Below are 288358 nucleotides of genomic sequence, written 5' to 3' on the forward strand. Positions count from 1 at the left end.
TGTATATATATGTACATATATATATATAAAACATTATGCATATATTACAGGGCATGTAAGTGGTACTATAAACAGAGCACCAGAATGGAGAGAAGAAGACCTGAGTTAAAATCTGGCCTTGGAAACTTAAAGTTGTGTGACTCAAGACAAGTCACTAACACTGTTTGCTTCAGTTTCTTCATCTGTAAAATGAGCTGGAAAATGAAATAGCAAACCACTTCAGTATCTTTGAAAAAAAATTCCCCACCTGAAAAAAAACCCAAATGAGATCACAAAGAGTTGGATGTGACTGAATAACTGAACACACATATATGCATGTATATTCATATATATACATATATTTATATATATAATACACACACACATATATATGTATGTACATACATACACCATTTAATTTAATGTTTACAACCCATCTCTGAGATAGAAACTAGAAATATCAACCCCATTTTACAAGAAATATGATTAAATGACACAAAGTAATTGTCACAAATTAAGTATAGAGAGAGATCAAAACTTAAAACTTCAGTAAAGCTTTTGGGACATACTGTATCAGTTTGGATTCCCAAAGAGAGTTGGTTTTGTTGCAACCATATCTGCCATGCTGCCTCTCAAGTCAAAGAAAACTTTAAAAAGGGTGAAAACACCCACAATAAACTACAAATAGATACTTAGACTAAATATAAAAGGGTATATCACAGAGAAAAAATTAGAGGGAAATTTTTAGAAAAAGGAATCTTTTAGATCTATGGTTGGAGAAATTTTCTTAACAAAGAACTAAGTGATCATAACAGATAAAATAAATCATTTTTATTCATAAAGTTTAAAAGCTTTTTTAATGACCAAAATTGGCACAATTAGAATAAGAACAGAAACTGAATGGTAAAATACATATCAAATATCTTTGATAAAAATCTGATTACCAAAATCAATAGGAAATTGATTCAAATGTATTAGACAAAGAGTCACCTCCCAGTTGAAAGGTCGTCAAGGAATGAGAACCAACATTTAAAAAAAATAAGACTGCATTGTTCAATATTTTAAAAAATCACACATCTCTAATATATGAGATATTCAAATTAAAATAATTCTGAAATTTCAATATAAATGCTTGAAGACATACGATTTCATTTTTGCCTTTGCAGTTCCACAGTATGGTATAGTTTCTTAGTATAGTATTTGGCATATGATAGGTGCTTAATAAATGTTTATTGATTGATTCAGCTGATACCCATCAAACTGTCAAAAATGATAAATGATAGAAATAATGTAGGAGCTGTAAAAAGACAAGTATACTAATATACTCGGTGAAGGTGTGAATTGGTCCAACAGTTCTGGAATACATTTTGAAATTATGTAAGAAAAATACTAAATATTTATACCTTTTGACCCAGAATCTTCTAAACTAAGCATATGCTTGAAGGATGTTAAAGGCAGAGAGAAAGTTCTCATATAAACCAAAATATTTATACAAAAACTTTTTGTGGTAGCCAAAGATGGAAAACAATGTGTGTGTCAGTCGGTCAATGAGATTTTTAAATGCCTACTATGTGCTAGGTGCTAATCTAAGCACAAGGTACACAAAAAAGACACAAAATATTCCTTATTCTCAAGAAACATAAGTCTAATGTGATATACAATATGCAAACAACTACACACACACACACACACACACACACACACACAGACACACATATGAAGAGAGACACAGAGAGAGAATAAATTAGAGATAGCCTCAGAGGGAAGGCACTAAAATTAAGAAGACCTAGGAAAGGCCTGGCTGTGAAGTATGAACTTGATTTAATTGGGGGAGAGGGGTGTTGGTTGAGGGAAAAGAAATCATCAAGGATGATTCTGAGATTAGAAAAGTGGGTGAATTGGAAGATGGTAGTATATTCAAAAGAAAGTTTGAAATGTAACACGTTTAGGCAGAAAGTTGAAGAGTGCCATGGAGTTGAGTTTGAGATGTTGGTGAGACTTTAAGCAGGAAGTATAACTGGAGAATTAGAACCAGGAAAGGCATTAGGACTGGATACATAGATTTAGAAGTCATCTGAGCAGAAATGATATTAAAATCAATGAAAACTTGTAATTACCAAGACAGAAAAGTGAGGGCAAGAAATGAATGATGTTCCACAAAGAAGACTGAGAAGGAACTGTGAGTTAAAGAAGAGGAGGATTGAGATAGAAAACTATCATGAAACCCAAAGGAGGAGAATTTGCTCATTCATTTCAAAAATTGTATGGGGGGATCAAGAATTCTAGAGACCAAAAAAAATCCAATGAAACTTAGAAAGTAAAGTATCATTGGTAATTTTTGAAAGAATGATTTCAGTGGAGTAGTGATATAGGAAATTAGGTTGCATGACATTGAAAATAAAATGGTTGATAAGGAACCAGAAGAAATAAATGCTAATACAAAAGTTTTTCTCAGCATTAAAATCCTTCTTGCTGCTGTTAATTTGACTCCATTATTTGGATTCTACCTAGATTCTGATCCGGCACTAATCTAGAACCCCTTAACATTGCTAAGGCTTATGTCCTGATCCCTCATGCCCAAACTGACAGCCTGAATTTTGAAACTTTCTGACCTTTGAAACCTGAACAATCCCTCAAGCCTTACCTCAACTCTGCTGATCACAACCCCTGTGCTTACAAGTCACTACAACCCTTACCTTGGTCCAATGCCTACTCAAACTTGGAAACAGGATCAGAATTAGATTAAACAGTGTAGTCAAGAGTTAGAATTTAGTACAAAAAGTGCTTCATTGGACATAGATGTTTATATTTCTTTAAGTCTTGTTCTGTGTCTAATCTTTGCTTAATAATAATAGGTAGCATTTATATAGCACTTTAACTTTTGCAAAGCACTATACATATATTATCTTATTTAAGTCAGACAACCCTATGAAGTAGGTACTATACTTTGCAAATATTGTGCAATCCATGGAGGAAACTAAACAAGCATAAGTATGAACTAAAATCTTCCTCCTATATCTCACTGTGGTAAAAGAGGCTAGTTCAATGTATTGCAAGCTTTGTAAGAACAGCTAGAAAGATTCTGAATATATAGGTTCGGTGGCATACTATGGGTCTAATTTCCATTAACTCAGTCTAGCTAGCTAAGTTCATAGATATTTTTCATCAGAAGACACTAGTCACCATGAAATAAATTTGATCAGCAAAAACAGCAACTCATGAAGTCTTTCTCCTAAAAGCACTGAGAGGTTGGGATCTATAGCTGTGGAAGGAGTACCCACATTGACAAAAATATTTGAAGCATTTTAGAAACAAGCTAACCAAATGGGATTGAATATTTTTCTCCATCTCTCTGGAAAAATCAGAGATTGGTGGGATGGGTACTATACCAAGTGAAATTTCCTTCCCTTATAACTTTGGTCTTTGGAACAGATGCAAGACACTTGGTGTTCAACCTGTCTTTCTGTATATCAGATGAACAGTTCTTCATGTTCCCTGCCTCATTCTTGAGGGAAGTTTAGGAAAGTGAGACTCATCCTGAATTCCTCATCATTTCCCAGAACCTCAGGTTTCTACTATCCAGTAACTACCAGTAACCTAAGAAGGAAGTTCCATAATACCTCAAGCCAACCGCATCTCATAAAGTAATATGAAGGATATAGAGATTATGGAAGTGACTATTATGACCAAACTAAGCAAATTCAGTGCTGTTCAGGATCCATGGGATTCCTTGGTACAGGAGGATAGGGAAATGGAAAGGAAGTGTCAAAGTAATACTCAGTAGAGGAAGTTAGACAAATGCACATATGTTTTACTACCTAGAGTGTATTTCTTAAGTGTATGCTATTGTGCAAATGATTTAATTTCCTCCATGTTATTTCTGTCAACCCATTATCATGGTGGAGAAACCTAGAAAAAGTAATTTTCTTGCTGAGTGGTGCATAGCAAATGAGGATTGGACAGGGACAAGCCATTGAAATCATTGAGATCTCTTTCCTTAAGACCAAAGCAAGGCTATAGATCCTCTGGATGAAGGAAAGAGGAAATATCATGAAGGCTAAGGAGGGATAGATGACAGATTTGTGGATGAGGACTTTCACAGACCTTAATGAGGGAATAGCTGGAATAACAGCTATGCAGGGAAGAAAATTGCCAGAGCCAGTTACAGCCTAGTATGAGATTTATCTCTCATCCTTAATCTTGACAGGGAAGTTACTCTAAATATTCTGGGACTGGGAATATAGGAGAGAGGTGTCCATTCAATTCATCAAACAAGCCTTATTGAATTTTTCTTTCCTCACACCCAAGGTGGAGTCAGTCTCTGTGCTTGAGTCCCAGAATGCTTAAGCTCACCCCTCTCAGACCTGCAGTAAATGCTGTAAGCATAGAAAGACTGCATAGACTGGGAAACTTAGGGAGAATGAGACTACAAAGTTTGAAAAGTCCCTCCCCCACATCAATTTCCAATGAAAGAGAAAGCTAGGAAGCTAAGGAATTCCTTGGACTTCTCTATGTGTTTTTCTCTACATGTTTCTCTGCCAATATGCTTGTGTCCATGTGTGCCTATCTCCCTCGGGACCCTGGACCGGAATTGTTCTTTCTTAGGGAGTAGGCTTTCCACACAGCAGTCACTACTGGATCTGCTCAGTCAGATCCTCGGCTGAAACCTGAAGGAATCTCAGAGTGGGGGTCCATCCCCTCTGGAGCCAGGTTCACCCTCATTTTAACCTCCATGTACATACACCTCCCCCCGTCCAGTACCCGACTCATCTCTCCTGTCGGAATTATCTGAAGGGCCTCCGTGATGGAGATAATGACGGTAATAGGGGCTCAGTGTTGCAACAGCATTTCCTCCGTCCTAGCAGGGAAGCTAAAGATTAACTGAGAGTCCAGCAGGCCAGGGCTTGATAACCTCCGGGTTTCCTAATCTCTGATTCACTTCCAACTGATAATCTAATGAGCACAGAGTAGGCTGCACAGAACCAGGACTGAGCAAGCATTTCTCATTCCCAAACAGAGTGTGATGGACACAGACTCACTCAGCACTCCCAGATGTCCTCTCAGACAGCTCCAAAGTTCTTAGACAATCAGAGAGAAGCAGAGATACCAGATTGGCACATTGGGATAAACCTAGATTGTTTAATAACATATTTGACAAAGTCAATTTTTGGGGGGAGGGGGGAGGAGAGAGAGAGAAAGAGAGAGAGAGAGAGAAAGAGAGAGAGAGAGACTGAAACAAAAACAGAGAGACAGAGACAAGAGAAAAAGAGGATTGTGGACAAGAAAATAGTACAAGTAAATGGAATTGGAACTGATTGAATGACAACTGTCCCCCTCCTCCCTCAATAGACACAAATGGTTCCATGTCATCTTAGAAGGAGGTTACTACCAGTGGAGTTCCCTAGGGATCAGTGCTTAGCTGTTGCTGTTTTTTATCTGAGTTGGATTAAGGTAGAATTGACATATTTCTCAAATTTGCAGATGACACAAATACAGAAAGGATATCTAATATAAAGGATAACAAAATCAGCCTTGAAAATGTTGACAATCTACAAAAAGAGGGCTGAATTGAAGATGGCATTTAATAGGTAAATATAAAGTCTTGAGGGGTTATCATTGATAGAAAGCTGACCTCTCTGACACCTACTATTATATAACCCTGAACAAGTCATTTAATTTCTCAGTGGCCCCAGGCAACTCTGTAAGACTATAAATTGCCCCAATGGTACAAATCTATATTGGCAGAGCACCACCCACAAAGCACTTTACCTAGATGAAATCACAGGTCTAATTAAATTTTAAAAAGTAAAGTCTGACATGGGTTCAAGAAATCAATTTCAAAAATTTAAGATGAGGGAAGGTAACTATGTAGCAATTCTTTTGAAAAATATCTGGAAGTTTTAGTGAATGACAAGATCAGTCAGTCAATAATCACTGACGTATCCATGCTAAGCTAAGCACTAAAGAAACAAAAAGAGGCAAAATAGCAGCCCTTTTGTAGTGTCAAGGAACTGGAAACTGAGTGGAAGTCTATCAGTTGGGAAAAGGTTGAATAAGTTATGGAATATGAATGTAATGGAATATTATTGTTCTATAAAAAACAGTCAGCAGAGTGATTTCAGAAAGGCCTAGAGACATTCACATGAACTGATGCTAAGTGAAGTGAGTAGAATCAAAAGAACATTGTACACAGCAACAAGATTTTGTCATGATCAACTCTGATGAATATGGCTCTTTTCAATAATGAGGTGATTCAGGCTAATTCTAATAGAATTGTGATGGAAAGAGCCATCTGCATCCAGAGAGAGAACTACTGGGACTGAATATGGATCATAGCATATGGTCTTTTCATCTTTTTTGTTTTTGATTGCTTCATTTTTCTCTCATATTTTCCCTTTTTGATTTTATTTTTCTTATACATCATGAGAAATGTAGAAATATGCTTAGAAGAATTGCACATGTTTAACCTACATTGATTGCTTGCTGTGTAGGGAAGGAGGAAGGTGGGGAGGGAGGGAGAAAAATATGGAACACAAGGTTTTGCAAGGGTGAAAGTTAAAAACTATCTTTGCATATATTTTGAAAATAAAAAGCTATTATAAAAGAAAAAAAGAGACAAAAGAAGATCCCTGCCACTCTAGAATTTACAGTTTAATGATTCAGCAGTCATTGTGTCATATGGCAGACAAAAACAAACAATGAAACAAACCTTAATGAGATCTTAGGCTTCATTAATACACTATGACTTCTGCCCTAATCCTCTGCTCTACTTGGCAAGAGCACTCTGGAATATTATGTTCAGTCCTGAGCATGACATTTTAGGAAAAACATTAATAAACTGGAGTATGCCCAGATGATACCAACCAGGATAGAGAAGGATCTCAAGTTAGAATTGATTAAGGCAACTAAGACATTTAGCCTGGAGAAGAGAAAATATGATAGGGTCCAATAGGCATCTTCCAATACTTGAAGGTAGAGGGATTAGTTTTGTTTTGCTTGGCCCCAGTAGGCAGAACTGGGAACCTTAGAGGTAGAAGCTGGGAAACAAAGATAGAAGAACAAAAGCAGATTTAGTCTTGATAGGGAAAATTCTTAATACTCACTTAACTATTTGGTTATTTGGAATTATTTGGAATATTTAACTATTTCAAAGTGACTGTTTCAAATCCAACCAGATCTTGCTCTACCTCTTTCCTTTCTTTGATCCCTTCCCTTTGCTCTTCCCTCCTTCCAACATCACTGAATGCAATCAATGATCAGAAAGCAATGTGATATCATGGAAAGATCATTAGGGAGACTAGGAACACCTTGACCAAAATCACAACTCTATTACTTTGATTCAAGCTGTGTGGACTTAGGAGAAACATTTAAGTTTTTTGGGTCTCAGTTTCCTCATCTAAAAAAAAAAAAAAGAATTGGACCAAATGATCTCTAAAATAGCTGTAAATCCCATGCTCCTATAAGAATCTGGAAGACTTCTTTCCAGGTAAGGGTCTACATAAAATTTCTGGCTCAGGGGTTAAAAAAAGCAGGAACAAGAAAAGATTGCAAACAGGAGAGGATGGAGTAGGGATGGAGACAGTCATTGGGAGATCATCAGCTCCAACAATTGTAAAGTTGGGAAAGAACATGGAGGCAAGGGCATTAACTGTCCTAAACATTAGACTGCGAGCTCCTATCTTGTGTCTTTCTTTGTAGCCCCAGACCTTAGCACAGTACCTGGCACATTTTGTTCTGTTCAGTCATTTTTAGTCATCTCTGATTCTGTGATCCCATTTGAGATTTTCTCTGCAAAGACACCAGAGTGGTTTGCCATTTCTTACTCCAGCTCATTTTCTGTTGTAGAAACTGAGACAGAGGTAAGTGATTTGCCCAGGATCACACAGTTAGTAAAGTGTCTGGGGCTAGATTTGAATTCAGTGCTTCTTGATTCCAAGGCCAGTGTTCAATCTATTGTACTACCTAGCTACTCAAATATGCTGTGTACATTAGAGAGTCTTAATAAATATTTGTTGATCAATTGATATCCCCTGAGCTAATCCATTGTCAGGTCCGGAGACCAGGTCAGCTTTAGGAGAGAACAGAAGGTTCAGGGGATTCCCAGGTAGACAGGAAGCCTTGGCTAAGGAGGAAGATACTATAGGGAAGGTCTAAGCACTTGGACCTTCCGGACCAGTCTGACTTAGGTAGATTCCTTCCTTTTTATGTGATTGACATCTTTTCCTTGGTATGAGATAATCAGAAATGCTCTCTGGAGTCATCCCTAAGACTTCCTAACCTTGATCCTATCTCCAAAAGAGGGAGGATGAGAAAGAGGAATAGAATCAGTCACTAGGACATGTCCCGGTCAGGGATACATGTCCCCAAATACCACTGATAGACATCACAGGCATTTCCCACTCACAGACGGCTTATCAAAACCCATTTCCTATTTCCATATGGAACCATCACTTGCATTAACTGCTCTGTCCTCTACCTTCTCTTCCCAGTGGAATTGGGCTTGTCCCTAACTCCAAGGGGCTCTTTATTCGATTGCCCAAGATATAGTACACACCCCTACAAGTGGGAGAGGAAGAATTTTGCTCTATGTGGTCTCCAGTCCTCGCTTCCTGGTCTTGTCTTTCCTGACTCGATCTATTAGAGTTTATTCTCTATAAACTTAGGGGATACTTCCCTGGGATATCCTCCAGCAAGGAATTACAACCATTCTGTCTTCCTCCTCTGAGATGGGAAGAAAGGGAATTTTTTAAACATCTCTTTTATCCTTTCCCCATCATAAAGTCACCCAAAGTTGGCCATAGCCAGAAGCCAGAAGGCTGACTCACAAGCCTAAAACTGACCTCTACGCCCCCTCAATCTCTGCTCTCTCTTCCCAGGTGCCCCATTCCCTGCCATGCTCTTGATTAGACATTTTTAGAAGACTCCTTGTCTGATAGCCACTAACCTGCTCTCCTTTCTCCCTCCCCCTACCTCCACCAGCTCCAAGAAAGGAACCAGCGTGAGGCAGCCCTGTCCTTCCTCCAGTGGCTAATTTTCCATGCTGAAAGAGGAGGAGAGGGGGCAGACCCAGTGGAGGCCATAAATTGCCCTTGTCTCCCATGGTGATACCCTGAGCCACTCCTCGACCACAGAAATGGCCGTCCCTTTGATTTTGCTGTCCTGGCCCACAGGAAGCGCTGCACGGGGCCTCGCCTGCCCTCCCCAGGAGCACGGCTTCCCGTTTCTGAAATCACCTCTCAGCAGCCCGGCCGCCAGGAAGGCAGCCTTCCCCTTACATCACCCACAGGCCGGCCGGGCGGTCAGAAGTGGTTTTCTCCCATGCTTTTTCTGGGGAGAGATGACCTCTGTGTCCCGACCACAGATCAGTTATTTATCAAAACAGGAAAGATGCCCCCAAAGATATTTCCTAACCTTCCCCAGGAGGGCCAGCACAGCTCCAACGTCCTCAGCCAACTGACACTCGCCTGCCAGCCCCAAAAAGTCAGCTCTCCATGTCTGGACTGTCAGCGCTTTAGACTGCCGCCTAGGCTCTCCTAGACTAGGAAAAGGAGCCCAGGATAGATATAATTCTGCCCCTCAGGAACTCGGTCTGGGTGGTCAGCATAGAGCTGAGATCTAAATTATGTAGGACTGATCATAAATGTTATAAGAAGCTCAGGGAAGGAAAAAAAAAAACACTGTGGGTCAAGGAAGTCAAAGAAGGCTTCCTAAGGACATAATATCACTCTTATTTCTATAACATTTTTGTTTTTATTTTATTTAAGTTTTTCAACTACAAGAATTTATTTTCTCTCCATCCCATTTCCTCTCCAGAAGAAAAAAAAAAGAAAATCAGGCTATTAAACATTGTAACAAATAGATATAGTAAATCAAAACAAATTCTCATAGTGGCTATAGTCAGAAACATATGTTTCATTCTGCAACTTGAGTCTATCACCTTTCTGGCAAGAGGTAGGTAGCATGTTTCATTATCAGTTCTCTGGATTCATTGTTGGCCCTCAAATTGGTCAGAAATCTTAAATCTTTTAAAGTTGTTTGTTTTTATAGTGTTGTTTTTGTAGAATTCATTCTCCTGATTCTGCTCACTTCACTCTATGTCAGCTCATGTAAGCCTTCTTGGGTAGTTGGGTGACACAGTGCTGGGTCTAAAATCAGGAACACCTAAGTTCAAAGCCAGCTTCAGACTTTAGCTATTTGATCCTGGACAAGTCCCTTAACCTTCATCTCTCTACTTCAGTTTCTTCAATTGTAAAGTGGGTATAATAATAGTAAGCATTTCATAAGATTACTGTAAAGGCCAAATGGGATAATGTCTATAAAGTGTTTTGCAAAAGCAACAACAACAACAACAAAAAAAACCAACTATAAAATGCTATGTTTTATGTTTTATACTTTGGTGTGATTTCCTTCGGCTTTGTGTACCCTGAGCCAGAGTGTGAGCTCCCACAGGCCAGGGATCATGTTTTCTTTCTCTCTCTCTTCTCCAACATTTTAGCTGAGGGCAAGGTTGTTCTGTAAAAATTGTTTTGGATGAATGAATGCATGATTGAATGGAGTGGATGCAAAAAAATACTCCGCAGTCTATTTGCTGGGACCATTTAGATCTGTTAGTGGGATTGGTCATGTAAAGGTTTTGCATGATTACATCACAAGGCATCAGTGCCATCCCTCTCCTGAGGCCACAAAAGTGCCTGGAACTATCTGGGGACCAGAGAATCATTTGGCCAATCCCACTAAGGAATGTAGGTCAAAGTTCTGAAAATAGAGAGTTAGAGAGGCATTGGGCAAGTGGAAATGGTGATGGGGACAGCAGAAAAGCAGATAATATTAGCTGGTAGATACAATGTGGTTCCAAAGTTTAAGACTATCTTGTATAATGTTTTAAAATTTACATAACTCCTTCTATACATGTCTCATTTAAGCCTAGGAAAAACCTTGTGAGGTGGCTACTGTCAGTATTATTATACATAGTTTGCAATAGGGAAAAGCCTAAGTCACTTGTCCAGGTTTACTGTCAGGAATTTGAATTCAGATCCTTGATGACTCAGGACCTTATGACTTCACTATACCAGGAAAGGATGTGGACAGTATAGAAGAAGCTGATGTTGCTGAAGCAGCATGTATAGTGAACACAGTTCTGAACTTAAAGTCAGAAAGGATTTGAATTCAAATCTCACCTTAGACACTTATTAGTGATTCTGGGCAAATCATTTAACCTACTTATGCCTCAGTTTCCTAATCTATAAAATGAGAGGGTTGGATTCAATGACATGTAAGGTCCCTTCTAGCTTTAAATCTGGGATGCTCAATTCCATTAATCTTGTGATGAAGAGATCTATCTACACCCAGAGAGAGGACTGTGGGAACTGAGTGTGGATCACAAGATAGCATTTTTACTCTTTCTGTTGTTGTTTGCTTGCATTTTTCTTTCTCAATTTTTTTCCATCTTGATCTGATTTTTCTTGTACATCAAGAAAACTGTATAAATATGTATACATATATTGGATTTAACATATATTTTAACATATTTAATATATATTGGATTACCTGCCATCTAAGGGAGGGAGTGGAGAAAAGGAGGGGAAAATGTGGAACACAAGGTTTTGCTAGGGTAAATGCTGAAAAATTACGCATGCATATGTTTTGTAAATAAAAAGCTTTAATTAAAAAAAAAGAAAGAAAAATTTAAAAATAAAGATTATTTTTTATTTAAAAGAAAGAAAAAAAGGACAAAAAAATCTGGGATGTTATGATCCTAACATAGGGATGGTTGGGATGGGAGTATGTTGACATTTATGATGATGATAATAACAGCTCACTTTTATACAGCACTTTAAAGTTTACAAAACCTTTTTCTCACTCCACCCTTTATGAACAACAGTGCAAACGCTATTATTTTTATTTTATAAATGAGAAAATCAGGTTTCAAGAAGGTTAAATGACTTGTTCATAGATGCACAGCTTGTAACTGAACCTGGACTTGAATCCAAGTTCACTGTTATTTCTGTCAGTCAATCAATAAACATTTATTAAACATCTACTGTGCACCAGGCATTGAGGGAAAAGATAGTCCCTGCCTAGAAGGATCTCAAATTTTAATAAAGAAGTAAATATATACAAAACAAGTTTTGTTGTTCAATAGTTTTTCAGTTGTGTCAGACTTGTAACTCCATTTGAGGTTGGTGTCTTGGCAAATATTCTAGAGTGCTTTGCCATTTCCTTCTCCAACTCATTTTACAGATGAGAAAACTCAGGCAAACAGTGTTAAGTGACTTATCCAGGATCATATAGCTAGTATCTGAGGTCAGATTTGAATCCAGATGTTCCTTACTCCAGGCCTGGCACTCTGTTCATGCACCACCTCACTGCCTTATGCAAAACAAGATACATACAGGATGTAGAAGAACTAACTAAAAAAGGAAGGGACTAGAATTAAGAGGAATCGAGAAAGGCTTTCTGTAGCAGAGATTTTAGTTGGGATTTCTGCTGACACACTACAATGATAATAGGAATGGGAATCATGGGGACAGCAAAATAGAATTTCAAGCTTAGGGCATTGAACAGAGGGGTCTTGGCAGTACACTACCACAAGAGTTTAGGGAGTGGATGATGGCACCGAGTTATCACAAAAATGCCAACAGGCCTTTTGGGATTGAGGTGGGACTAATCAACCAGTCAACAAGCAAGGATTGAGCAATTAATTCTATGTGCTAAACCCAGAGAATACAAAAGCAAAAATGACACAATCACTGCTGGCATCAAGGAAGTAGCTTATAATCCATCAGGGAGGCAATGTGTCACAAAAAATATATATACCAAATATACACATTATTAATATGTGGCAAATCTGATAGAGAGAAGCCTTAGCATTTGGGGATAATGGGGAAAGATTGATTAGAAGGAGATGTTTGAGCTTAATTTTGAAAGGAACAAGGTGTTGAAGAGTCAGAAGTAAGGAAAGAATGCATTCTAGGAATGGGAAATGGAGCATCACATGTGAGAAACCACAAAGAGGGCTAGAAAGATATGTGAAGGACTTTTAAAAAAATAATATTTTATTTTTTCAAATTACATGTAAAGATAATTTTTAACATTCATTCCATAAAATTTTGAATTCCAAATTTTATCCTTTCCTTCCTTACCTCTCTCTTCCTTAAAATTATGTATAATTTGATATAGCTTATATATGTGTAATATATATGTAACCATGTAAAACATATTTCCATATCAGTCAAACAGAACAAAAGAAAAAACATATGTACATAAAAATAAAGAGGAAATAGTATGCTTTGATCTGCATTCAGATTCTATCAGTTCTTTCTCTGGAAGTGAATAGCATTTTCCATCATGCATCTTTTGGAATTGTCTTGGATCATTGTATTAATGAGATAAGCTAGATCATTCATAGTTGATCATTGTACAATGTTGTTACTGTGTACAATATTCTCCTGGTTCTTCTTCCATCATTTGCATCAGTTCCCATAAGTCTTTCTAGATTTGAGGGAAGAACTTTAAAAGCCAAACAGAAATTATATTTGATCCTAAGAGGGAGAAGGGAAGGGAATAAGAAATTATATAGTGCTTACTATCTGCCAAGCACTTTTACAAATCTTATTTTATTTGATTCTCACAACAGCCTTAAAAGATAGATGCTATGATTATCCCCATTTTACAGTTGAGGAAACTGAGACAAATAAAGGTTAAGTGACTTACCAAGGCTCACACAGTGAGGAAGTGTCTGAAGTCAGATTTGAATGGGAAATCATGAGAATTTGCAGAGCAAAGATGTGACATGGTCAGACATGCATTTGAAAATCACTTTAGAAGTTATATGCAGGTCAAAGGGTATGAAGAGATAATTTTCACATGATGAAATTAAAGCCATCTGTAGTCATATGATCCAAGGCAATACCAATAAACTTTGGATAGAAAATGCTATCTACAATCAGAAAAAGAATTATGGATATTGAATGCAAGTCAAAACATGCTATATTCATTTCTTTTTTCTGTTTTTTTTTCTTTCTTGTGTTTTTCTCTTTTGTTCTGTTTTTTCTCTCCCAACATTATTTATTCATTAAAAATATATACATTTTAGGGGGCAGCTAGATAGTGCAGTGGGTAGAGCACCAACCCTGAAGTCAGAAGGATCTGAGGTCAAATCTGGTCTCAGACACTTAGCACTTCCTAGTTGTGTGATCCTGGGCAAGTCACTTAATCTCAATTGCTTCAACAACAACAACAAAAAAGAAATGTGTATTTTTAAAAGTTTACATATATTTATATGTGTGTATATATAAAACCAGAAAAATAAAACAATTAATTTTTAAAAAGAATTATTTGGGGGAGGGGGGAGAAGCTGTTGTGGAAATGCTTGTTTTATTCCATAAATTAAAAATAAAATAAATTTTTAAAAAGAAAAATGAGTAGATATAACTAGAACCAAAATTTTGATTTCATATTATGGGGGAAGAAAAGACATGGAAGGCTTCTTAGTAATTAAAGTTAAGTGAAATAGGCTGCCTGATGAAGTGGTAGGTTTTCTCCTTGATGAAAGTCTTCATGCAAAGATTAGATGGTTTCTTGGTGCAAATGTTTTAGTGTGGATTTTTGGGCTTTTTGGATATGAACTGCACTAACAGGTCTTTGAGATACCTTACAACTCCGAATTTCTGTGATTCTGTATTTTTCTCAACTCTAAGTCCAAGGCTCTTTGTCCTCCAGAGTATACTGATAAATGTTTAACAACTGACTCTCCAAAAATATTTTGTATGCATGACACACTTGAGTTTAATATGCATCATTAACATTTTCTCCATCATTTTAAAAAATTCTACACAATCAACAAAACAATAAATCAAGCCCTGATTTTTAGTGTTGGCTAGTTCCAAAATATAAATCCTCACATTAAAAATTTAGTAATTAGTTCTCCATGATTCAGGCTGACTCTGGTGTATTCCAATGTATAGGCACAGGCCTTCTGTGCCCTGTCAGACTATACAGTAGATCAGGAGGAACAGGCCAAAAGAAGATAAATCCAACCAGTCCCCAATCTCTAAGACTTTATATTATGAAACAGATGGGATTGATTGACATAGAACAGACACTCTTATTTAGGTACAAATACTGAGAAGCAATATAATATAGTAAAAGATGCACTGTTCTTGGAATTCAATAAATTAATTTGAGTTCTGGCTCCAACACTCACTAGCCATATGATCTTGGATAAATCATCACTTTTCTGGACTTTAGTTTATTGATCTGAAAAATGGAATTATAATACTTTCACTATCTATCTTGCTGGAAAGTTGTAAGGAAATAGGCTAAAGATGATAGATATTAGAGCATGAGGAGAATAGTGTGAGGAGATTGGGAAAATCGAAAGAAGACAGATTATGAAGAGTTTTAAATTGCATACAAAAGACTACTTGATTCTGAAGGTAATGAGAAGACCGGACAGGGTCAGCCCTCAGTAATGAATGCCAAAACATTTTAGAGGGGGTAGAGAGGTGCCAGGTCTGTCCTGTCTTAACCTGTCAGTCACTATGTGTGGCAGAAGCAGCTGTGGGCCTAAAGGGTTCTGGCCTGAGGCACCATGTCATCAGGTCTATCCTGTCCCAGTAACCTGAGGCTAGACTCAGGGTAGTGTGACCTCGGAGATGGCAAAGAAGAAACCTGAGCACCAAGCCTGGTTCCCTGTTCTAGGCTTTGATTCCCTCTGTCCCCTAGGAGCAGCCTCAATCTTTTAGAACTTCTCCAAGCATTTACAAGACCTATACTGAAGGTTCCAAGGGAGAAATGGGGTCTTCTCCCATTTTCACTGGTGTTTAAAGGGTCCAATAATCTTCCCTACAGGGCCATACTTTTTTTTTCCTTTTGTGAAGATTTTATTTTTTTTCTCAATAGTATTTTATTTTTCCAATTACATATAAAATTAGTTTTCAATGTTGATTTTTGTAAGATTCTGACTTCCAAAATTTTTCTCCTTCCTTCCTTTCTCTCCCCTCTCCCCAAGACAGCAAACAGTCTGATATAGGTTATACATATACAGTCATTTTAGACATAATCCCATATTAGTCATGTTGTAAAAAAAATCAGAAAAATTATGAGAAAGAAAAAACAAACAAAAAACCCCCAAACATGAAAATTGTATGTTTTGATCCACTTTCAGTTTTCATAGTTCTCCCTCTGGATTCGAATGGCATTTTCCATCCCAAGATCATTGTTTTGCTGAGAAGAGCTGATTCTAGCATAGATGATCATCAAATAATCTTGTTGTTACTATCTTCAATGTTCCGGTTCTGCTCACTACATTCACAGACTTTAAATGTTCCTCCCCTACCAGTCCTGGGGCTCATCAAGCTTATAACCACAGACAAAAACCTCACCTTAGCTGAGAAGTTTAAAATTCAATGCCTGCTTTTTTATCTGTCCACTCTAACTCTTAGCTCTAGATCCTCCTCAGTTTTTCTAGGGTTCATGAATTATTCACTCTGTCCTATAACCAAGTCTCCAGCTGGTCATAAGCAACAAAGACAATAACAGCTCACATTTCTACAGCTTTTTCAAGTGCTTTTCAACTCCCTTTTCCTTTATTCTTCTTGTTGTAAAAGTATGGAATGACTGTATCTTTCCTTGAGACCTTTCTGTAAAAGGCTTTCAAAGTGCTTTCCTCCTAACTCTGGGAGATAAGTAGTGTGCCATCACCACCATCAATCACCATCATTTCTATTTTATAAAGAAAACCAAGGATAATGAAAGCCCTAGGAATGGAATCGAGGACACAAGATGATAAGGTCAGAAATTTTGAACTGAAAAGGGTCTCAGAGGTCATCTTCTCTTTTTTGAAGATGAGGATATGATGCATGGTTCAGGGACTGTGTCCAAAGTCACACACTAGTAAAAAGTAAAGTTGAAATCCTAACTCAATTTCTGTCTCCAAATCCATGACTTTCTCCTGCATGATGATAACTATGTCCTAGATTTATAGAATCATCAAATGCTATTTTTGAAGCCAGAAAGGACCTTAGTTTATCTGGTCCAGTCTTCAGGACTGGACTTCTCTAGAGGGAAGAGCTGGGGCCCAGAGAGGGAAAGTTACTTTCCCTATTTCAGATACCAAGTTCAAGTCCAATTCAAGACTGAAACTTAGATCACAGATTCATAGATTGTCAGAGCTGGGAGAGAATTTAGAGCTTTTCTCGTCCAAATCCCTCAATTGAGGAAATTAAGTTTCAAAGAATGTAGGGCAGGGAATGTCTTTCTATTTCCAGGACCTAGCACAATGCTTTGCACATAGTAGGTTTAATTGTGGAATTAGGTAGCAAAGATCAAATAAATTGTCCTGGGTCACATAGCTAGTCAGTAGCAAAGTTGGGATTCAAACCCAGGGCTCACAATTCATATTCTACATTGTAGCAGTCTTATCCTTAAATTAGGAAGAGTTAAGAAAGTAAAATTGTGGTCACTGGCACCCCTCACACACCCACACAGACACACACATACAAAATTAGTTTCTTTGTATCTCCAGGATTTATGACAATACATTCCCTCAGAGATTACTTTGTTTATCTTATATATAGCTTGTTTGTACAAAATGGTTTCTATGTTGTCTCTCCTGTTAGATTGTCACCTCCTTGAGGGCAGGAACTATTTTTGCCTTTTTATCTCCAATGTTTAATCCAGTGCCCAGCACAGAATAATCACTTAATAAATGCTTATTAGATTGTAAGATAAAACTTAAGAGATTATTTTTGTCATACAAATTAGATGACTTTTTTGTTTGTTTGTTTGTTTGTAAATCTTCAGTTTGTCCCTTAGAAGTATAGAGGACAACTGGAAATATTGGATTGAGGCATACTCTGGTCAGGTAATAAAATCCATACTTTTTATCCTGTCCCAGGCTGGGAATTGTACATTCTTGACTCGAAAGCCACCCTTGCTGGGCCCCTTTCTTCTATCTGGAGCGAGCTGGGGGAAGCCTCTAACAAATCCACTCACCCAGAGAGATTGGAAACCAAACTGTGAGCCTACTCCTCTCTAGTGTCCTTCTCCCCAACATTACCCCTCCCCGCAACCTCAGTTAGAAAGAAAGTCATGTTTACTCCCCCCAAAATGATGATCTAATGGTAGAATTCTAGGTTTTTTTGTATGTGGAAGCAGGGAGATCCTTTCTGGCCTCACTGGGGCCACAACCCATGTTTTCAAGCCCTGAGCCAGCACTCAAATCTCTGTGTGTCCATCTCTCACTGCTGGGCCCCACTCCTTCCCGAAGGATGGAATTCCCCTTTCTGGACAGGCGGTAATGCTGTAATATGGTCTCTTCCCCTGCCAGTGTCCAGGATGGATGGCTCCAAGGAAGGAGCCCAGAAACACTTTAGCCTCACCCCAGATGGCCTGGCCTGCTCTGAGTGACAGAAGCAGTGGAGAGGCCATGGGAAAAGGTCTTTCTAGCCTCTGGTACCTAGCACTCACTGTAGGAGAAGCCTCCAAACCCCAGGAGGTAAGATGTGGAAATGCTGCTGACATCTAGGGGAGTTCTTGCCTGGGCAGGAAGCTTTCCAGGGTGCCAGGACTTCAAATAAACCGTTCTCTAGCTATAGTAAAAACATGCAGTACTCCCTCAGCTCAGTATCCCCAGCCCTGATAAAGGCCAAGCCCATATTATGTCTAGGGGGGCAATACCTGCTCTCCTGGAATCTTGAAAGTACTTATTGATGAGGGGCCCAAAGGGAGGCAGCCCAGGACAGTGGGAGTGGGATACTCTGGGGGCCTATGTAGGTAGAAACTTTTCCTTTGGCCTTAGTCCTGGAACACAAGTCCAGTGGTAGAGCTATCCAAACCCAATACAAGCAAATCCAATTCAGCAGGCATTTATTAAACACCACCACATATATTATGCTAGAGCATAGGGTAGAAAGAATGGGAAGTAAAGAGACAATCCAAACTCTGCTCTCAGAAGTTCACAGGGGCAAAATATGAGAAATCATCACTATGAACAATGGATAATGAGAGAACAGCCCAGACCAGTGTGACCAAGATAATGGGATGTAAAGTGATGAGTATAATGTAAGAAGATACTCTCACATTTACCAGATCAGAACAAACTCAAAATGCCTCTGGGTTGTTTGCTGTTGGGTTTATCTGTGGTACTGAGTTGGGCAGTAACTAAGGACTGAGTTTCATAAGCCTGAAAACATTTTCAAATGAATGAATGGGGCCAGGGATAGATTTTTGAAATTGTAGTCAGAGATCCTAGGTTCAAAGCCTGACCCTGCCACTTACACTTAGTGTATGACATTGGATAAATCCCTTTGCTTCCTCTGAGCCTCAGTTACCTTACCTTTAAATGAGAAGATTAGATCTCAGATTAGCTAAAATGACAGGAAAAGATAATGATGAATGTTTGGAGAGGCTGTAGGAAAAGTAGGACACTAATGCATTGTTGGTGGAGCTGTGATCCAACTATTTTGGAGAGCAATTTGGAACTATGCCTAAAGGACTATCAAACCCTTTGATTCAGAAGTGTCCCTTCTGAGTCTGTATCCCAAAGAGATCATAAAAGAAAGAAAAGGATCCACAAGTACAAAAATGTTTGTAGTAACCATAATTGTAGTTGACAAGAACTAGAAACCAGTTATAAGTTATGATATATGAATATTATGGAATATTATTGTTCTATAAAAAATGATCAGCAGAATGATTTCAGAAAAGCCTGGAAAGACTCACATGAGCTTATGCTGAGTGAAGTGAGCAGAACCAAGAAGACTTTGTGTACAGCAACAAGATTATGTGATGATCAACTGTGATGGACTTGTCTCTTTTCAACAATGTGGTAATTTAAAGCAATTCCAATAAACTTGTGATGTAAAGAGCCATCTGCATCCAGAGAGAGAACTATGGAAACTAAATGTGAATCAAAGTACAGTATTTTTACTTTTTTGTTGTTAATTTTTTGCTTCGTGGTTTTTTTTTTCCTTCTATATGATTTTTTTTACACAGCACAATGAATATAGAAATATGTTTAGAATAACTGCACGTATTTAACCCATATTGGATTGCTTGCTACGTTGGGGAGTGGAGAGGAGAAAGATAAGGGAGAAAAATTTGGAACATGAGATTTTGCAAAGGTGAATGTTGAAAACTATTTTTGCATGTATTTAGAAACATAAATAGAAAAATAAAAATAAAATGGAAGTAATCTATTTTTAAAATGAGAAGGTTAGACTATTTGACCTTAAGGTCTGTTCCAACTGAATACATGATGCCATGATCCATGTGGAGATGTTGAGAGCCAATTAATTTTAGGAGAAAGGGGAAGAAAACAGGCATTTATTAAGCACCTACTATGTGCCCACTTGATTTGTAAATATTATCTCATTTGATCCTGATAACAATCCTGTGAAGTGTTACTGTTACCCTATAGTATAGATGAGGAAACAAGGATAGAGCAGCTAATGACTTACCAGGGGTCATACAACTAGTGAGTGTTTGAGGTTGAATTTGAACTCAAATATTCTTAACTTTGGGTACAGCATTCTATCCTCAGTACCACTTAGATGCTGTCTGGTCATGGACTGCTTGAGGTCAGGGCCATGGCTCACAACCCTGCCCATGGGACCTTAAGGAGTTGGGAGTGTGGGGAGAGTAGGGAAAGAGGTAGGGCACTAAAGTATATCTCCTAGCAAGCTGGCAGATAAGGATCCTGCTTTGCCATAGAGGTTAGGGTGAGGGTGGGTTGATATCCCTAGCTGGCAAGGAGCCCAATGGAGTTTTGCAAATCCTGGCCTTGGTGTCTGGTGAGTAGTTCTGTTTGTATTTATGCTTGGTAACCAGGCTCAGGCCAAGCTGAGTCTGGGGCCAGTCTGGGGCCCCAGCTGATGATACTTGTGCAACGCCACGTGCTGTAAATGCATGTACACACACATTTCATCTGATATTTGCTCCTCTACTCCCATCCTGAGGCACTCCTGGGCTGAACCATATGACCCAGCAAGATCTAAGGTCAGTCAGGAAAAGTCAAGACTTATGAGGCAGAGACCCATAAGAGCCCCTGTGGTTTTGGAACACAAGCCCAGTCACAGGTCCCCTCCTCTCAGGATGCTCTGTACCATCTGAAGAGAGCAGACAGACAAATCCAGGAGGCAGCCACCTTCCTGGCATGAAGGAAGGGGCTCCTGGACAGCCTCAGCTCCCAGCCATATCTACCCACACATATGAAACCTAATACCTCAAATCCAGGAATATTATACCTGCTTTATGGGTGAGAAAACAGAAGCCCAGAGAGGTTACCTAGAATCACACAGCTACTAAGTGCCTAAGGTATGATTTGAACCAGGTCTTCTGGGACCATTCCCATTTCAGTGTGCATCATTTCATCAGATTCTTGTCACAGGGACCAATGAAAAAAGATTCTGGAGAGCTCAGTATCAGAAGTGGAAGCATTGTAGGAAAGAGAAAATGTGGAAGTGTGAGGGCCATGGCAGTGCCACAAACTTCCTGGAACTGTGAGATCAATCAATGCCCTGGCTTTGCCAGAGTGCATCATTGTGCTCAGGAAAGATCCTTGGTCTGGCACTTAGGAGACTTGAACTTTAGAACGGACCTTGCTCCTAAGCCTCTGTGGGATCTTATGGGGAGAAAATCACTTTTTTGAACCTCAGTTTTTTTATCTCTAAAATGGGAATTTCAATTATAGGTATTCTTGCTCCCTCTACTGGAATGTTATAAGATATGTAAACTGTGTATAAATATTCAACGATCTTTCTGGGCCCAGCTGTGTGCTCCCGTCCTTATTCCTGAAATCAAGAAGATATTTACAATTCCTATCTTCAGAAAACCTGGTCTAGAATTAGAGGCAGCACGTATTCCCACTGCACCTCACTATCTCCTCTGACCTGCACACTCCCCCTCAATAGAATGGATTGTGTAGTTCAGAAAAAGAAGAGATCACTGTGGGGCAAATGAAAAGAGACCAGAATTTGGAGTCAGAGAGGAGCTACTTTTCTCTCCACCTTCCCCCAATCCTACCTTTAGAGATTTGTTTTGGAAGGCTTTGAGGGCTTCCAGAATCCCTTAGCTAAATTCAAAACCAGGGGAGACTCCTGATCTGTTATCAGCCATTAATATCTCCAGGGTGAATTAATAAGATTTGGAGCAAGTAACTTTATAGACCTCCTTTTCTTCATTTGTAAAATGAAAGGGTTAGATTTAGCTCAAGGCAGGGAGGACCTTCATGCTCTTCTAGTCAAGGGAGGAGGGGGAAAAAATCTTTAGAAGTTGCCCCAGGCCCTTTGGACGTCATAGGTGAAAGGATAAAGGTCAAACAGACGGTCACTGCTATGGACACTGCCGTTCCTGGAAGCTCAGGGTGTTGAGGTTTCCCGTCAGTTCCGTCAACTCCATCAGCTCGTGACTCAACCACCATTCCGGGAGCTGTTCCCACCCCTTGTCCCCCACCCCCCACTATACTCAGGGCTCAGAGCTTCAAGTTCATTGCTCCAGGCTCCGTCCAAGGGTAGAGCAGGAAAAGAGGAAGCAAGAATGGCTGATGGCCGGTTGGACCATTTGGGGCCACTTCCTATTTTCTACCAAAATAGAGGCTTCATGTCCCCCAAAACAACTGTAGAGATCTGGTCACTGGAAGGTCCTTAAATCTCTCTGACCTTCGCTCCAAGGTCTGACTTCTGCTCAGCCTAGGACCTGACCAGGGGAGGTGGGACAAGAAGAGTAGTAATTGCCAACATAGCAGAGGGTGGGAGTTTAGATAATTCCTCCCTTGGTCTAGGAGTATAAGGGGGGAATTTCTTACCGTGGTCCTGGGATGGAGGGGGTTATTTCCAGTGTGGGTTTAAGGGTTACTATAGTTCTATGGTGTTAAACCAGTTGTGGCCATGTCTAGAAAGGAGCCTTCCCACCCTGATTAGCCCCTTTGTGTGAGTGGATATCTGACTTCTAGTTCCAAAACCCAACTTTTTAGAGACCATAGGTAGGCACAATTATAAGATAATTTTTCCTTTAACTGTTCTCCTTCCTACAGTAGGTAGGATATCCCAGCACAACCACTATTCTCTCCTTAAGCTATCCTAATTCCTCCATAACCCTATGGGTCTTTGCTCAAGCTATGTCTTCTGACTTTTGCCATATTTAGCGCCTCTCTAAAACCTGCCAATCCTTCAAGATTTATCTCAGATATCTTCTTCTCCAAGGAATCTTCCTAGACCCCCTACTCCAGTCCAGTGATTTCTCTCTCCCTTAACCATCTTACAAGACTTACTTTATATATGCACTATCTGGTGCCCTCAGTTCTTCCTGCATCCCCTCAAAGGTAAGGCTCATGATTCCTCCTGCTCCTGTCTCCCCTCTGCACCCAGCATTCACCAGGAATACCCTGAATGACAAGCTAAATTCTAAGCTAGGTCATACTGAACCTTAAGCCCAGGGGGCTGGTCCAGGAAGCACTGCCTGCTGGAGCTGGCCTGTGACTACTCTTGATTTTGCAATCAGGGCCTGGTCCCTGATCACTGGTTGGCTGGGGGAAGGGTTTGCTGTCCCCCTCCAAAGCTTGGTCCAAGGAACAGCAAGGTGACCCTTGACACTTAAAGTCTTTGATAGCCTGGTCCCAGCATAGTTTTCCTGTCTTGTTATTCATTATTTTCTTCATACTCTTTATGGTCTGGTCAAACTGGCCTTATTGCTGATGCTTACATATGACATTTTAACTCTTACACTTCCTCTGGCTCTTAATATTAATTGCTAGCATTTACAAAGTACCTTAAAGTTTACAAAGTGTGTGTGTGTGTGTGTGTGTGTGTGTGTGTGTGTGTGTATGAAGGTACCTATAACAGAGCATAGTAGAGAAAGTTGGTAGAAACAAGAATAGGAAGAATAGGAAGGAATAAAACCATAACTGACCCGAGGATCCTCCTTAAAATGGAATTTGAAGAAAGAACCAGCCAATCAAAAAGAGAGGCTACAAGGGCAGAGGGTACTTCCAATGGGAGTGAGCTTCCCCAAGGAAGCTCCTGTGGCATTCCTGTGATAAAGAAAGTTTAGAGAAGGATGAACAGCAAATTGAACAGGATGACTTCTAAGATCCCTCCCAGCTTTCCAACCTATGTAGACATAGACTTTTTTTCTCCTAGGTAAGACCAAATCCTTCCAGCTCAGTCAGAAAGCCCATAGAACTGGCCTTCTCCTGGCCTTGGAATCTGACTCAGTATCGGCTTCCCACAAGGGAGGCCAGGAGGTGCCATCTCCTCATGGAACCATTCCCTTTGGCCCAGAGGGATCTGGCCAGAAATTCCCTTTATCATTGAAAATCCATTGGCCCCTCTCCAAATCTGATCTTTCCAGTCCAGGGAACGTGAATCTCTCCTCATCCCCCACAGATAGGAGGAAAGGCTAAGAAAGGCCCCCAGCTGGGAATACACAAACCTGTGGGTGGAAGTGTTGCCTTTTCCTTTGCTCCCTTTGCCCTGTGAAATTATCAGAATTTCTGGCACTCTAACAACTTTTACATCCATAGGACAAAGAAAAAACAGCCAGTTTTTCTCCAGGTATCTAAGCAGTGAGTGGACAGCCCCTCCTTTCTCCTCAGTAGCAGGATGCATATGGAAGGAGAAATCACTACTAGCCAGCCCAGAGAGTCCAGCTTCCTCTGGGTTTTCAGCTACTTTCTCTTTCCTAGGAAGTGCCTCTGATATGATAGACCATAAATCATGGTCATTGGGGTCTCTAGGTCACACGTCCCTGGAGTCACGGGAGTCATTGGAGTCACTCTGCTCATTGTGTTCTTTCAGGTCACTTGTAAATGAGGCTATTAAGATCACTAAGTATATCTGGGTCACTACAGTTGCTATAGTCATTCAGGTCATTTCAGTCACTGAGTCTTAGGTCTTTGGTTTCTGCTAGAACCTCATAATTTTCCCTTCCCAGTTTAAAAAGAGATGATTGAGCAGGCTGATTTCAGAAAGGCCTGGAGAGACTTACATGAACTGATGCTGAGTGAAGTGAGCAGAATCAATAGGACATGGTACACAGCAACAACAAGAGTATATGATGATCAACTCTGATGGACTTGGCTCTTTTCAACAACGAGGTGATTGAAGTCAATTCCAATAGACTTGTGATGAAGAGAGCCATCCACATTCAGAGAAAGAACTATGGGGATTAGATGTGGATCAAAGCATAGTATTTACACCTTTTTTGTTGTTTACTTTTTTCTTTCTCATCTTTTTTCTTTTTGATCTGATTTTTCTTGTGTAGCATTATAAATGTGGAAATATGTTTAGAAGAATTACACATATTTAACCTATATTAGATTATTTGCTGTCTAGGGGAGGAGGATGGGGGAAGAGAGGGAGAAAAATTTGGAACACAAGGTTTTGCAAGGATGAATGTTGAAATCTATCTTTGCATGTATTTTGAAAATAAAAAAAAACTATTATTAAAGAGAGAAGAAGAAGGAGGAGGAGGAGGAGGAGGAGAAGAAGAAGAAGAGAAGAAGAAGAAGAAGAAGAAGAAGAAGAAGAAGAAGAAGAAGAAGGAAGAAGAAGAAGAAGAGAAGAAGAAGAAGAAGAAGAAAAAGAAGAAGAAGAGGAGGAGGAGGAGGAGGAAGAGGAGGAGGAGGAGGAGGAGGAGGAGGAGGAGGAGGAGGAGCTTTTTGCTAAATCTGGGCTTGGCTAGGCTGACCCTGACATTACCATCTTTAAAAAGGGAAAGTTCTTTCCTAAGGCATATCCAAGGGAACTTTACTGATGTCAAGGCCTAAGTAGTATTTCTCTACCCCTCTTCATGGCCGTTCTATAGACTTAGATCTGACATACACCTAGAAATCATCTAGGTGAAGATATTCATCTAAAAGGGGAAGAAAATTTTAGCTCAGAGGCCTGGACACTTCTCTCTAGGCCTTACTGATGAGTGGCAAAGCTGGAATTAAAATCCAGGACTTCTGACCGTAAATCTAGCCTTCTTTCTAGCCTGTGCTAATCTTTCCCTTTCAGCTTTTTTTCATTTTTTATACTCAGGTGAGTTTCAGGACCCAGTGTTTTGGACCCATTTCCCCTAGTCATACCACAGAGAAGTTTGGGGTAATCATGTCAGTGTGTTTGGAGAGTAGAAGAAAGAATAGCAGTTAATTAACCCTGACCCAGAGTCTAGAGGACTCAAAAGTCTGAGGGTATAGGTAAGGAGAATGAATCTGAAGGGGAAAAGAGGAATAGGGAAGGAAAAGAATCTGAAGCTCCCTGATGGAAATTGATGAAACCTAGGGCTGCACAGCTTCTCAGCAGACCAAGAGTTCTATCATAAATCAGAAATCATCTTCTATCTAAACTTTATAGCTATCCCAGCACCCAGCCCTTCTATAATGTTTAACAAATGCTTGTTAAATTGAAATGAAATGAATTAGAGCTAGAGATATTCCTTGTTTTCCACAGTGAGACTCAGGGCTTGTAGAGGCTGACATAGTCTTGTCACTATAATACATTAATCCAAAAGTTCTTAAGCTAGGGTCTGTGAACTTGGAAACACACACATGCACACACAAATATATATGTATATACATGGGTGCATATACACATAAACACATATATACACATACTTGCATGTGTGTACATGTGTCTTTGTGTGTGTTATTCAAGTTCCAAAGCCCATTGGCATGAAGTTCTTTCCTCATTGGTACAGATCAATGTCTAGAACCTTTGTGAGGGATGGGAGAGAAGAGAGCTCTAGTCTCACAGGTCTCTGGAGGACTCCTTCAATCTCTTCTGGGTTCTACAGTTACTTTAAGCACTTCAGCTTCAAGAAAGAAGATGAAAGATGTCAAGCTCAATTCAGGAAACTGAAGGAAAAGATTCTGGAAAAGAGCCAACATGAGAGAAATTGGAAGTCTTCAACATGTCCCTATCCTAAAGACTTCAGAGGACTTCCCCATGAATGAGATCTAGGTCCCTGTCTTTTTCTGTCTCTCTCTCTCTCTTTTGTCTCTCAGATAAATGAGTTTCTTTGCTTCTTGCTATGTGTTTTCATTGTGAAACTTGTATTTGGTGGGAAAGAGAGTCAAGCCTTGGATATAAAGAAAACTTGGGTTCTCCTTTCTCCAGTTAATGAAAAGATTTCAGATGTTTAGTTTGAATCTAAAAACTATACCAACCAAACTAACATTATTTAATAGAGCAAAAAATAGATATCATTCTAGCCCAGTACTCCTCTCTCTAAGGAGAGCAGAATGGCTAAGTTTTGGTCTCAATTTCTTGCTTCTCCTCTTGGTAGGAATTAAAGTGTCTCTTAAAGAAGGGAAGGGGGGGAGAAGAGACTAGGGGATGTCTATTCTGAGCCACACAATGCTATATGTGGGGATAGCCCTCCACACTTATGTACATATGCACATAGGTATAATATATATACATAGAAAAATCATTTCAATATATTAGTTTTTTGTCATCATATATTACATGAATTTAAAAGCATCATTCTGAGAAGGGTTTTTTTAGGCTTCAACAACAAAAATAGCTAAGGACTCCTCCTCTCGTCGCCTGTTAACATGAACCATTTTGTTCTAATCTAAAAGTATCAAAGACTTCTGGCTTGAGGGAAGCCCCCAGTCTGAAAGAAAAACAAGCCCCTACTGTTTCAAATAGTGAGAAGCAGTTCAAAGGCTTCCATCCCTCTCTGTCCATTCTCCATTGTAGGTAATAGAGCTACCTACTCAAGTTAGTAGGGACCGAGAGGAAAAAGAGAGTATGGAAGTCCAGGAACCCATGTAGAGGGGGCTTGTTCCCAGCCTGGAGGAAGGTCTACTCTCATAATGAGGCTCCTCTATGTCCTGCCCTTACAGAGCAGCAGACCTGGAGGAGCTTAGGTTGGAAGGGGGAGGGGAAGTTAATTCCCTGTACCATACCCGCCCCCCAATTCCCAGTTTTGACCTCCGATCCTAATTGATTAGGAGCCAAGGAAGGTGACTTCTATGTCTGCATAGACATCCTATTCCAGATTCAGACTCAGTCCAATTATGACTTTGACATCTGTCACACCAGCTGTCACACAAACGGAAGGTCCTCAATGAATTCTATGCTCCCGCCCCATTCTGACTTTCTATAGTTCCATGAATCTATAAGCAGTTCCTGTAGAGCCTGATGGAGACTGGCCCCATCCCACCCCATCCCTGCCTGCCCAACCTCCTAGTCCCCCTAGGCTGGGCGAGGGGGATGAGGAACACAGCTCATCAAGTGGGGCCCTCCATGGGGCTGGATGGCCAGTCCTAACTTGCTGTGAAAAGCCAATTAGCTAGGAATGATAATGAGAACCAGGGGCCCAGGAACCACAACCCTCCCCGGAGAAGGGGTGGGATCTGGGGCAGGGAGCTGTAGGACACAATCTGCATTTTCCACCCTTTCTCTTCCCGTCCTGTCTTGCTCTCCAGGCCCACAGCCCAGACATTCTCATGGGGACTATGCTGGCTGAGGGACAGGGGGGCGTGGAGGGGCGGGAGCGGGGACACCCACAGACTGAGGAACTGAGGGAAAGGGAGAAGAAAAAAATTATTTGGTGTCTCCACCTGCTCCTCCCCTCCCTGCCCTGCCCCTCTGCGGCTTCTCCATATTTCCTCTAGAACAGCTGGAAGTCGGGATATATTGAGTGAGTCACTTAAACTAGAGGTAGTGTATTATATTGAAAAGAACCTTAGGCAGGGGACAGAAGGGTTGAGCCTCCACCATTTACTAGCTATGCAACCTTGATCTAATACCATTATTTCTTCAGTAAAATGATAAAATGCTACCAAGAATGCTCATGCCGTCCAAATCACAGAATTGTTGTAAGGGGCTAGCATTAAAGACATGAAAAATAGTGCAATCACAAATAACATTCCTGGTCCTCAGTTTCCCTGTTTGTAAAATAGGAAACTATCTACCTTTGCACTCCCAGAACTTTGCACAGTACTTGACTCATTGTAATGAGTTAATACTTCGTTAGTGGTTTTTTATGTTACACATGTACATTAACTTTTTACATATTTCCATATGAATCATGATGGGAGAGAAAAATCAGAACAAAAGGGAAAAACCATAAGAAAGAACAAAAATAGAAGGGGAAAAAAGGTGAAAACAGTATGCTTCCATCCATATTCAGTTTCCATAATTCTCTCTCCAGCTGCACATGGCATTTTTTATCTAAGTTTATTGGAATTGCCTTGGATCACTGAATTGCTGAGGTTAGCTAAACCTATCATAGTTGATCATCACAATCTTGCTGTTACTGTGTACAATGTTCTCCTGGTTTTGCTCACTTCACCCAGCATCAGTTCATGTAAGTTTTTTCAGGCTTTTCTGAAATCAGCCTGTTCATCATTTCTCAAAGAACAATTGTATTCCATTACTTTCATATGCCACAATTTATTCAGCCAGGCTTTGATTGATGGGCATTTTCCAGTTCTCTGCCACCACAAATAGAGCTTTTACAAACATTTTTGCATAAGTGGGTGCTTTTCCCTCTTTTATGATTTCTTTGGGATACAGCAGGTCTGTGTCCTGCTGGATCAAAGGGTATACAGTTTGATATTTCTCTGGGCATAGTTCCAAATTGCTCTCCAGAATGGCTAAATCAGTTTACAACTCCACCAACAATACATTAGTGTTCCAGTTTTCCCACATCCCCTCCAACATTTATCAATATCTTCTCCTGTCATGTTAGCCAATCTGATAAGTATGAGATGGTACTTCAGAGTTATTTTAATTTGCATTTCTCTAATCAATAATGTTAATCAATGCTTTTTGACTGACTGGCTACTATGAAAATGCTTCTGCAAAATAAAAAGATATAAGGCTTTGAGCCCTGATTTTTTTCCATTTATTTCATTTATTCATTCTGGAGGTCTCTGTCTATTGTTTGGTTCCCTCCTTTCTCTCTTTATTCTCCACATTAGATCCCTTGAGTGGAAGATGGGAATCCATTGCAGATATCAAAGATCTCACCTGGGGCTTTGTTTGATCATTTTATGTGCAAGAATGTGGAGCCCTGCTTAGACCTCAGCTCACTCTGACCTTTCCAAATCCTAAGTCCTAAGCTTGGATTGGCCAAGCTTCATCTCTATCCCTCTCAGCAAAGAAAGCATCCTTTCTCCATCTCCCAAGCTAGCCGTGCAGAGACCACAGCTGCGAAGTCCAGCCTGGAACCTGGGAGCTATGGCCCAACTCAGAGCCTGGAGAACATCTGGCAAAGAGCTCAGCGTATCTGGTCACTGACTGCTCCTGGCAGGAGTAGCAGGCTTCCACTACTGAGACCAGATCTCTGGCTATGGTCACCAACGGGCAGCCAGACGGCCAAGGGGCATTGTGAAAAGCCAGTGAGTGTGCGAGCTCTAAGAGAGACATCGCAGGTAAGCGCTTAGATTAGAGGAATATTTCCACCTTTGACTTCCATTCCATAAGGTGGCCCTTCCCAGGGGCAGGAGAAAGGGCCTTCAGCTTGTTGTGTGATGGTGGAGCCTTCCGAGCCGTCCCTCCCCTGCTGTGCCCCAGAGCCTTTATCTGCAGATTGAGCACGATCTATCATTTAATGATTACAAACTTGTCCCCAGCCCAGTGATGGAGATATAATGCAGCAGTAAGTGGGGGCTCCATCGCCCTTCAGGACATGCTCTCTCCCTGGGCCTGAGTGGCCCTTTGAGAGAAGGCTCAGATGGGGAGGACAGGATGGAGGCTCGCAAAACTGACAGTCCAGGAGACTCGGGCAGGCGTCCAGCGCCTGTCCAGGCCCGAAGTGTAGAATGAAAAGGAAGCTGCTGATTGCCCTGGGCATCCAAGAGGACGAGGCCAGCCAGGCCACATCAAAGGCAGCGTTTCTCTCTGGCCCTCGTCCACACCCCTGACAACTACCCCAGCCGACCGCCTCGCTCCTTGTGCACAGCTGTTGGGCTCTGAGAGGATGAAGTGTGTGTACTGTGCTTCACACCTCTCGCCCAGTCACCAGCAAATACGCTCTCCTCTGATAAGGGAGACACTCCCAGGCTGTTCGGCAAGATGAGGGCCTGAGCCGTGTCCAAGACATCTATATCCCCGGGACCCCTGTCCCGGACCAGTGACCCACTTTGTCAAACATCCTGTAAGTGATTAGTGTTGGGCTAAGCCGAGCCTGGGGTGAGCCTTCTCAGGACAGGGTCAGCAATCAGTCCGTGGCTCTGGATAAGGTTCATTAATGCTCTTCCCCCTTCCTCTAACTCTCCTCTGCCTCCTTTTGGGACATCAAGGTTCCCCTTTCTTTTCAATTTATGGAGCAAGAACATTTTGCCCCAGGGGCCTCTCTGGCTCACCTATTAACCCAACAATTATCTCTAATTGTTAGCACTGAAAATTATAGCCATTTTTAATCAACAAGCATTTAGTGGTACAACATTCAGGCATATCTGATAGGGAAAATACTACATTTCCCAGAATGCCGATTTTCAGTGAGTACCTACCATGTGCTACCTTCTGCATTGGGTACTTTTTGAATATTCAGAAAATCTCTGAGATTTCATTGGCATGAGAAACTCCCAAATAATCTCTGACTTAGTTGGTAAATTCTAGAGAGTTGATTGAGGGGAAAAAAGAATTTTAAGTAAGGTGCTCATGGTCACACTGCTACTATTAGAACTGGGCTTTGGATCCAGTTCTTCCTGTCACCCAATTACTGATACCTCATCTCTGCTAGGAAATCCAAAAGAAAGGGACTACATGACCTGCCTTGGAGATACAGGGCAAAGAGGGACAAGTTCAATAATTCAGGAGACCTCCAAATATTGATGGGAGAAAGTGTTGGTAATAGCTGTTAGCATTAATGTAGTGCTTTAAAAGGTTTGCAAAGAGCTTTCAAATATTATCTCATTTTGTCCTTAAAATGATCCTGGAAGATAGGTATTATCATCACCCCCATTTTACAGATAAGGAAACTGAAGCACAGAGTGATTTAGTGACTTGTCCAGGATCACACAGCTAATAAGTGTACAAGACCATATTTGAACTCCATATTCCTGACTGGATCCATTGTTCTATCTGCTTAGCCATTTACTTCCCTACCTAGCTAAAGGTTATTAGAACTCAGGGGGAAAAAAGAGATATCTGTACAAGCTGGAATGGTTAGAAAGGTTGCCTAGGGGAGGCAAGAGTTTTTGTGGACTATGAAGGATGGGGACCAATGAAATATGCCATATTTGGCAATTGGACCATAGGAAGATAAGGCCAGGAGTCAGATAACACTGAAGATTAGTTCCTTTTCTTTTTCTCTCCTATCTGATCTTATTATAAATGCAACAAAACAGGAGTGATAGAGAGAAGTTAAAGGAATCAGGAAAGCAGTGGGTCAAGAAGGGGACCAGGGAATATGTATCAAGCAACTATTACTCTCAGCTCCAGCTCCTGCCCACTGTAAAACTTCCCAGTCAGAAAAGTGTGTTCCCATCCAGAATACAGGAGAGATAGCAAGAGTACTGGAAAACCCAAGATGCAGTCTCCTCTGAACACCTCGAAGAAGGAAGGATAATGGCTCACATTTTAGACTGAGCACCATGAGGTTTACAAAGCTCTTTCCTCATAAGAATCTGGTGACAGACAGAGCAAATGATATTACCCTCCTTTTCCAGGTAAAGCAACTGAGCCAAGCAAAGGATAAAGGGTTTCCCCATGGTCACATGGGATGAGAGGAAAGAAGCCAGTGTTTCTGTGGGTGAATTGGGGCTGGGCCTGAGTAGGTCGAGGCAGGAGGCTCATCTCTCTCCTCTGTCTTGTTTGGAAACTAGCTTAGCACGCAAGGGTGTGCCTGGACTTCCCCAGGGTGCCTAAATGACAGAGAGAGCAGGAATGGGAGAGGAAGCCTTATTTATCCGGAGGGACCAGGAAAGCCTGCTCACCTTGTCAGTCTTTACCTAGCTTCCAGATCCCGGGAAGACTCATCCCCCTTTGCCGCTTCCCACCTAAGGCCAGCATTCTCCAGATCTCTAATCTCTGTAATTCTCTGGCCATAGGAATGAGCACTATGGGCTGGATGTAGGGGAAGGCAGTCTCTGCTAGGAAAGGTACCTCAGCCCCCAAGTCAGAAGCTATGGGCATCTTTAAGGTGTCTGATAGGGTACTGTCACGGTGAGTTGTATGGGTGAGAGAAGCAAGTCTCACTTGCCTCTCATAAACCCCACCTGGGACAAGGTCCCAGGCTTTGAGCCAGGCAGGACTTGATGCATTCTGTGTTTCCACTGTGCTCTTGTTCAAGGAGAAATTCTATAGAGTGGTCCCAGAATTACAGGCACCTCCCAGGCCAAAAGTGACATGCACCACTACAGGTGTAGGCTGTATAGGGCAATCCCTCCAAAAACATTCCCTGGGGCCTGCCCTTGGCCCCAGTTTACTTTGGTTGTCCTTGGATTGGCTGTCTCTCCTAAGCAAGAGAGTAGAATAGAGACACCCCAAGAAATGAGGCTGCCATTTTGAGCTACTTCTACCTTCTCCTTCCTTCACATCCCTCAAAAACAGAGTTACCCAGCAGCAAAGTGACCCTCCCCAAAGACAGCAGGCAAAACTAGCAACACGTTCCCCAAATCCCTAGCCAAGGGAGCCCCGAGGGGCTGAACCCAGGCTAAGCCCTTCATTCCCTAGTTGAAAAACTGAAGTTTCCAGAGAAGGGAGGACTTAGGCTCATTCAGGATCAGGGGGAACTTCAGGGCTAAAGCAGGGGTGCGGGGGGAGAAAGCTGATCCAGATGGGGCAAGAGCAGGAGTGGCCATAAAAGCAATTATTACCTACTACCTTGTTACTTTGCAGGCTTGCTGGGAGGCTGAGCCTGTGGAAGTCTGAGGTGAAACCTGGCCAGACCCAGCTGATCAGAGATTGAAGATGCAAGTAACTGGATGTGGAGATCTGTAAGCGCTTGTAACCCTACGTGTATGTATGTACAAGGGTCCATTTTGCAGCGTGTGTGTGTGTGTGTGTGTGTGTGTGTGTGTGTGTGTGTGTGTGTGTTCCCCACTGATGAGCTGTTGGGGAAGGCTGTCCTCCGGGCTGAGGATTCCACTGGGTCAGGCGTGTGCAGGAGCCAGGCCAGAGGCTGAGCTGAGAGGCTCCATCAATGTCCCTTCTAAAGGCTTGGCCTGGATATGGCCCCAATAAAAGCTAAATCATAACAAGTCCCCTGGTCCCAGGCTTGGCAGGCGGTGCCTTGGTGAAAGCTCGTGATTGGGCCCTGAGGTAGGCGAACTGCACATCCCTCACAGGGAGCAGGGAAGGGAAGGGGAGGGGAGGAGGGCAGAGAGCTGGGGGGTCAGGAGACGTAGGAGCCGAGGGACCAAGAACGTAGAGGAAGCCCGGGACTGGGAAGTCAGACGGAGTTGGGAACAGTTCTCCAGAGTCAGAAAGATCTGGAGGGAGGGGCGAGGGAGAGTGACTGGGTGACCGAGAAACTAAGGCAAAGAGGGAACCAAGAATTCTATACAATCACGTGGTCAAGGAATAGGGGGAGGGGAGGAAGCAGGGCAAAGAGCCAGAACTTGAGTGATTAAGAGACTCACTGCAGAAAATCAAGGAAGCTAACAAGCTGGGGGGAGCTGAGAGCCAGAGGCCCAGGTGGGATGGGGGTCTGCTCAAAAACTGAGGTTCCTGGGAGGACAGGAGAGCCACTTATCGAGGTCTTCTGACCAAAACCCACTTTTCTTCTCACCTCATATCATCTATTTCTAACATATCATGGATGTAGATAGAATTAGGTAGACCAGTGTTCAAATCCAGCTTCAGACATTAGCTGTGTGACTTTGGTAAAGTCACTTAATCTCTCTCTCTGTCACTGTGTCTGTCTCTCTCTGTCTCTGTCTATCTATATCTCTCTGTCTCTGTCTCTCTCTGTCTCTCTCTGTCACTGTCTCTGTCTCTGTCTCTGTCTTTCTCTCTCTCTCTCTCTCTCTCTCTCTCTCTCTCTCTCTCTCTCTCTCTCTCTCTCTCTCTCTCTCTCTCCATAAAATGGGGATAATAATAGGACCCACCTCCCAGGGTGGTTGTGAGGATAAAATGAGATGGTGTTTGTGAAGGGTTTTTGCAAACCTTAAAAGCACTACATAAATGCTAAATACTATTATTATGATCATCATGATCACTAACTAGAATGCTTGGAATTTAAGAATACTTTCAAGAGGCAATTCTAATAGACTTGTGATGAAAAGAGCCATCCGCATCCAGACAGAAGACTACAAAGACTGAACATGGATCACAGCAGAGTATTTTTGTCTTTTTGTGGTTGTTTGCTTATTTGTTTTTCTTTCTCATTTTTTCCCTTTTGATCTGATTTTTCTTGCCCAGCATGACAAATGTGGAACTATGTTTAGAAGAATTGCACGTTTAACCTATATTGTATTACCTGCTGTCCAGGAGAGGGAAAAAATTTTGGAACACAAAGTTTTACAAGGAAGAATGTTGAAAATTATCTTTGCTTGTATTTTGAAAAATAAAAAGCTATTATTATTTTTTAAAAATACGGTGAAGAATCAGCATCAATCTGCAATGCCCCCTTCTTTAATCTATAAGGCAAAGAAAATATATTTTTTCTTTCAAAGTAAAATTATAATCTATTTATAATTATGTATATTTAAAATACATTCACATGGATAGGCGAAATTATAAGAAGTTATAGGAAAGTTATTTTTAAATGTTTTCAGTCTTTCCTCAGACTTGAAGGAGAGGGCACGTCATATAGAGATGGTGCCACCTCCTGGAGGAATATGATAGCAGAGCCCAGCTCTATTAGTTATTGCACCGTTTCTGACAGAAAGGAGTCATTACTGCAAATGTGAATTGTTGACCAACTCCTCCATCCCATCCACGAGTACCTCTGGAAAATGGAAATCCTTAGGGTCTTGCGGGGAAATGGGCATCTAACGAGACATCCTGGAGTCAACTTTGTGTCTCTCTCCTCAGTAGGGGGTCAGGGACTTGTCTTGTGTAATATGGATTATTTAAAAAGGACTCTGGACTAATCACATCTGACATTTAGGATCTGTGTGACCATACATACAATTCTCTATAGGCCAAGTTAGAAACTTCCTAAAGAAGGGAGTTTAAAAGGCTCCAGCCTTCTGATGTTTGAACATCAGGGAAGAGCAGAGCTTCTTTGCCTGCTGGGAATTGTACCTATGGATGGTCTCCCAGGACTCAGAAAATCATTTTTAGAGGTATTGAGAAGGATGTGCTGGTAATAATAATAGTTCACATTTATATAACACTTTAAGTTTTAGAAATCCCTTTTTTTATAGCAACCTCATGTGGCAGATATTATCCCCACTTTATAGATGAAGAAATGGAAACTTATAAAAGCTAAATCATTTACTTTTAAAAGGCAAGTAGGTGGCACAGTGGATAGAGCACTAGCCCTGAACTCAAGAGGAAAGTGAGTTCAAATGTGATCTCAGACACTTACTACCCATGATTTGTAAGTTGTCAAGTGACCCTGATTGGCTCCAAAAATTTTTTACTTAAATGAATATTTAAAATGTCTTTACATATCATTGGGGAAAATAAAATATTATTTTTTAAAAGAAAAAATATGTTAGCAAATTGAATCAAGACATAAATAACTTCAAATCAATCAATACCTGATTGAAAGAAAAGTGAGTTAGTGTGTCAGAGGAGGGTGGTGTTCTGTAAACATAGTGCCAGTTTGCCTACCTCAGAGCACTAGTTCTAAAGTTGTGAAGAATATGAGACTTTTTAGCAGCATGACTTTAGGGGAGTCGTTACCCTCTGCCTCAGTTTCCTCTTCTGTAATAGGATGAGGTTGGACTAGATCATCTGCAAGCTTCTTTCTAACGTTAACATTCCCAGCACATCCTTCTCAATACCTCTAAGAAATGATTTTTTGAGTTCTGGGAGACCATCCATAGGTACAATTCCTAGCAGGCAAATCTGCTCTTCTCTGATGTCCAAACACCAGAAGGCTGGAGTCTTTTAAATTCCCTTCTTTAGGAAGTTTTTAACTTGGCCTATAGAGAATTTTTTTCCCCTTTGGATACTCATTCTCAGTTTATAATATATGTCAACAGAAGAATCAGATTCGGTTTGCAGCCAACTTTGTTGGAACTCAACTATTCAACACAACCAAAGAAGCCTGCATAAATGTGGCTTTTTTAATTTTCTCTCTCTCTCTCTCTCTCTCTCTCTCTCTCTCTCTCTCTCTCTCTCTCTCTCTCTCTTTTTTTGTAAAAACATTGAATTTCTCTTTTTTTTTTTAACTGGCCATATGAGTTTATCAGTCTTAGGAGAGCACAGTGAGGAATTTCCTCTACCAAAGCAAGTCTTAGAGAAATGCTTGGGGCACAAAAATTAGTTTGCCAAGGTTCACACAGCTGATGAGTAGCAGAGGCTGAACTTGAATCGTGGCTTCTGGCTTTCAAGCCAGCTCTCTATCCCCTAACAATTTATCGTTAATATTTTGAAAATTATAGTTCCCCTCTTAAATTGCACACACCTAAACAAACACATTTCTAAGTATGGGAGGATATAATTTATAAGCATATTCGAAAGAATTTAAACTCCTCCTTTAGGGCAGGCATTGTTTCTTCTTATTTCTAGTTTTGTAACCTTGGTACCTAGTACAGTGCCTTGTGTGTAGTTAGAATTAAGGATAAATGTTTGCTCAATGAATTAATTAATATGCAAATTCGTGGCAATGGAGAAAGAAACAAGAGATATTTCATCATCCCTCAACCATATGAGCCCTGGAAAGTCCAGTCATAAGCAAAAGATCCTTGAACCTATGGCCAAGGTCTTGAAACACAACTGAACACACAAGGTTTTCAAGAGATTACTTGAAACTTCCATTGTGGTACAGAGGAAAGAATACTGCTGTATTTGGAGTCAAACAAAATGGATTTAAATTCTATCTCTACCACTTACTAGCTCTGTGATCCTGGACAAGTCACTTTACTTGGACTAACCAATCAGTTCTCATTTTTTTCATCTGTAAAATGAGGACGTTTGACTATTCGACCATTTTTAGCTTTGAATCTATGATCACAGCCCTAATCACCACCCTCAAGGTAATGGAGAAGCTACAAATGGAAGCAAAGGAGCTGGTTAGAAAGGAAATTGATGAAAATCTAGAGAAGCCCTAAGTAGTCCCTGCTGAACTTTTTCTAATGTCCTGGATGTTGGACTTCCAATTCCCTATCCCCTGAGTCTTCCTAATGATGTCTTTTGAAGGCTTTTCCATTTCCTACAAGAACCAGTGAGCACTGGTGGCTTGTAAAACATGTGGAATAAATAGTGTACCTGGAGTAAATGGCATGGGACCAATAATCACTTCTGCTCTCAGTTATGATAATAATGTTAAATTGTTATTTGTTGAATTATATAGCTATGTAACTAATATTTATAGAGCACATTCAGACTTGCAGAGAATTTTACAAATATATCTTTTAATCCTCACAAAAAGCTTATTAAGTAGATGCTGTTTTCATCTAAATTTTACAGACAGGGAAACTAAAGCTAAGAGGTTATGACTTGCCTAGGGTCACACAGCTAGTAAGTATTCCAGGCGGGGATTCGAGATTTAGTCTTCCTGACTCTGGATCCAGTGCTGTATGCATTGTACTATACTAATAATGTGATTGATTGAGTTGGGATTTTTTTTTTGAGGGGGAGATAGGTACTGTGTGTCTTTTTCCTTGATGCTAAACTTAACCATAGCCTTCGATTTCTATGTGCTCTGGTTTCCTCTTCTGTCAAAGGAGAAGGACAAGCTCTACCCTGCCCTGCCTCTCTCCCAGGGCCATTTCCATCTTTCCAGTGAGATCATAAATGTGAAAGTTCTTTGAAAAAGTGTGAGTATGATACAAGTATAAGTGATTGAAACTGTTACTGGTTGTCCTGAGACACAGACACACCCCCATCACTGGCTTCTCCCACCACACACACCTCCAGCACAAACGGGAAGAGCCTGTTTCTGTCATCAAGATATGTGATAGAAAGTCTTGCAATGTCTGTGTGTCGATGAGTTTCCACGTTTCTGCATGCAGAGATCAAGACCAACTCTGATTACAGGAATCCCTATTCAAATCCAGAAAACATTTATTAAGCATATACAATATTTGAGTCACTGTGAGACCCTAATGATAGACAGAGGTAGATGGGATACAGAGACAGATGATGGGTAGATAGATAGACAGATATGTAGATATATAGTTAGATATCTAGATAGATAGATAGTTAGATAGATAGACAAATGTTGTTGCTGTCCAGTCGTTTTTGACTTTTCATGACCTTATTTAAGGTTTTCTTGGCAGAGATACTAGAGTGGTATTTTCTTCTCCAGCTTACTTTATTGATGAAGAACTGAAGCAAACAGGATTTAGTGTCTTGCCCAAGGTCATACCATGAGTAAGTGTCAGTGGTCAGATGTCCAGGCCTGACACACTATCCTCTGTGCCACTTTTATTAAGGGCCTACCATGTGCCAGGCACTGTGCTATGTAAGTTCTTAAAAAAAAAAAAAACACAAAAGGCAATCCCTCACAATCTAATGAAGAGGACAATATGCAAAGCTTTATACAAGATAAATAAATAATCCTTAGAGGGGAAGCACTGAATGAAGAGCGATCAGGAAAGATCTTTAGAACATGAGATTTTTATCTGGGACTTAAAAGAAACCAGGGGAAAAGGGTGAAGATAGGGACAGAGAGCATTCTAGGCATGGGGACACTGAGGGATAACTCTTAAAATCACAAACAGAATGTGTCATTGAGTAACAACTGGAGACCAATATCAATGGAACAGAGTATGCCGTGGCAAGGGAAGGAAATAAGGAATGATAGGAAAGATGGGGGTGGGATATGAGTTATAAAGGGCTTGGAACATCAGAGTATTCTCTATTTGATTCCCAAGGTAATAAGGAGCCATTAGAGTTTATTAAGTAGATAAATGATTGATAGGTAGATGATCTATTGATAGATGATTGAGAAATAGGCGATCAATAAATAAATGATAAATAGAGAAACAGGCAGATAAAACATTTATTAAGTGTCAAGTACTGGGGATACAAATTAAAGTCTCTGCTTTAACTTTCTTTTTGTTTGTTTTTGTTACATTTTGAATCCCAAGTTGCCTCCTTCCCTTTCTCCCAATCTCACTTTAAAGAATGCCAATATTTTACATTAATATAAATGTGGAACCATATAAAATATACTTCCATATATTAGTTATTTCTCTGGAGGTAGATAGCATTTTCCTTCATCAGTCCTTCATAGCTGATTTTCATATTACTATGAATTGCTTAACCATTTACATTCTTTGAACAAAATTATTGTTATTGTATACAACGTTCTGATTTCTGCTTGTTTTGCTCTACATTATTTCCTGCAATGCTTTCATTATGTTTTCTAAAATCAACCTGCTTGTCATTTCTTAGAGCTCAGTAGTATTCTATCACAGTCATATACCATGACTTGTTCAGCCATTCCCTAATTGATGGGCATCCCCTCAATTTCTAGTTCTTCGCTACCACAAAGAGAGCTATTATAAATACTTTAGAACCCATCAGTCCTTTTTCTTTTTCTCCTCAATCTCTTGAGAAACAGACTTAATCACGGTATTACTGAGTCAAAGATTATATACTGTTTTATAACTCTCTGGGAATGATTCCATATTGATTTCCAAAATAGTTGGATTAGTTCACAATTCCACCAGCAGTGTATTAGTGTTCCAATTTTTTCACATGTCCTCCAATATTTGCCATTTTCCTCTTCTACCATTTCAGTCAATCTGATGAGATGATACTTCAAGTTGTTTTGATTTTCATTTCTCTAATCAATAATGATTTAGAGCATTTTTTTTCATATGACTATGTATAACTTTGATTTCTTCCTCCAAAATCTGCCTGTTCATATCCTTCAACTTTCTCAATTGGGGAATGACTCATAGTCTTATAAATTTGACTCAATTCTCTATGTATTTGAGATAATGAGGTTTTATCTGAGAAACTATAAAAAAATTTTCCCCAATTTTCTTCTTTCCTTCTAATCTTGGCTACGGTGATTTTATTTGCACAAAAACTTTATCCATTTTATATCCTGAAAAGCTCTTTAACTCTTATTTGTTCATAAATTCTTTTTTTCTTCATAAATCTAAGAAGCAATATGTTCCACATTCTTCTCATTTATTTATGTTATCTTCTTAACTTGGTAAGTGGTGTAAGATATTGGTCTATAATTTAGTTTCTTCCAGACTGCTTTCCCAGTAATTTTTACCATATAGTGATTTTTTTATTACCAAAACTTAGAGCTTTACATTTATAAAAATACAAAGTTACTATAATCATTTCTATTGTGAATTGTGTACCTTCTATGTTCCACTGATTCATCATTCTATTTCTTAGCTATTACCAGATAGTTTTAATAACTACCCACTTATAATACAGTTTAAAACTTGGCAATACTAGAGACCTCTTTCCTTCATATTTGTTCATTAATTCCTTTTATGTTCTTGACCTTTTATTCTCCCAAAAGAATTTAGTTATTTTTTTTCTAGCACAATAAAATAATTACTTGGGAGTTTAATTGGGATGACATTAAATGAGTAGATTGGTTTAGGTAGAATTATCATTTTATTATTTTGGCTCTTCCCACCCAAAACAATGAATATTTCTTCAGTTATTTAAATCTGGCTTTATTGTATAAAAAGTATTTTATAATTATGTATACATACTTCCTAGGGATGTTTTACAGGCATATTCCCAGATATTTGCCACTACAAAGAGAGCCATCAGACATACTTTAGAACACATTGGTCCTTTTTAAATTTTATTTGGGGGATTGGTTGGAGGCAATGGAAATTAAGTGCCTTGCCCAGAGTCACACAGTTAATAAGTGTCTGAGGTCAGAATCAAACTCAGGTTTTCGTGACTCCAGGGTCAGTGCTCTATTTACTGCACCATCCAACTACCCCTGTCTATAATTATTTTAAATGAAATATCATTTACTATCTTTTCTCACAAGGCCACGTTGATGATACGTAGAAATGCTAATAATTTTTATGAGACTTGGTGGGCCACCATGTCACTCTCTTGAGCCACTATGGGCCCTCAGTGATGCTACTCTGATTGATAAAGTTTAAGCAAAATCCCAGCTCAGGAGATTCTGAAAAAGCACCCCATCCCATCCTTCATATACTCACACATTTAGGAAACTTCTTGCTAGCCGAAACTCAATGTGGGGCCACCCCAGGTGGATCTAGGCAGGAGCCCTGCCCATATAAATCTTTCTCAAAAAGAAACTTGGTTAAAATTTGATTCAGGAGTCAAGGAAATATCTATAAGAATTGGTGTCTAAGGAAAATCATAAAGATTTGAAAAATCTAGGAAAATAATAATAATAAAGCACTTAAAAATTATAGAGTGCTTACATATAGTATATCATTTGATCTTCACAACAACCCAGTTAGATAGGTACTATTATTATTCCCATTTTACAGATGAGGAAACTAAAGCAAATTGAGATTGTGCCTTGCCCAGAGTCACAAAGCTAGTAAGTTTCTTAGGCAAGATTAAAAATCAGATTTTATTGATTCCAAGTCTAATACTCTATCTACAAACTCTCAGTCTTGTAGCTAGAAGTACTATGGGTAAAAACTGGAGGGACCAGCTAATCTGATGAAAAGGGATAATTGGAGAAGCCAGCCAAAGATTAGACTTTGGGAGGGTGGAATCCCCTCAGGTCTGAGGATAGTGGCACCTGTACTCCTTACCACCTCTGAGTCAGCTCCTTGGAAGAACCACCCTCTAGGACATTTATTTCAGCTTGGTATTAATATTCCCATTTTACAGAGAAGGAAATAGAGGCAAATGGAGTGATTTGTTCAGAGTCACATAGCTTCCAAGGCAGAATTCAAACTCAGATTTTCCTGATTGCAGTCTAGTAGTATCTTGACATTCTAATGGGACAAACCCAAAAAAATCCTTATAGCACTAGCATTCAACCATCAGCTAAGTTTCTACATCTGCACACACCAAGTATTTCCGCAATAATGTAAGGAGGAAGAAAAGGAAACAAATGACTAGAAGTATCAAAAAAGGTTTCTGGGAGGAGGAGACACATGAACTGAATTTTGAATGAAAAGTTAGGAATTCTGAAAGGCAGAGAAAAGGAAGGAGTGAGAAACAACTCACACAAAAGCAGATGGAGTACTAGATGTGGAGAACGCCAGTGTGACATTATGCAATGACAAGTTGCAGGGAATTCAGCCTGTCCTTTCGTCCCATATCCTAGTGAGACCGAAAGGACTTAGATTCAGGTCTCCCCAGCATCGAGTAACTGATCTGCACTTCTGCCTTCCCTGATTTTGACTCCTTGTACACATAGAAGCAGACACACAGATGAAGCTACACAGAACCAATTCTGGCTCTTGTGGGCCTCCCACAGGCCTCTCCAAGCCCGAATCCCTATCAAATAGACATAGAGGGGCTGACAATGCAGATTTGCTTTTTCAGGGTCAAGGTCAGGGGCACTAAAAGTGATTTGTTGGATATAAGAGGCTGTTTATTACAGCCCAAAGACCCGGCCAGCTTGGAATTATAAATTAGGACCAGATGAGCAGCAGCCAAGACTCTCTGCTCCACATGCATCATCTTGGCCGCAGGCCCAGGCCCAGCCTCGGTGGGCCCCCATGTCGCTCTCTCTGGCCCCTATAGGCCCGCAGTGACGCCTCTCTGACTGATAGACTAGGAGCAAAAGTCCCAACTCAGGAGATTCTGCCAGAGACTGACAAAGTGCCCCACCCCACCCTCCGTACACCCACAGACACTTACAGGGGTCCTTATGCTGGCTGCAACACGAGGTGGGGCTAGCCCCTGACAGGTACCCTGAGGTGGGTCTAGGTAGACCCTGCCCACACAACTTTTCTCAAGAGGAAACTTGGCTAGTCAAGGAAAGCTACTGGGAACTGGTGCCTATGGAGAATCATAGATTTAAGAAATCTAGGAAAATAATAATGATAAAGAACTTTTAAGGATTGTAAAGTGCTTATAGTATCTCATTTGATCCTCACAATAACCCAATTAGGTAGGTACAATTATTATTTCTATTTTACAAATGTGGAAACTGAGTCAAACTGAGGGGTTTTTTGTTTTTGTTTTTTAAGACTTTCCCAGAGTCATGCAGCTAATAAGTTTCTGAGGCAAAATTCAAAGTCAGCTCTTAATGATTCTGAGACTCTATCCACAAATTCTCAGTCCTGCAGCTAGAAGTACTATGTATAAAAACTAGAGGGACCAACTAATCTGAAGCAGAGTCCCAGCCTCTGGGGGGTGGGATCCCCCTCGGGCATGAAGGTGTTGCTCCCTGTACCCCTTACCCTCTGTGGGTCAGCTCCTTGGAAGATCCACCCTTCAGCACCCTTATCCTGCTTAGTTAAAGAATCGGGTGGGTGGGGTTGGGGGAGGCTTTTGTGCATCCTCCCCTCTTCCCTAAAAGGGCTCCACGCCAGACCACACATCATCCACTGTGTCTCCCTCAGTGGGGCCCAGGATTAGCTGAAGCTCTCTTCCAGTCACATTGTTCTGGGACTTGAAACTACTAGTTTTCCAGGAAAGCCAGAATCCTCATTTCCATCCTGTTCTGCATATATTTGCATAGGAACACACGGAGAGGTAGCTAACAAGCCAGACCCCAGCTGAGTTCTCCAAATGAGCTCATTAGGATGAAGCTGGGAGCCTGAGAGCAAAGAATGGAGAGTCCAGTCAAAGAGACCCAGGACTCAGGGAAAGGGAGTTGGGACCATGAGCACAGATTGGGCGAAGGCTTCTGAGAAGGGCCAGGACACGGAGGATAAAGATAGAGACCAAGAGATCTCCAGGACTGAGCTCTGGGACTTTAGAACAGAAGCCTAGGGGGTGGGGAGAGAAGGAAGGAACTTGAGAGTGGAACAGAGGGACAGGGCAGATGGAGGTGTGAGAGCGAAAAGCAGGCTGGATTTGGAGTCAGAGGACCCAGGTGCAAAGGGGGCCTGAGCTGCCTTTATGGCATTGAATAAGTCCCTTCACCTCTGGGCCTGTTGGCCCATCTGTAAAATGAGATTGTTCTAGGTGGTCTTTCCGTATCTCAATCTTCTGATCTTACGGACGAGGGTCTGAGAAGAAGGAGAGGCCCTGGTGCAGGAGCAGTTTGGGGAACAGAGGAACCCGGGGGCAGCAGATCTGGATATATGGAAATAAAAGAACCAAGACTGTGTCCCATTAGGGACGGAAGCTCAGGGTCTCAGGTGAGGGACATTAGGAACTTCTCAGTCTCATATGGTTCAGGTGCCACCTTCTGGCCGGCTTGGGAATTTCTGTTACAGGCTGAATGCTTTCCAAGGTCATGTTCAGTGTTTTTGGTCACATGTCCCACTCTTTGGGGTCCCTTCTGGGGTTTTCTTAGCAGAGATGCTGGAATGGGGTTCCACTTCCTTCTCCTCCCATTTTACAGAAGCTGAAGTAAACATTTAATCCTTTACATTGAGGAGTTAAATAACTTGCCTGAGATACTTTAGATACTAAATGACAGAGCCTTTCTAATGAAAATCTTTTTTTTTTTTCAAAAACAAATTTGTGTGAAATTAGTGTAAGATACTAAATGACAGGACCAGGATTAGAACTCTGATCTTCTGATTCCAAATTCAAGTGCTCCTTTATTCTTTTTAGGTGTTTGCTCAAACTCATAGCCCCATCTGACCAAGCCTCCTGTCCTATGGAGGGGGGCACAGGTGAATTACATTTTACAAGGGGGGAAACCGAGCTTCAGGGTCACTAAGTAAGGCAGTGGCGGGGCTGGTCTACCTCTTGGTCTCCTTCCTCCCGATGTCGGGCTTTTGGACAATCTTTCCACAAAACGAGGTCCAGACAGAATGAGGAGTCCTTGTTCCCAGAGGTCAGGCACATTCCAGGCCATGGGAACCCAAGTCCGGGGGCCCTGGCCAGGCCCTGGAGGGGCCAGCACAGAACGAGCATGTCCAAATTAGCCAAGAGAGCAGGATTAGCTGGGAAACTGTCTGCACCATCTGCATTAGCTCCAGGTCCATGCAGGAAACTGGGGGAAAGATGCTGGCATAGACATTGTGACTGGGGTTGTAGCCAATGGGGAAGGGCATCCAGCCTCAGGAAAGTCTCAGGAGAAGGTGTCCTGGAAACAGCAGAGGTGTGAAGACCTGCCCTGCTCTGCTCTGTCCTGCCCTGCCCCGCCTGCCCAGCCCAGCCTTCCCCTCCTCTCCCTGCTCTCCAGTGGGAGGCCTTACAGGTTAGAAGACATTTTATAAGTTGTCCAGGCCAACTTTTCATTTTACAGAAAATGAAACAGAGAAAGGGGGAATCATTTGCTCCAGATCTCAGAGTTGGGAAATTCTAAGAACCCCTAAAATGCCCCCAGATCTGGGCTTTCAGATACAGACCTTCACTCCCAGCAAAGTCCCAGACAGCCCTCCTTTCACCCTCACCCCCAGGGCTCTGAGCCACTGAAAGCCGGCAGTGAACCTAGGACTAAATCAAAGTCTTTCTTAGCCCCTGTGCTACGACTTTGCTGGGTCAAACTGGGGAGTGGGGAGTGAGTGGATGGAAGGGAGTCAGTTTTCATATGCCAAGGACTGGAGTCCAGCCAGAACTAGAGGAGACAATCGTGGAATCTGATCCCAGAATGGAAAATCAAAGTGAGATTCAAAAGTTAAGGAGCAAGGAGAGTTCCAAGGAATGGGGGAGAATCAGTGACAATTGGTATGGTCCTGAGAAGCTTGGTAGAGGAGGTGGGGTCTAGGAGAGTGGACAGAAATTGAGTGGGCAGAGATGAGGACAGAGAACTAGCCAAGAGACTAAAATGAGCGCAGGGGAGTTGCAGAAGCTAGCATGGTATAGGAGAGAGGACAACTGGGCAGAAGAAGAAGCTGCCCTCCCCAGCCCAGCTTCCAAGTCTGTGATAACTTTAGCTGCTGCTCTGCCATCCACTCCCCAGGAAATGCCCAGGGACCACGGGAGTCACCCTCCCTGCTGTCCTGAGAAATAGCTTTGCAGAAGGTGCCTTCATTCTCCTGGAGCAGAGCCTTATCTCGTATCCTCCCTCCCCCAGCTCCTTGGGCAACAGTGGCAGGGTCGGGTGGGAGAAAAGAGCACTTCCTCCTGCTTTCCTAGGACCCATCTTTCCTGTGAAGAGGGCTTGCAATGTGGTTACTGCCTGCAGAAAGCAAAGCAGGCAGAGAAGGAAGGGGAGAGGAGGCTGGGGTAAGATAGGGGAGAGCAAGACAGGACAGGGCTGGGCAGGATTGGGAAGGGGAGAGAAGATCCAGCTAGGACTCGGCAGAGCAAGATAGGGTGAGACAGAGCGAAGCAGGGCATATCAGGCCAGAGCAAGAGAGGGCACAGGGGAGGGGAGGGTAAGGTAGGGCAAGACAAGGTTGGCCAGGGAGGACAAGATAAATCGGGACAGAGAAGTAGAGGGCAAGACAGGGCACATCAGGATGGGACAGGGCAGAAGAGGATAGAGTAGAGCATGGAAAGGCAGGTCAGGGCAGGGTAAGACAGTGCAAGGCAGGGCACATCAGAATAAAGCAGAAAAGCAGAGAGCAGAGGGAAAAAAGGCAAGACTGGGCAGGACAGGGATCACGACAGGAGAGAGCAGAGCAGGACAGAGCACATCAGGATAAAGCAGAGCAGGTCACAGCAGGTCTGCCTTTTCCTATGTCTCTCTATCTCTCTGAATCTGTCTCTGTATCCGCCTCTCTGTTTCTATAACTTTGCATTTTTTAATTCATTTTCAGACCCTGTACGATGAAAGTTAGTGGCCAGAGAAAATTACAGCTCCCTCCTGCCCCATTCCCATTCCTTCCTCAGGTCTTTTTTCCTTATTCCTTTTCTTTGGCTTCTTGGACTAGTTCCTGACTTCCAATGACTCCTAACCAAAGACAGGGATTTGCATTTTCTAGATGTCAGAGCTACCTCATGGGCAACCCAGTATTCAGGTCCTTCTGAGGTGAACACCTGTGAGTGCTTTGTGCATTTTCTATCTCTTTATGAACTCGGTTAGTCCTTTGTTCCACCTATTTTTTTCCATAAGGTGAAACCAGAGCTGTCCTTTATCGGATATGCATTTGTTACTTTGAGTGCTTATATGGGAATTAGGGCTCCCTTGTTAGCTATAGTTTTGGAAACATAAGCATAGTTAGAGATTGAAGTCAGTGAGCCAAAGAGAAAAAATACTCTTTGAGGTCAGCTGTCAAGATCAGACCCTGAGTGGGGATCCCTGAACCCATTGTGATACTACCTTACCAAATCACTCTAATCATCAAGTTTGTCATTTACTCTTGATCTCCAGCATTAAGCTTTATGTACCAAGACATTTTCCAGTCATAAGGTCCTTTCTGTAGTGTTTCTATTCAACTATCCGTCAATATCTTTGGATTATTTCTTGGTTTTGGTTTTGGTTTTTATTATCCACAATTACTTCTTGAGTGATTTACACAGTTAAAGTCAGACTCAATGCTAAATGAAAGATTCAATACCTCCCCTCAGGGTCTACCTTGACATAGATGAGCCCATGTAAAGCAAAGAATGGTGTGGCAAAAAGAGCACTGCTGATGGTCTAAATGTGAAGAATGACATATATCTTTTTTTGGACATATCCATTAGAGGAGTTTATTTTACTTGACTATATACATTTGTCACAAGGTTAATACTTTGTTTTGTTGTGAGGGGCTTGGAAGGATGGAAAAATATAAATGTTTGCTTATTTTAAATTTTTAGTTAATTATTTTAAAAATCCTTTGCATTTGCAAGAGTTTCTAATCAAATTCCAAAATTCCAATTCCTTCCTCCAATGTGGCCTCCACACATCTATTCAAATAATCTTTCTAAAGCAAATTCATCCATCTGCTGAAGAATCGTTTTTTGTTTCCACTTACTTTTAGGATAAAATATGAACATACCATAAAGTTTCTAGATCCCTCAAAGCTTACTTCGGATAGCACTTCCTCCTGAAATCTTTTCCTGCTCCCCTGAGATATGAGTGCTATGTCCCTCTTTAAATAAATATTTATTTTATATATTACATATTATATGTTACATGACATTTTACATATTACATATTATACTATCTCTCTGTAAAACAATTATGTTTCATAGCTCCTTAAGGACAGGAACTGTTTCTTTTGTCTCTTTGCATCCCCAGCACCTAGCACAGTACCATGCATATATTAGGTCTATAATAAATGTTTATTGATTGATTGGAATGGGATGAGATGGGATTTACCTCCAAACAGAGTTAGGGTTAGGATTTGCATTGGGGCAAAAGTAGCATTGTCAGGGACAGACAAGGGTAAGGAGCTGAGAGGTACAAGAGCATGAAGTCTTTTCAACTTTGAGGAAGTGAGGAGGTCTTATATGCTGCCATCTGAGCTTCAAAGTCTAACTTGGGGAGGGGGGAGAGATTGATATTTGCAAATTAGATATTACCCAATCTGGTACCATATATTCACACTCCCAGGCTTCTGGGAAGGTAGCAGGAAAGCCCTCTACAGTCACAGAATCACAGAATATCAGAGCTGGAAGAAACCAAAGAGGCTACATCTGGTCCAATTCTAACTAAAGAAGAATACCTACCACAATATCCCTGGCAAATGGACCTCAAGTGAAAGAGAGCTCACCATCTTCTGAAGCATGTCATTCTTGGGGCCAGCTCTAATTGTTATGAAGTCTTCTTTATATTAAGATTGTTTCTGTAAAGCTTTTTTTACAAGTTTTAGTTCTGCCCTCTGGGGCAAAGCAAAACTAATCTCTCTTCCCACGAGATAGTTTTTCAAATATTCAAAACAATTATCATTGTTGCCCCACCCCTCCCCACTGCTTTCCTTCTTGCTAAATAGTCTCAATGCTAACTATTTGGTACTATGGATAGGGCCTCAAACACTGGACTAATCATGTAACCTCTGCCTCAACTTTCTCATCTGTAAAATTGAGGTAATAATAATACCTACTTCCCAGGGTTGTTGTGAGGATCAAATGAGATAATAATTGTAACGTTCTTTTTTTATTGTAAAGTTCTTAATACCGTTCCTGGTACAGAGTAAGTGCTATATAAATGTTAACTATTATTATTATTAATCCTAATCTGTATGCAGCAGGGGCTCGAGTTCTCTCCTTGTTCTGGTCACACTTCTCAATCTCCTTTCAAAATTATGGCACCCAAAACAAAGCATTTTTTCCTAAGTTGATCATAAAGCCCATAGTTTTGCAATCCATCCATCTTTCTGTACCTCAGGCTGTATACCTGCCTCTCAACAAACCTTTAAATGAGCTGATGGGAGTTATTACCTACTGTCATTGAAAAGATGCTAGGAAGGCACAAAAAGGCACCTGCTCTTCGGCCGCTTTGAGATCTTACTATGACAGGGGCTCCCAGCCCAGACAATATGATTCATTTCACAATCTGCAGCCCCCGTGGGGTTTCAGTTTTGTCTGCATTGAGAAAAGCCAGGGAGGAGATGGTAGGAGGGGGGAGGAGGAGAGTGGGGCTGAAGTCCCACAGAGAATGAGATCAAGGATAAGATGAATTGAATACTCAGCAGCCTCTCCCCAGGGGATCTCTGGGACCAGAGGGCCAAGACTAAGCATGAGAAAGATGTGGGCCTCCATGGTTGAGATCTGTGGGCAGAGAGATGGGCAAAGAGACAGGTTGCCCTCCTGATAAAGATCTCCTGATGGGGCTCATAATACCTGGCTCCCCAAAAAGGAAGAGCCACTAATAACATTTCTATATTTTCAGGGAAGGAAGAGAAGGTGTCTGAAAAGGTAAAAGTGGTAACTCCGTGTCTGTAAGGAAACATCTACAGAAATTCCCTAAACTCAGAAGGACTGCTGCTAAACTCAACCTGTCTTCTGTGAAAAGATGCTGCCTCTTCTCGGAGCCTCTGAATGATCAGGCTGGAGGAGGAGAGAGATGGATTAGAGGTGGGATGTCCTCAAAGAACTGTGGGAGTGAGCTTGGGGAATCCCTGCTTGGAAAATGAGCCCACATGGTGAGCTTTCAAATATTTAACAAGAAATGGGGTGGGGGGGAGGGGGGAGAGGAGGAGGGAAGGTAGGCAGGGAGAGAATATATACACACACTTTATACATTTCATCCACACTTTCTTATGTCTAAATAATCATCAAAGCAATAAATCAATTTGTAGCACTGATGATTTTTGAGGTATAAACACTCATATGGAAAATTTAATGGGCTCTGACAAGCCTATTGCTTGAGACCCAGACTTTTGACTCTGTCTGTGGGTGATAGAGGATACCCCATAGGAGGAGATTTCTTGAGGGACCATTGAAAGAGCATTGGATTTGTACAGGAACAGAGTGTTTGAGGTTTGGCTCTGCCACTTACTACCTATGTGACCCCAGGCAAGTTACTCAATCTCTGACCTCAGCTTCCTTTATCTTTAACAGGGGCAAAAGGAAGTCAGCTTGTTCCTGCCTCTTGGATCCATCTCAGCATTTCATAAATCAGGGGTGAAATTTAGAGCCTGCTTTACACCCTAGTTTCTTTCCTGAGCTCAAAACTGGTCTCCGCCTCCCTAAAATGCTTTCCCAGCAATCAGAGGACATCCTGATCCTTCATCCTTCTCAAAGTACTTTGACACACATTCTAAACACCCTGAGGGAGAAAGACAGGGATTATTCTTCCCAGTTATTCAGATGGGAAGTGAAATATTCACTGTTGTTTGGTTAGTGGTGGAAAAAGAACTAGAAGCCAAGTTTTCTGATTTGGGGGCGTTTGTGTCATCCTAAATTCCCTTACCCAATCATTCCATTTGGAGGATATTTCTGATTGAGCTTGAAGTTTCAGTTTCTATTTCAGGTTTAGCCTTAGTAGAATATAAACTTCTTGAAGAAACAACTGCTTTTGCTTTTCTTTGTATCCCCAACATTTAGCACATTAGAAGTTACTTTTACAATGCTGTTAACTGAGAGAATGAGTACCAAAGAGAAGTGGGAATCGACCCAATTCTTGCCTTTTCTCCCCCATCCTCTAACCCATTCCTTAGCCATTGTCCTCTACTTTGTTCCTCTAAGAAATTTTCTAGTCAAATTGGCATTGGGATCTCTAAGAACAGCACCTGATCAGAGAAGGATCAGGCTGACATTCTTTGCAGTTTTCTCTCCTCTCTTCTTTCTTGTCTCCTAGGGAGCATGGGGCCCTGGAGTTTTTCTCAAGGAAATATGCCCAAAGTACCAGGAAGATGGAGAGCCCTCTTCCTCTACTGATTATACCACCCATTCACTTTGGGGGGTTTCATTCTGAGTCAAAAGTTGAACTCCTTGGCCCTGGCAGAATTATGGGGGTGAGTTCTTGAAGTTCATGCCCCATCCCACCCCACATACACACATACACAAGCCAAAGTGAAGGACTAGAGATTTTCTCTGCTGTACAAAATCTAGATATTCATTTGTTCATTCAGCAAACATTCATTAATTATTTATTATATTATGCAATCATGAATAGAAGGTGCCCTCCCCCAGAGCCTCAGTTGCTCATGTCTGACTCTAATTAGATTAGGTCTTAAGAAATGGAAAGTTTTTAACCTTCCTTTACCTATCTGTGCCCTTAATGAACCTACTTTGTGAGAGGGAGGATAGGACAGGTATGCAGAAAATATAGTGTATGGTAGGTTATGAGCGAGACCAAGGAAAGATCCAATATGTACTAGAAAATTTTGAGTAGGGAGAGGATACTTAAAAAAAAAAAGTCTTGCTGATGTCTTTTGTATAGTTATTCTTGGACATACCCCATGGTGCACTCACTCTGGCTTCTCTCCTAACAAAGAAGAATGAGTGAGCAAAAACAACCAATACAGTGACTGAATATCCACAGAGTTGATGCAAAGCTGGCTAAAAGCCTGTAGGGTAAGAGTTGGTGAGAAGAGGTGATGCAAAGGGCTGATACTTCCCCCATCCTACCCCATCCCTCCTCCTACCCCATCCCTCCTCCTCCCCAACCTCTGCAGCTTTCTGTTCTAGTCTCTCACTTCTCTATCCACAAGAGGGAGCATGTTTCTTCATCTGTTCTAGGTCTGATACTGTTGCATGTTTTTACAGTGACTCAGAACTCCGCTTCCTTTTAGTGTCCTGAGGCAGTGTGGAATAAAAAATAGAGAGTGGGTCTCAGAGTCCAAAAGATGTGAGTTCAAGCCTTGCCTCTGACATATACTGACTTGTCACTTAACTTTTTAATGTAGCCAAGTAATTCATGAACACTCTAAATTATAGAGAAAGTGCTAGTCTGCATTATAAGAGGCTCCTCACCAGTAGTTCCCTACACGGTGGAAATCAAAGTTCATTATGAAATGGGGGCTGACACATTGCCAGAAAGCATCATTATACTTGACTGGTGCAAATTCCCCAAGTAGGTAGAAGCTAGAAAACGTGCTTCCAAGATAATGGAGATGATGTGGGATGGAATTACTTGGAAAATACACTGGAGAGTAGATACACCTTTTTGTAACTGTTAACAATCTGCTAACAATGTGGTGAATAGCATACTCTTTGACTGGATGGAAAGTTGGGACTGGGGATGAGTTTGAAAAGATCAGCTACTTAGCCATTATCTTAGACCTCTTTTTATTGGCTGACTTCTTTATTGATGGTATCTAGTGAGAGATGGTGCTTTAATAAAGAGACCATGGAAATGCCCTGAGTTCTTTGCTGGCCTCGAGTGTTTGCTCTTGTGTTCCAGAAAAACATTAATCTTGATGTTCTAACTTTGACAGTTTTGGAAAGCCAGGGGAATGATCGTTGTGTCCAGCAGAACAAAGCCCAGGTTTTGTAACCAACTTAGCATCAAAGTCCCTGAGGAGTAAGGAGTTCCCTTTGTGAATAACATTTGAGAAAAGGACTACGTCTAGCAATCGTGCTGCATCTGGACTTGAATTTGGTGGGATCAATACTATGTAGAAACTGTGGTGAGTTTTAGCTTACTCTCCATGCATGGCAATATGATGTAGAAAAAATGTGTGCCCCCAACATGCGAAGGGAAATGTTGTGCTTTTGGTATTGCAAATAGCTTCAAAGCAAACTTGTTTTTCTAGAAGGTCATTGATGCTAAGCTGTTAAATGGAAACAGGTGCACTAGTTGCTGGTAGCTAAAAGCAAAAGGAATGCAGCCAATGGGAGTTTGAAGTGATGGCATTAAAAATGACACTCCCAAGTCGCTCAAGATAGCCCTAGATTCCTGAGAAGGAGATGCAGAATGTCTGGTACTGGGAGAATACTTAGTCCTGGGTGAATAAGGCAGAAAGAAGGAAGGGAGGAAGGAAGGAAGGAAGGAAGGAAGGAAGGAAGGAAGGAAGGAAGGAAGGAAGGAAGGAAGGAAGGAAGGAAGGAAGGAAGGAGAAAAGAAGGAATGAAGGAAAAGAAAGAAGAGAAAGAAAGAAAGAAAGAAAGAAAGAAAGAAAGAAAGAAAGAAAGAAAGAAAGAAAGAAAGAAAGAAAGAAAGAAAGAAAGAAAATAAAGAGGGAGGACGACAGGGAGGGAGGAGAAAGAAAGGGGGGAAGAAAGAAAATAGAGAGGGAGGACGACAGGGAGGGAGGAGAAAGAAAGGGGGGAAGAAGAGAAAGAAAGACATCAGAGATGGTTTGGGACAAAAGATACCGATCTCAAATCTTTCCTCCTCCCTCATCAAAAAGGAAATATAGGAAATCAACTTGGTTCAGGTCACTGGTATTTTGCTTAGAACAATGCCATACTTAAGATCCCCTTCTTAAAGTGTATGAAGTTTGGAGATTCGAAATTGAAGTTCCAGAGTCCACACCTTCCAGCATCTCTTCCTGACTCACATTTAGAATCCATCCTATCAGTTCCAGAGAAAGTCTTTCAATTCCAGGTTCCTTGGTTTCTTCCTCTCTTACTCCTTCAGCTGATCCAGGAATGGCATCTGGAAGATATGGATCTTCCCTGCCATGGGAAAGAGCTGATTCTCAGGCTCTTCTCCCAGAGCAGGCATGGTTTAATGAAAGTTGATCCTTTTTCCAAGAAGAATTAGGACATAAATTTTTGCAGAATTGTGTAAGCAAGGAACTATTGACAGATACAAAGAGTGAAAATATCTCCCCTACTACCTGAAATCTCACCATTAGAAAACTGAGGGCAACTAGATGGTAGATAGAATACTGGCCCTGACTTCGGGAAGGCCTGAGTTCAAATCCAGCCTCAGACACTTAACACTTATTAGCTGTTACCTTTAACAAGTCATCTAATCCCAATTGCTATCAATACCATGGTGAAATGAAATCTAGGAGTAAGAGATGTATACTAGACTGGGTTCCAGGACAACTATGTTACTTTGAACAGTTTGTCTGTTTGAGTCTCAGTTTCCTCCTCTACAAAAGAGGGAGACAGAAGAGGCATTAGATTTTTATCATGTCTGACAACATATGATTCAATTCAGTTTGATAAACATTCATTAAACCTCCTAGCTTCCCATCCCAGTCACTCTCCTTCCAAGAATCTGGGCAAACACATCAGGTGCTTGTAGGCAGAGATAAGGATGCCTACCTGGAATTATGAGCATTCCTCCAGGACTTCCCTGGAGAAGGACCGAACTAGTCCTAAGGTGGCCTTAATGAGTTGCAGCTTATTACAACTCCAAACAACAGCTCAGGGCACTGAAAGAACTAGTAAGTTTCATAACAGAGTCACCGTCACTGCTTTTTGAAAAATCATGGAAGAAAAAAATAAACCAAAAGAACATGAGATACGCCATAGGATTTGTTATTGAGCCATTTTTCAGACATTTCTAGTGGCCCTTTTGGGGTTTTTTTTGACAAATATATGGGAGCAATTTGCCATTGTCTTCTCCAGCTCATTTTTCAGATGAGGAAACTGAGGCAGGCAGAGTTAAATGAGTTGCCCAGGATCATACAGGTAGGATATGTCTGAGACCAGATTAGAACTCAGGAAGATGAGTCTTCTCCTAACTCCAGGCCCAATGCTCCACCCCACTGCAAACATCCAAGATTTTCAAAAAAGGGAAAAGAGTAAAGTATAAAAACTATTGCCTATTGTGCTTGACTTTAAATTCTAAGGGGAAAAAGCTGAACTGTATTAGTAACTACTGAGCTACAAGACAGCTCAATTAGGTGATTATGAACTAGTTAAAGCCAAAGACCCATTAGTCTCTAATGAACCAAAGTTAGTTTGGAAGTAGGTCTACAGTAGAATGCCCAAGAGATCTGTGAGTATTTAGAAAGGGAAATTGATGACTAAAAGACAGCAAGACTTCTTCAAGACTGGGTGGTGAAGGATGAAATAGAGAACCAGGAGAACAGAAGAAATAGTTACAGTAATGTAAACAAAAACAAATCCTGAAAAGCTGAACTCTGGTTCGGTGATTAATCCTGACCCAAAGAAAGGCTGATGAAACATCCTTCTCTCTTCTAAGCAGAGATAGGAGGAATAATGAATGAGGAATATTGTATATAGTATGAGATGACATGTTGAGATGGGATATTTTGGTTGATTTTGTTTACCTGTTTTTCCTATTACAAGGGAGGGAGATATATCAGGAAGCAATGGATATAAAAATAAAAAACTCAATTAAACTTTATTAAAAACCAGAACAGGTAATTACAAACTCACTTCATGTCCATTTTTCATTTGTCGAGATTACTAGACTAGCAAATCAAAAGAAAGCTGTAGACATATTTTTGTAGTTTTTGTTCAGTCTTTTCAATCGTGTCCAACTCTTCATGACCCCATTTGAGGTTTTCTTGGCAAAGGTAGTGGAGTACTTTGCCATTTCCTACTCTAGTTAATTTTACAGATGAGGAAAATAAGGGAAACAAGAATTAAGTGACTTGCTCAGTCATACAGCTAGTAAGTCTCTGAGGCTAGTTTTGGACTTAAGAAGGTAAGTTTTCCTGACTCCAGACCCTAGACTTTAATCAAACACTGCACCACCCAGCTGTCTAAACACCTTGACATATTTTAACTTGAAGGACATTTGGTCTCTCATGGTCTTTTTATGGACACTATGGAGAGAAATTAGCTCAGCAATAATATAATTAGATAAATTCTGAACTGGTCAAAAGACTCGCTAGTTTTTCATTTGGTCAAAGTAATCTTGGAAAAAGGTTTATATTAGGGTCCCAGAGATTTGTTCTTGGTTCTGGGTTATTCAATATTTTTTGTCAGGAGTTGGATAAATACACAGATGGAATAATTATCATATTTATAAGTGACATGAAGCCAACAGGAGTTATTACCACATTGGAAGAGTCAGGATTCTAAAAAGTCCTAATCCCTGTTGAATAATTGATTCCTTGAATCCAAGTTACATTCATTCTAAAAATGGACCTGACTAGCAAAGGTTATACTTGCCTTTCCCTCCCTGAGGGAGTTAATCCAATAACTTTGAAGCTGCCACCTGGGAGATGTGCTATCTTGATTTTTTTTTCAGTAGGCCTATTCATTCTATCTAAGTCCCAGTATATGCTTCACATCCCATCCATCAAAAACTACTACTGATTCTTTTAATCAAATTTACATTTATCACAAAAGTAACAAATGTAGTCTGATTTCAAAGAATGAAAGGAAGAGGAGCCAACAGTTTATATGGAAAAAATAGAAGGGTTTAAGTAGTCTGCAAGCTTAATATTAGTGAAAAGTATTAGAAAGGGGGGGAAAAGCTAGTATTTTTAAGTAGTGGCAATATTCCTTTTTTTTCCCCTGAGGCAATTGGAGTTAAGTGACTTGCCCAGGATCACACATTGAGGAAGTGTTACATGTCTGAGAGCAGATTTGAAGTCAGGTCTTCCTGACTTCAGGGTTGATGCTCTATTTACTGCACCACCAAGCTGCCCTGTCAATATTCTTTTAAAAACAACTTTGAGTGACTATTACAAATACTATACTATTTGATACTAATAAATACCAAATAATTACAAAAGACATGTGAAGAAAAATGTAATCTGCTTCCAGAGAAAGAACTGATAAATAGATGTGTAGAATGATTTTACATGTGTGTGTGTCTAATGGTAGCTAGCACTAGGGTGGGAGTGGGAGAGGGAAAAAAGGGAAAAAAAGACATTTATGTGATAACTTTATGACATATTTTAAAGGAATAGCAAGTTCTACATAATAGATTAGCAGGTTTATGTGCAAACATCTTTTTAAAAATTCTTCTATTTTATAGAATGTTTATTGTATTACATAAATAAAAAAATTTAAAAACACATTTCTTTATGAATCATGTGGGGAGAGAAAAATCAAAACTAAAGGAAAAGCCACACACAAAAAAAGTTCCAGAAGAAAAAGAAAAAAAAGTTAACATGGTGTGTTGATTTACATTCTTTCTTCATAGTTCTCTCTCTGGATGCAGATGGTGTTTTCTATCCAAAGTTTATTGAGATCGCCTTGGATCACTGAACCACTAAGGAGAACCAAGTCTTTCGTAATTAATCATCACAGAATCTTGCTGTTACTGCATATACTGTATTCCTGGTTCTACTTGTTTTGCTCAGCATCAATTGTTGTAAATCTTTCCAGACTTTTCTAAAATCAGCTTGTTCATTAATTTTTATAGAAGAATAATATGCCATTCCTTTTATATAACACAACTTGTTCAGCCATTCCCCAACTGATGGGCCTCTACTCATTTCCCATTTTTTTTCTACCACAAAAAGAGCTGCTACAAAGAGTTTTGCACGTATGGGTCTTTTTCCCTCTTGGAGGCCACATTTTAGAAAGAATAGTTGTGAGTCACCCAAAGTATAAAAGAGAAGCATATAAGATATATGCTGAGGTTATAACAAATGAACAAGAAAGACAGTTTCAAAGAAATGTAAGAACAGAGGTAGAATGGTATAGCAAGACAAAGAATGACTAACTATTGGACAGTCTACGTGTGTCACTAATATCCAGGCAGTAGTCTATCAGCAAACGAGCAATGTCAAGAATTTCAGCCTCTGGCCCACTGTTTTCTCCCTGTGGAGAATTTACAGGAGGACATGGACAGTAGTTACACAGGATGAAAAGGCTTAGATGAGTTATTTGCCCTCTTGTAGGAAAGACCTCTATCAGTGAGATCACAGATCCGTCAAGGTAGAGATAAGCTGAAGCAGTACAGAGAAGAATGACTAGAACATTAAATACCCAGTTACTCAAAGGTCTGTGGATATTTAGCTTGAAGAAGAAAAGACCCCCCCAAAAAACATAAAAGAGGATGTAAGGAAACATCTTTAAATATGTGGAAGAAAAGTTAAATTTGATCTTGATTATATTGAGAAGGCAGAAGAGGAAAAAATGAGGTAGAAAACACAGAGAAGCAGAGTTAAGCTAGATGTTAAAAAAAAAAAAAGCCTCCTAATAATAAAAATTGTTTTAATGTCTTCCTGGAGTGGTGATGGTTTCCCCCTCACTTGGAGGTCATCCAGCAAAAGCTGGATGAAGTCTTGAGGATAATATAGAGGGTTGCATTTCCTGAGTACTAAGGAAACAACCAGTTCTGAGATTTCTTGAAATCAGAGGAGCCAATCTCACTTTCTGACTACTCTGTGCCCTTATCTTCAATCCAGTTGACAGAAGCCACAGAAGCCACTTTAGAAAGTCTAAAGGTACTTTTCCTGCAGGGCATAGGGGGTAGCAGTTGGGGTGGACAACACAAAGTAGGAATAGAGCTACTGCAACTCTGAAGAGAAATGCCCAAGCTCCCAAGTGCCCATTTTCCCACTCCCTTCATCAAGTGCCAAACGTTCACCTCTGATCCTCTGCTCCAACCTGCCATGGGATGACTCCTAGCTTCATCTCAACTCAGTAGTTTCCTACAGAGGTCTTTACCTAGACTAAGATCTACAAGGGGTAGACAAATTTGATTCCTATGAGCAGGCAGAGGTTGCCATCTGGTGGCAATATGTGGAATAGCCATGAAGGACAGATGATGAGGATTATTCAATGGGGAGAACTCCTCTTTTGCTTCTTGACACTTGGGCACTGCTGGGAAGGCCACCAGTGTCTCTGTCTTTCCCCTAAGGACATTCTTATCTTTGGCTCCAGTCCAACGGAAGTGTTCTTTTCCAGATGTCTGTGAGGGAGGTGAGTTTGAATTTCATGGTTAAAAATGTCCCTGACCCTCCGGTCCTCAGCATGAGATACCTCGGCCTGCTGGCCAGCCCTCTAGCTCAGAATCTAGAGCTAAATCTAATCTAGAACTGGAATCAGACCCCAGACTGTCTTTCCCCACATCAAGAGAACTGATCAAGAGAAAACCGGTCCCCTTGCTTCTCTTTTCTATATTTCCCACGTCTGTGTGCAAGTGTCCCCCAAGCCTGGAACGCCTTCCCACTGGCAACAACATCTTCTAGATTTAACCAGCAAAGACGAAGTCTACTCTTCTTTCCCTGGGAGAGTTGGTCCATTCAGTTTCCAGCCAGTTTCCAGGCTGAGTAATACTGATGGATGAGATAGTACCAACATACCTAACGTTGTCTAGCTAGCCCCACCCCATGTTTTACATCCTATTCCATCCTCTCCCTAAGGGTAGTTGGCCATAATTCCCCTCCCACTCATCCCCCACCCCCTGCCCTTTCCAACTTCCATCTTATGTTCTGAGAACACAAAATCCATTCTATAATTGATTCTGGAAAGACTGTGACAATTGTCACTTACTACTATATTCATGAAATCTGTTCTCCAAAATTCCCTAACTGGTCTCCAATCCTCTATATATGTTCCCGTATAGGGAAGATAAATAGGGAGCGTTTAGAATATAAACTCCTCAAGAACATGAGCTGTCTTACTTTTACTTTGTATCTCCATCACTTAGCCCAGTGTCTGCACAGAGAAGATAATTCATAAAAGTACTTATATTCATCTTTCAAGCTGTTATCAGTCTCATCCTCCTCAAATTCCCCTTTATTTTCTTATCTGTTATTGTATTATTCTCCACTCTGAGAGGAGTGCAGGAGAGCTAACAGAGGAATCAAAGAGAGGATAATGTTTACCTCCAGGAGCACCATGTTAATGGCACAAGGAAGAAGAGAATAGGGGGAAAATAAATCTGTATGTTCATGGTATTCATGGTGTCTTAAGCTGTAAGGGGATCAAATCACAAAGTTCAACTAATTAAAAAGCTTCCATGGGATTGTAAAGTCATGGCTACACTCTTCCAGAGCAAGGACTCCAAAGTGGAGATTAGAAGTTCCCAGGAAGTCAGAGAATGATCCTCAAGGGTATGTGATCCACCAAATCAGAGTGAGAAGATTTACATACCATTGTCCCCTCAATAGCTAATAATGGGCTGTGTCTTCAAGTACTGAAATAATGTAACTATTATCTACTCTTTATTCATTATAACCCAAAACTCCTCCACTCCACCCCAAGCTTCCAACCTTCACCCCTTCTGAGAAGGGGATCAATGCTTCAGGTTCTTAGATTCCAGCCCAGGCAACTACATCTAACCACCACACACACACACACACACACACACACACACACACACACCAGAAATAGATAGATAGATAGATAGATAGATAGATAGATAGATAGATAGATAGATAGGGGAATGGGATTAAAAAACCTGGCAATCATTGCTCCAGAGGCTTAGAGTATTGGTATTCTCCCCAGGTTTATGAGAACCATAAATAAACTTTTTGCATTGATGGCATGAGTTTCAAGCTACCATATAAAAAATACTCCCTCCCCCTTCTTTTTCCTAGTCTCCTTCTTCCTCGTCCTCTTTCTCTCCTTGAAATATAGCAGTCACTTCCATAACCCACATAATCCTTATTATGTTAGCCCTGGAGTATGTCTACTATATATACCTAACCAACATGACCAGGATTAGGAGGTACAAAGTGGTATACATTTCTATCATCTCTTCGGAGCCATACACAAGGAAGATGCTTAATAAATGTTTGGTGAAAAGAAACCGGTCAGCATCTGAGGAAAGATTTAAACTCAAGTCTATCCCAATTCCGTATCCCACATTCTAACCACTGTACCATCTAACTCTCTTAATGCTTTCATCACATCTCAGTGCTGACAGTAAGTGCCATAGGATGGAATAATCAAAGGAATAGAACAGAGAAAACATCTATTCCAACACTCTCATTCTACAGATAAGGTAATTAGGAAACCCCCCAGAAGGAAATTGTCTTGCCCAAGGTAACACAGTTAAGTGACAAAGTTGAAGAAAGAGGTACTTTATCTGAACAGAAGGAAATTAAGAGACCCAGATAAATGAAGAGGAGGGGGAAGGTTGTCCAAAAGGAAAGAATAATGTGAGCTAAGTTTGAAAGCAAGAGAACATGTTGTGTTCTGGGAACAATGAGACCACTTTGATCAGACTGCAAAGTAGGAGGAGATAGGAATGAAAAGGAAGGTCTGAGGCAGACTATGGAAACCTAGAATATGTGATTAAGAAGTTTGTACTAATGGGATTGAAGAAATAGAGATGGAAAGCTTTCCTGTTTTTTCTACTTACATCACTGGCAGTGTTATAGGTACTCATCACTTTCTCACTTGAACCTTTGTTAAGTCTCTTTTTAAAAAATGATAATGTGATATATTATCATTTTTTATAGATGAGGAAAATGAGACTGGTTAAGTAACTTGCCCATGATCACACAGCTAGTAATCTGAAACAGGATTTGAACTCAGGTTTTCCTATCTCCAAGTCTACAACACTATGCCACAATAGCTACTTTGTAATAGTCTCTTAACTGACCATCCTTACTTCTAATCTTCCTCACCTTCAGTCATCCTTCTCATAGCTGTCAGAATCATTTTCCTAATATAAAGATGTGTCTTTAAAAAATTCCTTGCTCAATAGTTTCAGCGGTTCTCTATTGCCTGTAAATTACAAAACAAATTCCTTATTCTGACATTCAAGGTCCTTCACAATCTGACTTTAACCCACCATTCAGCCTTATTTCACAAGACTCCCCTTCACACACTCTATATTGAAGCCAAACTGCATGCCTGCTCAGCCCTCCCCTGATTTCCTGTGACCATCAGTCCCCAACTAAGTTACCATCTCTTCCATGAAGCCAGTGCTGATTCCGAATTTCTCTCAAACCTTTCATCCCTCAGTTTTGCCATTTCCTATGGATTCACTCATAAGAGCCAGACTAGTGTGGTATATGTAGAGATAACTGATTTTAGAGTCACAAGTCCTAAGTTCAAATTTCACCTCTGACATACGTCAATTGTGTGACCAGATAAGTAACTTAGCTTCCCAATGCCCCAATCAAATCACTTTCATAAGAATGTAAGTTGCATAGCTGCATTGGGAGAAGGAATTTCCTCACCAAGAGTATTCTATTTCAAGGAAATTCCAGATTGGCTTTTTTTTTTTTTTAGAATTTTAAACTCAATGCACTTTCTCATAACACTTCCATAATTCCATCCTGACACATGCTATTGTAATTATTTCCATATATCTCAACCTCCACAAGCTGGACTATAAACTCCTTGATGGTAAGGACCATTTCTTATACCTAATTACTCCCAGGATTTAACACCGTGCCCTATACCAGCAGGTGCTCAATTACTGTTCCACTGAATTGAGTTGAGTGAATTTTGGAGTGAGGGAGAAGGTAAGTTAAATTTTCAAAAGCCCCCAAAAGTTTGTAAAATACCCTACCCCAGGAACATTCTCAGGATTCTTTCATGTCTGCATGCTGGTCCTCCATAGGTCCCTCCATTCTCCCTGGAAATTCTGGAATTGACATTGGATCTATCCCAGCAGAGGGGACTTGAATTACCTGCAAGTTTCAAGAGAAAATGGATTTTAGAGCCAAATTACTAGGCTTCGTCCCCTTTGCAGGTATAGATAGGGGTTTGGGCTTTCTTTAAGAAAGTGGAGGCACTGACCTCTCTGTATCTGGTATCTGGGGCAAGACGGGAAGTGTACCAAGAATTCTCTGCAGACAGACACAGGGAGAGAGTACAGAGGAAATGTTGGCTCCCACATCCCTCTAACCAATTCTATTTGCACACAACATGCAGAGTTTTTCTCCACCCCACCCCCTTCCCTCCATCTCTCCCTCTCTACTTCCCTCCCTCCCTGTGTAGACAACACACATCGTTTTCTCCCTCCCTCCCCCTTCTCCCTGCGTAGACAAACAGCCTTCCCTGGAGCCTCTGCCAGGTCATGTTTAATTCAGTTGGCATCCTCTGGGCCCCCCAGTTGGGCTCCCTCCATCCCTCCTCCATTTGCCTTCTCTCCCTCCCTGCTTCCCTCCCTTTCTCCCTCACTCCCTCCTCTGCTCTCTCTCTCTCTCTCTCTCTCTCTCTCTCTCTCTCTCTCTCTCTCTCTCTCTCTCTTTCTCTCTCTCTCTCTCTCTCGGAGCATCAAGGGACACTACAAGAGAGAAATCTCAACCTTGAGCCCATTTCAAAACTGAGATCTGAGGTATTGCAGGTGGATCTGGGCTATGGGCAATGCTGTTGCCAGGGGACTGGAAGTTTCTGTGCTGCTGGCCTACATCACTGGGTTCCTACCCTCAAAGAATTGTGGCCTGAGCAGGTAGGATAGACCTTATGGGATTCTCCATCCACTGTCCTCTCCTCAGGGTCTCCCAAGGCAAAGACTGCTTGGGCTAGGGGAACCACACACTTTCCCATAAATATAGAAACAAGTCCTTTTGCTGGGCAGGGGTGGGGGGAGGTACTTCATCCAAATGCAGGGGACACTGTGTGACCTGGGCACCGGGCCTGGAAGGGGAAAAAAGAACATTTTGTTGGCAGGCGGTGAGGGGAAGCCTCTCTCTCCACCAGCTTTGCGTTTGCTGAGCCTGGGATGTCCGTTGTCTGTCCCCCTTTGGAACTGGCCAGGGGCAGAGTCCAACCACCTGTGGGCTCCCACACCCTCATAAAAGGCTCAGGAATCTAGCAGTCCCTGGTCCTCATCTTTCCCAAGATGTGGTACGCCTGCTCTGAGTTACTCTGAGAAAAGTAAAAGGATTGGGGAGGGAGTAGGGAGGAAAAGAGGAAGGGCTGTGGCGCCTGGAGGGAAAAATAGAGAGCAGACTCATCGTAAGATTTCTGAATTAGAGGGATCTACAGATGCACCTCAGCAGGAATCCCTGCTATAACAGACTAGAGAAGTAATTGTCCAGCTTTGGCTAGAAGCTCTCTACTACCTCCTGAGGCAGCCTAAGCCAATTCTGGATGGCTCTGACTGTTAGGAAGTTTTTCCTTACCCTGAGCAGAGAACTATATCCCTTCATCTTCCTTTCCTTGATCCTAATTCTAGCCTTTGAATAGAATTCTCTCTTTCACATATCAAACTTTCAAATACTTGAAAATCTGTACTTTCCCCAGGCTGTCCAATCTTTCCTTTCTAGCCTAGTTCCTTCCAACAGGTTTCTTATAACATGATTTCCCAACAACTCACTTCTAATGGACAAGTGTCCCTTTTAAAATGGAGTCTATATAACTAAACATGATAATCCAAATAGGATCTAATCAAGGATAGGGAGAGTGATACTATCATCTTCCTGTTCTGGTGCACCCTACCTCTCTGAATAGGGTTTAAAAATCACTGGACTTTTGGAGACAATCTTAATATACTTTGGATTCATATTAAATTTGTAATCCACTAATACACCCAGATAATTTTCACAGGACTGCTATCAAACACATCACTTCAAGCAAACTTGTACAGTTGGGGTCTCTGAACCATGTGGAGTTCCATATACATCCCTATTAAGTGTTATCTTAAGACTCAGACTATCCTAGCTTGTTGAGGTCCATGGGGCTCATCCAGGAAAGCAGCTTTCTCTTTCTCATGGTCTGATCTCTGGGAGCTCTTAGACTGATCTGGAAGAGACACTAACCCATGGTATCAGAGGTTAACAAACTGGGTTTGGAATCAGTCCTGTTAATACTCATCTTGGGCCAGTTCCTGTCCCTTTCTGAGCCCGTGGGGGTGGGGCTCAGAATAAAGTAGAATTTGATTATTTGTAAGATTCTTTTTAGTTCTAAAGCATATCACTTTATAGTTGTGCTCATTCCTACTTATCTCAGGAAAATAGTTGTGAAAAGAATTCTGGAAAAAGTTATGTTTCCAATTAAATGACTAACCACAATTTCAGAGGACTAATGATGAAGCATGTTGTCTAATTCCTGAAAGAGAGATGATGGACTCAAAGTACAGAATGAAACAAAAAAATTTTTAACATGGCCAATGTAGGAATTTATTTTGATCTATATATATTCATCACAAAAATGTTTTGTTTCGCTGCCTTTCCCAATGCAGTTTGTAGGAAAGACAGAAAATAATTTTTTACTAATGAGGAAAATTTTAAATTAAATCAAAGCATTGTATCTTTCCTGGAGAATTGGGTAGACAAAATTTAGAACAATTAAGGAAGAGATTTTGGAAAGAAAGGCAAAGGAGTTGATAAAAGCATAGACAAAGGCAAAAATAAGCTTTGCCTGTTCCAAAGCTTGTGAATTTATAAGTTTGTGGAATATAAGAAAGGCAGGGTGATGTCATTTTGTGGTGAACTTTGAATGGCTTCATAGAAGTTGAGCACTTTTCTTGTGACTGTTGTTAAAACCAAAGGTGCCAGGAGAGGGGAAACTAAAGACACTTTGTATTAGGAAGATTAGATTAGAAGAATATGAATAATACATTTCACTTTGGGAATTGATTATTAGGAAATTTTTTCTCATATCTAGCTAAAAATCTTTTTTCTCCATAGCTCACTGTTCTTAAGTCTGTCCCCAAGGCTGTCAATGTCCCTCACAAAATTTGCCCCTCAGAACTGGGACACAATATTCTAGGTGTGGAAGGCTCAAGGTACAGCAAGACATTTGTCTCCCTTGTTCTGGACATCAAGTGTCTATTAATGAAGTCTAAAATGATATTTGACTTTTTTATTTGCTGGGTAAGATGATGACTTATACTAACTTTGAAGTCCATTAAAATACCCAAGTCCTTTGCATACAAATTGTTATCTACTTATACTTTCCCCGTTTTACATTTGTGCAGTAGATTTTTTAAATTCAGGTAGTATTTTATGCTTAAATCTATTAATTGTATGCTATCTGAAACACTAACAACTCAGAAGAATCATAGTTGGACATTTTCCCATGAGCAATGAAGAAAGGCATGAAGAATGTAAGCAGGGTGTTAATAATAGTGCTCTATCCTCTTCGTCATCTAGCTGCCCTAATAATGTCATGCCAAATGTGACATAAGAGAGACATCAAGAACATATATGACCTGATGAGGAGGTGAGCTAAACAAGTACAAAAGAGAGATCTACCAGATGGCTGGCCCAAGTGCTCCACAGGAATCCCTAAGATATTAAAATTAGCTGAAGGGGCTGCAGTGCATTGGCTAGATCCTCAATGAAATATACAAATTAAAAAAATAAATCAATATGGCACAAGATAAACTGTATGCTTATTATATAACATGCTCAAATAAGTAAGAACACAGACCCAATTGTGATTTTGTTTCTGTGGCTACTCTCTGGATAAGCACTGATCACAACCTTTCTACCCCTTTGTTAGTTGTTGTGGTCAAAATTCAGTGCCAAATGGACAACTACTAAGCCTCTCCTAAATGAACAAAATGCTTTTTGGATTAGATACATGCAGTCCACTGCCTGTGTCCTATTCCTTTACAACTTAGTAGGGTCTTCCAGCAATTGTGCTTGTCTGATGTAGCCTTCAAGAAGATCACCTCCATAATCCAAAGAAGCATTGAAAAAAGACTATAGCAAAACTGTCCAAAATTCCAAATATAAATTGATTTAGTTATATTCATTATTCTATACTGTTGAGGTCTTCCTGGATCCCAATTTTGTGTTCCTTTATGTCTATGCTACTTCTGATAAATTGATTCTTTCCTCCTCCTAAATATTCTCTTTCCTTGGCTTCAGAGAAACTAAACTCTTACTTCATCCTCTCTAACCACTCCTGTCACCATTGTTTTTCAGCTTTTTCCTATACTCTATTCATGAGTGTTCTCCATGATCTATTTTTAGCCCTCTTTTTTTTTCCCTACTATCTACCTTGGCAATCTCATTATCCACCCCCCAGGTTTCCACTATTATCTCTATGCATACTGAAATCTCCTTCTAAGATTCAGTTTATCATCTTTAATTACTTATTAGTCTAGCCTATCTAGATGTCACCCAATCATCTTAAAGTTAACATATCCCAAACCAAGTTTATTATCTTCTCCCGGAAACCAATTCACACTTCTGACTTCACTATTTCTATCTGGGATGCCACTGTTCAATCTCCTTTTTATAGCAAATAAAGCCTCTGATCAATCATCCAAGAAACATGTTATAAGTGCTTACTACTTGGCAGATACGGGGGATGTAGATAATAGCTATATTTAAACAGCACTTAACTTTATGCCAGGCACTATACTAAACATATTGTAATTATCTCATTTGATCCTCACAATGATAATCTCCATTTTACAAATAAGGAAACTAAGGCAAACAGTGGTTAAGTGAGACTGAATTTCAATTCAGATGTTCCCAGTTCAAAGCCTACCACTCTTATTCACTGAGCTTCATGGCTTCAAAACATGAAGCAATTTCTGTCTTCAATAAGCTTATATGTTCCAACTTACTTTTCCAACTCTCTCAACTTATTCTGCACTTTGGTCAAATTGGTCTAAGTCTCTGTCTGCTAAATACATCATATAACCTTTTGCTTCTGTCTCTTTGCTCAGTCCTTTCCCCTCTCCCCAACATAGAAGATCCTTCCTTTCTTTCTTCACCCTTTGCATTCCTATCTGTTCTTTTCAGATCTTTCCAAATACCCCTTTCATGAAGGTTTCCTTGAATCATTGTTGCTGCCAGTCTCTTTCCTTAGACTCACAGAGCCTTTTCTACCTTTCTGAAGCACATGTTCCTGCTGTTATCAGCATCTATTTTTGTAGCTTATCCCCCTATTAACCTATGAATTCCAAGAGGACTGGGGGAGAGTGTTTTATCGATGAACTATGAATTATGTTCTCTACATCCAGTATATCTATCATGGTATCTTGCACATAGTAGGCTCTTAATGAATGTCTATTGAATTGTACATTTAATACATGTTTGGTGACTGAATCCAACTTATTAACAACCACTCTGGTCTTCCTCAAAGCATCCATCTTTTTTTTAAATAACTTTTTATTGACAGAGCCCATGCCAGGATAATTTTTTACAGCATTATCCCTTGCATTCACTTCTGTCCCGATTTTTCCCCTCCCTCCCTCCACCCCCTCCCCCAGATGGCAAGCAGTCCTTTACATGTTGAATAGGTTACAGTATATCCTAGATACAATATATGTGTGCAGAACCGAACAGTTTTCTTGTTGCATAGGGAGAATTGAATTCAGAAGGTAGAAATAACCCGGGAAGAAAAACAAAAATGCAAGCTGTTTATATTCATTTTCCAGCGTTCTTTCTTTGGGTGTAGCTGCTTCTGTCCATCTTTGAGCAATTGAAACTGAATTAGCTCTCTTTATGGAAGAAATCCACTTCCATCAGAATACATCCTCAAACAGTATTATTGTTGAGGTATATAATGATCTCCTGGTTCTGCTCATTTCATTTAGCATCAGTTCATGTAAGTCTCACCAGTGCTCTCTGTATTCATCCCGCTGGTCATTCCTTACAGAACAATAATATTACATAACATTCATATACCACAATTTACTCAACCATTCTCCAATTGATGGGCATCCATTCATTTTCCAGCTTCTAGCCACTACAAACAGGGCTGCCTGTTTTGGCACATACAGGTCCTTTTCCCTTCTTTAGTATCTCTTTGGGGTATAAGCCCAGTAGAAACACTGCTGGATCAAAGGGTATGGACAGTTTGGTAACTTTTTGAGCATAGTTCCAAATTGCTCTCCAGAATGGCTGGTGTCATCAGTGTCCCTGTTTTCCCACATCCCCTCCAACATTCCACATTATCTTTCCCTGTCACTCTAGCCAATCTGACAGGTGTGTAGTGGTATCTCAGAGTTGTCTTAATTTGCATTTGTCTGATTAATAATGATTTGGAGCATATTTTCATATGTCTATAAATAATTTCAATTTCTTTGTCTGAGAATTGTCTGTTCATATCCTTTGACCATTTATCAATTGGAGAATGGTTTGATTTCTTATAAATTAGAATCAATTCTCTATATATTTTGGAAATGAGGCCTTTATCAGAACCTTTGATTGTAAAAATGTTTTCCCAGTTTATTGTTTCCCTTCTAATCTTGTCTGTATTTGTTTTGTTTGTACAAAAACTTTTCAATTTGATATAATCAAAATTTTCTATTTTGTGGTCAATAGTGATCTCTAGTTCTTCTTTGGTCATAAATTCCTCCCTCTTCCACAGGTCTGAGAGGTAAACTATCCTATGCTCTTCCAATTTATTTATAATCTCATTCTTTATGCTTAGGTCATGAACCCATTTTGACCTTATCTTGGTGTATGGTGTTAAGTGTGGGTCAATGCCTAATTTCTGCCATACTAATTTCCAATTTTCCCAGCAATTTTTGTCAAATAATGCATTCTTATCCCAGAAACTGGGGTCTTTGGGTTTGTCAAACACTATATTATTAAAGTTATTGGCTGTTTTGTCCTTTGAACCTAACCTATTCCATTGATCAACTAGTCTATTTCTTAGCCAATACCAGATGGTTTTAGTAACTGCTGCTTTATAATATAATTTTAGATCTGGTACAGCTAGGCCACCTTCATTTGTTTTTTTTTTTTTCATTAATTCCCTTGAAATTCTTGACCTTTTGTTTTTCCATATGAACTTTGTTGTTATTTTTTCTAGTCCATCAAAGTAGTTGTTTGGGAGTCTGATTGGTATAGCACTAAATAAATAGATTAATTTAGGTAGTATTGTCATCCTTATTATATTTGCTCGCCCAATCCAAGAGCATTTAATATTTTTCCAGTTGGTTAGATCAGACTTAATTTGTGTGGAAAGTGTTTTGTAGTTTTGCTCATAAAGTTTCTGATTTTCCCTTGGCAAATAGATTCCTAAATATTTTATACAATCAGTAGTTACTTTAAATGGAATTTCTTTTTGTAACTCTGTTGGGTTTTGTTAGTGATATATAAGAATGTTGATGACTTATGTGGGTTTATTTTGTATCCTGCAACTTTGCTGAAGGTGTGGATTGTTTCTAATAACTTTTTAGTAGAGTCTCTGGGGTTCTCTAAGTATACCATCATATCATCCGCAAAGAGTGATAATTTGGTTTCCTCATTGCCTATTCTTATTCCTTTAATCTCTTTCTCAACCCTTATTGCCAAAGCTAGCATTTCTAATACAATATTAAATAGTAACGGTGATAGTGGGCAACCTTGTTTCACTCCTGCTCTTTTTGGGAATGGTTGCAATTTGTTCCTGTTACATATGGTGCTTACTGCTGGTTTTAAATAGAGCATCCATCTTGACAAAAGGAATCCCAATTAAACACTTGTTGAATGAAAACATATGCTTGGAGTTGATTTGGATTAGAATCAATTTTACAAATCGACTCACCACATACTGACTACAAATTGAGCTTTGGTCTTGGTCATAGCCTCATCTGTAACTGCCTGAGACTTAATTCTGACTTCAGATGAATATATGACCCCTACCCTAGACTAAGATGAACCTTGGTGTTTGACTAAACGCTAAGTCTCATATGACAGGCTAGCTCCCAACCCTCACCTCCAACCATAATCAGAGACTTAAGACTTATCCTCAGATTAAGCTGTTCCCAACCCTGGAGTCATTGTCAAGAATAACATGAGATGAGAAAATGTGGGATGCTCAGAGTCCTCCATTAATTTTTCCCTTTAAGAGACAACCCAGAGACTCCTCCTAGCTGAGGAAGGATGAAAATGCCAGTAATGTTCCCTGGATGTAGTGCTGAGACAGTATTATGGAGTCCTGTATTGGAGGCTCATCTGGTTGAAGATTCGTTTATGTCCTAATAAACTATATCACCTGGATCAAAAATGTCATTTTCTTAGGGTCGTGCACAAAGTTCTCAAGTAGTTGATTAGGTCTAACTCATTGCTTGTGGGAATCAGAACATCCAAATGCTGGTCTATGAAAAAGAGCTCCAGGAACCCTTTAAACTCTCCCAGAACTTTGGCAGCTCTCTCTAAAAGTTTTATTCCTATTCTGTATCTTAAGGAGTCGAGGGACTCAGGAATGAAGATTTCGCTTTAAGGTAGGGTCTTTCAGTCAGTGTCCTCGTTGGGGCCCCTCCCCCGTCCTCCCGCCCTCCGGGGGATAGGGCCGGGACCCCGGGCGGAGCGCCAGCGCATGCGCCCGCGGGTCGGCGCTGCCCGTGGCTGCGAGGCGCGGACCGGGCGCAGACTGAGTAGGGGACGCGGGGACAGCGACATGGCCGGACAGACGCAGCAGCCGAGAGGGGGCGGGGAGGGGGGCCCTAGTCCGAGCCCAAGCCCGCCCGCGGACAGCTTGGCCGCAGCCCCAGCTCCGGCCCCAGCCCCGGTAGAAGAGAGGGTGGCACTGAAGAAGGAGATTGGGCTAGTGAGCGCCTGTGCCATCATCATCGGTGAGCGGGGGCTGGTACCCTGGACCGGGACAGAGGGAGGGGGAAGAAGGGAGGCTGTTGGGGTCGGGCTAGGGACTCGGGCACAGGGCAAGCTGGCTCCACTGGGCACTCCCAGCGCAGCGTGGCCCCCAGCAAGTTGGGCAAAGTTGGCTGCCGTCAGACCTGTTGGATTGCCAGCTGCTCTGGGGCTCGCTCCCACGGCACCAGCGCCCCCGCCCGGCTCGGTCCGCGCCCGGGACACCCTCCCCTGAAGAGTCGAGACGGGATGGAATAGGACTGGTCCCGATAGGTTGGGGACACGCGCTTCCCTCCTCCTTTACCCACTCTGCTCAACAAATATCTCCAGGCATTCGAAGGTGTCCAACTACCCACCCCAAAACCACCGCCGAGATACAGGAGTCCCGGCATAGTGCGGGCCGGCGATGTCCTCGTGGCTCCAAGAGGGGAACCCAGGAGCAACCGCAGCAGATGAAATACAGAGATTCAGGGCACCCTGACCAGAGCTCTCCCAGTCCAAAAACAATTTCCCAGTCACTGGGTGTCCGGGTTTCTGATATATAGAATCAAACGCCGCCAGATCTCTTCTACCTAGTCTGAACGTAGAGCGCGCACTTCCCCTCCCCCAGCCCTCAGTCTCTCCTATTCCCTAATCCTCTGTCTGTTCGAACTCAGGATGTTGATCTTCCTCTCTTGGGACATCCCCTCCTCCTCAACCATGGAGAACCAGGTTCCTCTCACCAAGCCAGGGAGACTTTTCTCTTAAGCGCCTAAGTTAGTGCGCAAAGTTCCGCTTTGCAAAATTAGTTGTTTCTTTCTACAAGCTGGGCACCACAAGGCGGGAGGACCTCGTGCTACTTTTGAGAGCCAAGGTGCTGGGAGAAGAGAGTGTCCAGGTTTCAGAAGAGGGACTAGTAGCAGCGGAGAAGGTCCCAAATGGAAGGACTTTTGAAAGAGAAGTCATGAGGTCAGTTCTTAGAATGGCTGATGCTGTCGCATCAGAACTTCTCGGGAGCAGAGAACTTGTCGGAAAAAAAATAAAGTAGTAAGAAGAGACGACATGTGGCGAAGAACTTTTGTAATGGAAACTTTATAGTAAAGGAGAAAAAAATACCAAAAAGGAAAAAAAAAAAAACGTAGAACGGGAAGAGATAGCATTGTAGTTAAGGGAAAAAATGGAAAGGGAAACGTGGAAGCCAAAAGCTTCGGGAGAAAGATGAAAGATTGTTGTGGTATAAAGGAAAAGAAGGGGACTGAGTATTTAGTTTGCTGAGCCTCTGGAGGAGAACAAATGAAGGATGAGAGCTCCTCCTGGAGCTCAACATCCGGACCTCCCTACCTTGCCTCCACCCCCATCTCCCTACTGAGTAGGGGAGGGACGTCTATTAAGAGTCAGTGAAAAAAGCAGGTAGATGTAATGCAACATTTGGATTCGGGATCCAGTTCTGCTACTAACTTGCCGAGTTCAAATCATTTCTCCGTCTGAACCTCAGTTTCTTCCTCTGTAAAGTAACGATAGCAATATCTGTTGGGGGCGGGGTGTCTAATTCAAAGAATGTGAGGATTAAGTGGGATTGTGGTTGAGAAAATGCCTCGAGAAGTAGCAAGTCCTGGTTAGAGGTACTCTTAGGAAGTAGGGGCTGGTCTTAAAGGATGGAATGAATCGAGCACACAAATGAGGGAGATATTTGACCTTGAGAATTCAGAGGGCAGAATGCAGGGGAGGGAGAGAGAGGTAGAGCTAGCTAGAGGGGCAGGTGGAGCAAGAGAGGTTTCAGAAGGAGAATCTCCAGATCTGGTTCTAATCTTAGCTCCATCTTGAGATCCTAGGCAGTCAGGCAGCAACTCTGTTGTTCAGTTTCTCCACATGTCAGATAGATTTTCAGTCCCTGTCCCTCACTAGATATTTCAACAGGTACTTATTAACATCTGATACATTTTGGGGTTTTGTCCTTATTCCTTCTGTCACTCCCCAAGTTAGTCCTTCTCTCTCCTTTTTCTCTCCCTTACTCCCTTCTTTCTCTCTGTCTCTCTTTCTGTGTCTCTCTCTGTGTCTCTTTCTTTGTGAGTCTCTCTCTCTCTCTCTCTCTCTCTCTCTCTCTCTCTCTCTTTCTCGTTCTTATCTCTCTCCTCTCTGTTGCTCTCGTCTCTCTGTTTCTTTCTATCTCTCTCTTTCTCTGCTATTGTCTGTGTCTGTCTCTGTCTCTCTGTGTGTCTCTCTCCCCCTTTCCCTTTCTCACTCTGTCTCTCTCCCTTTCCCTTTATCACTCTCTATTTTTCTGTCTCCCTCCCTTTCCCTTTCTCTCTCTCTCTCTCTCTCTGTCTCTGTCTCTGTCTCTCTCCGGTCTCTCCTCTCTCTGCCTCTTTTTTCTGTCTCCCCATCTCTATCTTTATTTGTCTCTCCCTCTATCTTTATCTCTCTGCCTCTTCTTTCTGTGTGTGTGTCTCTCCCTCTCACTTTCTCTATTTCTGTTTCTCTGTCTCCTTTCTCTGCCTCTTCTTTCTGTCTCTATTTGTCTCTCTTTCCCCCTTCCTCCTCCTGTCTGTCTGTCTGTCTGGGCCCTGTGCTCTGTCTCTCTCTGTCTCTCTCTGTATCTCTCTGTCTCTCTGTCTCTGTCTCTGTCTCTCTCTCTCTCTCTCTCTCTCTCTCTCTCTCTGTGTGTGTGTGTGTGTGTGTGTGTGTGTCTTTCTCTCTCTCTCTCTCTCTCTCTCTCTCTCTCTCTCTCACACACACACACACACACACACACACACACACACACACATACACACACATACCCACACACTTCTCAAGATACTCCACTAGGGGAACAAGAGTCTCATAGCAGAGTTCCATAGCTGGAAGGAACCACAGAGGACATCTATTCTCAAGACAACCTATTCCATTGATGCACAGGCTAAATATTAGGAAGTTCTGAAACAAGACTTAATGTAAGACAATATATAACAAATGTCAAATGAATAGTATAAGTTCTTTGTCCTTTAGAAGGTGAAAGAGTAGAGATCAGTATGACTGTAATGGTCTTAGAAAGCTTTCATGAAGAGGTAAGAGAGCAGGACCATACTTAGAATTTCAGGGGAAGAATATTGATAAGATCATAGAATTTAGAGCAAGAGGGTATTCTAAAGATTATCTAGTTTACCTCCATTTCAAAGGTAAGCATACTGGGGCCCAGATAGGTTAGGTAACTTATTCAGAATTTCACAAGTAGCAAATACAGAAGTAAAACAAGATTTATCTTTCCATTATACCATATTGCTTCTATTCAAGGGTTCACATCATTGCTTCCCAAATGAAGGATTAGTCATGACTGTCTTCAGGATAATCAATGGGTCCTACTATGGAAACATGAGGTCAAGAACAAGAGAAAAGATGATTACTAGGGAGAGGACAGTGTATTTGGGAGTCTCTTCCTGGTGCTAGAATAGTATTGGGAGGCAGAGTATATGTGTGTAGGGACTTAAAGAGGGAAGCAAAGGGAACTTTGACAGGGATATGTGTGCTAATCTTTTCCCATAGCCTAAGATTCTTAAGGACTTACTCTACATCTGAATTTCTTCTAGACTACAGAAAAAGGAAGGAGGCACATTCCCAAATGTAGTACTAAGTATAAATACCTACAGCATAACTGATGTCTGAGCCAGAGGGACTCCTACTCATCCCCACAACCAAATCCCAGCCTCTCAAACTATATATGCATTTGCACACACACACACACACACACACACACACACACACTTCTCAAGATACTCCACTAGGGGAACAAGAGTCTCATAGCAGAGTTCCATAGCTGGAAGGAACCACAGAGGACATCTATTCTCAAGACAACCTATTCCATTGATGCACAGGCTAAATATTAGGAAGTTCTGAAACAAGACTTAATGTAAGACAATATATAACAAATGTCAAATGAATAGTATAAGTTCTTTATCCTTTAGAAGGTGAAAGAGTAGAGATCAGTATGACTGTAATGGTCTTAGAAAGCTTTCATGAAGAGGTAAGAGAGCAGGACCATACTTAGAATTTCAGGGGAAGAATATTGAGAAGATCATAGAATTTAGAGCAAGAGGGTATTCTAAAGATTATCTAGTTTACCTCCATTTCAAAGGTAAGCATACTGGGGCCCAGATAGGTTAGGTAACTTATTCAGAATTTCACAAGTAGCAAATACAGAAGTAAAACAAGATTTATCTTTCCATTATATCATATTGCTTCTATTCAAGGGTTCACATCATTGCTTCCCAAATGAAGGATTAGTCATGACTGTCTTCAGGATAATCAATGGGTCCTACTATGGAAACATGAGGTCAAGAACAAGAGAAAAGATGATTACTAGGGAGAGGACAGTGTATTTGGGAGTCTCTTCCTGGTGCTAGAATAGTATTGGGAGGCAGAGTATATGTGTGTAGGGACTGAAAGAGGGAAGCAAAGGGAACTTTGACAGGGATATGTGTGCTAATCTTTTCCCATAGCCTAAGATTCTTAAGGACTTACTCTACATCTGAATTTCTTCTAGACTACAGAAAAAGGAAGGAGCACATTCCCAAATGTAGTACTAAGTATAAATACCTACAGCATAACTGATGTCTGAGCCAGAGGGACTCCTACTCATCCCCACAACCAAATCCCAGCCTCTCAAACTATATATGCATTTGCACACACACACACACACACACACACACACACCCCTCCAATCCCACCCCCAGTTCTTTAAAGATTCTGCAAAGGAAACATTGGGCAGGTGGCAGGGGGAGGGATTTAATAAAGACTGGTTAGTTGTCTTAACTGCTGTTTCCCAGAGCACACTCCATAAGATCTCCCAAATTCTCATTTTAAGCCAGGGTTTCTCTGAGCTTTTCTTAGCTCCCTCCCTCTGTCTGTTCAGTTTATCTCATGGCTGCAATTTAATATGTTATTTTGAATGTGGGGAGAAACACAGAAAAATCTTATATTTTCTTTATGGGCCTCACTGCTTACATAAAATGCTATATCACAGCTGAACTGGGAGCTCCATATTCCATAAAGTGTAGTGTAGGGTGAGGACCAGAACCAGCTGAGGGTGTGGGGGGGAAGTGGGAGAAACACTGGAAGCACCTTAAAACTGGTATATTACAATAATAGGGATAGGGAGTGGATGTAAGATTTCCCTGGTACAAGGAACTCCTAGGTAAAGAAATTCCCTTTATCCAAACAAGAACATAGTTATCTTTTCTGGGACCTATAGTCTTAGAGAGGTACCTAGAGTACTTCATGGTAAAGTCACTTGCCCAGATTGACACACCTAGAATGACAGAAGCAGTGCTTGAAGCAAAGTCTTCTAGGCTTAAAAGCTAGCTCACTATTCACTATACCACACTGGCTCACAACAAGATAGTAATAATAACAATAATAAAGAAATGGAGGGATTTGTGATAATAATTCAAGACTAAGTCATTGAGACCACAAATTCCAAGAAGGGTTGTCTTTATATCATATAGCAGGTTCTTAATAAATGCTTGTTGATTTAGAATCCAGACTTATCAATTCAAATCATGCAAGGAAATGGTAGAAATTGAGCAATATTATAAAAATAGAACATTTACTGAATGCCTAATAAGAGATAAACTGATTAACCAGAATACATCAGAAGCTCACTATCATCCATAACCTAATAGATGACAAATCTCCATACTTTAATATAGACCTCAAAATGACCTTAATAATTCAACAAATAAATTATACAGGCACAATGCATAGCATTATCCCAGACAATCCTATTGCCTACGGATGCCTGGACCTAACTGAGTTAAAAACACTTAAGGACAATATGTTTAATTGATGTTACCATACCAAGTACTCCTTATCTTCAAGCTATACCAAAAGAAAACCTTTCAAAATGTAAAAATCTACTGGAGGAAATGAAAACCATGTGAGACTAGACTCAAGTATGTATTATTCCTATAATTTAGTCTGCTATTAGAATTGTACTACAGATCTTTTTTGATCCTATAGAAAATGAGCTTATATGTCTATATTTAAATTATGAAAAACAGTCATTTTATCTATCTCTGCTAAAGTTATCAGAACATTCAACATATTGAAATAATAGCAGGATAGTAACCTGTCTTAGGACTGTTTCTATCTGAACTTAATTAAATAAAGATGAAAATGGGATGCTATTAATAGTTCACCTTTTTTCCAGTGTTTTAAACTTTATAAACTGCTTTCCTCATACCAGTCCTGTCAAGTATGTCATTTTTATTGGGTACCTACTGGTGACATGGCCCTGTGCCTAGTGCTCTGAAAGAGACAGATGGATGAAACCAAGGGTATAATGGTAAATGCTTAACAAATGCCTTTCTGGGTATAATGGTAAATACTTAACAACTGCCTTTCTTGGGGGAAATGTATGCATGACACAAATTTCAGTTTGATCTACATTATTAACACTTTTTTCCTTTACTTTTTAAAGCCCAGACTGTCAACAGAACAATAAATCAAACCCTTATTTGTAGTCTTTGTCAAATTCTAAGGTGTACATGCTTTCAGTGGAAAATTTAATAATTGTGAAGCTGATAGGCGCTAGCAGGACTGATAAAGCCCACATGTTCCAGTTTATATGCTAGGGTTTCACTCAGTCTCCTTTAGGGAGTCTTCATTTATGGCTAGCCAAGGACGTGGCTTTTTCTTAGGAAGAGAGCAGGCTATCACTTAGCTAGCTACTTTTACTGTCTCTTAGGAAATATTTGTTGTAGGCTCAGCTTTTCAGCCAGCCCTGTACTCTTTTCTCTCATCCCTGTGTGACCACCAGGTCCTAAGGTTATTTCCATTAGCTGGGAGCGATCTCCTCTCTACTCTTCCCACCTTGATCATCTTGTACTATCCTGTTCTGTCCTGTTCTGTACTATGACCTCTCACCAGATATGGTTTGCTCCAGGGAAATCTAGGCCAAACTCATATTTAGAACCATCCTAGCAAAGAATACAAGAATAGGAAGGAAATTTAAAGACCATATACGTCACTCCTGTCATTTTACAAATGAAGAAACTATGACCCAGTGATGGGAAGGAATTTTCCAAGGACAGTGCAGGAGTAGCAAAGGAAGAACTGGAGCCCAGGATCAGAGTCCAGACTCCCATCCCAGACACAGGGGTCTCAGGGGTCAGCCTGGGATTTGTATAAGGCCACCTCTGTGTGGTACCCGGATGTGATTTCAAAGACACAACACAAAAACTTTCTGTTCTCACCCAAAACAAACAGTCCACAGAAAGGGCTCACTTCTCTCTGCCTGCCTGCTTGACTGCCTGACTGCCTCCCCCAGAAGCAAGTGAATGAGCAAACAAAGGGAAATACTCTCTTCTTTGGTAGTAATGACAACTCTCCCTGGCAGACCATCTTGCCCATGAGATTTAGGAATGTGCCTTTGAGGGCATCTGTGAGTGAGTCTTGTGAGTCCTTTCATTTCCTCTGAATGTTTTGTGGAATTGAAAGCTGCTGCTGTGTGTCAAAACTAGATATGACCCCATCTCTGAGCCCTCATCTTATTAAGGGTCTTTCCCAGAAGCCTGTAGCAATCAGAGCAGTGAGGAAGCAAGCACCTGGGATGTTGGGGGGAAGGGGTGGAGGGAGGATTTCTTCTGTAGGTCTCTTTTAATCACATTCTCTTTCAGAGATATTCAACAGAATTATATCCAACCCATCAATCATTTGTTCAGTAACCACTGGGGAAGATATAAATAATAAGAAGAACTCATGCTGCTATAAAATGTTATGGCTTATAAACAAAGTATTTCTTTCCCAACAACCCTGTAAAGTGAAAAGTAGTAGAAGTATTATACTCTTTACAGCTGAAGAAATGGAGACTCAGAGAAATTATTTACTTGCCCCAGCAAATGTTGGTCTTTTACAATGCTGAACAGAAAAAGGAGAAGTGAAGTAAACATGAGGAAACTGAGGCAAAACAAGCCAAGTGACTGCTCAGGAGCACACAGTAAATGTGATTCTGCATTTGAAGTCAGGTTTTCCTGATTCGGGATCCAACGTTTTATCCACTGCACCAGTTAATAGCCCACATAATACATTTGTGGTTCAGTTGATTTATTTTTTTTTAGTCCTGATTCTTAGTTAACCTATTTGCTGTTTTCTTGGAAGAGATACTGTAGTGGTTTGCCATTTCCTTCTTCAGATCATTTTACAGATGAGGAACTGAGGCAAATTGGGTTACATGACTTGCCCAAGGTCACTCAATAAGTGTCTGAGGCTAGTTTTGAACTCACGAAGATGAGTCTATCTGATTCTAGGCTTAGTGCTTTATCCACTGTACCATCTGGCTGCTCCACATAATGCAAACACAGATATGTAAATAATAGATTTTAAATCATATCAGAACATAATGAAAGCATAAGTACAAAATGCTTTGTATGGCAGATCATTTCTGATTGGGGAATGAAGGAAAGTTTCTTTAAGGAGTTGTCTTATGAGACGATCCTTGAAAGCTAGGCAAGATTTCAAAAGGCAGAGACAAAAAGAGTTCATTCGAATCATTGAGAACAAACTCAGAAAAGACGCAGAAATGGCAAAGCATACTTTATATATAGCAGTGGTTCTCAAACTTGTGTTCTTAGCATTTTTTTTACTATTAAAAATTATTGAGACGGTCCAAAGAGTTTTTGTTTAAGTAGATTATATTATAGATATTTGCCATGTTAGAAATAAAAACTAATTTTGAATTTGTAGACCTCTGAAAGGGTTTCAAAGACACCCCTCCACCAGTATTCTCTGGATGATGCTTTGAGAATCATTGAATACAGGGAATAGTGAGTTATCTAGTTAAATAGTGCACCAGATAAGTGGAGAAAAGCTGATGGTTAAAAAGGTAGGTTGCAACAAAATTGTAGATCTTGTGTGCCATGGAAAAGACTTTAAAATTTATGATGTTGGGAATAAATTTTTGAATAGGAAACAGTTTGATCAGCAATATTTATCTGGTAGGAGGAAAAGATTCAATAGAACTGAAGGAAGAAAGAATGGAGTCAGGAAGACCAACAAATACTTCTTTTTGCTGCAGCTTTCTAGATGCTACCACTGACCTTTCCTGAGAGATGAGAAAAATAAGTGTTTTTTTCTTTTAGTGATATAAGGGCAATTAAGTGATTGAGGGCATCAGTGGACTTAGAGTCAACAAAGCCTGAGTTTGAATCTTACCTCAGAAACTTGCTAGCTTGTGACCCAATCCCTCACAGCCTCAGTTTCCTCATCTGAAAAGGAGGTAGTTGGCCTCTAAACTAACAGTTCTGGCTCTAAATCTCTGATCCTTTGATTCTTGGATTAGTCAGGAAAATTAAATTTTAGTACTGGCTTTACCTTTTCCTATTTGTATAATCCCAGGCAAGTCATACAATTTCCTTACGTTTCAGTTTCTTCATCTGTAAAGTGGGGGATTGGGCTAGATGGCCACCAAGCTTCCTTGTAGTTTTAAAACTAAAATGTTCCCTCCTTAGCCTACCAGCACTGGAAGAAACCTTACAAAATGATGTCATCAAAACCTTTTATTTTCTATCTGAGGAACCCAAGGTTTCAAAAATCTGAAGTCACAGATGCATCTTTAACTTCAGCTGTAACTTTTGAAGGGCCTTATACAAGACCCTGCCTTAGTTGCTATGCACACAAGAGTCATGATAGTAAATCATGTTAACATGACATTTTAAAGTTTACAAAATGATTCCCTTACAATCACTCTAGAATGTGGCTACTAATACAAGTATCGGTACTCCCATTTTACAGATGAGGAATATAAGACTCAGAAAGATGGAATAATTTGCCCATAATCATAGGGCTTGTTAAGGGTTAGAGCTAGATCTCCGTGTACAATTGGAACTTAAAACAAGCCTGGTTTTCAGGCTAACATATTGTACTGTTTTTTAATATCCTACTAAGACAGTTCCCTACCTAATGAGCTCACACTTTAGGAGGGGAAACAGTAACAAGTTCATAATGTGGTATGAATATTCATAAGTTCATGAAATAGGTATTCAGATAAGGAAACTGAGTTAGTTGCACAGTATTTAAAGAGATCAAAGAAACATTTGCCTTTGGAGGGAAGGAAGCATTGACAGCATGGTTAAGCAATTTGGGAGAGAGGTTCTCACAGTTGGGGGTAGGAACAGGAAAGACATCTTTCTGGAGGTGGTAATTGAGCTGAGTTGTGGAGATTTGGAAGGGCAGGGATAAGTAGGGGGGCATTTTAAGCATAGGGGACAAGCCTGTACAAAGGTACAGAAACAAGAGTTTGAGCATCATGTGTGAGAAGCCGAAAGAATGATGACTTACCTGGCCCAAGTGTGTGAAAAAGAATAACCTAGATAAGAAGGTTAGCTCCAGGTGTGCAGGGCTTTAAATGTCAAATAGAGAAATTTGCTTTTGATCTTAGAACCAAGAGGCAAAAACTGAAGTTTATTGAGTAGGGGAATATCACAGTTATTCTATGAATAATACTTGGAAAGCTATCCAGAGACTGAATTTGAGAGTGGAGAGACTTGAAACAGAAATATTAAGAAAAACCATTTTAAAAGTTGGGGTGAGAAGTATTGAGCTAGAGGTGGTGATGTAAATACTAGTAAGGACTTTGGGAAATGAATATGGAAAAGCTATTATGGTGACAGATCCAAACTTAAGTTAGCTTCCAGATGGGTGTGTTGAGAAACTGGATAACGAGAGACAGTACTACATGGTCTCCACAGGGCTCATCCTTATATTCTGAAGTCAGAGTACTTAGATAACAAAAATGGTCTTTCAGCCTTCTCACCTTTCCAGCTGTTCTGCCAAAAAGCAGACTTTTTTTTTTTTAACACTACTCTTATTCCCTCTTCTCTCCACCCCCAACTGCCCCAAATCCTAATTTTTCACCAAGTTGTCCCACCTTATGGTTAGTTTGGCTAATTCATTAACCCCAGCCCCCAAGTTGAGAGTGTTAAGGAAGGAGGAAGAAAGACTTTTAAAATATGTCCAGACTCTCTGTGGGCAATGAGAACTTTCTGAGCTGGAAGGACTTTCTGAACTCTTTAACTACACAACAAACTCCATGCCTTAATTAGCTTAAAAATTTATGTGTGGAGACCTAGAGTTTAAAAAACTTCAAACTCAGAATTAGAAGTGAGCCTGGGGCATAGCCTGAGGGTTGGGGTCACAGCCTCCTTCCTCTGTAGGAGGTTAGATTCCAAACTAGGTTCACTCTGTATTCCTTGTCTCCCTGGGGCTATTACAACTACCATGTTATCATTTCCTCCCTCATTTCTCTGTTAGGGCCTCCAGAAACTTTGGGAGTAGGGGTAGGGGAAGAGGGCTGTTGAGGCTCCATTTCATATACACACCCTTAGATTGCAGATTTTTCCTTCTTCCTTTTATTCCCATCCATTTACCATCCATTCTACACCCCATCTCCAAAGGAGCCTTCCCTTTCCTACAAATATCCCTTCCACACTTCATCCGTCCAAAGGAGCACAGTGCTTCACCCAATTAAATGCACCCAGAAATAGTTAATGATGGAGTATCAGCTGTTTGGAGGATGGAGTTTAGATGGGAGAGACTCAGAGGCAGTGAAACCTATTAAGAATTTTTTGCAATAGTCCCAGAGATAGAGGAAAGGTTTTCCTAAGAGCATGATAGTCTCCCCTGTTTCCCCAAAGATAGCTCTCAAGCCTTACATTAGTGATACCTCAGTAGATTCTCTGTACTCATTAACATTCCCTCTCAGATCTGCCTAGTCATTTTAAGATTAACAAAGACTTTTCCTTACAACATCTGCTAATCAAAGAATACAGTAATATTTTTCCCATTTTGCAGAGGAGAAAATTGAGGATCTCAGAGATAACATAACATGGGCTTGGGTGATTCACTTGGTCTTCTTTCTACTACCAATGAATCATGTCATGGAGCATTCCAAGTCCTGAAACCACAGTCTTTCTCAGAGGACCACCACACACTCCTTCCTCCCTCCCTCCCCAAGATCTGAATTCTCCCCAAGCCCTGGGCTTAACCTGTATGAATATAAAGCAAGAAACTTATATACATGTCGGGCTAAAGATCTGGTCCCAACACTACTTTTAAAGATAACTCATGAAGGTACCACTTCCCTGATCCTTCTCTTGGTTGCCTAAAGCTTGCTGAACTGGAATGGAGATAGAGGCTGGGAAAGTTTTTACTCTCTGACTAAGGCTGCATCTGCAAATGGAGGAAAAACAGGGCTCTCAAGAAGCTTGAGCTAAGGGCTGAGGTCTTCATGCTAGCTTGAGATGGAAGGAAAATGGGTTAGGCAGAGAGCCCTGTGTTGCAGGGCAGTAGAAGGGTCCTTAGAGAGTCCTAAAAGGAGCAAGGCCCGCACAGTCCCCAGAGGAGCAGCTTAGATCTCCCTGCTTGGGCTCCATTATCCCACTGAATTTCTGTCTCCCCACCCTGAGTCCTGGTGAGAATCCAGAAGCACAGAAAATCCTTTTATTACCTATGATAGGGTCTGGCTCAGACTCTTTCCTTAATGACCATCAGATTTCTTAAAGAATTGGGAATGGAAGGGGCAGCTAGGTGGTACAGTGGATAGAGCATCAGCCCTGCAGTCAGGAGAATCTGAGTTCAAATCTGACCTCAGACACTTAACACAGCCTAGCTGGACAAGTCACTTAATCCCAATTGCCTCAGCAAAAAATAAATAAAATTTAAAAAAAAAAAAAAAAGAATTGGCACTGGAGGGTGGAGTAGGGTGGGATAAGAAATTCCATCTTTCAGTTCTCCAAAATCCTCAATACAGGAGTGAGGACAGCAGAAGAAGAAAGCTTAATTTTAATAATAAATCACTAATGTAGGGAGATGGGTTCCCAATATGTTCCTTTACCATCTTTGCCTTCCCCCTAGTCTGACTAAAGGAGCTTCACTTAAACTCTCAGCCATTTGATGATATGATCAAGTATGTACACCAGGGACCAGAAACATATACTGAGGGATCTCATTAGAGATTTTGTAAATCCTACATATACCATGTGCAGAAAAAAGTACACACATAGTTAAGTGCATATTAACTACATGTATGTAATATATCATATCACATTTCTATAGTTCTTTAAGGTTTACAAAGTACTTTTCTCACACACACACACATTACAAAACACACCTCTGTAAAGTCCACATATTAGCCTCATTTTACAGAAGAAGAGATTAAGTCTGAGAGAAATTGGTGCATTTCCAAAGTCCCAAATGAGAAAGCAGGAACTCTGTGACAGAAACCTATATCCCTTCAGTGCAAGTTAGAAGATCATATATTTTGAGTAGTAAGGAATATCAGAGGCTCCTTCAGAAAAGTGAAGCCCAAGTCACAGGGAGTATCACAAGTAGGATTTGAATTGACTGTAAAAACAGGGCTCTTTTCCCTGCACAATGCTGCTGTGGGTGATACGTACACTATGTGCATATATGTGCCATACATGGAAGACACCAGACATATCTGTAATATAGATAAAGTAAAACTGCAAATGAGCACTTACTAGATCCCAGACACTGCATTATGTGCTGGGGATATGTAGAGGAAAAGAAATGACAGTATTTGTTCTCAAGGAGTTCATGTGTTTCATGTGGTACACACGTGCCTATATGTGTGATGTATGAGGTACACATTACATGCAATTCATGTGCATTAGATATACAGTTGTATACATTAGGCAAAGGCATGCAGATCTGTGTCTGAGCTCTTCTGACCTGAACCCTCCTAGGTGCTGCTGGTGACAAGGAACCCTCCTAGGGTCGGGGTTAGTATTTCTCTCTTTCCCCCAGCACCTCTTTGCTATTTAAAAAAAAATCATATATACTAGTGAATCACTGTCTAGGCACAAGTGGGTAAGTTCTCTAAAGTGTGAAGTTGATCCCCTTTTCAAGTCTATTCATAGGGTCATGGGTGTGTATGTGTGCACGGGTGCGCATGTGTGCCCACGCTTAAGAGAACAATGTTCTTAGAGAAAACTGGATTATAGAAAGAGATGGATTTTACTTTCTCAATCTACTGTAGTTCAGAACAGTAAATAAGTGTTTAAATGCTAGCCAGCAGACTTGGGTTTAAGTCTTTACTCTCAGTTTCTGGCTATGTGACCTTTAAAATTAACCTCACTTAATCTCTATGAATTTGTGTTCTCATATGTGAAATTATTGTTGTTGAGCGATTTTTCAGTCATGTCTAACTTTTTGTGACCCGATTTGGGGTTTTCATACTGGAATGATTTGCCATCTCCTTCTCCATTCTCCTCATTTTACAGTTAAAGAAACTGAGGCAAACAGGGCTAAGCGACTTGCTCAGGTTCACACAGCTAATAAGTGTCTGAGTAAATGTCAGAGTTGAATTCAGATTTTCCTGAGCACTCTGTTATGTTATTTACCTGCCACATCTGTAAAAGGAGGATAATACTATCTGCCCCCCATCTGTCTCATAGAATTGTATAAGGAAAGTGCTTTGTAAGAAACCTGTAAGGAGCTATAGGAATTCAAGCTATTATTAGAGATAACTCATTGAGAAGTTAACCCTCTGGAATGATTTCTTTGGAGGCAAAAACCACCGTACTAAAGGTAGATGGGTCTCAATAGTATAAAAACATGCCTTCCGGCAAACCTAAGCTATGGTCTTTGCTCTTCTCTGGATTTGCCTTGGGACAGGGAGAGAAATGATTGATGTAAGGTTGTTTTTTTTTTCCTAGAGTTTTGTCTAGGCTGCGTAGAGATGGTGCTGATACAGGAAGTTCTGGGGAGCCAGATCTGACCTGGAGTGAAATTTAGATCCCACACTGAGATATGAGGCTGGGATAAGAGGTCTGAAAATGTATTGGTCCTGCTAGGAGGGCTGAGGCCAGCCAGCATAGACAGTAAATGTATTTGGGTCACTATCATCCTGGTATTGTCCTATCATCCAAGAAGATAAGAAGAATGGGGAAACCCCGGATTGTTGCTGCAGAGGTATGGAAGGATTTGCTTCCTGGGTAGGATACATTTCCTTCTATTCCATTTAGATGTGGAGACCAAAGCAACCCTGATCCAGCTGTACTGGAAGCAGTCTTGCTTGGGTCAGACTTGGGTTTTTGCCAAGCCCAAGTTTGCAGATGTGGCCCCAGATCAATGGGGGGTGGAAGGGAGCTAACTGACCTGCCTGTGAGAATTGGCTGATCCCTTGGTTCTCAGGGAGTTCCCTGAAGAGCATAGACATATGGACTTTGGGATCAGGATGAGCCTTTAGACTGTCAAAGTTGGAAGGGAGATCATGTACTCCAACTCCCTTGTTCTGCGGATGGGTAAACTGAGACGCAAAGAGTAGAAATAACTTCCCAGATGCTACTGCAAGATACAACCCAGGCTTTTACTGAACAATATTGTAGACACCCCTTTAGCTTCTTTTATCTTATAATCTATTTTCTGGGGCAGGATATAAAGGTATGTCCTGAATATCCAAGTGCAGTGCATCATTTGGGCTATGCAGGAGGGACCGAACCCAGGAGAGACTCGTTTCCGACTCCCCAGAACTAAATAGGTCAGCATCAGGAGGACTGGTAGCCACACAGTACTGGGAACAATGGCCCTTTCATCCAACTGCAGCGGGCAGCTTCGTAAGCTCCATCAGGCCAAACATCTTAATGTGATAAACCCCCCAGACCAGGGCTGAGGGAGGGCCTGCCCAAGCACCCCAGAGGCAGCTAGCAGGGGCAATGGGATCTAATGGACATAGTCTTTAAAGACTAATACTTGGCCTTGAATTCTTTCGACAACTTCAGAGCTGTGTGACTATGAGCAGGTCACTTAATCATTCTGGGCTGTTCATAGTTTTCCCAATAGTAAAGTGGGATTCATAATATTTGCACTAAACAGTTCCCAAGGCTGTTGGGAGTGAGGAAAATACTTTGTAGCTTTTGGGTGCTATAGAAATGTGAAGAGTAACAACAACAATCTCCAGGATGCGGGGAGCAAAAAGCTTTGAAAATCCAAGGACCTAGCCAAAGGAATCCAAGTCATATGGGAACAGGGTGAGATACATGTTGTCTCCCAGCATCCCATCTTCTAGGAAGGGATGCTTATACTGAAGATGTAGAAATGAGCTTATATACTAATATTTGATTCAACTACCAAAAAAACAGATAATTTATCCACATGTACAATAGTCTGTAGAGCATTAAGTATAAAAGGGTGATAGTGAGAGAATAACTTTTCTTGGGATCCTTTCTACCTTAACTCCAAAAAAAGACAGGGAAAAATTATTTCCATCATCATTGTTATCATCATCATTCTTGACATGGAGGTCTAGTGGAGTAATTGAAACAGCCTCAATATCAAAAAGATGCAGGATTCAAGTTCCATACCTGAGATATACTGGCTGTGTGACTCTGGATAAGTCATTTAACCTCTAAGTATCTCAGACAATTCACTGGGTATTATAATTTACAGAGAAGTTACTCGCTAGACATTCCCTACAGAGTGAAAACAAAAATTCATTTCCCATCCAATAATAATTATTATTATAATAAACAAGCAAGCCATCGTGGGCTCATGCCTAGCCTGCTATGAGTGTGTGATGAAAGTGATCTCAAGAGAGTTTATGCTGGGGTCTCTGCTTTTCTACAGTTCTTTACCTCCTCCTCCTATGATCCTATGCATCCCCTTGTGCCAGACCTTGGGAGCTATTGAAGGTGAGGCACTGTGGTGCTGTGGAAAGTGTATTGAACTTAAAATTCAGTGACCTGCACTCAGATACTGATTGTGCCTTTTATTATCTGAAGTTTCTTGCCTAATTCCCATGCTTCACTAAAATGAGGTTGGATTAAATTGTCTGTGTGGTAGCTTCCAGCCCTAACATTATGGTGTAGTTCAGCCAACACAAGAATCCTTTCTGCAAGATCCATGGTCATCACATCTCTGCTGAAAAATAGTTAATACATAGTAAATATCAATGTCTTACTTAGCCCTCAGTCCTGCTCTGGGCTACATAATAGAGGAGACAGAAAAGTCTTTTGTTAATCACACATTTTCAGTCATGTCTAACTTTTTATGACCTAGTTTGGAATATTCTTAGCAAAGATACTAGAGTGGTGTGCTATTTCCTTCTCCAGCTCATTTACAGATGAGGAAACCAAAGTAAACAGGGTTAAGTGACTTGCCCAGGGTCACATAGCTAGTAAGTGTCTGAAGCCAGAGTTGAACTCAGGAAGATGAGTCTTCCTGACTCCAGACTCAGTGCTCTATCCATTGTGCTATCTACGTCCCCTCACAGAAAAGTCAGACATATCCTTGGGTGCTCACTGTGAATGGTAGAGGGTGGGGGAGAGATTCATATATAACTTAGGGAGCATTAAGAGGCCTAGAATAATTGGCTGCTAAGTTAGGATGTCAGAAGAAGGGCTTGGTCATCTTGGTCTTCCCCTAGTCCACTCCCAAATAAATTCAGGGTTTAACAGGAGGCTTTACTTCTAACAAATGATCAATTAGTAGGAAGGAATGAGGGAATATTGCCTGCCATGAATCTCTGTGGTACCTCCCTTCCAGGGAGCAGTCTCACAGAGCATTTGTAAATCTTTGAACTGACTGCCCTCCTTCCCTCCATAATGCCTTGATAGATACTAGCCAGAGGAGGCCCCTAGAGCTGAGCCACACTGTATCCTTCTTCTACATCAGGAAAGGACCTGGTATAGTCCAAATCTCTTCTTCCCCCACCCCTTTCTGAACATTAGTTGAACTGCGGACACCACCTAGCCCTGAAGCTCTGAGGGTTGGACAGAGCAGGGTGTGTGCCAGTTTCCCTGGTAGTTCGTTGAGGGCAGTAGCTTTGGCACCGGTGGGCAACTGGCCAGTTGGTCTTTCCCTCACATCACAGGCAGCCTGGCCTGGCCTGGCCTGGCCTGGCCTGGCCCAGGGGGTGGTCCCTAGAGAAATAGTACCAAGGATTGAGGCCAGTGGTTCAAAGTAGCTTGTGAATTGAGGAGGTGGAGAGGGGAAGGAGTACTAAATGACTGCAGCTAATGAATATGAACTGAATTAGCTGCTGGAACTGTTTTGTGACCCACATCTCTCTCCCTCTCTCCCTCCCTCTCTCTCATTCTCTATTTCTCTCTCTCTCTCTCTCTCTCTCTCTCTCTCTCTCTCTCTCTCTCTCTCTCTCTCTCTCTCTTTCTCTCTCTCTCTCCCTCTCTCCCTCTCTCTGTTTTTCCTTCTCTTCACTCTTTCTTTCCTTTCTCCCTGTCTTCCTTCCTCTCTTCATCTCCCTCTGACACTCTCTCTTTCCCCCTCTGCCTTCTCTTCACTCTTTCCTCTTGTTTCTCCCCTTTCTCTTTCTTTTTCCTTCTCACTCTCTCTTCCTCTCTCTTCTCTCTTTTCTCTATCTCTTTCTCCCCCCTCTAGTCTTTCCTTTTCTCCCTCCATCTCTTTCTCTCTCTCCCTTTCTCTCTCTTCCCTCTCCTCCCTCCATACAAGCGCAGTCTTACACAAACCTAATTAAATTTCTCCTGTTGTCAGAAGACCTAGTTAAAGTTTGGATGTTTGACTAAACAGGAAAAGACAGAATATTTTCTCCTTCAGAGTCTGCTTCAAGTCCTGCCTCTTTAGGAAGCCTCTCTGAACCCTTCCTTCTTTGGATTTCCATAGCACTTAGAATCTGAATATACATTTGGATACAATCACAGCCTACTAAGGGACAGCTTGGTATAGAATCAACAGTACTAGATTTAGAACTAGGAAACCTAGATTCAAATCTTGCTCACTCAGTAGTTATGAGAACAAATGTTCACTTAATAAAGAGCCTAGTAATATTTGTACTATCTCACAATCTCATCATGAAGAAAATGCTTACTTTGATGTCTATATAAATGTCATTTATTATTATTGTTTAAATTGCCTCCTGCACCTGTCTATAAGCCACTCAAATTCAAGCACATGGATGTGAGGTTGCAGCTGTCAGCAAATACGAGCTGATTTGATAGCTCACAGAACACCTTATATTCAAAAATGCTTTCCCACTTTTGAAATTCATAGTGTTTGTAAGACAGTGTTACCCCCCTGGTCTAGGCATTGAGGAGAAAGAGTAATAACTCACATTTCTATGAAGCATAAGTATTGCAAGGTGTTTTCTTCAAAGTGTTATCAAGCATGATTTTCTAGCATGGTCGGTTAAGTGACTTGCCACTAGACCAGAACCAAAAATTTATCCTTAACAAGAAATTAGAGACACTGTACCTTGTCTTCAGGAAGCTCACAGGAAAGTCAAAAGAAGTCAGAGCCAAAATATGGAGAGCAAATGCAGTTGGAATACAAACTACTGTCCTGGTACAGAGTGTTACAGGTATGCCTTGTTTTTTTTAAAAAATACAATGTGTGGGAAAACCCAAATTTATATACCAGATAAATTGAAAGGAATTTGAAAGGTGTGGAATAATTCTCTTTACAAAAGGATTCTTTCCTCAAAGAGTATTTTCTTATCTGCTGATATCAATTCTCTGCTGTAATTCTTCATCCCAGAGACAAAAAAATCCCCCTCCCCCTTCCTTCATAGAAACAACCTTCAGAATGATTGTTGGATTTAAAGTCTGCAGCTCTGGGCTTGGATCCAACTCTGCTACCTCAACAGACATAATCTTAGGGATAGGGAATAGGGGTTAGGCATGTGATTGCCTTGACATAATGAACTCCCAGGTGAGGAAATTCCCTCTGCCAATGCAAATGAGCAGCTCCTTTGCAAGTTGTAGTATTAGAGAGCTTTCTAGAGCACCAAGAAGTTGTCACTTGCCTATGATTATATGAGAAGTTATGGCATAGTAGACAATCTTCCCAGATTCTATCCAATTCACCTTTCTGCCTCTCATAGTGGATATTTATATAGTGTTTATAGGCATCATTTCATTTGGCCCTTCCAACATCCCTGTAAGGCTGGTAAGTTTTATTATTATCCCCATTTTACAGATGGGGAAATTGACATCAGAGAGATGAAGCAATTTACTTCATACATCCAATAGACTTCTTGGAAGTTGATGCTAAGTGACTTGCCTGGGGTCACACAGCTAGTGTTAAGTGTCTGAGACTGGACTTGAATTCAGGTCCTCCTGACTCCAGAGCCAGTGCTCTATCTACTGCACCATCCAGCTGCTCCCATCTAATAGACTTCTAAGATGAGATCTGAAGCCAGGTAATTACACTCTATCCATGGTGTCACTCTGCTACTTACTACCTTTGTGTCCTTAGAGAGTCAATCATGCTTTTTGAAGTGCCTATCACGAGCAAGTCACTTCATATCTCTGTTGCCAAATCTGTACAATAATATCCTGATATTAGTCTTTAAAGTCCTTTATCATGAAATAGCCTACAATTCTTTTTTTTTAATTGGAGGGTGAGTGAGTGATAGTGGGAAAAGAGAAGAAAAAGGTTTACAATACTTTCTTCAGGGAATTTAATTCAATAAACATTAGTTAAAGGTTAACTCTGTGCCAAGCACTGTGCTGGAGCTATAAGGACCAAACCAACTAGTCCCCACCCTTAAGAAGCTTATGATCCCCTGAAAGATTAAATGTGTTTGTATGTATGGGGTGGGGGAAGGGGAAAGAAGCCAAATACTACAGGCACATGGATCAATATAAAGGGGCAGCTAGATGGTGCCATAGTACACCAAGCATTCAGTCTGGAATCAGGAAGACCCAAGTTCAAATGCAGTCTCAGATACTTACTAGTTGTGTGACCCTTGGCAAGTCACTTAACCCTGTTTGTCTCAGTTTCCTCATTTGTAAAACGAGCTGGAGAAGGAAATGGAAAACTACTCCAGTATCTTTGCCAAGAAAACCCCAAATGCAGTTTCAAAGAGTGACTGAAACAATTGAACAACAATAATGCATTGCAAAGCAACGTGATGATGGAGAATTATCCAGAATTATTTTATTTTCAATAAAGTATTGACATGTTTGTGTTTTAAATTCTCTAATTCTTAAAAATGACTTGACCAAAAGACCACAGCAAGTGAGCAGAAGACTAAGAACAATAAATATGTTCCCTTCCCTGGTCTCTGTTTTGGGGAGGCTAGGGAGCCTATAGGAAGGAGGCCTGGCTCCATCCTTGCCTTATGAGAAGGGCTTCTTGTGGAGGCCTAGAGAAGTGGCCTCCACTTTTCTGACAGAAAGTTTTTTCTCTGGACAGAAAGGTTTATGAGTTATGGAGTTATGGAGTGTGCTATGTAGCCCTATTGGCAATCCAGGTCTTTCACCATCATTTTTTTTTTAACTTTGGGAGGAATCCTGAATCAAAGCCCAGCCTGGGTCTTTACAGAAAGTTTGAAAAGAGCATTTCCTTCCAGAACTGATGGCTGGCTAAGGGCAGCAGGCTTTCCGGCTAGAATGGGCTTTCCAATTTCTTCTTGCCCTGTAGTAGTGGACGGGCCGGGGGGTGGGAGGTCCTGCCAAGGGTTTGGAAGACTGTGCCCATTGTAACTGTAGCCAGTCCCCAAAGACCTCACTAGGACTTAGCAGCAGCCTTTCCAAGGGGGGCCGGGGGCCACAAGCAAGGCTGCTACAAATACATCAGGTGAAGACCCTCCTACTGCAGGCTCCCCACATAAAAGTCCCAATTAATCCCAAGCCAATTGTGGCAAATGCCCTGCCCAGCCTGCTCTTTAGGCCAAGAGCCCTGAACCTCCCTTGGTACTTCCTAGAGACTCTGTTCCATCTTTATGTAGCCCCTCATGACTGTTCTGGGCTGGGTTTCCGAGGTGCTACACCCGGGTATGAACAGGGAAACAGCCTGGCCAAGACTTGGGAAGAAAAGGAAGTTGCCCCCCAGGAGTGAGGAGACTAGCTGAATGCTAAGTTCTGTCCCTGCCAGACTTCAGCCTGGCCAGGCACTCGCAGCCCTTCTTAGCTCCTGGCATGGCAACTGCTGCCTTCCAGCTCTGGGTGTCCTGGCCCAGGCATGGCCTCCCTTACTATCCACCCATCCCAATGTCTTTTTGTACAAATAAAGTAATACTAAAGGCACTACCAGCACCTCAACCCAGTCTGGTTTTAGATTTGCAATTTTGACACCTGAAGTTCCTCAGGAGAGATCTATACACCATATTCATATAGAATTATATATGCATATTCCCTATATACTTATCTTTCCTATTTAACATTTCATATAACATTACATAAAGCATGTATATATACTATAACCACATAATAGCATGCAATATCAAATCATCAATAATTTGTATTACATCTCAATCCTGTAATAATGCACATTTCTATGACACTAAAGCTTTCAGATTACTTTCTTAAAAGTAGCAGCTGCACATAATCACAGAATCACCAAATTCAAAAACTTAAAAAGCATTCAGTGGTCTTCTAGTCCAGCCCAAAAGAAGCCCCATCCAAATATACCCAATAGGTGTTTTCCAGCCATGACCTTCAAAGAAAGAGAACCCAGAACCCCTCAAGGTAACCCATGGCACCTTGGTATCACTTTAATCATTCACTTTCTTTGCAGTTTACAACCATCACTCCCATAAGTTATGTCTAGTCTGTTTACATGACAACCCTTTAAATATTTTAACTTAGCTATCTCATCCTCCCTGAGTCTTCTCTTCTCCGGGCTAAGCATTCTTAATTCCTTTAACAAATGCTCATATCACATGAATTTATAGACTTTCACAATCTCAGGGATCATCATCATCACTAATTGTCTGTTGGACATTTCTACCTTCATGTCCATGGACATCTCAAAAGTCACCATGTCCAAAGAAGAACTGACCATTGTTTCCCCTAAATCCAACAAAAGCTTCTCTATTTCTGTCGATTTCATTCAATCCATTCCATTTTCCTGACTGGTGAACCCTGAGTTATTTTCAACATCTCAATTTCTAACTTCCTCCATATCTAATTATACATTTTGTGTGTGTGTGTGTGTGTGTGTGTGTGTGTGTGTGTGTAAAACCAGTTGACCTATTTTATTCCTTCTTCTTCACACAGCTTAAATATCCTCTGCATCTCTCTTTTATCCATCTTCCCAGGGAGTAACTTCTTATTTAAAAAAGATTTTTTACATTATTAAAAAATAATTCAGTCAAACCAATCAACAACTGGAAAAAAAAACCCTGACATTCTCTGAAATGTTACACATTCATAAACTTCTGCAAAGTGCAGGGAGAGATGACTTCTCAAAGCTTCTCTTTGGAATCAAGATTGTTCTTTATACTTTTGCAACATTAAGTTTCTGTATTTTGTAGTGGTTGCTTTTTCCACTGACATTGTTGTAAACATTGTGTATTTTGTTTTCTCATCTCTGCTTACTGTCACTTTGTATCAGTTCATGTAACTCTTTCATTGCTTCTTTGTATTTATCATGTTCTCCATTTCTTACAGCGAAACAGTGTTCATTACATTCATGTGTCACAGTGTATTTAGTCATTCCCCAATCAATGGGCATCTTTTTTCACTTCCAGTTCTTTGCTTTGATTGATAATGCTGCTGTCAATATGTTGAGGTCACTGTGCTTTTCTCTCTGCAGGCTGAGATTACATTAGCATTCTTAGTTGCCAGATCTCACTTTGGGTTCCTGTTGAGCTTGAGGTTTGTTCAAACCTCCAGATTCATTTCAAATGAACTGCTGTGGAGCTATGGCTCCTCATTTTGTACTTGTATTTATTATATGGCTACATGGATCCAGCGCAATCAGTGCAAATTGTTAGAGGGAGGGGAATGGGAGAGGAAGAATGAGAAAGAAAAGAGCAACTGCTTTTTATTGATATTTTTTGCCTTTACATCATCTTCATTTCCAAATATATCCATCCTTCTCTCCCCCAGAAAATCATTACTTAATAACAATGGAGAGGGGAGGGAGCAAAAGAGAGAAAGAAAATACTGATCCTGAGCCAAGTAACTTACCTTCTGTCCACCTTAGTTCTCTCATCTATAAAATGGGGATAATAATAGCACCTACCTCCCAAGATTGTTGTGAGAATCAGATCAGATAAAAATTGTAAAATGCTTAGCATAGTTCCTGGCACATGTAAGTGCTAATAGAAGTTAGCATTATTGTTTTTTTTAAGTTAGCATTATTATTAAAATGTTATTCTTATACTTTTATGCAGAATAGGCTAGGGAAGACTGGTAATGGAAGAAGGGAGACCAGATAAGAAACTATTGGGATAGTCTATAAGCAATGAGGGCTGGGAATGAATTGTGGCAGAGAGAGTGGAGAGTGCTAGGTGGTGCAGTGGCTAGAGCATTGGGCCTGTATTCAAATCCATCTTCGGTCACTTACTAACTGTGTAAATAAGTCAACTAGCCTCTGTTTGCCTCAATTTCCTCAACTATAAAAATGGGGATGATAATACACACCTTACAAGGTTATTGTGAGAATCAAATGAGATAATATTCATAAAGCACTTAGCATAGTGACTGATACATAGATGCTATATAAATACTATGTAATATTATTATTAAAATCCGCAGCAGTCAGTGACAGCCAATTTCTACTTTTCCTGATTATTTCCTCCACCCTTCCTTATACAAGATTTCCTAAAAGTCTTGATGTAGTTTTAAGCTTTATTAGTTTAAAGTTCTAAAAATTTAAAGTATTTAAGTACTTTTAAGTACTTAAAGTTTGGGACTCTGGTACTTTCAAATTTTGTGATTTTAGAGATAATATGTGCAGCTTCTCTTTTATGGGCTATTTCTATTTCTTTCTTTCTCAGCATTATTTTATTTTCCCAAATTCATGTAAAAGCAGCTTCCAACATTTATTTTTGTAAGACTTTGAATTCCAAATTTTTTTCTCCCTTCCTTTCTTATCTCCTTCCTCCCCAAGACAGCAAGCAATATATAGGTAAGCACATACGATTATTTTAAACATATTTCCATATGATCGTGTTGTGCAAGAAAAATCAGACCAAAAGGAGAAAAAAACACAAGAAAGAAAAAAGCAAACCAACAAACAAAAAGATAAAAATACTATGCTTTGATTCACATTAAATCTCCACAGGTCTCTCCCTCGATTCAGATGGCATTTTCATGGGCTACTTTTGACAATTTGCAAGCCTTAGAATGCCATAGAAATGGGAATTATGATAGAATTGATATATACCATGTATAAATTGTTGATGTGATATATGATACATGATATGTTTTAAGTTTTAGTAGCTTAAAACTTCACTAAGACTTTTGGGCTTCCCTAAGTCCATACAATAGCCCAAGTTACTAATTTACATTGCCCCCCCCCCCACATTGATCTCTTCATTTGTTTTAAAGATGGGCAGGTAGAGGAGGGGTACGAGGGGTACTTTCAGTTGTGATCCCCAGACTTTTAGCTTCCAGTGATCTCAGCCCATGCAACTCTGGATGGTCACCACCTCTCTGTGCTTTTCCAAGGCACTTACTGATCTCCCTAAACCACAACTCCCTCATTTCTCCATTTTTTTGTAACACTCCTACTCCCAGTCCCACTACCTACATCACTGGAACATACCCATACCTAGTAGATTTGCAGTCTAAAACCCAAATCTTCCATCCTCCAGGGAACAGGAATTTCCTGACTACTGGGTGGGCAATTTCATTATGAGAATGACCCTTGGTCAATATTAATTAAAAGAACTAATTTTAAAAATCTTTAGGACTAGGTCTGGCCTAATCCGATTATACATTCTTACTTCTCTAGATCTACTTGGTACCCCCCAATGGGGCTGTAGCCAAGGGTCCTGTTCTTACTTGTTAGGAATTTAACATAAATGTTTAAATTAAAGTTAGGCCAAAAGTTCATTTTATTCCATTAATTACTAGCTTCTGCCCTCATGCTCAAGCATGCTGAGGGTTTCTCTCCCTGAGGCCCCAGATCATCCAAAGCTCCCTTTAACTGTTCTTCATAGCAAAGAATAGGACTCCAGTACCTCAAAGCAAAGGCTGGAACATAGTTCTGCTCAGCACCTGCCCTACTCAGTACTTCCAGTCCCCTGGTGAAGAGGTAGGACAAGCAGGAGTCATCATCCCTCCTACAGTCATATTTTGATATGGACTCTGGGAGAGTTTGACTACAAAGCAGCTTTTTCAGCCAATGAAAGTTTATGTATACCATTCAGAACAGCATACATCTCATCATCATTCCTATTCCCACTGAGAGGCCTAGAAGATCTCCATGGGGTACTCAACCATAAGATAGTCATTTCCATAAATTAATGCACTACCCTCCCATCCCTTCTGAAAAGTGCCTGAGCTCTCTGTTGTTTTAAAGATTCATATGGAATTTAAACAGAAAAGCAGATGGAAAACAGTGGAAAGAACCTTAGAAATGCAAGTCAGGAGACTTGGGTTCTGGTATTGAGGCCCCTATTAATTCTGGATCTAAAGTTGAACACATCCCTTCCCCACTTTCCCTCTCCACATCCATTTTCCCATTTATAATTAAGGGATTTAGGTTTCAGTGGTCTATCAGTACTCTCCCAGTTCTGACAGGCTGTGTTCTAAGGTCCTTCTCAGGATGCGAGTCTTTGTTCTGAGGTCTCTTCTAGTTTTGACACTGTGTTCTAAAAACTTTCCCAGGTTTGACATAACAATCTGTTCTAAAATGCTATGCAGTTCTGACATTACTCTATAAATATAAATAATGCTTCTGCTTTCTGTACTTTTGTTAATGTCCACAGCAGGAAAAATAATGAAAAAATTCACAAATCCTGGTTCTGTTTATATTCTTGTCCTGAAGGATAATTAATTGCTAGCTTGAGTAAATACTAGAATTCGATTACAGGTGTTCATGAAGGATTGACTCATCCTGACTCCCAGCAGCTCAGTCCTTAAAAATTAGGAGAGAGTCTATTGAAAGCACTTAAAACTGTTTAGCCTACATCCTGGGGTTGGAAAGGAGGTAGAGGGGGAGGAATTATTGATATCTTTGACTTAAAAAACTATTGTGTAGAAGAACAAAACAAACCATGAGAGAATAATTCAACAAAGGAGATTATGCCTTAATATAAGCATGGTATAGAAGAAAAATGCTAAATTTGGAGTCAAACGACTTGGGTTCAAATTTTAGCTTTGTCTCATTTTCTGTAAACCTTGAGTAAATTACTTCCTCTGGGTCTCTGTTTTCTTATCTGTAAAATGGGGTGGAGGTGGGGATGGGAAAGAGGATTAAACTAAAAAGGGACTGCACTGGATGCCTTCTACTATTCCTTCCAGCTTTAAATTTATGGTCCTATGATAATCCCTCCTCATTCTGCTCCCCAACCTTTGCTTTCTTAGAGAAAGTATTGTCTTTCTAAGAGAATAGGGCTAAACACTGAGAGTGTGGTTACCAAGTTCGACCAGCAGGTGGTGACACTCTCGTGCTTCTCACTACACACACACAAAAAAATCCAAAACACAAAGACGTACAACATAGATACAAATACAACAATACAGACACACAGAGAACACAGAAGCATCTCTGGGCTTTTACCCAGTAATTCCTCTGTTTTTCATCTGACTCGTTTTCTCACCTCTCCAAGCTCATGCTTATGATGTTTCCTTGACAGTTTAGAATATATTTCCTAGGTGTGTATGCCGATAGAACAAGCATGTGAAAATGAGATACAGTTCCATAAATCTTCACCATTGTCACCAAGAAGCAAGTTTGGGGAGGTGACAGAATAAAAAAAGATGCGTCTATATTGATTCTCTCATCTCCAAGTACTTGGGTTCTTTAGGAAATTGAACTGGAAGGTAACTTAGAGTCTTACCTTAGGATCTCATGGCTATCTAGCATGAATTCCCTTTTCTTCCCAATTCTTTACCTTAAGTCATTTCAGCATCTTTCTTCATTTACTCTTTCTTTTTTATCAGTATCACACAAAGAGGTGGCCATTTTTGCCAAGTTCAATCTTTATGACTTTCATCCCATTCCCTCTAATCTTCTTCTGGAGCTTTCTCTATTAATTTTCCCTTTCAATCTTTTGTTCATCCACTGGTTATTTCCTGGATGCCTAGAAACATTCAATCAGATCTCCCCCAACTTCTAAAAATAATTAAATAAATCAAACCTTCACTTGATCCTACCACCTCCTCAAGATGTTAACCAATACATTTCCTTTCTTTCATAGTCAAATTTCTAGGAAAAGCCCTTTACATTCATGACTTTCACTGCCTTATCACACACTCACTTTCCAACCCCTTTCAATCTAGCTCTCACTTTATTTCTCAACAAAAACCACTATCTTCAAGATTACTTCTTAGTTGCTAAATACAATGCCTTTTCTTGGTTCTTATCTCTCTTAATCTTTCTGCAATATTTAACACTATGAGCTATTACCTCCTCCTAACTACTCCTTCTTTCTTGGAATTTCATGACCCTAAATGAATGAATGCTAAAGCTTTTATTAAATGCCTACAATGTGTGGGATACTATGCTAATTCCTAGGAGTGCAGTTACAAGAAGGCAAATTTCTTCCTGCCCTCAAAGATATTCTAATGGAGAAGACAACAAACATAAATGGAAGCTGGGACAGCATATAGTCATGGTTTGGAAATAGTCAAGAAGTAACATTGAGACCCCATTCCAGATAAGGCAGGACAGAAATTCACCTATCATATTATAGAGTCCCAGGGTGAGAATTCATGTTTCAGTAGGAGGGAGATGAAGGGAAGGGCTGAAGGACAAGTGGTTTGTTCTCTCCTACTTCTCCTTCTACCTGTCTACTCTTCAATTTCTTTTGCTGTATCATTATCCCTCTTCTGCTGCTCACTGTGTGTGGGGTTGTTCTCATGCTTTGTCTCAGTGATCTCATCAACTCCCCTGTATTCAGTAATCATCTTCAGATAGATGGCTTCAAAATCCACATATGATGTTTCAAAATCTACATATCAGTTCTCATGTTCTCCTGAGCTCCAAACTCATACCACTAGCTGCCTATTGAACATTTCCAACTTGACATCCCAAACTTGGTATCTCAAATTCAATATGTTCAAAATAGAACTCGTTACCTTTCCCCTTTAAAAAATTCCCTCTTCAAAATGTCCCAATTTCTGTCAAGGGCACTGTGATCCTTCCAATTGACCTGCTTAATCACTACATTCGGTCCCCACTATCTCACTCTTTTTTGTACTACTCTTGGCTAACAAATATTATACATTCTACCTCCATATATTCCTCCTTTTCCCTCTACTCACTAGCCACCCTACTTCAAGCTTTTTGACCTGGATGATTACAGTAGCCTCCTAATTGGTGTCACTATCTCCTGTCTCCCCTGTTTCCAGTTCCTCCTCTAAAAAATTGCAAAAGAAATATTTTTAAAGCACATCTGCCTATTCTGTTTCTTTTTGTTCAAGAAATTTCTTATCTTCCCTGTTGTCTCTAGAATAAAGTATCAATTCTTCCATATGACATTTAAAAACCTAAATAATCTGTTCCTAGCCTATCTTTCCAGACTGATTTCGCATTATTTCCCTTCATGAACTCAACCTCTCAGCCAAATACTTGCTATTCTCTGTGCCTGCCATTCCATCTCCCATAGCCATACTTTGCTTAAAATGTCTTTTCCTTACCTCGACCCATCTCATCCCCAGGCCTGAAATGTTCTCCCTTTTTATCCTCTGCCTTTTATAGTCCCTAACTTTTTTCAAGGCTCAGCTCAAATATTACCACCAACACAACCAGGGGTTTCTGACACACACGCCCCTTTCCCATGTTAAGTGATTTTTCTCCAAGTAAGTTATATTTTCTTCATAAATATTACTTTTCTTTCTTTTTTTGCTGAGGCAATTGGGGTTAAGTGACTTGCCCAGGGTCACACAGCTAGGAAGTGTTAAGTGTCTGAGCCCAGATTTGAACTCATGTCTTCCTGACTCCAGGGCTGGTACTCTATCCACTGCACCACCTAACTATCCCTCTTCATAAATATTCTATATTAACTTATCTATCTGTCTAGTGCTATCTCCATCAGTAGAATATAAGCTCTTTGAGAACCAGGATTTTTTTCTGTCTTTATATCCCTATCACCTGGTACACTTGCACTTCGATTTGAGTCGAATCATCAGAACACTGTATTCAGGCTCAGGAAAGACAGAATTGGCGCCAGGCTGCAGTTACTTGAAGTTAATATTTCTTGCTTTTGAAGGAACTTGAGCTCTTTGCTCCTTGCATGGCAGCTTTTTAATGAATGGTACAGGTGTTCAGAGGTGGGAGACATTATCGATCTGGGCCCAGTTCAAGATGGCTTCATGGATGAGGTTATTAGTAGAGATGGACTTTGAAGAATGAACAGGATTCCAGCAGGCAGAGAAGAAATAGACAATCTCCTGGTCAGAAAGGAATGTATTCCAGCTTTGAATTACAGCCCTGTGCTGATCATAAAATCAAAGAATCCTCTATCTTTGCCCGCTGTCATTTTACATATGAGGAAATCAAAATCCAAGAAAAGGAAGATTTTGCTTTTAAGCCATATAGGTAATAGGAACAGAGCCAGAATTCAAAATCAGGTTCAATGATTCTAAATCCAATGCTTTGTCTTGTGCTGAAGTCTATACCTTCTTTAAGATTGGGGAATAAAGCTTTTTCTCAGCAGCATTTCAGAAGCATCCTAGATGTTGGAGAAATCAATGGTGTCCTGAGACAGATACCTCTTCTAAGGAACCTTTCTTCATCACAGAAGCCCACAGTGGCCTCTTCTTCTCTGTATTCATACCCCACTTTTTCCTCTGTCTCCCTCATTCTGACACTTCCCATGCCTCCCACTCTAAGTCCCTCTCCCAATCCTAACTACCTCAGTTGCTAGACACTTGTTGTCTGCTAATCAGTAAGTTAATTAACAGCTCAATATCAGATCATGGAACCATTAAATCTCTCAACTCTACTTTCTCCACCCATTTCCATCATCTCAATGGGCACCCTCCATAGGAGCTCCAGAGTGAGAGGATTCATCTGCTTCAGGAGCTGTGACCATGAGTTTCCAAAGCTAGTCTGTACTGGGTTTGCATATCAGTGGGCAAAGGCAATTTCAGGAAATGTGCTGGATCTGATGAGGAGAAACAGGAGGTGGGGTAGGGTGGTCCTTTGGGCTTATGCAGATTTTAAGCACTTGGGCAAACACATCACTCATTCTCCCGGGAGACTTCTTGGCTCAGAGATCCTAACCAATGCATTGCCAAGCAAGTTGGCAGCTTCAGTAAGCCAGACCCTTCCCCTGTAAATAATAATAATGTTCTTACTTTGTTTACAAAACACTAGACAGTTTACTAAGTGGCTTTCACAATTCTTATTGAGAAGCAGAATGGTAGACTGGAATAGTCCCTTGATTTGAAATAAAGAACTTGGTTCAAATTTCCATTCTGCTATTTTTTATATAATCATGGGCAATTTATTTTTCCCTCTCAGGCTAAATTTCCTCCCCTGTAAAATGAAAGGTTTGACAGGTCTTTTCCAGCTCTAAGGCCAATAAGCCAAATGATCCTTACTCTTCTAAGTTCAAATCTAATTATCTCATTCACAACCGGTGGATAGAGAATGCCACACAAATGAAATCACAAACTGATCCAAGAACCTAAGGATGAAGTGCAATTCATTAGGAGAGTGAGTCTGTGGCAGAATCATAATTAGGAATTCTTTTGGGGGGTGCAGATTCAGCCGGGAATTTGGTACAGAAGATGGTCTGATTTGAGGTGCAACCACCCTGGAAGAGAAAGTAGCTGTTTTAAGAGCCCAGTTCTTGCACCCTGAGGAAGGGAGAGGGAGGAGGGGAGGTATACCATGGCAACAAGACTCTGGGGGTGGGGGGGGTGATAATGCTCATACCTTCTGGTAGTTGGGGCTAGCAAAAGGCAATAAGGCAAGGTGGCATTTACTATAGGGAAGAAGTATGGCTCCCCTGGATTCTGGTGCCCTGGATCACAGTCTTAGTTATCCTAAGATTGTTATAATTAGGCAAATATTCTTCTAATTATGAGACTGAAAGGAAATTATTTTTCCCCGGCTTCCCAATGGGTCTATGGTGAAACTGAGACCAGAATCCAGGTCTCCTGACTTCCAGACAATGCCATTTCTTCCCACTGCATGTTTAATGCATGGGCTAGGAGCTATGCTCAGGTCCCAGGGGTCCTATGAGGATTAGCCACAGGGAATCCTCAATCCCTCTCAGTCGGGCTGGACTCCAGCTCTCTCGATGGCCCAGCTGGCAGAATCTCGCTGTGCTCTGGAAAGGCTCCGAATCTGAGTCTAATAAACCCTGTACTTCCTAAAGCAGAAGAGAAAGGTTTGGGCATCATTTGCTATTTGGAATTATCTGTGGAGCTGCCTTTTCCATAACTGGAACATGGGCCCCTAAGCTTGTTTTTGGGATCCTGACTTCCTGTCCTGTCCTTCCTTCCTTACAGGTAACATCATTGGTTCTGGGATATTCATCTCCCCCAAAGGTGTGTTAGAGCACACAGGCTCAGTAGGTCTCGCCCTTGTGGTCTGGGTACTAGGTGGAGGAATTGCAGCCCTCGGTTCCTTGTGCTATGCTGAGCTCGGAGTGGCCATCCCCAAATCTGGAGGTGACTACTCGTACGTGACAGAGATCTTCGGAGGCCTTGCAGGGTGAGTACTGAGGAGTGAATTCTGGAACCGGCCACCCAGGGCTATGGGGGTGTGTCATATGGTCCAAAGCTTGGCTGTACATACCCAGACCTGTGCATGCACATGTTTGCTTCCAAACCCCAAAACCTAACAGACAAAGGACAACCATTCCCTTGTCCTCACTGAGTCTCATCTGCCTCTTTTGTTAGTCAGGGAGCTTTTCTTTGCCAGTGAGGAAAGGGGAGCCTTCTTCTCTTTTGGGTGAGGGGAGAGGTAAGCAGGAATACCTCACTTGAAGCAAACTCTCTATATAAAAATCTGCATAAATTGGAATAAGTGTCTGATTCTTATTACAAAATGAGTCTTCCCTTTGCAAAGGCCCTCGGGGAAGGCTGGTAACAATTAAAGACAAAGCAGCCAATATGTTCTCAAAACTTTCAAAAATTTGTTATCTTATTCTAATTGAACCATTTTAGGATCTAATCCTAGCCCATGAAGGCAAGAGATTTATAACCAAATAAATTATTACCTTTATACATAAACAATAGCCTTGTTTTACTATTATCATTGCTTTTTAAAAATATATAATATGAGGGTGAAGATTAAGAGGGATTGGGTTTGAGAACTGAACTTCTTTCAGGAAATCCCTTAGGTGAGTAAATATCCTTGATCTATACAAGTAAGAGCCTTTTTTTTTCAATCAATGGCCTTAGAAAATTGCCAGAAGTACTGAGCAATTACTTGCCCAAGGTCTATCAATATGTGTCAGTTCAGATTCTAATCAGGTCATCTAGTTTTGAATTTTTTCTCTTTTCTTTTTAATATATTTTTATTTCATAAAATATTTCCCAATTATATGTAAAGATATCTAACATTCATTATTTAGAATTTTGAGTTCTACATTCTTTTTTGCCCCCCCTTACTTCTTGAGAAGGAAAGCAATATGATATTGATTATACATATGAAGTCATACAAAATATATTTTCATATTAGCCATGTTACAAAAGAAAACCGAAAAAAAACCCATGTTCTAATTGCACTCACAGTTCATCAGTTCTCTCTCTGGAGGTGAATTGCCTTTTTCATCACGGGTCCTTTGGAATTGTCTTGGATCATTGTCTGGTTTAGAATAGCTAAGTCCCTCATAGTTGATCATCCTTATGATATTTCAACTCTTTTCTTTATCCACTATATTACACTATGTAAAAAGCATATGCAAATACTGAATAGTCTATCATGCCTTTTTTGGAATAATCTCAATATTGGAATAAAGGCTGACTGTTTTGCCCACACCACCCTAAGTAGCTATTGCTAATTATATGGAAGCAGCTACTAGAACTGAAGCATTGTACTGGGATAGAATGAATAAATTTCCTCTCTAAGAAAGGACTAACTTAAACCCCCTGAAAACCTCCGTTTCCTTATCTATGAAGTAAAGGGAATGGTCTCATGTTCTCTAAGACCAAAGCATTTTATGCTTTAAGTACTTACTGTGAATCCTCATTTCCTTTTGAAGTGATGACAGCATCACTAGAGCTTACATTTTCCAAAACTCTTTTAAAGTTATCACTTCACTCACCATGTCTAGAAAGTTATTAACCTGCACATATACTTTGACCTAGCTATACCACTACTCGGGCAATATCTAAAAGAGATCAAAAGGGAAAATTATTTATATGTTTAAAAATATTTATAGTCACTCTTTTCATGGGAGGCAAAAGTTGGAAACTAAGGGGTTATGTTCCTGTTGGGAATGGCTAAACAAATTATATAATATATGGATGTACTGAAATATCATTGTGCCCATGAAAAAGTATGAAATGGACCCTTCCAGAGAAGATCCTCATGAACTGATTCAGAGAAATGGGCAAAACTAGGAGAACGATCTATATAATGCTAACAACGTTATAGAGAAAAACAGCTTGAAAGATTTTAGAATTCTTTTCAACATAGTGATAAAGCAAGAGTCCAGAAGAATGAATATAAACCATGCCCTTTATCTTCTGACAGACAGGTGATGAACTTAAAATGCAGAAAGATATACTAACATGGATATTTGTTTTGCTGAACTATGTAAAGATGTATTGTAGGATTTTGTTTGGAATTGCTTATTTTTTAATTTTCTCCAAGTGGGAGGGATAGATTAATTTTTTTAAAAGACTTAATACTTAAAGAATAAAAATAATAAACTAAAGAAATCTCTTTAAAATATAAGCACATTATCTTAATGTAATTGATACAGACAAAATCATTGATAAGCCCAAGCCAACACTTTCTCCCTTATATCAAAAAAAAAGGAAAGGTTTTGATGTTCCATTTAGCATCTAGAGTACAATAGAAATACTTCTTAGAAAAGTATAGAATTAATTCCTTACAGTTCTCTGAATCTCCCACAGCAGTTCAGGGCACCTAGTAAGTTCCCTGGAAAGAGTTATTCTAGACAAATGAGTTACAGAAGTTTTGCAGTAGAATTAGCAATAAAAAGGGGTGGGGATAAGGAGCCACAAAATCATATCATCAAATAATCACAAATATACATCAGAAAATAGAAAATCTTTCCCTGATAGTTATATATAATAAGTCCATGAAGTAAAATGCAAGGTGGTAGAACCTATTCATTCACACAATTCTTTGTTATAATAAATAATTTTAAATTTATTTTTAGATGTATTTCTGTTCTGTGAAGAAAACCCTATTGATCAACATTATCTCATTTTAAAGAAGAAAAACAGATTCTAAAACCTGAGGGGAAAGTTATCATCTCACTCAAAATTCTCCCAGCCACAAGGAAGATACAGAGTATTCTATAGGTGTGAAAAATGAAATATAAAAGTTAAGCAACATAGAAATAACCATTAAGTTGCCTAATTCTTTTCACTACCCTAGAGGCTCTTCATATAATTCTTTCCCAGTGGAAAGAAAGTGATTGAAGGGGATTTGGGCCAGAGCTTAAGTCAAAGACAGTGAATGAAAATGGAAGTTCAACCAACTTTAATCAAAGAGCCTGGACCAGCCTGATTATAGCCAGAGTACTGGATTTGGAGTCAGGAAACCTGCCTTAGAATAGTAAATGATTGGTTGCATTATCCGAAGTGAGTCACCTAACTGTTCACTTTACATTCTAGTTTTTTTCATCAGAAAATGAAGAGTTGGTCTGATGACCTTGAAGGTTTCTTCAGACTTTAAATATGATTCTAAAATCTCTTTTTTAAAAGGCCCAGCCTCTAAGCTCTGGTTTTGGGCTCCAGGGCTGAGACTGGTTTATGAGTTTTTATGATTCTTGCTTTTAATCTGGCCTTTAGATTTGGGGCTTCTTATTCCCTGCAGTCTCTGTTGTCCAGGCAGATGATCCTCAACCTTCTCTTTCCTCTAATTCCAGCTTCCTGCTGCTTTGGAGCGCAGTGCTCATCATGTACCCTACCAGCCTGGCCGTCATCTCATTGACCTTCTCCAACTATGTCCTCCAGCCTGTGTTTCCCAACTGCATCCCACCTTACACAGCATCCAGAGTACTCTCCATGGCTTGCCTATGTAGGTTCCACCCATCTTATGTCCCTTCTCCTTGACCCATACAGTGCCTGGGGAACCCACTTCATGGTTTGTTGGGAAAGGCTTTGAGGCTCTCTTGACACACCTACATGCACCCCTCCCACAACGGTTCTTTCCCTTTCTATTTGCATCATCTATTTGCATCCAAAGTCAGATGTTTCTCTATATTCTTTTTTCAACTTTCTGCCTTAAGTAAGAGAAAATGGGGAAGTATTAATATTGAGAAAAACACCTGGCATTCATTCTAAATGGAAATGATTCTCCAGATTTCTACCTTATAAGTCCCTATCTGACCCAATTCTTCCCATTCATTCTTCCATCCCATTTCCAGAAAAGTGGTTTAGGCATCAGAGCTTTCCATATCCAGGACTATTCTGACTAAAAGAAGAATGGTTCTGGGCTAGGTAGGATGACAAGAATTCAGCTGATCTTAAGCCATAAATAGCCCTTTGGCTTTTCCACAAGGAAAACTGTGTTTGAGAAATGTTCCCAGATGGAAAAACTCCCTATGTATGTGATTTTATCCATCTTCTATAGTCTTGTTTCTCAGTCTAAAGAAAAAAAAAATTCCCAGGGTTTTGTCTATCTCTGGGACAGGAAGGTGGGCAGCAACTTGATGAGAGTGTCCTGTGCCCTTCCCCTCCTACGAAGGGCAGGGGTGAGGGAGAGGCATGGGAAGAAGGGAAGTTTCTATCAGAAACAGTAAGTGATGGAAAAACTCCCTGAGCTGGGCAGCAAGCTGGACATTAGACCTTTAGAATCCTCCCCAACAGAGCTATTAATCTTCTCTTCCTCAAATTATGTTTATCCATTGAAATATTGTATCTCCCTCTGTAAATGTAAGCTAATTGAGGGTAAAGACGGTTTTTTATTTCGGACTTGCTATCCCCACAGTTTAGACCAGTCTTGTGATCTCATTGAAAGGGAAATTTCTGATGAGGAAAAAAAACCAACAACACAGATCTGCATCTACTGAATTGCCTGGGGGACCCTGAGAAAATGAAGTGACAGGTCTAAGATCACACTGCTATTATGTGTCAGAGATGAGACTCCAGATCAAATCTTTTATTCTCCTCACACTAAATCTCCTCTGTTACAATTGTACCACACTTTCCTGTTCTTTTCTCTCTGTGTCTCTCACCTCTGGGAACAAAGAAGGCACTTAAGTGTTTTGGGGGGAGTAGCAGGGGAGCCTGCCTGTGATACTATGAACATGGTTAGAGGAGATTATTAGAGGCAATTAAATTCTGAAAGGAGTTTGACTATATAAAGTGTCCCCCTTCTGAATATGAGAACCCCCACTCCCAAACACTTTCTTTGCCTTCACTTTCAGACTTCCCCATGAATTGTGGGAATATTCATAGAATAAAACAAATGGCACACAATCTCAAGATTACCCTTTTTTATTCCAGCTCACATAAAACCCAACTATACATTTGACCATCTGTATGCCAATCAAATTATCTAAAAAGCAGCCTGCCTATCACCCAGCCCTTACTCCCTAGCCATTAAAATAAAATCAGTTTATGCTCACTTTTTTCAGAAGTATATTTTGTTGTTTGGATTTATCCAAATGTCCCCTAGTGCACAGATAACAAAAGGGATGTGGGGAGGAATTTTTCCCCCTGAGTTTATGGTTATGTCTCTAGGACATGGTGCCTCGTGGTCCCATGCTCCGTTCCATTAACACTCCTTTCCTTCTGCCCAGTGCTCCTCACATTTGTGAATGGCTCCAGTGTCCGGTGGGCCACACGGATCCAAGACATCTTCACCGGAGGGAAGTTGCTGGCACTCGCCCTTATCATCACCGTTGGCTTCGTCCAGATCTTCCAGGGTACGGACATGGGATGGGGGGCCTGAGCTGGCTGGCGGGCCTGGTTCCTGGGCCCCAGAGGAGGTTGCTTTACCAGGAATGGGTCCTTGGGGTTGGAGACGTCCATCATCCTGTTTCCCCAATGCTCCATCTGGCCTCCCCAGGCAACTATGAGGAACTGAGGCCCAGCAACGCATTTAGCTTCTGGATGACACCTACCGTGGGGCACCTGGCGCTTGCTTTCCTACAGGCTTCCTTTGCATTCAGTGGCTGGAACTTCCTCAACTATGTTACAGAAGAGCTGGTGGATCCCCGCAAGTGAGTGAGCATCGGCAGGAATCTGGGGGCTGATGGGGTCTGTGGCTCTGGAACTCAAGGGCTGCTTCTCTCCACAACCTTGGTGGAGAAATGATGCTAAATGTGAAGTGCTCTCCAGGGCAGGGGGAATGGGAGGGGAGACAGAGACACAGCTACTGACGTAGGATACCAGCCCGAGTGGATCAGGGTCAACAGCTGCTTTCTCAAGGGAAAGAGAAGGCTGTGTCTTTGAGGTCTTTGCCCTAATTATCAATGAGAACTAGTTCCTTAAACTTGGAGTTATGAGATCTGAGTTTGAATCTCAAAATCAACACTTATGAGCTGATGACCATGGACATTTACAATTGTGATTTAACTGTTGTAAAGCCTCAGTTTCTTCACTTGAAAAACAGGGAAATGATTCCTATAGAATTATTCACCATAAAGAGTTATGGTGGTGTTCAAATAAAGAAATATACAGGGCATCCCAAAAGTCATAGTGCAAATTTTAATAGCTTGATGCTGCACTAAGACTTTTGGGACAACCTGTATGTAAATTATGTCAACTATTATTATCATTCTTTTTCTTTAAGTAGGAAAGAAGGTCTGAAACAAACATCCTCTCTGTGGGTAAAGCCTTGAGGCGGGGGGGGGGGGGGGGGGGGAAGGGGGGGGAGAGTGAAGAGCCCCACCCTCAGGGAGCTTTTCATCTGAGAGGTTGACAGGAGGCAAGAATGGATATTCCAAAGAACAGATTAAGGGAACCTGCTTCTCTCAAAGGAAATGACCACCCCTTAGAGATCAGATTGAATGATCTATGACCTTTGGGTATATATACCATAACCCTCTGAATGCTAGTAAATAGCATACTAAATGATTAGTACTAATTATATGGCTGCGTGATTTGAGGCAAGTCATTTAACTTCCAGGCTTAGTTTCCTCATCCGTAAAATGGAGATAACATGAGGATCAGAAGAAAGGATTGGGAAGTTTAACCTGAAGAAGAGAAGAGCTATCTATCCCTACTTAAAGGATTGTCAAGAAGAAGAATGATTATATTTTTTCTGCTTTGCTCCAGGGGAATAGAACCAAGACCAATCACAGAGAAGTTCATTTTAACATGGTCTAAGGGGAAAAAAGATGGAGTTATCTAGAAACAGAATAACTTGTCTTATGAAGTAGCAATTTTCCCCTCATTTAAAAAAAAAAGTGTTCAGAGCCTGGAGTCTGGCAGTGAGCAGGAGGTGGGACTAGACAAGCTCTAAGACCCCTCCCAATTCTGAGACTATGATTCTGTGAATCTCTGCCCTGACTGTCTCACAGGGCTTAGAATCAAAGAACATTTGAGTGGAATGGGACCTTATAACCCGTCTCGTCCAACTCTCTTACTCTTCAGATGTTGGAACTAAGGTCAAGAGAGGTTAAATATTTGCTTGGGATCATACAGCTGGTCATGGGCAGAGCAAAAGCTGCTGTGAAGCTTAAACCAGATCACAATTTAAGATGCTTGGAAAGTTTCAAGCTTCATGCAGCTGTGAGACCCCAGAGCAACCTTCCCAGCCCCATGTGGCTCCAAATTTGGGGAATTCTGTTTCCCTATTAATCAGCTAAAGCAGGAAGAAGCTGGATGTTGGCTCTTACTGTAGCTAAAATGGAGAGGTCAGTTGCAAAAACAAACAAGATAAAAACCTAGATAGTTGTATTGTTGCCCAAAAAGTAAATGAAGGTAGAACCTGATATTAACTGGCCAGAAAAGAGTCCATGATGTGGCTCAGAACTCACTAGTGGTGAGATGGGAATTGACTGATTTCCCTGGATCAGCTTCTCTGAGGCTATGTAGTCTTAACTACTACTACTACATGGCCTCAACTCATTCCTGACCAGGAATATGCTCCAACTGTACCTGATAAGTGACCATCTAGCTAACTTTGGCTTTAAGATCTCAAGTGACAAAGAATCCTCTGCCTTCAAAGTAGCCTACTCCCATTTCTAGATAGCTGCAAACATTAGGAAGATTTTCCTTCCATCTAGCCTAAATAACAATAATAATAATAGCTGGCATTTCTATAGCATTTTGAGTTTTGCAAAATACTATTCATTTGTTACCTCTTTCAATCCTTGTAACTACTCTGGGGAGGTAGGTGCTATTAATATCCCCATTTTACAGATGAGGAAACTGAGGTAAACAGGTTGATTGATTTGCACAGAGTCACATAGCCAGTGATGAAGCAGGATTTTAATTCAGGTCTTCCTAACTCCTGGCATCTTAGCCACTGTACCACTTACTGCTTAAATTTATACCCATTGCTCTTAGCTCTGACTTCTGCTCTTCTTCCCTTCTTTTACCCATTCTCCTTCAACATACTTATGTTGGAAGGGACCACGGAGAATCAAAAGCCATGTCCTGCCACTAGCCAGGAGACAGCCCCTCAGCCATCCAGAGCCCTGCCCATGGCTCAGTTCTTCCCCTCTCCCAAGTACCCATCCCAGCAAAGCCTTATTCTGTCCACAGGAACCTACCTCGGGCCATCTTCATCTCCATCCCCCTGGTGACCTTTGTGTACACATTCACCAATGTGGCGTACTTCACCGCCATGTCCCCACAGGAGCTCCTCTCCTCCAATGCTGTGGCTGTGGTAAGTGCTGTGGCCGCCCCTCTCCCAAGCCCTGCTCCGCTGCTCCCCCTCTCCCCTAGCCCACCCCAACCCCAGCATCCCCAGCAGGCCAGCCTTCTCACTCCCTCTGCCTTCCATCGCTGTAGACATTTGGAGAGAAGCTCCTGGGCTATTTCTCTTGGATCATGCCTGTCTCGGTCGCCCTCTCCACTTTCGGAGGAATCAATGGATATCTTTTCACCTCCTCCAGGTGAGCAACCTCGATCTATCAAGAAAGGGTGATGGCCAGGGGGACTGAGAAGGGCTAAAGATCTCCAAGGGAGGTGAGAGACAGGATGAGTCCTCCTTTGACATTAACATTGAACTTCCCAATTCCACTGAAAACAAAGCAAGAGGGAATCAGGGTAGAGAAAGGGAAGAACTTTGTGGACACTTGGGCTATTGAATTTCACCCTAGTTGAGGGGAAGGTGTAAAGACACATCAGAAGAGTTTCCCTCAGTGTTACAGAGAAAAGTGGGGGTGGGGGCGTTGAAGGGATCATCTAACCACTGGTCACAGGTCAACCAAACCAGTATCTTAGACACCCAACCAATAAGGCACCAGGAAGGGTGAGAAATCTAGGGCTCAGTTCTATGTTCTATTCTACTGCCATCTGTTCCCCATTGTCTGATGCATCCAATGCAGAGCTTATCCAGGCCCCAGATTGGTATTTCTTCCTTCCAGATTATGCTTTTCTGGAGCCCGTGAAGGTCACCTTCCCAGCCTGCTGGCCATGATTCATGTCCAACACTGCACCCCCATCCCTGCACTTCTCGTCTGTGTAAGTCTAGCTATCCCTGATTGTCCCTGACCCCTGCTCAAGGAGATTCCAGGGCTCACCTGGGCCTTGCTGACTTCCTATATGCCCTTAATCACAAAGCCAGAGCCAGGAGAATCTCAGGAGTGATGAAAATCAACTTGCTTGAATCACCTGAATAATTAGCCTCACTTTACTTTGCTAATATACATCTGGCTGTGATACATAGATTGGCTGAAGTAGGCAAAGTTCCTGTGAAAGGGCCATTTTTCAGTGTTTTTTTTTTCCTTTGGGTTGATCCCAACCTTTCAGAGGCAGAGAAAATATTCTCCCATGAGTTTCCCTCAACAGGTTGCACTGATTACCCAACAAAGTCACCAGTCCAAATGGCCTCCATTGCAAAGCTGATCTGGGAGGAGTGTCTGGAGCAATATTTTTAACTTAAAAGCCATGTATGAGCACAGAGTCACACAGAGACACACACTCACACATGCTTACAGCCTCCTAGGCTTGGTTTGGGCTCATCATATGAGATCAGGCATTGGTGGAAGAGATAACCCTGACTAAGGGACAACTGTAGCAGTTTGGAATGACTCTGAGGGTTCCTTGACTTTCCTTAAAAGTACACATGCAAAGTAAAGGTTGAAGGAACAAGATAGTTAAATCAAATTTTGGAAATAAACAAAAGCAAAAAATTGTATCTCACTCAGCTTCCCATAAAATGCATATGTAAGACTGGATAAAAGAATGAGTTCTTTGCATCCTAGATTTACTCCCACTGATTAGATGAGGGAGTGAGAAAGAAGATTCCCAGAAAACAGTTTCCTGAAATGCTACAGAGCCAAATCTAACAAGCACATTAAATCTCTACTCCACTTTCCTTCCTTCTCCCACTTCATTTTCCCAAGAGCATCCTGGCATAAACTATTTCTTGCCCCTATGCTTTTTTTGCTGTCCTTTTATGCTGTCCTGAGCAGTCTCCATTATTCTCTTGTGATTCTCAAAGCAATCCTGTGAGCTGTGAGCCAGATAGAGAATGTTCTCCTGCTTCCTACCTCTCCCAGCTCCACACAGACATCTAGCCACAATAAAGAGAGAGGACCATGCCTTCCTTAGTCATCCTGAGAGGAATTTTGAGAAATTATGCGGATTATCAACTTCTCCCCTCCTTTCCCTGCCCCTCCTTCTTTGTATCTTCTCCTTCCCTGATGAAAATCAGGGTCAGCTTATACTCTCAAACCCCTTAGGCCATATCTAGTCCTCCCTCCAATACAACCCAGGGTCTTCCTCTAAGAGCTCCCACCCGTAAGATCTGTATCTTCCTCAAACATCTCTGTCTCATCTTTACACTGGCCAGGAGGATCTGAGGGAGAATCTAACCTTATAATAGTCCCAAGGTGCATTAAGCCTCTTTTTCCTTGGGTCCAGCTTAGCAAGAATGAATCTAAGGCTTAAGTGTCAGTGCCTTCACTTTGAGTCCTAAATGGGTCCACGCATCCACATGTATATGAGAGCACTGAAGGCAGCCCAAGCTCTTCGTCACTAGACATTCAGATACAATAACAGCTGATCCCCCTTCTCTTCCAGTGTGGAGCCACGGCAGTGATCATGCTAGTGGGAGACACATATACACTGATTAATTATGTGTCTTTCATCAACTACCTCAGCTATGGAGTGACCATTATCGGCTTGATTGTACTTCGATGGAAGAGACCCAAGCTCTTCAGACCCATTAAGGTGAGCATCATTCAGCCTCACGCAGGAACTCAGTCTGACAGACAGAAGTGTCCCCAGGGTCCTTAGGCAGCCGAGAGACCAAAACAACAGTAATAATAACTCGAACTTATATAGCACCTTAAGATTTGCATTGTTATTTCCCGTGGTAGCCAAGCGGCACATTGTAGAGAGGGCTGGAAATGGAATCAGAAAGACCTGTGTTCAAATACGAGTTTGGATAACTCACCAGCTGTGTGATCTCGGGCAAAGAATTTTTTAAAATGATCTCAGCGTCCTTATCTGTGAGATGATGATGATAACAATAGCAAGGTTATGAGGAGAAAATAAAGTATTTATATAGTGCTTTGCAAAGCTATATAAATATTAGCTATTATAATGATCACTATTAAGTTCTCACAATAATTTTATTAGATAGGCGCTGTTATCATCCCTATTTTACAGATGAGGAAACTGAGATAAAGGGAGCTAACTGGCTTGTTCAGGCTCACAGAGCTGCTAACACTTAGCAGACACTCTGCGGTATTATTTGAACTCCTCTGCCTTATTCCTCTTTCCGGCTCTCTTTATCCGCTGCGCCACCTAGTGGCCTCCTCACCGGCTGAGCAGGACCCAGCAGAACAATGCAATTTTCTCCCCAAGAGCATCCCAGAGTTTGTGCATCCAAAGGAACAGTGTCCCCTCAGGAGCGTCCCGTCGGGGACGGCGCTCACTGCAGCAACGCTGCTGCCGGCTCTCCAGTTCGGAAATACACACACACGAAAACCACAGTGCCCATCAAAGTCGTCTCTTTCATCCCCTGCTGCCGGCTAAGCCTTGTGCAGAGCTCCTGCGTGTCCTGCACGGGCTCAGCCCTCACAACTGTTGCCTCACTTGAGGTAACTGACTTGGCCAGGGTCCGCAGCTAGCAAGTGTTGGAGGTCCCGTGGCGCACCCTGCGGGTCCCCCAGCTGCCACAGACGAGGACCGGAGCATCTGTGAGTGCTCTCCTTGTCTCTCTCAGCATCCCGGGTACCACGCGGCTGAGTGTTCTCCTCCACATTGTCTCCCCCCCCCCCCCAGCCTCAGTACAGCACGAGCTCCTTGAAAGCAGCTCCGACTCGCATTTTCGCTTTGTATTTCCAGCACCGAGCCCAGGGCTTGGCACAGAGCCCTTAATAAATGCTTTTCATGCTTCACTCCAAAAATCAAGCCTCTGCCCTCACCGTGCTGGAAAGGGAAGATGGAAGCCGAAGGCATAGGGGCCTGAAGACCGGGCAGAGAGCAGGGCTGGTGTCTGGCTCAGGGCATGGTGCTCACTGGGTGCTGGCGGAGCCTGGGCCTGCTGGGAGAGCCGGCCCCCTCAGCCGCCACTCTCGCTCTCCCCGCAGGTGAACCTCCTCATCCCAGTCACCTACTTGATCTTTTGGGCATTTCTGCTGATCTTCAGCTTTTACTCAGAGCCTGTAGTCTGTGGCATCGGCCTCATCATCATCCTCACGGGCGTCCCGGTGTTCTTCCTGGGGGTGTCCTGGAGAAACAAACCAAAGTGTGTGCACAGGCTCTTAGGTGAGTGGGGGCCGTGGCTGGGGGCTGCCAGCAGGTCTGCAGCTAGAGCTGGAGGGGCCTCGGGCCTCCAGGCCAACTTTCTCCTTCACAAATGAGGGAACCGAGTCCCAGGGGTTTAAGTGACTTGCCCAATGTCACACAGGGAGTAAGCTGTCAGAATCAAGGTCTGAACCCAGGTTCTCCGACTCCAAAAGTGGCTCTCTTTCCACTGTACTGTGGAGCTATTTACTGCCCTGTAGGAGAAAGGAAAAAAACCAACACAGCTGACTAAGCTGGCTAAGAAACTCCACAGGAAACAAGAGTTCTTCAGGACTTGGAAAGTTTATCTTCAAAGTACATTTCTGGGCCCCTAAGCTCTCAGCTGTCCATTATACTGACTAGAGGACTGTGTCCAATCACACTCCCTTTCCCTAGTCAACCCAGAAAGAAGAGAGTGGAGAAAAAGAAGAAAAGAAAAGAGAAAGCTAGAGAGGAAAGAGGAAGGAAGAAAAGGGGGGAAGAAGGTAGGAAAGAAGATAAAGAGGAAGAAAGGAAAGGAAAAAGGAAGGGAGAAAAGAAAAGAAGGAAGAGGAGGGAGGGAAGTGGAGAGGAAAGAAAGAAGTGAGGAAGGAGAGAAGGGAAAAAGAAAAGGAAAAGGAGGGGAAGAAAGGAGGATAAGAAAGACAGGGATAAAGGAATAAAGGAAGGAAGGGAAGGAGGAAAAGAACAAAAAAGGAAAGAAAGTGGAGAGGAAAGAAGTGAGGGAAGAAAAAAGGGCAGAAGGAAGGAAAGAAGGAGAAAGTAAAGTCAAAAGGAGGGGAAGAAAGGAGGGAAGAAAAAAGGATAGGAATGAAGGAAGGAAAGGAGGAAGGCAAGAAGAAAGGAAGAAAAGGGGAAAGAAAAAAGGAAGAGAAGAAAGAAGGAAGGGAAAAGGGAGAAAAAGGAGGGAAATAAAAAAAAAGAGAAAGGCAGGATGAAGAGAAGAAAAAAGGGAGGAAAGGAAATGGAGGAAAAAAGGGCAAAAGAAAGAAAAGAAAATAGGGAGCAAAGTAGGCAAGAGTTGACCAGCTCTTAGTATAGATAATAGTATACAGAGGGAAAAGCTCTGGGCCAGGAGTCAGGACAACTGGATTCCAGTTCTGTCCCTGCCACTAACTTCCTATGTGACTTTCAGCAAGTCCCTTCCCTTCTCTGGGCCTTCTTTACCACATGTAAAGTGAGGGGGTTGAATGAGATGACCTTTAAGGTCCCTCCCAGCTCTGACAATCTGTGAATCTGTGACCTCAGAGACCAGCAGGTATGGGAATGGGGGTTGTGTTCCAAGGGACAGATATAAATAGCTTTGGGGTTGTGCTATTGGGTAGATGGAACTGAACAGGTTTCTTCTGGGAATCCAGAGGGCTGGGTCACTACTTTTCAGTCATCTGTAAACCATAAAGTGATTTGCACAGCAGGGCGCCCAGTCACAGCTCTTGGCTAATGGCTTCTGTCTGCCCTTAGAGTCCATTACGTGGTGGGGCCAGAAGTTGTGCTTCGTGGTATACCCTCAGAGTGATGCCCCTGAAGAGGAAAATGGTCCCTGTCCACACCCCATTCTCCCTGGAAGTGAAAAGACTTTGAAGACACAATGAGATGCTTATCAAGACTCAAGTAGATTTTTTTTTTGTTTACATGTTATGTTTTTGTTTTTGAAAAAGTTTTCTTGGGGAAAAAAAGATGTTTCTTAGACACTTTTCATAGCAAAGCCCCCCAAACAACCACCAGTCCCCACCCCAGATCAGGCCACCTTAGCTATGCAGGCAGCAGGAAAGTCTATAAATAAAACAAGGATCCAATTGGTTAATTCTGACACTTGGTTCAGTCCATAAGTAAGGTTGATTTAGAAGCATAAAACGGATAGAGGCCAGATGGCCCAACTCTAGTCCTGATGGGCCAGCCAGACTGGGAATGAAGGCCCTACATTTGTCTGAGAACTTCACACTTCAGAAAGGGGGGAAAGAAATAGAACTGCCATGTCACATATGCTGGATTTGTAATTCCATATAAGGAGTTCATGGTTCACGGTCCATGTCCTGCATGGCAATAGCTGAGGGCATATGATCAGTAAACAAGTTTGAGGAAGTTCCACTTTTATGCAAAAAAAATGAATATTTTAGTAGCTTGATCTTAAGAATGGAAGAATCACCAGTTACTTATACCGAAGAAGATCCTGTATTCTGATTATGAGGACCCTATTCTTTTCTCATATGCCTTTTCAAGAAAAATGGAATATCCTTGTCTTTCCCTTATTTTTGGCCCCTGTTCGCACTTGGCTTGGAACAAGAAACAAATGATGCCAGGAAAAGACAGCAGGAGGAAGAACTAGGAACAGGGATCACAATAGTCTAGCGCTGGAGGGAGGATTGGGATGATTCTCTTCCATTTCTCTTCTGTCATAGCTGGGACTGGGATTAACAAAAAAGCCTTCTCTGACAGAAGTAGCAAAAGCTTCTACTAGAAAAGAGTAGGGGGCTGCCCCATCCTTCTGTCCCTGACAATGGTTCCTCTATGAAAATGGGACCAAGAAAAGCTGGAACTGAGGCTGATTCATGCACTAAAAGGGAGGGACCAGGACCAGATGGAAGTCTTAGGAATGGACCAAATAGAATCAAGGTTTCGGGTTAGCACCATAGCTGTTCATCTGGATGACCACTAATCTGGAGGGGTCCTGCCCTCTGTACTTTGGGGCTGTTAGTCTTAGTTAGTGCAGGCAAAGTCACTGCAGCCCAGGGAAAGAACCCACCAGAATTTGGGGCTGCCTTCATGGCACCCTGATGATAATGATTTTTGCCACCCTAGAGCTAAGGGGCTTCCTCCACCTTGTCATGGCTCTGTAGGCAGGAGGGCAGCTTTAGTCCTAAGGCCTTGGGAGCCGTAGCAGTCGCTCGTCACCGGCTGTATCCAGACCCGAGGGTATGTGCAAACACTGCCCGGACCCCTGCATGCTGATGGGTCTCTCCTCCCACTGCGTGAGCTCTCTAACAGAGGAAAGAGGTGGTGAGGGCGGGGCTTCCGGGACCCAGCCGGCCCTGAGGAGGGCCCAGCAGCCAGCGGAACCACTGAGCTTGTCCCCCTCCCGGGCTTTCCTTCCCGGTAACGCATAACCTGAGCCCTCCCTGACCACACGTACCCGGGCTGGGGGTGCTGGGGAACAGAGAGGCCTGCTCGGCAACTGCCTCGTCAACTAAAGAGGGCTTGTTTACAGCAAATGAAAACTTCAGGCTCTGGGAACCTGACGGGGGAGGAAAGCGGAAGGGAATGGGATTAAGTGTCAAACAGCAAACTGGCTTCAGCGAGAACATGCGAGTGCTTGTGTAATCACAGGTGTGATGTTGTCTGAGGCCTGGGGACTGCCCAGACGAGACAGCTCAGGATTCTGCCTCCTCCAGGGCAGTGACAGTCGGGGACAAAAATACAGAAGCTGAGAGTGGCCATGGGAAACAGAGAGTCCTCCCCCTGAAGCCCCCATCCCCATCTTGGCTCCACAAACACTTTCACTCCCCGGGGCCAGCAGCACTGCCACCGGGGAAGTTCCCGGGAATTTGTCGGTGTGTCCGTCCGAATTTTGTGCCCCACATCACAGCCCTGGTCATTCCAGTCTGATTGGGTAGAGAAGCTCACTGAGACTCGTCTTGGCCGTGAGCCTAATCTTGCTTCTCTGCCTGCAGAGTTAAAGACTGTGGGGGAACACCTTGACAGTTAACCTTTCTTCCTCAAGCCGATTCCCCAAAGGAAATGTTCTTACCCCTCTTCTGAGGGGAGAGCGAGCCAAGCTCATACTTTATGCAATAACCTCACTCAGGCCATCCCGCTTCTTGGGGGTCCTCGCCTGGAACGGGGCCCGTCGTCCCTCCCCTAGTCTAACTCTTCCTAGAAACCATACATGTGAGGGAGGTTTTCAGAAAGCTTGCAGGGACACTAGCACTCGTCACCGTGCCCATCACCGTGCCCACGCTGGCAAAGGCCGCCCGGCACCTGCGTGCCCCAGAGAGCGCCGAGTTCTCCCAGGAAGCTCTGCCACTTAGCCTCGCCAGGGCAAGCCCCCATGACCCTTTCTGCGTGCCCACCCCAGGAACATCCCCTGACAAAAAAGAAAGAAAGGAAAAAACCATAACAAGGGTAAAAATCATCTTGTATTCCCTGATTGTAAAACATGGACAAGGAGGACTGGGAGAGCGGTGAAGGGCAGGAGTGTTCTCCCAGGCCGGGTGGTGTCAGCTGACATGCCCACCAGGGGCCCCATCCACCCGTGTCAGTCCTGTCGCCTCTCCCTGGGCATGGTCACTGAAGGAGGCCCAACGTGTCGGACGAGACGCTTCCTGCCCTCCGGGGCCCGTCAGCACACCAGGAGGGACTCGTCATCACTGGCATCAGAGAGCAGGGAGTGGGGTGAAGCCGGCCCGTGGATCCCCAGGGGCTCCTCCTGGCACGTCTGGGCCGGACACAGGGAGCTGCCCGCAGACACCGGCTCCCACTTCCTGAGGGACAGCCGGGCCGGGCCCTCGCCCCGCGGGGGAGGGCTGCTGCCCAGGGGGTCCCCCTGGGGCTGGAGCCTCTCGGCCACGCTTTCTGACAAGGGGTCTCTGAAGGCCTTCCTCGGCTCCGCCTGGCCAGTGGCCCTGAGCTCCTTGTTCAAGTGCCGGGGCTCTAGGCCGTGTGCTGCACAGGGGGGGGCTGCGGTGCCTGGGGCGGGGGGCCCCGCAGGTTCTGTTTCAGTTACCAGGGCACAGCTGGAAGCATCTGGCGGCCCCTCCCCCACAACCTGACCCACAGTCTCGGAGGGCACGGGGGGAGGCCCTGTGGAGGAGGCAGGGGGGCTGGAGGAGGCCCCCCCGGCCCGGCGAATGATCCCATCCCCCAGCACAGTCTGTGAGGCACGTGACGGAGTCAGCAGGGGGATCTGCCCTCGCGCCCGGGGGCGGTGGAACAGTCTGTTCCAGATGCGGCCCAGGCGGCGGCGGGAGGCGCTCCTGCGAGAAGTATGGCGCCGCATCTGGCGTCTCATGGCCGTCCTGATGTTCTGCAGCACTGATGCCTGCAACGCAAGCCACAGTTGTCAAAGGGCTGCTGGTCCTCTCCGCGCCCTCCCCCTCGGCCCGGAACCCCGGCGGCTCCCTCACAGACCCCAGAGCCCAGCCCGGGTGGCCCTGCAGACACAGCCGGTCCTGCCTCTGTCTGCCATCTCTCCTGGGTCTCGCCATCATTTGACTATGAGACCCAAAGCCAACATGACTCCGTGATATCACAGATTAGGGAGAGGGGCTGGCGAGGGACTAGCAGATGGGCTCCCTTTTTGCTCGGAGCTAACAGACGCATCTGCCCCCTTCATCTTTGTTAGAACCCAGCAGTCTTTAGATTGAGTGCCATCTCTACTAGGGCCATATAAACTGTCTTTATTTCATTTTTTTATTGAAAGCAATCTGAAATGTTTTTCTTTGGAAAATTTCATAAAACTTTAGACTCACCATCATCACCTCTGGCCCTGCGGCTCAGGGAAGGGACCGACCTTACCTGGGATGCATTGTAGACAGGGAAGTCCTCCACAGGGGGGATGAGGCCCTGGGCAATGAGTTGGCCATAGGATGGAGGGGCTTCTCGCCGAACAAATTCAGCTTCTAGTCGAGTCATTTGGGTCTCAAATGCCCTGGGATGAACAGAATCGTTGTTACAGGCACCTTTTCTTCTGTCTCAGACACGTGAGCAGGGCCCACCCCCCTCTCCGTCCTCTAACAGCATCCCAGATATCATTCATGTCGCCGCTCCCAGCCTAAACCTTCCAAGGGGAACAGGAAGGCCACAGGACCGAACACCCCAAGCCCAACTCCTGGGCAGTGGGCTCCGTCCTGTTTCTGGGTCCAGTCTCACTGAGAGCGACGCGGCGCCCATTAGCCACCATACTGAGCGGGTGGTTTGGTCCAGCAGTGACGTACGCTCACCTGCTCCTTCCTTCCCTCCCGTCCTCCCCATCTCACACACACACACACACACACACACACATACACACACACACCCCTCTTCCTACAGGACCTTCGGAAGTAACAACTAATGCCGACCAGCCAGACCAACCTCTAAATGACCGGAAAAAGAACGGAGGGAAAACCAGCGTGTGACGCGTTCACACACGGGATTTCCCCACAAGAAGCGCCTGAGGGCATAGGCTCTGATTCCAGGGCAGAGCCCCTGGCCCAGGGCTTCCGGGAGGGGCCGGGCCTCCCTCGGGGCGCACCTGTACTCCTGCGTGCGGAGGGAGTAGAGCTTGAAGGCGCAGCCGAGAGCGATGACGAGGAGCAGCCCGCAGACCAGGCTGCCGATGAGGGCGGCAGTGATGACCTTGCGGGGCACGGCCGCCAAGCAGTCCCGCTCGTCGCTGCCATCCTGGCAGTCCTCCTGGCCGTCGCAGCGCCACGTCTCAAAGACACACAGGTTGGTGCCACAGTGGAAGGTCCCCGGCTGGCAGGAGAAGCAGTTCTTCTCGTCAGAGCCGTCGGGGCAGTTCTTCTGGTTGTTGCAGCGGTCGGGGGGCGCGTAGCACAGCCCGCTGCCGCCCTCGCAGGGGTACTCGTCCTGCTGGCAGGCCGGGCAGCCCTCCTCATCCTTGCCGCCCGGACAGTGCCACCAGCCGTCGCAGCGCTGCATCTCGGAGAAGCAGCCCTCGTCGCTGCCGCACGGCTGCTCCCAGGGCAGGCAGTAGCCCTTGACCTGGTAGGTGGCGTTGAAGCCGTGGCCGACGCTGTGGGCCCGGGCGTGGTAAGTCACCGTCAGCTGGCCCTCCGAGGCCTCCACGCTGACCAGGCGGTGGTTGCTGCGGTAGGAGAGGGTCTGCAGCAGGCGGTCCGCGCGCTCCCCCAGGCCGTCGTAGACCTGCACGTAGTCGTCGTAGCCCAGCTGCAGCTCCAGCTGCAAGAGCACGCGCCGGGCATCCTGGGTGTCCACCAGCCACGTGCACTGCAGGTCATCGGAGCCGCGGTCGGCCCCAAAGAGGTCGGGAGAGGCGAACGACCCGTAGAAGTTTCCCAGTCGCCTGCCGCACGAGAGGTCGGGGCAGTAGGCTTCGTCTGAATTGTCGCCGCAGTCCTGAGTCCCGTCACAGCGCCGCTCGGTGGGCAGGCACCGCGTGGAGCGGGCGCCGCTGCAGGGGAATGTGCCAGGAGGGCACAGGCTGGGGGGGATCTCCGTGGGCAGGCTGGAGCAGTTCTTCTCGTCTGACCCGTCCCCACACTCGTCCATGGCGTTGCAGTGCCAGGGGCCCGGGAGGCATTTGCCATTGCCACAGAGAAATTCATCGGGCTGGCAAGCTGCCTGGCCCAGCTTTCCTGCAGGGGACCGGGCACAGCAGAAGGAAGGAAGGAAATGTCAGTCTGGGTTCTGCCATTTGCTAGCTGTGTTTACTTTGGATAAGTCATTTAGCTTCACTGTGCAAACTGGTGATATAGCTAGAGGGGATTTGGGGGGGCTGGGGGCCTGTCCCTAACCTGTGAGGGCCCAAGGAAAGGCAAGCTCAATTTCCCCATTAAAGACAGCCCTTTAGGATGGGCCTGGGGGAAAGGGAGGGGGACAGCCCAGGGAGAATGATTAGTGTCGGGATGGGGAGGCCTCGACCAATTCCTTTCCCCACCCATCCGTGCTTTTCCCTGGGGGGAAGCCCGCCACTACCTCTGATGTAGGACAGACGGAAGCCCTGGGCCTGGCCTGAGCTGGACGCATCCGAGTGGAAAAAGATCCAAACATGGTCTCGGGCTGAGATGAAGGCAGGGGGGATGGCCGAACCACAAATCCGGTAGTCTTCCCGGCGAGATGATGGACCCAGCATGAGCCAGTCTGTGGTGCACTGGTGGGATTCTTCCACATCAAAGTTTCTGAAACTAGGACAGGGCAGTGGAGAAACCATGGGGTCAGACACGGGGATTCACATCCCAGAAAAGGAGAGTAGGAATATTGGCTTAGAGATTCGGACTTGCACCTTGAGGGTTGGGAGAAGTCCACAGTGGAGCTAAAACTTGAGCCCAGAACTCAAATTTCCTTTTTACCTCTCTATTACAAGTCCCAATTCAAAAGCTATGCCCAAAGTCCCCCATCCACCAATAAGAGATCTAGTTTCCCCCAACTAAAATAACCTAGAGTTCTGGGAGCCAAAAGGATGCTGAAGAGAAAAAAAAAACAACAACAACAACAACAAAAAAAAAACAGTTTTCTTTCTCCCAGGGAGAGACAACACAGCATGTATTTGTGAATTTGTGTCTCCTACTTCTGAGTTCCAGAATCCAGAATTAAAAGAGGTCCTGTCACCATCTAATCCAACTTAAACCAGAATAGGAATACCTCTATGAGGTCCCCAAAATGACCTTATAATCTTTGCTTGAATATCTCTAATGAAGGGGAGCCCACTATTTCCCAGGTAGCCCATTCCATTTTGGGATAACTAAATGTAGAGAATTTTTTTTCTGACATCAAAACCAAACTTGCCTCTGTGTAGCTTCCACCCTTAGCTCTCAGTTCTGCCTTCTGGGGACTAAAAGGGATACCTCACATCCCTCTTCTAGATGACAGCCTTTCAAAAACTGACCATCTCTGTTATCCTTCTCTTGTTGGCTTCTAAGGTTCATTCCAACTACGGATCCTTTCTTAGAATCCTCTCTCCTTCCCCTTCAGACAAACTCAAACCTTTCCTATCTAATGGGGTTTCGAGGGCAGGGAGAGGGGAGAAGTGCAGCTTGTTAAATGTGTGACCCCACAAAGACAGACTCCTTTGAGATCCATCAGAACAAGGAAGGTTTATGTCCTTCAGAGTAGATAAGCAAGTGAAAAAATCTGGGTGATTTAGGGTTTCTTTATAAAATTTGAATAGAAAAATCCTTATTGTGGTGTTTTTGAGTGCAGTTGCCTACCCCCATAGGCTCAAAAGTTGTTCCTCTTTCTAGAGGTGTCATTTAGAGCCAAGGATTCAAGTTGTGATTTCTTTAAACACACACAAAACACATTAGCAAAACATGAGGCAGCTGGAGGCAGGTCAAAACTCCCTAGCAATCCCTAAACACCCAAGGGACCCAGAAAAGTGCCCACAGATTTCCCTCCCAGCCGATTGAGACACTGCACAGATTTCACCTCATCCCAGACACCCTGTGTTCCCCCAGTCAGTCGTCTTACTCCGGCCCATGCCATAATTATACTACAGCCCTGACCCACCCCTTGCATCAGACCCCTAGAGCAACACTGCGGCTGCCAACAGCTGGGAAGCACTGCCTCGCGCTCCCTTGGAGCCAGCAGAGAACACAGTCCAGACACTGTCCCACGTGGAGAAAGCTGGGCCAGCTGGCTGCCCTCTCACCTGGCAGGCAGGGGTATGGGAGGGATGCTAGACACCTATCCAGGGGCATGTGTGGGCTTCCATCTGTGTCTGCCGAGGGAAAAGCATAGTCTTTGCAATCAAGTCCCAGATCTTCTCCTCCTCCTTGTAAAAGCCTGTTCAGCCTCTATGGGGCTCCATCATATCCCCAAAATGAACCTTCTCCCCTCAAAGGTCCCTTCCAAGTCTAACCTTATGTTCCTATACACAGGCTATTAGGCAGACGTGACCAGCTTCTGTTCTGAGATGGCACCGGGGCAGAGCCCTGGGATCGGTGTCCAGAAGTCTGGCCTCAGACCCTAAAGAGCTGGACGGTGCTGGGTGAGTCTCCTAACATCTGTCTGCCCCGGTTTCCTCAAGTAGAAAACATGGGTCATATTAGCACCTACCCCCAGGGCTGTTGTGAAGGTCAGAAGAGATAGTAATATCTACAAAGTACTCAGCATGGTACTTGATGGGTAGTGAAGGCTTAACAAATGCCTACTCCCTTCCCCCTTCCCCAAAAAGGGGCCTAAGTGGTGACAGGATCAGCCGGAGTGTGAGAAAGGGGACCCACCTTCTGCAGGACCAACCATGTGATAACCAGATGAGGCTCCGGTCACTTGTGGGAATCAACCTGTCTTTTCCTATTTCTCAAGTCTACCCTAACCACAGAAAAAGCTTCCTTATTAAACCAGCCACAGCCATTGAATACAGACCATGCCTCCAGACCCCCACCTAGGAGACACCCGGCCCCTCTGGGACAACGTCATTCTCAGGGGCTGACATCAACACCGGTTGCTTGCTCTATGGGGGTCCTGCCCTGTGCCCTGGACACCAGACATTTCCATCCAGAAGTGACTCGTCGGGTGATTAGTCATCATCAGGAGGCATAATAAGCTCATTTATGTCCAATTCCAACTGTAAACGTTTAGTTCTGCCTTGCAACAGATATTTGGCATTTGCCGGGTTTTTCCCAGCGGCCAGTCCTGATGACCCCAAAGTGGGGAGACAGAAATCAGGGCTCACTGTCGGGACCACCATGGGACAGTGCCTAGTTTGAGTGTCCCAGTAACTCTAAGCCCTGGTAAGTAAGAGGTCAAGGTTCTCTCTTAGGGGACATCCCTGAAGTTGACTGATCCCTTACAGGCCTCAGAGTAATCAGATGGATTCCGAGGCCGACTGACTTCTCCATTATCTGCACCTCCTTTGCCCTGATCCATTTACCTGGTCTGCATCTTTAGCACTTTTCCCTCAGTTCCTTTATAAAGCAAAGACTTTTTCCCCATGAAGGGCATTGTTGCTTTTGCCAATATCCGAGCAAACAAAAACTCCAGTAGCCAGGACTTCAGCCACCCAATTACCTTCTCTTTAACTCATCCCATGCAAAAATTATTAAATGGGATGCCCTTTTCTCCTGCCCACGTCCTGGTTTATTGCAGCCATCCGTCAGATTTAAGAAATGCCAGAGCACAGGGGCTGCCGTCTGATGCTAGTGCACAAACCTGGGGCTGGAATGACCAGTTCCTGCACTTCAGTTCCAAAAGACGATTTTCAGCAGACAGATAAAGGTACACGCCAACTTCCCTTCCACGCCCACTCATGATAAAATCGACCTTTTTAAAATTGCATTGAAAAGCACTCTCCCAGCAGAGGTTTCCTTGGAATGGAGAGGCAGCTTATGTTTCCCGCCATAGGCAGCAGCTGAGCTGGCAGATGGTGCCGAGCAGAATGACTCACGGCCTCGCACACACCTGCCACCAGGAGGGTAGCTGTGTTTGTTGGCAGCCACGGGCACTGGTGGCACCTAAACTCAGCAGCCCAGGATGGACACAAATGCCGGCCACCCCTTCCTGCTCGAGAATTTCCATCTCTGGAAACGTCACCCAGCATGGAACAATCACCCACGTCCACCCCTGTGTGCCAACAGGCACAGAGTCCTCACGGGCGGGTCCCAATGGACCCTCCTTCCAGTCCCTTTGGGATGTTGCCCATTTTATAGATGGGGAAACTGAAGTCCATGCAGAATCCCCAGCTTGATGCTTCCCACTCCCCCAAAATGGGGCTAAGGACTTCATCATAAAGAAGGAATTCTCACTGAAAGAAGCTGGTCTTTTCCCATTCCTCACCAGTTCCTGAGTGAGGCTCAGAGTGTTCCTGCTGGCACCCCATGAGGCCCCTAATCCTCAGCTCTTCCCTTGTTCTCTATACCCCAAAAGGACACAAGAATGACATGACTCTATAAAGTCCTCCATGCTTTCCATGCATCTCTTTTTCCAAATGCGGGAGAGACCCAACAGCCCAGGAGTATGAGCCAGGAAAGAGCTGGGGATGCAGCCCGAACCGGGCTGCAAGAGCTAGACCTCTCTAGCTCTTGTTGGGGAGGGGGCAGGGAAACCCTGTCAGTTCTGCTCCCCCTCAGGACTTTGCAGAGCTTCAGCAGCTTAGAGAGTATCTCTCACCCAGCCTGAGAGCCTCACTCTTAGCAAAGACCTAAGAGTGGTAACTGCCCAATGGTTACCATTTGGAGTCCTTGGACAAGAATGTTTCCTGTCGGCTGTGTTAGACCCTCATTTCTAACAGCTCTAGGTGGAGACACACAGAGACACGTTGGGATGGAGTGGAGGAGGAGACACTGGATTTCAAGGTAAAAGACTTGGGTTCCAATCCTAACTCTTCTGCTCACTACCTGAATAACTCCTGTAAATCACTTTCTCCTCTGAATATCAAAATGACAGACTAAATGAGGAGGTTAAACTAGAGCATTTCTAAGATCTCTTCCAGCTTGACCTCTATTACCATGTGATTGTCCTTGCAAGCATAGAAATGTGAGAATATATAAACAGCCTTTAGGTTCTTCCAGGTTCTACACTTTCTGAGGTGGCTAAAACTAACCCAGGGAAAGGGTCTCTCTTCCCAAGACTCAGGAAGGAACAGAATTTCCTTGAGGGCACGGGCTTTATACCACTAATGCTTTGTATCACCAGTGCTTGGAACACAGTAAGCAGTTAATAAATGCTTGTTGATTGACTAAGCCCCCAGCCTCTTTTCTGCAGCCCTAGGGCCCATCCATACCTGATAGTGATCATGTCCCCATGGTCCCCTTGAATGTACCAGCTGCAGTTGGTTCCTGGGGGATAGTTGAGGGGCCAGGATGGACTGTAGATGACTCCACGCCGCTCTGTGTGCTGTTCCAGCTTCCCACTGCAGGCAGCTGATGGAGACAAAGAAGAAAAAGCCTCAGAGATGGAGCCAGGGATTCCCGGTTTGCTCTCACCAAATTCCAGATTCACACAAAATGGGCCATAGCTTCAAGCCAAGAGCAGGAAATTATGAGTGACACAGAAGGTTACTCCCCCCGCCCCCCATCCTACAAGGAACCAGGCACTGAAGCTCCCTGTAAGCAGGCAGGGGCACTTTCTGTCCCCTCCCCTGGCCAGATCCAGCCTGCTTTCTTTCTAACATAGACAACATTTGCTTTGCACATAATACAAGATGAGAGAATCAAGGGTCAACAGGGTCAGAATTCAGATTCAGGAAACAGAGGAGCCTTGACTGCTGTTACCAGCATTTGATTACTTCCCTTTCTTGCCTCTTCCTACCTCCTGCCATATACCTAATAGGAGATTTGACTTTGCCTTAGAAAAAGAAAGGCAAGCTACAGCTGACTGAAGAGACTCACAACATGAAACAGAAGCCAAAGACAACAAATGAATGGTAGATTAAACCGATCATAGTCATATGTTTATCAGATATACCAAAGAAAAGAGAAGACACCAGCTTTGTCCCCTTGAAAAGCTAATGATATAGTTGGGAATTATATGCAAGGGCTATAAATCTGCAATATAATAGCTACCATTCACATATATAATTAATAGCCAGCACTTAAAGGTTTGCAAAGCTCTTTAAAAGTATCTCATTTGATCCTCATGAAAACTTGAAATGACTTGCCTAGAGTCACACACTTAGCTAAAAAGCACCTGAGACTAGACTTGAACTCAGGTTTTCTTGACTCCAAAGCCAATGCTCTATCTACTGTACCACCTAGCCATCACTAAATGCAGCAATGCATTGAATACTATATACTGAACAAGAACGAGTCCATTTGAATCCTTCTTTCCAAACATCAAAGCTAATAAGGAACAGTAAGAAGACTTTGTCCCTGGCTGTACCATTACTTGCTAGCTGTGTAACTTTCTGCTGTTCCCTTAACCTATCTAAAACCTCACCTTCTTCAATCCTTTCCCATCCTGCAGTTGTTCTGACACTTTATTAAGATAATACTTATACAAGTACTTGGAGAAGTTCCAAGTACTACCCATATGTAATATATTAGTAGTGTTGGCTCTAACACTGACTTACCTTGAGAAAACCACTTCACCTTGTGACCGTTGATCAATAAGCATTTTTAAAGTACTTACTATATGTCATGCCCCGGAAAGGACCCTAGAAGTCATGTGGTCTAAGTCCCTCGTTATTCGGGGAGAAAACTAAGACCTAGGATCACATAGAAAGTAAGTTTCTGGAATTCAGTTCTCTTATATATAAAATTGGGACACCATAACATGTCCTATCTCAAGGGGGTATTGTTAGGCTCAAGTGGAATAGCTAGCATTTCTATTGTATTTTAAGGTATGCAAACTACTTTCCATATATTATCTCATTTGATCCTCTTTTGTTACTATTATTATGCCCATGTTACAGATAAGGAAGTTGATGGTGAGAGGTTAAATGGCTTGCTAGTAAAGGTCATGAAGCTAGTAAGTGACTAAGGAAAGACTAAGTTGAACTCTGATCTACCTGACTCCAAGTCCATCACTCTGTCCACTACACAGTCTACTTGCCTATAATAATGCATGTAAAAGTGCCTTAGAAAGCTAAAACTGTTGTACAAATATGAAAGATGATTATCATCAGAGCTTGAAAGTACCAGTTAATAGAAATTATATAGAAAGGATGTTTGGACACATTGTTTCTGCCATAGTAAAAACTCAAGAATGTATAGGAGGAAAAGATCTCTAGGAGGAACTATGCCCCAAAACAGAAAATGTTATTAATTCTTTCCTCCATCTGTAAAATGAGAGAAAAGGCTTAGCTAACCTCTAAGGTCATTTTTAGTTCTATGTGTATAATTCCTGAAAAAAAAATTCTCTAAAGTTAATTATAAAAGAAAGTAATCAGCATGTCATAATCAGGAGAGCCAAATAAAAGTTGTGAAGTTTCACATATTTTCTGATCTGGCCAGAATATTTTAGAACATCTACAGTGGCCAAGTTTCTCAACACTTGGAGAAAAATCAGATGCCTCAGATTACAATTTCCTTTGTAAACTCAGAACATGGTTTTAAGGAGTTGCAACCAAGCCCTAGAATTTTGATCCTCCACTTTAGTTCTGCAAAAGGCCATTTTAATTTTCAACCATCATAGAGACTGCAGATATGAGCTCATTTCCACTTTGGAGGTGTGGGAGGGGACAAAAAGGATAAGGGATAAGAAGAGAAGAACCTCCCCAGAGTAGAGAGAAAAAGAGGGAAGGAGAAAAGGAAGAAGAAGAAAAGAGGAAGAGAAAAAGGCAGAGTCAGAAACTGGGGGTGGGGAGCAAGAGAGGGAGACAGAGATAGAGAGTGGGAGAGAGGGAGGGAGGAAAAGAGACAGAAAGAGAGAGAAAGACAGACACAAAGAGACAGATCAGACAAAGAAAAAGACAGAGACAGAAAGTGACAAAGTCAGAGAGGCAAAGAGGGAGAGAGAAATAAAGAGTGGGAGAGGAAGGAGACAGAGAGGAAGGGAGAAGGAGAACAGAGAGAAGACTGGGACACACACAGACAAGCAGAAATAGAGACAGAAACAAAAATTAGAAGGGAGGGAGGGAGAGAGAAGGAAGAGAAAGAGGGAAGAGAGCATTCTGGAAATCTTAGAAATGAATGCCTCAGACTTCCTTGTCCCCAGACTTCTTCCTACTGAGAAAAAAAGCAGCCAAGCCCAGAAAAAAACAGGCCTTGGAATTAGCAACACTGTCTGTGCAGAACAATATGGAAAATATATCACTGGACATGGTGGATACAGGAAAACCAAAGTTCAAACCTCCTTATGGCTCTCACTAGCCTTTGGGCAAGGCTATTAATCTCTGAGTTCTATTCACCTTGCCTCAAAGGGTAAGAAAGGGATGTGGGACAGCAAGATGCTTCAGGATACAGGTGCCATTGATAAGAGGCCACCCACTCCCTCCACTTCTTCACAGCCAGGTCCCTTAAGCTAAGTGCTAAGACTTAGCAATGAGAAATGATTAGCTGCCACTCTGTTGAGACCATCATTGTGACCAAACTTCATTTAAGAAAGTCCCCTAGATATTCATTGTGTTTGGCCAAAACATAAACATATACGTATCATACCGTGTTTTTTTTAAAATAACTTTTTATTGACAGAACCCATGCCAGGGTAATTTTTTACAGCATTATCCCTTGCACTCACTACTGTTCTGATTTTTCCCCTCCCTCCCTCCACCCCCACCCCCAGAGGCAAGCAGTCCTATACATATCATACCATTTTTAATATGTTTCATTTACTTAACATGCACTAATTCTTCTGTCCAGAAAGCTGAGGTGCTGAATTGTCAGAAAGAGAGAGGTTGGGGAGGGGTAGGAAGCATCTCAGGGATCCTGTATCCTGGCATCTATCCTGCCAAACTCAGAGAAGGTGTTTGCTCTTTTCTGGCCTCAAGATCCCCATATACAACATGGGGCTATTGGTACTGAATAGCCTTGGAAGGAAGTTGAGAAAATGTGTAAAAGATGAGAGAGTCCTGCTAGTGAAGATGAAGAAAAGGCCAGATCTATGACAATAATCACCAGCTGGCCTGGTCAATGAGAGAGCCTTAAACCCGAGTCCTGGGATAATACCACTTCTCCCTTAGCAGTACCTTGAGTAGAAGGAGAAACGCATGTATATATGTGTGTCTCTCTGACAAGATCATAGATTTAGAGCTGGAAAAGACCTTTGAGATAATCTAGTCCATCTCTCTCATTTTACATATATGGAAACTGAGGCTTAGATTTAGTGAAAGGTCATACAGATTGTAAACAGTATAATCAGGTATCAAGCTCAGACCAAATAAGATCAAATCCAAATCCAATGAGTGAGGGAATGGAAAAACAATTACACTGACCCTACTCAAATCAGACATAAAATCCACAATTCTTTAAGTCATATAGGTCAGGGTACCATCTCAGCCCAGCATGTCCAGTAGGACAAAATTCAACACTCACACCACTGCTTTCCCCTATTTCCTGGACCAAGGAAACACCAAAGCAAAACAACACTTTTCTGCCTTTAAAAATACATAAATGCAAATACTATGATTATGAACTTTTGGCTGAAAAGATTTTCAAAAAAGGGGATCAATATTTGAGTCTTCAGCCTTCAGTTCTAAGCCTTAAGTGAGGCAACAGCATGCAAGTGAAAAAATCTAACACTTTCTCCAAAGAGTTTTGTCTCTACTTAGAGATTTTCCAGATATATAAAGTGAGGGACTTGCTCAAATGCCTCCAGAAATCTGGCCATCATTCACAGACTTCTGAGTAAAAAGAAGAGCGTATAAACCCACAAAAGATGTTCCAGTCCAGCAGACACAGGGCTATTCTTGCCTGCAAGTATGTTCATACTTTTCTGACTAAGAGCCCTATTTGTGCTTCAAAATTTCCCTGATGTTACTAAGTTCAATGCACCTCCATCTCAAGAATGCAGTGGTCTACAAACACTAGAGCTCCAGATGTTTCTCCAACATGTCATGTACTTCCTGGAGCAAGAATAAAGCAGAATATTTGCCTCTGCAGACATTGGCCAAGGGCCCTATCCTCAGACTCATTGATGGAGAGAGTCCAGGCCTTCTCCAAAAGGAGCCAAAGGTTTTGTCAAATGGAATATTAATATTTACAGGGGATAAGTCACTGTAAGAAGCTTCCTAAAATAATTTAGCAGAAAGATGTTTTCAAGAGGCAGTGCCCAAACAGCCCTCAAAAAGGCCACATGAAAATATTATGAAGAGATGACACAATAGTAAAATACAAAACATGGAGAAAGTACAAAACCATGGCCACTAAAATTGGAAAAGAGAAGGAGCCTCAAGGACAAGGGCTCTTACCCTAATCTGTAGACAGATTTCAGATAGTCCGTGAAGTTGGATGGAGGAAAAAATTTGTATGTTCATTTTCATTAACCTCTAACTGAAATTTAGCACTTCTTTCAATTATTTAAAAATGTTATTTGGAAAAGCAGTTCCTAGGCTTCACCAGACTACCAAAAAAGTTCATGACTCAAAAAGGTTATGTATTCCTAATCTAACATTAGGATGAGAAGGACTTGATGTACACTGTCCTTCATTTTCACAAGAGACCAAAAAAAATGATGAAAATGAGACAACTTGAGTTGGATACTAAAAAGAATTAGAAAAAAAATGAAGACAAAAAAGAATTTTCTGCGTTTCTCCCAAAAGAAAGTAGCTCATGGTGATTGGTCTCTTAGTCTGATTATGGGCCCCTAAAAAATCCTGTTCCCTGAGGGATTCTTCAAATAAATATAAATAGAATCAGAATCTGGTCAAAATCGGGAAGAGAGAAGAAAAAAAAATCTACACCAACTTCTGCTATTTCATTTCTTCTTTGCCAGTCCTCCCTGAACTACATCTTATACAGTGCTGAGCACACAAGAAATACTCAATAGCTAACTGCTGATTCTAACTTGGGATAGGTAATTACCTATATACACATTTGTCTGTGCATCTACAGTTCAGACATGGTCTTTAGCCCTGAAGAAGTTTCACTTAAGAAAGTTGCCTCAGGAGTCACAAATACAAAGCTTTCACTTAAAAGCAAAAAAAAAAAAAAAAAAAAAAAAAAAAAAAAAAAAAAAAAAAAAAAAAGACTTTATTTCTCAGTATTATCAGTGCCAAACAGGGACAGAGAGGAAAATACACTCAGAGTCAGATTCTGTTCTGCTCAGACTCAGGAAGTCACCTAATGGGGGATAAAAGAGCAACATCAGCAGCAGAGGAAGTAGGAAGCTCAATCCCCTGGAGAAAACGATACAAATATCTTACCTAAGGAAGGAACTGCACTGCTGAGCCTCCCAGTTAAGAAGAGATTCACTGCAAGAAACACAAAAATAGGATGTTACCGACCTTATCTCATTCCCCAAAGGCTACATACAGCAAGATATAAGCCATAGTCTAGGATCACATGCTTTGCTTTTTAAAATTTCCCACAGTAGCATGTGAGCACATGTATACATACACATATACATAAGATAGCTTATACATGCATGCAATACGTACATATAATACAGCACATACATATAATATAATATGTGCATATATGCATAATATAGAATATGCCCCCAAAATATCATATATACACATAACATATCATATATATACATACACACGATTTGTTTCATATGTACACAAACATATCATATAAAAATAAAACTACTTCATCATCTTATCTTCTTTCATCCTCACAACATCCCTGTAAATAGGCAGTGTGTATACATAAATTTATGTGGATGTGTGTGGATGGATTTACAAGGCTATAAATGGCTGAGCAGGTGCCCATCTGAATTGAGAGAGGGAGTTCCTCTCCTGGAACTTGACCAAGGCGTATACATGCACACATGAAAGCACACACACATACACATACTGAACAGACCTCTGATTTCATCAGTATAGGGAGCCCCTGATGAGGAGCTTCCTCTATGCAGGGCACCTGCTCTGCCATTTATAGCTTTAGATAGTAGCCTAGGACATTGAGAGGCTGAACAATTTGACTAGGTTCCCACAAGCTAATGTTTGCCAGATGTAAGATATGAGTCTTAGGTCTTCCTGGCTCCAGAGCCAGCTCTCTCTCCACTACGCCAAACTATCTCTTCGTGTTCCTGTGTATGTATTGCTATTTTCATTTTAAAAGTGACTAAATACAGCTAAGTAGCCCAGTGGATAGAGTGCCAGGCCAAGAGTCAGAAAGATAAATTTAAGTCCAGTCTTAGACACTTCTTAGCTGTGTGACCCTGGGCAAATCGCTTAACCCTGTTTGCCTCAGTTTCCTCATGTGTAAAATGAGCTGGGGAAGGAAATGGCAACTACCCCAGTAATTTTTCCAAGAATACCCCAATTGGGTTCACAGAGAGTCAGACATGACTAAACAACAGCAAGGATACTGAGGCCCTGATGGAAAAATGACCTGACCCAAGGCTTTTTACAAAACCTTCGCCTTTAAACCCAGGTGTCCTAAGTTTCTTGACAAAGAAAGTCCAAGTCTCTACATTCCAGTATAAGTAAGGAGAGACTTCTCCCTCCTTCATTTTCACCCTCATATATATAACCCCACCCAATACAAATCCCTGTTAATTTTCCTACTCCCAAAAAGGGAACTCTGTTTTCCAAAGCTGTTCTTTTAAGGACTTTCTATTATATATTAATTAATCAGGTTCAGAATCAGTTAGAGTGCTACAATCATTTAGTATGTGAGGAAAAAAATTAACCACCCCTGGAGAGGGTAACCATACAATCCAACACCCTTTCCCAAACTCCCTGCAACAAAAGCAAGGCTTCTTCTCCAACCACACAGATAGTTCTCAGCTTCTATCCCCCAGCCCATACCCTCGAAACCTCCTTCCCCTTCCTAAACCCCAAAGTGACCAGCTGCAGGTATCTATCCAGCTTTATCCGGCTGTTTGTATCCCCCCCACCCCAAACACACACACACTGCCCAGTTAGGAAGCTTTGGTGGTATGGAAAACACCCAGGAAAATGTTCCCAGTCTGCCTGGGGAGGCAAGTTTCAAACCTGTAAAACAATTAGAGAAAATCATAAGGCAAGGTAAGATTGAGAATTAGAATTGATCTCACCCTCCTCTAAGCACCTCCCGCCCCAAGCCCCAGTTCTGCTTTCCTTTTCTAAGCATTTATGGGCACTCTACTTTGCATTACAGTTAGCTGTCTAATCCCCACCACCAGGCAGAATTTTTAGAAGACAAGCCCCATCTTGTCTCAGTGGGTGCACAAGGATGAGTTAAGAAAAACTAAAGTCCAGCCCTAGATCTTGACTAAGCCTCCCTGCTTCCCTCGCCTCCAACTTTCCAGGGAGTTTATGTACTCTTTGAAACTGATCCAGGAGATATTGGCCCCTGACTCTAGGACTTTTACCTTCCTTTGCTTTTCTTTTTCTTTTTTTTTTTTCTTCTTCTACTGGTTTCTAAAGCTGAACCCAAAGCACTTAGTTTCTAGACCTTAAGTTTCCTAGACTATAAGTCTATTCAGTTCCCTAGCTTCAGAAATCTGATAAGCCATATAACTGAGTGTCTAATTCCTGGCATTTATTTCCCTTCTCCCCTTCCCCATCCCATCCCTCCAAAGAACCACAATACATTTCCTATATATATATATATATATATATATGGCATGAAATAAATATTTACTAAACTGAATTATAAGGCAAAAGAAAATATAAATCCAAAAATAGCATACCAGAAGAGAATAACTAAAATTAAATATAAAAGAAAACTTTTCGGTCTGACTGAGAGGTATTTTACTTCTAAAATAATCTAGTTACATAATGGCCCTGAGTCAATAACGATCATCTTGAGGCTAGAAACATCACTGTTTCTATGTGACATTCCCATTCACTCCCTTGCGCCACCCCACCCCCCAAAAATATCACTGGCAGAGTTCCTAAGGATCAGTATGGCCATCTGAGTATCATTAATGAAATTAACTTATCTTTTCTATGATCCCACCTTTCTGTGGTCATTGTCAGGCTTTTGGTAGGTTACTCAAAATCACTTATCACATAATCAGATTACTCCCACCAATGTGAAGGGACTAAAAAAATACACACACAATTGAAATTTTTCTGGTCACCTTAAACATAGAATGGGGTATATAGGATGTGGGCAGTCAAGAGGAGAATAGGACCAAGGTAGAAAGGGCTATCTGATCAACCTCTGAGCCTGCACACTGTCCCTAATAAATTAGATTCTAAATCACTTCGAACAAAACCTCCTGAGGTGTCCCCTCTCACTATAAAGCTTAAAATAAACTTTTTGTACAAATCCAACCTCCAAGGTAAGAAAGATCTGTGTCTTTCTCCAGTCTTTGAAGAGAACAATTAACCTCCCAACTCAGTGGCTCCAAATTGGAGGTGTCCAACTCTCCAACTCAGCTCTTCTAAAACTCCAGACCACATTCCTTTCCCTACCCACATTGTGGGTACACACTAGAAAGGAACTATTTTCCTACTAAGTCCCAAAGAAAGCTCTAAGCTCTCCTTGTCTTCACTAAGGACCCAAGCTGGACCATCCAACTTGTTTCTGCGTTTAGAGTCTCACTATATTAAAGAGAAATGCCCTGGAAAGGAGAAAGAGAAGGGAAAGAAGAGTTTGTAAGTGCCACTGGCTGGTTATTTCAATAGCCACCATCTAGTAGAAATCTAAGAGTGGAAGGGACAATCCATCCCCAGGAAAAGTTGCTATGGCTCTGGTCTCTCCCAAAAAAAGACTCGCCTCCTACTAGACCTCCTACTACACCTATTGACTTGGGGCTTCAGCTCTCCTCCTGGGTTGCTAGCATCTAATGCTCTCTCCATTTACAGAAACAAATCCAAGATTACAAAGAAAAGCAAGACAGAGGAAAACAAAGGGAGAGACAAATTAAAAGGCTAAGAGTAAAAGAGAAAGAAATTATTTGTGGGGATGTGGGTGAAGGGAAACCAATAGGTATTCATCTTACCCTATATCTCCGTAGGGAGGACTAGCACACAGTGGTGCCTAATAAAGACTAGTTTAATGAATGAAAAAGACACAAGCCCAGAATTTAGAAACAGAAACTCAGGTCTCATAATCATTTTAATATGAACTTAAGCAGAAAGCTGAAAGAAATGTAACTATCCTCCCTTCCTGCCCTGCCTTTAAGGAAGCAGAGAAAAATCCCAATCAGAAGCTACAGATGAAACAGAGCAGTGTTGCAGCAAACAGCTTCCAGACCCAGGCAACAAGCAGCAGCAGCAGCAAGATGTAGGCCTGGCAGTACCCCCAAGGGGTCTGATGTCAGCAATGCCAGGTTCCACGCACACCACAAGAGGGCTCCTTCAATTGCCCAGAGAGCTTTACTCCTCTTAGGTAAGATGAGTCAGCTCCCCAAGTCTGAACTCGACAGCTTTAGGCAGTTTCTAAAATCAGATTTCAATTCACCTACAGGGAATTTGGTGGGGATTTTCCCCACCACCCAGGAATGGTGAAGACAGAAAAGAGAGAAGATGGGGTGAGACTTTCAGAGTTTTGAATTTTTGTAAATGCAAGTACACTTTTTAAAGAATTAAGCATATACTTTGAGTTTTCAAAATGGAAACAGTGGTTTAGGAGGGAAAATGGGTTGGTCTTGAAAAAAAGCATGTTAGCAAAAAGATATTTGGAAAGAGCTCTCAGATTCCCTTCCTGTCTTCAACTCAGAAAGTCCTCCCAACCCCACTGCAGCACCCATCATATCTCCTCTACACTCTATCCCTTGGCATAGGCTCCTTCACCAAAAGTGCCTGGACTTAAATAGAGAGCAGGTCATTTGAGGTCATTTTAGTACAAAAACTTAGCAGTCTGAAATACTCGCCATTCTGTTCATCATGTGGAAGTCTCAGAAGTCCAGCTCTCTGCACAGCAACCCACTTAAATCAGAGACCCTATTTAAATAGCAGGTGGCACAAAATGGGGCCAATTCTATCTAGGCCAACCTGCAAGAGACCTCGCTCCCCAAGGGAATAATTTTACTTTATCTGAGAGATAACCAGCAGCTGAAATTTTGGGGAAAATAAGGAAAAGGACTGATAATGGAAGCTGAAACAAAACCCACACATACTTGAGTTTATAGATCTCGCATTCTTGCTTCAATATTCCAAGTACTTCCTTACAATCCTGTCCCACGCAACAAAACCTCAGTAGCCACTACCCCTCCCCCAATCACATATAGACAACCGGCTTTCTGTGAGCCCCTCTTCCCTTCCTCCTAATGAATGCTGGATCTGAGAGCCATGAAGCCTCTCTTTAGCAACTATTGCATGGAATCTCTATCGGATTTGAGATCTAGAGTGATGATGGTTGTTTAATGAAACTCTGGGAGATGCTTTAGACCCCAGACTTGTCTTTAGATCATAGTAAAATCTCCAACATGGGTTCCCTTGAAATCTTAAAAATCTTGTCTGTGACCTCCTACTCTCGGGAAAGGCTGATGGGGTTGGTGAAAGATGAGTGCTGGGGCAGACCCAGGCCCACCGCTTCGACCTTCTGAGATGAACCTAGGGTTCAATTCAATTGGCGTTGCTACCTGGAGGGAAGGGAGGCAGTTCCAATTAGCTGCAAATTTAGCGATTTTTTTGAGCCATTTTTTAAGCCCAGATCCAGTTGCAGCCCAGTCAGAGCTGCAGCAGCCCAGGTTATGCTGAAGGCAGCTAGAGGGCTCATTATCCCCTCTTTCCTCCCCACCCCCCACCTGGCTACCCTAAGGAAGATTTGCACTCCAGATCGCAGTAACCTAGGCATCCAGAACAAATGGGGTAATGGTGGGGGGCCACCTTGGACGAGGCTCCAACTTCCGGGAATCAGGGGAAGAAGAGCCACCGGGCAGGTGTGTAGAGAAAATCGGGGTGGGGTGGGGGAGAAAAGGGGGGAAAGGAATTCAAGTCTTTTCGGAGCACACACACATACAAAAAAAAAAAAAAAAACACGCCTCAAAGCCTAAGTCCCCTTTTTCCACACACACACCCCACGCCCCACCCGAGCCAGACTCACCCAAGCAGACCACAGCGAGCTGCGCCCGGGCGCCGGGGCCCCCCTCCAAGCCGGCACCGAGTGGCTTCTCCATGCTGCAGCCGGGAAGAGGGCTGGACAGCCGTGGGAGCCTCCGACAGTTCGGTCTCCTGCAACTGCGAAGGCTTCTTTGTGCAGAGGCCCGGGGGCGCCGAGGGGCCACATCCGCGGCGGCCGCGCCGGGCCCGGGAAGGCTGTAACTGGCGGCTTCAAGGACGACGCTGCTACTCCTGCTGCTGCTGTTCCTGCCGCTGCTGCTACGGAGAAGGAGGAGAAGGAGCTGGAGGAGCGGCTGCCCTAACGTAGGCACCCTGCGCCCCGGGCTCGGCCAGCCTCTGCCTGCTGCTGCCTGCTGGCCCCCTGAGCCACGGCGCGAGGCGGTGGCGCCGGAGGAAGCCGAGCGCATCCATTCCCGGCAGGCCGGGGCTCCGGCTCCGCGCCCGCAGATGCCAGTCCCCGAACCTGCTTCCCAGCACCAGCAGGGAGATCAGCACCGAGCCCAACCGAGCCAGACGACAGACACGTGACGACCCCGTGGGCTAGGCAATGGCCCGGCCCGGGGAGCCCATTGGCTGGGCTGGCCTCGCCTGGAGGAGGGGTCTACAGCTAGAGTGTAGCCCGCCCCCCAGCCCAGGCCTCTGCTGGACAGCTCCCCTGCAAGCTGCAAGCCAACCCGCCCGCCTGCCCCACGGGGCACGGCAGAGGAAGAGTAGCCGCCACTGCTCCATTCTGGGTGGCGGGGTAGACAGCTAGCGAGGTGCAGGCTGTGCGACCCGGACCTTTCCGGACGCCACGCCAGGCCTCCTCTCTCAGAACCTCCTATTAGAGGCCTATCTATACGCCCGCCAGTTCTCCTTTTCCAAGAACCCTGCTGTCCGAGCCACTATCATAAGAATATTCAAAAGACTTAAGTCAATGTGGGTCTGATCTGACTGTGGTTGGTCTGAATGGGATAACGGGACGCACCGGGTCCTTCTTTTTCAAGATTTAGTATTTACTCATAGCAGGCAGCCAGGCCTTAGTTTCTGAAAAGAGGGGAGATCAGTAAAAGACAAAAACTCATGAACAACCTTATTCCTTAACAACACTACTCCTACCTCCAATCAGATCTCTTCTGGGAGAGAAAGAGCCTTGGCCTTGGATCGGGGTGGGGGTGAGGGCCGGCCCTAAGGAGAAGGGAAATGCAAGGTGGAAGTAAGGAGAGAAATAATTTAGCTTTTAGCTTTTTACCTTTCCTAAACTCCCTTCACTTTGGTAGCTAAGGCATGGCCCTCCTGCTATGAGAGAATTCTAAATCTTAAGCAGGGAGAATCTGTGCATCCAATTTTCTCACCCAAACCTACAATAGCCAGACCTACCCTCCAGCAGGGGTTTCACAATTCAAATATCAAGCTACTTAATTCTCCATAGAACAGTGGGGATTGGGGGGAAGGGGAGAAAGGAAGTCTATGCTACTTATAAAATTTCTATCTCATAGAAAATCTATTTTCAACTTCACCAATAGAAAGTATAAAGACTTGGACGTATAGATAAACAAACACCCTCTTTTCAAGATGATGATGTCCTGAATAACATGAAACTGCTGAATGCTTCCATAAAACAGAAAGTACTGGGCTGCTAAGAAATATGCACTGAGCAATTTAGTCTTGAGACTGTAAGCAAAGCAAAAAGGGCTCCCTAAAAAAAGGCAGTTTAAACATTTGCAGGTGTAAGAGCCCAAAAGTCTGAACAATTGGGATGTAGGAGAGTGCTGCAGAGCAAAAGCTGCAACTTTGCTTACTACCTTTCTTTAGTCCCAACATCAACAAGTACAAGATAAAAGGATTAAGAGTTAGTGGAAGAGAGATACTGGGATGAGCTAAGGAGCATTGAGAAAACAACCAGACTAGGAATGAATTCAGGAGCAGGAAATTGAAGTATGAATTTCAGTTTTTACTACTTGCGTGACCTTGATCTATAAAAATCTTTCCTTCTCTAAATTCTGAGATCCTATATTACTAAATTTCTTTCATCTGAAGCTAGAGTAATCTGAGAAAACTTCAATGCAGCTGTGCACACACACACACACACACACACACACACACACACACACACACACCCCTACCACTACCACCACCACCACCATCACCATAAAAATATTCTTCCTCAATCTTTTCCATTTCTTCATGCTGCTTTCTGCTACAGAATACTCCCTTTTCCCTTTGTAAATTTGTAGTGATAGGATTTTAGAAATCATCTCCCCTGTGGCACCTGAGAGATGAGTCATCACAGCAATTTAGAGAAGAGGACAGAGTCAGTAACCTGAGACAGGTTAGCTCAGGATATGTCAGTTATCTATGCCTTGCAAACGAACTGAAAATTGGAAGGTTCCTCTCAGATCAAAAATAGGAACTTAGTATGTAGCCCAAAATGGGGTTTAAGCCTTGAAACAGGAAATGACTACCTATATAATTTGATACTAATCTGAATAGTTTCTGCTAAATATGGCACCTAACAAATCAATCACATGGCCATTAACCAAACAGGGTTGAGATAAGGTAAAAGAAATGGAAAATGATTCAGTACTGTAAGATATCATTATTCAGCTGATCTGTGTTGGTTAATATCAGAAAGCTTTATTCTAAATACATTCATATTTCTAGGTATCCATAGTTTTTACTTTTGTTACTTCAAAACAATTATACTGAAATACGTTATTTTTTCTGAGATATGGCTGAAACTAAGGGAGATTATCAAATGAAAAAGTTGGACTGGATAAACTCTGGGGTCCCTTCCAGCTCTAAATCTATGATTCTCTGGTTCATTTTCCCACATACTAGTTGTTAATAACATGATCAGCCATCTTTAACGTCTAAGTATAATGGTAACAACCAACTAAAGAAATCAAAAAGAAACAACAGATCTGATGCAGAAAAAAAAAAAAGAAATCCAGGAGAGACATTCTTGCCTATGCATCTTTTATAGCAAAAAATGTTTGCTTATATTTTGATTTTCCATAGACAAGGCTGTTCTATAGGTTTGAATCATCTTGGGTTGGAAATCAATGAAGTAGCAAGTTTCTAGACAAGAATCTAGGAATATCTTGACTCCTTACATCTTCAAACCTTCCCCCAAAGAGTTATCCTTTGCTATTTAAGAATCATGATTATGGCAAGAAAGTAGATTGATTACATGCATACAGCATGAGGCAAGCCGTAGACTATGGAAAAGGTGTGCAATTCATGAGAAACTTTAGGATCAGGAACTCAATATATCCATAAGAATTGAATCCACACACCATAACAATGGCCATTATAGATAGTTTAACATTACTCCTTATTGGCCATGCACCAAATTAAGCCTGGACTCATGGCAACTCCATTTGGCAAGTCATGCTACCAAGGATATGCCAGAAGCTGGACACCCAAATAATATTCAATTCTGCTGCTACCTTAGCTTTGTGGCTGAACTAACTGCCAGAGAGTCTCTCTGCCAAACACTCTAAGGCATATAAGTTCTCTCCCCTACTTCTCTGTTCCTGGCCCCATCTGCTGAACGCTGTCCAGGAGACACACTTGCCAAAATTTGTTCACCTAACTGCTTTATAACATCCTAGTTCAACTTTTTTTTCTATTTCAGTTTCTCAAAAGTTCTAGACTTGCCTGAGCCAAGAAGTTTTATTTAGATATAGACCACTTTCTAAAATACAATAGGCCTAAACTTGTTTAGTAATGGGCTTATAGATCTATCTCTCCAACATTTGTCTAGAAATCCTACATCCAGAGTACCATGTAGCAAAATTTGGTCATCTGAGGGTCACTGGGAATTACTTCATTAGCTGTACAGAGAATCCTTGAAAATCAGCAAGAAGAAAGAAAAAAAGGAAACATAGTTTCTCAGGGAAAAAACCCAAGAAGAATTGTATAAACAGATGCAGGGTGAAATAAGCTGAATCAGGAGAACAATTTATACAATAACAAAACTATTGTAAATATAATCAATTTTGAAAGACTTAGGAGTTTTGTTTTGTTTTGCTGAGGCTATTGGGGTTAGTGACATGCCCAGGGTCACATAGCTAGGAAGTGTTAAATGTCTGAGGCCAGATTTGGACTCAGGTCCTCCTGACTTCAGGGCTGGTGCTCTATCCACTGTGCAACCTACCTGTCTCTAGACTTAGGAATTCTGATCAACATAAAGACCAGCTACAATTCCAAAGGATTCAGGATAAACCATCTTCTCTGATAGAGTCTGAGAACAGATTAAAGCATGATTTCTTAAATTTACTTCTCTTTTGGGGAGAAGAATTAGGGGAGATGGCTAATGTAGGAATTTGTTTGGCTTGACTATACATAATTTTAATAGTATACTTTAGAAAACTGGGAAACAGTTTTTGCAGTGTTTCTGATAAAGTCCTCATTTCTAAAATATAGAGAACTGAGTCAATAAAAAATAATTCCTCAACTGATAAATAATCAAAGGATATGAACAGATAGTTTTCAGATGAAGAAATTAAAGCCATTTCTAATCACATGAAAAAAATGCTTTAAATCACTATTGATTAGAGAAATGAAAATTAAAATAACTTTGAGATACTATCTCATACCTATCAGATTGACTAAGATTATGGGAAAAGATGGTGATAAATGTTGGAATGGATGAGGTATTCAGCAGTGTCACTTCTGGATCTCCATGCCAAAGAAATCATAAAAGAGGGGAAAGGACCCACATGTGCAAAAATGTTTGCAACAGCTCTTTTTGTAGTGGGAAGGAACTGGAAATCAAGAAGATGCTGACCAATTTGGGAAATGACTGAATAAGTTATTCATATATCTATAGATAGCTTTAATTTCTTTATCTGAAAATTTCTGTTCATAACCATTGACCATTTATCAGTTGAAGAGTAATTTGTATTTTTATGTTTGATTCCATATATTTCAGAAGTAAGGCCTTTATCAGAAACACTAGCTATAAAAAAATGTTTCCCAGATTTCTGCTTCCCTTCTAATCTTGAATGCATTGATTTTGTTCATACAAAACCTTTTTAGTTTAATGTAATCAGAATTATCCATTTTGCATTTCTTAATGTTCTGTTTCATGTTTGGTCATTAATTCCTCCTTTCTCCAAAGATATGACAGGTAAACTATGCCTTGTTTTTCTAATTTGCTTTACTATACATATTATTAATGGATTTTGGTTTTTCTTGTTTTCTCAATGGATAGAAAAGGAGAAACGACAGAATTCAGATTGTTTAAAAAAAAATTTTAAATGAAGAAAAGAGGAAAAGAATAAAGATACAATATAAAGCTACACCCTCCTCCCCATTCTCCATGAATGGCTAGACCCACAAGGAAACATGAAATTTCAAGTAGAGGCCTCATGGATATATTCCTAAGAACCAAGGAAATAGCATTTGCCCTTCTTCCCTCAACTACTGAAGTGACTAGCCCCTAGAGACTTCATCTAGGTGAAGGAATCTTTGTGAATACTATTAAGTGCTTCTGAAAGCACTACAATCCCTATTTCCTCAGAAACCACAACTACTAAATACCCAAAAAGGAAAGTTCTCATCATTATAAGTCTTTGGCATTGTCAACTTGTTCAAAATCAGGAAGGAAAAAGACATGATTTTTCTCAATGGAAACAACTTTAAAGAAGAAATATTACCATTTGCTTTGTCACTGCACCTTAGGGACTACCAAATGAGCTGCAACTGAAACATGGTATATGCATTGTCTTCCTTTCATGAATGTGAAGTTCTAGAGAGTATGAACTGTCTGGATTTTCTGTTTATATCTTCAGCACTAAACTTAATGCTCTGCATATAATAGTCACTTAAAAATGCCTTTTCATTCACTAATTCATTCACTCATCAATCTTTGATTCTGCAATGTTTAAGTTTCTTAGCAATAATTTGGATTAAGGACATAAACATCAAACTAGAATATTGGACTAAAACAAATAAAATTTATTAGTGATAAATGTAGTCTAACATGAGTTCAAAAATCAACTTTACAAATAAAATGAAAGAGACATAGCTAGTCAACAGTTCATATGAAAAAATTCTAAGGGTAGTAGACTGAAAACTCAACATAAATTAACAATGCTATATAACAGTCCAAAAAGCTAATGTAATCTTAGGCTACATTAAGGAAGACATAAAATGATTAAGGAAAAAAAAAGGTTGATTCATCAAATAGATTAGGTATACAACATACAGAAATAAATAAGCACAGTAACCTACTTTTGGGTAAATCCAAAGATCCTAGCCACTAGAATAAGAACTCACTATTCAATAAAAATTGATGATAAAGCTAGAAAGAAATCTGGCAGAAACAAGATACAGAACACATTCTTCTACCATATATAAAAATAAGCTCCAATTGGATCCATGGCATATAAATAAAAGATGAAAATCATTTTTAAAAAATTAGAGGAGCAAAGAAGAAATAACCTGTCAGATCTCTGGATAGGGGAAAAATTAATTACCAAATAAGCCACAGAGCAGATCACAGATGGTTAAAAATACATTTTGATCACATAACATTAAAACATTTTTGCACAAACAAAACTAGTGGAGCTAAATTTAAAAGGGAAGCAAGTTAATAATAAAAAAAAATCTAGCAATTTTCTCTAATAAGGTTTTCATTACTGATACATGTGTGTGTGTATGTGTGTGTGTGTGTAACTGATTAAAATTTATGAAAGTAACAGCCATTTCCTAAGTGATAAATTGTAGAAGGATAAGAACAAGAAATTTTCAGAGGAAGAAATCCAAACAAAAACCAAATGAAAAAATGTCCCAAATCACTAATAATTAGAGAAATGAAAAGTAAACCAACTTTCAGGTTTCATCCCAAAGTAAATGTTGGTGGGACTGTGGCAGAGGCAGGGAACCTTTTTTTCTGTCAAAGGCCATTCGGATATTTATATTCATTTTCAAGTCATACAAATTTATCAATTTACAGAACTCAAGCAGTAGGAGTTAGCTCTCAGTAGTTACTCTCCTAGTAGCCTAGCTCTCAGTTTATTATCATTTGCAATTGCCTTAGCAAATGATTTCACAAGCTCTATGTAGTCCACAGGCTGGACATACATTCATACATTATTGGAGCTGTGAACCGGTCCAGATATTCTGAAATAACAATTTGGAACTATGACCCGAAAACTATTAAATTATGCATATCATTTTGAAGCAGGTTGGGGTCCCTTTAAGAAACTTATTTCCTGAGTGTAAACTGTTTGCATTTTTGTTTTTCTTCCCAGGTTATTTTTAGCTTCTGAATCCAATTCTTTCTGTGCAATAAGAGAACTGTTTGGTTTTACACACATATATTGTATCTAGGATATACTATAACATATTTAACATGTATAGGACTGCTTGCCATCTAGGGGAGGGGGTGGAAGGAGGGAACGGAAAAGTCGGAACAGAAGTGAGTGCAAGGAATAATGTTGTAAAAAAAATTACCCAGGCATGGATTCTGTCAATAAAAAGTTACAATAAAAAAAAGCCAAAAAAAAAATAAAAGAAAGAAAAAGAAACTGTATTTCCTATTGATCTGGGATTCCTTTCAGATTCCCACCCCCTCCTGGCTGAGGTATATCCTCCCCAGACAAAAGTTGTCTTTCCTGGATGCCAGGGTCTTTGATTCACAAATCCTGGTCAAAAGCATCCCTTTGAATTCCAATAGGAGATCCAAGCTTGTCCTAGCCCCCACTGGATCTGAGCCAACTTGGGCTCTCCCAGCCCCCACTGGTTCTGATCTGCTCGAGTCTCCCAACCCCAACCAAGACAACCAATATAATGAACTTCCATCAACTAAGGGCTTTACAGATGGACCTTGACAGCTCCCTTTGTTGCCAGAACAGTCTGTCCACTGAGAAATGCATTCTCAGTACAAAACTCCATTTTCCATAGATCCGCTCACTGGAATAATATTCTTTCCAGTGACATCCTCTCTTTACCCTCACCTATTTCCCTAACCAGACTTTATGCCTCTTTGTCAGGATTTCTAACCTTACTTCCACTTCCTATAATAAATCTATTTTATCAATCTAGGTTTTTGGGTCTGTAAATTCCTTTACAGAGAATCTCTGTACCACCAGAAGGGAGTCCCCAAAACTCCCTACCCTTGCACCAAATCCCAAGGGATTTCAGAGGAGCCAAACCTCTCCATTTGGTTCCTTGAACCCCTAACCTGCCACTAGACCTTATCATTTAACTCCCTGACCACCAGAAACCCTAATTTCATTTTGGTTCCCTAAATCTAAACCTCATCAATTTGATCCAGAGATACTAGATCTACTATACACCAAAGAGCTAAATCAACTGTTGAGTCAAAAGGTATGCACAGTTTATCCTTTGGGCATAGTTGCAAATTGCTCTCCAGAATGGTTAGATCATTTCACAACTCTACCAACAACGCATCAGTGTTCCAGTTTTCCCAGATCTCTTCCAATATTTATCATTATCTTTTCCTGTCATTTTAGCCAATCTGAGAGGTGTAAAGTGGTACCTCAGAGTTATTTTAATTTGTATTTCTCGAATTAATAGTGATTTAGAGCATTTTCCCATATAATTATAAATGGCTTTAATTTCATCATCTGAAAATTGTCTGTTCTTATCCTTTGATCATTTATCAATTGGGGAATGACTTGTATTCTTATAAATTTGACATAGTTCTTTATATATTTTATAAATTTTTAGAGATCTTTATCAGAAATACAGGCTATAAAGATTTTTCCCAGCTTCATATTTACTCTCTTTGTTATTATTTTTTATCCTGAATATAGTTTGTTTATACATATTTCTTTGTACAGTTTTGTTTGCTTTCTGTCTCTTCCATTAGATTGCAAGCTCTTTGAGGACAGGGACTGCTTTTTATTAAGTGCTAAGCACTTAATAAATTGACTAACTTGTTCTTCTTAATCCCAGAGAGAAAGAACTGGAAGAAGCGAGTGGAAGTTACAAAGAACCAAATTAGGCATAATGGAAGGGAAATTTTTTCTAATACTCATAGTGGAATGGCCTGTTTTGGAGGCAGTCATAGGGATATCTTCAAGCAAAAGCTCAATGATTCTTACTCAGGTGTAGGTAGGAGTAGTTAATCTCTGAAACTCTCCAATTCTATGATTCCATTATTGCATGAGGGAATGGAGATAGAAAAAGTATGGAAGTTGTCACTCAGAAGCTCCATAGGCATTTACTAATAGCATTCCCAAACCATCTGATCTCCCCCACCAAAATATTGTTTATATCAAACACTATGATTTCCATGAAATAATGCCATTGCTATGGGAAGTTATGTGATAATAAAAATTTTCCTTGTACTGATGCTATTGTTCCCCTAATACATCATAGTAGACTCAAATCCAGAGTAATATTAGATGCAAAAGAATAATAGCAATAGCCCAAGTAGAAATGTAATGCTTTTTCTCAATGTCAAAGTATCAAAAATATGTTGAGATCTTAAAGTCTTTAGTAAATAGTTAAGCATTTGTGAGAGTATGAGAAGTTGGGTTTCCACAGATATTGTTAGAACAGGATAAAGGGATGGAGAGGCGAATTGTTAAACTGAAGAATTGAAGAACTGGTTAGACAACTAAGGTCCTAACAAAGGGGGCTTAGAGTAAACTGACCCAAACTAGCTATGGTCAATGACAAGGCATAAGACTTTTTGAGGGGACTGGAATACAACCTAATTGCTATTCGGGATGGTGAATCTGACCAATTGTAACTTTGATTGTATTCAACCTAATTACTATTAGGTACTATTAGCTAATTCAACCAATTGTAACCAACCCTGACTGTAAGTCTGACCAATCTAAACTGAAGAGAGGGATAATGTACCAAGCTTCTCATGAGAATTGCTGAGAAAAGGATTCTTCTCTCATGCTAAAGAGCCCTGATTATAACACTACTTCTAGACCAGTTTGCAATTGCAAGTGGGCAGTGACAGCTCATCCCAGATTTACTCCCCAGTCCTTCTGAGCTTCATAGAATCCTTTGATAACCCTTTCATTCAATAAGTATTTCTGAAGTATTTACTATGTGCCAGACCCTGTGTTTGACACAAAGGGTATAAAAAGGCAAAAACCAAAATAGTACCTGCACTCAAGAAACTTGCATTCTATAATGCAGAACTTCTTAAATTTTTTTCATTCTTTCTCCTAAGAAATTTCCACATGACTCTGGATATAGAGGTTTATAAAATAGGTATACAAATCAAACATTTATTGATTTACTGATAATAAAACATATTTTGAGACTGCCACATTTAGTTTAAGAAGTTTTGCTATAAGGAAGTTACAATATATGTACATACAAATGCAAAATGTATAATTCAGTTGGTAAGAAAGACAATAATAATGAGGGGAATAAGGAATAGACTCATGGAAGAGCTTGAGTTCTCTTGAGGAGCTAACAGTTCTAAGATGCAGAAGTAAGGAAAGAGAAAATTTCAGGCATGAAATCAGTCCATCCAGAAGCACAAAGATGATAGATAGTAGGAGGAACAGCAGGTGGTCCAGTTGAATGGTATGTAGCATGTGTGAAGGAAGTAATTTGTAGTCTGTCAGTAAAGATTAGCCAGTCAGATAATGAAAGATTTGATGAGACAAATCAAGGAGTTGTTATTTTATCCTAGGGGCAACAGGGAGCCACAGAAGTTTCTTGCTCAGGGAGTGACATGGTCACACCTGTGCTTTAAAAATATTAATTTAGAAGTTGTATAGAAAATCCATTTGAAAGGGAGAAAAATTGAAGGCAAGGAAATTGAAAAGAACGTTTTTAACAGCAAGTGTTCTGGGCCTGAACTAAGGCAGTAAACATGTAATTTGAAGGAGGAAAGGAATGGGACAGAACTTGTCAACAGGATATTGGGGGAGGGATAAGGGAGGGAGTGTGAAGAGACAAGTATGATTCTAAGCTTAGGAACACAGGTAACTAAAAGGATGTTGGTGCCTTAGACATAAATAAAGATGTTCTCATTCTCTCTCTCTCTCATACACACACACAAACTTTTATAAATATATACATACATGTGTGTATATGTGTGTATATATACATATATACACATAGCTTGTTTATGCACAATTTACAAATAATACAAATTTATACTGCATAAGTATTATTGATACATAGTTTTTTACATGTATTCTTTCCTATTAGTCTGCCAGCTCCCTGAAATGGGACTGTCTTGTCTTTGTATTATCTTCATTTGTTAGCACATTTCCTGGCATATAATAGGTGTTTACTAAATGTTTGTTTACTGACAAAAAAAAGTTAAAAAGAAGGCTGGTTTGGAGGAAGAATGATACTAAGCTCCATTTTTGTCAGGTTGAATTTTAGAAGCTTATGACATACAGATGGATATATCTTGAAATCATCTGGGGATGTGAGACTGGAGCTCAGGAAAGAGATTAGGGTTAGAAATATAAATGTGGGAATCATCTTCAAGGACATAATTGAAATCATAGTAGCTAATAATACTGCTGAAAATACAGAGAAAAAGGAGGACCCAGGATGGCGTTCTAGATTAATACCAATTAATAATGATGAGGGGAGCCCTGAAACTCTCTCTCTCTCTCTCTCTCTCTCTCTCTCTCTCTCTCTCCCCTCTTCCCCCCCTCACACCCCCTCACACCTCCCCCCTCCCAGCAGAGACCTGCCCCAGGGAATCAAGATAAAGTGGTTTCATTCTGTTATCTGGCTAGGACTAGTTGACTCCAGGACCACTCCTACTTAGGCCAAGCTGGATATGAGATTTCTATCCAACTCTGTTGGGTTGGAGATTAGCCCAGAGACACTCATTCAGTTCCAAGATTCTCTATTCTGATTCCAGCTCAAACTGCTCCCAGCCCCCATCAAGAGCTGCCCATAAAACAAGTTTCCTTCAGCTTATCTCCTTGCAGAGGACCTAACATGCCAAGAAACCTCTCTCCCCTTGGCATAGCTGCAACCCTCTGACCACCGAGAAACATTCTCTTTCAGTGTTACTCCCTCTTTATCTTTCTCACCTATTTACCTAACAAGACTTTATTCACCCATCTGTTGGGATTTCTCTGCTAGAGGATTTCTCTGCTACCCTGCCCCTAAGGAAGTCAGCCTCCTAGCAAAAGCTGACCTCTCAGTTCTAATAATAAACTTTTTTTTGCCAGTTTAACTTTTTGGGTTTGTAAATTAACTTACGAAGGACTTGCATCGATCAGAAGGGAGTTCCCACAACTCCTGCCCTGCGCCAAACCTCTTCATTTGATTCCCTGACTGGGAATCAAGGGGAGCTGAACCTCATCAATAAGGAACACAATATAAATGAAGTTAAGGCATATCTGGGACATCCAGTTTGAAATGTCCAATGAGTAGTTGGTGATACAGTACTGGAGGTCAGGAGAAAGACTAGGGTTGTCTATAACAATCTATGAGGCATGTGCATTGAAATGATAATTAAGCTCATGTGAGCTGATGAGGTCATCCAGAGAAAGAGTACTGAGAGAGAAAAGAATGTCAAAGATAAGAGCCTTGAGAAGACAGCCATGGTTTGAAAATGTAAAATGAATGTTGAGTCAATAAAGAATTCTGAGGAGCATGCTCGTCAGCCAAGTAGGAAGAGTACCAAGAGAGCAATCTCCCAAAACACTAGAGAGGAGGAATACATAGGAAGAGGTTGTCAATGGTGTCAAATGTTGTGTTGAAGTTGAAAAGGATGAGGTTCAAAAACATCTTCAGATTTGAAAATTAAGAAATCAATGAGGTATGGAATAAATTGAGTGAAAATTCTCTCATAAGGATATGGCTTTGGGGTAGTTAGGTGGTACAGTGGATAGAGCACTAGCCCTGAATTCAGGAGGACCTGAGTTCAAATCTGGCCTCAGACACATAACACTGCCTAGCTGTGTGACCCTGGGCAAGTCACTTAACCCCAATTGCCTCAGGAAAAAAAAAAAAAGGATGTGGACTCGACCTATGCTCTATTTATGACTTAAGACTTTGCAATAACAAGTTAAAGTATAGCTAAAAAGCTGCAGGTATTCTATTGTCCTGAATGAACATTTCCCTCCTGTTTCTCCCAACTCTTAATTAGCATTTAAGTACTTCTTTTAAATTCAGTTTATTCTTTTGTTTCAGGGACAGATTTCTTATTCAGAGTATAAGCCTGGACTCCCCAGACAATGGGAGAAAAGGCCAAAGCGGGGGAGTCTTCTGTTCTATTTAATCTTGTGTTTTGCAGTTTGTGCTTTGCACTCTTTTAACTGACACCTTGTCAGTTAGGAGTTGCCCTTTCTCCAGAGATTGTAATAAATCTCTTTTTGCTTTTCTTACTCTGAGAGTCTCTGTTTTTGTGGTCCCACACAGTTGATAATTCTAGAGAGAGCAATTTCAGTTGAGTGAGGAGGTCAGAAGCCAGACTGCAAAAGGTCTAGAGAATGAGTAAGAGGAGAAGGAAGTGGTAAACAGTTTTTTCTCAGAAATTTTTGTAACCTTAGAGAAAACAGTTGCCAAAATAGTTCTTCCATTTCAAATCCCTGATCCTGTTTCCACAATGGGAATAAGACAAAGGCATAGAATCAACAAAAGCAGTCCCAATCTGTTTGGCAGATTCTAGCAGAGTATGCAGATTCTCCTGCACATTTCTGTGCTAGATCTCACCAAAGTTCCTTTATGTCTACATCAATGCTTCAGGATGTTTCAGAAAGGTTAGCTCAAGAAAGAAGCTATCACTGAGTGCCAAAGAGAGTTATTTCTCTGTTATAACTGGCTATAGGTTCTGTCCTTTAACAGTGGCACTTGGGAGAGGACAGAGTAAGACAGGTCAAGAGCTTGCCTATGTACTACCTAGATGCTGTTTTTCCCCCTATTTCTATTAGTAAAATATTTTCCTTTGAAGAAAGTACTAGTATTTTTAGTAGCCACTTGATTTTCCTAAAGATTGCAATAGTTTGTCATCTGAGGAATTCACTGTTGTTTATGTGACAAAATGTGTCAAAAATGGGGTTTATAATTGATTTTAAGTATTGTATTGATTATTAAATCATATTATTATATTGATTATCACTGATTATTATTATTATTATTATTGACACATTTTTCCATGTGTCAAAATCCAGATTTGCCTCATAAGAATTTTTCCCTCTTTTTAAAATTTTTATTTTGCCCACTTACATTTAAACAATTTTTGTACACTTGTTTTAAAAATTTGAGTTCTATATTCTCTCCCTTCAGCTCCACCTCCTATTAAGAAGGCACATGTGAAATTACACAAAACACTTCCATAAAAGTCATGTTGCAAAAACCAAAACAAAACAAAAAAAAAACAGATCTCCCCCAAACCAAATAAAAAACCTCTCAAGTTAGGAAAAAAGCAGTATGCTTCAGTCTGTATTTAGACACAATCAGTTCTTTCTATGGGTATAGATAGCATTTTTCATCATAAGTCCTTTAGAGTAGTCTTGGGGATTATTGTTTTGCTGAGAATAGCAGTCATTCACAACTGATTATCCCACTACATTGCTATTACATTGTACACAATTTCACTTTTCTTAAGCTCATGGAAGATTTTTCAGGTTTTTCTGAGAGCATTCTGCTTATCATTTCCCATAGAACAATAATATGCCATCACAATCATATGATACAATTTATTCCCCAATTGATGGGCATTCCCTTAATTTCCAATTCTTTGAAAAGAACTATTATAAAAAATTTTGTGTATATAGATCCTTATCTTTTTTGTTTTGTTTTTTATCTATTTTGGGATTTATGCATAGTAGGAGTATTGTTAGGTCAAAGGATAAGTATGATTTCATAGTGCTTTGGGCATAGTTCATATCTTTTGATCATTTATCAATTGGAGAATGGCTCCTATTTTTTATAAATTTGACTCAGTTCTCTACATATTTGAGAAATAAGGCCTTCAGAGAAATTTGCTTCAAAATTCTTCCCATAATTATTTTTGCTAACTGCATTTCCCCCTGCTTTATTCTATTCTCTCTGCTCTTTTACTCTGTCCCTTCCCAAAGTGCTTTGCTTCTGACCATCCTCTCCCGCTTCTATCACTCACCCCGCTTCCTGGGATACATTTCCCCTCCTACTTTCCTGCAGGATAAGACATATTTCTATACCCATATTGAGTGTGTTTGTTATTTCTTCTTTGAGCCAATTCTGATAAGAGTAAGATTCATTCACTCCCCTTTCTCTCCACTATAAAAGCTTTTTTTTTGTCTCTTTTATGGCAGATAATTTACATTATTCCTCCTCTTTCTCCTTTCCTTTTCTCCTAGTACAATCTTTTCTCATCCCTTAATTTTATTTTTTTAGATATCATCCCTTCATATTCAACTCACAACTCTCTCTTCTGTCTATATATATATATATATATATATATATATATATATATATACACACACACATACCTATATATATATATATATATACATATATATATATACACACTCCTTCTAACTGCCATAATAAAGAGAAAGTTCTTATGAATTACAGCTATTATCCTCCCATGTAGGAATATAAACAAATAAATCATAAGTCCTTATGGGGATTTCTATGGTCAGAATTTTTTTCTGTTGTTTGCTCATTTTCTTAGCCTATTACTTGGCTTTTAACTTTGTTAAAGTAGAGTTCTATTTCCAGGGTGGAGAGTGAAATGTCCCAAGATTCAGGGCTTTTGTGCAGCTGTTTTCAGAGATACATCTGGGGACTTATACTGTGAGCCAGCACTGTTACCCAGATCTGAATATGGGCTAAGCAACAGACTCTTTCCTCGGTGTCAGCAAAGAAGCCCCTGCAATCTCCCTCTGACTAGCTGTTTAGCCTTTCCCTATATATGGACTGAAATCTTTGGAAGCAGCTACTGCTGTTGCTCTTTTTTCAATGGTTCCCAAAGCTTGCTCCTGGTTTGCTGGAAATCCCCTTCATACCCTAATGTGACAAACGTTTCCTGAAAACCTTCAAAGTTGTCCTTGGAGAACGTCTATATAACCAGTCATTTCAGTACTTTCTGACTTTAGACAAAGACAAAATTCATGAGACACAAGTCTAATTCTCCTGACAGAATGGAGAATAGGAGATCAACTGAATTACATTTGGGAAATTTTATCATGTTTTCAATGATACCAAACTATTTGTAGCTGAGGGAACTTGTACCTAATATGAGTGTTCTCTAGGCAATGTTATATGGCTACAAATCAAGAAATGCTATGATCTCTGAAGAATCAGAATTACAAATGATCCTGAGGGCAACTGAAAGATACATGGCAGGCACATTGGCTACAGCATAATATCCAAGATGATGTGAGAATTCATTATTTTGTACATTATTGAGGCTATTTTCACCCAACAGTTAAGTGGGTCAGTCATGGAGTGAAAATGACAGAAAATAGACATAAATTCCATATGCCACATTGGCACCCTAAAGATATGAAAAGATTGAGAAGAAGGCCTTCAGCACATTAGATCTAGCCTTTATGTAAGGTTTATGAAAGCACATGGACAAAAATCATACAAGATAAGAAGGCATAGAGGAGTAGTGATCTTTACCTATGATAGTAGCAACTATATGGATAAATTCAGAATCTCATCAGTGTATTAAAGTCAGTCATCCCTGTAGCAAATGAAACCAAACCCCATATCTTTGGGACTTCTGGAGCTGAATCTAATGGAAGAGAGTCTTGTAACTAAGTGGATAAAGGAATAGAAAGGAAAATTAGGAAAGAAAGAAAGATAATCAAAGACATAGAAACAGAGGAGCCATGTGAGGAAACAGAACACGGCTTCAGATAAAAATATCTTAAGTTCCCCTATCAACATAAAAGAATAAAATTAACTTTTAAAAAAAGCTTATAGTTGTAGATTTTCAGTGCCATGTTAGACTAAAGAGGTGTGTCAGACAAATTTTTTAATGGCTTGTTCCCACCCTAATACAAAAAATCTACCCTTCTCATCTATTCAGTGCTTCAGTAGTTTACTCACAAGAGTATAGCATAATTGTATACAGTTCTTGATTCATAATAAAAGAAAAGAAACTAAAATGCCCCAAAACATTCAGCATGTAGTAGGAGTCTAAAGCTATTTTCCAGATCAAGCAACTACCCCTGCCTTGATTCAGCAAGCAAATCAAAACTCAGGAGTAGGAATAAACACAATGATGGTACTCATATTCAAAACTCCACCGTCAACTTCTACATAGAATCATACAATTTTAAAGTCACAGGGGACTTCAGAAGCTATCTAGTCCATCCCATTTTCAAAAAGTAATATCTCCTACTACAACAACATAAGTGGTCAAGTTTTTTGCTTAAAGACCTCTATAAAGGGGAAATATACTACCATCCATGGCAGCCTATCTAAGGTTCTGGGAGAACCTTATCCTGAAGTAATCCTGGATTCCAGACTGCAGTATTTTCATAAGATACTGATAATTAGTAGAGAGAATGATACTAAATGTCAGCATGAGGGAGAGAGTTAGTACGAGTGATTGGGAAAGGAAAGACCTTCTTCCACCCTGCTTTGAGAGATTTCCAGAAGAAATCCAAAGAGATAAAAAAAAAAAACCTCTGGGAAGTGTCAGGAACATAGAGCAGCTAGTGCCTCAACATGTCCTTGATTTTCAACTTGCCTTCATAAAGACTTAAGGGAATTTTCCTCTTGGGTGTAATCAAGGGAGTTTCACTTGGTTGAGCAAAACTATTTTCTCCCCAGTGGAAAGGTTCATTCCCTCTATGTTTTCTTGAATATTCTTAACAGTGTAACTTCTCTGATTTCTGTTTGCTAACTGCGTGGATAAATGGGCTATTTGCTATACATTACTTGTGATAGCCTTTTTATGTAACTAGTATTTGGTAGAAAGGAATAAGGACTGAGGCCATAAGCTTTGCCTATTCCTTTTCTTTTAAGGATTAGTGATTAGGAAAGTATCTGGCTCCCAAAAATTATTATTCTGGACTAGCAATATTTAGGGGAACAGATAATAATTCTAGTCTGGTCCTTCCTGGAACAGAGTAGTTAGGCTTGTGGCCCATTCTGTTATCTTCCAGGAAGAAATCAGTCTGCTACAGAAAGGGGTGGACAAGATTCCTACAATATCTATCAAAGCCTCCAGTGAGCCCATTCAAATATAATCCACTTCCATGTCTAATCTTTTTTTAGGCTAAAAATCCCCAGTTCTTCCAAGCAATCATCATGACATGGACTTGTTTGTTCACCATCCTATTGCGCTTTGTTGTTGTTCTTTGAATATACTCCAGCTCATTAACATCTTTTTAAAAGATAGTGCCAAGAACTAAAAAAAATATGATCTGATCAGGTCAGAAAATTGCTTAGAAATGCTTCACTCATTCATTGGATCCCCAGATTGAGCTGCATGCTAAAAATGCTGGCTAGCTCCTTCCTTTTTTATTTCTCCACTAGATTTTCACTTTGTTATGTTCATGTAGCATCTTGTTTTTTCATACAACATATATGCACTGCATACTCTTGAGTCTCTTCATGTCCAAAGAATTTGGCTTCACAGTTAAGATTTTATTTTATTTTACCTTTCCAGAAAGGCTCTCAGGGAGGAGAGCAGCAAAAAAAGTCAGCTGGTTCTGTTTTCCCTGATTCCTCCATGTTCTTTCTCATTAAAAAATATCTTCAATATCCTATAATCACTTACTGCTTGCTTTGAGAATTACCTCTCTCAGGAAGTATAGTCATAGTTAACCCCAACATAATGAAACTTCTTTTTAATTAAATTTTATTTTCAGGTCTGCATTCTCTCAATCTCTCTTCCCATTTCCACCCCCAGTTTAAAAAGCAAGACAAACAAAACCCTGTTACAAATATGAATAACCAAACAAAATGAATTTCTACACTGGCCAATTCCATAAAGCAATGTCTTTTTCTGTACTCTGAGACCATCACTTCCCTATCAGAAGGTGGGCACCTTATTTCATCTTAATTCTCTGGAATTGTGATTGGTCATTTGATGATCATAATTCACAAATTTTTCAGAGCTATTTGTCTTTTAAAATATTGTTCTTATTATACAGATTGTTGTTCTGGTTCAGCTAATATAATTTTCTATCAGTTTATATAAGTCTTCTCATGTTTTTATATAACCATCTTCACTATTTTTATAGCAATATAGTATATAAAATGAAACATCTTGAGGCCAACAGTACAAGGTGCCTATCTTCCTAGCTACAGAAAGTCCTCCTGAAACTCTACTCTGAACAAATAGAATTTCTATATTTGGTTTCAGGATAAAGAGTAAGACAGAGTAGAAGACAAGAACATCACTAATCACTAGATAAAAGATACCTCGTTTCATAAAAAGTCCAAAAGAGTCCCTGAGAGAAAAGGAAGTCTTGAGTAAAAAGCCTTGCTAGAACCACAGGAGCCTGGAAAGTTAGGGCTCCTTGTTGTTTTTTAAATCATTGATTCATCTGGGATGGGGATGGGGTGGATTAAGTTCAGTAAATGATAATGCATTTCAGAGCAGACACATTTTTCTTAATCTAACTAGCTAGTTCTTTTTTTCTAGCTAGTTCTTAAAATGTTAATGGGCCAATAGCTGTAAAAATCATTTTCTTTTAGGTTTTAAGCTGTAATCTTTAAATTATAGGCCTAGTACAGCAATAACGGAGTATGTGATAAAAATACCATCCCTCTTCAAGACTATTATTGTACTAAAAAGATATGTGATAAGTCACCTCTAAAGACTGCATTAACCCTTTTAAGATAATTACTGGGCAGTGAGTACTTCTTCCAGTTTGGTTCAAAAAAATCTTTCCATCACATACTGAAGCAAGATATAATAAAATATATGAGGATTGAAATAATCATTATTTGTCTACTGATTTTAAGAGAATCAGTCCAGATTACTAAATTAAGACAATACGTAAGAGCAATTGGTGAGACCATAGATCCTGAGACATAGATGCAAAGCAAAGACAAAAACCAAGGATAATGAAATTAAAGATTGCCACTTATTAAATCCTAGCACTATAAATTTCAACTCTTTTGAGCAATAATACATCTTTTCAATAGTATTTTATGGGGAGGGGAACCTGAAGAATGTTGGGTCCAGGAGCTTTACTACCAACAGAAAATCCATATTGAGTAGATATTCATCAAACTTTAAAGATTGAAATATACTTCCTCAAGGTCTTAGAAACCATAATCTTTAGGACTGGAAATGAAATGAAGAAATTAAAGTCAAAAGTTTCTCCCTTCAAGGAGAAAGAAGTAGAAGAGAAGGAGAAGAAAAGGAGGAGGAGAGAAAAAAATTCCTGCTCAATAAGGCTGTACAACTAGCTTGTGCCAGGGTATTAGAGACACAGAATTTTCCCTCAAAATTCTTACAACTCATTGCTTTGTCTTGTTTTTGAATCCCTTTGTTGTCATATTCATTCATTTCCAAATATATCCTTCCCTATTCACTTAAAAAAGAACTATTCTTTGTTACAAAGAACTTAAAATAGAAGCAGAAAAAAGTAGTTCAATAGGACCAACCAACACATTTCCACATCCATAACCCTCAAGGTTTGTGATAAAGGGAAATTGATATATTTTCTCATATTTGGCATTAAAATTACAAAGTATTCAGGTTATGGTTATTGTTGTTGTCATTCTGTTGTCATTTTTGTAGGTATTATATTTAATGTTTTCCTGAATCTGCTTACTTCCTTTTGCATCAGTCCATGTAAGACTTCCCATGATTTGAAATTTTCATACTCATCATTTCTTATAGCATAGTATTATTCCATTACAGTAATGTACTATGATTTGTTCAGCCACTACCAAATCAATGGGTCTCTACTTAATTTCCAGTTCTTTACTATCATAAAATGTGCTAACTCATAACTCTTTGCTTCTATGCCCTTTTAAAATTCTTCTTGATATAGTTTTCCGTGTGATGCATATAAACTTCTGTAATCTCTCCAGAAGAAAGTTGGAAGGGAGAAAATAAAAATAAATCCAAAAAGGATTAAGCAGGTCTGCCTACTCAATTTTATAGGCCAGTACAAAGGACAATTGCTCCTAAAAGAATCCATCTTCTTAAGACTCTAAATCAATCAACCTGAGGATAGTCCTGGTCACTGAAACTCTCTGTTAGGAGGTATCAAGAGATAGTTCCAAACCAACAGATTCTTTTTAGGGAAATATCAGTCACTGAGACTTAATCAGAATTTAACTTTTGTTCTATAATGAAATGTCATTGAACATGGCCATACCCAATGACTCACCTCCCAATGAGCTTATCAAATTGATTAGGAAACTCCCTTGACCAATATTCTTTAACCTTGAACATATTCATTATTCATACAAGACTATAACTTTCTTGAAAGCAAAGACTGGGTCCTATTCATCTTTGTTTTTCAGCAATGCCAAACACCAAGCTTTATTCATAGTAGGCTATCAGCAAATGTTTATTGATGAATGGATGAGTGAGTTATGGGTTGACCTCTCTTGAATGACTGTTTTCCTTCAGCAGTTCTAAGCCTACCTAGGGACTAGGAATAAAAGAGTTTTTCTGTAGACCAGGGTTTTTTAACCTTTTCTGTGTTACTTTGGTGTTTTGTGAGCTTTGGTAGTTTAGAGGAATCTATGGATCCCTTCTTAAGATAATGTACTTATTTTTAAAATTCATAATTGAAATAAATGTTAAATTTTAGTTAGAAGTTAGTGAAAATAAAGATGTGATATTTTCCCCCTCAAACTGGTTCACAGATCTCCTGAAATTTATCTACAGACCCTGAGGTTTAAGCTTCTTTCCTTGCTAAAGTATTTAGCAATATTGACCCAAAATAGAATGTTGCATTCTTTTTTATCCATATGTTTCTTACAGAAAAAAAAATCACTCCAAAAGAGACAGAGATGAGAAATTTAACAGAAGTATGTCTGAAGTGATTTGGCTAAGGTTTCTTTTATCCTCCATCTAATTTTCCTGTGAACTACCTTTGTTGCTCAAACCAGATCAAAATTTCTCTATGTAATCCTGTTTCAACCCTGAAATCTCTGCTTTTAAATTCAGCCAAGTTTTCTAACAGTAAGAATCACTCCCATTTATGTAACCCCACACTATTTGCAAAATGATTTAGCACATTATGCCATTTGAGTCCCATGACAACCCTGTGCAATAGCTCCCTTTACTACCCCCATTTTACAGATAAAGGTACAAAATTTTGGAGGACAAGTCAACAAGCATTTAAGCACCTTTAATGTAACAAGCATTCTGCTAAGTTCTGGGGTTACAAAGAAAGGCAAAAGAAGATTAAAAGGGAAGCAGAAAGCTGGGAAACAATTTTTATAGCTGGTGTTTCTGATAAAGATTTAAGTCAAATTTGTAAGAATATAAGTCATTCCCCAGTTGATAAATGGTCTAAGGATATGAACAGACAATTTCCGCATGAAGAAATCTATAGTCATATGAAAAATGCTCTAATTCAGTATTGATCAAAAAATGCAAATCAAATCACCTCTGAGATACTATCTCACACTTATCATTTGACTTAGATGACAGGAAAATATAATGATAAATATTGAAGGGAATGTGGGAAAACTGGGATAATAATTGTTGGTGGAGATGTGAATTGATCCAGCCATTCTGAAGAGCAATTTAGAACTCTGCCCAAAAGGCTATTAAACTATGCAAACCTTTTGATTCAACAGTATCACTACTGAGTTTGTATCCCAAAGAGATCATAAAAAAGGGGAAAGGACCCACAAGTGCAGAAATGTTTGTAGCAGTAATTTTTGTGGTGGCAAGGAATTGGAAATCAAATAGAAATCAAATTGAGGAATGGCTGAATCAGAAAAGCATGGAAAAACTTCCATGAACTGATGTTGGGTGAGGTAAGCAGAATCAGGAAAACATTGTAAACAGCATAATAACAAGATTATGTGATGATCAACTATGATAGACTTAACTCTTCTCAACAATATAATGATCCAAGACAATTCTAATAGATGGGATAAAAAAATGTCATCTGTATCCAGGGAGATAGACTTGCCTATGCAGACCACAGCCTACTATTTTCAAGGTTTTTTGTTTCTTTGTTTTTTCTTTCTTCTGTACATGTGTAACCTATATCAGATTGCTTGCTGTATTGCAAAGAGAGGAGGTTAAGGGAGGGAGAGAGAAAAATTTGAAACTCAAAGTTTTACAAAAATTAATGTTTAAAATCATCTTTACATGTAATTGGAAAAATAAAATACTACTGAATTTTTTAACAACTTAAAAAAACCAAAGAAAGACAAACACAGTCCCTGCTCTCAAGGAGTTCACAGTCTAATGCAGAAGACAACATGCAAATAACTATGTACAAACCAGATACATAGGGGACAAACTGGAGTCAATTTTAGAGGGAAAACATTAGTATTAATGGTCAATAACTTCCCAGATAGACTTTTCCCAGGATCGTGCAATGAGCCTGGAGTTAAAAAGACAGTGTAATCTGTGACTTTGGGGAAATCATTTAACCTGTCTCAGTTTTCTCAATTGTATAGTGGGGATAATACCACCTACCTGCCAGAGTTGTTGTGAGGCTCAAGTAAGATAATATTTGTAAAGTGCCAGGCACCTAGTAGACACTATTCAAATACCCAATCAGGGTATTATGGTACTAGGATTGGAGTAAGGAAGACCTGAGTTCAAATTCAGATTCAGAAACTTCTTATTTATATAACTTTGGCAAATCACTTAATTTCTGTTTGCCACTGGAGAAGGATTTGGCAAACCACTTCAGTATCTTTGTCAGGAATACTCCATGGACAAAAGTCCATAAGGTTATAAAGAGTTGGACATGACTGAAACTACTGGACAACAACAAAAATGCCTACTCCCTCCCTGCTCTCCCAGTATTACATAGGTAGTAATTAAAGAAAGATTTAAACCCAGATACTCCTGGCTTCAAATCCAGTGTGAATTATTCCTTCACCCAGCTTAGATCACAATCTTCCTATGACCAAGTGACTATAGCAAATACATATACATATACATATATGCATATATAGAAATAAATTCATAATAACTCTTGTGCTGACCTGATGGTCAGTCTCTCCAGATTTATCCAGGCTAGTCTTCAGACAACAGACATAAAGTCCATCAAGGGACTTCTGAGCAAGGGCTTTCTACCTTATTAGGACCTCAAAACTCTGGTTCACCTCCACCCACAACTTGATAAAATATCAGAATAAGTTTTTAATGGAGAAGTCTGGATGCTAGACTTGATTTAGTAAAGCCTAAACAAGAATTAGCTTCTTTTGCAAATCAAAGTACTCATTCATATTAAGCTCAATGCATTAAATGCTTTAAAAGGCCAGATTTTTTTTTTTTGGGGTATGTATAGCACAGTGCTTAACTCAATGTCTGATCCATAGCTTCTTCACTAATTGACATAGACACAACACCCCATTCTGCACTTCTTTTTGTTGGATATTTTGAACCTAAATTCACAATATCATATTGATCCTGGTCAAATTTCAGCATGTTTTATTCAGTCCATTATCATTGGAGCTGTTGAAATCTTTCTAGATTCTGACTCTATCCCTCAACATACTAACTGGTCTTCCTGGTTTCCAATGATCCTTAAATCTGATAAGAACGTCCTCTGCATCCATGTAATTGATAAAGTATAAGTTCACAGCTGAGCAATGGCCTCAGGAATGAAATCAAAGTCAGAATTCCTCAACCAGTTTCAAAATGGCAACCTCAATGTCGTATACCTATCAATAGAGTGAAGGTGCCTTAGAGTTCTCCCTTTAATCTAAGGTTTACAGGATAGCTTGTGGATTCATAAATGACTCAGTTGAATTCATCAGTGCCAGGTTGCTTATAAGTTTCCTTCCAGCTCCCATTTCTGAAAGAAAAAAAAGTCAGAAAAAAAAGTGGACAATATGATCCACAGGGTCACAAAGAATAGAGTTCTGAACAACCACAAAAAGAACTAGGGAAGGGTGATTAGAATTTTGATCCAGAGCACCAACAGCACTTGTTCAATAGTGTAAAAGCAACTATAAGAATAATTAGTTAAAATAGGAAGCTACCAGATGGTTCAACTCCTCTCCCTTGCAACTCTACCTGAAGTGAAATATTTTCCAGCCTGCTTCTGCCTACCTCTTCCTTATATCCTCTTGAAAGTCTCTTATTTTTATTTTTTTAAATGCAATCTAATTTTTTTCAATGAACAAAAATCTATTTTCTCTTCCTCCATCCCCTCTCCCATTAGAAAACAAAACCAAAAACTGTACCACAAATATGCATAATCAAATACAATAAATCCTTCATTTGTCATGTCTAAAAATGTATGTTTCATTATGCCTCTTGAATCCATCATCTCTCTGACAGGAAATGGGTTAACACAATTCATCTTTGATCCTCTGGATGGACATACTTTTAGATTCCAAGTTTTTGCTAGTACAAAAAGGGCTGCCAAAAGCATTTTTTATACATAAACATTTATTTTTAGTGATCTTTTTGAGATATAGACCTAGTAATGATATTACTGGATCAAAGGGCATGCACAATTTACTTACTGTGCATATATCAATTAAACAGTGGCAATAATGGAAATCCTTGATTTTCTTAATCTTTCTAGAAATATCTCTATTTTACCTCACTATAAAATGGTGGCTCTACATCTTAGATAGATATTACCTATATTTAGGAAAAATCTATTTATATCTATGTCCTCCAGTGTTTTTAATAGGAATGAGTTTTTCATCTTGTCAAAAGCTTTTTCTGCATCTATATAATCATATGATTAATGTTATTATTAACATAGTTTATTATGCTGATAGCTTTCATAATATTGAACCAACTCTTTGTTCCTGCTATAAATCCAACCTTGTCATAGTATACAATCTTTTGATATTTTGCTGTATTTCCTTATTAATACTTTATTTAAAATTTATGCATCAATGTTTACTAGGGATATTGGTCTATAGTTTTGCTTCTCTATTTTGACTCCCTGGTATCAAGACCATATTTGTATCATAAAAGAATTTGGTAGGACTCCTTCATTTTCTAATTTTGTAACTTTATATAATAGTAAAATTAACTGTACTTTGAAGGTTTGTCGAATTCACTTATAAATCCATCTGGTCCCAGGGTTTTTTCTTCCCTCTTTGGGAGCTCATGTACAATTTATCCAATTGCTTTTTCTGATATCAGATTACTTAAGTCTCTATTTCTTGTTCTATTAATCTGGATATATCATATTTTTATAAATATTCATCTATTTCATTTAGGTTATCAACTTTATTAGCATGTATAGGGAAAAATAAATTCCAATTGTTTTATTATTTCTTCTTCACTTGTTACAAATTCACTTCTTATGGTTTATCTGTTTTAAAAATCAAATTAGATTAAGGTTACTTATTTTATTTTTAACAATAAAAACCCTGTTATGCTTTTTTTTAAAAAGCTCTTAGTTATATATATTAGTTTAATAGGGGTTTTGTTAATCTCTACTTTGATTTCTAACATCTCTACTTTGGCATTTAATTGGGGTTTTTAAGTAGTTAGTTTTCTAGTTTCAATTTGTCTTACAAAGTTGGCATGTTTGTGCCACTTATCCTTGGCACCAAAATTTGAGGCTATTCTCATGGAAGAAGAGCCAGATATTTCTCCCTAGAGAACCTTATTAGATTCTATATACTGAAGATACCATTTACTATTAAGGAAATATTAATTTTGAGAGCAAAATTAAAAGTCTAATTTAATCCCTCAGTATGGTCTCAAGTGTGTACAAAATATCAAGACAAGAATAATAATGACTCATATTTACATGTCTAGCATTTTAAAGTTTGCAAGATATTTGGCATATATTATCCCATTTAAGCTTTACATCAACCCTGGAAGGTATGTACTACAGATGTTATTGTCTCTATCTTTATGAAAAAACTGAAATTGAAAAAGATCAAATGACTAGCTTATGATTACACAGTTATCAAGTGTTAGGGGCAAGATTTGAATTGAAGTATTATTGACTCCAAAGACATTATATATACTATGGCAAGAAACTGGGATATAAGAAGAGGGAAAAGAATCAGTAGATATTCTTTCTAGTACAATTCCCACATAAGGAAATATATCCACTTTTTAAAAATAAACAATTCAAATAAAATTTAACAAAAAGGCAAAGTAACATGGTGAATTTGCTCTGACAGTAAATGCAAGGCAAAGATTTTCAATACCATATGATCAAATGAGATCAAACTTGAGTTGAGGCATGTCAGATTTCAAAAGGCTTGATTTGTCACTTTTCCCCTCAGTTATTATAGGCTCTTGACCCAGATGAGTTGTTGTGTTGTTTACAAAGCATGTAAACTGAAAGTTAAATGATCTTTGTGTGGAAATTTTAAAAAAAACACAATATCTGATATATTTCTTAAAGTCATTTTGATAAGTTGAACATAAAAAGTTAGTTTTAAAATCTGAAATTTTTAAGAAGTGGCATAATTGCCAAATAGTAAAGACATACAAATTACAAAGGATTTTATAAATAGACATCTGTTTTGCATTTTTATGGTATTTTAAGATTCATGTTATTATAAAAATTATAAATTATTTTATTTGGATAAAATATGAACTAAGAAAATCATTTGCATGCATGTATTTTATGAAAATGTATGGAAGGATCAGAAAATTTTTAAAGATCATCATTGCCTAAGGTTTGAAAGTCACTGTTCTTCTCAACTGCCTTTCTCAGAAGGAAGTTATAAATAAATCTTGAAACCTCCAAAATGAACAGGGTCAATGGAAAACCCTCAAGAAACCAAATGTCACTTCTACTTCCTATGAGTCATAAAATTGACAAAAGCATTATCATCACCATTACATTTGAAACTATTTCATCCCTCTTACCCTGTAATTCATTTACCTAGTGACCCATCCCTTGTAATAAAAGATTTTTAAAAAAGAGGTTTTTTTTTGTTTTTTTTCTTCCTTTTTTTTTTTATTTAATAATTACTTTATATTGACACTCGTTTCTGTTCCGATTTTTTTTCCCTCCCTCCCTCCACCCCCTCCCCTAGATGGCAAGCAGTCCTTTATATGTTGGATATGTTGCAGTATATCCTAGATACAATATATGTTTGCAGAACCGAACAGTTCTCTTGTTGCATAGGGAGAATTGGATTCAGAAGGTATAAATAACCTGGGAAGAAAAACAAAAATGCAGATAGTTCACATTTGTTTCCCAGTGTTCTTTCTTTGGGTGTAGCTGCTTTTGTCCGTCATTTATCAATTGAAACTCAGGTCTCTTTGTCAAAGAAATCCACTTCCATCAAAATATGTCCTCATACAATATCGTTGTCGAAGTGTATAATGATCTCCTGGTTCTGCTCATTTCACTTAGCATCAGTTCATGTAAGTCTCGCCAGTCCTCTCTGTATTCATCCTGCTGGTCATTTCTTACAGAACAATAATATTCCATAACATTCATATACCACAATTTACCCAGCCATTCTCCAATTGATGGGCATCCATTCATTTTCCAGTTTCTAGCCACTACAAACAGGGCTGCTACAAACATTTTGGCACATACAGGTCCCTTTCCCTTTTTTAATATTTCTTTGGGATATAAGCCCAATAGGAACACTGCTGGATCAAAGGGTATGCACAGTTTGATAATTTTTTGGGCATAATTCCAGATTGCTCTCCAGAATGGTTGGATTCGTTCACAACTCCACCAACAATTAGTGTCCCAGTTTTCCCGCATCCCCTCCAACATTCATCATTATTTTTTCCTGTCATCTTAGCCAATCTGACAGGTGTGTAGTGGTATCTCAGAGTTGTCTTAATTTGCATTTCTCTGATCAATAATGATTTGGAACACTCTTTCATATGAGTGGTAATAGTTCAATTTCATCCTCTGAAAATTGTCTGTTCATATCCTTTGACCATTTATCAATTGGAGAATGGCTTGATTTCTTATAAATTTGAGTCAGTTCTCTATATATTTTGGAAATGAGGCCTTTATCAGAACCTTTAACTGTGAAAATGTTTTCCCAGTTTGTTGCTTCCCTTCTAATCTTGTTTGCATTAGTTTTATTTGTACAAAGGCTTTTTAATTTGATGTAATCAAAATTTTCTATTTTGTGATCAGTAATGGTCTCTAGTTCATCTTTGGTCACAAATTTCTTTCTCCTCCACAAGTCTGAGAGATAAACTATTCTATGTTCCTCTAATTTATTTATAATCTCGTTCTTTATGTCTAGGTCATAGACCCATTTTGATCTTATCTTGGTATATGGTGTTAAGTGTGGGTCCATGCCTAATTTCTGCCATACTAATTTCCAATTATCCCAGCAGTTTTTATCAAATAATGAATTCTTTTCCCAGAAGTTAGGGGCTTTGGGTTTGTCAAACACTAGATTGCTATAGTTGACTGATTTTTAAAAAAGAGAAAAAAAGCAGTTCAACAAGACCAATCAACACAACAATCATATCTGATTGAGTATGCAGTATTCCATATCTATAGTCCCTAACTTCCATCCACCCTCCCTCCCCCCAAAATAAAAAAGGAGAGAGAAGGAAGTGCATGTTTTCAACTCTTACCTGGGCTCAAACTTAGTTATACCAAATGATTTCTTAATTGCTGAATCCAATGGCCTTTTCTAAGTCTTCATCCTTTTTGATATCTCTACAACAGACTATTTTATGGAGAATTCACACAGCACAAATACTCAAAAGATGGTAAGAAAAAACTATACAAGAACACTCTCAAATTCTCTCTTATGGACTTCAGAATTGATTGTATGATATGGGAGACACTGGCACAGGACTGCCCAGCACATATCATGCCCTCATCAGAGAAGGTGCTGTGCTTTATGAGCAAAGCAATATTAAATTAGTTCAGAAAAAGCTCAAGATGCATAAAATTAGAGAATCCACCCCAAATGTTCATAGGGTCTATTTGTGTCCAACCTGTGGCAGAGAATTCCGAGCTCATATTGATCTGATCACAGTCTGACTTACTAACTTGATTCTAATACAATGATGTCATTTGGTCCTCTATGAGAACAAAGGATAACAACCAACTAACCACTGCTTACTACATTCGTTTGGCTATTCTTTGAGTTTTCATGACATTGTTCCCTCTTGTTTTATCTTCTATCTGGCTGGCAGATCAGTCTCAGTCTCCTTTATTGGATCATCATTCATATCTCACTTCCTAAATGTACAAGTCCCAAGACCTGTGTTGGTATCTTCCCTTAATCCCAGTTCCATATCACCAACTACCTATAGGCAGCTCAAACTCAACATGTCCTATATAGAATATATTGACTTTCTCCCCAAATTCACTTCCCTTTTAATGTCTCCATTTCTGTCCAGGTGACCATCATTCTTCCAATCACTCAAGTTCCCAAATTCAGAGTTATACTTGGCTTTTTACTCTTCCTCACTCCTAATATCTAATTTGAACTGATACATTTTGTCCATTCTACCCCTACATCATCCCTCAAATCCCTCCCTTTCTCTCCACTAAAATAGTCAACACAATAGTTCAGACTCATATCACTTCTCACCTGAACTATGAAAACAGCTTTCAAATTGGTCTTCCTTTTCCCAATTTAATCTCTACTGCACGCAATTACTAAAGTGATATTCCTATAGTGCAGAGCCCAACTCTGATTACATCACTCACCTAATGAAAAATTTCCAGGAGCTTCCTATTGTCCCTAGGATCAAACATAAAGACCTTTTTTTGGATCAGATAGTACTGCTATAGAATTAAAAGAGACCACAAAAGTTTTTTAGTTAAAACGCTTTTACTTTACAGATGAAGAAACTGAGGCACATGGAGGCTAAGTGATTTACCTAAGATCAATCAAGTAATGCCAAATGTAATAAACCAAGGTCCTCTGACTTCAGGCTCAGTGCTCTTTTCTTTCTATCATTCTACCTCTCTCCATATAGTGCCAGAACAACTACCATGATCATAACAAAAGTTGAAAGGAACTCATCTTCTCTAGCCTATGAAAGTAGGAATTAGGTGATATAGTGGATCGAGTGGTGGATTGGAAGTCAGAGAGACTCATCTTCTTGAATTCAAATCTGTTCTCAGAGATTTACTGACTGTATGACTCAAAGGCAAGTCACTCAACTCTGCCTCAGTTTCCTTTTCTGTAAAATGAGCTAGATAGGAAATGGCAAACTATTCCAGTATCGTTGCCAAGAAAACCTCAAATAGGGTCACAAAGAGTCAGAAATGACTCAACAGCTTATTAAGAGTTCGAGTCCTGATAATTGCTTGTTGGACATTGTGTGTATGTATGTATGTGTATGCACATATGTGTGTTATCAAGGTTATTAGTTGTGGATCTGACTACCAAAGAGCTTAAATTAGTATTGTTTAGCCCTCAGGTGGAGCTGTCCCTTCCTTCTTTTTTGTATGAGAGTCATGTACTAACAAGAGGCTTTGTCTAGAACGGTTGCCCAATGATATTTCCTGGAAAAAGAGGGAAATTGATAGGACCAAAAAAAGGCCAATTTTTGAAAAGGAAACTCTTGAGTGACAGAGTAAACTGTTTCAGTCAACACTGCATTGTAGTAAGAAGCCTTCTCCCAGTCTAAAATTCAAGAAACTGACCTTTGAAAATGTTTCTCACTAATTCCAGAGAAATACTAATAATAGTTAACATTTAAGGTTTGCAAAATGTGTGTGTGTGTGTGTGTGTGTGATTTTACTTGCTTTGATCATCCCAAGAACCTCATGAGATGCTATTACACTTCTCATTTTATAGATGGGAAAACAGGATAAGAAATGACTTACCCACATGCGGCCAGTGTCTGAGGCAGGATTCAAACTCAAGCCTCCTAGGCCTTAGGTCAGGCATTCTATCCGTGATCCCATCTAAGTATCTACTACCCTGGACACTACCCTGGACACCATCTTTAGAAGCCACATCATTAGATCAGGAACCAAGAACCAATAAAGACCATATCTGCCTTTATCTTCCCCATAGTTTAGCTGAGCTCCCATCAGGATAGAGTTGGAAGAGAAGCTGGTGGTAAAACAGATGTACTGTCTATGGCACACAAAATATTATTCCCCAAATCCTGTGCAACTGCACAGAGGTGGTACAGCACAAGACTCAGAAGCATGTTGGTCCACACAAGAAGCTCAAAAAAATCCAGAGCCTTATGATTTTGTTTCTTTGTGGAATGGATGACATGACCATAAATTACCATTTGCTGCACTTGTATCCTGGGTTCTGTGAAAGACTATACTTGCTCTCTTCAGCTGTCAACCATTAATATGGTAATGATCGTTCATTCATTCAACAAACATGGATTAAGCACTCCCTTTGTAATGAGTACTCCTCTAAGCAGTGGAGAAAAGTACAAAGATTAGATGAGACACAGTTCCTGTCTCTTTTGGTTAGACCAATAAGCATGTGAGACCAAAGAAATGATCCATGAAAAACCATAGAGAAAATGGATGGCTTTATGTCCCTGAGAGAGAATAACTCCTAGAATGAAAATATATGAGGGACTGTCAAAGGATCATAGCTGGCTGTGACCTTCCTGCAGGGCTAAAGTACAGGATAAAAGAAGTTTGATTCAGCATATATGGAGGGACTGCAGTATATTAACTATCTAAAGAATTCTTCCCACAATTAAATTTCTGGATTTCAGGAATCAAATAGCAACCGATGTAGAAAGAAAATGGTGATTCCAAAATGCAACCTGTGTCTACCAAAATCAATGAGTCTCCAATAAAGATATCCAATGGCTAAGCATACATGACTATATTTTCCAAGGGAAGAATTATGGCTTACTTTGACAATGCTTCTGTTTTAGAGGGATGCCTATTTGTTAATTGTCTTCCTTCATCAAAGCCTACCAGACTTTATATGTCAGCTATTAACCTTGGGTAGAGGCATTCAGAAATGATGTGATCCAAAGAAATGGCCACATCTCTATCAACTCAATTAACATAAGACTGATGCCCTTGAATTTCATAATAAACATAACTGGAACTTTGAACGAAGCCTTCTAACCAATGAAAGTCAAAGATCTAGTGTATTCCTTACTATAAGAATAGAGACAGGGATTGCACTTCTGTTTTCAATGGTATAAGAAACTCCTAAAAAAGGAAACCCCCTCCATTGATGCACACTGCTTCTTCTCTGCAACATATAACTGTAGAGTTTCCTCTTAAAGTACTGAAAATTTAGGTGACTCCCCCAGGGTTACATAGCCACTAAGTATTGCAGTGCTGGGAACCCAGGTCTTTCTGCCTCCACTCTTGCTACTATGCCACACTGCTTGTCACATTCTCTGTAAGATTCTTTAAAAAAAAGAAAAAGAAATCTTGTAAAACAGCTCTAAAAGGCTTTAGTACAAAATTCAAGTCATAAAATGCTCAAACCATACCACTTTTCCATCTCCATTTTCAAAGTGATAGAAAAGCTCAAGCCAGAGAATCAAGAAATACACACTTGCTCTAACATAGCCCACAAAATGTAGGTGTCCTCATCTGCCTCAGGAGCCATCTTCAACAATGCATTCCCATCGATTAGGGTCCAAATGGCTTTTGCTGAAGCATGTTTTTTCTTATAGCATCTTTCGATGTTGGCTCAATTTCTAAAAGGTGCTGACAAACCATGTATTAAATGCATGTAAAGTTTCAAGGACAAGACAATTGCATGCATTTCATTTGCATTTGCTTTATTTTTCAGAATCACTTAGCCTACCCATATTGCCAAATGCAGAGTACTGAATTTGTTACTGCTGCTTCTAAAAGGCTGCTTTTAGCATGTCAATCGTTATTGTTTTAAAGACTTCTGCCATAACTAAGAGGTTAGCTAAAATCACATAGGAGATGCTGCCCTGATGTATATATACATTTCACTTTTTTGTGATTTCATGAAAGTTTTTTGAAGCCCACATGAAGTTTACATCCCACAGGGGGTTGGAGTGGGGAGGGTAAGAAAGGAGAATGCACATGTTTATAAATCCAATGTATGCTAATGACACGCTTGTTAATTTTAGAAAGTAAAGGATGGAGACTATTACGGTAATTACAGATTTTTTCATTAATCTAACTGAAATAACAGGCTTCAGCTCTTGTTATGAAATGCTACAACATAAAATGAATTTTTGGTTCAATAATAAGCATATTTTATAAACTTAGAAAATGTGGTCTAAGGAGACATTCATATATTGAGATTGCTTTCCATTAGTCTATTTCTGTGCCACATTTTGTAGCAATCATAAACAAAATGCTATGCAAGTTCTTTATCCAGAGAATTCTGGGATTCTGGGAAGAATGTAAACCAAACCTTGCCCAGCCATCCATACAATGGATGTAGACCATTCCTAACAGCTAGGCCCTTGCCAGTGTTTTATCTCACACAGCTATGGATTTCCTGAAAGTAATCCCATTTAGAAAATATTATAGTCAAATTACCCCTAGTGCAGTATCTACATGTAGCTCTGTATCACTCCAGTGAACATACTGACAATTCGCCCAATGCACTCTAGTATGGAATGTCTCTCTTGATAGACAATCCACAAGCTCTAAAAACACAGACAGAACTCATTAATAGAAAGTTCTCAGACTTTATTCATGCGACACAGTTCTCATCAAAGGAGGGAGATCATTTAACACATGATAATATAAGAAATCTAGTAGAACTACTTTTTATTTGATGGTTGTGAAGCATTTTGTTGTATTACATGTTTTTTCAAATCTTTCTGAATCAACTTTTCCATGTGACTATTAGTTGGCTTAAGGAAGTAAGTGGCAAAGGAAATTGCTCCCAGTATGAGAGGGCAACCAAAAACTAACAATAGCATGTTAAACTAACATTTAAATATCCTTTTTTTGCTCTCCAATTCTAAATTTTTTTTAACATTCCTCCATGTGTTCAGAGGCCACAAGAATACTTTTTTAATAACCAACTGTTTTATATCTTTGGGTTGAAAGATCACTGCAAACAATAATTGAAGCCATGAACTTAAAAAACACTAGATCTTTGGGGAGAAAGCTACAGAAAATCTGGACAGTAAACCAAAAAGCAGGGATATCACTTTGCTGACAAAGGTCTGTATAATTAAAGCTATGGTTTTTCCCATAACAATATATGGCTGCAAGAATTAGACTACAAGAAAAGTCATGTGCCACAAAATTGATACTTTCAAATTGTGGTGCTAGAGTTACATATTTTTCTTAATTACATAAAAATAATTTTAACATTTATTCTTAAAATGTTGAGTTCCAGATTTTCTCTCTCGCCCTCCTCTCTTCCCTGAGACAATAAGCAATTTAATATAGCTTATACATGTACAATCATGAAAAATATATCTCCATATTACTCATGTTGTGAAAAAATATATAGATTGAAAAAACGTAAAAAATAAAGTGAAAAATAGTATACTTTGATCTACATTTCAACACTAGAGAAGACATTTTAGAATCCCTTGGAAAGCAAGGACATCAAATCAGTCAATACTTAAAGAAATAATTCAGACTATTCACTGAAAGGTCAAATACTGAAGCTAAAGCTTAAATACACATAATGAGAAGATGGAACTCATTAGAAAAGACCTGGTGTTGGGAAAGATTGAAGGGAAAAAGAAGAGAGGATGGCAGAGAATCAGATAAATAGCTAGTGTCATGGAAGCAACAAACATGAGCTTTGAACAGACTTTGGGAGACAGAGGATAGAAAAGACTGGTGTGCTATAGTCTATGCTGTCATAAAGAGTCAGACATAATGAATGACTAAACAATAACAACCATAGCCATTCACTTCTAGAAGGAAGAATAGTGCCAACAGAGATAAGTTGACTCACTGACTCGTAGGAGAGAAAGCTCCTTTGCTTAAGAGTATATACCCATTGTCAACAAAACTATTACCAAGTTGACTCCCAACTCAGGCTTCCATCATCCTGAGAGAAATTGATTTGCTCAACTCTTCTTTCATTTCATTCTTTCATTCTCTCTCAGGGACATAAAGCCATTGATTTTCTTTACCATTTTTCAGAGGTTATTTCTTTAGTCTTGTATGCTGTTTGATCAAACTGTGGGAGTAAGAACCATTGCTCATCTAAATTTTGTCTTTTCTTCCAGTGCTGGTAGAAGTACTCAGCACAAGCAAATGCTTAATATATGTTTGGTGAAAGAATGAATGAATGAATGACCATCACCATATTGATTTTTACAACTGAAGAAAGCTGGTACAGTCACTTAAAAACCCCAGAGTATAAACACAGCAAATGGTAATTTATGATCATGTCATTTAGTCAAAAGAGAAGCAACATTTTAAGGTGCTTTTATTTTTTCCTGGGTTCCCCCCTCCTATATGACAGCTCTCTCTCTGTCTCCTACACAGTTTCATTGTTCTTCCCCTAGCCCATAAGAATAGATACCCCCATGGCTTTGTGTTAATCTCTCTAGTCTCTGTTTCTGTTTCTCTGTCAGTCTCTATCTCTTACCTTTTTCTCTCTCCCTCCTTCCCTCTATCCTGCCTTCTCTCTCTCCTTTCCTTTCTTCTTCTTTCTCTCTCTCTCTTTCTCTCTCCTCTCTTCTCTCTCCCCTCTCTTTTTTTTCTCTTTGTGTCCCTCCCCCCTTTCCTACCTCCTGTCTCAATCTCTATCAAAGGTTCAATTTTATTCTCTCTAGACAAATGATTCTCAAAACTATATAGCCAGTCCTAACCTTTCCCCTTTCCCACAAGTCCATCCTCCATGCATAACCTGAACTCCTTCTTCATTGCTACCTGTAAAAATCTATCTGCCAAGACTTTTTCAAAGCTCAGCTCAAAAGCCAACTTGTCTATAGAGTCAATGATACTTTCTTTTTTAAAAAAAATTATAACTTTTTATACAGAATCCATGCCTAGGTAATTTTTTACAACATTATCCCTTGCACTCATTTCTGTTCCGACTTTTTCCTTCCCTCCCTCCACCCCCTCCCCTAGATGGCAAGCAGTCTTATGCATGTTAAATATGTTATAGTATATCCTAGATACAATATATGTGTGCAGAACCAAACAGTTCTCTTTTTGCATGGAAAGAATTGGATTCAGAAGGTAAAAATAACCTGGGAAGAAAAACAAAAATGCAAACAGTTTACACTCATTTCCTAGTGTTCCTTCTCTGGGTGTAACTGCTTCTGTCCATCATTGATCAATTGGAACTAAGTTAGATCTTCTCTTTGTCAAAGAAATCCACTTCCATCAGAATTCATCCTAATTCAGTATCGTTATTGAAGTATATAATGATCTCCTGGTTCTGCTCATTTCACTCAGCATCAGTTCATGAAGTCTTTCCAAGCCTCTCTGTATTCATCCTGTTGGTCATTTCTTATAGAACAAAAATATTCCATAACATTCATATACCACAATTTACCCAACCATTCTCCAATTGATGGGCATCCATTCATTTTCCAGTTTCTAGCCACTACAAAAATGGCTGCCACAAACATTTTGAACCATTGATTCTTTCAAATGAATATTTCTCTCCCTCCTCAAAGACTATCAGGTCATTGTCTGAATCTTTTCTTTGACCCCATCATCCCCAATTTATCTTTACCAGCATTATGCTCCACTGTCTCCCATCCCTGATAGAACAAATACTCATTGAGAGCAAGGACTATCTTTGTATCCCTAGCACAGATATCAATACTTTATTTTTTTCTCAATAGTATTTTGTTTTACCAAATACTTATAAAGATGGTTTTCAGCATTCATTTTTATAAGACTTTATGTTCCTAATTTTTCACCCTCCCTTTCTTGTCTTCCCTTCCTCAATCTGATATAGGCTAAATATGTGTAACCCTTTAAACATATTTTCATATTTTTCATGTGCAAGAAAAATCAAACCAAAATGGGGAAAAAACACAAGAAAGAAAAAAAAACAAAAAATTGAAAATACTATTCTTCAATCCATATTCAGCCTCCATAATTCTCTAGCTGGATGCAATTTACATTTTCTATCTAATCTATTGGAATTGTCTTGAATCACCACATTGTTGAGAAGAACCAAATCCATCATAGTTGTTCACATAATCTTATTGTTACTATTTACAATGTTCTCTTAGTTCTGCTCACTTCACTCAGCATCAGTTTGTTTAGATCTTTCCATACTTTTCTGAAACCAGCCTGTTCATCATTTCTTGTAGAACAATAATGATCCATTACATTCATATACCATAACTTAATTCAACTATTCCCCAATTGACGAACATCCATTCAACTTCCAATTCTTTGCCAATATAAAAAGAGCTGCTAAAATATTTTTGCACATATGGGTTCTTTTCCTATAACAAGAATTTACCATAATAAGAATTCTCTCGTTGGAATACAAACTTAGTAGTGAGACTGTTGGATCAAAGGATATATATAGTTTCATAGCCCTTTGGGCATAATTCCAAATTGCTCTCCAGAATGGTTGAATCATTTCACAACTCTACTAACAATGTATAAACATTCCTGTTTTCCCACATCCCCTCCAAAGAGGGATTGACACTTAAAAAAAATAGAACCTTTGAGTCCACTGGCAAAGGGAATTCCTGATGAGAGACTCCATCTACCAATGAAGATCTATAATTTAAAATCTTAGAGAGTTGTCCAAGGCACTGAGACATTAAGTGATTTGCCCAGGATCACATAGCCAATATTTGTCAGAATTGAGTCCTTGGGGCTTTTTGTGAATTAAATGGCAGATATTGCTTCTCTGATTTCTCTTCTCACTAGTCCACCTTCCATAAATTTGTCAGATTGATATTCCTAAGACATCTGTCCATGTCTCTCCCCCATTCAGAATTCTCAATCATTCCTTATCATCTCCAAGATAAAACACAAAATTCTTGACTTGACACTTATTAACTATCACCATCCACTAAATCTAGATCTTTTTTTGTATTACTCCTCTCAACTCATTCAACATTCTAGTCAATGGCCAGCTGACTCTTCCCCAGAAAGGGCATTCCAACTCCTGGCTCTGTTGAATACACTTCCATCTCAGCTTCCCTTCATAGAATCCTCAGTTTCCTTAAAAGCCCAACACATATGTCACTTCTTAAATGAAGTCTTTCTTGATCCTTCCTCCCCCTTCCTCAATTGTTTGTGTTTTCCCTGTATATATTATAGTTTGCAATTCTGAGCCATGTCTCCATACCAGAAAATAAGATCTTTGAGGGCAGGAATGATTTCCTTTTTCTCTATATATCCACAGCATTTAATATTGTTCACTGAACAAAGTAGTTGCTTAATAAATATGCATTGGCATGTGCAAAAATGTTTGTGGCAGCCTTTTTTGTAGTGGAAGCTGAGTGGATGTCCCTTAGTTGGGAAACAGCTGAATAAGTTATGATGTATGAATATTATGGAATATTATTGCTCTGTAAGAAAGGACCAGCAGGATGATTTCAGAGAGACTTGGAGAGACTTACATGAACTGATGCTGAGTGAAATGAGCTGAACCAGGAGATCATTGTACATGGTGATAGCACGATTACACAATGATCAATTCAGATGTAAGTGGCTCTCTTCAGCAATGAGATGATTCAGTTCCAATGGTCTTGTGATGGAGAGAGCTATCTACACCCAGAGAGAGGACTGTGGAACTGAATGTGGTTCACAACACAACATTTTCACTTTTTTTGTTGTTTGCTTGCATTTTATCTTCTCATTTTTTCCTATTTGATTTGATTTGCCTTGTGCAGCAATTTAATTGTACAAATATGTACGTGTATATATATAGGATTTAATATGTATTTTTACCATGTTTAATATATATTGGATTACTTGCCATATAGGGGAGGAGGTAGGAGAAGGAGAGGAAATTGGAACACAAGGTTTTGCAAGAGCTAATGTTGAAAAATTATCCATGCATATGTTTTAAAAATAAAAAAGCTTTAATAAAAAAAATATATGTGTGTGTGTTGAATTGGTTGGAATTGAATGTTGACTTAATTGATGCCTCCAAAACAACTTTTCAACTATACTTTAAGGCAGCACTAACAAATTCTAACATCTCCTTGGATGCTCTGTAGTCTTTTTAAAAATTAAAAAGAAAAAGAAGACACCTAATTCTCATTGATGTTCCAGTCCTAGCTTTGCCACTAAACAATTGGGTGACCCTACAAGTGAACTGCCCTCTCTGAACTTGTTTTCTTGTTGACAAAATGAGTGCATGTAAGAATAGCTGCATCTCCCTCACTGGTTTCAAGTGTCAAGGATCTGGGATTTGATTTTTCAAGTGCTATGATAAAGGCAAAATGAGAGAAGAAAATTAAAAGAGCTTTAAAAATAAAACAAGTTTTATAAATATAAGGTAATTAATGTTGAAAGGCCATCAGGACTGTGCTATAATAAATGATGATACAAAGAAGTACAGAAAGATATAAATGAATTGATGCAAAAGGAAGGAAACAATATATACAATGATTACAACAATGTAAATATAAAGAACATCCACAAAACAAATACAAATGTTACAAAATGACAAAGAACAACCATGTCTCAAAAGAAGAGATATGAGAAGACACCTCTACCTAACCCACTGCAGAGATGAGAAGCCTACAATAGTTATACATTGGATATCTTTTTGATGTGATCAGTTATGCTGATTTTTTTTCTTCAGGTTTTTCTTTTTCTTTCTTTTTCTTTTTTTTGAGCTTTAAAAAATACCAGTTGCTATATGGAATGGTTCTATGGAAGGGATAATGGGGGATATTATGGTGATATAAAAATAATGAAATACATTAATAAAAATATGTTTTAAATGAAGAATCATCAGAGAGACAGGATCATACAATAGAAAGAGCACTGGATCTTAGACAGAGGGACCTTCCTTTGATGCTCATTACCTGTGTAACACTGGGAAAGTCACAAACTCTTTAAGCTTCAGTTTCATAATCTATAAGTTCAAGGGAATACACCAGATAGCCTTGGTGATCCCTTCTAGCACTACAGTAAATAAACTATTGTTCATGCCATTAGGCTTCCTTCTGCTTTCCTTTATTTTTTCTGTCTTTCTTTCTTTACCTCTTTTTCTTTTTCTTCCTTTCTTCATTTCTTTCTTCCTTTTTCCCTCCCTCCCTCCTTCTGTCTCTTTTTTCTCTTCTTTCTTTTTCTTCCTTCCTTCCTTTATTTCTTTTGTTCTTTCTCTCTCTATTTTGTTCTTTCTTCTTTCCTAAATACAAAAAGCAAAAAATGATCTGCCTGTGTGCTTTATTTCTCTAATGTCGAAGCTGTGGCTCTTCCAGGCTGAGTCAAATCAACACAGTGGGTGGAACTTATTTTTCCTGACTGTTGTCATCTTCTCCCTCACCCCAGTCATTCTAAGAGACCCTATCATCAGCAGCAGTTTCCCTGGCTACAGATGCTTTCAGCAGGAGATAACCCTCAGGGCCCAATCCTGCAGTCTCTGAGCAGACACATCTCCCAGCCCACGCAATCAGCCCTGAAACAGGGGCTGGTGCAAATCTCTAGGTGAACTAGAGATCATAGACTGCGAGATGGAAAAGCTCTCAAAGGTTGTCTGCTCCAGCCCCCTCATTTTACAGACATGAAAACTATGACCCAGAAAAGTAAAAAGACTTCTCTTAGGATAACAAGTAGCAGAGTCCACACTGGAACCCGAGCTCTCTGGATATAGATTCAATGCCCCATAGGGTCTCTCCTAAAAATCATCCCCTCAGCCTATTGATTACATTCAACCACTTTACCTTGCAAACAACTACCTAATCCACAAATCATAATGTCTATGAGCTCTTTAGCTGGCAATGTAATAGGCTTCTTGTGTTGGGTGAGAAGAAAAATCTGAAAAACAGCACTTAATGTAGCTAAGTAATGAAATGAATCCCAACCATTCTCAGGGTGGAGGAAGTTGTTTTTTAAATTTTTAATTGAAATTTTTACTGATATCTTTTGTTTTTATATTACTCCAATTTCCAAATATATTTCTCCCCTCTCTCCTTCCCAGCAAACTATCCTTTATAACCAAAAATAGAAAAGAAGGGAGGGGAGAAGAAATCAGTTCAACAAAGCTAGCCAACACTCCAGTTTGCTAGTATATGAGATGTTCCATACACATAGGTCCCCATCTCTCCAAAAGAGGAAGGGAAAGAATGCCACTGTTTTCACATTTTCAAGAACAAAAATATTATTTTAAAAATGGAGGCTTCTGGTCTATAATGTGTACCATACACAGAGCCTTAGTCCCTTGGCAGAGTGGAAAGAGTGCTGGGCCTGGAGTCAGAAGACTTAAATCCAAATCTGACCTCAGACACTAACTAGCTATGTGACTCTGGGTAAGTCACTTAACCCAGTTTGCTTCAATGTCCTCATCTGTAAAATGAGCCAGAGAAGGAATTGGAGAACCATTTCATATCTTTGCCAAGAAAACCCCAAATCGGATCACAGAGTCAGACTCAACTGAAATGACTGCTAAAGCCAATATAATCTGGGACCATATGGAGCTTACTACCATGAAAGTCACACCAGAAACATGCGTTATTTTTTTCTACCAAAGCCCCCTCTGCTCTCTATGACAGTGAGTAAATGAGAAAAGAATGAAAGACTAAGCAAAATTTGTACACAAGGAGTGTTCACACATTCCCTACTATTAAAGGCTATCAGGCCATGCTGTTCTCTCTTGAAAATCCTCTCCAAAGGAAATATATGCAGGGACCATATAGGGAGAAGCTGGCTCTTGAGGCATTTTTGTTCAGTACAATTTGTGAGTGGGAGAAAAGAGAGAAAGAGAAGATTAAATGGAGGGAAGTATTATTTTTAAGAGTATCTGGGAACTAGATGTGCTCAGCTCAATGCTGAGAGGCAATTGTCACAGAATTGAGAAATACTTTTTAAATCATACTGCTACTTAAAACAGACACCATGCAGAGCAAACTAAATATTCATTTGTTTCTGACCCTATGCAATCTGGGGGAAGGAGACTGACAAATAACTAAATAAAGCAGGACAGTTCCTGAGAATCTCATTTCCTGAAGTTCTCACACTGTTTCCCAGGCCCTGTTCTAGCTGAGTTCTGCCCTTGGACACACGAACAGACACTCAAACATACACATACCACTTAGAGGACCATCTGTCCTCCTTTCTCACAGAATCTCAGAATCAGAAGCTGATGTCACCTAGATGGATGAACAGTAGTTATAATATTAAACTTGAAGTCAAGAAGAACTGAGTTCAAATCCTCCCACATACTTACTAGCTAGGTGATTCTGGGGAAGTTACATATCTTCTCTCATTTTCAATTTTCCTCATCTATAAAATGAAGATACCAATAGCATCTACATCACAGAATTGTAAGGATTCGAATCAATGACATATGTAAAGCACTTTGGAAACCTCAGAACATTCTATCAATGCTAGCTATGAGATCTGGATTCAATTCTATCTTAGGCATCTACAAGGAACAAAGCACTTCATTTCTCTCAATTCTTGTTTCCTCATGTCTGAAATGAGGGGAGTGAATTCATTGACCTCTGAGGTTCATTTCTAACTCAATGATCCTATGAACTTCAAGAAATCATCCAATCTCACCCAAATAAGAACAGGAACAAAAAAAAATCCTTCAAAATTGGTAATCCAGTCTCCCCTGAAAGATTCCCAGCTAAATCGAACCCATTTTTGCCATTAGCAAGTCTGTTCTAGAAGTCAACTTCTCTGAATATGTGTATTTTATAGAAACATTGCAGTCAAGTAACACAATCCAACTTTCTATTTTATATGTACACATATATGTATTTATATATACACATACACACATACTTTAAACATACCTATGATTTCACTGACACATACAACAAATGATTGTGCTTTTTTAAAGCTAACATATTTAGCTTTATGTGCCAGGCACTATGTTAACTTTACTAATTTACTTTCCAAAAAAAGTACTTTATAAACATGACCTCTTTTGATCCTCACAACAATCTTGGGATGCAGTTGCTATTGCTAGTCTCATTTTACAGATGAGGAAACTGAGGCAAATATCTGTCATGCAACTTGCTCAGGGTCACACAGCAAGCTTTGAAGCCTTGCCACTAGTCATCCTCCAGACCTGGAATGTACTCTACCTCACAGAGTCCTCTTCCTCTAAGATGGAGCTCAGATACTATCTTTGCATGACTTTCCTGATCCCTCCAAATGCTGGTGCTCTCCTTCCCTAGCTAACTTCTATTTTATTACTCTGTATATGTGTATTTATCAACTTTATGCTGTATATGCTTTTATGTACACTTGTTATCTTTTCCATTAGATTGTAAATTCTTGGTGAGCAGTAATTGTTTCATTCAGTGTCTAGCACAGTGCCTGACTCATAGAAATATAACAAAGACTTGTAACTTGATTTGTCAAAGGCAGGATCAGAACCCTAGTAGTCTAATTTTCTGTACTATAGGCCATAAACCATGAAAATGAATATGGAACATTCTGTGGCTGCACAACAATAGGAGAGAATCCCCTGAAGTGACCCACAGAGAAATGGGTTGGACTAACAGAACTTTATCATTTGACCTCCTCAATCTAAAGAAAGTTAAAAGAAAAAGAAAATGAAAAATTGTTCAGCTCAATAAAAATCAGCTGAACTAGGGGCCTAAAGAAAAAAGATGGAATATGAATTCAAATAAATGCAATGCTTCTTATTACTCAATCCATCTCATAGCAACCCTGCCTAAGCCACACAGAGAGGAAGGTTCTGCTGGCCCAAAAAAGGGGGCTTCTTCAGGGTGCAATCCTGCATTTGCTCAGCACACAGAGAAGCACAGACGTGGCAATACACTCTGACACCATGTCTGTTCAAACCCATCAGTCTTTGTAAATGAAGTTTATTCTCCTCACTCTCTCCCCTCCACAGGGCTCTTCTATGCTTCAAGCTCCCTCTGACTTCAAAAGCGGCTTTGAAAAAAGCAGCTTGGCTAACCACCAGTGAAAGGGGAATGGAGATTAGTTTGCCAGCACATGGAAGGGTGGGCCAGAGGGAGGAAAGAGTGGAGGTGGGTAGATCCCTCAGGAGGTGACTATCCTAGTCCGTGAAGGTGGTAATGAGAGCCTGCACTAAGTTCCCTCCAACACAGAGAAGTTTAAAAAAATCTTCTGACTTTCAACTTTCTCTAGTCTGGCTTGCCTAAGGTGCTGAAAATGACTTCTATGACTATGCAGGGAGGCAGCAAGGTTTTATGTTGGAAACAGTCCAGTATACAAGCCAAGTCTTTTGTTTCTGATAAATAGACACAATAAAGGCAGGAATGTGGGCAGGGAGGGTAGAAGGCAATTATCTTGCCTTGTTCACTTACCTGTAGCTTTGCTCACTGTCATTTATATGCCAATCAAATAAGATAGGAAAATGACATAGACAAAGGTCTAATAACCAAGATGGAAAAGAAATGATTCAAATACAGAGTGCTTAAACCTTAAAGCTTTCTATTTTATATGTCACAAGCCACAAGGATGAACTACTAAAAATTAAATGGCATTAAGATTTTTGGGGTGCCTTGTATATATGAATAATAGTCTCCCAAACAGATAAATGATCAAAGAAGATGAATGGGCAATTCTCAAAAGAAAGAAATCTAAGTGTTCAATGGCTATATGAACAAAAGTTCCAAATCACTAAGTGTTAGGGAAATGAAAATTTATCCAACTCCGAAGTATCACCTCACTGGTAAAGATGGCCGAGAGAGAGAGAGAAAGAGAGAGAGAGAGAGAGAGAGAGAGAGAGAGAGAGAGAGAGAGAGAGAGAGAAAATCATGAATATTGGAGGTGCTGAGGGAAATGGGCAGAAAGGAGCTGTGAAATGGTTCAGCCACTTTGGGTACAAAATATTTTTAAAAATTATAGCAGCTCTTTTTGTTGTAGCAAAGAAAATGGGATGTCCATCAACTAACATGGATAAACAAGAGTATGTGCATGCAATGAAATATTATTATGCTGTAAGAAATGATTAAAAGCATGGATTCAGAGAGACCTGGAGAAGCTTGTGTAGAATGATGCAGAGTAAAGCAAGTAGAATTAGGACAACTTACATTAAAGCAACATTTTAAAGAAAAATAACTTTGAAAAATTTGAGAATTTTGATGAATTCAATGATGATGAACCTGGTGAAGTATCATGCTACACACTGGCCAACAGAGAAGTAATAGACTCAGGATAAAGAAAGAGATATATTGTTAAACGTGGCAAACTGGGGATTTGTTTTTATTTGATTAGGTATACTTGTTACAATTTATGTCTGCTTTTTTTCTATTGAACTAGATTAGGGGGATGGGGAAGCATGGGCTAGGTCTAGTGTTAGTTCCCCCTACCAAAAAAAAAGGTTATTGAAGCATGTTTTTAAACTCACAGAAGAGAACAGAAAGAATTTAAAGAGGAAACAGATAAGCAGGATAGTTTTGGAAGTAATATGTTGATTTAAAAAAAAGAAAAGAAAAAGGACTCACATGTGTGAAAACGTTTATAGTAGCTCTTTTTGTAGTGGCAAGGAACTGGAAACTGAGTAGATACCCAATACTTAGGAAATGGACAAATAAGTTAGGGTATATGAATGTAATGAAATATTATTATTCTATAAGAAACGATCAGGGTAGCTAGTTGGTATTATGGATAGAGCACCAGGCCTGAAGTCAAGAAGATCTGAGTTCAAATCTGACCTCCGATACTTAACACTTCCTGGCTGTGTGATCCTGAGCAAGTCACTTAACCCCAATTGCCTCAGCAAAAAAAAAAGAAAAGAAAAGAAACAATCAAAAAGATGATTTCAGAAAGGCCCAGAAAGACTTACATGAATTAATGCTAAGTGAGATGAGTAGAAGCAAAAGAACATTGTACACAACAACAAGAAGATTATGTGATGATCAACTGTGATGGACTTGGCTTTTTTCAACAGTGAGGTGATTCAGGCCAGTTCCAATAGACTTGTGATGGAGAGAGCCAACTGCCAGACAAGACTGTGGGGAACTGAATATGGGTCACAACATAGTATTTTCATTTTTTGTTGCTGTTGTTGTTGATGTTTGCTTGCTTGTTTGTTTTTTTCTCATTTTTCCCTTTTGATTTTATTGTTCTTGTTCAACATGATAAATGTGGAAATATGTATAGAAGAATTGCACATGTTTAACCTATATTGGATTACTTGCTATCTAGGGGAGGCGGGGAATTGGGGAGGGAGGGAAAAAAATTTAGAACACAAGGTTTTACAAGGGTAAATACTGAAAACTATCTTTGCATGTATTTTAAAAAATAAAAATCTGTTTAAAAAGAAGAAAGTAACATGTTGAATTTATTATATGCTCCCAAAAAAGTAAGTTATATAGAATATTTCATGATTTCACACATTATTCTCTTTTTTTGTTGTTGTCATTCTACCTTGGATATGGAAATGTTCTCTCTTGTACATTCATTTAAAAGTGATTTTTAAAAAATTTCACAAGATTGAATCCACTCTGCCAAAATCAGAAAAATTTAGGAATTCCACTGGACACATACATGATTTAGTCACTATGCTATTTAGGACCCCTGCTCACCAAAGTCCCCTATATTCTTGAACTTTCAACTAACTTCCTCTTAACTTTAAAATAAACTTGGATTCCCTCCACACTGCTATGAAAACCACAGGATCAAAAGATAGTTGGAACTTTAGAGATCTAGTCCAAATCCCTCATTTCATAGAAGAAAAAACTGTTCTAAAGAAGTTCAATCAATTGCCCAAGAGTATATAGAAAATAAAAAACAGAATTATGATTCAAAGGCAGTTCTCTTAACTATAAAACTAGTATCCTTTCCACTATGCCATTTTGTTTTCAGATATAATGCAGTTCTCTCCATTGGAAGCCATTCTTTTTCCTATTCTTTAATATTTTCAGGATCAAAAAAAATCACCATATTCCTTGTTCCCAATTCCACTTCCAGAACCTTACTCCATCTTCCAATAACCTTTCCTCTTTTGAAGTCTATTTTACCATTTTTCTCTCATCCTTACTATCATCATTTACCATCATGCACATTCTGAAAATCTTTGGTACCTAGCTCACTCACGGTCTTAGTTGTCATCCTAACCTATTATTCTCGTGCAGATTTCTACATTCCTGCAGATGACTCCAACAATATAATAATCACACAATTCTTCAACCTCGTAGACTCTAACAATCAACTTGTCCACCATTACATATCAGCACAGTCACATTTTACACCATTTCAAAATTCTACTCTCAAACTGTACTCGATTATCTTTTCTACTTCCCCACTCTTAGTGCCATACAAACTCTTTTCTTTACATTCATCATTACTGCTAATTCCTTGACTCCTCCCAGTTCTCCTAGTCCATCTTCTCTGGGAAGTTTCACTTGCTTCTATTAACAGTCCTGATATTTTAGTGCTTCAGTAGACACCACCCTAGTGTCTCCCCTACTAGGTAAGACTTTACCCCAGTGCCACATGATTAAAAGCTTTTTGCTTCCTCTCTAGAGCAGTTCATAAAATACTATCTCTATATCTCATGTCTCATGAAGACTACCCTGTCAGTGTTTCATGGTCTTCCTCTGGTCTGCATCACACCGCAATGACCCGATTCCTTTGCCTGGTCCCAGATTCAGGGTCCTGGCACTATGTAAAAAACTTCACCTAATCTCATCCCCAGGATCTATTGCCATAATGAAGGCCTGCCTTCCTTCCCAGGCTGCCAAGAACAATACCCTTTAATAAATGAGCCTCCCCTTCTTCCAATGTATCTGAACTCAGAGTTTGATTATTCTTTACATCATGACTACTTTCACCCATCCTAGAAACTTCTTCTATGTTCCTCATTCCCACTATTATTTGAGGCCACCACTTACCTACAATTCTATTTTCTCTCACTTCCAAGTTGCTGATTCAATTTGAATCAACCAATATTAATCATTTATTAATGTAAGTAGCTAATCAAAGGAGTCGTATGACCTACCTGAGGAGCTTACAGGAAGACGAGACTTTGGGAAGAGCATCTTCTTGTGCAGTGTAAGGTCATGTCTTTGGCACTTAATTGGGAAACCTAAGGCTATTGAATTAAGCTTCAGTGACTGAAGCTATCCCCAAGATGAACTGATTGGCTGGTATGCCTATGAGGTGGACATTGAGGGAGGAACAACCCTTTATGGAAGTTGCTCTATAAAAAGGAGTTTTCATGGACTCTTCCTCTTTTTGTACAGAACACAAAAGAATTAAGAGTAGGGACCAGAAGCAGTTGAGGAAGATAGAGAATTCTGAGCATTAGCCCAGGTAATTAAGGAGGAGAGTCCATAGTCCTAGTCTTAGAGAAATAATGGTATTTTAAAAATGTTTTTATTGATGTCTTATGGGAGTTTTTACATCACATCATCACTTCCCCTGGTATTCTTTCCTATTCCCAATTCCTTCAATGGGCTAACTCACATAACAAATAGTATTTTTTAAGAGAGACACATACAGACATATTTAACATGTATAGGACTGCTTGCCATCTGGAGAAGGGGATGGAGGGAAGGAAGGGAAAAGTCGGAACAGAAGTGAGTGCAAGGGATAATGTTGTAAAAAATTACCCAGGCATGGGTTCTATCAATAAAAAATTATAATTATTTTTAAAAAAGAAAAAAGAGAGACACATACATACAGAGAATAAATCAGTAATTCATCAATACATCCAAAAAAAGTTTGAAAATGTGTGCAATAAACACTTGTGGACCTCCCACTTCTATGAAGGGATGGGGTGATAGTGTCTACCCATGTCTCTTCTTTCAAGATATGCTTATGCTCTATAATTTTAAAGCAAAATTTTTTTTCTTGATTGTTCTTTTAATTTCCATTGTTTTCTTGGCTATGTTCACTTTACTCTACATCACTTCATATAGATCTTTCTATGCTTCTCCATATCTATCATTTCTAACAGCATCACAATATGTTTCTCAGTTTACTTCATTTCTTTAATTCCAGATTGTTGATATCACAAAAAGTCTTGCTATATTCTTTGTGTATTTGGGAAGGAACATAAAAAACACTGAGAATGGTATTTTGGTGGAGAAGCTTCCAAAGAGTGTCCATGTAAGTTCATGGTCAGCACAGAACTGGAATGTGGATTACTTTAAGCAGCTACTCTGTGGAAGGAGCCCAAATTCTCATTTCAGAGAAATCCCCAGCATTTGATTATTCTGCTAGTACTGCTGAACAACACTGTGTGATAGAGACCCACTCATGTGCACACTGTGATAGTGAGTACATACCTGCCCTTTGGGGATTCTTTTTTTTACATGTGGAGGATGATTCACGTACTAAAATTACAATTTTAGTCCTATTCTCAGTATACGTACAACAATTGTTCCACTGCTGAAAACTCCCAATGACTAGTTTACCAGCCATAGCTACTTCACCAGTTATCAATGTAAGGAAAATAAAAATATCCTGCCTGCCTTGGAGGAATTGCTGACATCTATTCAAAAACTGAGTCTTCCACATAGTGATGTCTGGCTTCCTCCAAGGTCCTCAACTCTATCATAATGACAAAAGTCACAAAATCAAGCCATTTTCACATACCATTCCCACCCCACCAGACCCATTCATAGTCGCTTTAGTTGCTGCTAAGCAATTCTCTTACTCAACTCTTATGAATTCCCTATTGCATTGCTGACAATGACTATTCCCTACCTTTCCTCTTCTCTATCCTCTTAATTTATAGAAGATAACTTTACCTCCAATTTTCCCTAAGAAGACTTAGCCTACTACTGACAAGTATTGCCTTCATTTTACTACTAGAAACTTCTCAGAAGCATCATACACTCTCTTCTTGCTTTTGATCACAAAGTAATGTGTATCTCCTATTCACTAAAGAAAACTTAACTTATCCCATCCCTTCTGAATTCTTCTACTATTTTTCTCCAGATGTCACTTCTCTCCTGTTTAGCTTCAATCTCTTCTCTGCTAGTTCATTCTTATCTCCTTAAAAACATTTTGATTGAAGTTTTATTTAGAGGTAGCTGGTGGTACAATGGATAGAGCTCTGGACCCAGAATCAGGAAGTCTGAGTTCAAATACAATCTCAGGTACTTACTAGCCATACGATTCTTGGAAAACAACTGAACCTCTCTTTTGCTTCAGTTTCCTCAATTGTAAATAATAATTTCACCTACTTCACATGGTTATGAGCGTAAAATGAGGTAATATTTCTAAGGCACTTAGTGCATAGTAGGGTTATTTAAATACATTTTTCTCCCTTTATATATCTTCTCTGAGTGCCATGCCTCTCCATCCCACTCTACCCCCTTGGACTAGCAAAATGTTTTTGAAAACTGAATTGAATTAACACATTTTGCCAACTTCAGTTAAGTTCCTATATCCCTAAATAATTTTAAACTATCTAAATCTCAGGCTATTGAAACAACAAAATAATATTAAAGAGTTTCAAATCTCTTTGGAAATAGAGTTTTGTACATGGTGTGGCCTTTTGGATTTTTTGTATACTTTTATATTAGGTATTATTTTCTTATTAAATATAATGACAAAAACTGACAACCTTTCTCAATTTTGTGTTGCTTTGTAGTTTATAAAGAACTTTCCCATCCATTACCTCCTTTGATTCTCACAGTAGTCCTGTGGGGAAGGTTATCAAGGCAGGCACATAAATGTCATTTATTGATGAATTTGACAGATTTCTTGCATTAAAGCCTGGTCTATTTTCTAGAAGTCATCCCCAACTGTGGCATCCACTTAAAATAGGTGCTTGACTTTTATTTCTACATCATTTAGCTTATTAAGCCATATCATAGTCTTATCCATAAAATTTGGTACAATTGTATGTCTATTTTCTGAAGAATAGCCTGGCGAAATTCAAAGAGGCTTTTTGCCAGATAAGTTGTTGGATGAAGTGCTGTAACAGCTCTTGAAAACCACTCAGTAAGTTGTGGAGAGGTGACAACCTATACTAGTGGACAGAGTACCCTCACCAGGGAAATCATAGATTCTTGAAATACTGACATACAATGACAATAAAGAACATAAGGTCAGGTCTCTTTGACTTAGAGAAGCAACTGTAGAACTGGGGAAAGGAAAAGAGTAAAAGATAAGCACACAAAAACATTCACCCCTTAGATCTCTGGAATGTGTAGCTATCTCTACAGTCAGTCAACCAGTCATTCAATATATTTATTAAACATTTTCTAAAAGCCAGGCACTTTTAAGTGCTGGAAAAGCAAAGGTAAAAAGACAGCAAACAATCTCATATTGATTACACATATATAATCATTTAAAGCATATTTCCATATTAGTCTTGGGAAAGAAAAATCAGAAATCCTAGTCCTGGATACTATCCCTCTCTTAATATAGTCTAAGACTGAATTACATGTCACAGCAGGAAGAGTTAAGTCAGATTTTACACAGTCATCAAGGAACCTTTGTCCCCCTCACTTCATTCAGCGTAAGCTGTCTATAGATATAGAAGACTTCACTGACAAGAGAAGACAATTCCTAAAATAAAAGGTTTTGGAATCAAGGAAATCAAGGAATTTGGAAACAAGGAATGCTGGCTTTTGGACTAAGGAAGCATGTGCCCAAACCTAAATTTAATCCACCTAAACTGGTGGATTAAATAGAACCCATGTATACTTTCTGGAAATATTTCTGGCAAAACAAATATTTGCATCTGAAAATATCTAATACCTAAAGACTTTAGAAAAAGTCTACTAGAAAAGTCTGCAATCAAGTATTCTTGGTAATCCCATAACCTTTATTAGTTTAAGAGGCCCAGATGAATCCATCTTTGGGTACTGAACAAACTGGTAAATGTGACTGCTGAGCCACTGTCAGTGATACCTGAAAGTACATGGAGAAACAAGAAAAATACCATAGGATTGGAAAAGGGCAAATTGCTGTCCCAGTTTTCCAAAGAAGAAGAAAATGGGGTCTGAAAACTATAGGCCAAGTAGCTAACTTCTTAGGATCACAGACAGGGTCACTGATTTAGAACTAGAAGGGACCATAAGGTTCATTTAATCAAACCCCTTTATTTTACAAATAAGAAAAGAAATCAACTTCACAAATATAGGATAGTTAGTCATAAGCTAGAAGTTCATATGAAAAATGTAGGAGTTTTAGTAAACTGAAAAGTTAAGTCAACAGGGTGATATGGCAGCTAATGTGCTAATTGTGGAATGCTAAAATAGGGGAGGTACAGGAATAGCGAAGTGATACCCTGCTATACTTTGCCCCCATCAAATGACATGTAGAGTATCATGTTCAGTTCTGGGTATCAAATTTGAGGAAAGATATTAATAAACTAGAGAGGAAGCAGAGGAGTATGACCAAAATGGTAAAGGGCCATGAGTTCATGTCATGTGAAAATTGCTTGAAGAAACAAGCAACACTTAACCTAGAGAAGGAACAAAAACCTTAAATAGAACATTCTAGTTGTCTTTTAGTATTTGGAGATTGTTATATGGAAAAAGAATTCTATTTGTTCTGCTTGACCCCAGTAGTCAGAATTAGGAGCAATGGGTAAAATTTAACAAAAGGCAAATTAGGCATGATATGAGGAAAAAAAACATGCTTGACACCATTATTCAAAAGTAAGATGGCCTAAGATGGGCTCCCTCAACACCTAGCAGGTTCCCACTTGCTGAACATATTTGAGCAAAGATCGGATGAACACTTGTTAAATAAGTTGGAGAGGGAATTCTTATGCAGAGATGGGTTAGATTAGATGGTTACTAAGGCTCCTTCTAACTCAGACATTATGTGATTCTGCCAAAAGAACTGCAGACTTGAGACACAATCCCTAGAATCTGCTGGGAAACCCCCTTTAGTGAAACTAAACCACAAGTCTGACATAAAGAATGAAGCAAGCTTTCAAAATCACTCACAAACAGGCATGGGATTTCACTCAAAACTTCAATGACTTCTAAAAAACCACATATAAAAACAATATTGAGAATGGAAGCAGAAAATAGATTCTGAAAACTCAGGAGACAGCAAAACTATTCATTGCTTTTGAATTGAGATCTAGTTTTCTAAACCAGAGTGTAGAGATAGAACAATGAGAGAAATAAAAGAAAAAGAAATTCCAAAGAATCTTTAGCTGCATTTGTTATTGTTATTCTATCATTTTAGTCATGTGTGACTCTTTGTGATTTCATTTTGGGGTTTTCTTAACAAAGATACTAGGATGGTTTACCATTTCCTTCTCCACCTCAATTTTACAAATTAGGAACTGGGGCAAAAAAGATTACGTGACTTGAACAGAATCACACAGCTATTAGATTTGAACTCACAAAGATAAGTCTTCTTGACTTTAGGCTCAGCATTCTATACCCTATGCTACAAACTACTTGCCTACTTATATCTAATCAAACTGAAAAAAGACCACAGATTTACTCAATAAAATGATACTTTACAAAATCAATTAATTTCTTTATTGATTAAACAATTTTTGTTCAAAGGAAAAATTTTAAAAGGCTTCTGCATCTAAATTTTATATATTATCTATATTATACATTGAAATTATAAAGTAATATTAATCAAAATGATTTGATAGTGGCTAAAAATTGAAAAATAGATCAATAAAAATAGTCTAGATAGCCAGAAGCAATCAAAAAAGTAATCCATTATATGACAAATCCCAGAAGACAAATTACTAGAACAACTCCTATTTGAGAGAATACCTCAGGAAAATGAAAAACAGTTTGGCAGAAATTGAATTTAGACCAGTGTTTATACCATATACCACAATAAGTTTGAAATAGATATGCAACCTGAATGCAGATAATTACATCACAAAAAATAATTAGAGAGGAATAGATCATAAAATCACAGACCCAGAATGGAGAATATTTTAAGCATCAAGGAGATGTCTTTTACAACTAGAGTTAGAAGAAAACTCTTAATCAAATAAAGAATAAAGGTGATTCTAAAAGATAAGACAAAAAATTTAATTACATAAAATTACATAAATATTTTCTCACATACAAAATCGATACAAATTTTAGATTATAAATAGAAACTGATAAGTGTGTGGGTGGAATCTTTCCACCAAATATTACTGATAAAAGTCTGATATCCACATATTTAAGGAACTAACAAATATTTAATATAAAGTGCCATTGCTCAACAGAGACATTGTGAAAGGACATGAGAAAAAAGTTTTAAAACTTATTTTCATTGATATCTCTTGTTTTTATATCATTGTTATTTCCAAATATAATACTAACCCAACTCTATCTAGCAATTCATCCCTTCTAATAAAAAAAAAAAAAGGAAAGAAATCATTTCAATGAAATCAACCAACACACCTATGGTGTCCCATTTCCAAAAAAGAAAAAAGGAATGCATATCTTCTCATCTTTTTTCTTCATCATTAGCATTATACAGGCTTCTTTTTTCTGGCAATTTAGATTGTTTTAATCATTTTCTGCATTGTAATTCCACTTACTTCACTCTGCATTGTTCCAGGTGTCTTCACAAGCTTCCCTGAATTCTTTACATTGACATCATATAACATTATATCTACATACCACCATTTATTTAATCATTTCATCAATCAATGTAATCCACTTTTTCTCTCCAGTTCTTTATTACCACACAAAGTGCTGCTCTGAATATTTTGGTTTATGAAGAATTTTCTTCTGTTTTTTTTTATTGAATTTTATAGATTTTTTTTTAACCTCCTAAGGTTATCTATCTAGCAGAAGGATAATTGTATGAAAGGCTGTGGACACTTTAGATATTTTTATTTTGCATAATTACAATTTTGTACTGGTAAGATTACACCAATCTATAGCTCCACCAGTGGTATATTGGTATACCTATCTTTCTGTAGGCCCTCCAACATTAACTATTTGCATCTTTCATCAACTTTTCCAATTTACTGGGTGTTACTTGAAACTTTGGGGTCTTTCTGGTTTATATTTCCTTTATTATTCATGATTTGGAACAATTTTTCATATTATTAATATTTTGTGATTCTTATTGAAGACTACTTAGATAAGTTCTCAAAAAAAAGAATTGTACATTATCAATAACATGAAAATATGCTCTAGATCATTGTAACAGAAATGCAAATTAAAATAACCCTAAGGTTTCACCTCATAATTTGCAAATGGGCAAAAGTTATTTTTAAATGGAAACAATCTACATTGAGGGGACTGTGGGATGACAGGCACACTGATATTGGTGAGTTATGAATTGGTTCAACTATTCCAGAAAGCAATTTGAAATTTTGGAAAAGAGTGACTAACCTGTTCATTCCTTTTTATCCCATAATCACATTATTAGGCACATATTCCAATGAAATTTTTTAAAAATAGAAAACTCCAAGATACACAAAAACACTCAAAGCAGCACTTTTATTGGCAGCAACAAAATAAAATAAAGACAATGTGGGTGTCTATTAATTGGAGAAGATTTGAACAAATTGTAGTCTATGAGTATAATTTAATAATGAGACATGACAAGCAACTGCATGTCCTAATGGATTGGGAACTAACTTCAGATTCACAAAGCCCTGGGTTCAAAAACCATCTCCAATATATTATCTGTTTGAACCTGGGCAAGTCATTAAATTCTTTCCATCCCCTAGGCAACACTCTAAGACTATGGGTTGCAGAGTAGTTGTTATATGCATTGGCAAAGTTCAATAGAAGTTGATGAATTCCATAATCAGGGATTTCCTACAACAATAAAATCTTAGGTCAAAAAAAGAAAGAAATAAATAAAAAATATGGGAATTCAGAGAAAAATGAAAAGATTATAGGAATTAATAGTAAAATAATCAGAAACAGAAGAATACATTAATCAATAAACTAGCATTTGTAAAGCATTTGCACTATATTAGGAGCCTAAGATACAAATACAAAGAATTAAATAATCCCTACTCACAAAGAATTTGTGTTCTAAGGAGAAATACATGTATTAAATAAACACAAAACATAAATATTTTAAAGTAGTTTGGATGTCAGGAAGACATATTTTCTTAAGTTCAAATTTAGGCCCCGACACTTACTTAGCCATGTAACCTTAAGCAAGTCACCTTACCCTGTTTGTCTCAGCAATTCATGAGATCATGGGGAATTGCATCCAATTGAGGAATTGGACGCAACTGAAATTATTGAACAACAATAGATGAGAAGAGAAAGTATTTACATTTGGAGCAATAAGGAAAGACTTCATAAATAATGTGGTTTTTAGGATTCATTTTCATGAAAAAGTCTAATAGGCAGAAGAAAGTAATTCTAAACATGGAGGAAGGTATGGAATCAGTAGGGTGTGAAGAACAAAGAGAATCCTCATGACCCCATTTGGGCTCTCTTGGCAAAGATACTGGAGTGAATTTCCATTTCCTTCTCCAACTCAACTGAAGAAAACTGAGGCAAACAGTGTTAAATGACTTGCCCAGAGTCACATGGCTAGTCAGTGTCTGAGGTTGGATTTGGACTCAGACTTCCTGACTTCAAGCCCACTTTGACACCTCACAGCCCTGGAAGAGAGAGATACATCTTCATTGAGTCTGGAAATATAGGTCGGACTAGCTTGTGAAGGGTTTTAAAAACTATACAGAGAAGTTGATATTCTATCTTAGCAAAGGGGAGCCACTAGAGACTATTGAATAGGAGATTGACATATATGGTCATATATGGTCTTAAGAAAGATCACTTTGGCAGCAGTGTGTGGGATGAATCACATTAGTGAGAGACTAAGAGGCTGTTATAATCATTTAAACAAAAGTCAATGAAATGGTACCTATGTGAGTAGAGAGAAGCGGGAAATATATTGTGGAAGAAAAAAAAAAAAAGGTAAGATTTGTAAACTGACTGGATATATGGGATGAGATAATGCCAAGGTTAGGAACCTAGGAAAAAATTTAAAGTCTGGAAGAGGGATGTCTTCGGGGGAAAAGAGAATAGTTTTGCTTTAGACATATTGAGTTTGGAATATCTCTAGAACACCCAATTTGAAGTTCAAGAGGCAAGTGGTGATACAAGTCTGCAGTTTAAGGGGAAATTGGGGCATATGCACAATAACAATAAAAATGTAACCAAGAAGGCCATTAAAAGAAACTTTTGGGTAAATGAAAAATCAATAATGGCCTTATGGTAAACAACATAATGAAACCTTGTTTCTGGTGTAGAATATTCTTGGCAGAAAGTTGAAGACTAAAGGAACAAAATGTTTTCTGCATACGCACTGCATCAGTTGTCTTTGCTTAATTGTGTGACAAGGAAGAACGCAATTCCATAAGGAAAGGGAAAAGCAGAAGAAGAGCATGGAGTATCCAAAATAAATTTAAAAAATTTTTGAAACAGATTTTGTTTCCAATTTAGATAATATAAATGATCTGGATTATACCAGACAAAGTATGTAATTTTCTACCTTCCCCCTTTTCTTTAATACATCTACAAACATTTTGATCAACTTGCTCAACATGATGATTTACGTGGTGCTAAAGGTAGAATTTTGAGTAAATGACCAAGGATATTTGGTGTCATGTAGATATTGACAACTAACAATAAGTCTAATCAAGTTAACAAGCAATTATTAAGCTCTTACTAAATACCAGGTACTGAACTAATTCAGTAGATAGAGAAAGACAAAAATAAACCCTCCGCGTAAAAAGCACACATTCTAATGGAGACAAACAACTAAGTTGGTAAAGGATAAATTGAAGATAATTATAGGAGGCTAATCCAAGATGGTGGAGTAGCAGAAAGTAATACAATGAGTTTTCTAACTTCCCTCGCCTCAAAAGATCCAATCAGATCCATCAGATCAAATCCTGATGGGACAGGTCTAAGAAAAAAATTCAGAGTGAGTGATTTTTTCCAGTTTGTGTCAGCATTGGAAGACAGACAGGGAAGTCTGCGAACATTGGGATTGTGATCTGGCCAGCTGGAAAACTTCAGAAGTTATGTACATAAAGCAAGAAGGGGCACTTATCCTATGCCAGGACACCAATAACAGGGCTCAGGAACAAGTCCCAAATGGCAATTTTGTGGCTCACTACCCATTTGTGGCTCACAGATCCAGGGTGGACAGAGAGGGATGTAGATGGAGGCTGCCATTCAGGAGTATCATTGCAAGCTTCAGGCTATACACTAAGAAAATAACAAGACCAGAAGCAAATAGCAGTGATATAACTTAGATCCAGCTTCCTCTCCACACCCAAGAACAGAATGGGTCTCAGTTCCATTTTCCAGCTCCATCTGAAGCCTGAGGCAGATTAAGTAGGGAAGGAATCCCAGATGAAAGCAAAGCCTACAGTTCTGTCACTCTGAATCAGCAGAGCTTTCCTGATTCCTGATTATGACTGAGTCCAGCCGCATCTCCTATTGATCTGATCCAAACCCAAGTTATAAATGTACAGTGCTTGGATTAGGGAGAAGCAACCAGACTTTGCCTCAGATCAGACCACTTTGAAAACAATGAAAACTTGCAAGGCCCCAACATGAGCTGCCCCTGCTAGAATAACAATACTCAGTACCTGAAGAAAAACAGGACCAGCGCAGACTTTCTCTCTAGAAGTGTGCAGTCAGGCCTTAACATCAAATCTGACATCAGGACATGGATTGAAATAATGAGCAAAAAAAAAAAAATCTCATCATAAAAGGATATTATGATAAAAGAGATATTTAAAACATAAATCCAGAAGAAGAGAAAGATTCCAAAATAACCACATAAAATTTAAAGCATAGCTTAGGTACAAAGGTGGCTAGCATTCCCAGAAGAAATAAAAGTCTTTAAAACGAGATTTTAAAAAGAGATTGTGTTTTATAAGTGAAATGAGAATCGTAGAGGTAAAAATCAGGATGGGGGAAGAGAGAGAATGAAATCTACAGAAGAATGAATTAGAAAGGTCCAGGAGAGATTTGCTATATCTTGATGATTTTGAGGGAAAAAATGAAAAGAGAGGGGAAGAGGAATATATGAAAAAAGGAAAGGAATTTTAGGGGAAATTATCTCATGATCAAAGTACACAAGTAGATACCTATATAAACAAGAAGAATAGAGTGGATTGGAGCAGTTGACATTTCAACCTCACTCTCATTTGAATTGGTCAAAGGAAGAAAGATTACACATATATGAACACACATATAGCTGTGTACAGAAATGTATTTCACTCAACAGGAAAATAGAAGGGAAAAGGAAGAAGAGAAAGGGGGCAACGTAAGGGAAGATAGATTAAGGGAAGGGCAGCTAAGTGGATAGAATGCAGGGCTTGAAGTAAGGGAAGATTACACTCATCTATCTGAGTTCAAATCTAGCCTCAAACACTTAATAGCTGTGTGATCCTGTTTGCTTAGTTTCCTGATCTATAAAACGAGTTGGCAAAGGATATTGCAAACTAATACAGTTAACTTTGCCAAGAAAATTCGAATTGGGTCTGAAGAGTCAGAAACAACTGAACAAGATTAAGACAGGATGGGGCAGCTAGGTGAAGCAGTTGATAGAGCACCATCCCTAAAGTCAGGAAGACCTGAGTTCAAATTTGACCTCAGACACTTCCTAGTTGTGTGACCCTGGGCAAGTCATTTAACCCCAATTGCCTCAGGGGGGAAAAAGATTAAGACAGGGACTAGTCTGAAACAAACAAAAAACTCTAACTAAAGATATACAAAAATATTTATAGCTCTATTTGAAATGACAAAGAACAAGAATTTGAAAGGGGGACCAAAAATCGAGTAAATGGTTAAATCGAGTTTTGGTATATAAATGTAATAAAATAAAATATTATCATACTCTAAGAAATGATGAAAGAGATAGTCTCAGAGAAACTTGAGAAAATTGTATGAACTGATTCAGAATAAAGTAAACGGTAGCAGAGAATAATTTATATAACAGCTAAAGACAAACAACTTTGAAAGAATTAGGATCTCTGAGCAGCTTAAATACCAATCACAACTGCACTAATAAAGTAATATGCTATCTACTTCCTGAAAGAGAAGTAAAAGACTCAGAGCATAGAAGGTATATTTTTTGGACATTGAAGAAATTAATTTTGTTTCACTATAAATATTTGTAACAGGGTTTTGTTTTGTTTTCAGAGAATGGGGGGTTAGGATAAGAAAGAAATAAAGCAGGTTTTTGATTAATGAAAAATAAAACATATTTAAAATATTTATAGCAGCTCTTTTTGCAATAGCCCAAAACTGGAAATTTAAAAGTTCATTCTCCTACTGAGGAATGATTAAACAAATGATGATATAGTAATATGCTGTAAGATTATTGTGTCTTATATAAGAAATAGTGAAATGGATGGTTTCAAAGGGAACTAATGCTGAGCAAAGGGAACAGAACTAGGAGAAAAATTTATGTGACGACAATATTAGAGAAAAAAACAACTCTGAAAGATTTTCAGAATTCTTCAATGCCGTGGTAAAGCACAGTACAATCCAGACAACTAAAGATGAAGCCTACCACTCAACTCTTGCCAGAGAGGTGATAGACTTTAAAAAAAGAGAGCCATGTACAAATATAAGCTTAGCCAATGTTGGAATTTGCTTTGCTGGACTATGCAGATTTATATGTAGGGTTTTATTTTTTCATTTTGTTGTTGTCATCCAATGGAATGGGGAAAGGACCTGCAATGGAATAAGCAGATTACAAATGCATGGAAAAAGAAAAAAAGAAATTTAAAGGAAATCTAAAGCAAATAGCTTAAACTACCCAAAGATAGCATCTATGAAAAAGGTCAGAGGAACAGTCACTTTGGAAAATATACAAGTTTACTTCTTCCCATTCAATCTGAAAAGGCAAGTGAATTTAAGACACCCCTTCCCCCACTCCTCTTCCTAAGAAAAACAAAGAAATTCTTTTTTTTAATTGAAGCTTTTTATTTTCAAAACATATACAATGGTAATTTTTCAACAATTGCAAAACCTTGTGTTCCAATCCCCCCCCCCTTCCCAGGTGGCAAGTATTCCAATATATGTTAAACATGATAAAAAAAATGTATATATATATATGTAACTCCAATATAGGTATACATATTTATACAATTAACTTGCTGCACAAGAAAAATCAGATCAAAAGGGAAAAAAATGAAAAAGAAAATAAAATTCAAGCAAACAACAACAAAAGAAGTGAAAATGCTATGTTGTGATCCACACTCAGTTCCCACAATCCTCTCTGTGGGTGCAAATGGCTCTCTTCATCACAAGATCATTGGAATTATCCTGAATCTCATTGTTGAGAAAAGCCACATCCATCAGAATTGATCATCCTATAATCTTGTTGTGGTGTACAATGATCTCCTGGTTCTGCTCACTTCATTTAACATCAGTTCATGTAAATTTCTCCAGGCCTCTCTGAAATCATCCTGCTAGTTGTTTCTTACAGAACAATAATATCCCATAACATTCATATACCACAACTTATTCAGCCATTCTCCAACTGATGGGCATCCACTCAGTTTCCAGTTTCTTGCCACTACAAAAAGGGCTGCCACAAACATTTTTGCACATATAGGTCCCTTTCCCTCCTTTAGATCTCTTTGGGATACAAACCCAGTAGAAATACTGTTAGATCAAAGGATAATGCACAGTTTGACAAAGAAATTCTTACACATTTTTTCTTCATCTTCTGAAGACTTACAGATCTGACTATTTTTGCTCCCCTCGGGTGATTTTTAATGTTTCATGGAGATTCTTGGAAGTGTTGCTGTGACTCTGGCAAAACCCCAAGCTATGGAGATGCTAGCCAGAATCAATATTCATTACTGTTGTTCTTTATTCATTATTTTCTGTCAAAGAAGCAACCTGCACAGCTAAAGGATTGTAAATTTAAAGCTGGAAGGGACTTTTTTCCTTATTAGATACTGCTGAGTTCATTCCCCTTATTTTGCAGATGAAGGGAACTAAATCCCAGAGAGTTTCAGTGACTTGCCCAGTATTACTCAAGCTACTTTGTAAGGCAGAATTAGAACTCAAAACTCTCTGATTCCCTGGACCATGTTTCATCTTTTATTGCCCTAAGATGATAAATCTGGACTGGATTGGGCCCTAGGCATCACTGACTTTTGACATAAAATAAAATAAACTCATGAGTAATTTCTATTTTTTAATTGATTTTCAATTGGGACACTAATGCATTGTTGGTGGAGTTGTGAATAATCCAACCATTCTAGAGAGCAATTTGGAACTATGTCCAAAGGGCTATCAAACAGTGCAAACCTTTTGATCCAGACGTGTCTCTCTGGGTCTATATCCCAAAGAGATAATAAAAAAAGAAAAAAGACCCACATGTATAAAATATTTATAGCAAAGAACTGGAAATTGAGTGATTATCCCACAGTTGGGGAATGGTTGAATAAGTTATGGTATATGAATGTAATGTAATATTTTTGATCTATAAGATATGATGAGCAGGCTGATTTCAGAAAAGTCCGAAAAGAAATGATCTAATGCTAAGTGAAGTGAGTAGAACCAAAAGAACATTGGACACAGCAACAACAAGATTATGTGATGATCAACTCTGATGGACTTGGCTCTTTTCAACGAGTTGATTGAAGCAAATTTCAATAGACTTGTGATAAAAAATGCCATCTGTATCCAGAGAGAAAATTATGGAGACTGAATGTGGATGAAAACATAATATTTTCACCTTTTTGCTGTTGTTGTTTGCTTGGTTTTTTTTTTTTTCTTGTATGTGTGTTTTTTTTTCTTTTGATCAGATTTTTCTTATATGGCATGCAAATATGGAAATGCGGAAGAATTGCACATGTTTAACCCATATAGGATTGCTTGCTGTGTTGGGAAAGGGGGCAAAGAAGGAGGGAGAAAACATGGAACACAAGGTTTTGCAAAGGTAAATGTTGAAAACTATCTTTGTATGTATTTGGAAAAATTAAATACTATTGAAAAAGAAAAAAACTGTTTTTCATGAAATCTTCCCAAAAGCAGGCCAAAGTAATAGCTAATTTTCTCATTTTGTCTATATTCCAAAGGCTGAGAATATTTCAGGTGGGATTTGTTTATCACAGACTAGCCTACAAATCTACAAAATGCTTTTATTCTTTCCTGTTATTAGCCTCAGAGGTCTGAATAATGGAAAGTTCAAGAGAGGGTCCCTGTGACTGCCTCCATATTGGCTCTGTCTGTGATGGGTTTCCAAATGAAGGATATTACACTTTAATTTTGCTAGAAGATCTGTGAAGAGAGAAACACATTTCAGGAGCTCTTCCTGCTGAAACTTGCTATTGACAATCTCACATCTAACCTTGGTAAGTGACCTCTAAAGCACTCAAGGATGATTGGGGCTTAAGGCAAAGAAAAGCCAGTTGAGAGCAGATGAATCATTTTTTCAGCCAGTGAGAAAGGGAAATAGAGTCCAAAGGCACAGTACTGGTCTCTTTAGTGAAATCATATGACTAAAGAATCCCCAAATAATAAAAGTATTTTTCAATAGGAGTAAAATGAAGGATCCCTGTCATTGGCTCCTTTGTGCTAGGCTTTTGAACTAAAGAGTGCAATGCACTCCATCATTCCTCTACTGAGGAACCCATGCAGCACCAATGACTTACTTCTCTTGTCTGACCTTTAACAGTGACTCCTGAAAGAGGAAAATTCTCCAATTTACTCAAAAAATATGACCTGTTAGAAAAAGCCAAAATCTGAACTTGCTCTGCCTGCTTTCCTTTTGTTATCAAATCTAGTTTAACTGTCATTGCTGCTTTTCTAACTGGCCAAAGCCTATTTAAATCAAAAGTCAAATCTGGTTAGTTAGCTTATTAAGTGCTTACTATATGCCAAACACTGTACTAAGCTCAGGGGATAGAAAAGAAAGTTGAATGACAGAAACATCAGGCAACCAACTATACTGCAAATAAGATATTTCAGAGGAAAGCCACTAACAAAAAGTTGTAAGGGAGACTTTGAAGAATGTTCTCTAAGGGAGAGCATTCGAGAGCTGGAGGGAAATCACTGAAAAGATATCTAAGCGGATATGCCCCAAGGGTTAACAAACTCTGCGTATTTTTTGATCCAGCAGCATCTCTACTGGGTCTATATTCCAAAGGGATCATAAAATAGGGAAAAGGACTTACATGTGCAAAAATGTTTGTAGCAGCCCTTTTCATAATGGCAAGGAACTGGAAATTGAGTGGCTGCCCATTATGATATATGGTTATACCATATAAATTATGGTATATGGAAGTAATGGAGTATTATTTGTTCTATAAGAAATGATGGGGAGGTTGATTTCAGAAATGCCTGGAAAGACTTACATAAACTGATGCTAAATAAAGTGAGTAGAACCAAGAAAACTATGTACACAGCAATAACAAAAGGATGTGATGATCACCTGTGGTGGACTGGATTCTTTTCAACAATGAGGTAATCTAAGACAATTTTAAAAGACTTGTGAGGGAAAGTGCTATCTGCATCCAGAGAGAGAACTATGAAAACTGAATGTGGATCAAAGCACAGTATTTTCACCTGTTTTTATTGTTGTTTGCTTGTATTTTTTTTCTTTCTTGCGTTTTCCTCTTTTAATCAGATTTTTCTTATGTAGCATGACAAATATGAAAATATGTTTAAAAGAATCACACATGTTTAACCTATATCAGATATCTTGCTATCTTGGAGAAGGGGAAGAGAGGGATATAGGGAGAAAATTTTGTAACACAAGGTTTTGCAAAGGTGAGTGTTGAAAACTTTGCATACATTTGGAAAAAATGCCATATATAAATTGCAAAAAAAAAGAATGTTAAAATTGCTTTCATATTTAATTGGAGAAAAGATGAAATATTAAATTTTTTAAAAGCTATACAGGTAGAAAATGTAATGTTTTATGAGAGGAACAGTGAGGAAGCCATTTTCATTAAAATAAAGAATACATAGAGGGGAGTAAGGCATAAGAAGAGTGGAAAGGTAGGAGGGATCCAAGTTATAAAAGAATTAAAAAACCAAACAGAAATGGAGTTTATTTAATAGGGAAATAACAATGTCAGACCTGAACTTTAAGAAAATCACTTTGTTAATTGAATGTAGAATAAACTGGAGTGGGGAGAGACTTCAAGCACTGAGGCCAAACAGAAAACCATTGCAATAGTTCAGGTGTGAGGTGAAGAAGAACACCACCAAGATGGCAATATATTAAAGGACAGGGAGAGAAGTTTACTAACAGACTGGGGAGGATGATGAAAACTTCAACAATAATGGGGAAGTTAGAAAGAAAAGAGAAATTTAAAGGAAGGATGATAAGTTCAGGTTTAAACTTGAAGAGTTAATATAAATATATATATATATATATATATATATATATATATATATATAATATATATATATATATATATGGCTGGATAATTAAATCTGAGAATCATCTGCATAGAAATGATCATTGAATCCATGGGAGCTAAGGAGATCACCAAGTAAAATAGTATATAGAGAGAAGAGGGCCCAGGACAGAGTCATGGAGACAAATGTAGCTAAAGGATATGACATGAATGAAAATTCAGTTCAGGCAACCAAGAAGAAGTGTTCATAAAGAAAAAGAAAGAAGCATGTGAGAGTAATTGTCATAACCCAGAGAATCAAGCCAAGAGGCTGAGGCAGAGAGGTCAAGAAGGTTGAAGATTGAAAAAAGTGACTAGAACATTATTACACAGATCATTTCTACTCTTTCTATGTATTCCACCTCAGATAGACAAATAAAAGAGGAAAGGAACAGCTGAAATGGAGCCAATACTAAAGAAAATTCAAATAGAGAAGGGAAGAAGTCATTATAACAAAATATTTCAAAGGATCAAAAATTAAGAATCTTAGAAGTTCATCTATGCCAAGCCCTTCATTTTACAGGCTGAGAGAAGTTAAGTTGTCTACAGTTATGCAGGTAGTAAAGAGTAGGAATTTTAATCCAAATCGGCTCACTCCAAAATTTAACTCTCTTCCCAATGGATCAAGCTTTATTAATTTTCATATGTCAAATTTCCCTGACAAACATCCATCTATGAATTATTCCACATTGTAATTTGTATAATTATTTGGAACAAATTAACACAAATAATGTTACAAACTTTTTTCAAAGAAACTGTCTCATTATCTTAGTAGCAACAGATACTGATAGTGAGGGAAAGCAATATCTCAATATAAATATGGAGTAGAACTGAATCTCTTTTTTTGGAAAACAAAAACCAACTGCTACCTTTTCAAAAAGCCTGTCAAACAAGCATTTTCTACACATCTGCAATGGTTTTTACTCATTCTGAATTCTAATTTATGAATTGAACTTACCAAGGCCCATTCTTTACTTCAGCAAATGAGGTCTAAGAATAGTAATCAATTCCCCCAGGATCTCTAAAGGACTATCTAGAAAATACCATCTTCACTCTACTGAATGGTCCCTAATAACCTCAAAAGAAAAAACTGCAGCTTCCAACAAAGAATAATTGGAGCCCATGAATTAGCTTGCACACTAGGAGAATGGTGACTGTATATAGTTCAAAAGACAGACACAAGTAATTATTAGGCTTTGCCCACAGTAGTCACATCACCCTTTTAACCCTGGACAGTGCACAAAAGGTTATGGGTCACAAAACAGACATTCCCCTCTCCTCTCCCATAAGGTAATTTCCATTTACTATATCATACCTTCATTACAAAGGATAGTTGTGTTGTATAAGGGGAAAGAAAGGAGAAGGGGAGATTATAAAAATAACCTCTGAACAATTTTACTAACTCAAAAAAAGAAAGAAAAAATGCTAATTTTTATATTTGTTTGAATAATTTGTTCTTCTTCCATGGTATTCATTTCCATATCCAAGTCAGGGGATGGGGGAAGTCAGTTGTGTTATTGCTTAATTTGGTGTTACTTGAGCAAGTCCACGTGCAAAGCAATCCAGGCAACTAGCCCATTTCATCAATGAGCTGTTGTTTTTGAGAAGCACTATCTTTGAAATAAGCAGATTGTAAATCATGGTTTATTTCCTCACTAACATAACAGATGTACCAAGTTCAGAGGATGGGCAAAAATGGTGTTATATCTTCTGCTTTCTGATAAAATTTACTCAGGAAATACTGAAATTTAATGAATCCAGCCAAGTCTGGCCCACACTGGTAACTGTTTGTACTCTAATCCACAGCCTCAAAAGAGCCCACCCTTTTCATACTACTCATCTGCCAATATGTCCTTGTTGACCCACCCTGAACCAGCCTGACCAGTTTCCTGTGCCATTCCTGTAGAGATCAGAAGAGATAAAGGACCGGAAACACTTCATTAATGAGCTTTTAGAGCTCTAAAAAACACAAAGGACCATGCTTAAATAAAACTTAGCAAATATATAGAAAGAAAAGAAATCAGGAAGTGACACAAAGTAAATAAGTTACAATTGACATCATATTAAAGCTCAAATTGTTTTATTTTATCAATATATAAATAGCACACTCCATTTTGCATTTTAGTCTTTATTTTGTTTTCCTTTGTTAGGATTATTACTACTTATAAGCTGTTTTTTCTTTTATCAACAATGCACTATGCTAAAGATAGAGCTGGAGTGAAAGTCTGGCTAAGTCATATCTTCTTGACTTCACAAAAGGAAGAATACATACAAAGGTAAGGATTCACAACTGGGACACTGGGCTATTGTAAACCCTCAGAGAAGCAAATATCTTGTTTCTCTTTCCCTTCTATATCCTTCTTCAGAATTATGAATATAGTCTGCTGAGGCACTGGTTGTAGACTCAACTGAAGCCTTGGGTGAGGATATCATATTTTTAAACTTTTTATTTTCAAAACATATGTATATATAGTCCTCAACATTCACCCTTGCAAAACTCTGTGTCCCAAATTTTTTTCTCCCTCCCTCCCCACCAACCCCTTCCTCAGATGGCAAGCAATACAATATATGTTAAACATGTGCAATTCTTCAATACATATTTCCACAATCATCATGCTACACAAGAAAAATCAGATCAAAAAGGCAAAAATGAGAAAGAAAACAAAATGCAAGCAAACAACAACAAAAAAGGTGAAAATACTATGTTGTGATCCACATTCAGTTCCCACAGTCCTTTCTCTGCGTGTGGATGGCTCCCATCACAAGACCATTGGAACAAGTCTAAATTATTTACTGTTGAAAAAAACCATGTCCTGGATGAGGATATTCTGAGAAGAGACCATAAAGGCTTTTTCAACTCAAAGAAGAGGACGTCATTTTACAGAGTGGGAAACTGAGACAAACAGGATTAAGTGACTTGGCCCATCAGAAAACTATTAAGTGCCTAGGATTAGATCTGAACTCAGAAGTCTTCTTGACTGCAACCCTGACACTCTACCACCTAGAGGCCCCACGTAATGGATGTCTGGTACATAATAGGTACTTTGTAAATGTTTCTTGATTAAAGGTAAAAACAAATATTCGCAACAGAAAATTTAAAAAAAAAAATCACATCTTAATTAGCCCCTGTGCTAAATCAGTAGGTCTTTTCTTCAAACTTTCTGGTTTCTATTTGAATACTCCTGAAAATGAATTTAGAAGATTGAGAGGAAGTTCTCAGAAGTGAAAGTAATGGGAACACTGTGAAGATTGCACCAGGTTCTTTTAAAACTACAGACCAGACTGGATTGTTTGGTATAGCTAGAGCCACACTGGATCACCACAAGGCATCCCCATGAGAAAAAGATCATTAGCTCACCTTAGCTGTAGGAGAACTCCTTTTCCATATCTTGCCTCTGTGAGACCTGGAGGGCATCAAGGCAAAGGAAGGCCTCCAGGTCTTGACTCTGTGCCTTTGTATCACCTGGCCACATTTTCACATTTCCCTCTTCCCCTCTTGTATGTATTGCTCACTTTCATCCTTTAGATCCTGGTTTCCTTCAAAAATCAATTCAAGCACCCCCTTCTAAAGGAATCTTTTCCTATTCCCCAAAAGAGCTAATGACTTCCTCCAACAAAACTACATCAAATTTATTTTGTATATAGTTACATATATATACATTGTCTCCCTTGAGGACAGAGTCCTGAGGACAACAACTGTTTCATTTTTATCCCCAGTGTATCTTCTGGCACAATGTCTGGAAGAAGACAAAGTAGGAGTAGCCAGGAAGTAGCTTCTGTACACAGACTACACGTCTGTGTCAGAAAGGCATCTATGGGACCCTTGGGAAAGGTGGGAAAAGGGATCCTCTTTTAGATCAGAGAAAATAAGTCTTCCTGACTCAGTTACAACTTTGTCTCCAACTACCGTCAGTCACAGGGACCAAAGGACCAGTTAGCAAAAGCTGCATTATCCTATCAAAGAACATATCCCCCAAAGGTCCAGAAGAATAATACATTAATTAAAACATTAACTAATAATAAAATGCATTAATTATAAATAAGCATTAATAATCACATTAATAACAAAAAGTTAGGAAAAATAGGCTGTAGTACAGATGAAAGACTATTGACTGGAGACAAAGGTACATGGTTCAAATCTTGCCTGTAACAACCTCCATTGTGTCTCCTCAGGATATGCTAACTTCCTCTAGCCTTTGTTTCTTCCTCTGCAAAATATGAATGGCTTTTATGGCCTCTTCTGGCTCTAAGACTAAGATCCTCTAAGTACAACCATGGAACAAGAGAGTGATTTCTGTCACTATAATATGCATCTTTCTAATTCTAGTTGCCAGTGGTACAGTGGGAAGGATGGTAAATTTGGTGTCTAGGAACTGGGTTCAAATCCTAACTCTTACATTTACCACTTATGTGATTTTAGGCAAGGCTCTGGCCCTAAAAAGTAAAAGGAAGCATTTGAACCAAATGATTCTTCCACTTCTAAATCTTTAGTCCTTTGACTTCAGGCATAATTCTTCCCCAATGTAACCTGCTTAAACAGCCTTTTAAAATATGAGAAATCATGTATCATTTCTTAACTAATATACCATTTTTTAAAACCTGATTAATCTTGTTTCACAGGAAACCAGAGGCTCCAAATAGCAGCAGCAATTTCCTTTAAAATTAAATGAAAACACCAAAACAACTATCAATTGGTAGTTAATAGCCAAATGATATTATATATTAAGCCCTCTGAATGGCATTAAAATAGGGAATGAACAATAGTGCCCCCAAAGAGCTAGGAACACAAAGCAGTCTACAATGGCTGTTCACGGAACAAAAAGCTTCATTTCAGTCAACTGCCCAAGGCTCCAATGCTTCTCAATTGTCAGCCATGATATTTTTAGTTAGGAAATAGATCCATAAATAGTCAAAAATTAAGAAGGGGTTGGAGGTGGGGTAGGAAGACAAGATATACTTGAGGAATTTCTACCCCTTTCTCTAAATCATTGATTTTGGGGGATTTTTACTGTGAGAAGTGTTATTTTAAAAGAAAACTGAAATACCCCATTTTTAGAACTGTCAATAGGAATTTCAATGCTCTCTAAGACCAGTTTTATTGTGGGTGCTTCCAAGAGATGTGTGGGTGAGAAGCCACTAGCAGCCTGAGGCCCACAGATCTCAAGTGTGAACTTAGCACCTAACACCGGCACTGTTACTAATTGAGGTCATTACCAGCCACACTTCAATTTATGACTTCTGGAGAAAGGATGTTGGCAGTGAGCAAAGTGAGAAGGTAAACTGGTGGTTGTTCTTCCTTCTCAAGAGAAGCAAAATGGCATCCCTGTATAGAGGCCAAGGAAGAGTTTGTCCTACTGTGGCTGATCAGACTAAGACAAGCTCAGAAGGCTCTACTTTAGTTTGAGCACAAATACATAGTCTATATACCATATGCAAGAGAATTTGGACAGAGGCAACTGGGGCTCAGTCTCTCAGGTTGAGTGATTTTAGTGGTTCCCCCATTCAGCAGCTGAAGCACAACTGGACACAAATATACCTTTTAAGTGCCTATGCTGCAGGCATAGAGGCCGGCTCTAGGAGCAAGTGGATCCAGTATATGAGGTGGCATTGGTCAAAGAAAGAAACAAGCACTTCCTCTGTTAAAGTCTTGTCCATATAAAAATCCACTAAGATGAATTAAGCAAAATAGGCCTCTCCTTCCTTAACCGATGAACTTCTCAGGAGGTATGGGAAGTTAAAAGGCGGGTCCCACCCCAGTACCACACAATAACATTTTAAGGGGAAAAGAGGCATGTTGGAGGCTCAATTCTTAATATACATTTCCAAGATGAATTGCACCATCTTTTCATTTCTCCCCCACTTCCACAAATGACTAAACAATTGTGGAGTGAGAGCTGAATTTGGAGCTAGAGAATGTGAATTTAGATTCTCTCCTTCACCAACTTGACATCAGTTTCTTTAAATGTAAAATTGATAATTTCTAAGATTCCTTTCCATCTTTCGGTGTTATCCAGATTTTCCCACTCTCCCTTATCCCTTTCTTGTAGTGCCCTGCCCTACACATCAGTCCCCAAATTGCCCTCAATTCCTGTCCTAATAACCCCAATAATCTCTGACCCTAACTACTTCCTAGCATCTCACCACTACACATCTTAACATCTCCTGGTTGCAGATTGCTTCCATTTCCTTGCCTTACTCAGTCCCAAATATCCTCTCACCCCTAAGTCCCAAACTGTCTCCATCCCCTCCCTACCAATCTGACCTCCTATGCCCAGATTCCTCTCAGAGCTCCCCAAAATTTCCTGGGCTCTATGGTCCCCAATTCTTTTTCATTTAAGTCCTTCTCATCCTCAAACACTCTCTGCCCCTTTATGCCCAAATTTTTCTCAGTCCCCAAATAACTCCCAATTCTCCTCCTTTCAGTTCCTTTCATCCCCAAACATTCTCTGCCTCCCCCCATAATCTCCAGACTGTTCCCTAGGAGCCCCAAACACTTTGGGGGCCCCAAAGACTCTTTCCTCCCTCCTTGGAAGCTGCACTTTGTGGCCCGTCTCTTCCCACCCACGGTGTCTCCCACACCTCCCTCTCCCCACCTTTCCGGCCCCACCCCGGGGGGCGCAGGTAACTGCCCTCCCCCCACCAGCCGCCGCGCTGCCCTCACCTTGGCTCGGGATTTTGGACTCGGGGCGCGAAGATCCCCGTGGGCTTAAGGTTCGGGACCCCTCTCGGACACAGGAGGCAGCGGCTAATAAGAGGGAGCGGTCCGAAAGCTGGCACCGGTCCTTCAAAACGCAACCCCGACCCTAACCCTACCTGCCGCTCCTGCGGAGCTCCCAATCTCCGGGCGGCATAAAATGAAGATTTTTCTCTGTGTGTGTGTGTGTACGTAAGGAGAAAAGAAAAGGAAAAAAAAGAGACTCCACGGTCGTCAGGCACCGCTGGGATTCGAACCCAGGATCTCCTGTTTACTAGACAGGCGCTTTAACCAACTAAGCCACGGCGCCGCCCGCACAGGCAGCGCGAGAATCTCCTCCCCATCGCTGTTGCCCTCGCAGGGCCTCGGTCGCCCCGCCCCGCCCCGCCCCGCCTAGCCCCGCCCCGCCTCGCCTAGCCCCGCTCAACTCAGCTCAACCCAGCCCAGCCCAGCTCAGCCCAGCCCAGCTCAGCTCAGTTCAGCTCGCTCTCCTCGCGGCCCTAGAATTAGCAGAGGAGCCTCTCTCCCAGGCTGGCCAAAACTCGCCTGCATCACGACCAGGAGCTGAGGGCGCCCGCAGAAACGAGTTTCTTTGCAACGCGGAGCGGCGCAGCCCGTGTCCTACAGGGAAAAACTTGCAAAATCCATCCCAAGGCCCAAGCATGTGTGCATCATACATTGATGCACGCATGTACGATGGGGATAGGGGATGTGCGTGTCAGGCGAGTTGGCGGGGAAGAAGAATGGCGTGGGAGGGATCTCATTGAGCACTAATTAAGCGCTTACTGTGTACCCGGCTGAATACCCGGGATACACAGAAAGGCAAGTCACTTTCTGCCCCTTAGAAGCCTACTGTCTTATGAGGATAGACAGCAAACACCCATGTACAAGCAAACTATATATACAGGACAAATGAAAAGAGGGGAAAGGCTTCCTATAGAAAGTGAGATTTTAGCTGAGGCTTGAAGGCAGGAGAAGATAGATAGAGAAGATGTCCATACATAGGAGAATGCCTTGTGAGAACAGCAAAAGAAGCCAGTGCATGCATGCACTATCCACAGACGGAAGGAGACTCCAAAATGCATTGTATCTATTTTTATATATACATATATATTCATGGTTCTTTGTTCATGGGGCATGTATGTACATATATAATATACATGCCAATGAATGGGTGGATATTTGGGATCTGTGGTGTGTCCACCCAAAGCTGCAGCATAAATAGGTCTAAAGCAGCCCAGAAAGGTTTTTTGGTGGATAAATGGGTTAAGAAAAAAAAAAAGGAATTACATGGAAGAAGTGATCTCTCACTGGGGAGTCTCTCAGGGCACTTTGCTCACAGCCTTTACAATGAACTACAATTAGTTTACTCTTTCCTTCCTAGAACCAGTTACATGTAAATTTATATCCCCTATCCCTAATCCTCCAAATGCCTTAAAATTTAAAGGTGTGATTCTATCTCTTAGCACATAGCATGATCCTGAATGATGTAAACAGTAAAAGGCCTTTATAGAAATTAGTTATATAACATATTACATATTCAGGTTGAGGTAGCTTGGAATTTTAATTCCAAATAGACTTTAAATGGGGAGATAGTTTATTTCTAAGCTTTCCTCATGTATTTAAAAGTTTGCTTTTTCTATTGACTGGGAAAACCCCTGCTTGTCTTGAAAGCCTCATCCTTCATAAGCAAAGCTTAGATAGATATCTCTGATTCCTTCCAACTGAAAAATCAATAATCCTAGAAGCTTAAATACGTGTGGAGCAGCTTCCTTAAAAGCAGGGTCCCCTTGTGCTCAATCACGTGCCAAGCAAATCCATCAGCATCATCACCTTAACCACCATTTCTCCTCAGATCCTGATGGAGAACAGCCCTGGACCCTGAGTCCAAAGCCTTGGGATGAGTGTCCTCTTCAAACCACCAGGCCTCCTTCTCGCCCTAAACCACCATGGAGGTGAGGAATCATTATGGAGAAAGGGCCTATGTCTTCATCACCACCAGTAGCAGCTGCTGACCACCCTCATGCAGATAAGTAGGTGAGCCCTGAGAGCAGCAGCATCTCCCAGACATCTTGTCTTGCTTCTAGGTCAATTCTCACAGCCAACATCCTATGGAGAAGCCAGCCTTTCCTCCTAGGTGCTACTCACAGGTGGGCTAACTGATCTACTTAAAGCAGCAAGGCACCTTGGGGAAAAGATAGAAAACAACAGGTGCTGGAAGATCAGGTTACCAACATCAGCACCTTGACCACCATCTTCCCTCACACCCTTATGGAGACAGACCAGGACCCTGAACCCAAAACTGGCAGCTGTTCCTATAGACACATCTCCTACAGACACACCCAGAAAAGAAAGTTCTTATCATCAAAGTGACAAAGGTACCGTCAAATGGCTCGTCGTCAGAGACTGGCACGTTACCAATGGAAATGACATTTTTAAAAAGAGAAGCTTTAATATCTGCTTTCCTACTGAGCCCTAAAGACATGAAACCATTCCAACTGACCCCTTCTATCTATTGTCTCCTTCATTAGAAGGTGAGCTCCTTGAGCAGAGACTGCCTTTCCTCCCTAACAGAGTAAACACTTAATGATTCATTCATTCGTGATCATGGTATGGCCATGACCAACCTTATGGACAGGACTTTATTTGGCCTATTCTGAGATCTGATAAGCCAAGGTAGCTTGTAATCCCTCCTGGAACTCTCTGGATAGGAGTATTATGAAGGACAAATGTCTCTTTCTCTCTCTCTGTCTCTGTCTCTGTCTCTCTCTCTCTCTCTTTCACTCTCTCTCTCTGTCTCTCTCTGTCTCTCTCTGTCTCTGTCTCTCTGTCTCTGTCTCTCTCGCTGTCTCTCTCTCTCTCTCTCTCTGTGTCTCTCTCTCTCTCTTTCTCTCTCTTTCTCTCTCTTTCTCTCTCTCTCTCTCTCTCTCTCTCTCTCTCTCTCTCTCTCTCTCTCTCTCTCTCTTTCTCTCTTTCTTTCTCTCTCATCTCTGCTAGGAGCCCTAGCTCAGTCATGCTTTCCTTTAGTCATAATAGGATTTAGAGCTGCAGAGGACTTTAGAGATCAGATGAATTAACTGTGTGTGTGGCAGTGTGGTTTGTCCTTTGTCTCATGACATCTAGGAGGTGATGCTGTGACATTCAAGTGAGTTGGATTTAAGCAAGAGAGGACTATGCAAAGTCACCCACTTCATTTTCCCCTCCAGAGTCATCTGGGTCCAGTGGTAAGATGGATAACTAGAGATGGCTCTGGATGCAATGGGAGACCTTGGCCATTTTAAGCTAAGATCTTCAACAGGTCTCAGTTTGACCAAGGACACACCCATTCTGTGATTAAAGCTAGGTAGCAATTGAGACAAAGAATCCCCTCTTTCACCTAGTCAAAAAAATTAAATCTAAATAAATCAATCAATCTGGGAGGGGAAAAACCTCAGAGTTTCTGGCCAAAAGAGAAATGCTTGCGATTTACTTTTTTTTTTTTTTTTTTTGGGGGGGGGGTTGAGGCAACAAAGTTTTGAATAGGGACTTTGATTTGAAAACCTGAGTTAATCTTTCTTCTGACACATGTCAGAATATGTTAAGTCAACAAGTCAACAAGCAATGGGAAATATAGATACAAGCAATTCTTTCTCTTAAGGAGCCTACATTCTAAGTGAAGAACATTTTTTAAAAAGCCGGCATCCTCTGATTGGAGATCCCAGTGTACTTCATTCTATACTGATCTTTTAAAACAGGGAAGTTTAAGAAAAAAGTGAGGAGGAAGAAGAAAAATGGGGGGGGGGTGTTTAAGGATAGTAAGATCTAGAAAAGCATTTATTTTCTTTCTGTATGTGAGATTTGATGATATTTTTAGATAGAGAGAAAAGAACCAGTGCAGAGAGGAGGGAGACTAAAGATTGCAACAAAAGAGGTATGATTGAGAACGATCCCTAGGGATATGGTTGGCAATGGGTAGGTAGCACATACAGAATGAAGAATTGGAAATATGCCCCTTCTCTTTCCCCTTCAGAGAAAGCAAGAAGATACTAAGAACTTCTGAGAGGAGGATTATGGATTTGGATCTGGAGAAGACCCGCATAGTCATCTAGTCTTGTATACTGGTCAGAAAACAGAGATGCAGATTAAGCGATCTGTCCAAGGTCAGTGGTATTGGAACTGGGGTCATCCTTTGCTCCTAGTCTGTTGCTACATGACACTGCTCAGACTGAGGTTCATAGAAAAGCTGCAATTAGAATTGTAAAGACAGGAAGACATAGCCTGTTTTCCAGAACTAAGGTCCAACAAGCAAGCTGTACCCTGAGTTTGACATAACAACAATCCTTTGCATTCATCCTCTGAATGATCTCACCCTCTGGCAAAATTACATAATTATTGTATAGCTTTGATCAGCATCAGGTGTTCTCTAAGCTTGGACAAGCTTGAATAAGTATCCATGTTCTAGTCATAAAGCCCTGCTATGAATCAAACTTGTTTCATTATTGCTATAACCCCTCATTGTACAGGGCTATAAGCATTGAGATCTCCCCACACTGTCTCGGGTCCCCCTATGTACATGTGTCCTTATAGGCCATTTCTCTTACTTTGAAATTACATTTCTATTTGATTCTTGGCTCTCCTGTCTCTCGCTCACAGCTCTGGCTATCCAAAGGTTAGAGGCTGGTTCAATTTGGTTGACATTTATTGGTGTCAGAAGTGGAATTGAATATGGAAACAGGACTTTGGTACCAGTGAGAATGGACAGAGATTTATTTCCCTAATCTGACCCCTCCCTCTTCTGGTGAGTCCTGTGCCCTTTTCCCTGTTCCAAATCCCCAAGCTCCTGTCTTGGTTAAGCTTACCATTTTTTGTGAAAACTCTAGAGCCAGATCACTCTAGTATGGATATCCTTTCTTAAACTACACACTTCTGTTAATTGGTCATTGTGCATGCCTCTGTTGTTTTTTTAACTGCAGATTTCAGTAACTGTGTGCTACTTAAAACCAAGAAATTTAGGATTAACTGCATGCCTTGTTAAAATTGTGTCTCCTGGTTATCTGTTTTGTCTGTGTTTGTGCCTTTGTAAAATATAAAATATCTGTGTTGTGTTTATGTTGTGAATTAGATTCTGTTACCTTGAAAAATATAAAATATTGCCAGCTAGAAAAACTTCTAAGGGTTATAGCCAAAATGTTTAGAATACTGGGAAAGATCAATGAATTTTCATATTTGAAGTAGCAATTGTCTCAGTAAGTGGTACTAACTTTCACTCTAAGCTTTCCATAGGAGATTAGATTAAAAGAAAAGATAAAAAGGAAAAAAAAAATCTGTGAAACTTTTTTTTCCTGTTATGTAAGCTTTGGTTATGTTGGAATTACAGAAATAGAGTGAGATAATGAAAGTTTGTGGAACTACTAAAAACATTTTAGCAGATTAAGGAATTTGAAGATTAATCATTTTAAGATTTTAGGAGAGAATTGCTGAGACTTTGAGATAATCCCATGAATTTACTCCCTTCTGAATATTTTAGTAAGTTTTAGGGTGCCATTCTTTAGAATTTGTTTTAAGGAAAAATAAGGACTAAATTTTATATAAGTTTAAAAAGTAAATAGCAAGATTAATAGCTACATTTTTCTAGGGCAATAAAGGAAGGCAGTTAGTTTGGAAGTTATACCAGAGAGAAGAAAGAAAAGGTTAGGTAAATGATTTGCACTTTATAGCAATCTCTCCTTAGCCCTTTCTTGAACAATTGTTTAAATCTGAAATCTCCTATGATTCCCCCAGTTCAAAGACTTTCTCTCTCTCCCAGTTAACCCTTCTCATCTCAGATCAGATTCTTAAATACAGGGATTTTTTTTTAAAGACTGAAACTTGAATTACTTTCTGATTGCAGAAATTCATTAGCTGTGTAATCTTACACAAATTATTTTTGTCCTACTCTCCTGATTTGTAAAGAGAAAAAGAATGATACCCATCCCTGTGGATATGTGTGATACCCATCACAACAATCCCCTACAGTTGTTGTGAGGATCAAAATAATATAATGATTATAAAGTGCTTAAAACACTGGTTGACATACACTGAGTACTATATTATTATTTTGTGAGTAATCAGGGTTAAGTGACCTGTCCAAGGTCACACAGCTAGTATCAAGCATCTGAATTCAGGTATTCTATCTACTGCACTACTAGCTTCCTTATTATTTCTTTAATTGAATGTAATTGCTCCATGTTTGATAACTCTAAAAATGGGCTTAAAATGTAAAAATGATTTTTATATGGGATAATTTGGAAATGTAATTAATGTCATCTAAGATTTTTTTTTCATTTCTTAATACATGATATTGCTTATGTTATTGTTGTATTTCTAAATTCTCTTATGTGATAGAGACCATTATAACAGAAATGTTGTTGCTATTTGAGGTAAAAATTTTTGAGATAATTTACTATTATTTTGAGCTTTGATTACAGGGATAATTGTTTGGTCATAAAGTCAAAAGTAGAAAATGGCATCACCGCATTCTGGAAACTGCTAGAAGCAGATGTCTGTGCCTGGGAAAATCTTTGGGGATGATTTGGCACACTCTGTTTCTCTACTGTGCTATTTCCTTTCTGAAAAGGAAATTTCTCCACATGGTTAATCCTGAGTCTTGCTTTTAATACCCTATGACTACATAATTGCCTATCAAATAATTCCAGGCATGAGTCATAGCTGATAGATTCATGCTTGGAATTAAACAAAGCTAAAGGAGTTTTCTCCCTGTTTTGATATATGACATCGTTATAACTATGTCCCTCTTTTTCCTGTTATAGCAAGAAGTTCTGTAATTACAATACTAAATCTATTAAATATAGATTGATACTAAAACATCTCTGAGTTGCTATAATAGGATGCAAGTATGAATATCTTACAATTTTAACCAGTATTTGTGATTAAATTATAATATAGGGACAATATCCTCCTAAGGGGGAAATGATTAGAAAAAGTAATAAAGACGAAGATGCAATGTAAAATGTTTTCTAAACAAATGGAATCATAAATTTTGAGAAAGCAACAGAATTAGACTATTTTCTTTAAGAACTACATACATATGTATTGATTGGCTTCCAAATTTATGTGTCATGGAAATTCAAAGTATGTTTTAGTAATAAATTCTTAAAATGGATTAAGATTTTACATATAAATTGTATGGATAATGGTTTTTAAAAGTTAATTTTTTCCTCATTATTTAAGTATCTGCTCATTTTAAAAGGCAGAAGAGCATTTTATGGTTGAACTTTAATAAATTTCTTGATTCTTATATCAGGTACAGGATTTAGTTAAGGATGGAAACAGCAAATGATATATAAACTGAAATTCTCTAAAATTTCAAAACTGGAGAACCAATTTTAAGTGATTATACTAAATTATATTAAGTCAGAATTACTTAGGAACCTCTAGATTTAGAACCAGAGAAGCAGAACTCTCTTTAGAGGAGTGCTAAGAATAAAGTATATTGTCCAAGAAAAGATATCTAAGCCACCAGATAACTACATGAGACTTCTGGGACTCAAAAAATTTGATTAAATGAACTTATTAAATGGATATTTAATTGAGAATGGATAACCAGATTACAAAAAGATTTGATGTTAGTTAACATTGGTAATAATTATTGTATTGTTTTGCATAGCTTATGGTTAAGTTTTCTTGGTCAGCTTGGTGACATACAAATCTTTTTCAAAATTAATCCTTTTAAGCCTTCTAAGTAGTTTGATTTGTTCTTGACTTAATGTAATTATTCAATTATGAGAATTTTGAGAAAAACTTCATTGCATTGTTTGAAGTCTTTTCTGTAAGGTTGGGAAACTGAACCATTTCTATGTGCCTTTAATCAAGAATCTATATATGTAAGTTTTCCTCTTCTTTGCATTCTATAATTGTAGAGATTTGCTAAGAACACTGAAAGGTTAAGTAGCTAGTCCAGTGTCACACAGTCAGGATGTCAGATGCACATCTTGAATCCAAATCCTCCTGACTCCAACACCAGTTCACTATCCACTAGGCTAAAGCTTCTTTAACTCTAGGTTACAACCCTATATGGGGCGACATAACTGAATGTGGGGTTTGGGGGAAAATTTGGCAATGGTAAAAGGTGTAAATATTCTTCCAAAATTTAATTCTTTGTGTAAAAATAAACAGACACATCCATCTCATTAGTATATAATTTTTTCATCTTTAATAAATGGTAAAATTATATGTATATCAAAGAATTGTTTTAAAATAAATTTCTTTATTAAGAAAAATAAAAGAACTTAGGTATGCTGACAAGAAACTCATTATACAAAGATTGATTCCAGAGTTTTTGCATAATTATCAACCCGTATATCTTCTAAGGGCCCCTATCAGGTCCTTCTGACTATACCCACAACTATCAAGCTTGTGAGTGTGTACCCGACTCATCTGAAGAAAGCCCTTCTCCTGTATGGAAGTCTCCAGAAACTTTAAGGTTGATGTATGGACCCAGAAGCAGTCGTCGACATCCAGATAAGAGAGCTTTCCCAAGATTCCAGATAAGGCCGAGTATACTGTCCCAGTTTTACGGTCCCATTTTTTTTTTCCTTTTGCTTTATGCCCAGCCATCATGGCATCTTCTTCCCCTTAATTGAAGACCCCCTTCCTTGCCTTTCACCTGGAATACATTTTCTCAATAGGAACTAACCCCCTGGACAACATCTTGACCTGGCCCAAATGGCCTCTCGTAGCGTCTTGGCTTTTACTTTTATTGGCTTCTCATTTATTGACAGAAGGGTAGGAATTCTTTCAGACCCCCTCCATTTGGCCAAAAGGAGGAAATATCAAGATAGTAGGAGACACTGTTTTCCAGGGCGAAGGCTCAGCAAGCAAGCTTTGCCCTGAGCTTGCCATAACAACGATCCTTTGCACTCACCCTCTGGCAAAATCACATAATTATTGCTTTGACCAGCACCAAATGTTCTCTGAGCTGGGACAAGCACTGGACGAGCACTGAACAAGCACCCATGTTGCAGTCATGAAGCCTGCTATGAATCAAACTTGTCTCATTATTGCTGTTACCCCTCATTATCAGGACTACAACTCACTGTGTAGCCAATGCTAAAAGTATTGAGACCTCCCCACTCTGTTTCAGGGCTTCCCACCTCTAGAGGCAGGGCTCTGGTATCTGTATTATTGTTTGCAAGCCATTTCCCTCACTTTGAAATTAAATTTCTATTTGATTCCTGATCTGTCTCTAGCCTGCTCCATTTAGCTCTGGATTAGTTCAGTTCAGTTAACAGAACTCAGGTCTTCCAGTTCTAAATACATGCTTTTCCTACTATGTAGGTAAAGTAGTCCCTCTTTATCCCCACAGACACATCTCAAACCCTGCCTCAATGAGGACTCCCTATCTGATCCTATAAACTCCCTTCAAAAATCAGGATCTCCTCATCTCAAGATGCAGATTGGTAGAGCAGAAATCAGGTTGGCTTTGGAGTTGGAGCACCTGATTCAAACTTTGGTCCTATTTTACTTCTAGACCAAGGACCACGAGTTCTTAACCTAAGACCCATAACATTATTTTTAAAATAGTTTGATAATTGTTATTTCTAATTAGTTTCCTTCATAATCCTGTGTCTTTTGTGCATTTAAAAAACACTCTTATGCATGCCCATCAATTGGAGAATGGCTAAATAAATTATGGTATATAAATATTATGGAATATTATTGTTTGGTAAGAAATGACCAGCAGGATGATTTCAGAGAGGCCTGGAGAGACTTCCATGAACTGATGCTGAGTGAAATGAGCAAGACCAGGAGATCATTATATACTTCAACAACAATACTATATGATGATCAATTCTGATGGAAGTGGCCATCTTCAGCAATGAGATGAACCAAATCAGTTCCAATAGAGCAGTAATGAACTGAACCAACTACACCTAGGGAAAGACCTCTGGGGGATAACTATGAACCACTACATAGAATTCCCAATCCCTCTATTTTTTGTCCACTTGCATTTCTGATTTCCTTCACAGGCTAATTGTACACTATTTCAGAGTCCGATTCTTTTTATGCAGCAAAATAACTGTTTGGACATGTATACATATATTGTATTTAACTTACACTTTAACATACTTAACATGTATTGGTCAACCTGCCATCTAGGGGAGGGGGTGGGGGGAAGGAGGGGAAAAATTGGAACAAAAGGTTTGGCAATCGTCAATGCTGAAAAATTACCCTGCATATATCTTGTAAATAAAAAGTTATAATAAAAAAAACCACTCTTAGAAGGGGTCCATAGACTTTGCCATAAAAGAAGAGGGACAAGACAGATCTCTAAAGACAAGGTTCTCCTGTGAACTTTGTAGACTGTCCCTGATGCATGCCTTAGGGGAGAAATGGGAAATTATGAATGGCATTCCATCATTACTATGACAGTGAGTGCTCACCTGAGGAGATCATACATAGCTCCATCAAAGCATCCAGTGAGAAGCAGGCACTGTTTGCCTGCTTTGGCTTTCTATATTTCTGTAAAATAGGGACAAGCAGAAATCTGTGTGACCCATCTGTTGCTGAAAATTTCTAATCTGTTCTTTAAACACTAAAGTTGTGATACTTTGATAAGAGATCAATTCTCCAGACAAATGCCAGAACTTCTGTTTCTCACGCTGTACATCCTTATTTCACTTTTCCTCGTAATAGCATTTCCTACACTGTCCTCCTCTTCATAGCCAGACACAATCACCAAGCTTTCCCAAAGGCATGCCTTTCTTTCCCTTACAAATTAATGTAAGCAATGTACTTTTATCTGGGTCTCTGCTTGGAAGCCTTTCCCATCTAACACTAACTTCTTTTTCTCAGTCTTACCTAATATTACAACCCTTCTCATACGCAACCTACGCTCTCCTCCGCCATCTTCATTTCTCTTGTTCCCTTGTGCTAGTAACAATGACATGTTGACAAGCCCCAGCCCTGAATTACTCCCACTAATAGCCTCCTTCTCTACTTGCCGCTGGGAAAAAAAAATTGGTGGAAATTAAGAAACTGTGCTAATTGGATGCACTACAAATTCATGATCTAATTTTGACTGGAATCTCATTGCAACTAGATAAACCATCCTAATACTTTCAAATTGATTTTCTAACCCACTGTTTCATATCTTGTATCTCCTCAAACCTAACCCCTCTAACCCTCTCAAGGAGTGTCTCCCTGGATACTTCGCTGATAAAATTGAGACCTTTCACAGAATTCCCCCTTCTATACTCTTCATCTCCACATTATTTTACAATCTTCTTCCACCGAATTTTCTTTCACTCTGGTCTCAGATGAAGAGATGGCCCTTCTTGCTAAGTACAAAAAATATATGTACTCGATCTCATTTCCTCCCAATTCTCCAGCAAATTGCCCCCATTATTACCCCTCTTATTAATCTCTTGACTCCTTGACTACTGCCTACAAACATGCCTCTATTTCTCCAACCTTGGAATCATCCTTTGATCCTACCATCCCCACTAGTTATTCTATATCTTTCCTCCCTTTCCTTTACTGAGAAAGTCATCTATAAATGATACTTCTTTTTCTCTTATTCTCTTCTAAATCCTCTGCAGTCTGACTTCCACCATCATCATTCAACGGAAACTACCTCTCCAAAATTACCATTGATCTCTTGATTGCAAAATCTAATTGCCTTTTTTCAATATTGAAATTCCTTGATCTCTCCACAGTATTTGACACTGTAGATTACTATTTCTAAATATTCTCCCCTCTCTAGATTTTCATGACACTACTGAATTTCCTCTATTTGTCCCATTGCTCTTTCTCCTTTATTGGATCTTCATCCAGGTCATGCCCACTAACCGTGTCCCCCTTCCTTTGTCCTAGTCCCCCTTCTCTTTTTACTTTATACTATCCTACTTTATGATCTCATCAAATCCCACAGGCTCAGATTTCTGCCATTGATTCTACCGAGCTCCAGTCAAATATAGGCAAATGCCTCTTTGACATCTCAAACTGAATGCTCTGTAGATATCTCAAACTTAACACATCCAAAACACAACTCATATTTCCCCCCACATCCTGTTCCCCTCTTCTGAACTTTACTATTATCAAGGACACCACTATTCTCCCAGTATCTAGGTTTACATCCTTGTTGTCATGCTCAATTCTTTGTCCTTACTAACCCCATAAATTCAATCTATCACCAAATCTTGTTTCTACTTTCACAACATCTTATATCCCCTTCTCTACACTCATAGACAGTCTTAGTTCTGGCTCCTATCATTTACTGAAATAACCTTCTATGAGCTGCCTTATTTCTCTCCTCTCCAATCCATTTTCCACTCATCTGCCAAAGTGATTTTTCTAAAGTATGGGTCTGTTCCTATCACTTTCCTGCTCAGTAGGCTCCAGTATTTCCTTATTATCTTTTTTAGTCTTTAAAGTCCCGTATAAGGTGATGCCTCCCTAGCTTTCCAGACTTCTTACACTTTACAATCTAATTATACTGGTCAACTTGCTGTTCATACATGGTACCTTTATAGGCCTTTGCACTGGCTATTAACCCCATGTCTGGATTAGTCTGCCCTCATATCTCAGCCTTCTGGCTTCCCTGGATTTCTTCAAGGCTCAGCTTTCTGAAGGACACCTTTCCTCTAGGAACCAGGTTCTCTAGATTCTAATGCCTTTCCCTTTCCACTTACCCTTATCTATTCTGAATATATTCTCTATACACTCTCTCCTACTGAAACATATAGTCCCTGAAATAAGAAACTTGATCTTTGAAACCACATCCCTTACTTAGCCTAAAGACTCACCATCAAAGGGCACATAGTAAGGTTTTCTTTCATAAATGTTCACTGACTAACTAGTATGCCAAGAAAACAATACTATTCTCTCACTTCATTAATGCCCTGCCCTCCCCTGTCTATCTACCTATGCTCTTACTGTCCCCTATGAAAACTCCCTTTTATTACCATCTTCATTATTTGATGTCTCTCCCTTTCACCAAGATCCAACTTAGATGCCAACTTATAATTTTCTTGAAGCCAAATCTTGGCTCCTTTTGATTTTTGTATCCCAAGCACAGCAAACTTTGGATGAATTTAGCTGAATTTCTCTACAATGTATTTTTTGACCAGCTGCTCCATTAATCTTGTTAAATCCAATTACAGCTTCATCTCAAAAAGGTCTTACCTTTAGTTATGGCTCTTGAGGGAGATGATGGATGGAATATGTCCACAGTATTGGAATGTATAGCACAGGAGAAGCATATACAACATGGACAGGAGATAGCTAAAATGTTTATCTTGAAGAAAATGATCATGTGTCTTGGCTCTTAGAATACAACATGGTGAAGGAAAGAGGGGAAGTATTGGATTTTGAATCAGAAAATGCTGGTTCAAATCCCATTTGTATCACAAGTTATATGATCTTATGTAGCTTCAGTTTCCTCATCTGAAAAAATGAGAGGAGTTGAACCAGAGGTCCCCTAAAATCCCTTCCAACTTTGAATCTATGATCCAGTGAATACAGGATTCTCATTTTTTTTCTTTCCAGTGGCTAGAACACAATAGCATAATCATAGATCTCCTACTGAGATTTGTATTGATGAAATTCACCCCTTAAATTGCCTATTATTGTTCTATAAGAAACCATTAACAGGCTGTTTTCAGAAAGGCCTTGTCATACATTAGCTGATGCTAAGTGAAGTGAGTAGAGCCAAGAATGCATTGCACACAGCAACAAGAAGATTATGTGATGAACTCTAATGGGCTTGGCTCTTTTCAACAACGAGGCGATTCAGGTCAATTCCAATAGACCTGTGATGGAGAGAGCCATTTGCATCCAGAGAGAGGACTATGGAGACTGAATAAAGATCACAACATAGTATTTTCACCTTTTATGGTTGTTGTTTGCTCAGCTTGTTTTTTTCTTTCTAATTTTTTCCCCTTTTGATCTGATTTTTCTTGTGCAGAATGATAAATGCAGAAACATATTTAGAAGAATTGCACATTTAACCCGTATTAGATTATTTACTGTCTAGGGGAGGGAGGAGAGAGAAGGGAGGGAGAAAAATTTTTTACACAGAGTTTTGCAAGATTGAATGTTGAAAATTATCTTTGCAAGTATTTTGAAAAATAAAAAGCTATTATAATAGCTTTTTATTAAAGAAAAAATAGATTGCCTTATATACTGATTCCTAGAATATTTTGTCTCTGGGGTTCCTTCCAATTCTGTGTTTCAGAGGGTGTCTTTCAAGAAAGAATATAAGCCCAATCTTTTCTCTGTCACTGAAAAATATGCCTGCAAAGAAACAGGGAGCTGAGGCTTTACTACCTCATTCATTTCTTCTGTTCTGTTTTCTAGATTACTGCATTTGATAGTAATTTGATAAGGCAAAAGCAGGTTCTATTTAATTGATCTTTCTGAATTTAAACCCTCATTCAGAGGAAATTACATTTAGGGTCATTTATGTGTGAACCAACATTACTTAAATCAAGATTTCAGACAACAATGGGTTCCTGTCCTCCCATCACTGACCCTAACAGCTCAATTCTAAGAGCATAACCAGGAGAAGAACCTGCAGCCCAGTATCAGTTATAGCAATGTTCCTTATCTCATGTCCACAACCCAAGCAGCTGATGACTCAGATAATATTACTATCCAAAACTGCCAAAGGTCACTGATGAGCATTATATACATTCATGCCTGCTATGGAAGGATGGTATCAACATTACACGGTTGATGTTCACCTTCAACTTTTTAGATGAAAGTAACTAAAAATCTCTATGGAAATGTTCTATTTTCATCATTAATGTTCAAGAAGGAGATTGAGGCTTTTAGACTTAGTAATTAAGAGATCACTAGTAACTCTGAAGAGAGAAGTTTGAGTTGGATAAGGATAGGATAAGATAGGGAATCAGATTGAGGGAGGTTTAGATGAGAGTGAGGGAAAAGTGGAGGTACACAGTATAGATGATTTGTTCAAGGAGTTTACCCAGGAAGGAAAAGAGGTAGATTGAGGACAAAAGCTAGTAGAGAAGATAGAATCTAATAAGGGTTAGTTAATGATGGGGAGAAGTGGATGTTTTTGTAAAGCAGTAGGGAAGTTAACCAATAGATGAAAAAAGACCAAGTATTAGAGAAAAGGGTTCATAACAGTGGCCATATATTAAATAAGACAGGAGATAAGACTAATGTAAAAGGTTGAGAGATTGGACTTAGCAAGGAATAGAGCTACTTCTTTATCAGAGACTAGAGTAAAGGAAGAGATTAGTGGGGATAATGTCAGGGGAATAAGAGATAAGAATCTGAGGAGAGAGATTCTCTGTGAAAGATCGCTTATCTACTTAAAAAACCCTAGTCCAACTCTCTAAGATAAAATATGAATTTCTCTGCTAGGCATTTGAAGTCCTTCACAATCTAGTTCTAGCCAACCCTTCCAAGCATATAATACACTCTTCCTTCTCACCCCCAATTCAAAACTCATTGCTCTATGTATACAACAATCCATCTCATGTCTCTTTGCTTTTGTTGGTCCTCATACCTGTGCTAGTCTTCCTCTTCACCTCCACATCTTAGAAATCTCAGCTCCCTTTGAAGGTCATTTTCATTGCCACTGTCTCCAAGAGGGCCTTTCTCAAACTCCTTGCCCTAGTGCTAGCATCTCCTACACTGAACTTATTTTGTGTTTACTTTATAATCAGTAAGTATTATAACTTGAGCACTGCACATTAGTGCAGTCACAAAATATTAAAAGTTCTAGAGAAAAGCCTCCAGCATGTTGCATAAATTCCCTAAAATTTATGGAAAACCAGAGACAAGAGTTACAAAGGATGTAAATTCATCAGTGCACAGAAATCTTCCTCATACCCTTACTAGCTGTATGACCCTGGGCAAGTCAGTAGGCAAATCAGTGGTTACTGATTGCCTAGTTTCCTCATCTATAAAAATAGCATCTACCTCACAGGGTTGTTGTAAAGATAAAATGCTATACTATTTTTAAAGTGTTTAGCAAAGTACCTGATATAAAATGATATGATTTATTTGCTATTATATATTTTATTAATTATTTTATGTAATTGATATTTATTCCTATAAAAAATAAAGTTTTTGAAAACATGGACTGTTTTGGTTTTGAATTTTTATACCTAGTCCCTCATATAATCAGATACATGATAGATATGTGATAAGTGACTATTGAATGAAAAAAATTCAAAAAAAGTTAGCTAAACCAAAAATATGAGCAAGAGTAGGCCAAAGGCAATACAATTTTAAAGGCACTCCAGGATTAATTTCAAGGTATCTCAAAGAGGAAATTATTTCAAGAATGGCTAGGAAATCACAGGTAATAACAATATTAAAAAATTACCCAGGGAAATCTCATAAACTACCCAACCCATCTGCCACCTTTCTTATTTCTATAAAATCTTTATGAGAAAGATACACTATTAAAGAGAAGAAAAGGCTTGTGTAACTATGACAGACCCCATTTCCACTGGTGTTGAAAATACAAGACAAAAAGATATTAGGCTTTTTTAATTCTAAAAAAGGATTTCAGCAAATGCAATCTTGAAAAGTATCTTTCATCTATCTGTTAAGATCTAGAAATTTCTTAACAGATGTTTAACCACAGAGATAATTGTTTGACAATTCTTTGACTATAAATATTAATCAAAGCAAAAAAACAAGAAAAAATTATGCTTGTTAAAGGTGATCATTACTGTTATGAAAATTCAAAGAGGAAAAGATTATCCTATCAATAATGAAGAGCTCTAAGTGCTTCTATTTGTAATGAATGACATTTTGCTTATGTCAAACTCAAGTCACAGGCCTTTCTCATGAGATGCATGATCATCACCTTAGTTTTACACACAGGAAAAACAAGTGGATAAATAGTCTATAGAGCAAAGTATGACAGATTTTAGAATGGGCACTGCATTGAGGTGGCCCAAAGGGAGTGTATTAAATCTCTAATAGACACTATAGATAGATAAATTTAAAGGATGCAGATTTTAAGAAGAGTAGGATGCTTCTGAGAATACTGCAACACTTTCAGTAACTCCAAGTTGTTCCCTGCCAATAAAAAGTACATTAGTAATACTAACATTCTCCTAAAAATTAGTGACTATGAATCAAGGAATATAACAATCTCTAAAATATCAAAATTATTGGTGATTCAAAGGCCAGTTGAAAAATACATACTAGATACAATTAGATTCGGGAATATTATAAATAATGATTTTAAAGCAAGCAATAGTCTAAGCACTAAGTTGTTCATACTCTGACTTATAAGTCTCATGGTTAGGACTAAACCGCAAGGAAGTTACTAATAGAAAGAAAAATTCTACATATTAAATTTATATACATAGCAGTGTTATTTGAAATAAAAAAGTAGAAACAAAATTTTTGATTCAATTCAAAAAATGTTAAATGACTAATTGCAAGGCATAATACCAGTTTCTACCCTCAAAAAGCTTATATTAGCCTAAAGGGATAAAGTATATGTCCAGTGATTGCAGGATGACTAAACAAAGTAGTATATGATAGAACACAAAGTTTTGCAAAGTTGAATGTTGAAAACTATCTTTATGTGTATTTTGAAAAATAAAAGGCTATTTTTAAAAAATTCATATTTAGTATATGAAATCTAATATAATATTACTGAACCATCCAGAATGACAAACAGGAAGAATTCAGAGAAACAAAGGAAGATTTGCATTAAATAGTATGGAGTAATGAAAGCTGAGCCAGAAGAACAATTCTTATGACTACAATCCTGTAAAAGAAATTAAAAGTAAGAAGAAATAAAACTCAAGTCAAAGATAACAGAATGTTGATACCATACCATTATCATTAAACTTTTTTAAAAAGAGAAAAATGACATATACTCTCAGCATTAAGCATACAGTCAGGTACCTTTTTTAACTGTTTTGGGAGAATGTGTTCAAGGGCAATCTTTAGGGGTTAGGAAACATCTATTGTGAAGTCTATATTTTTAAAAAATTGTGATCAACGGTACAATCTAATACAACTATCTCTAGATAAGAAGATTGGCCAACCAGAGAGCAAGATCAAGGTCTAACAGATGTATAACTTGAGCACTGCACATTAGTGCAGTCACAAAATATTAAAAGTTCTAGAGAAAAGCCTCCAGCATGTTGCATAAATTCCCTAAAATTTATGGAAAAACAGAGACAAGAGTCACAAAGGATGTAAATTCATCAGTGCACAGAAATCTTCACCAGTCAAAGGAATATCCACACTGATGAGTGAAGGGAATATCCACCCTGAGGAGATTATAAATCCATCAAATAATCAACTTCAAAATATAAGGGATGGTTAGGAGAGGCACGACTAGAAAATAATTTATTTGGGAAAGAGCTGGGAGATTTAATGGATTTCAAGATCAAAATGAATTTGCAGTATGAAATAACAGTCAAAAGATTTAATATCTCCCCAGGATATATTATGAGACTTAGGATCCTAAGTGGTGTTTTCTTTGCTGTCCAAACCATATATGAAATAATGTGTTTGGGGCACCACATTTTAGGAAAGACATTGATATATGTGTATCATTAGAAAGGAAACAAGGATGATGAAGGGACTGAGACCATATTGTGTAAGGATTTATTAAAAAGAACTGAGAAATTAAGCCTAAAAAGGAGAAGATTTAAGAGAAATAGTAGTTATCTTGAAATATTTAAAGGAATAGCAAGTAAAAGAGAAATTAAGAAGATAGATTCCTTCCTCTTAACCCTAGAGAATGGATAGATGTTTCAGAAAGGCAGATAGTGATTCTATGTAAAGAAAAATTTCTTCATAATTAAAGTTATCCCATACTAGAGTAAGCTGGCTGAGAAAGCACTGGATTTCCCACATAGGTGGTTACTTTTTAGGGATGTTGGAGAAAAGATCATAGTTTGAGAATGGATGGGATTAGACTTCTGAAATGCTGTTATTCTACAAAACACCAAAGTACCTAAAAGAAAGAATTTGAGGATGGGTTCAAGGCAGGAGTTTCTGTTTCTCAAAGGGGGGATGGAAATGAAAAGACCTATTTTTAACCTAAGTAATTCCATTAAAGTCAGGCAAACCCACTGCCTCTGGCTAATTCAGTCTTCATATCTTATCAACCAATTTGTTTAGCAATAGTAATTTTATAAATCAGGGCTAACTTTTTATCTGGAAAGCAAAAAAAAAAAAAAAATACTAATCTCTTACTTCCCCATCAATACTTTCACACTAAATAAGGTAATTTTGTTCAGTCATGTCTGACTCTTCTATCATCTCATTTGGAGCTTTCTTGGCAAAGATGCTGTTTGTATTTTCTTCTCTAGCTCATTTTACAGATGAGAAAAATAAGGCAAACAGGATTAAATGACTTCCGCACATTGGTAATGTCAGAGGCCAGATTTGAATTAAAAAAAAATTAAACTACAAACCCAGCACTTATCCACTAAACCACCTAGCTGCCCCTGAATAAGGTAAGGGAGAATAATAAATACAATTTGATCAACACAGTCACCATGTTAGGTCCACTTACTTTTAAATCATTGCCTTATTGGTATGGAATCAAGGGCTACCAAAATTGTATAGGCTGCATTAGATTGTTTGAAGACAATATACTCTGTATAATCTTACAAACCAAGGTAAATTTCTCTCTTCAGCTAACCTAAATCTCATTCACAATTGAGTCACAACTGTATCAAATGCCTTCATCACCTGCCTCAACTTATAAAGAAAACTGCTAGATTTCTGTTGACTGAAGTGTCATCCTGGAATTCATCTTTTATTAGGTGATATTTCATAGTCTTATATACAGAACTATTTTTAATACTTGATTATTAGTTAAATACATATAAATCTTATGACAAAATTCTTAAAGATACTATAGAGAATGGCATGTTAATCAAGTTAAACAGAAATTTTAGAAGTTATTTTTAAAAACTAAAACCATGTACCTTTCAGGTATTGAATTCAAAATTTTCTGAAGCATTTTATTCCTTTTTCAAATTTATTTTAAATTCCATCATGAAACTATGCAGCAATATATAATGCATGCATAGAAATAATAATATTTCTAATTATATTTGTGTTTCTAATTATATATGTATACTAACTGATATATGCATATATAACACATATGCATGTCTATTCTGAAAAACTGGAAATTCTGGTGTACAGAACAATGAAACACATTGTGATATGGAAACAGAATGAAACCTCATATAATAATATTCACTCAAGAGTAAAGTCTTCTATAATGAATCACTTTTCCTTATCTTTATCTAAAAAAACTTATTTATAAATATGCTCCAAGAGACATGAACTAATGTTGAGTGAAATGAGCAGGACCAGGAGATCATTATATACTTCAACAACAATACTATATGATGATCAACTCTGATCGACGTGGCCATCAACAGCAATGAGATGAACCAAATCAGTTCCAATAAAGCAGTAATGAACTGAACCAGCTAAGCCCGGCGAAAGAACTCTGGGAGATGACTAAGAACCATTACATTGATTTCCCGATCCCTCTATTTTTGTCCGCCTGCATTTTTTATTTCCTTCACAGGCTAATTGTCACTATTTCAAAGTCCAATTCTTTCTGTACTTTCTGTAAGTCTTTCTGTTCAAAATAACTGTTAGGACATGTGTACTTATATTGTATTTAACTTATACTTTAACATGTTTAACATGTATTGGTCAACCTCCCATCTGGGGGAGGGGATGGGGGGAAGGAAGGGAAAAGTTGGAACAAAAGGCTTGGCAATTGTCAATGCTGAAAAATTACCCATGCATATATCTTGTAAATAAAAAGCTATAATAAATAAATAAATAAATATTAGATTAAAGAAAAGTTAGGATAAGACTCCTAGTAAAGAACGGTCCCAACTACAGCCATCATTCCATTGTCCTTAGTATCAAAAGGATGACTTGATTCGAGAATCTTCTTAGAAGATCATAACTGATTACATGGTACATAATAGATACCTATTGTTTTACATAAAATCCTTTTTCTATTCTTGTATATATAAAGGAATTCTCATGGGTATTGTTTGTCAAGCTCATAATAAAAATGATGATAATAATAATAAAGACTAATTTAATGGTTAAAATAAATAAATATGCTCCAAATACCTCCTTATAATATGTCTTAATTCTAAATCAATCTCTGGATCTCAAAGGTAGCATTATGATGAGCAAAGTGTCTTATGAACATTTAGAAGTATAAACCATATGGATCTCCTAACCAAAATAGTAAAATATAATCCTTGAACTACTCATAAAGGCAGTAACATGATTCTGCAAAAGTCCTTAGCTGTGAGGGAATTGTGAGAATTGAATGAACCACACTGACTCCATCTTGTGATTCAATTCATTTCCCTCTCTATTCAGTTACAGGTCTAATACAATTTCTATCTTATGAAAAATTTTTATTCAGTTATGGGAATTTTGAAAAAAATATTATTACATTGTTTGAATCTAGCCCTACATGGCTGACTCCTAGATCATCTCTATCTGTTGCTTAGAGACCCTTAACTACGAGCCTAGGTTATGTTGACCAGAAATTCAGTCAGATCTGAAGAATGATGCAGAGTTTTATATATATCAAGCAACCCATATGTCTTATCTGAAAATTAGCCTCATAGTGGTCAATCAATTATCATTTTCATGTTCCCTTGATTGAATACAGATAGTGGACTAAGATAGACTAAGATATCTCTTTTTCTGATTTCAAGAAACTGCACCTGCTTACTCTATCACTTCCAATTTTGGAAAGCCCCTAATCTTTTCTCCAATTAGAAATAAGAATACGTAATGTTGCATCCTGGTTGTTTTCTTTAATTAATTGGTCTTATTTGATTTGTTTTAATGAATTAAAATTTGCCCCCCTCCCTATTCAGGGTCCAGTGCCAAAGCTGTGGAGGTCTGATCCTGATTTGTTATGTAATTGGCATGTGTTGCTTAACAAACCTTTATGGTTGGAAGCTCAGACCTTTGTTTCCTGTTATTTCATCTTTTACCAGTAATAGTTAAAATTTCTATAATCAAAGTATAATAATTTTCAAAGTTCATATTCAATTTTTCCCTCAAAGAAATCTAGTTATTATATCTGTATATTTAAATAAATCATTTATTCCAGAAGAGGGTCACCACTGTTCTGTTCTGTGCTTTACCCAAGACTAACCTGTCCTGTTTACTCATTCAGGACTCATGTGGAAGCTGGGTTTTACAAACCACATGCATACCCCAGAGTGGTACAGACAGACTTCACTTCTCTTTCTTCTGGACATCTTTCTCATCTTCATAAAGTTCAGATGAAATTGGCAAAGAATATTTTGAAGAAGCCAATCGACAAAATACACATTGGGTTGGTGGTTCAAATTCTTCATCTTCAGCTTGTGGGAGTGAGAAAGGTCGTTTACATTTTTCACACTGTTATAAAATATTTGAATATTAGAGAGGACATATCAATCAGAGGTAACAAACAAGTATATCTCTTAACTGCTGAATTTAAATATATTTTTATAATCTAATCACTTTTGGAGATCAAGTCTCGGGAGTATGCTAAAACCAGCTTGAAGAAGGCTCAAATTTCTGATTGATTGTTAAATTTTCAGTGTGGAGATCTACATCTCAGACACCAACAAAGAATATAAATCATGGCTTGATTTATCGTTTTGTTCATTGTTTAAGCTTAAGAAGTAGAAAAAGAAAATATTTATAATGCAGATTAAACTTAAAAGTGTGTCATGCATACTATTTTTTTCAGAGAGCCAGTTGTTAAACATTTCCAGTACTCTACTGCCAGAACAATGACTTTCTGTTCCCAGATTATCCATTACAGTTATTAGCATTGCCCAAACCATATCAGAAAATTTCCAAGACAACCTTTATTTGGTACTATGTGGTGTGACCCGAGACTATATGATGGAAACCGAATCTCCCATAATCCTGAATAGTTTGATATTTGTCTATGATATTTGATGGACCAGCATCAAAGAAACATGTTTGACTTATTCTGAGGAAGGCTCTAGCCAATATTATATAGTAGGAAGAGACCTACTATGGAAATTAGGAGATGTAAATTATAATTCTGGTGCTGCTGTGAGTTTTTAATGGAAATAGGAGCAATAACCTTGACCTACTTCACAAGTACTTCAAGGTATATACTTTTCCCCATTATAGAGCTCTGTGAGGTAAGTAGCATGATAATATTATGCCCATTTTATGGATGAAAAAATGGGCTCAAAGAGAGGAAGTGATTTTTTTTTTGCCCAAAGTATTGAATCAGAATTTGAACACATCTTTTTATCCCAATACCTCAGCTCTTTTCAAACCATCACATACTTCCTAGACCTCAGTTTCCTCATCTGTGAAATGAAGCTAAGGCAAACTAAATGATCTATTTGATTTTTCCAGAATTCTATAATTCCCTCTTATTTTGAACTCAATTTGAATCAATTTGGCAACATTTTTGTAGAAAATACTAATTCTAGAGCAGGGGTTCTTAACTCTTTTTGTGCCAAGAACCCCTCTGGCTATCAATCTGGTGAAATATATGGATGGAACCCTTCTCAGGATAATATTAATTGCTGTATATAGTATATAATATTATATTGCATATAATATTAATTGCTGTATAATTGCTATATAAAAATTATATAGAAATAGTTTTCTTTGAAAAACTTGGGAATTCCAATCAAGATAATGGCTAACTATAATCCCAGATGACTCATGCTGATCACCTCTGATAGGGAAGTGATATAATCAGAGTATAGATTAAGATATTTTGGGGGATATGGCCAATGCTGAAAATTTGTTTTGTTTGACTAGACATATGTGTAATAGAGGTTCTGGGTTTTTGTATTTTCTGAGTAGAAGGGATTAGGAGGGGATAGTGAGAGGGAAAGAAGGCAGATCTTCATTTGAAAATAAAATGTAATTAGAAAGAGTTGTTGATTTTTTAAAAGATCATAAATCTCAGCGTAAGAACTCCAGAGTTACACAGATTTTCCTCACAATGAGTTAAATTGTGTACACTAAACTTAAGCTTTGGGTAGGTGATACCTTTTTACCTTGTAAAATTTTGCCTCCCTTCTCTAAACTCTCCTACCCTGCCACATTCCCTTTGAAAAATTAGTAGGGGGGAGAGAGAAACACACAATTATGTACACATATTATACATAATTGTATTTTCTGGTTTTGTATTTTACTAACTTCTATAGGTGTTCATAAAAAAATAAACATTTTTTTCTAGCTTTAATCATTATAAACCAAGTCACACAAATATTGTTTAAACACCTTAATCCTAAATGTTCTAGCCATCATTTCTAGCACTTTACTTCCAAATCCAAAACCCTATTCTGTCCCTATGAAAGGAACTAAAGAAACACCTAATTAACTTTCAAAAAAAAAAAAAAGATTTGGAAACTCAGAGGCAGCTGTTCAACATGTTGTAAAGTCTGCTCTTGGCTCCTGACCAGGAGGCCCTACTTCTTCACGGCTGGCTGGCTCTGGGGTGGCAGAGGGTGCCATCAGTCTTGGCGTATCTGAAGTACTAACCAGCTGATACCAGAAATCACAAGATGGACTACTTTTACCCTTCCACCCACACCTGAAGAGGTGTTCCAGAGAAGCAAGATTTCATAGGAAGAGCAAATATGCATCAGTCAGGCAGTTTAATAGCTCTAATAGGTCTGGAGAGGAAAAAGGCTGCAGTAAAAAAGCTTTATTGACAATGGCAAAGACACCTTTAACAGGATGTTGAAGGATCACTGACCTCAATTTCAATATGACCCTGGAGACATGACTGTGAGTGTAAGATGTCTGATTAATTCCTTGGATAAACACACACACACACACACACACACACACACACACACACACACACATTGATCCATATAATTGGAGACTGAGTCTATTTACAAGGAAAATGAAGTCATAGCCTCATACAACTGGAGCTGCAAAGGACTTCTGAGTCTCTAATTCAACTCTTTCAGTCACCATATAGTTATTATCATCAGTCAGAATTTTAATCCAGGTCTTCTGACTCCAGAACCACTGCTCTTTTTAGAGATAAGAGAAAGAAATGTCACCTGAGAATAAGAGGGTAAATTTTTTTTAAATCACTATAAATCATGAAAATATATTTTAAAGGATTGTACATATTTAACCTATATCAGATTGCTTGCTGTCTTGGGGAGGAGGGAAATGAGGGAGGGAAGGAAAAAATTTGGAACACAAAGTCTTATGAAAATGAACGCTGAAAACTTTCTTTACATGTATTTGGAAAAATAAAATATTTTAAAAGAAAAAGAAAAGAAAGAATAGATAAAATAAATAATATCACTATAGATCTAAGTTATCCTGGTTCTTGTAAATTCTAATTGTGCCTCTTTTTTCTCTAAGATGATTTATGAAACCAGGAAAAGGGAGACAACATTAAGCTTCATTTCCTTTGATACTAACCTGAATTCTGTAGAAACCATGGGATCTCCTATATTCCACAAACAAAGGAATTTGATCAACATTTTCAATGTTCCACAGTCTTAGACTAGTATCCTAAAATTACAAAAACAATATTCATCACATAGAAGAGACCATCCTGTTTTAAGAAAATAAACAACATTTCACAGATAAAGAACATGAGTAAAGCCCAAAAATGTAACTAATATATTCCAGGTCACACAGATAATTACTGGTGAAACTAAAGTTGGACCCACTTCTTTTAACTCCTGGGCTGTTCACTTTCACTATAGCATAGGAATTTCCAAATAATTAAAGAATGGTCAAAAGATAGGGTAGGATTGCTTTTCTAGTGTATACCAGTGTAAAGACATAAGGAAATACTCTGGGTACTATTCATTTTGGAAACCGGAATTATTCTATGTGAAGTTAAGCACTTTGGACATCAAAGACCATGAGCAGGGTGGTAGGGATATCTCAGGACGTACTATCTGCAGGGCTGCAAGGGAAGGGGTTTAAGGGCATTGGAAAGTGATTTCAGTTTCCTACTTCTTTGCCATTGCCAGAAATAATTTCCAGAAGAATTTTATTATGGCTAACTGGGGACACTTTGTGGTTTTTGGTTGATCCAAGAATCCAAGTGACATTGAATAAATGGCACCCTAGCCAGGCTGGTACCAAAGTGATGTTTTAAACTATACCTAACCTAAGGAATCCCTGCTTCTGGTGCACAGCTATATCTATGACCATACTAAAAGGTTTACTTTGGCTAACCAAGTTCTGATTCCAATTTACAGCATTCCCAAGAATATACTAGATATTTAGTGTGTTGCTTGTAGTGTTTATTATTCTCTGCAGTAATAAAATGAAGTTTTCCACAAAATTTTGGCAATAAAAATAGACAATAACAACAAAAAGAAAGAAAAAAGAATTGTGGTTATTAGGAAATAACTTCCTAACTAAAGGTCTATTACAAGCCAAAAAAATAATGCTATTGGCTCAAAAAGCACTTTACTGAGTTGTATCTATAGAACCATTTTAAGTTTTTCAGTTTTAAGGGTGAAAATTTTTTTAAATTCTCAAACCATTCTATATTAGACTTAAATTTTAAGAAGAAAAAAATCCCAGAACTTGCTACATTATTCTTCATAGGTGATTCTTGGTCAACTTCTAATGATTTAATTATATCATTATCAATTCAAACTCTCCCATCATAACCTGAGGGTTTTTCATATTGGGAAGGATGAAATAATCAACTGTTTTTGACTAGTAAAGGAAGTCCCTTTCCCCTTGCTTCAAATCCTTGAGTGTTGCCATATACCAAGATGAAAACTAGAAACTCTGGTCCTCTTGTTATAATTTTCTACTCCTTCATTACCATCCATCCTAGATCTACCCATCCCAAGTCTTTTGTTCTACTCCCTGCTTTCATAATGCCCATAGAAAATCTTTATTGTGTTTTAATAAACTTTCTTTCATGTTTGATCTCTTCCTCTCATACTCATTCTATCTTCTTGCAGTCTTCCTCCCACAGGAATCCTTAACTACTCTCCCTAATTCTGGATGTACTTTTTATCATGTCCATCAACATACTAAGCTAGGATGACGAGTAGACAATCTTCTTGCTTACTTCACTAATCATTGCCATTTATATATCCTTCCTTTGCCACATTTCTGAGTAACTCTCTGCCTATGAAGTTTATCCTAATCATCTATGTTACTCTATTAAAATCTCATTTGCTATTTTTATTGGTGCCATGATCATTCTCTCTCCTTTCCCAAAGAGGTCAGCATTGGACTCACAATCTTCCTTATCATCCCATCCCCTGCTTTTACATTTGGGTACTTCAATATGCCAAAAATATTCACTTTCCATGATCCAGAAATCTGAAATTTCTATGACTACAATCTCCTATTCATCCATCTTTCCCTCTGTTGCCCTCTTTCTCTTCAACCTCAATAGCACATCCAGTCACTTTCTACCCCTTCTCAGTCTACCACCCCCCCTGTTCTATACTTACTTTTCTCCATTTATGTAGGATATCTAAGCCCAGTTATTTCTTCATTTGTCTCTAGGCTGCCCTCTTCCAGACTTCTTCATCATGGCCCTGACTGGATATCTTCCCTCCACCCCCTCCATCTTTTTGGCTTTATTTTATGTACTGCCTTAACTTATGCCCTAACATAAGTTCCTTAAGGGCAGGTTCTATTCTTTGCTTATCTATGTATCCCAAGCACTTAGTCCAGTGTCTGACACATAGAAGGTATTTAATCAATATTTACTGAATAATTTATTTTCTTCTTTTCAGAATCTTGACCCCCCCATACTTAATTCAATTTTATACAGTGTTCTACCATATAAATCCTTTATTCCCTTATCCTATTGATGTTTATATTTTTCCAAGCTCCAACCCTGATTATCCCTACAATCCATCTTAACTTTAATTTGGATGCTAGAAAAAGTCACAAGATGAAGCTACATATTTTTGTTGTCTTATTTCAATTGAACCCTCACTAATACATAGCAATCCTTTTATTTTTCCTGAATAGACTCACATTATATACAACTGTTATAAACTTCTTTTCTCCTCAAATTATTTGTGTAATCTCAGCAAAGGACCTTACCTATTTTACTGGGGAGAAAAAGCCAAATAGTTTAAAATCCCTCTCTTTTCCCAAGTCTAGATCTTGAAATTTCTTTTATATCATCCTTATTTCCTATTCCTTATTCCCTTGAAATATAGCTGATGATGCTCCTTGCCCTTGATAGAACTTGTTCTCTTTTAAAGTTACCAACAATCTCAACAGCTAAATCAATCAAACAAACTTTTATTAAATGCCTACAATGTTCTGACAACTATGAAAAGCCCTAAAAAATGTTTTTTCCTCTTCCTTGCACTCTCTGCAGCTTTTGACATTATTGAACATCCCATCCTCTTAAATATTCTTTCCTTTATTGGGTTTTATGACATCACTGTCTCTTGATCCTCTTCTTCACTGTCTGAATTTTTCACTTCTGAATTCACTCTCTGTCTTCTTTTTGGAATTCTCCTCTATCTCATTTGTGGAATTATCATCTATACCCTACCTCTTAAGTTTGGGGTATATGTTGTTCTATTTTGAGACTTCAGTAATCTCATAAATTCATATTGGATCAATTATCATTTCTCAATTGATGACTCCCAAATCTACATAACCAGCTTTCCATCTGTTTCCTGAGCTCATTCTTATATACCTATCAGATGACCATTCTTATATACCTTATAGGCATTGCAAAATTAACATGATCAAAATGGGACTCTTTACTCCTAAATGCATTCTTCCTCTTACCTTCCAAATTTTTCTTAAAGACATCACCATCCTAGTCAACCAGATTTGCAAACTAAGAGTTATTCTTAACTCTTCCTCATTCTCCATAAGCAACAGTTGTTTGTGGATTCTACCTTACAGCCTCTTCATTCATTAGAATGCCTCCTTTCCTTAAGGCTGTCATCACTTCTCACCTGAAATACTGCAGCATTCTCCTTTATTGGTCTCTTGTCTTTCAATCTTTCTCCTCTCCTTTCAACTTTCACACAATTTCACACAATTCCACACAAATCACAAAAATGAAATTTTTAAAACACAATTTTGAGCATGTCATTCCCCTATTTTTTGCAGAAATTTCCCATTACTCCCTCTCATGTCTATTACATTGCAGTCAAGCTTACTTAATTGCTAATTTCTATACCTAGTATTCCATCCTTTACAAAAGATGTCTCCTGTAATAGAATGTCCCCTTCTCTTCCCTTTATCTCTTAAAAGTCAATAAACTCAGACTATCTCCCTCTGACTCATAAATTACTACAACTATTAGTGTTACTTTCACTCTAGAAACTACTTTGCATATACTTTATATTTGCTTATGTACACATTGTATGCCTCCCAGATTGATTGTCTTTTTTAATTGACACTATTTATAGTTATTTGATTTCACCTATAACTACCTAAGTCATATTTAGCTGGACTCAAACAATTAACATTTCTTAGTCACAAGAGGAAAAGAGGAGCATTGTTGCTGTCCCTCATTCCCAACTTCCATTCAATCATATTCTCTCCCATCCATGATGCTATCCTTCCTATTTTTCTGTACTACCCAAAATTATAGAAGAGAGCTGTTTCCCTCATTCAAGGTCTTAGATTTGCTGGGGAAGCTAAAATTCTATTTATTGGCAAATTCTACTTTATTAAGAAATTGATCATATATTAAAGAAGGGAAAGGGATCCATATGTGCAAAAATGTTTGTGGTAGCCCTTTTCATAGTGGTTAGAAACTGGAAATTGAATGGATGCCCATCAATTGGAGAATGGCTAAATAAATTGTGGTATATGAATGTTATGGAATATTATTATTCTATAAGAAATGACCAGCAGGATGAATACAGAAAGGCTTGGAGAGACTTACATGAACTGATGCTGAGTAAAATGAGCAGAATCAGGAGATCATTATACATTTCAACAACAATACTATATGATGATCAATTCTGATGGACATAACCCTCTTCAACAATGAGAGGATCCAAATCGGTTCCAATTGATTTGTAATGAACAGAACCAGCTACACCCAGAGAAAGAACACTGGGAAATGAGTATGGACCACAACATAACATTTCTACTCTTTGTTATTGTTTGTTTGCTTTTTTGTTTTTTCTTCTCAGGTTATTTTTACCTTCTTTCTAAATCCGATCTTTCTTGTGCCACAAGATAACTGTGTAAATATGTACACATATATTGTATTTAACATATACTTTAACATATTTAACATGAATGGGACTACCTGCCATCTAGGGCAGAGGGTGGAGGGAAGGAGGGGAAAAGTTGAAACAGAAATTTTTGCAAGAGTCAATGTTGAAAAATTATCCATGCATATGTTTTGTATATAAAAAGCCATAATAAAAATAAATAAATAAATAAAGATAAATTGATCATAATCAAAACTTTGTATCTCAGTCTATCTTAATTTTAATTGTTACAAGAGAAAAGAACTATTTTACTGCTTTTGTCTTTGTTTCCCCAGTACCAACTCCATACAATCCTTTGTACATAGTAGGTGTTTAATAAATTCTTGCTGAGTTTAATTGAATTGAATCCCTTCTTTTGCCCTCTTTTCAAAGAGGTATATGTGTATTGTGAATTACTTAACCAAGAAGAAGAGACGACACAAAGACTAGGCTTATTGAGTAATTAAGAAAACTACTGAATTCTCTAGAAAATGATTGAATCTTTCCAAGAATCTTTGCAATGGGGAAGGTTCCAAGAAATTGTTTTATGTCTGTATAAACATTTCTTTACAAATCATTAAAGAAAAAATGACCTCTAAGTTCCTTCCTACCTTTACTTTCTATGATTTTAAATAAAAGTATTTTAAGTCAGCCAATGTCATTAATATAGCCTAAGAATGAATAAATCTGGATTGAATTTGTAGGTACAAAGAGACTTAGAGTTCTCCCCTGAATCTCTGCAGTGGGTTTTCACAACTAAAAAGCTCATTTGCTCTCTTCCCACTCATCTATATTAAAATTGACTCTCTGTATTAGTTGTCCTACCTGCTATGAAAGAAATTTCCCTTCACACAACACATACACACACACACACACACACACACACAGACAGAGTATTGCTTTTGGCTAATAGAGACTTGAAATCAATGAAATATTTGTAAGTTTTACCTTTGAAGCAGAAATAACCCATTTTTGGTTTTTGCTAATTTCAACATCCATCACCCAGTCTCCATGTCCCTGCAGGAAAGTGAAACATAACTGAACCCCAAAGTAAAAATTTTCTTACTTTTATAACAGAATAAAATCAGTATCAGTAACTCTCATAATGACCTTACACTTGAAATGAAAGCAATGAATTCTGCTTCTTTTGCTTAATCAAAGCTATTTTTCATGATACAGAAACATTAAAGGCTTAAAAGAAATATTAAAATTATACTTCTTGAATTTTTTTTGAAAATACTACATACTAATTCTGAAAAATAGATGAAGAGGAAAGGAGTGTTTAACCAATATTTCTGTAAACCTGCCTTTTTAAAAGAAACTTGCAAAAACCCTGCAATTGTCATTCATGCTAACATTCAAATTATCTAAAGGCTGATACAGTGTAGGAGGAAAGGATTTACAATTATAATCACAGAATCTCAGAAACAGAAACCACTTAGCCCAATCAGTAGTTAAACAAGAATTTTCCTTAAACAGCCCAGATAAATGATCCTACAACCTTGAGTTGAAGATTTCCAAGAAGAGGTAATGCACTACTTCCACCAAATTAATATATTATTAGAGGTTCCTTTGGAGACAAAAGTGACTAAGACTACTTAGTCTATTAAGCTTAATACTGTACTCCTGATTTTGAAATATCCAATTCTTCATCCAACAACTTCATCCATTTTAGCTCTTAAGATTATTATATTTCAATCTTTATTTCTGCCTCACAGTTTGCTAAAGGTTCAGTTGCAAGAAGAACTTTTAGCTTGAGTTGCTAGGTATAATTAATATTCATTTTTTAAAAATATATTTCTTACTTTTAATGTTGAAATTAAAATAATGAAGGGAATGGCTTCAAAGAAACCTGGGAAGACTTGCATTAACTGATACAAAGTAAAGTGAGCAGAAGATATAATTTATATATAATTTATACAATAATTTATACAATAACATAACTGTAAAGACAAACAACTTTTGGAAAAACTTAGGAACTCTGATCAACACAGTGACCAATTATGACTTCAGACAACTCAAAGTGAAACATGCTACACATCTCTTGATAGAGAAGTTGTATAGTTCAATTCAACAAAACTTTTGAAGCATTTATCAGATGCCTGATCCTGATAGAAAGATGAAAGCAAATGCAAACCTTTATCTCAAGGAACTTACAATTTATTAGGGAAGATGTGACAAGTACACAAATAAGGATTCTGTCTCTCCTTGATCTTTGTGGAGGGTGGGCCATCTGGCCTGGGGAAATTCCTGGAAATGATCTCCACCCACCTGAATCTCCCTTGGGAAAGCTACCTGGTTTCCCATGAGAATTGCCCATATCCAATTGATCTGATAATCATTTTGGTCTGGGAAATAATCATCACACTTTATTGAATTGAAAATTAGCCTTTAATTTCCATATCCTCAAATCTTAGAAGGCTAATAAAAAAATGACTCTGCACCCAAAACCTTTGCTAAAATTCCTTTCAGGATTTGGCCCACTGAAGAAGTTATTTCTCAGTGTAAACCCATCTTTGCCAAAAATCTACTTTTGCTAAATTCCTTTTGGAAGAGCCTGCTGAGAAGTTGTTTCTCAGTGTAATAAAACCAATTTTTTGCCACAAATGTTGCCTGCAGTTTGGGACTGTGAATTCTTTTGCAAAAAACCTGAGACATCGGTGATCTCTCACCCCTCATTTCTCGCACCTCAACATTTGATGGCCCATACGGAGATCCCTGAAATTTTGACCAAAGTAAGCCTTCTCTTGCTGTTGTCTATTCTATAGCTAGGACACCCAAATACCCAGGAGCTTTACACTCAGCAGACTTCCTTGCCTAGGGATGCCTAGATTTGGAGTTCCTGGGTCTTTTAACAGAAGTACCCTTAATCAAGAAACTTCTGTCACCTGTCTCCCTCCATAGGGATGCCTGAGAGGATGGGGCATTATAGACAGGAAAATCTAAGACTTGTGACAAAAAAAACGGGACAAACTATCTCTGTCTCTATTCCTAAGGATTCTACCTTATGCCATCGTAATCGCTAGAGATGCCACAATATGAGGCCAAACTGCACTGTTACCATCTCAGATGCCTCCACGAAAAGCATGGTTGAGCTGAAATAGGAATGAATGGGCCTGAAGTAGCAACCAGTAGCTAGTCAGGGGAACTAAGGTTCTTCCCTGCAGATTATGGGCTTGCTCTGAAGGATAGTGTATCTTCAGATGGCAGGTTGCTGATCTCTCGTGAGTGGAGGATAAAGGTATTCCTAAAGTTGATGATATGCTAGAGGAAATAGCTTAGGTGATCATGATTCATGGATGTAATGTCTATGTACGCCAACATGTTATGTCTTATGTATTATATATATATATATATATTATGTATTATGTACTATATGATATATAAGGTAAAGATATACATGTATTTAATGATATATAGTAATATTTATATTAATGTCTTTAGTAATACTTATTTAATATGTATATTATTATATGATAGAGGACTATAAATGCATGCTCTATATACATAAATATTTGTTATTACATTATATGTAAATTACATGCTTATATGGTGGGGGTTTGGGTATAAATGTCCTGTATATGTCTGGTAACATAAATATTATGTAATAAATTTTTCATTTGGTAAAAAAAAATTAATACTGAGATAGTATATAAATTGAATTTTGTAAAGAAAAAAGAATTTTTTTCAGGTGCGCAGGAAGTAGTTTAAATAGAGTATCGGCTTTGGGTGTTGATGGTGGGGGGTAGTGCCTTCTTCCTGATGGGTCCCAGGAAGGAGTTTTACCTTCATAGCTGGCTTACAAGGCCAGTATTTTGGTTAAATTACTTGGACTCTTCACTTAGGTTTTAGTATATGGTTTTCAAATAGGCCTGCAAGGGATATAAGGACGAGGATTAGGAGGAAGTAGAGTATAGAGGCTAGTTGGCCGATAATAATGAATGGTTGTTCTACGGGCTGTCCTCCAATTCAGGTGAGTGTGATTAGGTTGGCGGTGAGGATTCAGAATAGGGTTTGAGAGACTGGTCGGTATATCATGCTTCGTTGATTGGCTGTGTGACGTAGTGGGATGATTAGAAGGATTAGGATAGAGGCTAGTAAAGCAAGAACTCCTCCTAGATTGTTGGGGATTGATCGGAGAATTGCGTAGGCAAATAAGTATCATTCTGGTTTGATGTGAGGTGGGGTATTTAGGGGGTTGGCTGGTGAAAAGTTGTCTGGGTCTCCAAGTAAGTCTGGTGAGAATAAGGCTAGTACTAGGAGTACGAGAAGCAGTAGGATTATTCCTAGGGCGTCTTTGATGGTGTAGTAGGGGTGGAAGGGGATTTTATCTGAGTCTGGGTTAATGCCTGAAGGATTATTAGAGCCTGTTTCATATAGGAAAAGGAGGTGGACGATGGCTAGTGCTGTGATAATAAATGGGAGGATGAAGTGGAATGCAAAGAATCGGGTCAGGGTGACTTTATCTACTGAGAAACCACCTCAGATCCATTCGGCTAAAGTGGTGCGAATGTAAGGGATGGCTGATAGGAGATAAGTGATGACAGTAGCGCCTCAGAATGATATTTGGCCTCATGGGAGAATGTATCCTACGAATGTGGTTGCCATTACAATTAGAAGTAGGATTACCCCAATGTTTCATGTTTCTTTATAGAGATAAGATCCGTAATAGATTCCTCGGCCGACATGGAAAAAAAGGCATATGAAAAATATTGAGGCTCCATTGGCACGAAGTTTGTGGATTAGTCAGCTGTAGTTGACGTCTCGACAAATGTGGGCCACGGAGGAGAAGACAGTGAGGGTATCTGAGGTATAGTGCATTGCAAGAAAGAAGCCTGTTAGGATCTGGATGATTAGGCATACCCCTAGTAGAGATCCAAAGTTTCATCAGGCAGAGATTTTGGAAGGTGCAGGGAGGTCGATGAATGAGTGGTTGATAATTTTTATAAGTGGGTGAGTTTTACGTAGATTGGTTTCTGTAGTTAAAGTACCACAATGGTTTTTCATGCCATTGGTTATGGTGAGAGTCCATACTGAAACTGCTATGGAAATGATAATAATTTTTCTATTGTCCTTGTTATTAATTTTTGGGTTTGTTGCTTTTGCTTCTAAACCATCTCCTGTATATGGAGGGTTAAGTCTTGTGGTTAGTGGGGGTTTGGGTTGTGCTATTGTTGTGAGTTTAAATAGTACTTTTTGGGGGTTGATTGTGTTTTTGATTTATTTGGGGGGAATATTGGTGGTGTTTGGTTATACTGCAGCTATGGCTACGAAGGAGTACCCTGAGAGTTGAGTAGGTAATTTGGTGGCTTTTAGTATGTTGTTGTTAACTTTGTTGATAGAAGTGGTTTGATTTATGATGTCTGGGGAGATTGAGATTGTTACGGCTATTGAGGTGTTTGATTCATTAGGTAATTATTGTGTGGGCCAGGATTGAAATGGGGTGTCTTTATTATATGGTTGTGGGGGGTGAGCAAGAGTGCTGCTGGGTTGGATTTTGTTTATTACTATTCTAGTAGTTTTAGAAGTTATTCGAGATCTTTAGTTTATGGTAAGTAGGATAAGTGCTATAGAGATTATAAAGGATAAGAAGTAAGATTTAATAAGCCCTTTTTGGGTGGAAGCAGTAGTTGATGCTATGGTACTATGGAAATCAGCTTGACTTTTAGGTCCTGTTTTCTCGTACCAGCTTATATCAATTAGTATGGTAGCAATGTGTTGACCTATTTGAAGACTTGTTAAGGGGTTTAGTCGGTGGAAGATATGTGTAAAGTATCCTAGCATGTTTGAGAAGTTGTGCGTGTGTATTAAGAGTTTTATTGGTATTTTGTTTGTTAGTGTATTAAGTTCTATGGCGGTTAGCATCCCAAGTATTGTTACTATTAGGGCTGAGAGTTTTGTTAAGGCGGGTATGGTTATTGGGATTATAGATGTGGGTGGAATGTTCACTGTTAGTAGGAACCCTGCGAGAACACTTCCTAAAGCCAGTCGTATAACAGGATTAATTAGGTTTGGGTTGTTTTCATTTAGGGGTGAGATAGGGAGGAATCGAGGTTCTTTTAGGAGGGCAAAGTGGATCACTCATATTTCTATTTAACCCGTCATAACAAACTGTAAAAGCCACTGAGTTAAAGTCTTTGGTTGGGGTGACCTCGGAACATAAAACAACCTCCGAATGATTATAACCTAGATTAACCAATCTAAGTGTATTAATACCAGTAATTGACCCATCTTTTGATCAACGGAACAAGCTACTCCAGGTATAACAGCGCAATCTTATTTGAGAGCCCATATCAAAAATTAGGGTTTACGACCTCGATGTTGGATCAGGACATCCAAATGGTGCAACCACTATTAAAGGTTTGTTCAACGATTAAAGTCCTATGTGATCTGAGTTCAGACCGGAGAAATCCAGGTCGGTTTCTATCTGTAAGTTTATTTCTCCCAGTTGAAAGGACAAGAGAAATAGGGCCAACGTCCCTGATAAGCCCTAGAACCAACATATGAAACCATCTCAATATCCTAATTCAATCTCTATCTCTCCCCAAGAAGAGGGTTTTTAAGGTGGCAGAGTTGGTAATTGCATAAAGTTTAAGCCTCTACTACTAGAGGTTCAAACCCTCTTCTTAAAGAAAGTTCACACTTAATTTTCTCCTTTATATTATCCCGATTCTCCTAGCAGTCGCTTTCTAACACTCCTTGAACGAAAAGTGTTAGGCTACATGCAATTCCGAAAAGGCCCAAATATCATCGGGCCCTACGGCCTTCTACAACCATTTGCCGACGCAGTGAAGTTGTTCACCAAAGAACCCCTTCGTCCACTAACCTCTTCTGTCTCAATATTCATTATAGCACCCATCCTAGCCTTATCTATTGCCCTTACAATCTGAACACCTTTACCCATACCTAATACACTTCTAGACCTCAACCTGGGGCTCATCTTCGTCCTTTCTCTATCAGGATTATCCGTATATTCAATTTTATGATCGGGATGAGCATCCAACTCAAAATTCGCCCTAATCGGGGCCCTACGAGCAGTTGCACAAACAATCTCATACAAAGTATCACTAGCTATCATCCTCCTCTTATACTAATCAATGGCTCATTCACCCTAAAAACACTTTCAATTACTCAAGAAAACTGATGACTTATCATTACATGGCCTCTTGCCATAATATGGTATCTCTCTACACTAGCAGAGACAAACCGAGCACCCTTTGACCTAACTGAAGGAGAATCCAAACTAGTATCAGGCTTCAGTGTAGAGTATGTCGCCGGCCCTTTTGCTATATTCTTCTAGCTGAGTACGCAAATATTATTGCTATAAATGCTATCACAACTATCCTATTCCTAGGGCCATCTCTCACCCCTAACCTCACCCACATAAATTCTATTTCCTTTATACTAAAAACACTCCTCCTTACCATAGCCTTTCTATGAATTTGAACCTCTTACCCACGCTTTCGTTATGATCAACTAATGCACCTTTTATGAAAAAACTTACCTCTAACATTAGCTATATGCTTATGATTCATCTCCCTTCCTATCGCTTTGTCATGTATTCCTCCACAAATATAGAAATATGTCTGAGAATAGAGTTATCTTGATGGGGTAAAAAATAGGGGTGCAAGCCCCCTTATTTCTAGGACAACAGGACTCGAACCCATACCAAAGGACTCAAAATCCTTTGTGCTTCCATTACACCACATCCTAGTAAGGTCAGCTAAATAAGCTATCGGGCCCATACCCCGAAAATGTTGGTTCACACCCTTCCCATACTAATGAATCCTTACGTACTCATTGTTCTAACACAGCCTTTTCATCGGAACCTGCCTAACCTTATTCAGCAACCACTGGTTCACTGCCTGAATGGGTTTAGAAATTAACACACTAGCTATCATCCCGTTAATAACCACTCCAAACAATCCCCGCGCTACAGAAGCCGCCACAAAATATTTCCTCACTCAAGCCACTGTCTCTATAATAATAATATTTGCTATTATTTGCAATGCATGATCAACAAACCAATGGACACTATTTCAACTCTCTGACCAATGAGCCTCCATCGTAATGACTTTAGCCCTATCAATCAAACTAGGCCTCCTCGCTCCATTCCACTTCTGAGTTGCCACAAGTAACACAAGGTATCTCCCTACTCACAGGAATAATTCTCCTAACCTGACAAAAAATTGCCCCCACTGCTATCTTATTCCAAATTGCCCCATGCTTAAATATAAAAATCCTCACCACCCTTGCAATCTTATCTGCCATCCTAGGGGGGTGAGGAGGGCTAAACCAAACCCACTTACGAAAAATCCTAGCCTACTCATCCATCGCTCACATAGGCTGAATAGCAATTATTGTGCACATTAACCCAACCATAACCATCCTCAACCTTACCATCTACATCATAGCCACCATTACCACATTTATAACCCTCAACTTCTCAAACATTACCAAAATCAAATCCCTAGTAGGCCTATGAAATAAATCCACCCCACAACCATTATTATTCTCCTTATATTACTCTCCCTAGGTGGTCTCCCACCTCTCACTGGCTTCATACCTAAATGACTCATCCTACAAGAACTAATCGCAAATGACAATTTTATTATCACTACAACAATAGCCCTTACAGCCCTACTAAATTTATTCTTCTACATGCGAATTATCTATGCATCCAGCCTCACCATATTCCCCTCCACTAACAACTCTAAAATACAGTGGTACCACAACTCAATAAAACCCACTACATTAATTCCAACAGCTACAATCATCTCCTCCCTACTACTTCCACTAACCCCACTATTTATTACACTATCATAACTAAGAACTACAAGACTTTACCTTGCATCACTCAAACGCAAATCAAGCACTCTAATTAAGCTAAGCTCTCTAAAAGCCCCGGCAGCACCTAAGCTACTTCTTTGAATTTGCAATTCAACGTAATATATACTTCAGAGCCCATTCAAAGGCTTAGGATCAAACCAGACCAAAGGCCTTCAAAGCCTTAAGCAGGTGTTAAATCACCTAGCCTCTGAACACATCCGGAAACACCCTCCTTGTAAAAAAAAAAAAAAAAAAAAAAAAGGCGGGTGTCTCCGGGGAAAACTCTCAATACACTTCTTCTGCCCCTAAATTGGAGGGTATCTATCCCACTAACTCTTAGTTAACAGCTAAGCGCCTTGACTTTTGGCTTCAATTTATTACCCTGGTAAAAAGAGATAACTAATCTCTGTCTTTGAATTTACAGTTCAATGCTTAACCTCAGCCATTTTACCTATGTTCATTATTCAATGACTTTTCTCTACTAACCACAAAGACATCGGGACTCTATACCTACTATTCGGTGCTTGAGCAGGCACAATTGGCACTGCTCTGAGTCTCCTTATCCGAGCAGAGGTTGGCCAACCTGGAACTCTGATCGGTGATGATCAAATCTACAACGTAATCGTTACAGCCCATGCCTTCGTAATAATTTTCTTCATGGTTATACCTATCATAATCGGAGGCTTCGGTAACTGGCTGGTACCACTAATGATCGGAGCCTCTGATATAGCATTCCCCCGAATGAATAACATGAGTTTCTGACTACTTCCACCATCATTCCTTCTTCTTCTGGCATCCCCAACAATCGAAGCAGGCGCTGGAACAGGATGAACTGTCTACCCCCCTTTAATAGGTAATCTTGCTCACGCAGGAGCCTCTGTACATTTGGCTATCTTTTCACTTCATCTGGCAGGAATCTCATCCATTCTGGGGGCTATTAACTTTATCACAACTATCCTATTCCTAGGGCCATCTCTCACCCCTAACCTCACCCACATAAATTCTATTTCCTTTATACTAAAAACACTCCTCCTTACCATAGCCTTTCTATGAATTTGAACCTCTTACCCACGCTTTCGTTATGATCAACTAATGCACCTTTTATGAAAAAACTTACCTCTAACATTAGCTATATGCTTATGATTCATCTCCCTTCCTATCGCTTTGTCATGTATTCCTCCACAAATATAGAAATATGTCTGAGAATAGAGTTATCTTGATGGGGTAAAAAATAGGGGTGCAAGCCCCCTTATTTCTAGGACAACAGGACTCGAACCCATACCAAAGGACTCAAAATCCTTTGTGCTTCCATTACACCACATCCTAGTAAGGTCAGCTAAATAAGCTATCGGGCCCATACCCCGAAAATGTTGGTTCACACCCTTCCCATACTAATGAATCCTTACGTACTCATTGTTCTAACACAGCCTTTTCATCGGAACCTGCCTAACCTTATTCAGCAACCACTGGTTCACTGCCTGAATGGGTTTAGAAATTAACACACTAGCTATCATCCCGTTAATAACCACTCCAAACAATCCCCGCGCTACAGAAGCCGCCACAAAATATTTCCTCACTCAAGCCACTGTCTCTATAATAATAATATTTGCTATTATTTGCAATGCATGATCAACAAACCAATGGACACTATTTCAACTCTCTGACCAATGAGCCTCCATCGTAATGACTTTAGCCCTATCAATCAAACTAGGCCTCCTCGCTCCATTCCACTTCTGAGTTGCCACAAGTAACACAAGGTATCTCCCTACTCACAGGAATAATTCTCCTAACCTGACAAAAAATTGCCCCCACTGCTATCTTATTCCAAATTGCCCCATGCTTAAATATAAAAATCCTCACCACCCTTGCAATCTTATCTGCCATCCTAGGGGGGTGAGGAGGGCTAAACCAAACCCACTTACGAAAAATCCTAGCCTACTCATCCATCGCTCACATAGGCTGAATAGCAATTATTGTGCACATTAACCCAACCATAACCATCCTCAACCTTACCATCTACATCATAGCCACCATTACCACATTTATAACCCTCAACTTCTCAAACATTACCAAAATCAAATCCCTAGTAGGCCTATGAAATAAATCCACCCCACAACCATTATTATTCTCCTTATATTACTCTCCCTAGGTGGTCTCCCACCTCTCACTGGCTTCATACCTAAATGACTCATCCTACAAGAACTAATCGCAAATGACAATTTTATTATCACTACAACAATAGCCCTTACAGCCCTACTAAATTTATTCTTCTACATGCGAATTATCTATGCATCCAGCCTCACCATATTCCCCTCCACTAACAACTCTAAAATACAGTGGTACCACAACTCAATAAAACCCACTACATTAATTCCAACAGCTACAATCATCTCCTCCCTACTACTTCCACTAACCCCACTATTTATTACACTATCATAACTAAGAACTACAAGACTTTACCTTGCATCACTCAAACGCAAATCAAGCACTCTAATTAAGCTAAGCTCTCTAAAAGCCCCGGCAGCACCTAAGCTACTTCTTTGAATTTGCAATTCAACGTAATATATACTTCAGAGCCCATTCAAAGGCTTAGGATCAAACCAGACCAAAGGCCTTCAAAGCCTTAAGCAGGTGTTAAATCACCTAGCCTCTGAACACATCCGGAAACACCCTCCTTGTAAAAAAAAAAAAAAAAAAAAAAAAGGCGGGTGTCTCCGGGGAAAACTCTCAATACACTTCTTCTGCCCCTAAATTGGAGGGTATCTATCCCACTAACTCTTAGTTAACAGCTAAGCGCCTTGACTTTTGGCTTCAATTTATTACCCTGGTAAAAAGAGATAACTAATCTCTGTCTTTGAATTTACAGTTCAATGCTTAACCTCAGCCATTTTACCTATGTTCATTATTCAATGACTTTTCTCTACTAACCACAAAGACATCGGGACTCTATACCTACTATTCGGTGCTTGAGCAGGCACAATTGGCACTGCTCTGAGTCTCCTTATCCGAGCAGAGGTTGGCCAACCTGGAACTCTGATCGGTGATGATCAAATCTACAACGTAATCGTTACAGCCCATGCCTTCGTAATAATTTTCTTCATGGTTATACCTATCATAATCGGAGGCTTCGGTAACTGGCTGGTACCACTAATGATCGGAGCCTCTGATATAGCATTCCCCCGAATGAATAACATGAGTTTCTGACTACTTCCACCATCATTCCTTCTTCTTCTGGCATCCCCAACAATCGAAGCAGGCGCTGGAACAGGATGAACTGTCTACCCCCCTTTAATAGGTAATCTTGCTCACGCAGGAGCCTCTGTACATTTGGCTATCTTTTCACTTCATCTGGCAGGAATCTCATCCATTCTGGGGGCTATTAACTTTATTACAACGATCATCAACATAAAACCCCCTGCAATATTCCAATATCAAACACCATTATTCGTTTGACCCGTAATAATCACAGCAGTCCTACTTCTTCTATCTCTACCTGTATTAGCAGCCGCTTTCACAATACTCCTAACTGACCGCAACCTAAGTACAACATTCTTTGATCCCGCTGGAGGCGGAGATCCAATCCTATATCAACATCTATTCTGATTCTTTGGCCACCCAGAAGTTTATATTTTAATTCTGCCAGGGTTTGGAATCATTTCTCACATTGTTACATACTATGCAGGCAAAAAAGAACCTTTTGGTTACATAGGGATAGTGTGGGCAATAACATCCATCGGCTTCCTAGGCTTCATCGTATGAGCTCACCACATATTTACTGTCGGACTAGACGTAGATACACGAGCATATTTTACATCTGCCACAATAATCATTGCAATTCCTACTGGTGTTAAAGTATTTAGCTGACTAGCCACACTTCATGGGGGAAATATTAAATGGTCTCCAGCTATACTATGAGCCTTAGGCTTCATTTTCCTTTTCGCAATTGAAGGTCTCACAGGAATCGTACTAGCCTAATTCATCCCGAGATATCGTCCTCCATGGCACATATTATGTCGTAGCTCATTTCCATTACGTACTGTCTATGGGGGCTGTCTTTGCAATCGTGGGAGGCTTCATCCACTGATTCCCACTATTTACAGACTATATGTTATGTCTCTTAAACGCAGAAAATTTTGGCTTAAAAGATCTCAAAGATAAAAACTTAAAACAGCACTGCACAATGCTGCTAAAATTTACTGGAGAGAAATCAAAATTAGATACTAATCTTTTAAATAACTCCCTCCTACCTACTCCTCTAGGGACACAGGATCCCTCTAAATCCTTTTCAAAACCACCTCCTTACCAACGACAGGACCTTATGTCTGAAAATATTTCTTCATCTCTGTCCCCATCACCTCTTGAACCAGATCCTGAGACTTCCCAGCCCCCACTCTTCAATCCCTCTGATACAAGGAGTGGGACCTCTTTTTCTCCTCCTCATGCGCCTGATTCAGCCACCTCTTCTAACCTCTGCCCCCTGAAAGAAGCAGCAGCCTCTCAAGGAGGGACACTCAGGGTACAGGTGCCTTTTTCAATGCCAAATCTCTCCCAGACTAAGGGAAAACTTGACCATTACTCTGAGGACCCCACCCACTTTATTAAGGGGTTTAAGGCTAATGCCCTCCAATTTGATCTTTCCTTGGGGAGATGTTAATATTAAACAATCTGTCCCAGATATATGGAGGAAACTGTAGTAGCCAGCTTTGGATCCTCAAACTTCTCCAACTCAGCTGTTAGAAATAGCATTTGGAGTCTTTATTAATAGGGACCAAACTGTAGCAGAGGAGGAAGACTGCAGAGTTAAAAGCGAGAAATGGAGAAGAGTTCCACATTTTAGCTGCTGCCCATATCCAGGAACTACAGGAATCTTCAGGTGTCATGGCCAGGGCCATTGGGCCCAAAACTGTCCTTGGAAGAAACCCCCTGGTTCTTGCCCCAAGTGCAACCAGGAGGGAGGGGCACTGAAGGAGAAGAGCCTGTAGGGCTCTTCCTTTTGGAAGAGCCTACTGAGAAGCTGTTTCTCAGTGTAATAAACCCATTTTTTTGCCACAAATGTTGTCTGCAGTTTGGGACTATGAATTTTTTTGCAAAAAACCTGCAACACCAGCCTAGGAATCTCTCACCCCTCATTTCTCACATCTCAATAATACCAGTTAGAATGAAATAGGAGGAAAGATTATAGGGCTTTTGGAAAATTTGAGGATACAGAGATCTTCTTCCTCATACTACAGATGGAGACATAGTTTCTTGGTTTGGGAGTTTGTTTTTTTTACATGTCCAGTTTGAAAATTTGTTTTGTTTGACCATACATGTTCTAACAGAAGTTTTTCTTTTCTTTTTTTGACAAGGATGGGAAGGTGGATAAAGAGAGGAAGGTATAAAGAAGAGAAAGTAGATTTTTTTGTTTTTTGTTTTTTAAAAACTAAATTTTTTCAAAAGAAGGCTTCTTCACTTATTACATTGCAGGTTATTTGGAGGAAAACAGGCTATTTTTCATATCAGGTTTGGTATTTCCTTTGCTTCTGATGGTCAGACTTTAACTATGGGTTAATAAGCCATTATAAAAATATACATAACCTATTATCCTGCAGTTTTCATAATTCACAAGATCTTAGGAATTCATAATTGAAAAGGATCTTTATTTATAAGAAGCTGTCTCTGTTTTTACAGATGAGGTTGAGTATTATCAAACTGAGTCCTTCTCTGAACAACACATAGAAAAGTCAGAAACAGGTTTTGCTTTCCCAAACATCTCTCTACATGTAACCTTCCTGCTACATGTAATCTTCTTGCTCCAAGACTTAGTTCCAAGCCTGAAATATTTTCAAGTTCAGCAAAGATGAACTAAATAGAAACCCACAATACACAATAAACTCCCAAGTTTAGCTGCCAGCCAGGCATTTTACTTTTTAAGGATACTAACAGTATAGCCTTGATGAATGTGTACGAGTGCTGATTCTCAGAAAAGAATAAACTCTACCAGAAAAGATCATTCTCTTTACTTTTCTGGAAAAAACTAGACAGTCAGACAATTATCCTGTTCTCTGAGAACCAGAGTCACCTGAATAAAAGCCTAGGATTATGGTATTTAAGCAGCCTCCCTCCAGTCTTCCAGCCATATCTCCCATTGGTCATCTACAACCAAACCAGTATCCTCAGTTACTTTTTTGCTAGTTTGACTCTGCTCATATTATTGCCCTATCTGGAGTGTCTTCTATCTTCTCCTCTGTTTAATCAAATGCTCAACATCTTTTAAATTCCAGTTCAAGTCCTATTTTTTTTATAAAACCTTACATAATAATTCCAGTGCACAATAATCTCTCTCAAACTGTTGTATTTACTTACCGTCTTTGATATCTCTTTCTTCCTTCAAGACCCTGCTCAAATTTCACATACTTCATGATGCCTTTCCCTCCACCCTGAGCTCCAAATTGGAAAGATCTCTTCCTCCTGAAATTTTCCAAAATCCCTATGTTCTTTCCCCTTATTTCATTCTGACATCACCCTTTTTTGGGTACTTGCCACACATTTCCTATTAAAATATAAGTTCTATGAGAGAAAAGATTGCATCTGCTTTTTATCTTTCCATCCTCAGAATCAAGCAAGGGATCTGGCATATGTAAGTCTTCAAAAGTTTTGCTGAATACACTTTGAACCAGCAGTATCACTCCTGAGTCTGTATCCCAAACAGTTCATAAAAGAGGGGATTCTACATGTACAAAAATTTTTGTAGCAGCTCTTTTTGTAGGGACAAGGAACTGGAAACTGAGTTGATATGGATATCCATCAGTTGGAGAATGGCTGAATAAGTTACGGCATATGAATGTAATGGAATATTATTGTCCTATAAGAATTGATGAGTAGACTGAATTCAGAAAGGCCTGGATGTATATGAACTGATGCAGTGAAGTAAGCAGAACCAAGAAAACATTGTACACAGTAAAAAGATTATGTGATCAACTTTAATGGATTTGGCTCTTCTTAACAATGTGTTGATTCAAGATAATTCCAATAGACTTGGGATGGGAAAATGTCATCTTCACCCAGAGAAAGAACTATGGAGATTGAATGCAGATCAAAGCATGTATTTTCACCTTTTTTGTTTGTTTGCTTGCTTTTGCTTGTGATTTTTCCCTTTTTTTGATCTGATTTTTCTTGCATAACATGACAAATATTTGGAAATATGTTTAAAAGAATTATACATATTTAACCTGTCTCAGATTGTTTGCTTTCTTGGGGAGGGAGGAGAGAAGGGAGAGAGGGAGAGAAATTTGGAACACAATGTCTTATAAAAATGAATGCCAAAAACTATCTATATGTGTATTTGGGGGAAAATACTATTGAATTTTTTTAAAATAAAGTAAAATAAAATAAAAAGTTTTGCTGAATTGAACCATACCACCTGTACTTGTCATCTGGTATTGCTCTTCTGTAACTCTTCATGTCCTGGCATATTGTGCAATTGATTCTTATCCTTGAAACTATACTGTGAGCTCAATGGGGATAAAGGATAGAGACTATGTCTGATTCTTCTCTGTATCCCCTAGAGCATTTAGCATTCAATAAATATGGTTGCTAGTTGTATGTTTATAACTCAGAAATTAGCCTGGGCAGAGTTAAACCAACTACATGTATTATAGAAATTTTTGAGATAAGCTAAACTGAGTACCCATGAAGACACAGTCCAAAATGTAATTCAACTCCAGTATTTCCACCCTGAAATTCTGCTTCAGTTTCTTAATCCATTATTAGTCATTTGTACATGGCTTCTTTTTATCTCATATCAGTAAATCAGTACCTTTAATGTACATTTTCTGTATCCTCCAGCCACATCCCAGACATTAACTATTTTGTCATATGATCCAGATACAACAAGTGAGGCTGAAACACAAAATTGGAAATTCATAGGATTTTTCATGGAATCCTCCCTTCTCTAGTAAGTCAAACTAGCTGAATGACCTTTAATGACAGGCTGTTATTAGTCGCACTTCAAAAAGATGTCTAAAAGACTGGTTTGGCTGAATGATTCACATCTCTATTAACATGACAATAGAAGACATAATCAAAAAGTACTAGGAAGAAAGTTCTGACTTTGCGATTTAATGTCTTAATTTTAAGTAGTAAAAATAGTAAACCAGTCCTTAGCTATTCTAAGACTTCTTTTTGGAAACCTAAACTAATTTATTTGTGCCTCCATTTTTTTTAAATTGACAAACATTGTGCCTGTAGTGGTTGAGAATTTGTGAGTCACTGGAGCTTCTGCAGAAGCTTTATGATAATCAGTGAAAAGTTTCTTGGCTCCTAATAAATGGGAGAAAGTGTTTCCTGAAAAGCTTTTTTAATCAGGCTCTGATCAAGAGAAACTACATCCATAATTATGAGCAAAAGAAATCTGATCAATGAGAATAACATTTAAACACTAGTTTTCAGGAAATCTCATTAAGCTATTGTTATTTTCCGAGGAACTTTTTGCTTCCAAATTTATGTCCCTAGAATTAAGAGAGATACATGCTATATTACAGTAATGAGTAATGACTTTCTCTTAAATTTCACATGGCACTTTGGTAACTCTCTAATAGATGTATGTAAATGGTATACATTATTGTGATCTGTATTTGTATCTCATTTTTCTTTTAGATGCTGAGTTTCATAAAATTAGGGACTGAATCTTACCTAAATTTTGCATCTTGCCAGTACCTGCCATAATATTTAATTTAAGAGCAGACTCTTAATAAACGGGTATTAAATGAATGAATTCTGTTTAAGAAAACGTATTTGAAATAGTGATGTAATTACTACTGTTTTCATTATTATATTACTTCCAAAATTGTAATAATGGTCATTGGAATTCCTATTTGATTTAAAGACATTATTCACTCCAGAAAAAAAAGCAAAGTAGACTATAGACTACTACTCTATAGTTTAAACCCAGAACATGTTCTAATTGTATCTAAAAATAATAATCCGCAATGTGTGGAAGGCATTTTGACTTAACTTCCTCATATTATTACAGGGAAGGCAGCGGTTTTGCTGCTGGCAGAAAGGCTAGATCATGTAGTGCCATCCCCTTTCTGTCTTCAGTGGAGACATGGGGAATTTACAGAAGATGAACGAACATTCTCACCTTAGCCAAATAGTAGATTGGAGTCTGAGAAAGGCTACTAAGACAGAAGCAGCCTCAAAAAGAGAAGCCAAAAAATCTTATTCAGTCTAAGAGTAACATCTTCCGTTGTCTGGCTGGTAATGTTGTGGGCCTGAATTCAAATCACTGATGGAATAGCTCAAGGGCTTGAAGCTATGTGGCAATTGCAATTCATGAGAAGACCAGCAGGTGGAGGCTGAGAGCCACCTTTTAAATGCCATAAGTCCAACCAGCGCTCCCGCCAGCAGACTGCAGCCTGAACACGTCACCCGAGCAGCTGCCGTTGTTGGTGGCTCCGCAGGGTTCAAAAAGAACCCTGGGCGTACTTAGTGTTGGAGCAGTTGGATGGCTCAGGGGACAAAGCCCTGGGTTTGGTGTCAGGTGTCAGGAAAACCTGAGTTCAAATCCGACCTCCGACAAGGCCCTATGGAACTCTAGGTGAGTCACTTAACCTGCCTTTCTCGGTTTCCTCATCTGCAAAAATAAAAGGATCCTAATAACAATTCCTACCCCCGGGGTTGTTGGAAGGCTCAAATGCAATAATTGTAAAGCACTTAGCGCGCGCCTGCCACAATAAGCACTATATAAATGTCAGTCCTTGTTATTCCCTAGGAAAGCTCGTTGTCTTGGGCACATGGGCTTCCAGGCTATGGTATTCACATATCTTCCTTGGCCACATGTATATTCTCTGTACATATTCCCTTTCTTACATATGTTCCGTGTGTCTATTCTCATCAGAGGTATAGGAATCTGCAGGAGTATATGTTTTATGGAAATTGTTCCTTTTTATGTTAGATTAAATGCCTTTTGCTTTGAACTACATGTCCTTTTGTTGATGTGACAGATGAATCAATACAGGCTGATCAGTTCTTGGTTTGAGTGGAGGCTGACTCAACACATACCCTGAAAGAGGGATAGCAGGAGGCCCACATGTGAGTCATACGATATACTGTATTTGTTAGATCATCCTCAATTAAATTAAAATTTAACAAGCATTTATTAATAGCACATATAAAATATTGGACCAATAAGATACAAAAATAAAAGTCAAATAATCCCTGCCCTTAAGGTGTTTACATTCTATTGGTGGCATGCAACAAAATCCAAATAAGGAGATATGAAGTAATTCCTAGAGAAATGGGGACACAAGCAACTGAATAGACCAGGAGGAATCTTTTATAGGAAATGTCTCTTAAATTATGCCTAAAGAGAATTGCCTGAAGAAATCCCAGGGGAAGAGAAAAGAAGGGAGGAAAATTCCATAAATGGAAGAACTTTTGTCCAAAAGACAATGGTACATGACAGGCAACAAGTAGGCCAGACTAGGACATAGAATGTTTTGGGGAAGTAATATGCAACACATCTAAAAAAATAAACTGGGGGTAGCTAAGTGGTGCAGTGGATAGAGCACCAGCCCTGAATTCAAGAGGACCCGAGTTCAAATACTGCCTCAGACACTTAACACTTCCTGGTTGTGTGACTCTGGGCAAGTCACTTAATCCCAATTGCCTGGGGATTGGGGGGAAACAAGAATGGAAAGGGCTTTTAATACTAATTACATGAGTTCTTATTTTATTTTAGAAGAAGAAAGGGGTCCCTGAAGTTCTTGAGCAGGGGAATAATGTGCTTAGTTCTGTGTTTTAATATTAATTAGGCAACTTTATGGATAATAGGTTGGAAAATGTAGATAACAGATGCAGAGAGATAAAGTTGGAGACTATTGCAATAGTTCAGGTGAGAAGTGATGAGGTCCTGAACTAGACTAGTGGCCATTGGTGGAGAAAAGAGAAAGGATGAAAGAAATCATCAGATTTTAATTATAGGATTACTATGGGCATATAACCCTTCCTCTTAGCTCCTTTGTCTCATAGTATATAGGACACTCTTTATTTTCCTTATGGGAAATCATCATCCTTGTTTATTATAGATTATAAAGTTATTGGAGAGTTAGAGCCTTTCAAGGATGGATTCACATTGTACTATGTAAAATATAATTGTACCAAAGAGATCATGTATTTATTGAATAGTAAAAGAAAAAAAATTTTCACTCTAATATTGAATTTGAAATCATGCCAATAGCTTACCATCACTGGTAAAAAAACAGGAACTGACAGAACCTTCATGACCTTCCATCAGAGTTACACATGCTCCCTCATTTCGAAATCCTCCTGTATTTACATCCCAGATTTTTAAAGTCTTGTCCCAAGCAGCTGTACATAAGAAATGGCCACTGAAGGTAAAACAGCAATCCGCAATAATATTGGAATGTGCACTAAAATACAGGTAAAAAACACAGACAAAGAGAGTTATTTTACTCTAGTTAAAGCTATCACATTAATGAAGATCTGCACATAAAAAGCAATGAAAAGCTGTGAAGAATAATTAGTTTCAGAACCTACTGAACCCTTCCCCTTTTTCTCTCCCTCTTTTTCAATTGTTATGTATATGTAAGTAACAATCTTCAACATTTATTCAATATCTACTATGTGTAAAGCAATATTCATAGGACTAAAAATATATATATAAATAAATAATTCATGGTCCCTCCTTTTGGCATCTTAAATGGTCAGGGGCAACTGGATAACTCAATGGATAAAGATCTAATCCTAAAGTCAGAAAGACCTGAACTCAAATTTAGCCTTAGAAATTTACTTGTTGTGTGAGCCTGGGCAAGTCATGAAAACTCTATTTACCTTAATCCCCTGGAGAAGGAAATAGCAAACCACTCCAGTGTCTTTGCTAAGAAAATCACATGGACAATATGGTCCACAGGATCATGAAAAATAGAACATGACTGAACAACAATAAACAAAAAATATGTTTAAGGAACATATACAGCCAGGTTCTGAATAATATGAATAATAATTTTTCTAAGTGATTACCTTAATAAAATATAGTAATTGGTTCCAGCCCAATGGAGATATGCAAATAAATTTTACAGTAAGTTGATTATCTGTTTATTAATGTAAAATAAGAGCAAAGGATAAGAAAAATGTATTTCTAATATAAATTTATTACAAAGTAATAGAATACTTCCAGAAAGAAAAATTTTTTAAATTAGAAAATTACTGAATATATCTAAAAATAAGCATATACTGACAATATGTGGAAAACATCATTACTGTTGTTTAAAATATTTAACAGTGTATTTCATACATATGCCAATAGGTACAAAGAGCTTTATCTCCATATCTTGGCAAATTTGCTTGTTCATTTTCTCATACAATGAACTAAGTATAGAGAGATGATCCAAGACATTTTCTAAAATCAGTAAAGCTTTAAATATGTGATATTATTGTCCTTGCAATATTTTTCAATTGCTAAATAAAACAACTTGGGAGCTAGTCTTTGACAACATTAGACATCTATAATTTCTTATTTGCCCAACAAAGAACTAGGAACAATTGATGGTTGTAGATTCTCAGTACAAAAATTTTGAGACAAACAAACAGGCATTAGTTTTCATTTTGATACTATTCTAGGTTGGCTCCCAAAAAAGGGGTTAGCTGCTTCTTAGACACCTTAAATATAAGTTGAATTTTTTCTTATTAGAAATGTACATTCTAAAAAGTATCTTTTCCAGAATAAACTTATTCCATCCACATAAAAATATGTTGATCAGTAAATCTACCTTCTTTATTTTCTTCAATATGTCAGAATATTTAGCTGCCATGTCTTCACAGGCACTGGTTAACTCTATGATAATTTTAATATGATGCAATTGAATTCAAATTTTAAAGCAATTAAACCAACCAACACTTGCAGTAAAAGTTTCACTAGCCACTTCATTTTTATTTTTCTTTCATTGTCTTAAATAAAGTTTAAGGTATTGTTTGAATGACCTCTTTTGGAAAGAGCAATGTGTTTTTTTAATATTTTATTTTATTTTATAATAACTTTATATTGACAGAATCCATGCCAGGGTAATTTTTTTTTTTACAACATTATCCCTTCCACTCGTTTCTGTTCCGATTTTTCCCCTCCCTCTCTCCACCCTCTCCCCTAGATGGCAAGCAGTCCTATATTTGTTAGATATGTTGCAGTATATCCTAGATACAATATATGTTTGCAGAACTGAACAGTTCTCTTGTTGCACAGGGAGAAATGGATTCAGAAGGTAAAAATAACCTGGGAAAAAAAACCAAAATGCAGATAGTTCACATTCGTTTCCCAGTGTTCTTTCTTTGGGTGTAGCTGCTTCTGTCCATCATTTATGAATTGAAACTCAGTTAGGTCTCTTTGTCAAAGAAATCCACTTCCATCAGAATACATCCTCATACAATATCATTGTCGAAGCATATAATGATCTCCTGGTTCTGCTCATTTCAGTTAGCATCAGTTCATGTTCATCCTGCTGATCATTTCTTACAAAACAATAATATTCCATAACATTCATATACCACAATTTACCCAGCCATTCTCCAATTGATGGGCATCCATTCAATTTCCAGTTTCTAGCCACTACAAACATTTTGGCACATACAGTTCCCTTTCCCTTCTTTAGTATTTCTTTGGGATATAAGCCCAATAGAAACACTGCTGGATCAAAGGGTATGCACAATTTGATAACTTTTTGGGCACAATTCCAGATTGCTCTCCAGAATGGTTGGATTCGTTCACAACTCCACCAACAATGCATCAGTGTCCCAGTTTTCCCACATCCCCTCCAACATTCATCATTATTTTTTCTTGTCATCTTAGCCAATCTGACAGGTGTGTAGTGGTATCTCGGAGTTGTCTTAATTTGCATTTCTCTGATCAATAATGATTTGGAACACTTTCATATGAGTGGTAATAGTTTCAATTTCATCATCTGAAAATTGTCTGTTCATATCCTTGACCATTTATCAATTGGAGAATGGCTTGATTTCTTATAAATTTGAGTCAGTTCTCTATATATTTTGGAAATGAGGCCTTTATCAGAACCTTTAACTGTGAAGATGTTTTCCCAGTTTGTTGCTTCCCTTCTAATCTTGTTTGCATTAGTTTTCTTTGTACAAAGGCTTTTTAATTTGATGTAATCAAAATTTTCTATTTTGTGATCAGTAATGGTCTCTAGTTCATCTTTGGTCACAAATTTCTTTCTCCTCCACAAGTCTGAGAGATAAACTATCCTATGTTCCTCTAATTTATTTATAATCTCGTTCTTTATGCCTAGGTCATGGACCCATTTTGATCTTATCTTGGTATATGGTGTTAAGTGTGGGTCCATGCCTAATTTCTGCCATACTAATTTCCAGTTATCCCAGCAGTTTTTATCAAATAATGAATTCTTATCCCAAAAGTTAGGATCTTTGGGTTTGTCAAACACTAGATTGCTATAGTTGACTATTCTGTCTTGTGAACCTAACCTTTTCCACTGATCAACTAATCTATTTCTTAGCCAATAACAAATGGTTTTGGTGACTGCTGCTTTATAATATAATTTTAGATCAGGTACAGCTAGGCCACCTTCATTTGATTTTTTTTTCATTAATTCCCTTGAGATTCTCGACTTTTTATTGTTCCATATGAATTTTGTTGTTATTTTTTCTAGATCAATAAAATATTTTCTTGGAAGTCTGATTGGTATAGCACTAAATAAATAGATTAGTTTAGGGAGTATTGTCATCTTTATTATATTCACTCGGCCTATCCAAGAGCACTTAATATTTTTCCAATTATTTAAGTCTGACTTTATTTGTGTGGAGACTTTTTTTTAATTTTGCTCATATAATTCCTGACTTTCCTTTGGTAGATAGATTCCCAAATATTTTATGCTATCAACAGTTATTTTGAATGGAATTTCTCTTTGTATCTCTTGCTGTTGGGTTTTGTTGGTGATGTATAAAAATGCTGAGGATTTATGGGGATTTATTTTGTATCCAGCTACTTTGCTAAAATTATGAATTATTTCTAATAGCTTTTTAGTAGAATCTCTGGGGTTCTCTAGGTATACCATCATATCATCTGCAAAGAGTGATAGTTTGGTTTCCTCATTGCCTACTCTAATTCCTTTAATATCTTTCTTGACTCATTGCAGAAGCTAGTGTTTCTAATATGATACTGAATAATAATGGTGATAGTGGGCAACCTTGCTTCACTCCAGATCTTACTGGGAAAGGTTCCAGTTTTTCCCCATTGCATATGATGCTTACTGAAGGTTTTAAATATATGCTCCTGACTATTTTAAGAAAAGGTCCATTTATTCCTATGCTCTCAAGTGTTTTTATTAGGAATGGATGTTGGATTTTATCAAATGCTTTTTCTGCATCTGTTGAGATGATCATATGGTTTTTGTTTGTTTGGTTATTGATATAGTCAATTATGCTAATAGTTTTCCTAATATTGAACCAGCCCTGCATTCCTGGTATCAATCCTACTTGGTCATAGTGTATTATCCTGGGGATGATTTTCTGTAATCTTTTTGCTAATATTTTATTTAAGATTTTAGCATCAATATTCATTAGGGAGATTGGTCTATAATTTTCTTTCTCTGTTTTCAGCCTACCTGGTTTAGGTATCAGTACCATGTCTGTGTCATAAAAGGAGTTTGGTAGGACTCCTTCAATCCCTATTTTTTCAAATAGTTTATTTAGCATTGGAGTTAATTGTTCTTTAAATGTTTGGTAGAATTCACATGTAAATCCATCTGGTCCTGGGGATTTTTTCTTAGGGAGTTGATTGATAGTTTGTTCTATTTCTTTTTCTGAGATGGGACTGTTTAGGATATTTACTTCTTCCTCTGTTAGTTTGGGCAAGCTATATTTTTGGAGGTATTCTTCTATTTCATTTAAGTTGTCAAATTTATTGGCATAAAGTTGGGCAAAGTAACTCCTAATTATTGCTCTAATTTCCTCTTCGTTAGTGGCGAGTTCTCCCTTTTCATTTTTAAGACTAACAGTTTGATTTTCCTCTTTCCTTTTTTTAATCAGATTTACTAAGGGTTTGTCTATTTTGTTGGTTTTTTCATAGAACCAACTCTTAGTTTTATTAATTAATTCAATAGTTTTTTTTTTTACTTTCAATTTTATTGATCTCTCCTTTTATTTTTAGAATTTCAAGTTTAGTGTTTGATTGGGGGTTTGTAATTTGTTCCTTTTCTAGCATTTTTAGTTGGAAGCCCAATTCATCGACCTTCTCTTTCTCTATTTTATACAAATAGGCCTCTAAAGATATGAAATTTCCCCTTATTACCGCTTTGGCTGCATCCCATACATTTTGGTATGATATCTCATTATTATCGTTTTCTTGAGTGAAGTTATTAATTATGTCTATGATTTTCTGTTTCACCCAATCATTCTTTAGTATGAGATTATTTAGTTTCCAATTATTTTTTGGTCTACCTTCCCCTGGCTTTTTGTTGAATGTAATTTTCATTGCATCATGGTCTGAAAAGGATGCATTTACTATTTCTGCCTTACTGCACTTGAGTTTGAGGTTTTTATGTCCTAATATATGGTCAGTTTTTGTATAGGTTCCATGAACTGCTGAAAAGAAAGTGTACTCCTTTCTGTCTCCATTACATTTTCTCCAGAGATCTATCATATCTAACTTTTCTAGTATTCTATTTACCTCTTTGACTTCTTTCTTGTTTTATTTTGTAGTTCGATTTATCTAATTCTGAGAGTGCAAGGTTGAGATCTCCCACTATTATAGTTTTGCTGTCTATTTCTTCTTGCAGCTCTCTTAATTTCTCTTTTAAGAATTTAGATGCTACACCACTTGGTGCATATATTTTAATATATATAGTGCTTCATTATCCATGCTACCCTTTAGCAAGATATAGTGCCCCTCCTTATCTCTTTTAATTAGGTCAGTTTTGCTTTAGCTTGATCTGAGATCAGGATGGCTACCCCTGCTTTTTTGACTTCACCTGAAGCATAGTAGATTTTGCTCCAATCTTTTACCTTTAACCTGCATATATCTCCCCACTTCAGGTGTGTTTCCTGTAAACAACATATTGTAGGATTCTGGCTTTTAATCCATTCTGCTAACTGCTTCCTCTTTATGGGGGAGTTTACCCTGTTCACATTTATGGTTAAAATGACCAATTCTGTATTACTTGCCATCTTGTTAACCCCGGTTTATGTTTTTCTCCCTTCTTTCCTCTTACTCCCCCTTCCCAGTATTAAGCTTGTGAGCACCACTTGCTTCTCACAGCCCTCCCTTTTTAGTATCCCTCACCCCGCCTTAGAGTTCCTCCCCCTATCTTACCCCTTTCCCTCCCAGTTTCCATGTTTCCTTCCACTTAGCTTATTTCCTTCCCTTTTCACTTTTCCCTTCTCACTTTTCAATGAGGTGGGAGAAGTTTCACCATAGATTGAATATGTCTAAGATTTTTCTCTTAAAGCCATTTCTGAAGGCAGTAAGATACCCACTATATTCATCCCCCTCCATTCTTTCTCTCAGATATAATAGGTTTCCTTTGCCTCTTCATGAGATGTAGTACCCCCACTTTACCCCTTTTTTGGTACAATGTCCTTTCCACATCTAGTTTCTAGAACAAGGTATACATGTATTCTTTATACATCTTTATAGCCAAAATAAAGTTCCCAAGATTAATCTTTACCTTTTTAGATTTCTCTTGAGTTCTATATTTGTAGATCAAACTTTTTGGTAAGTTCTGGCTTTTTCATCAAAAATAGGTGAAATTCGCTTATTTCGTTGAATGTCCATCTTCTTCCCTGGAAAAAAGATGCTCATTCTAGCTGGGTAAGTTATTTTTGGTTGCATACCAAGTTCCTTAGCCTTTCGGAATATTATATTCCAGGTCCTTCGATCCTTTAATGTGGATGCTGCTAGATCCTGGGTGATCCTTATTGTAGCTCCTCCATACTTGAATTGGGTTTTTCTAGCTGCTTGCAATATTTTTTCCTTTGTCTGAAGATTCTGGCATTTGGCCACTATATTCCTTGGTGTTTTGATTTTAGGATCCCTTTCAGTGGGTGATCAATGAATTCTTTCAATGTCTATTTTATCCTCTGTTCCTATGACTTCTGGGCAGTTCTCTTTGATAATTTCCTGGAAAATAGTGTCCAGGCTCTTTTTTCATCATACTTTTCTGGGAGTCTGATGATTCTCAGATTGTCTCTCCTGGATCTGTTTTCCAGGTCTGTTGTCTTCCCCAGAAGGTATTTCACATTCTTTTCCATTGTTTGATTTTTTTTGCATTTGCTTGACTGATTCTTCTTGCCTCCTCAAGTCATTCAATTCCAATTGTTCAATTCTGATTTTTAATGAAGTGTTTTCTTCACTCACTCTTTTAAAATCTTTTTTTAATTGTCCCATTGAGTTCTTTTGTTCTGTGGAATTTTTTTTCTATTTCGCCAATTTTTTAGAGAGCTATTTTCTATTTCGAGTTCGCTAATCCTATTTTTCAAGGATTTTATTTCTTTATCCATTCTATCTTTAAATGAGTGGGATGACTTCTCCAGACTCTCTTGCCAAGCCTCCCTCTCCTTTTCCCATTTTTCTTCTAGCTCTCTTGTGAGAGCCTTTTTAATTTCTTCTATGATGTTCATCTGTGCTGAGGAACAGATGATCTCCTCCTTTGGGGATTCACCTGGGGACAGTCTGTTTTTAGTCTCCTCAGGATTTAGAGTCTGCTCTCTATCGGTATAGAAGCTGTCAAAGATTAAAGTCCTCTTCAATTTTTTGCTCATTTTGTCAAAGAATCAAAGACAAACTAGCAAAGAAAAAAAAAAGAGGAAAAAAAAAAACCCTAAATGGAGCCTACTTTCTTTGGGGGAGGGGCTGGGTGGTGTTACCGAGCTTCCTCTACAGACTGCGGGGGCAGCAGCAAGGCACTAGCAGGACTGTGCTGCGCATGCGCTCTGAGACTCTGTGAGTGTGCTGAGACACTGTGGGGGAGGGGTGGCCAGGTCCGGAGAGACTCCAGCTGTTTGGGGTTGTATTCTTCACCACCACCACCACCACCCCACACCACCACCCCTCCTCCTCCCTCCCCCCCCCCTCCCCCTGTGTTTTTAGCTTCTCTGCTGGGCTGCTGACTTGCTGCCAGGGCAAAGTATCCAATCCTGTAGCAAAGCTCTCCCCGAAGAGACTTCTGCGATCACACCCCACCCCCTCTCCAGTGTGCTCCGGTGCTCTCACTGCCGCTGCCCTCAGGGCTCGATCTAAAACCGTCCCCGCCCTCGAGCAAAAACAGACCTTTCCTGGCGAATCTCAAGGATGGCTTCTCTTGGTAACTATTTGTGGGTTTTTTTTCAGTCAAGCATTAATTCAGAGGCTTGTAATGAAATGGATAGTGAGAGAAAACGCGGAGCTTACACAGCTGTGTGCCTCCTCTCTGCCATCTTGGCTGGAAGTCTGAGCAATGTGTTTTTAATTGAAGTCTTCAGTCCATCCATTTCTATAATTGTGGTACTTCTCTTCCTTGTAGTTATTTGCAAACCACAAAAAGCTATTTCGGTTTTGCCTTTTTCTTTTAGCCTTGTGTTTTAGAATATTCTTTACTATAGAGTCAGGCATATCAAGATTTTGTCCTGTTTTAAAGTTATAACCCCATTCATGAATTAAATTATATCAAATTCGTGTTTTAATGAAAAAACAAGCCTTTTCATTTTGGTTTTGCAAATGTATCCATGCAAAATATTCTCCCTTTTGTCGATTTTGTTAGGGGCTTTTAAAAAAAAATTTAACTCAACAGAACATTATATTTATACTTAATAATAAACAAATGAGCTCAAACAAGTAGATAGTGTTGTGTTAAAACCATCAGCTAACTTAAATGAATCCTGTTAATTGAATTTTGGTTTAAATCAAATGTGATTGATGGGGGTGAACCCTGAAACCATTCAAACTCTCCTCTGAAAGAGGCCCAAGGGGGGAATGATATAAACTGAGATTTTTTGGGGGGGCTGAATATATATCTCCTTCTGGGGATATCTCCTTCTGGGGAGCTCCCAGACTCTGGGGGAAGCCTGAAAACTCCAAGTTAAGTGGTTTCATTCAATTGGAGATCTTGGTCAATCACCCACCATTGAATTGCCATAAACAACTCTCATTGGCTCGAAACTCCCAGGTAAGTAATCTCATTCAATTTTAAATTGAATTAAAAATTAAGTCTCTCAGGAGTTGGCCCCCATCTCTGGGCCAAAGATCAAAGGAAGCCCTAATGTATCTAGGGCTACATGTCCAGATATCTTTGCAGATGTCCTAAAACAGGACCTTGACCACTGTTAAGATATATTCTTCTCATTGTTAATCTTTGCTATCTTCCTAACAGGACCTTATCACTAAGAAGTCTGTCTTCCTAACAAAAACTTACTTCTCAGTGTGAATAAATCCTTTTTGCCATTTGGTTTAAAGAGAAACTTCTCTCACTTTATTGAAAAGTAGGAGAGGAAAAGCAAAAAGGGAAAGGGCAGGATAAACAGAAGGGAATACAGAAATAGTAGGGAAAAGGTATGAGAAAGGGGGAGGGGCTGTAAGGGGGAGGGATTCTAAAGGGGGAAGGCTGGTTGAGGCAAGTTGTGCCCATAAGTTAAATACAGGGGACAGGGGTAGGGGGAAAAGGAAAGAGAAAAGTATAATCTGGGGATAATAAGATGGCAGGAAATACAGAATTAATAGTTTTAACTGTAAATGTGAATGGGGTGAACTCTCCCATAAAGTGGAGGTGGATAGCAGAGTGGATTAAAAGCCAGAATCCTACTATATGTTGTTTACAGCAAATACATTTAAAGCAGGATGATATATACAGAATAAAGGTAAAAGGCTGGAGGAATATATATTATGCTTCAGGTGAAGTAAAAATATCAGGAGTAGCCATCCTCATCTCAGATCAAGTAAAAATTAACCTAATGAAAAGAGATAAAGAAGGAAATATATCTTGCAAACAGGTTACCATAGATAATGAAACAATATCAATACTAAACATATATGCACCAAGTGATATAGCATCTAAATTCCTAAAGGAGAAGTTAAGGGAGCTGCAAGAAATAATAGACAGCAAAAATATATAATAATAGAAGATCTCAACCTTGCACTCTCAGAACTAGATAAATCAAACCACAAAATAAATAAGAAAGAAGTTAAAGAGGTAAATAGAATACTAGAAAAGTTAGGTATGATAGATCTTTGGAGAAAACTGAATGGAGACAGAAAAGAATACACTTCCTTCTCGGCAGTTCATGGAATCTATACAAAAACAGACCATATATTAGGACATAAAGACATCAAAATCAATTGCAGAAAGGCAGAAATAGTAAAAAATCTTTTCAGATCATGATGCAATAAAAACTACATTCAATGAAAAGCCAGGGTAAAATAGACCAAAAAGTAATTAGAAACTAAATAATCTTATCCTAAATAATGAATGGGTGAAACAGCAAACCATAGACACAATTAATAATTTCATCCAAGAGAATGACAATAATGAGACAATATACCAAAATTTGTAGGATGCAGCCAAAGGGGTAAGAAGGGAAACTTTTATAGCTCTAGAGGCTTCCTTACATAAAATAGAGAAAAAAGACAATTAATTGGGCTTGCAACTAAAAAAGCTAGAAAAAGAGCAAATTAAAAATAAGATTATTTAGTTTCTAATTACTTTTTGGTCTATTTTACCCTGGTTTTTCATTGAATGTAGTTTTTATTGCATCATGATCTGAAAAGATTTTTTACTATTTCTGCCTTTCTGCAATTGATTTTGACGTCTTTATGTCCTAATATATGGTCTGTTTTTGTATAGATTCCGTGAACTGCCGAGAAGGAAGTGTATTCTTTTCTGTCTCCATTCAAATACTAAATTTGAAATTCTAAAAATAAAAGGAGAGATTAATAAAATTGAAAGTTAAAAAACTATTGAATTAATAAATAAAACTAAAAGTTGCTTTTACAAAAAACCAACAAAACCTTTGGTAAATTTGATTAGAAAAAGGAAAGAGGAAAATCAAATTGTTAGTCTTAAAAATGAAAAGGGAAAACTTTCCACTAATGAAGAAGAAATTAGAGCAATAATTAAGAGTTACTTTGCCCAACTTTATACCAATAAATTTGATAACCTAAATAAAATGGATGAATACCTACAAAAATATAGATTGCCCAGATTACAGAGGAATAAGTATTGCTTAAACAGTCCTATTTCAGAAAAAGAAATAGAACAAGCTATTAATCAAATCCCTAAGAAAAAATTCCCAGGACCAGATGGATTTACATGTGAATTTACTATTAGCCCCAATTCTATATAAACCATTTGTAAAAATAGGGAATGAAGGAGTCCTACCAAATTCCTTTTATTACACAGACATGGTACTAATACCTAAACCAAGTAGGACAAAAACAGAGAAAGAAAATTATAGATCAATCTCCCTAATGAATATTGATGCAAAAATCTAAAATAAAATATTACCAAAGAGAGTATAGATAATCATCCCCAGGATAACACACCATGACCAAGTGAGATTTATACCAGGAATGTAGGGCTGGTTCAACATTAGGAAAACTATTAGCATAATTGAACATATCAATAATTAAAATTAATAAAAACCATATGATCATTTCAAAAGATGCAGAAAAAGCATTTGAGAAAACACTAGAGAGTAACGAAATAAATGGACTTTTCCTTAAAATAGTCAGGAGCACCTATTTAAAACCACCAGTAAGCATCATATGTAATGGGAATAAACTGGAACCATTCCCAATAAGATCAGAAGTGAAACAAGGTTGCCCATTATCACCATTACTATTCAATATTGTATTAGAAATGCTAGCTTCCGCAGTAAGAGATGAAAAAAGAGATTAAAGAAATTAGAGCAGGTAATGAGGAAACCAAATTATCACTCTTTGCAGATGATATGATGGTATAGTTAGAGAACCCCAGAGAATCTACTAAAAAGCTATTAGAAATAATCCACAACTTTAGCAAAATTGCAGGATACAAAATAAATCTACATAAATCATCAGCATTTTTATACATCACTAACAAAATCCAACAGCAAGAAAAAAAAGAGAAATTCCATTTAAAATAACTGCCAACAGTATAAAATATTTGGGAATCTATCCACCAAGGGAAAGTCAGGAACTATATGAGCAAAACTACAAGACACTTTCCACAAAAATAAAGTCAGATCTAAACAATTGGAAAAATATTAAGTGCTCTTGGATAGGTCAAGTGAATATAATAAAGATGACAATACTACCTAATCTATTTGTTTAGTGCTATACCAATCAAACTCCCAAGAAACTATTTTGCTGACCTAGAAAAGATAATAACAAAATTCATCTGGAAGAACAAAAGGTCAAGAATTTCAAGGGAACTAATAAAAAAAAAAAAAAAAAAAAGCAAATGAAGGTGACCCAGCTGTACCAGATCTAAAACTATATTATAAAGCAGTGGTCATCAAAACCATTTGATACTGACTAAGAAATAGACTAGTTGATCAATGGAATAGGTTAGGTTCATAGGACAAAATAGTCAATAACTACGGCAATCAAGTGTTTGAGAAACCCAAATACCCTAGCTTGTGAGATAAGAACTCACTATTTGACAAAAACTTCTGGGAAAATTGCAAACTAGTATGGCAGAAACTAGGCATTGACCCGTATTTAACACCGTATACCAATATAAGGTCAAAATGGATTCATGATCTAGACATAAAGAATGAAATTATAAATAAATTAGAAGAACATAGGATAGTTTACTTCTCAGACCTGTGGAGGAAGGAGAAATTTGTGACCAAAGAAGAACTAGAGATCATTACTGACCACAAAATAGAAATTTTTGATTTATGTTAAGTTAAAAAGTTTTTGTACAAACAAAACTAATGCAGACACGATTAGAAGGGAAGCAATAAAGTAGGAAAACATTTTTACATTCAAAGGCTCTGATAAAGGTCTCATTTCCAAAATATATAGAAAATTGACTCGAATTTCCATTCTCCAATTGATAAATGGTCAAAGGATATGAACAGACAATTTTCAGATGAAGAAATTGAAACTATTTCTAGTCATATGAAAAGGTGTAGAGGGCTGGAACTCTGGAGCAAGTTTACTTATAAGGATACTTACAACAAAGTGTTAACTCAGTGGAATTGATGAGATAATGGTTCTCTAGTTCATATATATCTAGTATGATATAATGACATAATCACTCTAGTTTGATATAATGACATAATCACTCTAGTTGGCATATACTCAGTATGCTGAAATGATGTAATAGAGTGTTTAAGGGCTGAGAGAACTGGGGACAGGGTCAGTCAGTCAGAGTGAACTATTGTGAAGGAGACAATAAAGACTTTAGACCCTATTCCTGAGCATCCTTGTGGTGACTATCCTGCTGAGATCAAGGTCTGTCCAGAGGACCTCCAGAAAGATATCCCGGATATTACATTTTGGCACCCAACATGGGGCAGTGAAAGAAAAACACTACATTTTGAGGCTCTGGACATAAGGACCTATGTTGGAATCTTTACAAATTGTTAAATCATTAGAGTTGATAGAGACCATAATTATCTAATTTAGCATGGTTCAGTATCATTGATCTGATCTTACAAGAAGATGTTTTGGGCCAGAACCTGAAACAAGGTACTAAGTAGAACTAATTGATACAATGCTTATGTTCACACCTTTACTCATTGGAGTTCATATGTTTGGGAGATTTCAAGGTTTAGTATGAGATAACCGAATTCACACCTCCCTTGAAGCACTTAGGGCAAGAGAGCACTATGGGAGAAATCCATAATCCCTCTCTCTCGCATCCCACAATCCCTCTCTCGAAGGAGCATAAATAGAGCTTCAGTGAGTCCAGTCAAGGGAGTGGAACTGAATTTAGATTGAGAAGGGAGCATCAAGTGAATTCAGCCAGAAGCCCTCTCTGAATGAGGAGTTTTACTTTGGAACATTGATTGGTGTCAGAGAGGAGCACTCTGGGAGATTGCGAGCCAGAAGCCCTCTCTCAGAGGCAAGACAGATTCAACTTGGTGCTGGCTCTGGAGGCTGAAGAAAGCAGAGGCAGAAGCAAAGGACAAAGCTGCAAGAGCTCTCAGAACCAAGCAGAGAGATAGGCCTCAACTAACTGGGCTATTTTGGAAGGAGAAAATAAACATTTGCATTTTTACCAGCTGGCTGCATTTGGGGTAATTATTGATCTGAACTGATACTAAGGCTGCCTCCAGAAAACATCCCCCAAGAAACCTGCTCTTTCCCAGACAGAACTATTATATATTTTAAAGAAGAACAAGAATTCCAACAGACCTACACTCAGCAGTTCAACTGACACGATCATAAGTTCAGAGAAGAAGTCCCTGTGACCCGGAAATAGGGTGAGTAAATCAGTCACTTTCATATTTCAGCTGAAGTGGGGCAAAAACTGAAGAAAAGTAGCCTTCCCCACCCCAAGGGAAGTATGCAGCAAGCATAATTAGGTTAATAAAGAAGCAAGATTTGTTGGTAACTTGGGAGAAGATCATTGGACTCTTAGAAATATTAGAGTACATGCTTCCTTGGTTCTCTAAGGAAGAAAAATTAGAGCCAGATAAGTAAAAACTAGTGGGAAAGCAACTAATTGAATATTACAATGATAATGGTCCTGATTCAATTCCTAAGGAAACATTCTATATATACAACATAATACAATTGGCTTTAAGGAATCCCACAAGTTTTAAAATAAGGAAAAATTAAAAAGAGCAGGAGGCAGATAGTACTGACAAAGCAGCTGAAAAGCATGAAGAATTGGACAAGAAAGAAGTACAATGCTGATGAAATTAAAGAGTGTGGTGCTTCTCAGCAGGAGCCTTTAGGGTATTCCCCATCTCATGACCCCTCAATTTTGCCTTCATGGATGGAGGGAGAAGAAGGAGTGGGAAGGGCAGTGATGCCATCAGCACCACCCATGCAGCAGCTTTGTCCATTTCCCTATAACACAATTACAAAAGGCATTAATTAAAGTTAAAATGAAGGACAGGATACATTTGATTTGAAAATAGAAGCATACTCTGTAATTGAATAGTTTAACTCTTCAGGTCAGGAAAGAAGATATACACTTTTTAATCTGGAAATTACCAAAGATCTGAAAAAGGCTTACACTTTTTATGGGTCTACAGGTGTCTTATGTTAAGATGGTATTAGAGAATTTGGCTTATGAAATTTTAATCCTTAATGATTGGAAATCTATAGCAAAGACATGTTTAGAACCTGGACAAAACTTGTTGTGCCTTTCTGAACATAGTGAACTCCATAGAATACTAGCCCAAAGAAAAAGGTAACCTGGAGTTAATATACCAGTCATCTCTGATCAACTAGCAGGTGTAGGTCCTTATGTAGATACTTTAGTGCAAATTAATTACCCTTTGATAGCATATGAGCAAATTACTCCTGCAGTTATCAAAGCATGGGGAACCTTCAAGGAAGACAAGATAGAGGGAAAGCCTTCACAAAAATAGAGTAAAGTTCAAATGAACCCTTTGTTGATTTCATGTGACATCTGTAGACAGCTGTCATATTAACTATTGGTGAAAATGCAGCAACAGAAATTATGATAAAACAACTTGCTAGAGAAAATCCTAATGAGGATTGTAGAAGAATTATACTAGGACTACACAAGGATGCTCCTTTAGAGATCATAAGATGCTGTGCCACAGTGGGTACAAATACCTTTTATACCCAGACTATGATGCAGACATCACAAGATCTGAACATGGGAAGTCTGGGTCCCCCTTGGCAAGAGACTTCCAGAGAGACTCATCAGTGCTTTCAAGTGGTAAAGTAGGGCATTTGAAAACTCAATGTTGGCATAGAAGTCAGGGTGGGAGAACAAGACCCAAAACCCTATGTCCAAAATGCAACAGAGGCTTCCATTGGGCATAAGAATGTAGATTGACCCAGGGAAACGGGGATGTGGGGCTCAGTTCCAGGGCCCCAGGCAAAAAACACTTGGGCATGATGGCAGCCAATGCTACACCCAGAGAATCTTTAGAAACTCAATACTCAGACATGACTAATCAGCCAAGAAGCAATCTGATGGGAGAAAGAGATTACATGATCAATCAACCAAGAAACAACCTAATGGGAGACAGGGATTACAATTGGGGAGAATAGAGTTGTATGCAGCTGGGACTACTGAGATACCCCTTGGAGAGGTGAAATCTGTCCCTGTCCGTCCCTGTCCCTTTGACTCCAGGCACAGTAGGCTTGACCATTTCACCTCCTAAGAGTGCTTACAAAACAGTATCTATCCATACACTGATGTGGGCAACTGGGCAATGTGTAGATAATATCCCAGTCACTAATATAGGTAAGCAATGTGTAATCTGTCACCAAGGAGAAGTAGTAGCATCAGTTTTCTGATATATGCTCCTAATAGGCAATTTGGTGATAGTTGCCCAGAATTTGACTCTTAGCAACAGACTCCAGGAATATTCTGGACTGCAACAGTTACAACTGACTGGCCTATGCTCACTATCTATATAAATGACATACCATTGGAAGAGTTGGTAGACACAGGTGCAGATCGTACAGTCATTAAGAAGTGCCAACTGGCCCAGTCACTGGCCAGAGATTAAGGCATGTACCTACACGTCTGGTGTAGGAGGAGCAAAAGTAGCTCAAGTTAGTGCTAACCCTTTGAGATGAACTTTTGAAGGTGAAACAGGAGTTTTTACTCCTTTTGTAGTAGAAAAGATCCCCATCAATCTGTGGGGAGGAACCATCTTACAAATGAGTACTTCGTTTTTTTAGGCAGGGCTGCTGTTGAAAGCCTGCCAACACTCTCACCTGTTCCTATTCAATGGAAAACTGATATACCAGTGTGGATAGAACAGTGGCCCTTAGCAAGTGATAAAATTCAGGCCTTATTAAATATAGTACAGGAGCAACTTGATCAAGAACACTTACAACCTTCTCTAAGTCCTTGGAATTCCCCTGTATTTGTTGTAAAAAAAAAGAAAGAAAGAAAGAAAGAAAGAAAGAAAGAAAGAAAGAAAGAAAGAAAGAAAGAAAGAAAGAAAGAAAGGAAAAGAAAAGAAAAGAAAAGAAAAGAAAAGAAAACTGGAAAATGGAGGATGTTAATTGATTTAAGAATAAGAAATGAACAGATGGAAACTATGGGAACGCTTCATCCTGGACTTCCATTTCTTACTTAATTGCCTCTTTGGGTTATAGACATTAAGGACTGTTTCTATTCTATCCCTCTGTGTAAGAAGAATATGATAAGATTTGCCTTTTCAATGCCCAGCACTAACTTAGCTGAGCCTTATAAAAGATATGGATAGTTTTGCCACAGGGAATGAAAAACAGCTCTACTATGTCTCAAATGTATGTTACTGCTGCTCTTACTCCAGTAAGAAAAGCATTTCCAAAAGTTATATTGTTACATTACATGGATAACATCTTGGGGTGTGCACCAGAGGAGCAAATGTTAGAAGCATGTCTACAAAAGACCATAGAAATGCTAAGGAACTACAAATTGTATATACCTCCAGAAAAAATTCAAAAACATGCTTCTTTTCAATATTTAGGATATGAAATATACCCTAAAGTGCATATAGTACAAAAGCTTTCTTTAAGAACAGAGAAGTTGAACACCTTAAATGACTTTCAGAAATTGATAAAAGATATCCAATGGATGCATCCAGTGTTAGACTTGACTACTTATCAATTGCAACCATTATATGACATTTTAAGGGGAGACAGTGCTTTAAACTCATCATGCCAGTTTACAAAAGAAGCTCAAGAGGCTTTGAGAGAATTGAAACTGGCTTTTTCCAATGTAGTTGAAAGAGTCACTCAAAAACCCTTGGAAATATCAGTGTTTGCTACAAAAGAGGCACCAAGAGCAGTTCTTCATCAGGAGACAGTGTGATAGAGTGGGTCAACCTCCCAGTACAACCAGAAGAAAGCCTTACTCCTCACCCAGTGCTTGTGGCTAGAATTTTATTAACGGCCACTAAGTGAGTAGAACAATTATCTGGGACAAGACCTGAAAAGATATACAGCTTTTATACCAACACACAAATTAGTGTATGCTGTGAAACCATACCAGAGTGGCAAATTTTATTGGCCACAGCTCCAAATACACACGGGTCTCCATTAAAGATAACCAATCTATTACATAACTGTCAATTTTTGAAGAAAAGGTTACTAAGATTTCTCTTAAAGGACCAACTATCTTTATAGATGCATCCAAATATAATATTTCTGCTGTATACTCTTGTGACTTAATTATAAAGACAGTAGTCAGAATTCATTCTCAGTCCACTCAGGAGAATTGTATGCAATCATTCTAGCTATTACTTATTAACCAGGAGATATAAATATAATATCTTTTTCAGCCTATTCAGTAGGTGTGGTACAAAGAATTGCCACAGCCCAAATAAAATGTGTAGCTTCCAATATATAACAGCTCTTTAAGGAACTTCAAGAGCAAAAGAGAAAGCATTCAGGTAAGATTTATATCTTGCATGAACACTCTCATAGTGGACTTCCAGGTTCTATTTTTGATGGTAATTCAAAGGCAGATAGCCTTCTAACCACGTTGGCCAATATACCTTTATTTCAAGGAACTCAGAAATCTCATTCTAAATATCATCAGGCTGTTTGATCTTCATGTTTGCAATTTGGGATAACAAAAGAGGAAGCGAGGAGCATAGTAAAAGCCTGTATAGCTTGCCTTCCTTTCCATGCTCATATGCTCCCTCCAGGGAAGAACCATCGTGGTTTAAGACCCAATGAAATTTGGCAAATGGATGTGACGCATTATAAATCTTTTGGTCATCTGTCTTTTATCCATGTTGTGTTAGACAACTTTTCAGGATTCACTTTTGCAATACCAGCAGCAAAAGAGACAGCCTGAGTGGTCACTAAATTCCTTATACAAGCATTTGCTATTATGGGTATGCCACAAGAAATAAAAAGAGATAATGGACCTGAATATACTTCTAAATATTTTGCACACTTTTGTGCAGAATATCAGATTTTACACACCACTGGCATACCCTTTAATCCTCAAGAACAAGCAATAGAAGAGAGGAGAAAGAGACATCAAGACATTCCTTCAAAAACAAAAGAAAGGGGGAACCACAGGTAACCCTAGAGAACTTCTAAATTTAACTATTTGTACAATCAAATTATGAATTTTTGATAAAGATGCACTAGCTCTGGCAGAAAGGTTTTATAACCCACTGGAAGGGCAGTGTCCACTGCGAGCAGCTCCACTATCTTCAGATAATCAGCAGGTGATGTGGAGAGATCCAGAAAATGGTGAATGGAAGTGACCAGAGTCTTAGGGGAGAGGGTTTGTTTGGGATCGGTGAGCGCTTATGGACTAAAAGGATCTCAGTACTCAACCTCTGATACTTTGGATGCCCACATTGGAACATTGAACTTGCTAGTTGCATGACTCTGGGCAAGTCATTCAATCTTTCTTTGCCTTAATCGATTGAATAAGGAAATAACGAACCACTCCACCATCCGTGACAAGAAAAACGCCATGGACAGCATGGGTGTGTGGGATTATGAAGACATGACTTAAGCACTCAATAACAAACTGATTCTATGTGCCACTTTGCACTTTTGGACTTTGCTGGTTTTCAGAAAGGATGAACCCTTTAACTTTAATAGTTTATCATATTTGCCCTGAGATTTATTGATTCTTAATATAAATTTTATTTACATTATTGTTGTCTTTGTGTGTGTGATTATTTTGCCTCTTGACTGATTATGGGATCATAACACTACGGGACTTCTTGGGAGCTAAACTCTGAAAAAATAAATAAAGAAATAAATAAAGAATAATTTCTAATTAGAAGGAAAAGGGAGAATGAGAAAGAGAATTATATAAATACAAAAGGAACCATTATTTAAGAGATGTGCAGAAAGTGGAAGCAAGAATAGTTAGCAGGACAAACAGAATAGCAGGGCATAGCCAGTCATATTAATGCTTGAAATGAAGTGATGCTGGCAAAAAACAAAGGAGACGAAAAAGGCTAGATTTGCTTTTTGGGGGGGTGGGTGGGGAGGGCTTGGGGGAGGGGAGGGGGTTTAAACAGTTTTTATTTACAAGTTATATGCATGGGTAATTTTACAGCATTGACAATTGCCAAACCTTTTGTTTCAATTTTTCCCCTTCTTCCCCCCATCTCCTCCCCCCACGGCAGGTTGACCAATACATGTTAAATACATTAAAGCGTATATGTCCTAACAGTTATTTTGCTGTACTCAAAGAATCGGACTCTGAAATAGAGTACTATTCGCCTGTGAAAGAAATCAAACATGCAGGCAGACAAAAATAGAGGGATTCTATGTAATGGTTCCTAGTCATCTCCCAGAGGTCTTTCGCTGGGTGTAGCTGGTTCAGTTCATTACTGCTCTGTTGGAGCTGATCTGGTTCATCTCATTGCTGGTGATGGCCACGTCCATCAGAATCGATCAGCATACAGTATCGTTGTTGAAGTATATATAATGATCTCCTGGTCCTGCTCGGTTCACTCAGCATCAGTTCATGTAAGTCGCTCCAGGCCCTTCTGAAATCTTCCTGCTGGTTATTTCTTACCGAACAATAATATTCCTAGACCACAATTTATTCAGCCATTCCCCCATTGATGGGCATCCACTCAGTTTCCAGTTTCTGGCCACTACAAAGAGACCTGCCCCAAACATTCGGGCACATACAGGTCCCTTTGCCTTCTTTAAGATCTCTTTGGGATATAAGCCCTGTAGTAGCACCGCTGGCTCAAAGGGTATGCACAGGTTGATAACTGTGTGAGCATAATTGCAAATCGCTCTCCAGAATGGCTGGATGTATTCACAATTCCTCCAACAATAGGGATTTTTTTCCCAACCAAAACCAAACTCAATAGAAAATTTAACACAAGAGAGCCAATATCAAAGATCACTTTCAAGGAATTCAACATGGACAAATCGTTTCTGTTTTTGTTTTTTGTTTTTTTTCGTTTTGTGTTTTGTTTTGTTTTGTTTTTTTTAACATGAGCAAGGTATCCCATATGTTTAAGATTGATATCAACAGGAGGGCGGCTCCAAAGAAAGATTAGATCAGAGTTAAGGTAAAAATAGTCATGATAGTCTACAAATGAGGTACAGAGGAAGAAGAGGCACAGAGGCATTAGAGGAGAGAGGAAGGACTCTAGCTCTGAAACCTCCTCACATCAGGAAATGAGTTAAATAGGCAACACTACATATATATATATATATATATATATATATATATATATCATAAAGAGTATAGCACCCTCCAAAAGCTATAAAGAAATAAGAGGGGAGGGACGGGCAGATAGGGAAGCAAAGGGTGAGGAAAGAAGACAAGGGAGGGATCTGTGGCTAGGGGCAGATTAAGTAATAGCAAAGCAAGATAGGAGCAGAATAGGAGCAATGGGTCAGCAGGGATAGGAAAGATACGTGTGCATGTGGCCAATGTATATGTGTATGTGTATGTATATATCTACATATGTATATGTAAATAGATCCCTTCTCAACTATAACCTGCTTGGCGTGGGGGTGGGGATGGAAGGGAGAAAACTAATAAAGTAAAAATGGTATGCAACAGAAAACAAAAGAACAATTTACAAGAAAGTAAAGATGGACACACATGAATATAATTTTGTCCACTAATACACACACTCACACACACTCACACACACACACACACATATGCATACACACACTTTTTTGAGTTGAAAATTTGTTGTTATATATTTTGAATCCTCCCTGCGGTTCTGCTGGGCATATGACAGAGTTCGTTTTTGTTTCATTTTGTTTTGTATTCCTTTTCTCTTTTTGCTTTTTTCACTTTGGTTTTTTTTTTTTAATAAAATAAATCTCCAAAAGAAAGACAAAGTGGAACAATTTTCCAGCCAAAGACAACCCGGTAGGTCAGCAAGAAAGGTCTGCTGCTCCAGGATGAGAGTTCAGCATAACCCCAGCCCCAGTCCAAGCACCGGCAAATCAGGCATCAGAGTCAGTACTAGTGGTTTCCAGACTTCTCAGACTTCCAATACAACTTGGGAAGATCCACAGGAAAAGTTTGTCAGTAGGGATATAGGGCCTTGGGAAACCAGCAAGCCAGGAGCTGGTGACGGGGCATTGCAGGTGGCAGGTTCCACAGGCCTCAGCCCACAGGAGCCTCTTTACTAGCACTGAGCAAGGACTCTATTGTTCACGCCAATTATAACCACAGTGGAATGGGGACCCTCCTCATAGTTCCAGGACAGAAAAGAATGCTTTTAGTCACTCAAACACACTTGCTTGTTGGATCATAACATTCTGGAAAACCTCCAAACTTACATGTCCCTAGAAGGATTTCCAAAAAGAGCTGCACAAAGCCCCTAAAGGTTCGTTCAGTGCATTCTCCCCTTTGGAAACATAGCCCTACTTTTAACATCGAATAATAGGCTGGGGAAATGAGTAGGCAATCGAAAAAGATTCTGATCCTAGAAAGTGACTATGGTGACAAGGAAGATCAAAATACAGAAGAAGATGAGAGCAAAGTCAAAACTCCTACGTCCAAAGGTTCCAAGAAAAATAAGAATTCATCTCAGGTCATCAAAGAGTCCCAAAAGCCTTTTGAAAATCAAGTTAGAAAGGTAGAGGGGGAAATGGGAAGAGAAATGAAAGTTGTACAAAAGGAAATACAAGAAAGCTAACGAGAAGAATGTCTTAAAAAGCAAAATTGGCCAAAACAAAAGCTCACTGAGGAAAATGATCCCTTAAAAATCAGAATTGAGTCAATGCAAATTAATGACTTGATGAGAAATCAAGAAACAATAAAACAAAACCAAAAGAATGAGAAAATTAATGGGGAGGTCATGAAATTATGATTTGTTATAAGTAAATATTTGATTTGAATACCTTTTTATATTCCTATATATCCAGGATTACATAAAAATTGCTTGGGTGAAAAGAGGTAACATGTGGGAAAAGTTGAAGAAGCCCTGCTCTAGGAAAGGGGCCAAGAATGTTTGTGGCAGTCCTCTTTGTAATGGCCACAAACTGGAAACACAGTGGATGCCCGTCAATGAGAGAACGGCTGAGTAAATGGTGACAAATGAATATTATGGAATATTATTGTTCTGTAAGAAATGACCAGCAGAATGGCTTCAGAAAGGCCTGGAGAGACTTACATGAACTGATGCTGAGTGAATCGAGCAGGACCAGGAGATCACGATATATTTCAACAACGATACTGTATGATGATGATCACCTCTGATGGACGTGGCCGTCACCAGCAATGAGATGAACCAAATCGGCTCCAATAGAGCAGTAATGAATTGAACCGGCTACACCCAGCGAAAGAACTCTGGGAGATGACTATGAAGCATTACAGAGAATTCCCAATCCCTCTATTTTTGTCTGCCTACATGTTTGATTTCCTTCACAGGCTAATAGTACATTATTTCAGAGTCCGATTCTTTATGTACAGCAAAATAACTGTATGGCCATGTATACATTTATTGTATTTAACTTGTGCTTTAATATATTTAACATATATTGGTCAACCTGCCATCTGGGGGAGGGGGCGGGGGGAAGGAGGGGAAAAGTTGGAACGAAAGGTCTTGCAATTGTCAGTGTTGAAAAATTACCCATGCATATATCTTATAAATTAAAAGCTATACTAAAAAATGCATTCTTTCCTCCCCCCCCCCACAAAAAAAAAAAAAATAAGCCCTGCTCTAGGTGGGGATGGGGTGGGATGGAATTACCAAGTCTATAGATGACTATAACATAAACTAAAGGATGATAAAGGCATGATAGATGCAAAGTGGCAT

The 288358-nt window shown here is 39.3% G+C and overlaps 3 protein-coding genes and 1 non-coding gene across 6 annotated transcripts in view; 1 reads left to right on the top strand and 3 right to left on the bottom strand.

Moving 5' to 3' along the window:
* The first annotated feature begins 72341 nt into the window (after window positions 1–72341).
* On the top strand, window positions 72342–119200 carry SLC7A10 (solute carrier family 7 member 10). The gene is made up of 11 exons (XM_051973762.1): window positions 72342–72516; window positions 104842–105046; window positions 108405–108556; window positions 110283–110408; window positions 110552–110705; window positions 113197–113320; window positions 113446–113549; window positions 114024–114120; window positions 115684–115833; window positions 117201–117378; window positions 118858–119200. Exons 1-11 carry the CDS (start codon window positions 72342–72344, stop codon window positions 118986–118988), a joined length of 1596 nt encoding a protein of 531 aa, XP_051829722.1. The 3' UTR covers window positions 118989–119200.
* Window positions 119201–121511: 2311 nt separating this feature from the next.
* Window positions 121512–214622, bottom strand: LRP3 (LDL receptor related protein 3). Of its 3 annotated transcripts, none has more exons than XM_051979734.1 (8): window positions 214425–214622; window positions 141543–141814; window positions 135812–135859; window positions 129794–129932; window positions 125050–125258; window positions 123623–124709; window positions 122908–123040; window positions 121512–122431 (listed from the first exon to the last, which is right to left on the bottom strand). In XM_051979734.1, exons 2-8 carry the CDS (start codon window positions 141613–141615, stop codon window positions 121733–121735), a joined length of 2388 nt encoding a protein of 795 aa, XP_051835694.1. In that variant the 5' UTR covers window positions 141616–141814; window positions 214425–214622; the 3' UTR covers window positions 121512–121732. The 3 variants fall into 3 exon arrangements, with proteins under 3 accessions (XP_051835694.1, XP_051835693.1, XP_051835692.1); XM_051979733.1 differs by having other exon boundaries at window positions 141543–141817; XM_051979732.1 differs by lacking the exon at window positions 214425–214622 and having other exon boundaries at window positions 141543–142058.
* Window positions 214623–214693: 71 nt separating this feature from the next.
* On the bottom strand, window positions 214694–214767 carry TRNAT-AGU (transfer RNA threonine (anticodon AGU)). The gene has a single exon. It is a non-coding gene; the product is annotated as a tRNA-Thr (tRNA).
* A 21792-nt stretch (window positions 214768–236559) lies between these two features.
* The window catches only part of WDR88 (WD repeat domain 88), a 209022-nt gene continuing 157223 nt past the window's right edge, over window positions 236560–288358 (bottom strand). Inside the window, exons 7-11 of the mRNA XM_051973764.1 lie at window positions 264722–264909; window positions 261294–261376; window positions 245615–245683; window positions 239910–240002; window positions 236560–236873 (exon numbers count right to left, since the gene is read on the bottom strand). Coding sequence (XP_051829724.1) covers window positions 236709–236873; window positions 239910–240002; window positions 245615–245683; window positions 261294–261376; window positions 264722–264909 — 598 coding nt within the window. The 3' untranslated portion in view covers window positions 236560–236708. The remainder of the gene's footprint in view (window positions 236874–239909; window positions 240003–245614; window positions 245684–261293; window positions 261377–264721; window positions 264910–288358) is intronic.

The sequence above is a fragment of the Antechinus flavipes genome, chromosome 2 (assembly GCF_016432865.1).
Source record: "Antechinus flavipes isolate AdamAnt ecotype Samford, QLD, Australia chromosome 2, AdamAnt_v2, whole genome shotgun sequence".
NCBI classification, from domain to species: domain Eukaryota; kingdom Metazoa; phylum Chordata; class Mammalia; order Dasyuromorphia; family Dasyuridae; genus Antechinus; species Antechinus flavipes.

Excerpts from the sequence above, each read along its gene's own strand:
- LRP3 (XM_051979732.1), bottom strand. The coding sequence starts at position 141,966 with ATGCGCTCGGCTTCCTCCGGCGCCACCGCCTCGCGCCGTGGCTCAGGG. Across the intron at positions 135,860-141,542 it reads GCTCGCTGTGGTCTGCTTGG|TGAATCTCTTCTTAACTGGG; the intron begins GTGAGTCTGGCT and ends TGTTTCTTGCAG. Across the intron at positions 123,041-123,622 it reads CTCCGCACGCAGGAGTACAG|GGCATTTGAGACCCAAATGA; the intron begins GTGCGCCCCGAG and ends TGTTCATCCCAG.
- SLC7A10 (XM_051973762.1), top strand. The coding sequence starts at position 72,342 with ATGGCCGGACAGACGCAGCAGCCGAGAGGGGGCGGGGAGGGGGGCCCT. Across the intron at positions 108,557-110,282 it reads ACTCTCCATGGCTTGCCTAT|TGCTCCTCACATTTGTGAAT; the intron begins GTAGGTTCCACC and ends CCTTCTGCCCAG. Across the intron at positions 117,379-118,857 it reads GTGTGTGCACAGGCTCTTAG|AGTCCATTACGTGGTGGGGC; the intron begins GTGAGTGGGGGC and ends GTCTGCCCTTAG.